At 39.9% G+C, this 288358-nt stretch overlaps 10 protein-coding genes across 23 annotated transcripts; 4 read left to right on the forward strand and 6 right to left on the reverse strand.

Annotated features, from left to right (window-relative positions):
* Nucleotides 1-24529: 24529 nt before the first annotated feature.
* GRHPR (glyoxylate and hydroxypyruvate reductase) lies at nt 24530-35809 on the forward strand. Its single transcript, XM_039344818.1, has 9 exons — nt 24530-24684; nt 26090-26220; nt 28598-28670; nt 29603-29719; nt 30016-30104; nt 31599-31703; nt 32561-32696; nt 34916-35046; nt 35567-35809. Exons 1-9 carry the CDS (start codon nt 24596-24598, stop codon nt 35686-35688), a joined length of 993 nt encoding a protein of 330 aa, XP_039200752.1. The 5' UTR covers nt 24530-24595; the 3' UTR covers nt 35689-35809.
* Nucleotides 35810-37800: 1991 nt separating this feature from the next.
* ZBTB5 (zinc finger and BTB domain containing 5) lies at nt 37801-49124 on the reverse strand. 3 transcript variants are annotated; one of them, XM_039344820.1, is made up of 2 exons: nt 48952-49124; nt 37801-40690 (listed from the first exon to the last, which is right to left on the reverse strand). In XM_039344820.1, exon 2 carries the CDS (start codon nt 40684-40686, stop codon nt 38659-38661), a length of 2028 nt encoding a protein of 675 aa, XP_039200754.1. In that variant the 5' UTR covers nt 40687-40690; nt 48952-49124; the 3' UTR covers nt 37801-38658. The 3 variants fall into 3 exon arrangements, with proteins under 3 accessions (XP_039200754.1, XP_039200753.1, XP_039200755.1); XM_039344819.1 differs by lacking the exon at nt 48952-49124 and adding an exon at nt 48358-48671; XM_039344821.1 differs by lacking the exon at nt 48952-49124 and adding an exon at nt 42272-42325.
* Nucleotides 49125-50613: 1489 nt separating this feature from the next.
* POLR1E (RNA polymerase I subunit E) lies at nt 50614-68938 on the forward strand. Of its 2 annotated transcripts, none has more exons than XM_039344823.1 (12): nt 50614-50757; nt 51407-51510; nt 52664-52740; nt 54339-54424; nt 55257-55312; nt 57356-57500; nt 58482-58589; nt 60169-60265; nt 61784-61917; nt 63413-63494; nt 65589-65720; nt 68227-68938. In XM_039344823.1, exons 1-12 carry the CDS (start codon nt 50694-50696, stop codon nt 68372-68374), a joined length of 1233 nt encoding a protein of 410 aa, XP_039200757.1. In that variant the 5' UTR covers nt 50614-50693; the 3' UTR covers nt 68375-68938. The 2 variants fall into 2 exon arrangements, with proteins under 2 accessions (XP_039200757.1, XP_039200758.1); XM_039344824.1 differs by having other exon boundaries at nt 50665-50757; nt 51412-51510.
* Nucleotides 68939-72968: 4030 nt separating this feature from the next.
* FBXO10 (F-box protein 10) lies at nt 72969-110803 on the reverse strand. 2 transcript variants are annotated; one of them, XM_039344825.1, is made up of 11 exons: nt 110637-110803; nt 104247-104837; nt 102417-103274; nt 91785-91934; nt 89053-89189; nt 83096-83166; nt 81339-81491; nt 80077-80352; nt 78453-78763; nt 75966-76147; nt 72969-74331 (listed from the first exon to the last, which is right to left on the reverse strand). In XM_039344825.1, the coding sequence occupies exons 2-11, from the start codon at nt 104829-104831 to the stop codon at nt 74157-74159; spliced, it is 2898 nt and encodes a 965-aa protein (XP_039200759.1). In that variant the 5' UTR covers nt 104832-104837; nt 110637-110803; the 3' UTR covers nt 72969-74156. The 2 variants fall into 2 exon arrangements, with proteins under 2 accessions (XP_039200759.1, XP_039200760.1); XM_039344826.1 differs by lacking the exon at nt 72969-74331 and adding an exon at nt 75000-75852.
* A 6725-nt stretch (nt 110804-117528) lies between these two features.
* On the forward strand, nt 117529-130293 carry SLC25A51 (solute carrier family 25 member 51). 4 transcript variants are annotated; one of them, XR_005556874.1, is made up of 4 exons: nt 117529-119136; nt 120981-121054; nt 126631-129322; nt 129483-130293. XR_005556874.1 is itself a non-coding variant. In XM_039344828.1 (3 exons), the coding sequence occupies exon 3, from the start codon at nt 126668-126670 to the stop codon at nt 127547-127549; it is 882 nt and encodes a 293-aa protein (XP_039200762.1). In that variant the 5' UTR covers nt 117529-119136; nt 120981-121054; nt 126631-126667; the 3' UTR covers nt 127550-129393. The 4 variants fall into 4 exon arrangements, 3 of the variants coding, with proteins under 3 accessions (XP_039200762.1, XP_039200763.1, XP_039200765.1); XM_039344828.1 differs by lacking the exon at nt 129483-130293 and having other exon boundaries at nt 126631-129393; XM_039344829.1 differs by lacking the exon at nt 129483-130293 and having other exon boundaries at nt 117529-119098; nt 126631-129393.
* Nucleotides 130294-134980: 4687 nt separating this feature from the next.
* On the reverse strand, nt 134981-156446 carry DCAF10 (DDB1 and CUL4 associated factor 10). Its single transcript, XM_039344827.1, has 7 exons — nt 156035-156446; nt 148521-148634; nt 147161-147358; nt 145246-145448; nt 144269-144379; nt 143977-144122; nt 134981-142684 (listed from the first exon to the last, which is right to left on the reverse strand). Exons 1-7 carry the CDS (start codon nt 156370-156372, stop codon nt 142316-142318), a joined length of 1479 nt encoding a protein of 492 aa, XP_039200761.1. The 5' UTR covers nt 156373-156446; the 3' UTR covers nt 134981-142315.
* Nucleotides 156447-162252: 5806 nt separating this feature from the next.
* LOC120308584 lies at nt 162253-169281 on the reverse strand. The gene is made up of 5 exons (XM_039344832.1): nt 169124-169281; nt 167148-167324; nt 164965-165064; nt 164001-164131; nt 162253-163140 (listed from the first exon to the last, which is right to left on the reverse strand). Exons 1-5 carry the CDS (start codon nt 169187-169189, stop codon nt 162865-162867), a joined length of 750 nt encoding a protein of 249 aa, XP_039200766.1. The 5' UTR covers nt 169190-169281; the 3' UTR covers nt 162253-162864.
* Nucleotides 169282-172820: 3539 nt separating this feature from the next.
* Nucleotides 172821-179876, reverse strand: LOC120308585. The gene is made up of 5 exons (XM_039344833.1): nt 179720-179876; nt 177589-177762; nt 175881-175980; nt 174108-174238; nt 172821-173112 (listed from the first exon to the last, which is right to left on the reverse strand). Exons 1-5 carry the CDS (start codon nt 179771-179773, stop codon nt 172840-172842), a joined length of 732 nt encoding a protein of 243 aa, XP_039200767.1. The 5' UTR covers nt 179774-179876; the 3' UTR covers nt 172821-172839.
* A 1049-nt stretch (nt 179877-180925) lies between these two features.
* Nucleotides 180926-193493, forward strand: TRMT10B (tRNA methyltransferase 10B). 3 transcript variants are annotated; one of them, XM_039344840.1, is made up of 9 exons: nt 180926-181049; nt 181623-181825; nt 183122-183230; nt 184046-184170; nt 186546-186698; nt 187135-187213; nt 191814-191881; nt 192150-192273; nt 192902-193493. In XM_039344840.1, the coding sequence occupies exons 2-9, from the start codon at nt 181649-181651 to the stop codon at nt 193003-193005; spliced, it is 939 nt and encodes a 312-aa protein (XP_039200774.1). In that variant the 5' UTR covers nt 180926-181049; nt 181623-181648; the 3' UTR covers nt 193006-193493. The 3 variants fall into 3 exon arrangements, with proteins under 3 accessions (XP_039200774.1, XP_039200776.1, XP_039200775.1); XM_039344842.1 differs by having other exon boundaries at nt 192174-192273; XM_039344841.1 differs by having other exon boundaries at nt 180968-181049; nt 181626-181825.
* A 1075-nt stretch (nt 193494-194568) lies between these two features.
* FRMPD1 (FERM and PDZ domain containing 1) lies at nt 194569-278424 on the reverse strand. 5 transcript variants are annotated; one of them, XM_039344834.1, is made up of 17 exons: nt 278235-278423; nt 240642-240768; nt 228273-228362; nt 225196-225341; nt 224000-224102; nt 221705-221750; nt 217130-217237; nt 213226-213321; nt 211467-211592; nt 209122-209241; nt 207232-207368; nt 206747-206873; nt 205614-205709; nt 199694-199876; nt 199464-199611; nt 198036-198824; nt 194569-196981 (listed from the first exon to the last, which is right to left on the reverse strand). In XM_039344834.1, exons 3-17 carry the CDS (start codon nt 228356-228358, stop codon nt 194751-194753), a joined length of 4542 nt encoding a protein of 1513 aa, XP_039200768.1. In that variant the 5' UTR covers nt 228359-228362; nt 240642-240768; nt 278235-278423; the 3' UTR covers nt 194569-194750. The 5 variants fall into 5 exon arrangements, with proteins under 5 accessions (XP_039200768.1, XP_039200769.1, XP_039200770.1 ...); XM_039344835.1 differs by lacking the exon at nt 278235-278423 and adding an exon at nt 278047-278197; XM_039344836.1 differs by lacking the exon at nt 240642-240768 and having other exon boundaries at nt 278235-278424.
* Between the last annotated feature and the right edge of the window lie 9934 nt (nt 278425-288358).

Genomic DNA, 288358 nt, shown 5'->3' on the forward strand with positions numbered 1-288358 from the left:
ACAGAAAGTTCTAATGTTGGGAAAGATGGGAGGAAAGAGAAGAAGAGGATAACCAGAAGCATGGTGGATGGACTGAATCATCGTAGCAATGAGTGCACCTGTGGAATTGCTGAAGGATCAGGTTAGGAGCAGTTTATAATGGAGAAAAATGTTTCTGGTCACTAAGAGTCAACGACAACTTTTTGCCAAGAAATCAATCAATTAAAAATGTACAAGTGGGCTTATAAAACTCCAAAATGTCCAAAGGTATATATCATTTTCCCAAAGCAGAATCAGTAACCTGAGAATATAAAAATACCAGAAGAAACCCTTTTGCTTTTGATCAGTTTTAAAACCATTATTCTTTGTTTTTATTCTCTGTGGCTCATAGGGCCATTTACTGTATCATTTGCCATCTGGACATTACTTTATTTCTATGCTACACTGTTCTGGAGTTTGGGGACGGGAAGAAAAAGAGTAAAGAGTGATCCAGGCAGACCAAGTGCATGAGATTATCATCATACAATATATAGGCAGAGATGGCAGAGAAGAAGGGTGCACTTTTGGGATCTGGAATCCACAAGATGAGAACAGCTGTGCTGCATCTGGACAGCAAAAACTCAGAAATAATTTTCATGCTGAGTTAACCAGAAAATCAAAAATTGATCTAGCTAAAAAAACTCATTCAAATGAATAGAAATATGTAAACTAAACAGGTTGCAGAGTGTTATATAAGTTTATCTTAGGGTACGGAACAACTTACTATGTATTTAAATTGATAGCATCTTGATTTATCTACATTACTACATAGAGCTACTAACCATAGAAAACCGAAGAGCTAATGGCAGAAAAAAATTACCTATGCCTCTTAGAAAGTATTTCTAAAATTTCAAAAAGTGAATGCCCGCATTTTATCAGAAATTGGAAGTTTCTTATAGACAATTGCTTATAGACAATTTACAGACCAGAGACACAAATATCAACAGCAGGTAATTCTTATTCTATTGTATTCTGGTCTTGCAGGATCAGCCAAAGAGTAATCTTGCCTGATTTCTGTTTTCCTATTCCTCAAGAGACACCTACATAGTTCCCAAAGAGTGATTTATGTAGCCTCATCAATAATATACAGCCTCTTCAATGAAATAATGAAATCTCATGAAAGTGACAACATGCTTGCAAAGATCAAAATGGCAGCACAACTACATCATTGAAAAGGCTGGATCCAAAGACCAGCATTGTTTAAACTTGCATCCTAGAGATGGGTCACTACTAATACCGGAGTGACCAAGCTATGCATCCTCCTTGCCTGTTTCCCTCATGTGCTCATGTGGCTGTCCATCTACCATAGGTGATTCTGCAGAAAGGACATAGAAAGAAAAGGCTAGTCAATGCCCATAGTGACATTGACAAGGAGAAAGTGCACTATTAGACAAACCAATGGACAGACAGACAAGGCTTCCACCTAAAAATCTTGAAGCAGAATTGTTTGAAGGTGCCATTAAATATTTCATTGTTTCACCAAGAACACTGCAGACGAATTTGATGCTAATTAGCTCCCTAATTATAACAAGCATTATCTATCGGAAACCTCTACATTATGCCACTGAAACGAATGAGATGTAGGCAGTCCACACATATTTTGTACAAGAGTCACTTGCAATGAATTGTTGCACTCTGACAATCAATTTGATTGATTTTCTTTGTACAATCCTGTTTTGGCCATAGTCAGAGTGTTCTGTGCTGGTTGGTTAGACACACCTTGTCTAGAGATATCTAGCAACCAATAGTAGTGATGATGGGTGACAATGTCAGATCCCCTGCAGGAATTCATCCTTACATCACTTTATAATTGTTTTGTCTCTAACACTGTGGGCAGAAAATTGAAACCTTCTACAAAACCAGGAACAGCAGTTGCTAGAAATCTATGTCTTCTCCAAAACATAGAAGGCACTGCTCAGGCAGAGGAGTCAAGAAGGAAGGTTGGTTGTGATGGCTGAAAAATTAGCCCAGAAGGAAGGAAAGAACTTCCAGCTCCGACTCCAAGCGAGAAATGATCATCAATCCAGGCTCTAAATGGGAGCACAAGCAATCGGAGTTGTGAAAGACATTGCTCTCTTTTCAAGGGAGCTGGGTTTTTTTTAGCTCTGGTTGAAAAGCAGTGAAGTAGTGAGAAGGCAGACAACTGGCAACCATAAATTGCATCTCAAATTGTTCTGAGGACAGTCCAGACCACTAATATCTGCTACAACTGTTTCTAAAAATTAAAAAGCTTTATTTTAAAAAAAGCTAAAAGAAAAGAGCTTAATCATTTTAGAAGACTGTACCTTAAGGGTATCATTTCAGAAATACAGGCAGAGATTAGAGGGGATTTGTGAGTTGGTGTTTATTCCCAATTTAGGTACTTTCCATAAATTAATTATAGAAGCAAGCCAAAAACAAGGGAGAAATACTCTGGGAAATTCTCAATGTGCTAGTCATTTTCATACACTAATATTCATGCCATCTGCCTGGCGGGTGTGTCTCTCTTTTCTCAAAATACACATTGTTAATTCCAAGTTGTTTTCTTCTGTAGATTTGATCTCTCAACCTTTGTCATTCTATAGCAGGCAGATATCCCACATTATCGCCAGTTTATTCAATGTGCCAGTGGTTTGTTCAGATGACATTGTTACATGACAAACAATTTTTAAGTGAAGTTTATCACAAAGATGTTTCCTTACTTTTCTGATTCCAAAGAACAGTTTTTCGCTCTGAAGAACAAAGTTCTGGTCTTCTAGGCATGCATCAGATTTAACATTAAACTAATTTTCTCAAGTCTAAAGCTACATCTCCTTGGTTAGATTAAATTATTGCTTATTGCAAAAGAGACCCACAAGGTCATGTGCAACAGTTTGATCTTATTATTTCAATAAACTATCATTTAAAGTAGCAACCATTTAATTTCTAACAATAAACAATGGTACATTTCAACCAAAAGTATATTATTCTTTTCTATCTCTTTTCTTCCACTTAGCTGCTCCCTTTCAACTTGCTTCTTACTCATATTTACAGTGCCTTATGTGAGATTGTGCAATGCCATCTGTGAAAGCATTACTCTCTTGTTAACTTACTTTTGAATATGTCCCAAATGAAGTATAGTTGGACAAATTTCATGGAGGATGAAAAATTGGATAGCTGGCACATTATCTAAAGTGCTACATTTTTATTATTATTATTATTATTATTATTATTATTAGTAGTAGTAGTAGTAGTAGTAGTAGTAGTAGTAGTATTTAATCTTGAATTTGATTCACAGTCTAGGATTGGTAAAAACTTAACAGCTCAAGTCCTAACCTAAGAGTGGTTAAGGTAACATCTGAGTATATAGGCAGTTCTGACTACAGTGGGGGTTTTGCAAGTCAGAATATTCAGGTCTAATAAATTCAGGATATCCATCTATCTAGGAAGCCCTTTGAGTATTGCTCCAAGAGCTCTATTACTATTGGTATACAACCATTGATACTTCCTCCAAAATCGCTCAACTTCAATTTGCAAATCACAATATTTTGATATTTTTTTCTAGCTATTTCTCTTCAATACATGCATCACCTTTTGCAATATCAATGAACCAGACTTTTTTCTTTTCCACAATTGTGATGTCAGGCATATGGTGGGCCAGATGCCTGTCTGTTTGGGTCAAAAGTACCACAGGATCTTGACTTGTTTGTTTTCAAGAACTTTTATCAACTTGGTGTTCCCCATGAGTTTTGTTACATTTGAACCCAAACTTCTGGCAAAGCTTCCAATGTATGATTTTGGCAATTTGATCATGACATTGTAGATAATCAGTCTGTGAGATTTTGCTGCAACCACTGATAAGATGATCCACTGTTTCATCTTTCTCATTGCATAAATGACATAAAGAGCCGAGGTGGCACAGCAGTTAGAGTGCAGTACTGCAGGCCACTTTAGCTGACTGTGTTCAACAGGTCAGCGGTTCAAATCTCACCGGCTCAAGGTTGACTCAGCCTTCCATCCTTCCGGGGTAGGTAAAATGAGGACCCAGATTGTTGGGGGCAATGTAAATATATATATACATTGCTTACTGGTGTACACCGCTTAGAGAGTGCTTGCACTTAAAGCGGTATATAAGTCTCATAAATAAATAAATAAATAAATTTGCTGTTGTTACTGACAAGTTAAATTTTGCTTTCATGGAATTGTTCTGCAAGGCTTGTTCTTGGGCAGCCAAAATGAAGCCTTCAATTTCTTTCTTCAGCACCCTGATCTCAACCAGCTCCATGTTAGCTTTGTATCTACCTTTCCTTCAATGTTCTTTAGGTATTGACTATGCTTATGCTTCTTTTTCCAGTTAGAAACTCAATGCTCAATTGTTTCCTTTCGATATTCAGTCTTATTGTTTTCAAGAGGTTTCCCTTGTTTACCTACTTTTGCTTTTTTATGTAGTCATTTAAGCCATGTTTTTCCTCTTCCACAGTTTGTTTCACCTGTAAGAGTCCTCTGCCACCCTGAGATCTAGGCAAGTACAATCGATCAATATCACTTTTTGGATACAGAGGATGGTGCATTGTCATTAGTTTTCTTGTCTTTCGATCCAAATTATCAACTTCTAGCTGAGTCCAATCAATTATTCCAGCTGAGTATTGTATTACAGGCACTGTCCAGGTATTAATTGTCTTTATGATATTTCCTCCGCTCAGCTTTGATCTCAAGATTTTCCAGACTTGCTTTATGTATTTTGTTGAAATAGCTTCCTTGACTTGGTTGTGCAATAAATCAGAAGCTTCCAAACCTTCTAAGTCAGTGGTTCTCAACCTTTCTAATGCCGCGACCCCATAATACAGTTCCCCATGTTGTGGTGACCCCCAACCACTTATATATCGCCAGGTGCCAGGGGCGTGGCCAAAGAAAAGGGGGAAAAAATGGCGGACAGCCTTGTTTGGCGACCCCCGTGAAATGGTTGTTCGACCCCAAATGGGGTCCCGACCCACAGGTTGAGAATCACTGTTCTAAGTACTTGTACCTTCTGGTGTTACTGCTTTTATCAGCTTCTCATTATCAAGTTCAAATCCATCACCTTCAACAATTTTTCCTGCCTTAACAGCAATTGTTGCACATTTGTCAATACCAAATTGCATTTCAATGTCTCTGCTAAACTCAGTGCTTTTCAGCAATGAGCCCAATTCAGCTTTTGTTTTTCCAAACAATTTTAAATCATCCACGTAGAGCAAATGGGAAATTTTCAACCATTTTTAGCCAATTCATAGCCACAGTTTATTTTGTTCAAAATATTTGTTAGTGGCATCATTAAAAGTACAAATAACAGAGATGACAATGAGTTGCCTTGGGAGATTCCTCATTTGATTTCAATTTCACCAAGTTCTTCTCCACAGGCCATCAACTTAGTTTCTCATAGCTTCATGGAAGTCTTCAGGAATTTCTGGATGTTGCTGCTACTTTCAAAAATGTCTAAGCATTTCTCAATCCAGCTATGTGGAACAGAATCAAATGCTTTCTTATAATCAATCCAGGCCATGAACAAATTTGTTGGTCTTCTCTTTGAATTCTTCAAAACCAGTTTCAAAATCAATCATCAGTTGGTCTTTGGTTTCTTATTGTTGTTGTTGTTGTTATCTTATTTTTATCTTGTCCATATTTGATGTTATCCAACTGTAAGATGCACAGATATTTATAGGTTTCATCCTGATAGCCCTTGATGGTTTGGTCATTTGGCCTTTCAATTCCATTACTATTCATGATTTTACCTTAATTTGTTGCTAATGTAGATCATTTCTCTAGGCCAAATTCTATATCTGTGTTAAAAATCCTTACAGTGTTTGTCATTGACTGGAATTTGATTTTGATTTTTCATTAAATCCATCAGATCCTCCATATAAAGCACCTGTGACATTTCATTAGCATTTTTTGTTGTTTGGTAGCCACGATTTGTTTTCTTCAAAATCACTGAAAGTGGGATCATAGCAATGACAAATAGAATAGAGTAGAGTAGAGTAGAGTAGAGTAGAGTAGAACTGGAAGGGACCTTGGAGGTCTTCTAGTCCAGCCCAGGACTAGAGTCCCTATATCATTTCAGACAAGTGACTGTCTAGTCTATTCTTAAAGACCTCCAGTGATGGAGCACCCACGATTATCTTCATTATTGACTTATGTAACACAATCATCTAGAGCAAAGAACAATTCTTCAAATGGGCCTTCGCTTCCGCAAAGTAAGTATTATGTGAAAGAAGGGAGAGATGTTTGGAGAAACTTATTTTGTTACTGTTTTTAAGCCAGATCTTGCCCAATCTGTACTTGTACCTTTGATTTTTCCTACTTAAACGTAAAACTTTGCTTTTTTCCACTTTGAAACTCATTTTGTTGGATAGAGCTCATTGTTCAAGTTTGTCAAGATCCTTTTGAATCCTGAGTTTGTCTTCTGGGGTGTTCGCTACTCCTGCCAGTTTGGTATCATCTGCAAATTTGATGAGTTCCCCTTCAATTCTCTCATCTAAGTCATTGATGAAGATATTGAAGAGTACTGGGCCTAAGACGGAACCTTGTAGTACCCCTCTGCTTACTTCTCTCCATGTGGATGTAATGCTGTTGAGGACTAGTCGTTGAGTATGGTTTGCCAGCCAGCTACAGATCCATCTGGTGGTGATGTTGTTTATTCCACCTTTTTCTAGCTTAGGTTGTGGTCTACTTATCAAATACCTTGTTGAAGTCTAAGTATACTATATCCACAGTATTTCGCTGGTCTATTAATTTAGTCACTTTGTCGAAGAATGAAATAAGATTGGTTTGGCGTGATCTGTTTTTAACAAACCCATGCTGGCTACTAGTTATAATTTTGTTTGCTTTTCTACGATCCTCCCAGGTATTGATGTTAAACTGATTGGTCTGTAGTTTCCTGGGTCTGTTTTTTTTCCTTTCTTGAAGATGGGAACCACATCAGCCCTTTTCCAATCCTCAGGTACTTCCATGGTGCTCCAGGATTTTTGAAAGATGTGGTGCAATGGTTCTGAGATAACATCTGCCAGTTTCTTCAGAACTCTGGGATGTAATCTGTCAGCCCCCGGTGATTTATATTCGTCAAGGTCAAATAGTGTTCTCTTACCATTTCCCTGCTTATTTTAATTTTTGTTTCTAATTTATCTTTTGCAATGGATTTTTTGGGCTATAGTTTCTTTTTGTGTTAAGACTGATGCAAAGTATGAGTTAAGCAGCTCTGCTTTATCCCTATTGCCTGTTATTTCCTTGCCATCTTCTCTCTTTAGTGGACCTACAGTTTCCTCGCTTTTTTCTTGTTAATATGTTGAAAGAAACTTTTTTTTATTATCCATGATTTCTGTTGCATGTCTTTTTTTGTTCTGAGCCTTTGCTTTCCTGACTTCATCTTTGCATGTTCTGGCTGTCTGCTGATAATCGGACTTAGTTAGTGCCCCTATTTCCATTTTTTGTATTTGTCGTTTTTGTCTTTCAGTTTGTCAGAGAGATCTTTGTGCAGCCATGCTAGTTTCTTCTTGAATTTCTTGTTTTTCTTTTTCAGTGGTATTATGCTGGTCTGGGCTTTTATAATCTCATTTTTCAGAGTTTCCCATGCTTCTTGGGTTGTTTTCCCCTTTAGGATTTTCATCCATGGGATCTTTCCTAGGTTCTCTCTCAGTTTGTTAAAGTCTGCTCTTTTGAAGTTCAAGACACTGGTTGGATTGTTTTCTGTTGTTAGTGTTTGCGTTATATTAAATTCCAGTATGATATGGTCACTTTTGCCCAAGGTTCTGTCAACTTCAACTCCCTCTATCACTTCTTCTCTATTAGTTAGAATTAAGTCCAGTATGGCTTTACGTCTAGTTCCCTCCTCCACCTTTTGGATGACGAAGTTGTTGGCTAGGTTGGTTAGGAATCTGTTTGATCTCCCGCTCCCTGCAGAGTTTGTCTCCCAGTTGATATTTGAAGTCTCCCATTACTACTGTGGTATGCTTCCTACATACATTTGTTAACTGGTTGGCAAAGAGTTCATCTATTTCTTTTGATTGGTTGGGTGGCCTCTAATATACATCTATGGTAATGTCACTTTTTTTCTCTTTTATATTGACCCATATACATTCTGGAAAGATTTTATCTTGGATCATGTGCATTTCTGTAGATATGTAGTGTTCTCTTACATATAGTGCAACTCCCCCTTCTCTTTTTGTAGACCTGTTTCTTTTGGGCAATTTGTATCCATCCATCAGTCCATTCCATTCATGGGTTTTGTCCCACCAGGTTTCCTGTAATGCCAACTATGTTATACCCTCCCTCGTATACTATTGCTTCTAGTTCACCCTGTTTGTTCCCCAAGCTTTGAGTATTTGTATATAAGCATTTAAGACTGATGATAAGGGTAATAATAAATCACCCTGGAAGATGATTCTTCTAATGTTGATAAGCCCATATTTTTCATTTCCACTACCAATTCCATTTTCCATTGCTTCATTATTTTTCTATAAACTTTCTCATGTTTTTATTGACATCAGTTGTTTCCAAGAATTTGATGATCCAGCTAAGTGATAATAAATGAAAGTTTTTTATAGTCAATCTAGGCCATATGGAAATTAGTTTTTCAGCTTTTGCAATTTTTGAAAACTATTTTATCAGAATATTTGTACTTCTGCCTTTCCTTTTATTTCCTTTCTGTTCTTCTGGAAGGATGTTGTTTTCTTCCAAATAATCCTGGATGTTATCTGCTATTATGTCTGTGAGAAATTTAAACATAGGCAAGTATGTTATTATCCTATAGTTTTCTGGTGTTGCCCCTTTCACTGGCTCTATTTGAATCAGATAAATTTTGCCAGTTATTAACCAATCACTGATCTCTCCTTTATGCAATACTTCATTAAGCTGTTAGCTATAATTGGATGTAAATTAGTCAGATATTTGAGCTAAAAGCGATGCAATTGATGATTTTCAGGAGATGTCCAATTTTTAATCTTTTTCATTCAATTTTTAACCATTTCTGCTATTCTTAGTTCTTCCATTTGATTTTTACTAAATCCATCTTCAAATTCTTTTATCCCCCCAACATTTTTATTATAGTCTTGTTGATTTTTTCATAGATCTTTTCCAGAACTGGATTGTTTTCTCTTGGTTTAGTTTTCCATTTTCAGAATTTCCATTGCCATTTATACTCTGGTAGAATCACTTCTGGTTTGACTGAAATAGCTGACTTTGTTTAATTTGAATGATTTGGGTTTCATTATATTTCATTTTCCCCATAGCATTCAACAAACTATTATTTCTTGCTTTATGATTTCCGAAGCTGCTTCAGTTTTTCTGATGCTAACTCAATATTTTTTTAATTAGGTTTGTCTTTATTCTTTCATTCTTCAATTTTTCCCCCTTTCATGTTCTTTAAATTACTACTTGCATCTGATCTTAATTTTTTAATCTTGGTCTGCAGTCTGATTTTCCACTTTGGGATTGAATGTAATTTTGCTTTTGCTTTTCTAATTTTGATACATGAGCTTTTCTGTAACCATCACTGCTACACTATAGGCAAGCTGATTGGTTTGTTTGATAGATTTTTTTAAAAATCCTTGTAAGTGACTTATTCACATCCTTCATTATAGGTGTCAGATCTCTTGGGGGCACTATTTGCAGTGCTGGCAGTCTTTGTCTTTCTATTGGTAAATCTGCATACGCTATAATTTTCTTTTTTAATTATAATTATCAGGGGAGTCAATTCATAGGTGGTTTTAGAGCTGGCCTGTACTGGTTCTTTAGTTATTATTTCTCCTAAATTATCATTTCTGTGTTTGTTTCAGTGGTTTCCTTTATATTTGAAGTTTTTTTATCTGAGTTTCTTCTACTGTTCTACTATGGTTTTGGGGTCTTCCTTTTTCACAATTTTTCTGAATCTCTTCCAGTTCTGCATCCCTGAATATATTATTTCTGGTAATTAATCTCCTTTAATCTGCTAACTGTTGTTCAGTAATATTTGAGTCTGGATGAATTATTTTCCAATGTTTAAACATTTGCTTTCAGTATCCTCCCTTTGTTGGTTCCGATTTATAATACAGGTAGTTGTCAACTTACAGCAGTTCATTTAGTGACCATACGAAGTTACAACACTCCTGAAAAAAGTGATTTATGATCATTTTTCACACTTACGGCCCTTGCAGCATCCCTATGGCTATGTGATCAAAATTCAGACGCTTGGCAACTGATTCATATTTATGATGGTTGCAGTGTCCCAGGGTCTTGTGATCACCCTTTGCAACCATCTGGCAAGCAAAGTCAAATAGGGAAGCCAGAGTCACTTAGCAACTGTCTTACTAACTTAACAACTGCAGTGATTCACTTAAAAACTGTCGCAAGAAAGGTAGTAAAATGGAGCAAAACTCACTTAATAGACGTATCACTTAGCAACAGACATTTTGGGCTCAATTATGGTCGTAAACTGAGGACTACCTGTAGCAGGTCATAATGGTGTAATTTTCCCATACAGTATACTTCTGTCTGTTGTTGTTGTACTTCCAGTACATCTGCAGCTATAGCTCCTGAGTCCAATTGCCCACTTGTCAACCCACGCTCAGGAATTCTAACATCTGATGCGATCCTTGTTGAATAACAGAAAGCTAAGTTAGGTATTTCCTTAGTGCAGGGGTCTTCAAACTTGGCCCTTTTATGACTTGTGGACTTCAACTCCCAGAATTCATAAAAGGGCCAAGTTTGAAGACCTCTGCCTTAGTGCAATCCAGCAGTGGTGTAGGTAATTCTCGACTTATGACCAGCCACTTAATGACCATTCAGAGTTATGATGGCTCTCTCCAGGGCTATTTAGTACCTGGATTTGAAGTTTTGATGCCCTTTCCCCATGGTAATGTGATCGCATTTTGGACATTTGGCAACTGGCCTGCATTTATAACCATTTGCAGTATCCCATAAAGGACCATGATTTATGATATTTTTAGCCCCAAATCAGCATTTATTTCCAGTTTCTGGCAAAAAAGCACTCACTGCAATGAAGTCACTTAACAACCAGTGGTGGGATTCAAATACCTGAATAACCGGTTCTCTTATGTGATGCAGGCCTGGCCTCCGATGCCTAGAACAGACTTCTGGAAGTGGCATCATGCACTTCCGGTGGGCCATCCTAGGCCTGGGAGGCCTCCTCCAGGCCTCCCATGCCTAGAACATACTTCCGGAAGTATCTTCAATGCACTTCTGGTGGGCCATTCTAGCTGTGGGAGGTCTCCAGGCCTCCAATGCCTAGAACAGACTTCCGGTGGGCCGTTTTAGGCCTGGGAGGCCTCCGAGGCCTAGACTGGAGTTTCAGAAGCTAGTTGGTTCTCCGAATTCAGGTAAATTTAGCTACTGGTTCTCCCGAACCCGGTGCAAACCGACTGAATCCCACCACTGTTAACAACCATTACATTTGCTTAATGACCATGATCATAAAACCAGGCACAGTGATGTGGTGACCTATTTAATTACTGCCATGACTTACAAACTTAATTCTGGATTCAAATGCAGTCTTACATCGAGGACTATGTGTACTTCTGTCAACTCTTCCATAAAAGGAAGTTCTAAGGATATCTTGTCTTGTGCTTTGATTTGTGGCTTCTGCAACCCAGGAAGCAATTGGCTGTTCTAGTAGCAGATGAGATAACAGGAGGAGGGAGAGCCTGGCATTTATCTCCATGAGATAAGCACAAAGATGTCACAATGGAGAATATGCACTTCTGACATAAATCCTTTTCTTGATCGGGAGAAAGATAATCAACTTTTTAAAGCAATTATTAAAACTAAAAGGCTTAAGTCTGCATAATCTGACAATGTGCAGAATGGTGGAATAAGCGATGGATAAGCGATAAAATGAAAATCCTATCAAGAAGCTTCAGTCTTATTAGATAAGCTGATCCCACACATAATCTAATGTGTGATTTGTGGAGGGAGTAGGAGGTGTAATACCCAAGTGTCTGAATGTATTAAAGCTGTAGGACATTTCAGACTCTTGATAAATTTGCGGTTCAAAGTTTGGACCCGCTTGCCAAGGCTCATCCCAAGAGAGTGGGTGCTGTTCTACCACTTATTATATGGAGAGCTCCTAGTTCCCTTCCCAAGAATACGGAAATGAGGGCAGTTACCAATCATATGAATGTTTTATTGGCAAGGAAGCTAGAAAACAGACCATTAATGTTAGTTTATTTATTAAACTCGTATGTCGCCCATCTCGCCTGAGGCGACCGAACTATTCTAGACAATATCTTTAACTAGCCAGGCCCTTTCTAGCTATGTTAGGATGCCAACTCCCAAACCTTAGTTATGCTTGCTGGGAATTTTGGAAGGTGTTCCCAACACACCTGGAAAGCAATGGGTTGGGAAAGACTGCCATTCATTCATTCATTCATTCATTCATTCATTCATTCAATTTATAAATTTATAAATTGTAAATCTCAATGAAGTTACGTTAAGCAGCATACAGTAATGTACATAACAGAAAACAGTATAAAATTACTATAAAATTATCATTATTATAATATCCCTGGCACTTGGAGATCCATAGCACTCAAGTCCCAAAGCCAAAAATTCCATTCTATACAGGAATTCAAGTTAAAGAACGGACAGTTGTACATTATATACGTCTGCCTAACAATGTATTTCCCTTCTTAGAAGCACACCCTGTATCATATACCATATATGCCGGCATATTAGGCGACCCGGCGTATAAGACGACCCCCGTCTTTATAGCCAGGCCGCATTCCTAGAACGTCGTCTTATACGCCGGAAACAACCAGTATTTCCGGTGTATAAGACGACTCGGCGTATAAAACGACCCCCGTCTTTGGCGCTGATTTCAGCGCTCGCGGAAGTCATCTTATACGCCGGCATTTACGGTACATACTTCTGATAATATAGCGGCTGTATGAAGTTGTATTGTTGTTGCTTTGATTTTATTGTTGTTGGTGATCCTCCCAATTTAACTGCTGTCTATAGACTACAACAAATACATCCAGCCTTTTGAAAACTGGGGGATGGCTATTGATCATACCGCTCTTTGAAACAAATACAAGAGCTGGCAGAATAATGCTTCTGGTGGACACAATCCAGATAAGCCTCCTGGCTGAATTAGTTGAACTCCCGCTGTTGTTGTTGTTAGGAAGCTTTTGAGCTGCAAAGGTCTCATGATATTCTGTTAACCTAAGAGTCCTGACATGTATATGATTTTGTTCATTTACATTTTGCTTTAATGACAAGCTGTCTGACCAGCTGCTGAGTGGGAGCCCCATTGTTCTCTTAAGCTAGAGAAAGAATAGAAGGACTCTCACAAGAATAGAAGATGCTTTATGGCCCTCAGATCTCCTGCATGCCTCCCTCCACCCTTGTGATTTAGTGTGATTCTTCCCATAGGCCGGGTTAATTTTATTGTGTAGCTGATTCTCCCAAAAAAGAAAACAATGTGATTGGTAGGAAAGAATAATGGCAACATGCCAAGCTGAATAGCTACAAGGGCAAAAGGAGGAAATGGATTTTCTGGGGTTGGAGGGAATATGGTAAGTTTTGAAAAATTAGATGCCACCTACTACAACTATGAATGGGACTCCAGGAAGCTATATGCATTTAGAAATACATACAGCTTTCACGATAGAAGCTATTTTGTTGAAATATCTTCAGGCAAGGTTTTCTCAGCCTCTGCTGGTCTCTTAATGTTTGTGCCAGAGAAGCAGCTATCTCGGCATTGAGGGCAACTCATTTCCTCTTAAGGAATGATGTTGGCCATTTGTCCCCAGCAGTGAGTCTCTCACAGTGACACTGTGAAGGATGAGGGTTCCCTAAATATACCACGTCTAGATGTGGTCTTCAGCATCAGGGAAATCTTCCCTGTCCCCCCCCCCCAAAAAAAGGCTTTTTGCACATGGGCATCTTACCCTTTAGTCAGCCTTTCCCAGCTTGATGTCTTCCAGATTGCTAGATTGCAGCTCAACCAGCATGAACCTCGGTTATGATGGCAATTGTCCAACGCATCTAGAGCAGGGGTGTCAAACTGCCGGCTCATGGGCCGGTTGCTTCATGCGGAGGCCGCGCCCACCCCAGCTCTGGCAATGCGAAGAAAGTCACGATACATCGCGACACATCACATGACGCGGCGAGTTTGACACCTGTGATTTAGAGGAAAGGTTATTTTTGCTCTTTTGCATGCTTTTTGAGAGAGAGAAATTTCACCTGTTTTTTTTTTTTTTAGCCTGGCTGCTGTTCCCATCTCTTCCAGCTTCTTGTCCACAAAAGATGGGAATCAGCTGTTGCAAAATAAGTCTTCCTCCGGTTGCATTAGAGGAGTGAAGAAGAGCAATGGATTGCCTTCTAGAGGTTCCGGCAGCAGCAGCACTGTCTAGGGTAGATAATGAATGTGGAAAATCACTGAGCGTCGGTCAAGAGGGCTGGAGCACTCTTTTCCTTGCCTCTTGGCACATGATGAATCCTATCAACTGGAACCTGTGTTAAACATAGCTTTTTCTAATTAATTACATATTGCTCTGTGTCTCTCCAAAGCTTTTAGCCATGCCGCCAGGCCTGTAGACATCAGTATGACATTAGCAGTGATGTTAGTGCTGCTGTTCTGCTCATTGTGGAACATGAATGTCACTGAGAGATAAGCAATCTTTTTTGAATGTGACCTTTTTTTTTTTAGCTAACTTGGCATTTGCTAAAGGAAAGCCATTTCATTAAAATTATCTGTATTTCTTATTGAGTATTAGGTAATCTGCAGGGACGATCTCCAATATATTTGCATTTAGAGAATGGACACATTCCCAGAAATAATAATAATAAAAAATAATAATTATCAATACTTTATCAAGCTTGGCACTTTTTAGTTTCCATTTTCCTTGTGTGCTTCAGCTAATGTTTTCTTGCAAAGGAACTTTCAAAGAGACAACGCTCATCGAAACACAAAAATCTCAGGGTTTTCAACACCATTAAAGCAGGTGCTTGCAAACCTTGAACTAGCTTCCATCATAGTGGTTAAATAAAACAAATGCATCATAGTTACTTAGTTGTTCCAGTATTATATCTGTGTTTAGGTAGATGTGTGCTTATTGCTCCAACCAGACCCCCAACAGTAATTGTTTCTGTGTGAAGGGAGATTCTTGCAATAACTACTCTAAATCTTAAGTGCTATATAAATAGGAAGAGCTTTCTTAACATTGGACTTCGAATAAGGAACCTCTGCCAGTCCAACTGGTATTTAGCTCCAACTTCTATCAGTAAGGGATGGTAGAAAAGATGAGCCAGCTGCATTTAGAGAGTTCCAAGTTGCCCAACGCAGATTAGACAGATTAGTTGCCCCACTAGCCAAACTTTCTATTCCTCAAAGTAGCCAAACAGATACTTCTGGAGAGTTTAAAAGCAGGATACTGTCGCTTAGAAATCTTGACCTTGAATGTGGAAGCTTTAGTTGGGTAATTCAGCCAATAGTGCGGATAAAATGACCATCCTTGCTTTATCTTTAAAGTTATCCAGTGTTCTCTTTCCACACACCCCCTATATGGACATTTTCTCCGAGAGTGCTAAGCTCACGTTTCTGGCATAAATGTGTGAATAATACTGGCAGAGAAATCTGTGGCGTCTGGTTCCACATCTTATAGCAGGGAGTGAAGAACAACTTTACAGCTGGGGGAAGACTTTTGGGGGCAGATATTTTTTGCAAGGCTCAGGGCGGTAGTGGATGGAGCAGTGAATTGATGACATCAACATCAGTTACAGTGGGCAGGACAGTTGCATGAGAAAGCTGCTTATGATCACCTTACTCCCTCTGTTGGGTTTCCTTATTCATGAGTAGGCATTACCTGCTCACCTCCTGCAACACGAGATCCTAGCATTTAGAAATTGCTTCTGCACTCCCAAGGGTATATATAGGTAGTCCTCACTTAGCAACCCAAATAGGGAACAGAATTTTCATCCCTAAGTGAAGCAGTCGGTAAGCAAAACATCACTTAAATGCACCACTTAGCAACAGCAGTCCCAGTTGCAGTTGATAGACAAGGACTTCACACGCTTCTCCTGCCCTGCTGTGCTTGCCTCCATTTCAACTCCCCACATCTTCCTTTCTCCCTCCATCTTTGCTTGTTTGGCCACACTGAATTCTTCCACTACCACCCCCCCTGCTGCCCCCTACTGCCCCTTTACAGTTTTCTTCTTCCCACTGCTGATGAAGCACACCCAGCCAAGGTAGTTGCTGACCCTTCATGAGGCCACATAAGGCTTTTCTGAAGTCTTACATGGCCTCCACAAAACTGCACAGGGCCTCCAGGAAGGTCCAGCAGCTGGGCACATCTCAGCAGCAGTAAGAAGACAGCAGGGGAAGGCATTAGTGGCGGAGTGCAGGTCAACCAAAAGGACAGAGATGGAGGGACGATAGGTAAGTGAATCACACTGGTGGTGGATGTGGATGGGCTGCCAAGTGCTTGAATTTTGATCATATGACTGCAAGGGCCCTGCAACGGCCATAACTTTGAGGACTGGTTGTAACTGCCATTCGTTCAGCACTATTGTAACCTCAAGTGATTGCTGAACATGAGTGGTCATTACGTGAAGACTACCTGTATTATGTAAAGATGCTTGCCAAGCACACAGCACATCTCTTGGTAAAACTAAGTTAAATGCTACTAATAGGGAGACCTTGGTTTTCAGTGGCTGACTCTGAACTCAAAAATAAAAGAGTGTTGGGGGAAGGAAAAACCTCTCATCAAAGGAACTATGTGTGACAGTGGAATGTGCAGGTTGCTTCACTGAGATTACTGAGGTTAATCTGTCACAGAGACATATGAGTATTTGGGGCAACCATGGATTCCCTAGAAAATGATTTTTAGGACTTCCTAGGAGATTGATAGTTCCTGCAGGGGCTTTTGCCCTCTGCATTTTGAAAGGCTGGCGAAGATGGTCACCATGTCTAGGTTCTAGCTCCTGAAATGTCTTTTTCATTCAAGGGAAGACATCAATGAGCTAACACAGGTGAGGAGGCAAAACCTTAGCAATTTTTTTTTGCTCTGCTGGATTTCCTAGAGAAATTAGAATTGGAAAGACTCTCCACGAAGACCAGGGAAGATGTTGGAGGAAACAGTTCCTTGCTGTTGTTAGGGATCTGTTTATGCAAGGCAGAGTGCTGTGAATTCATTTCATGTTGTTGGTTGTGGCCAGGGCTTTTTTTCTCATAGAACGCCCAGAACGGAGTTCCGGCATCTTTTTTGGATGGAACCTTATAGGGTAGGCAAGGAGGGTTGTATGACGTGTGTGAGTTTAGAAAAAAAGCACTGGTTGCGGCAATGGTCTGACGCACCCGGCTAGCCTGGCCAAATGTCCAAAGGGCAGTCTTGACAAAAGTGAAAGCAGACTGCTCATTTTTTTTGGCCAGAGATTTATACCATCCTTTCTTTTTTATATTGTTTCTCTTCACCATTGCCGTATATTGGTGCATTCGGTGTAATACTCATAAAATACAGATAAGATATTTGAATACATTTCAAAAATTGCTTCTAATTTGAGAATTGTTTTCGGCTTCTATAAAATGTAAACATAAAGTGTTTGGTTTGGCTGAGACTTTGCTTTTGCAGTCAACTGACCTGATAATTGCATTTTAACCTACAGTGTATAAATTATGAAATAGCCAAGACTGTTGGTATAAAGTACGTGCTGAAGAGTCACAGGAATGGGGTGGATGTCATGGAGACACCTAGTGGTTTAACATGTAGATATCTTAGAGTTATATTCTTGCTGTTTTTCCTAAATGAGAAGTTGAATGTTGCTAAAAAGCTTTGGGGGAGGAGATTGCATTTTTTGAAACTATGGCAAAACAATTTTCTCCTGGTAGACTGCTAATGTATGTATTTTATGTATTGTTATTTCTCCTCAGATTTCTTTTTAGCGTGTTAACTACCTCTTATATTAGGCTCATAGCTATATTTAATACCTAAAGGTTAAAAAAGTGAAACTGATTAAATTTCTTTGCTTCAGGAAATGGAGATTGAATGTCACTTGTTTAAACATATTATATAAACAACTGATACTCAATATCTATCCCTGAAGCACTTGACTACAGGGATTGTGTAAATGAGCTAAATTTGTTTTTATTTATTTATTTGTATCCCACCTTAATTGTTTTTGCAAATAACTCAGTCCTAGTTTCAGTTTCCCAAATATATGGTTCAAGGATATCCCTAGAGTTAGGTCAAAAAAATTCAAAATGGCAGCCATGATTGTGTTTTTTTTTTTCAGGAACAGACAGAAAAAATGGGTGGAGCTTCAATTGCACCATGGTGACCACCATTTTGACATTTTTGACCACATCCTGGGGACACCCACCATGCAGCTGAGTCTGATACTATAATTTTTTTTCTACAAAAATAAGGAGCCAGAACAGTCTTCCTTATTTTTGTAAAAATCATTGAACATATTGCAGTAAGTATTCTGGTTGGGCCACCTAGATCTGAAGGTCTTCTCCAACTGCACTTATATTCATTTTTTTCTTTTTTTGTAAAAAATTTTATTTCAATTTTCAATATAATTAATACTTTCAATACATACATACATACATACATATATATATATATATATATACATATATATATATATATATATATATATATATATATATATATATATATATATATATATATGAAATAAAAAAGAAAAATACCTTTAAAATAAAACCTTAGGTGTCGCTCGTCTATCTCCCCCCCCCCGACTGCATCCACCCTCTCAACCTTCTGCCTACTTCCCTACTCCCTCTCTCCTCTCATCTCCTCTCTCTCCCCTCATCCCTTCCTCCCGTCCAACTTCCATCCATCCCTTCCTCCTGCCCTCTCATCCCTCTTCGGATACAACTGCACTTATATTCATTTTTGATTCTAAGAAATTGTCTTCATTTCATCAGCCCATGAATGAGAAACATTTCAGTCTTCTGAATTGCATCAGTGGTCTTATAATGTTTGAACAGAGACCACAGAGCGGGGGGGGGGGGAATATTTCACATGGAGGAGTTTTCTGCCGATTCAGAGATGGGAAGGTGCAGGGGAAAGATCCCCATACCACTGTGTGATTTCCAGGAATAAATTGATGAGCCATCATCTGCATATCTATTCACTCTATAAACTGGAAACACACAGAGATCCAGAGAATTTTTTGGGAACAGAATTTAACATATTATTTCCATTCTAACAGTTAATCATTTGGAAAGCATATGAACCCGAATATGAATTTATATTATGAGGCAGCCCAAGAAGAAACCCTGGGGAGGTTACTCTTTTTCCTCATGCTCTGATTTTTTTTTACCTTGCCTTGACTAGATGACTGAAATTATCTGAAAAGGATTTTTTTTTCTTTGCTATTGCAGTTAAAATGATGAGAAGAAAATTACCAGCTTAATTTCTTAGTACTGGGTTTCTGTTCAGCAATTAAAGCTGGAAGGACACACACACATACAAACGGACACACAGAAACACACAAATGGACATACAAAAACACTGACTGGTTACAGCACTTTGAGGAAACAAAAAAGCAACTGTACAGTAACTGAATAAAGGTGGGCTCCTTTTTCTCTGGGTTTCAATATAAACAGACAACTGTAGGTGAAAACAAAGAGTAAAGAAAATGAAAAAATAGTAGAGAATTAAGCCTGGAAAAAAAATCAGCATTTTTTTCAAATCTTTCAAACTGTTTAAAACTAAAATAGATATGTAAAATCTAGTGCATTAGTGCAATGTAACCAAGATTTAACAGATATTTTCTACTTTAAAATAAATGAAGTGGTGGAATTCAAAGAAAGAAACCAGAGCACAAACAGATGAAGGAACTAGAAAAGAAAAAAAAAGAAAAGTGTGAAGTGTTTATATGACTTGTATTTAATATTATAGAAAAGTGAAAGCCTAGATAATAGAAAGCATGAATGAAATGAGAGATGAAGAAAATGAAAGTACACACGGTTAAAACAGAGAAATGTGGCTGGAGATAAGCAGCATAAGCAAGGCCATTTGGGAATATTAAATAATCTAGCCTGCATAAAGAAAATTAAACAGCATCTTGCGTTCTTACTGTAATTAGCTGAAAAAGAAGAATGAAACACAGTCACTGGTTAAATGGGAAATGACAAGATTTAGTTCTGACAGTTCTAGGAATGGCAAAGATCACAGAGTCAACCCTACTTCTTCCTTTGGGGAGCATGGTGGTAGAGGGGAAATCGATAAAAAAAAAAGCTGTAATTTTAGACAGATTTCTTAAGGTGGTATATAAGGCTTAGGGTCAGAAATATTGGAAATGATAAATCAAAAGTTCTCTGATAACTTAATGATAGTTTCAAAGCATGAAAAGGTATCTGTCAAGTTGTTAAACAGGCAACCCTTTGAAAGAAATGAAGTAGGTGCGCCGATCTACGGATCTGGGTTTTTCTGTTGGGATTCCTAGAGCTCTCAAAGCTAAATCTTGTCATTCCCTTTTAACCAGTCACTGTGATTCATTCATGGACTGTCTGTAATATATCAGTTGGCAGGCTTACGACATCATGAGATCTTAGGTCTTTTCACTTTTCCCTGTCTTATGAGCTCAGTCATTGAGATGCACACTACAAACTCCTTTTGTTGCCTCGCCTCTTGGTGTTATGGAGCAGAGAGAGAAATATCCTACTGATGTCTGCCATGTTCCATTTTCCTTGACAAACTGGAAACCTCTGAAACTTCCTTCTTCCATAATTTGTTACGAAGGAGTGCATTCTGTTACATTCATACCATTACATCCTATACCAGTGGTTCTCAACCTTTGTAATGCCGCAACCCCCAACCGGTCATAAATTGAGGACTACTCAACTGGTGCAGCACCGTTTGCAGAATGGGACTTTTGGCGGGCTCAGCAGGGCAGAGACAGCCTGGACAATTCCTATTGGCTTTTGAAAGCCAATTGAATTAGACTCTATTCAAGAGAGTCTATTCTATTGGCTTTCAAAAGCCAATAGAATAAAAGGGAGTAGCACAGCTAAGGAAAAGGGGGAAAAAATTGGCGGACTGCGTTGTTTGGCGACCCCTGTGAAATGGTCGTTCGACCCCAAATGGGGTCCCGACCCACAGGTTGAGAACCACTGTCCTGTACAGTCCCACAGTTATTTACCCCTTTGAGTTTAAGCTGGTTTTCCACCAGGAAAGGACCCTAAACTTGTAGCCAAGCTAGAGCGTATCTGGGTGCAAAAGGAAAAAAAAAATCCACAAAACAAGAATTGCAGCATCCTTACCAGGCTGCTACTGATTGGGACAGGTGAGCTGCAGAGTAAATACGATACATCCAAGAAACCTCCTTTGATCTGCCATTTTCCCAACTTCTGTTATTGGTGAAGGAAGACAGTTGCCTGTCCTTTATCCTTTCTGCCCTTCAACATTCCTCTCTGCATACAGGATGGGAAGGGGGAAGGAAAGTTTGCAATGCCTACAACCTTCAAAAATATCCCAGAGATCTGAGGATGATTGTACCTTGAGATAGACAAGCAAGTTTCACATTTTTTTGCGCTGTGCTTTTTTATTTTAAATCGGAGATGGAAAACAACTTATACTGAGCTCCCAATGTTCCTTCTGAGTAAGTCTCTATATTGTATTTTATCTTTAACTTTATTATATTTGACAATGACATTAGGTGTCCTTTTTTCTTTTTATCCCTTTTTGTAAAACAAAGAAAGCAGATCTTTTTAGCTGCTTTTCAAAGAAGGCTGCCTATGCCCTTTTTGCCCTCTGCATTATTCTGGCAAGGCCCTTATCTAATTCTTTCTTCTTGCTTAAACTTGCTTAAATCAGTTGTTCCAATGATGGCTTGACAGAGACTGATAAAAATGTTCTTTGTCTCTCTTTAAATAAAGTAATTCCAAACTGGCTGAATGACCTTGCAGTCCGATGTTCCATATTTGGAGGGGATAATATTCTCATCTAAATGGCTCTTTCCCCCCCCCTTCCCTCACTCCCACTTTCCACAATATGATTTTCATTACTCTCATCTGACCTGTAGAAATAGATGGGAGTCCTAAAGCTCAAGGACCCATAATGCAGATATGGCACAGGTGCTTAGTCAGATTGGTGGTGGATTATTATTTTCCTTTTGAAGGCGAGAAGACCACAATAGGTGTTTCCAAACCCTACATGTTGCTGTCCCTCTCTTTGCTTATAAGGGGCCTAATTTAGGTAAAAGGCATGTAAAAGTCATTTTTATTATGCCTATTCCTAATCCTATTATTAAAACACAAGGACATATAGCAGTGATGGTGAACCTTTTAGAAACCAAGTGCCCAAAACCCACTCCGTCCCCTGGCCCGCCCCCGCTCCGCCTCCTGGCCCACCCCCACCCCCGCTCGGCCCCCACTCTGCCTTGCCCCACCTGCCCGCAGGGCCACCCACCACCTCCATAGCCCACCGCAGATCTAGCCCAGGGCCTAGCAGTGCCACGGCAGCCACACCCTCCGCCCATGCCCTGCAGCATCAACTGCAATCGATGGGACATGAGGGCAGAGTCTTGTCCTTGCTGCCCAGCTGCCATGTGCTTGGCTGCGCTGCTCCGTGCGGGCCGCGTCTGGGAGCAACTCTTCTCTGGTATGGCTGCTGGTGAGGAAGGGGCCGCTGGGGGAGGCAGGGCTGGGGCAACGGCATGCGTGCCCTGAGAGAGGGCTCCGAATACCGCCTTTGGCATGCGTGCCATAGGTTCGCCACCACTGACATATAGTGTCGTCCCACAATATCTAATCAAGGGGTATATGTGTTAAGTGTGTGGTAGGAACCCCAAAAGGGAGTCAGTTGACCCAACTGTTACATTACTTTTCAATTGTGATTTCTCCCTGCTAATAATAATTTGGTATTGCCTTCATATTTAAAACATATCTTTGCCACTAAATCCTCTAGAATAGGTATGCATAGTTTACAGCATCCTGCTGGACTTTAGCCTGTGTCCAAATTTTAAACTCCTTAATTATTAGCCCTTTTTCTCCATATACTTCCTTTTGGCTTCTCAACTTGTTAGTGAGCTTGTTGTTTATTCATAACACTCTCTTGTTCTATTTTTTTCCTTTGTTTTTATGTCATTTTGTTCAGTAACTTGTTTTCCAAGTAGGCTCATCCCTCTTGGCTTGTTTATACTTTAGAAATTTGAGCTACAGTTTGCACTTTCTCTCTGAATTCATTAAAATAAATTCAAAATTTATTTCTGGCTTTTTTCAACTTCAACCATGCTAGTTACGTTGAACCTCACTTTTTTTTTTTTACAAAATGTCTATAATGTTCAGTTCATTAATGAAGTCCTCTCTTTAATCAGAGTTAGAATTTCACTTTTTGAAACATAAAATTGTCCTTAATAGAGATCAGTCATTGCTTGGCCTGTCCACTCTTAGCTGAATGAGTCTTCAGGCAACTACAAGACTAGTTGAATCTCATGTCCCTAGCATGTCCCCTTTAGTACTTGGAGGGTTGATTTAGGGCTGATCCACGCAAGCAAATCCAAAACAAGAACACACCACTTAAAGAGGACAGACCACCCACAACATTGTTCTCTGCTCAAACCCAGCTCACTGGGATGACTTTTATCCCTCCTTTTCCTGCTACATATCAAACATACATAAAACATAGAACATAAAATCATAGGGCAAGAAAGAAACTTGGAGGTCTTCTAACCCAATCCCCCTGCCAAAGCAGGAGTCCTTATACCACCCCTGACTTATGTATGGATGTCCAATCTTTTTTTTTCCTTGAAAACCTCTCCAGCAGTAGAGCACCCATAACTCCAGGAGGCAAACTGTTCCATTGGTTAATTTCTCTCACTATCGGAACATTTTCCCTTAGTTCCAGGTAGGTCTCTCTTTAATGAACTTCCACCCTTGTCCTACCCTCAGATGTTTTGGAGAATAAGTCAACCCCCTCAACTCTGTGACTGCCCCTCAGTTACTGGTACAAGTATCCAAGTAGCATTTTCTCATTGGTGCCAGCTTTGAGGTGCTCACCTTTCTTACCCCACCTATCAGATTGATCAGATCTCTTGCTGCTTACTAATTAGAGCAGGGGTCTTCAAACTTGGCCCTTTTATGACTTCTGGACTTCAACTCCCAGAATTCCTCAGCCAGGCACGCTGGCAGAGGAATTCTGGGAGTTGAAGTCCACAAGTCATAAAAGGGCCAAGTTTGAAGACCCCTGAATTAGAGGGTAACGCAAAACACACGCGCATATCAGGATTCTGAGCTCACAGTCCTTACCCCGTCCCCGCCTCTACACACACATCTGCACAATCATTCCCGTTTCACCTTCCGAATTATCCTACACCCACAGACCAAGGCTCCATTGCGCCCAATCTGATCTGCAGTTCAATTGCTTTCTTCTTCTTCATCCGAAAATAAGGCTCATGGGCTCCTTTCAGCTCAACGTTTGGCCCGGTATTGCGCCGATGGGTATCGCACGCGGGGCCTCTTTTCCCTCCCCTCAAAGCGCCTGCAAGAGGAAGCATTTTTTGACCTGGCGGGCGACGAGCACCAGGGGGCGCTGCCGGGCCAATTGCTCCCGCCGGCGGGCAGGGCCAAGGGTGAAGAGGCGGGGAGGGCGGACGGTGCGAGCTTCACTCCAGGCGAGACGCGCCGATGAGTTCGGCGGTGCAGCAGCTGATGAAGGTGTTTGTGACTCGCAGGATCCCCCCAGCGGGGCAGGCGGTCTTGGCTCAGGCCGGCGTGTGAGTGGCTCGCCTTGCTTCTTAATGCAAAGAGAGGAAGGGGCTCTGTTGATTTTTCCCGAAGGGGTTGTGTGCGGGTCTTATATTTCCTCAAGGATTTGATCTTTGGAAAGACTTGCGCAGGAGCGGCCATTGCGGGCGCCCTCCCCGGTTGGAGGGGGGGGGTGTAGGGAGGCGGGAGGTCCCGGTTTTCCAGGGGCTGCAAACATCTGGACAGCCAAAACTGACGCTTCTCAACCCATTGCTGACATCTGGAGACCATGCGGAATTTTGCAGCCGGGATGCATGTCCAAACTTTCCTTAACATGCTTGTGGAGTGGGGTGGAGGGGACATGGTCAAAACCTTGCTTCCCGTCAGAGCCGAGGATTCATTGTAACTGGTGCGGAGCAGGGCCGCGTAAAGGGGCCGCGGCTGCAATGGGCCCGTTGCCCTCTAGCGGGGCTACAAGCACGGGGAGGGCGCGGGTTGCTGCAGTCCGAGTTTCCCGCTTTGCTACGGCTTCCTTCTTCCCGGAGGCGGGAGGGGGACGAGCAGGTATAACCACGAGTTCAAACTGTTACGTGTTAGCCAACGGGCAGATCCGGCTGTGAAGAACGTTCTCCCCAAGCTGAATTTTTTACTGCTAGTTTCTCAGACGTTTCTTCTCCTTTCTCCTTCATTCTTTGCCCCCGTTTGCGGATTATTCTGCTGTGAAGACAGGGATTGGACGTCTCGTTTCCGCAGCAGTCAGTCTCAAGTGTTAATTTAGAGCAGGGTTCCAACCTTGGCTGGCTTGGGAATTCTGGGAGTTCAAGTCCACAAGTCTTAAAATTGCCAAGGTTGGGCACCCCTGATTTAGAGCAACAAGGGAGATCGACAGTTGCTCTTGCCTTCACCAAACTCGCTTTGGCCAAGATTGATAGAGCAACATTAAAGCCATATGTACAGTAACTAGGTCTTATTAAAAATTCCCACTTCTGCCAAAATTATTATCGTCCTTCACAGTTGTTGTCCAGTCCAAACCGAAGAAGGTCATAGCTCTCAGGATCTTCTGTAGTTGATCCCTGGGAGTGGAAACTATTGAGAATTACTCTGTGATTGGGACTCAGTGTCTAAAATACAAGTCCGTGTACATGTTAGCAATAACTTACTTTTCGTGAAATGTTCAACAGGGTGAGCTTTGTTTTATCAAATTTGTTAACTCGTCGTGAGAAGGAATAGCTGGCTTTTCATTCTCTGAGATAGGAAAACACGAATAACAGAATAACCCCGAAGTTAAGTAACTTTGCCCTAAAGTCCCAAAACGTTTACATTTATTTTTGCAATTAATTGTCCTGGTTTTATTAAGCAATAAAAGTTTGCAACCTTCAGAACATTGGATCGCTGCCTGGTCTAACTTTGGTCTGCTTCTTCCTTCCCTTTTAGTTGCAGCATCCAACAGTGGGATTCAGAGGAACCAATCCCACAGGCAGAATTGTTAGCAGGGGTAGCTGGCAAAGATGGGCTCCTGTGTCTCCTGTCTGACCGCATAGACAAGGAAGTCTTAGATGCAGCAGGTAGGCATGGAGAAGGTGGTGACCTGCAATATGCTCAAAAAGGTTGTGTGTATGGGGATACTACAGGTAGTCTTTAACTTATGAACATTCATTTAGCGCCCATCCCAAGTTACGATGGCATTGATAAAAGTGACTTACAACTGGTCCTTGCACTTACACCATGGCAGCATCCTCACGGTGGCACTTGACCAGGGCTTGCATTTACAGTATTTGCAGCATCCCAGAGTCACATGATTGCCACTTGTGACCTTCCCAGCCAGCTTCCAACAAGCAAAGTCAATGGGGACGCCGGTAAGGAAGCTCCTAAGTCACAATCATGTGATGTGTCACTTAATTATATCAACACTTAACCATGAATTTTCCGATCCCGATCGTGGTGATGTTGAGGGCTACCTATATAGACATTAGCTCGCTCAGTATCACCAAACTGTTATTTACACGGCAGGGAAAGCCTCAGATGCTTGGGATTGGATCCAACTCAGCTTTATTTTCCTTCCTAGCTCCTTCTTTCTGTGATAGCTTGCCTCCAACCCCTCAGGATATCTAGCCAGACAGTCTGGATCTGAAAAACATCCCTTGAGCCAGATGTGCTGTTAAACCCCCTGATTTTATGTTGCATTCATATCTCTGTGTTTCTATGCTGTCTGCTGAAGAAATTTTGACCTTGGTCTTTAAATATAATAAACCATGTCAAAAAATTTTAAGCCATGATTATATTCAATGCCGAACGTATAATGAATTAACCCCTTCCTGTACATCAGTGGTTCTCAACCTTTCTAATGCCGTGACCCCATAATATAGTTCCCCATGTTGTGGTGACCCCCAACCACTTATACATCACCGGTTGCCAGGGGTGTGGCCAAAGAAAAGGGGGGAAAATGGCGGACAGCCTTCTTTGGCGACCCCCGTGAAATGGTCGTTCGACCCCAAATGGGGTCCCGACCCACAGGTTGAGAACCACTGCTGTACATGATGGTTTGTTTGCATATAAAAATCATTCTGACTTCATTTGAATATACGAGTAGCCCTTAGAGCACCTCATAACAACCTATTCTGGAGCTGTAGATGTATGTATTAGCCTTTATGTCTGAATTAGGATTGTACACATGGAGCTCAGCTTGTATGGATTTGACTCGCTTATTAGAACTGCGCAGTTTACTATTATTGACCCTGTAAGTATGCATGGAAGGCTCTGTTAATTTCTTTCTCTTCTCTCCCCCCCCCCCCCCGCTTCCAGGTGTTGAATGGGTTTTGGGCAAAGGGATTTTGGATCTTCTTCCAGCACTGTGCAAAAGATTCCTCTTACACAGCTATCGGTTGTGCAAGTGCACAATCTTTGTGTGTTGAGTTTTACCAGCACGCATTGACCTCAAAATGTGGCAGTTGATTAGTGAGCTGAAAAGAAAAAGAAAGACTTGCTAAACATTTGGTATCTTAAAACACACTGCTGTGACAGTTTTTCAGTCTGAAAATAGAACCATACAGTTTTCTGCATTGTTAACATTTGGACTGCTCACTCAAAATAAATGTTTAACTCAATTTAGATAGTTATATATTCCAGAAAGGGGCACAATGGCTCTGTGGTTAAAGACGCTGAGCTTACCAGCTGGAAATCTAACAAGCCCTGGTTTGAGACCCAAGCACTACACAACGGAGTGAACTCCCATTCTTGCTCCAGCTCCTGCCCAACAGTTCAAAAGGATGCAAATGCAAGTAGATAAATAGGTGCCATTTTGCCGGTCTGTGTGCCTTGGCGTATAGTCATGCCGGTCACATGACCACGCAAATATCCTCAGACAATGATGGCTCCCTTGACTAAGAAACAGATAAGCACCACCCCCCAGAGTTGGACACGACTGGACAGGGGAAACCTTTACCTTTACATATTCCAGAACATTACTGAAGGTTTGTGGTTTGCTTTGGATGAACACTAAAGGGAAAACAATCTTTTAAAAAATATTCGTTTGAGATAATAATGGTCCTTGTGCAGTAAATAGTTGGTAGTTGCCATTCCATAGATTGATTAGGCTTAGTGGACTTTAATGGCTGAGCTAAGGTTTTGTTGACTGATAATGCAAATGAAGTTTGTAAACCTATTTAGATAAAAGTGGGCTTCCATTCATTGGTTCTTTTGATTTTTTTTAATGTTCATATTAAACCTTACCCAATTTTTCTGTGTTTTATTAATGAATAAGGTAGACATCTTGTAAAACATTATTGCTGCTTGTTAACTTTTGGCGATATTATGGCAGTTGATTGGGTGGTAAGGCTAATATAAATTCAAGAGCCGTGGTGGCGTAGCGGTTAGAATGCAGTATTGCAGGCTAATTCTGCCGACTGCCAGCAGTTCAATTCTCACCAGCTTCATTTTTTCCAGGGCCAAGCCTCAAAGTAATTAGTACATTGTCAGTGGGATATGACCATCTAGCTATGGATGAAATTAAAAAACGGTAAGACTTGTATAATTTAAAATTCAGCCATTCTACATCAGAGCAGGGGAGATTAGGAGAGAATTATAGTGGGAGGTTTAAGTGATACAGTCTGCCCAATTTCTTTTCTCCACCAAAACTGGAGTTCTTTTTCTTGGAAAAGCACCAACCGAAGTGTATATAATTTAGGCCCAACCTCTTTAAAGGAAAAGCTGCTCTTTTGTAAAGATCACTAATTGTATAATAAGATCCTTGGATGGGGCTTGGTTCAAGCGGCTTGGGTTTTAAGGTTCAAAGATTTGTGTCCTTTTTAAGAACTGCAGTTACTTGCCTCAGTGAATTTAGACTATTTCCCATTTGGGTTTTAAAGTATGATTATTTCAGAATATATTGTTGTATAAATTCATTTTTAGAAGCCAATTATGTCAAAGGGGAAGCAGAACACTTTCTTCCATTTATTATTTTCTTTATGCTACATAGACCCATCCACGGCCAGTTCACTCACATACCTCTTTTCAGATTTATATAAACTTTATAAAATAAAACATGTTGTTGGTTCTTTGTGGATTATTTTATATACAAAGGATTTATTCAAGGGATTACTTCCATTCTTTTATGAGGGAAGAGTCTTGCTGCCTTGACATATGCACTATATCAGGGGTCCCCAACTCCCAGTCCATGGACTGACACTGAGCCACGGCATGTCGGAAACCGGGCTGTGCAAACAAGTGAAGCCCCATTGGCTGGATGCAGGCAGAACACGAAACCATGCCCCCTCTGGTCCGTGGAAAAACCTTTCTCCACGGAATCTGTCCTTGGTGCCCAAAAGGTGGAGGGGGGGGGGCTGCACTATATGATTAATGAATAAGGCGCATAACTACCCGGCTTAAAAGTGCCTGCCTCAAAGAAATGGTGATGAAAATGAGAAGAACAAGTTCCTTTTTAAATTCTAGTGGAATCCGTGTGGGGTACACGCCTGATATCCTGACAGATGCCACTGCCGAGTTGACAGTTGCTTTACTCTTAGCAACATCTCGCAGGCTGCCTGAATCAGTGGTGGAAGTGAAGAAGTGAGTGTCTACAATTTTGTTTGGGGTAAAAGGTGGGGAGCATATTGTACTGGCTTGAATATTTGGAGGTGGTGGTAATCAAATGCCTACCATTCTGGGATGATAATGGCTGCTGTATGTTAGCAAATTTCAGAGGGGGAGGCTGTTGGTAGAGCAACTGCCTTTAGGACAAAGGTTGAGTTTGCAACAGTTGTAGGTCTGTTGCTGGACTGCATTGGGAGAACTCTGTAACCGTAGCACTGGCATCTTGCAAGTAATTCATTAATGCCTCTTTTGCATTTCGATTTTTGTTGCAGCGGAGGCTGGACAACATGGAAGCCTCTTTGGATGTGTGGTTATGGACTTTCGGGCAGCACAGTTGGGATTATAGGGCTGGGAAGAATAGGTAATCCTTTTTTTAAAAAAAATATCTACCTTTATGTGTAAATTTATTTTATATAAAAAAGATTTTCATTAAGTAGGTTGGGAGAAGCAAATGGCAGCTCAACTCAAACCTCAAATCACTGCCAGTTATTGTTAACTGAGTATCTACAGTAGCAGGCACAACACAATGGAGAGGTATAGTTGTGCCATCTTTTCAAAACTGGAGACTTGAACTTAAAAACTGACTTGATTCAGGTTATCAGCAACTCTAGTGCAAAGTGGACTTTCTCCTGTGGATTACTCTTTAAACAAATAGCTATTGCCCCAAAAGGTACCTATTTGCCTTTGTTTTTTGATTTCATCATTGCTGTTACTCAGATCTCAGACTTTCAAATATTGCTCCGGATGAGAATAAGAGAATACACTTTCAAATAAGTGAATTTGATACAACCGACAGTACTTTGTCAAAGTAGAGCTCATTATAATGAATTGAGATTAGCAATAAAGTCTATAATACTGGCTAGCTAGCGATCACAAAAGCACTGACCAACACAAGACAAATGTTGAACATGACTAGCTGTGGTTTGCTATATCATCTAGCACAGAGGTCCCCAATTTTTGGGGCACCAGGGACCGGTACGATGGAGAAAGGTTTTTCCATAGACCGGAGAGTGCGTGGTTTTGTGTGCTACCTGCATCCCACAGATGGGGCTTTGCTTGTTTGTGTAGATCAGTTGCTGGCATGCCACCGTGGCCCGGTAACGGTCCACGGATTGGGGGTTAGGGACCCCTGATCTAGCAGGACATCCACAGAAAAGTACTTTTCCACTCAATAGGCCACTGGTTGGCTGGCCTGGGCTCCTTGTAAATCAGCGGTTCTCAATCTGTGGGTCGCGACCCCATTTGGGGTCGATTGACCATTTCACGGGGGTCACCAAACAACGCGATCCGCCATTTTTTTGTCAGCCGGCGCAGGGGGCGCTGCCGCGCATGCATGCCGCGCAGGGGGCGGTGCATGGGGGCGCCGCCGCACATGCGTGCCGCGCAGGGGGCGCCGCCGCACATGCGCGCTGCCTGCTTATGTCCAGGGTCGCCGTATAAAAAGGTTGAGAACCACTGTTGTAAATCAAGGGAAAGTTAACAGTATCTTTTGCACATGAAAATCTCAAATCCAACGTTGCCTCTTCTGTAACCACTTTGGCTTTAGTAAAGTATACTTTTGGCTTTCTTTTCTTTCTACTTGATCAAGCTGGGGCAGTGTAGGGGTTGCATTTATCAAACATAGCTGTGGTCCATGTCTCGAACTCTGGAATTGTTTTCCTTAATTGTTTGGCTAATAGTGCAGTCCTTTGCCTATTTGGAAGGCATCCTGGGAACTGAAATCTAACATCTAAGGGATACCAAATTGAGGAAGAAAAAAACTTAGGTATATATGAATTTCTCAGAAATGACTATATGTTTCTTACAACTACCATGTCAAGAATGAAGAGGTTTTGTATTTTCCTTCTGCTTCTAGGGCAGGCTGTAGCACATCGTCTGAAACCTTTTGGAGTCAAAAGGTTTTTGTATTCAGGTCATCACCCCAAACCTGAAGCTGCTGTGGAATTAAAAGCAGAGTTTGGTGAGAGTTGTGTTTTATTTATATGAATTTCTTTATATTTGTTTTTCGTCCACTGATTGTTCTAAACAATTTAAATAGAAAACAACTTTAATGAACATGAGATTAAGCAAGATATACATGAAGTAATTCTTGGGATACTTGATTATACTTGTGGAGAGATTTAACAAAGTTTTAATTTTTGTATTTATGGGGGAATTGTAAAAGTAGTAGTAGTACAGGCCTTTCCTTAAAGAGGAATATAGATTCCATCCTTAAATAATTTGATATATAAATAGGAGGAAAGTAAGAATTCATTTACTTTGATCTTTGTCAGACTTCTCTAAAGAATGTTGAACGTGGCCTAGGTTGGCAGAAGAAACCAGGATCATTGTTGAAAAAGTATATTGGATGATGGCAGATTAGGGAATTGATAAATTATCAAAATGCAGCATAAATTGGATGACGCTTAGATTTTTGACTCACAGCAACTGTGACCTGTTAAATCATTCAAAAGTAAGCGTTAATTGGATTCTTTTTAAATATCAGGATCATTATTTTTTCCCTTTTTCATTCCTGTGATTGTTGGCAAATGTAAAAGATAGGGCTGCCATTATTTCTTCACATCACTGGCTAAAAACTAATACAAAAAAACTTTCTGCTTACAATTGTTGATCTTGATTTTACCATTGAGGTGTAAAAAAAAAGCAATAAAAGGAAATTGTTTAGGTTTAAATATGACATTACCCCACACCCACACACATGACTCATTGGAAAGTTTCCTTGCTAACTGACATTTTGGAAAAACGGGTGACTGAAAGCCAGCAAAAGAAAGCTAGTCTCTTAATAATTTATATCAATCTATGGTTCTTTTTTACAAGTACCCCTTGACAAGCTAGCAGAGGAGTCGGACTTTGTCATTGTAACTTGTTCTTTGGTGCCTGAAACTCAAGGGATGTGCAATCGGGACTTCTTTCGTAAGATGAAGAAAACATCAGTATTCATCAACACAAGCAGGTGAAAAAATACTGTCCCATTATTTATTCTCTCCTATTCTATACCACTGAATTCACCCAGATTCACCTGTATATTTCATAGCACACAGCTCCCATTGTTTCTTAATTTTGCACCTGCAGGAGAAAATTGCCCTCTAGTCAATAATCTACTTTCAACTAGTTGAGGAAAGCTGAGCTACATGGAAATAGATCAGCTTTTCTCAATGGGTTGAAAACAAATGCTTCTGGTGGGTGACTCATTAAATGGGCAAACGAAAGAATACTATCTGGTGTATAAACATCCCAACAGGATATTCTACAGCTAGTTGAATAAATACTGTGTCTCTTTGACTATCCATCACTATAATGCCAATATTTTAAATCATGTTATTCCTAAAAAAGCAAACCCAGGCCCGTGATTGCTACATGAGATATTCTGCATCAGGTGTTATATTGTTTATAGTTATCTTAAGATTATTCTTAAAGGAATAGGTTTCCTATCAAGGTAGGAAACTATATGTTGGTGATAAAACCACATCAGGTACATTATCTAAAAAATGTATGATTTTATAATTGTATGCAACAAATATAATCATCACAAATAAAGGAGAATGCAGAAACTGCCCAAAGAGATCACTACCAATATCCCCTGGTATCTATATATTTGTTTAGCACAGGGGTTCTCAACCTTGGCAACTTTAAGACTTGTGGACTTCAACTCCCAGAATTCCTCAACCAGCAAAGCTGGCTGAGGAATTCTGGGAGTTGAAGTCCACAAGTCTTAAAGTTGCCAAGGTTGAGAACCCCTGGTTTAGCAGTATCTTGCATGCATTGCACCTCAAACTCTCTCCAACCGCTTAAACAACTTCATAGTTAAATTTCCATTGCTGAAGAAAATTGATTATATTTCAACCAATGTTTCAAACATTTTTCCATCCTTGCATTAGCTGCTGTTGCTGCTGCTTGTTTTCAGGGACATGGCACTGTGTATAAGAGGGGAGGGAAATGTACCTGTTTCCTGGATTAGAGTTCCATCTTTGTGGAGGTTACTACCACTGCTGTAATATATTTCCACGTAGTTTTACTTCTTCCTGTGTTATTAGAGTGCTGTCTCACTTAAATAAGTCAAATTAAATTTTTCTTCATGCATCCATTATATTTAAGCACCATGTTGAAAATAATCAAATGCTGTTCAGCCCTCAGCTACTTCAGAGAGAAATCAATCTACTTTCCTCTGCTCAGTGTATTTAAGGTTAAAACTAGGAAGTGATTACGCTTTAGATTACATTTTCTGTTTGATCCTTAGCATTGTTTTTGGCACTATTGCTGTCCTCAATTTGAACATTGGTACTCTCTCATGCTTTCCTATATATTTGGAATTGTTTTGGATACAGCCAAGCAAAACATTTTGTAAAGGTAGGGATTAATAATCTCTTCTAATCTGCAAGTGGGCCACAGGGTGAGTGGCTAAAGATATAATCACTGGAATTAGCAGGACAAAAGTTTTAGAAATGTTATTTTCTGTTTTGGAGGCTTTGAAAGGGGTGTTTCATGAGCACCAAATCTTGCAATATGTTGGGATATACTTCTTGTACTTTAAGCATCTCCAAACATGAAAAAGCAGTATGATGGGGGGGAGGGGGCAATAAGATTTAAGGAATGGTAGGGAGCCTTATGTTTTTTAAAAAGTGCAAGATTGTTTGTCACACCTGATATGAGAGCCACAAGTAACAAACTTTTTGTGGGCTGTATGTTGCTCACTTCTAAGATCAATGTATGCTTTGACTGTATGATCAATCAAACTGGTAACAATTGCTGACTGGGAATTATGGAAACTGAAGTCCATTATATCTGGAAGACATCTAAGGCAGACTGCTAAAATGGAAAAATACCTTAGTGTTATTTCTGAATTGCCAAAATCTGCAAAGGGATAAAACAAGGAATTTTGTTATAAAATATTTCCATGGGACATAAAAACATGATAGCTAGTTTGGTGTAGTGGTTAAGGCATGAGACTAAAAACTAGAAGACAGTTCTAGTCCCGCTTCGGGCACAAAGTCAGCTGGATAGCCCTGAGCTAGTCACTTTCTCACAGCCCTAGGAAAGTGGCAACGTCAAACTACTCCTGAAAACTCTTGCTAAGAATACCACAGGAACTTGTTTGGTCTCCAAGAATTGGACATGATTGAATAAAAAAAGAAATATACATAAATCCCATCTCTCTTATTTTGTTTTATCCAGGGGGGCAGTAGTCAATCAGGATGATCTTTATGAAGCTTTGGTGAATGGGCAAATTGCCGCAGCTGGTTTAGATGTTACAACCCCAGAACCTCTACCAACAGACAACCAACTTCTTTCTCTCAAAAATTGTGGTAAGATGATCTGATTTGCATTGCTACTTCGGTACTGTTTTTTGATATAGGAATGGTGGCTGGCAGACATCAACCAATACTGGATCATTCACTTTGATCAGTATGCAGATAGGGACCTCTGGTTTTGAGAAGATACAGACATAGTTGAGCAGATTTTTGCAATTTTAAGGGCTAGAATCCTATTGGATTAACATAAAAGATCTGTTAAATAATTCTACATCCCTAATCCTATACTCTGTCATTGTCTACGCTTCCTCACAGTTACAGCATGAGCCGAGTATTTCCCAAAGTATCAGAGCTCTAGAGGAAAAGAATGGAAACAGAGATTCATTCACTCTGCTTTTCTCACAATGAATCACTGTAACTCCTCTCAGTTTGGCACACTTAGACTGTGGCTAAGCTGACGTTGCAATTAAAAGGCATTGTTTTTACAAACTAATTTAACAAAGGGTTAAATGTTTTTACACTTTACACGTAGCATGTACTAATGATACCTTTTTCTCTTTCACACCTTAAACAGTAATCTTGCCTCATATTGGAAGTGCCACTTACTCAACAAGAAATACAATGTCAGTGCTGGCCGCTAACAATCTTTTGGCTGGCTTGAAAGGAGAAAATATGCCAAGTGAACTTAGACTATGAGAAGCTAGTCTATTCAAGCTAATATAAAGGGGTTTTTAAATGTGGTGGATTTAACTTTTTGTCCCCCAGTCAATTCTGATCGGGCTTGTTGCCTTTCAAATAAAATAGAGCACATAATAAATCATGGTTTCCTGTGTCATAACTTTTAAAAAGCAATATGCTAAAACTTTCAAGCGCTCATAAAAAGCTATGTACTATGGTTTGCATATGCCTCTACAGTGGTCCAGTTAACAGAGCACAGGTAAGAAAGCAAACAAGAATTATGAGATTCCTTTTGTCTATTATTTCAACATATGCATTTAAGCAGAGACGTATTATATTAATGAACTCAACATATTGAGCTGAGGTGGCACAGCAGTTAGAGTGCAGTACTGCAGGCCACTTTAGCTGACTGTGTTCAGCAGGTAAGCGGTTCAAATCTCACCAACTCAAGGTTGACTCAGCCTTCCATCCTTCCGGGGTAGGTAAAATGAGGACCCAGATTGTTGGGGGCAATGTAAATATATATACATTGCTTACTGGTGTACACCCTTAGAGAGTGCTAGCACTTAAAAGCGGTATATAAGTCTCATAAATAAATAAATATCCTTAACTTTAGCACTCATCTACATTCTGCATAAAAGGTTGGCTGGCATCAGTCTTATTCTTCCCATCAGCAACTCTTCAATACAATAAATACATAGAAAAATATTTAATAATTGTGGTAAATTTATGTATCTCCCCTATCTATTCTGCACTTTTTTTGTTCCTAATATTGACAAGTATGACAGTTTAGCAAATTGCTGCAAGATGTCACTGTAAAATTGTGTAAAGAAAACTAATTTAGAATTTTGCAAAAAAAGCTGTTAGTGTTTCCATTTCTTTTTCATGTGATCTGCGTAGATTATAAGTACTAGAACTTTATATCAGGGGTCTTCAAACTTGGCCCTTTTATGACTTGTGGACTTCAACTCCCAGAATTCCTCAGCCAGGCATGCCTGGCTGAGGAATTCTGGGAGTTGAAGTCCACAAGTCATAAAAGGGCCAAGTTTGAAGACCCCTGATGTAAGGAAATCTCTTGACAGGCAGAGAAAACAGAATATTCACTCTCCTCCCTGCCTCCCTCCATCCAAGAAGCCCTTTTCAGTTGATAAGACTCTCACCTCATTGCCATCCACACAGGAGGATTGTGTGAAGCCCCTTTCAACCCTGAGAGTACTCTATGGATTTGATTTCTCCCACTGTGGGTGGAGAGTGGTATCATTTTCATATGACTTCCAATTCACATGGAGATGATCCAAGCAACAGCATGCCTGGCTGAGGAATTCTGGGAGTTGAAGTCCACAAGTCATAAAAGGGCCAAGTTTGAAGACCCCTGCTTTATACAGTCCCTTGTCTCAGCTACATTAAAATGTATGAGGTACATTATGGATTGCAGAGCTAGCCTAAAACCCAGAGACTGTATAGTTATAGCTAATCCATTTAGTAGTAGAAATTAATGGTGAAAAGAGATGTATTACAATTTGATTATAGAACAATAAAAATGTAAAAAAAAAAAAAACCAAACCCACCTTTGTCTTGTGGATAGAAACTGAGGGAGCTTGAGTTCTAGTCCTACCTTAGGCATGAAAGCAGGCTGGGTGTCTTTTAGGGTAGCCACTCTTCCTTGGCCCAGCCCACTTCACAGCCTGGTTGCTGTGGGAAAAATACGAGGAAGAAGTAACAGGTATTTTACCACTTAAGAGTTATTTATAGAAGTGAGATTTTTAAAAAAAATGAAAACATGCTACAGAACTCTGGAATATTCTAAAATGTGGATAAACTTGATACACACAGAAACACTTCTGCTTAAATGGGGGGCCCTGGCACTCAATCTAACTGCCATGATAAATGTCAATCTTAGTTCACTAAGGTTTCTTTCTTGAACAGCTGCCAATGCAAAGTAAATCCCATTATCACAGATACAAGGACAATATTCTTAGAGACCCACTCAGCTTTAAATATAAAGTAATAAAGAGAAGGAATATTTTAGAAGCATTAAGGAGGAATTTCTAAAGGAATCCCTAATCACAAAGAAACTTTACTTTTAACTTCCCAAAATGAAAATTATTTGAAATAACAACAATAGACAAATAAGGTAAGACTTATGCTGAATTTTAACACATTGAATACAAATTGATTAGAAACACTATCAAGGATAATACATAAAACACTTCACTTTCTAGTACAAGATTTTACAAAAGGAAAACTATGAAACACCTAGATTTTGCAGTATTCAAAAGTGTATATATATACACACACATATATCAGACTGTCTAAAACTTACTTGCATTGTATTCAAGGTAAGCACCTTCATTACAGTGTATGTTACTGCAAAAACCAAAAATACATTCAGACCCCTAAAACTATGTTAAAACTATCACACACTTTAAAAGCACTTTGAGGTGCAAAGATGGTTTCATCTTCAAGATATGTAATCTTTCACGACAGAGCTCTGTTAGGTTGTTCACACACTCTAAGCAACCTATTATACAGATAAATGCTTTCACATCATTAAAAAAAAACGCCTTTAAAAAGTTTGCCCTTCATCTTATAACAATACTAATTATGTATTAGCTATACAAGTAGGTTTTATTCTTTCAGACCATCCAATCTGAAAGAATTTTAACATTTCCAAGGATTGTATCCTTATGTAATGTGTACAGCCCCATCCTAAATATGCTTACTTGGAAATAAACCCCAGAACATTCAATGGGGCTTTCTCCCAAGGATTGCAATCTTTTTATTTTGTGACAGAACTGGAGAATTTCAAAGCGCTTTTTAAAAGTTGTTTAAGCCTCACAACACCCCTGTGAGGTAGGTATGGTACAAGTATTAAAAAGTATCAAGCCTTTTTTTTAATGTGTGTGGCAAAAATCACACGGTAAGTGTTTGCCTCTTGTACTCCATGCATTCCTAAAATTATTGGCAACATGGGACAGAGGAAAAGAGTTAAAGCAAAGTGCTGGGTAAATTGCTGCTCTGCCAGCGAAGACAAGTAGTTTTGGAATGTTTATACAGATGGCTCGACTGACTGAACCTCTTGCCACACTTTAAACAAGCATATGGTTTCTCCCCAGTATGCACGCGAATGTGCTTCTTGCAGTCTGTTAGGGTCAGAAAAGTCTTGCAGCAAATTTTGCAGGCATATTTGCGAGCGCCTTCCACTACCAGGACATTGTGTTCAGATAAGGCCTTTTTACATTTTGAAAGAACGTCAGCAGAGGCTCTGGTCAACTGTGGTGGGCCAGGCTGGGAAGAATGCCCGTTTTCAAAAGAGGAAGTAGCCCCATTCATTAGCAACTGAGAATTTGGAGCATTGTCTGGTATCTGAGAGCTCCGAACAGAAGTCACAACAGGCATTTTGGGAGCTATGCGACGATACCCAGGAAAGTTGTTGGCGCCACCCCTTGAGCTCATTACTGCTCTTGATAAAGAATGCAATCCAAGGCCAGATCTTGGAAAGTCCATCCCAAATTGCTCTGCTGTGCGGTAGCCGGAGGTTTGTACGCAAGGAAGGCCCATGACATCCTGCATAGGCCTGACAAAATGTGAGTCTGTGCTCTCATTAAAAGGATTCTCTACATGAGAAACAGAAGCTGAAGAATGACTATTAGCAGGCCCAGATTCTGGGCTAATTAAATAAGAGGCTTCACCATCCATTCTGCAGTCACTTGTTGTATTTGGAATGTTGTCCTCGTGATTCTGGGTAGCACCAAAACTACTGGCTCGGCTTTTATTCAGAAAGTTTGAAATACTAAAAGTGGACTTGTGTTCTAGGTTATTTCCTACCTCCATAATATGAATGTCCCCCACTCTATCAGTACTAGACTGTGGGTCAGAAAAACTACGATCGCTGCTTTCAGGGCTCAGTTCTATTTTTTCAACATTTACTCCTCCACCTTCCACTTCAACGGATTCACTTCCCTCTGCTTGGGAAGTGACATCACTCACTTCATCCTGGGGCTCTGGAGAACTCAAAGGTTCAGATTTCACCACTACTCTCATGTGTTCTTTTTCACTGAGTCCAACCTCAGGATTCTCACACTGAAAATTGTTTTTTTGGGAAGCGGTATCTTGATCAAAACTAGTTTCAACTTGAGTTGCCTGTGATGCCATAGACATTTGAGAAATAGTTCCCCCACTGTTGTCAGACTGGCTAGGCACTTGAGCATCTTCCTGGGCACCAAAGGATTGATCGAACATAACGGTATTATCTTCCTGATTATCACTCACACCATCAGTCTTAGAATTGTCCACAATTTTCAAGGAGTCTGGGGAAAAAAATTCATCTCGTGAATGAACCACAGTCTGTGCACTTTCAGGAGTAACATCTGACATGATAGAATCATCCATGGAGGGCCTAATGCGTTGTCTAGCCCTTTCTTCAGAAGATTGTTTACGTTTGTGGAGACGCCGTATTGGAAAAGCATTTCGTTGTTCAATGTTGCTTCTGACTGACGAGCTCATAGAATTTGTCTGTTCTTCTGTGCTTTGTGTAGAATTTAATGCAGAGCTCACTATACTTAGCCCAAGTTGCTGGAGCATGAAAGACCGTTGCATGCGTGCATTCTGCTCTTGAACTCTATCACTTGGTGGAGACATTGGTAATGTCCTTGTAGTGAGATAGTGTTTGCATGCTTTTACCACAGAGTTCAAATGGAGGTGAGAAGCTGCTAGCAACACATCCATAACATTGCTCTCTCCAAGCATGAGTGTAGAGGTGTACATCATATCAATAAGAGCAGCAAAAGCTTCAGCCGTCACTACTTCACTGTCTAACTGGATCATATTCATAGTCTGATCTCCTTCTGCTACAGTGAAGAGAGCTCGGAAGTGTGTGCTGCATGCTGCCAAGACAGAACGATGGGCTTTGAAGTGCCTATTTCCAACCACAATGACACAATCACAAAGTTGACCATGAAGCCGCTGATAGTTCAACTGCTGGAAGATTTGCTCAAAGTGCCCTGGAAAATCCATGATCCTACAAAAGAAAATAAAACGTGCTTTAAAAAGGTAAGAATATAAACATCTTGGTATTTTATCCCCCCAATTAAAGAAATTAAGATTTAAAAACAAAAAGGATACTATTATATTACAATTTCCAAAACTTTTCAGACTGGGAATAACTTTGGAATTACTCTCACAAAATACTTGCTACAATGGTGCGCTAAATAAAAGGCACTCACTTACCAGAAGGCAAACTGGCAAGATTATTCATCAGCACTAAAAGCATCCCCAAATGTTATCTATCCTCTTTTAACATAACTTGTTTTTTAGTAAATGGATTCAAAGAAAGCTCTATATTACAGTCATCAATTATTTTTGGTGTTAAGATCTCAAGTTCTATATGAAACTTAGAATCATTTTTGGATGATACTGGTATCCTACAGCACAGTAATTTCTCATTTATTTAACATATTGCACTGTCAATTATGAAAGTCTCTTTGACAATACAGGTAGACCTTGCTTACTGCGATATCTTACTTACTACTTACTTGTGCAGCAAGGATTTAAAGTTACGATGGTATTGGAAAAATAACTTTGCCACCAAGACATGCATTTATGATCTTCAAGCATCTTTCAATCACATAATTGACATTACAGTGAGTATGCATTGTTCTGTTCCTGATCTTTTTTTTTTTTTTTTTGCCCTCTTTTTGCTCTTCACAGAGTAGAGGCAATCTTTAGGTAATTTCTTCTGTGCTAATCCTTTCTTTTCCCTCCCCTCCACCAGAGTTAAGAAATTGGAGAGGAAGGAATTGTAAGAGAGCAAGCAGGCTGCTGTGCTTGCTTACTCTCTTGTAATCCCTTCCTCTCCAATGTATGTAAACACAAACAATTCCTTTCTTGATAATTATCCCAGTGCTGGGTGAGCATTCCAAAGGCAGGAGAGTGAGGAAAAGGAAAACACAGTTACACTCACTTGATTTCCCACTTAGTGATTGCATCATTTAGCAACCAAGTTGCTGGTCACAACTGTAGTCAATAAAAAGGGCTACCTTTTTACAATGATATAACAAAGCAATAAAGAGTTAGATGGGGCCATGGACATGAATGTGTTCCAGGAGTGGGGCACTTAGAATATTGGTGTTCAGAAAGATCATTTTAGAAACTTAAAGTAAACATAGGAATAAGAATAAAATAGTTTTTGGTCTATGTAAATGAAATGCATAATAGGATTTCACTAAACCAGAGGTCCCCATCCTTTTGGCAACCAGAGACCGGTTCCACGGAGAGAGGTTTTTCCGCGGACTGGAGGGGGCATGATTTTGTGTGCTGCCTGCTTTGCTTGTTTCTGCGGACCGGTTGCTATATGCCACGGCCCAGTACCAGTCCACAGACTGGGGGTTTAAAGAGAATTAGTTAGATAAAATATCACTACAAAGAAAAATTTCTATTTGGAACCAGAAAAGAAGCCATTATAGTTTGTTGCAATAAAAACAACACATAGTGTTCTGACACTTTGAAGATTAACAAACATTACAAATGGGACACTGGAAAGGTCTCTGGATTGTATAGGTGATTAATCACAAAACAGTTATATACACAAGCAGCCCCCAACCTTTTAGGCACCAGGAACTGGTTCCATGGAGAAAGGTTTTTCTGCAGACCGGAGGGGGCGTGGTTTTGCATGCTGCCTGCATTCCGCGGATGGGGTTTCACTTGTTTGCGCAGGCTGGTTGCTGGCATGCTGCACACCCGTGCTGGTTCAGGGACCGGGGGTTGGGGACCCCTGATATATACAACAAGAAACAAACGATCTCTCTGACTTGTCCTCAAGAAAAAAGTAACATTTCTTGAACTGTCTGATAAATATTATTCAGATATCATATTCCTTGTTTTTTCCTTTGTAGTTTTTATTACAAATGAACAATGCACTATACTAATAATCAACAATCTATTGTTAAATAAGATATTATAGAGATGTGAGTAAATCGGCGTTATTGACCTTTTGTATTGGGAAAAAAAACCCAGACGAAATCCTTAAATAGAAAAAGAATATTGCAGGAATCTTAAATAAAAGGGAAGATTGTTGACAGTTTGACAAGCCAATAAAATGTTATTGTTTCAGACAACCCTGAAACAAAAATCTGGATTCCAAGCATTCTTCAAGTGCTGCCTGATAATCTATATATCATAAAGCTATAAGGTAAGTATGTACTGTATGATGAAATATAATCTTCAACCTACAACCAGTCATTTAATGATGGGCATGGAAAGGGTGTGTTAAGGCCTGTAAAACATCTCCAGCCATCATAAAATGTTGCCTTTCCCCACAGTTACATGACTTCATTTTGGGGAGCTTAGTAACAGGCTCAGATTTACAACTGGTTGCAGTGTCCTGCGGCCATGTGACCATTTGCAATGTTTTTCTGGCCACTGGGGAGAATGGCTTCACACTTATGACCTCAAGATTCATTTAACAACTGCATGATTTAGACTTACAACTGTGTGATTTGCTTAATGACCACCATAAAAATGGTCATAAAATTAGATCCAGTCATGTGAGTGCCTCAACCAAAATTCCAGTTCCATTTGCTGTCAAGGATGACTTATACTTCCAGTTCCTAGTTTTTCCATGTCATGAATTTATTAGTAGTAACAATGAATGATACAAATTGCAAATACAACATTAAGTTTGTGGGTTTTTCCCAATTAAAACAATGGAAAATAAATTGTGTTGTTCAATTTTCAAGTATTATATAGAAGCAAACAGTTTTGAGAGCCAATTTGGTATACTGGTTAAGGAACCAGCACAGAAACTGGGGGACCGTGAGTTGTAATCTTGCCTTAGATAAAAAAGTCTACTGGGTGACCTTGGTCAGTCATTTTCTCTCAGCCCTAGAAAAGAGGCAATGACAAACCACTTCTGAAAAACCTTGCCAAGGAAACTTCAGGCAGACACTGAGAATTGGACAAAACTGAATGGAAGGGAAAATAAATGCAGTACACTTCTACATAATATAGCAGTTAAATTACATTTAGTGAACCTTTTCCCTCAAATAATTCAGATACTTTTGTATTTGGGACAAAAATGAATAGAACCGTTTTTAAAGCTTGGTTTACTAGAAAACATCTTTACCTAAAAAAAGTTATCAGAACTTCTTTTAATGCAAGCTGAAACACCTTTTATGCAAATTAGTCTATTTTAAATAGGAAAATTTGCCAAAGGAGAATACCATTCTTGAAAAATATCCCTACTAGCACAAGTCCATAAAAACCCTGGGTTAATGAAAATACAATCTAGTCCTTGGGCTAGAGTCTAGACTCTCATTGCTTATTAATAAAAAATAAACTTCCAAGACAAATATGAGATTCTTTTATGGAAAGAGAGAAACAATAATTTAGTACAATTTTGCCATTTTTCCCAGCTACCAATCTGCCAGTGGCACATAGAATTCGCTGATCTAGAAATATGGCATACAATTTGTTATCTTAGAAATCTCCTACTGCAAGAAAAATGGCAGAGCTAGAACTTGATCTATAGTCTTCTGTTTGAATCTAAGTGCAATAGTCACATTTTGGAACTAGGGTCAAGTATGAAGCATGAAAAAAAATGGTTTAATTATGCAGCTCACACTTTTTATAAATAAATAAACTAAATAAATTTATTTAGTCTCAAACATGTCCATTTAAAGCCATCAATCAAACTAAAACAATTTTAGCTTGAAGCTTTGGAGAACCCTTGCTTTTTCAAATACCGAACTCAGCAAGCTAGACTAAAGTTCTGGCTCTTTTTAAGGCAGTTGTATTTGTAATTATTTATATTTCACAATCAAGTTCTGGTAGATATAATCAGCATCTTATTCAGTGGTTGTGATGATACACAGACATATCTCTTGATTAATGAGCATTAAAGTCAAATTCTTAAAATAATTTTGTTCTTCCCTCAAGTCAATGTATGTCAAGGAACAAAAACAGAGCAAGTCCATAGGGCTTTTGCAGTTGCCACAAACTGTTGTGTGTTGGATGCTATTGAAACCAGGAACAGAAATCTGTTTTTTTTTTTTTTAAAAAAAAGACATATTCCCTTTAGTATATTAAAGAACTGGACATATCCTATTCATTTCAATGTTCTTCCTGGCCCACCAAGTATCTTATAATCTGTACAAAACTTATTTGCAATTTCCACTGCTATATTCATTTTGGCTTCTCCCTCTTTTATCCGTCTTAGCAGCTTTGAACTGATTATTTGCAGAGGATTATTCCCACTGCTCTCTTAGTTTGAGCTTTTTCATTTGTTTTTCCTCTTCTCCCTCCTTTTCTCTATTATTGGACTACATACCCCTGTATAAAATTAGACAAAGGGCCATAGATGGCTCATGATGTAATAAGCCCTAGAAATCCAAATTATTAAATATACTCAGTGAATACAGTTAAGTAGCTAAGACAGATAACAGATTTGTTCATGACTTTCAAAAATGCAATAAATAAAATTAGTAATTCTACATCTCAAAGGCTCGTTAACAAAACCCAGAAAAGCAATATTTAGTCTCTTACTTTATATGCATATATAAAATGTAAGGTATTTTTATTTATAATATTTGGTTGACTTAAATATTTAAAACTTAAAATGAATAATTTGCTGCTCCATATTTTTAAAGAAGTGAATGCCAAGAGATTGGAATGACTCCATTTCAAGACACTGAGGATCACAGGGTTAATTCTTCTACTTTATAGAGACTTTCTTCAGCTAGAGCTGCATGAAATGCTTAATAAGCTACGTCTGAGCTGGTTAATACAAGAAGCTCCTCCAATTTCTGGAATTTAACAAATGTAAAGGACAACAAAACTCATTTGTTTAATTGTTATCTTGAATAGGGAATTTTGGTGAGTATGGCAATGTTTCTTGCCTATGGTAGGCTATACTTGCAAAAATGTTAAATACAAAGGGATAGAGCAGGTAGATCAAAAAGTTGAACAGGAGTGCCATTCTAAGTAGCTTGGTATAAGGTTTTGCACTGCATTTGGAAAAAAAATAGAAACTACTTCTTAGTTGAAAAGAAGATTTTTTTACCAGTAGTTTGGTCTATAATAAGATGCATAAAGGTAGCCTAGGTGAGAAACCTGCTCTTATCAGGATGGGCTTCTTAAAAGGTGTTGATTTTAAGTGGATTATATCATTAATGAAATTATTTTAAATAAAATAGATTTCCATCACAAACATGCTAAATCCATATCTAATTAATTATAGAATTTTTTCACACACATGAAAACCCTATTTCCAATAATAGCCAGCCAAATATCTTCAAGAGCCACTTCAAAATACTTTGCTATAATATGTCATTCCTTGTTTCCCATGTGCTATTGGCAGTGACGGCAAAAGATGCAAAATCAATACAATCATAAGCTCTTGTGCTGATATGATCCTTTATTTTTTTGGGGGGGGAGGGGTTGTGCAAAAAGACTCAATATTCAGGACTAGGAAGCTGGATGCATTTTCTTTGACTTCTACTGCATATTTATCTAATATGTTATCTAAATGCTATAAATATTTTAATAAGTAACCTGCCACACATATAGGACCATTCCTTTTTCATATATACAGTCTTAATGTCTATTTGAGATAGAATAATTTAAGATGGTTATATGACTGTGGTGCTCAGACCTTTCTTGAATAGGTTAATACTGTTTTCAATCTGATTTTGATGTTGCAGCTCTAACACAAAGCAGGATAAGGAGCAAGTAATTATGGTTTCACGGTCCTATTTAGTCACCTCTAACTTTCAGAAAGGGATGCTTTTTAATATCCTTCCAAGTGTATATTTTAATTTATTTCATTAACAATTCAACAGTTTCAAAGGTTTACAAAACTATCTCTTCATGGATAATTGCTTATCATGCGCTATATATATAATTATTACTCTATTTTGATCTCAGAAAATTATGTACTAACAGTGGAAAATATTTAATTGCATTTGCCTAAATATAGTAAAATCTTCCTCCCAAAACATACTTTTATCCCACAAAAAAGAAATATACAATTTATTAGCATATAGCAATCCTACTGAAGCATATTTTTTCAAAATTAATATAAACTATTGCTTTTTACTACACGTGATTATTCTGAGGGACAAAATAGAATTCAAGCATGGTTCTTGTGGACTTCTAATCCTTTAAATTAAAAAAAGATAATTAAGAGCCAAAATATTATGGTAAAACACTGTAGCATGTAGAAAGATCACTGGTATAATCACAAGCACATGAAGATAGGGAGAAGAAAGATTTCTTTCTGAAACTCCAAACAGTTGTTGTCCATTGGTATAGACAACATTGGTCTAATTAATACAATTATACAAACTAATAGGCTAATCTAACAGAAACCTGTTTATTTCCCTGTCACTTTACTTTCAAGTGTTATTACTCTCTAATTATACTATGAATATAGCAGAGAAAAAATGCACCACATAATAATTCTGAAAGGTTTTTTTTAGATGACCAACCTTAACAGCAGTTGGTCAGTGTATTTTTTCAAAAAAATAAGACACAAATATTAACTAACACATTTAACTTTCCCTTTCAGTTATCTCGTGTATTTGGGGTTATCACAACAAGCTGCTTAGCATCATGCAGCTTACCCAACTGAAAAGAGACTTCTAAACTATATTTTAGAATTTTGTTTTATTAGACAAAAACTGTGGGCATGGCAATGGTAGTAGCATCATTTATACCCATTCATTCCCCATCTTTCACAAGTATAAGATCTGAGTGAGCAGTTATCTAAACAAGTAAATTAATTTGAATATCCAAAACTGTAACTGATAATCACCCTGAACTAGACTGACTTGTTGGTATTTTTACACAGAACCAAATCAAATCTCAATAAACAAGAAACACCATCTAATGAATGCCATGCATGCTGTTTATATTCCTAGTAAAAGATAACATGCAAGATACCTGTTCACTGGCATACATCACTTTTCTCTCTCTCCCCCCCCCCCAGCTCCCTACAAATTTTTTGAATTTGCCTTGGAGGCCTAGGGGGTCATTCAGAGCAGATTTGAAGGCAAGGAAGCTGCAAAAGGCAAACAGCCAAACCGGTACTGAGAAAATATGGTGATACAGTACTGGAACCTAGCCCACAACATTCAAAATAACAATGTTAACCCATATATTTATTCTAGAAGTCCCAACACCCCCCCCCAAAAAATCTTGTCAAATATATCCACCTTTGAATCCAGAATACCATGGAAATTAATCTCTACTATTGGATAGGTTCCTATAGGAAGAATAGCTTTAGAGTTTCAAGGAGATAGACAAGATTAAAAAAACCAAAGATACTCAAGTTCAGTTTTCAAGTACCTGGACTTTTTCCTACCCCTGAAAAGGCCCAAACCAAATTAAACTTTGCAACCAAAATAGATATTCGGAAGGGTCAAGAACAAAAGTTCACACAGACACACACCCCGAAAGTGGGGTTCTTCAGCACCCAGCAGAAGTTTCCAACTGGCCGAGCGAAACGGCGCCCTTTGGAAACCCGCTTCTTCGGGAGGGGGGACGTTAATGACTCCTTTTCAGAGTACCAGAGTCATTAGGGGAGGCCCCTCTCTGGCTTCCCCAAAGGAACAGGCCAATAAGGTCTGTGGACGGCAAGCGAACACGCCCCCCCCCTTCAGGCCCGGCGATGCCCCTCCTCAGGCCACTCACCAATCCATGCCCCGCCCTCGCCGGGAACCCAGGAAGGGGAGAAGGGGGCGTGGCGGCGGCGGCGGCGGCAACAACCTCGCGCTCTCTTTTCGTTGACAGCCTCGTCAACGTCTGCAAGAGATTCACGCCGCCCCCTCGGACCACCAAGGAGCATGCGTACCTCACCCTTGAAGTCTCCCCCCCCCAACCCCCGACAAGTAGAGAGACCGGGCCGCGCACTGGGAAGAATGAGGCGACCGACCCCCTCTCCACCAATCACCCGGCGAACGCGCTCTCTCAGAATGCCTCCGCGCGGGGATCACGACCCGCTCCTCCGCTCAAGCCCAAAGCGGAGAAAGGCGCGCTCTCGAGATCTCAGCGAAGCCCACTTCCCTCCCCACTCACCCCCACCCCTCCAACCGCCACACGCATCCTCTTGCCTTCCACTGCCCCTAACGCGCCCCTCGCAGCCAATCGCAGCGCAGCGCGCCCGCTGCCGTCTGCCACGCCCCTTCCTCGCGCGCGCCCTACATATACTCGCATGTCATTGCCCAATCACAGTTCAGCGCGGGCCCAATATTTGGTCGTCTTTTACTGTCGTGCTTACTGCCTCACCTGCGCTGGAAAAAAATAAGGCGACGATCGTCCCCTCCCGTCCCGAATTCCGTATCTCCGGGAGGGAGGGGCACTCGTTGTTCTCTACTCTGGTGGCGTCCGTTTGTCCTTCCTTCCGTTCCTTAGGGGGGCGGACTCGCTGCCAGTTCCGCCTTTCCCCCAAACTGTGGCGGTACTCCCGACGGAAGTGACGTCACTCAAGTGGTCGCCCACTCGCTGTTCGCAAAATCCGCCGGAGATGCTGGAATTTCAACAAGCGGAGGAGGAGGATCGGCGCGCGTTCGGTTCTTGGCCAATGCAGAAGCCGGGATGGCTGCATACAAAAGCTTCTTGGTAGTTGCAGATGGAAAATCTATAAATGACTTAGCACTAAACCAGAAATTTCAGAGACGTGCACCATTCCGTGTGTTTTCCTAAATTGGGAATATACTGGAAGCAGAAAAAGTAGGAATAACAAATTCTCCCAAATGCTTTCGCATATGTATTTTATAAAACCCAATACATATTAGGCATTAAAGCAAAAGTATTAAAGAAAATTGTTAATCCTAGGTAAGCATGCATCGGATCTTTTTGGACATCCCAATAAATTTACTTAAAAAACACCACACCATGCAATTCACTTGAATCCTTACAATCATCTTTTAATTATCTCTTTCGTTTGTGCTTGTTTTTTATGATCCTTGTCATCGCACTGCCAATAGCCCGCATTTCTGGAAACTGCAATAGGATTCATGCACACCGTTTAAGCGTGTCTTAAGGCAAGAAATATTTATCGTAAATTCTAAATCCCATGGGATGGAAAATAATAAACCTTTCCCGAAAACAGTTTTCTCTTCCCATCAGTGCTAAAAAGTATTTTTCATGTCTATCCAGTTGAGTCCACTAGGATTTGGGGGAATTAAAAAAATGATCAAAAAACAATTTCTATGTAGAATAGAATAACTTTATTGTCACTTTAAATGTACACTAATAAGCATACGTTAAAATGAAATTTCGTTGCATTCAGCTCTCTTAGAGGAAAGTACACCTATTACATTAATTGTGTTGCATAATTTGTTCTTCAGCTTATTATTAAAAGCAAGGGATAAAAATGCAAGGCACTGTTGGATCGTGTAAAAAAATGAGACCTTAAGCGAAGATTAAAACTTCTTTCAGGTAACTGACTTCTCAAATTCTGAGCACTGCCCATACAGTTTTAAGCAAGCCTTTGAATCCAAGACATTAGTCACGGGGAAAAAAAAAAAACCCCAAACAGTCCCAGGAAATAAATATCATGCCCTTTGAGTTAAAGAAATAGCAGAAGAAAGAATGGCTGCTACAGTTTAACACGCCGAACTCTTTTTAAAGCGTGGAAATTGAGCTCGCAGCAGTTTCCTAGAATTCTTCCCTGGATTATGTATCAAGCCGCATTTCTAGAAAAGAGGAGATTCTAAATAGAGAAAGGAACATGCCAGAAGAAGGCAATGGGACAACTCATGTGGTGGCCAGGAAAACTCCACGGACGGGGTGCTGATGTCACAAGCAGTCGAACTCGACCTTAACTTTGGTTTTTTTCTCCTTTCCAAGAGCAACTGCTTTGGAACACGCCTCCCGGCTGCTCACATCCTCTTCCTGGTCTGTAGGTGGCGAGCGAGGCTAAGTGAGCGGAGCGAGTGCCCAGGAAGGGAGGTGTGGTCAGGACGTGGAGCCGAGACCCGCCTCTTCCGGGGATCCGGCGGCAGCGTTGGTGCTGTGTTGCTGCCATGGCAGGGGAGGTTCGGTGGATCTACCGGGGGGATCCCCAGGAGGGGCAGAGCGCTCCGATAGGTGAGACTCCCGTGGGGAAGTGGAATCTGTCGCATTGTGATGGTGGTTTCTTCGAGGCTCTTGTTCCACTCAGCTTTACCGGGTTTTAGTTTGTCCACGCTGGGAGCCCTGCAGGAGGCGTGGACAGCGCGATAGGGATTGTAAAAGAGGATGGGGTAGGCAATCTTGGCTCTTTTATGATTCGTGGACTTCAACTCCCAAAATAATGCTGGCTCAGGAATTCTGGGAGTTGAAGGCCACGAGTCATAAAAGAGCCAAGGTTGCCTACCCTTGGGATAGGAAAAAGTCTTGAGTCCTCGAACTGAGTGGTTCCTCCAAGGCCAGAAGCAGTAAGGAGGAACGGGTGGTGCTCTCGATCAAGAGAAATGAATGCACAGGTAGTCCTCGACTTATTGTTTGTTTAGTTCATTTAGTGACCGTTCAAAGTAACAATGGCACTGGGAAAAGAGACATGACCGGTTTTCACACTTAGGACGATGGTTGCATATCGCCATGGTCCTATGGTCAAAATGCAGATGCTTCCCAACTGACTCAAGATCAAATTGATTTAAGCATATTGAGATCTGCTTAGGTGTGACAACCTTTGGTGAGGATGATTTTGATTTCTTCTAGAATTCTTAATTGCTCTTCTCTTGCTGTTCAATTTCAGTTCAGTTTACAAATGGGAAACTGAAGAATCCTGAAAATATGAATTTCACTTTGTACAGAAGCAAAAACATCAGTAATCCCAGAAAGAAGAATTATACAATTTTGGTAATTGCAAACTTGTTCCGTGTTTTTGTGTTAATTTAAATATGTTGATCTATTCAATTTATGATACGCATTCGTTCCAGTGCAATCATTCATGTCTCTATTGAATTTCATAGCACCAATTTCCCTTTAAGGTATCTGCTCTGTGTGAGAATTGATGTCATACAGATGAAAATTTATCTTTTATAAAATTCCAAGAATGGAAGATCTTTTCAAATTGCTTCTTGTCATTCTACTGTATAATGCCAAGTCTAGGGTCTGAGAATCTTAGCTGCTTCAGTGCATAACTTTAAAAACTGTACACAACTAGACCCATGAAAAGTGCATACATGTTTGAGTTATATTAAATAAAAACTTCATATGCATGTATTTTCACTGCCTAGAAGTTTTGGTATAATTTATTAGGCATATAAGGGTTAATTGCATATGTGAGTATTAAATCTGAAATTTGTTATTAGTTATGCCCATGCATATTAAATAAATTAATAGAAGAAACAATTTAACCATTAGCCTCCTGTTACCATCATGCAGTAAGGAAGTTATAATTGCTGTTATCAAATTCTCACTTTTGAATTGAATACCTCTGGTAGATTTTTGTGGAAAATGCATTTGTTTTAAAATGATATACCGTACATTAATATACGCAATGTAATTTAGTGAATTAAAATGCAATAATGTCTGTCTAAATCATACAGAGTCAAAAATCAGTTGATACATAAAATTTTAGTATACAATATACAATACCAAAAGACAGCAACATAAAAAGTTCAGAGATGTATAGGTGCTTGGGTCAAAAGCAATTAATAAAATATCATAGACACTGTTCTCTATTTTCCTTGATATCTGCTTGAACCTATGTATATATTACATTGCTTTCAGGATATAATTTTTAATAAAAATAAAGGACAATTTCTGATTGAGTACAATAAGTAAAACCAACTTACATAGCTGGGCTTAGTAAACATTAGTAAACATTTAACTGAGATATATTAGAGGAGACTATAGATCTGCTTACTTGGCATTCATTTATACTTTGTTGTAATTAATTCATACCTGGGAAGTCTTAGGATAAAATGGGAAAACCTTCTGGAAAATGCCTTTACCTAGAAAACCAGCATCCATAGCTTATAGCCTCTTTTTTTTTTCCCCCATTCAGAATGCAGAAACAGATCGGCTGTCTTACGTAGGAAATAACTTTGGTGCAGGAGCCCTAAAATGCAATACTCTCTGCAGGTATAATGAATAAGCCTGTATCTCTAAAATGCATTAAATAATATTTATTGTATTTATTGTATGAATATATAGAAATTTATTTTCTTTAGCAAGTCAGAATTAGCCAAGCATTAATAACTTCAGAGTAACAATACTGATTTCCTCTCAGTGCCGTAATACGATATTTGTGATTCAAAGTGATAAATAAGACAGTCTGTTTTGAGGATTGATGGGGATTGAAAGCAAATCATAATGCATGCCTGAAAATATATTACAGTGATGCTTCTATATGATCAGAATAGAAGAAATTCTTGTGTTTTATGGTAATTGTCTATTGCATTTTTTTAGTTTTGGAATTTTATTTGTAAGATGTACATGTTGTTTCAATCAATACAGTCAAATTAACAGTTTAAAGTACAGGTAGTCCTTCACTTACAACTGTTCATAATAGTGACCATTCAGAGTAATAACAGCACTGAAAAGAGGGACTTATGACCATTTTTCACACTTGTGACCGCTGCATCATTCCCATGGTCGCATGGTCGGAGGCTTGGCAACTGGTTCATATTCATGACGGTTGCTGGGTCCCGGGGTCATGTGATCAACTTTTGACAAGCAAAGTCAGTGGGGAAGCCAGATTCACTTAAGAATTGTGTATTGAACAACTGCAGTGATTCATTCAACAACTGTGGCGAGAGAGGCCGTAAAATGGGGCAAAGCTCACCCAACATGTCTCGTTTAGCAACATAACATTTTGGGCTCAACTGCAGTCATAAGTCGTGCACTGCCTGTAGTAGTTTGTGCTATAGTTAACACAATCTGAAAGTTGGGGAGGTAAAAGGAAGGGGAAAAAATAAGTATAAGTCACATAAAGAGCCACTTTGATGTTCTGTAGTGGTTAAGGCACCAAGCTAGAAACTGGGAGACCTGGCTTCTTAGGCTCTAACCCACATCTTGGGTACAAATGACCAGACTGGGTCACTTTCTCTCAGCCCTAAGAAGAAGACCATGGAAAACTCACTTTCAAAATCTTGCCAAGAAAATTGAATGGACTTGTCCAGGCAGTTGCCAGGGTCAATACTGATTCGTCTCCCCACCCTCCTGAATTCACATAGAGTTTGTAGTGCAAAGGACAAATCTAGGAAGAGTTGAATAATAATTGGTTCTAATGGAGCTACAGTAGTGGAGTTGATTTAGTAATCTGGGGAAAAGAAGAGCTGTCTAGTTCAGCATTCAAGTAACCTTAGAGACTTCGTAATAGTTTTAAAGTACTATTTTGTAGTTTTAAAAAAATAACATGGAAGGGAAGGGAAGGGAAGGGAAGGAAGGAAGACACTAAATGTAAATAAATCTGATGGGCTACAGCCAATATTTTGGAAACTGAATCTAATTTGTAATTTTCTGTCTTTGTCCCTTCTGCCTCTTCGTCTATTCCCCACACCTACATGGGAAATCCTCTATTACATTTTTAAGAGGTATAAAGGGAGTTGTAAAGAAGTTTTTTAAAAAAACCCATTCTATTGTAAAATGCTATTTCTGACACTTCTGAAGCCGGACTAGCCATTCTAAATTCTTCTAAAATTAAAGAGAAAACTACTCAACACCATCTCTTCCATTAGATATTTTGTTGGCGTGTTAGATGAACCCTCTGGGCAAATGGAAGTCTACAATGCAGAATTGTTCAACTTGCATCCATTACTTTCAGGTAGGCAAAGCATGGCTTTTCTTATTTTAATTATTGGCATGGTTACCTGGAGTAGGAAAATGATTTTTTTTTAAATTTACTTATTTGTCCCCCTTAATTTTTGTATAAATAACTTAAGACAATTCAGAAGCCAGTGAACTTCTTGATGATGTCCTTTTTTTATACACAGCCATCAATCAATCAATAAAAGTTATTTACTGCTTCATATTTTTCCCTATGCAGGACTTGGGAGATGTTTTCCTTTATTGATTCATACAGAACTCACTGCCCTGAATGTTTAACAAGAACATTAGACACAATGCTCGTTCTGCTGTAGATTTTCAGAATACAAACGAAATTAAGTGGTACCAAATACTCCCAATCTGTAGAAAGCAACCCACAGAGTAGCTTCAATTCAAGTTTTCCTAATGCACTAGTTTTCTATAGAAAGGAATATTTAACATTTTAAAACGTTAATCCCCGAACTGCATTTGGAAATAGTAAATTCCTGGAAGAATGTACTGCATATTTTTTTCTGAATGTGTTCCCATCTCCTGGTCAGGATTTGAAAATTGGTTGATGGAGGAAAGATCTAGCTTTTAATAACATTTGTATCTTTGAAAAGAGGCTATCAGTTTTATCTGCCCTGCACTAACACAGCTCCTTTTACTAAGCATATATAATAATCCTTGATCAGAAGAATTTAAAAGAATGTGTTGATAATAGACAGCTAATATATCTTCTTTCCAAGAGTGCTTTAATACTGTTTGATTGGCACGATGGATGGATTGATGGATCAGGAGTCTTGTTGGTTCTGATTTTACTTTATTTCCTCTGTTGTTTTTCTTAATAGATGATGTAGCAGATAATGACCTGTCAGAATATTTGGCTAAATCCTATAGAGAGAAGGTATGTCAAGCAATTAGGATACTATGATTGGAAAATTTATTTTAATACCTTGCTGTATTAAAAGGACTTTAGATTTATTTATTTAAATTTGCCATGTAAATGGTAATCGTGTTGGAGTAAATTTTCAGCCATATTTTTTAAAAATGTTCTTATTCTGGACTATTTCTCCTTGTGGTTTCTCTTTGCTAGAATTTCAGCACACTTGCCCTTCTTAAATAATTTCAGTGTTTCGGTGAGAAAGGTTTCAGTCCAGTGTAAGTAAAAAATGAAAACTAGAACACTGTTTTTAAACTCTATTGATATTTCATCCCCCTCTCATTAGTCGTTTCTAATTTGAATGCTTAAATCCATGTTGAAGTCATTCTGCATGATTCATGCCCTTAAATAATGAATCTAGTTTGATGGGAGACCATTGCTCAATCTTGGAGCATATCCTTTCTATACAGGTGCTGCTCATTTAACCCGCCACTTGTTAAATGACCATTCAAACTTATGACGGTAGTGGTAGTTACATCTGGTCATCATCCTTGTAGCTGGCACAGCATCCCCACGTGATCAGGATTTGTAACCTTTCCTGCCATATTCCCACAAACAAAGTCAATGGGAAGCCAGCAGGAAGTCAGAAGTGATGGCCACATGAAGGCCTCATTTAACAACAACAACTGGGACAGCTGGAGCTGTTGTTGCTAAGCAGTGCAGTCACATGATTTTTCAGCTTACAACCTTGTGTCTTAACAATGGTGTTTCTGATTCCAATTAGCATTGTTAAGCGAGAACTACCTGTGCTGTATTTGGTCATTTTCCAGTTTCTCCAGATTAGGTGTGTTTTGGATAGCGCTGATGAAAGTGGCTTGGAAAAAGTCTGTTGCAGCAACAAGGTCAACAATTGATAAGACAGAATCCTACCGGAGGAACTTTTTATTCAGAATTAACTTTGGTCCTCATCTCATTGATCCTTGATAGCTTCAGGTCTCTATTTGAAAACCATGTGACCTCAAAGCCCCAGTATAGCAGTATACAAATTAATTCATGCAACTCCCTATGCAGTATATATTATTCTCATGTTGGCATTGTGTGAATTATTGACAGATACTGTACTTTCCTTTTGTTGTTGTTTTTTTTGCTTTTAGTAACCAAATCATTAATAATGATAATGCAAATGTAATGGTAAAAGAAAAAAATGAGATCATCCCACTGAAAAATAGGATCTTTCCCACAAAATGAAATCTTTCTAGAATATTGGGCTGTAATTAAATAGTAATACATTCTATAATTTCAGTGAAGCATCTCCCAAAGCTGCCACTGAATTTTATTGACATGTTGATGTGATTCCTCACATGAAAGTATTAACTTCACAAAGGAAAGAAATATTAAATATTAATAGTAATAGTAAATGACACACAAGTATTTAATATTTCTTTCCTTTATGTTAACATAAATTTTATTGCATTTAAAGGTAATGTAAATATAGTTTTTATCATCGCTTTATCCACATCTTTGTCCTGGTTCTGCTTACAACAGCAGATAAGTGTACAATATAAAGTTGGCTCCCATTTAAAATCCAGGTTGATGATAGTGAGCAGCTTTCTAGCAAACTTGATTGAATTTGCTATTTCAGCTGCCTCACTAAAAATGACTGTTAAAAAGAGCTTTTAAAAAAGCAGTTGAATCTAAAAGATAATTGATTACTTAGAAGACAACTGATATATTCTGTTTTCTTTCCCGCAAAATGAAGTTTGGAGGTGGATTTGGAGTAATGTTCTTCTAGGCCAGACATGTCAAACTCGTGACATCGCATGATGTATCAGAGCTTTTTCCCAATTGCCGGCAATGGGGTGGGCGCGATTTCCTGGTGACGCATCTGGCCGGCAGTTTGAGACCCCTGTTCTAGGCTGTCTTGTTATGGGCAGAAAAGAGCTTGACATTTTTAGTACTTTGTGTTCTTGCTAGCTGCCTCTAAGCTGAATTTCCCCTGCAAGACAGCCCAGTAGGAGTAGCACTTTGTAGCTTATACTGTATAGCAATCTCTTGATAATTTTACAGGTGGATCTCTGCATTGAAGCCTTTGGCACCAACAAACAGAGAAAAGCTTTGAATTCTCGGAGAATGAATGAAGTCAGAAAAGAGGTATTAAATAAAGCAGTGATTAAAGCTGCAGAAGATATCATAGAGACAAAAGGTGTTGCTGGTAGGTATCAAAAGCCATGAAGTAAAGAATTGGAGCTGTGTGCCAATCTAAGATCTCTCTTTTTTTAGTGTAAGAGAGAAGCGTATTGCTGGTTATGTAATTTATTTTGGGCGTAATCATAAAGTGACAACCTTGCATGCAAATGAGTCTCATCTATCTAAAAATAATTATTGAATGTTGAAAGGGCCTCTGTCCTGCCATTTACCTCCATATGATTCTCATCTAGGCAGCCCACTAATAATCTTCTTTCCATTATTTGAACCAGACCCTTTTTCGTTATTCCTCAAATTCTGGTATCCTACAATACCCCTGCAACTATCCACATCTTTTCAAATATAAATATCTCCAATAAAATCCTTTGTATCTTCAGTTTATAAGTAGCTGAATTACATATCCTTATTTATTGAACTGTGCCTTTCCAAACTGGGGTGTTTCTCCATGTGTTAGATTGCAGCTCTCATTTTAGAGTGCTCCAGCCAGTGTTGGTGATTAACTAACAGAGCATAGAAATGGATAGTACACAGATCTTACATTCCTTGCTGTTATTTCAGAATTTTCATCCTAGGAAAATTATACTTGACATTCTCTCTTTTGCTCTTTAGGAGAACCCTATTTTTTTTCCTCTCCCCTTTCTGAAAAACATTTGCATGATTTTATTTATTCATTGTTTTTATTAACATCCTTTGTTCCAACTAATATGTGGCCAATATTCTTAGGTGTTGTTTGGTAAGTATCTTGAATATTCACGTTATTTCATATTATTTTACTTTACCTTTGTTTCAGTGTTTTAACTGCAGTACTTTGTTCTAAACTGTTTTCTGAATGTCAGTACAGTAAGGCAGTCTGAAAATGATGGGAACTGTATTCCAACACATACAGAGAAAGTTGAGAAAGACTCTTTAATAATTAAGGTATTAACTTTTTTTTCAAATAAACATCCTGTTAAATAAATAAAATTTTTCTTTTTTTTTGTTTTCAAAGCATTGGTTCATGATGCAGCAGAAGATGAGAAAACTGATGTCTCCTTGGTTCTTCCTGTGTGCCATGAAGATGCTGAAAATCCAGAGGACGTCTACAAGTTTGAAGATAGTATCCTTTATAAGCAGAATAAAGTCTGAGAGAATGGACCTTAACATGAATATTAAAGAAAAAGTATGCCCTTTATTATTGAAGAGCACATGCAGAGAAAGACCACAAGTTCTATTGTGAACAACCTGAGTATCTAAAAACCATTGGACCAGGGAGTTAGGGAAAGGAAACAGTTGCCAAGAATTGTTACCTTCCTCATAAATGTCTCTGGAAACTCTTATCCTATACAGGAAAGAGAGAATTGTACTTAGTCACAGAGAAGAACTGGACAAGAAAGCTGATGTTTTTCTTCATTTTCAAAAAATCTAACCTGACAGTGTTCTCCTTTGTTTGCTGCATCACTGACACATTCATTCTAAACCCTTCTCTTCTGAATGTATGTTACCATCTTAAATCTTGCAGAGATAGTAAATACACATTGAAAGTCTTCCTTACCCTATAATTTCTGATGAATAGGGTGGGGATGAGGACAGGACAGGACAGGATAGGATAGGATAGGATAGAATTCCTTATTGGCCAAGTGTGATCGGACACAATGAATTTGTCTCTGGTTCATAAGCTCATAGTTTACATATAAACAGCAAGTAATAGGTCATAGGTCATAATCATAGTTACAATCATTAATCATAAGTTACAAACAACAATTGATAAATCATAAGAAACCAATAGGAGAAGACAGCAGGAAAGAAAAGATGAGAAATGACACAGTGTTGTGTGAATTAAGTGTTCAGCAGAGTGATGGCATTCTGATACGTTATTACAATTAGGTGGGAACTCTGAAGTTGTATGCCCAACAAATTTGGAGGATTCCAAGCTGGACAGGCTAGGAAAGCATTTATGCAGTTCAGATCACCATTTAGTTTCTTTCCTTTTGATTTGATTTAAGTAGATAAAAGCTTTGCTGTGCTACTGAGGAAAATATGTTTTAATTAATCCAGCATAAAGCTCTCTTATATAGATGAATGTAATGAAGGAAACTGTGCAATCTCAATACAGGTAGTCTTCAACTTATGATCAATCATTTAGCAGCTTTTTGAAGTTACGATGGACCTCCAAAAAATACATACAACATGATTGCAAAGTTCTAATGGCTGCAAGCATATATACCCTGCAGTCCCATGATTGCATTTTGGGCACTTTGCAATCAATTCACCTTTATGGCCATTTACATTGTCCAACAGTCACATGACTGCCTTTTTTTTTTTTTTTGCTGGTTTCTGGCATTTACTTTCAATTTTCTGCCCATTGGATAAAATAGATTTCCTTAACAGTTATATCATTCTCTTGGCACCTGGTATCTACTTAACATCTGCCACAAAAGTCATAAAATTAAGTGCAGTCATGGTGTGACCTTAACAACAGCAATGACTTACAACCATAATTCTGGACTCAGTTATGGTCATAAGTTGAGGACTACTCTTATAGTGGGTTTTTTTTTCCTTTTAATCAGAAGCTGTTTGTTCTTTTATCCTTAAGAGGATCTAGCCTCAATCCTCTGGTGTATAAGCTTCTGCTTTATATTGAGATTGCCTTGTTGAGTAGGAAATACCTGTCTAAAACATCCTAAATGTATCTCCAGTCATTTCACCTGCTGAATTTGAGGCACTTCAGGCTCCATCTGCAGTTTTCACGAACATAACCGCAGCTGACATTCACAAGATGACTGAAGAGAAAAGGTAAAGATTCTCCAAATACAATTTGGGACAAAGTATCAAAGTATTATTAATATAGTCTTTACATGATTTACATGGTTTGAAATAGAAATATAGTTAGCAATTAATTTTGTAAAGAAGGAACCAGTGCATCATATGTATCACTTGAAGACTGAAAGATCAAGGGATGGGTAAATACTCATGTGTGAACGGCCATTAGAATCTAATACAAATCCTCTGTTGCTTTTTGCCTTGAGGTGCTTTGCGCATTCTAATGAAGGCTCTCAAATGGCATGTACGATTTATCTTTCGTGATATTATTTTGTGGAATTAGTGTAAGAGTATTCTGAAGCAGTGTTTCTAAGGCCTCCCAGTTTGACAATGTGCCTGCCCCGAGTTAAAAGAAAATGTACAGGAAAACACTTCTCTAAGGTGTTCATGATTTTATTCTTGTGGTATCATATATCATTTGAAATTGAATATCTGCATAATTCTCCTGTCTATGTGGGTTGTTTTTAGGAAAGTAAGAGGCTGCCCTTATCCAAAATAAGAGCATTTGTCTGCTTAGTATAATGCTGCTCAATATTGCCTACTCTGAATGGAAAGAATTTTCCACAATTTCAGATGGACCTCTTTCCAGCCAGTCTTTCCTGTTGTAAGGACTACCGGTGTAGTCCTTACGTTCATTTAGTGACCGTTCAAAGTTTACAACAGCATTGAAAAAAGTGACTTATGACCATTTTTCACAGTTAGGACTATTGCAGCTTCCCCTCGGTCACATGATTTATATTCAGATGCTTGACAATTGACTCACCTTTATGACGGTTGCAGTGTCCTGGGGTCACGTGATCACCCTTTGCCACCTTCTGACAAGCAAAGTCAATGGGGAAACCTGGTTCACTTAACAACTGTGTTATTAATTTAACAGCTGCAGTGATTCAGTCAACAAATGTGACAACAAAAGTCATAAAATGGGGCAAAATTCACTTAACAAATTTCTCACTTTGCAACATAAATTTTGGGCTTAATTTGGTCGTAGGTTGAGGACTACCTGTAGATGCCAGAGACTAAATATGGGTCCTACTGCATATAAAACTAATCAACCATTTCTCAGCTACCACTCTCCACCTTTTTGATTTTTTGGGGATGGAGAACATGCCTTTACTTGGATGTATATATGGGTAGGACGTTCCCTTGTAAGTGTATAAAAGAAGGAATTATTAGCACTGGTTGTGCCTGAGCTGCAAAGAGAGGAAAAGGAAAAAGAGAAAGGAACGTACATCTATTGCTACAATACTTCTAGTCCAGAAATGCAGATTGAGGATCCACCTATTTAAATCTGAGCAAAATATATACTGCAGCAGGTAATATGTAGTAGATTGTGCTGTGTCTAAAGGGAGACGGTTTCTGTTGATATAAATTTGATCGCTTTCGATCCACACAGAATTTTGTCATCTTAACAGCAGCTGAAATTGCAGCTCTTGCTAGCTACTTCCTAACTGCTTTTTGAGGCGTAAAACAAATCTTTTCTGTCTTGCTTAGCTACTGTTCCTTTGTCTTGGATGAACTTAAATCCATGCCTTTGAATGAGAAGAGTTACGATCACAAAGCACGTTGCCTCTGGTTTCTTGACTGTCTTGTCAAGCTGAACTCACAAAAGGTCGTTAAAAAGAAACGTAAGGATTTTTTTCCCCTCCCTGATGTCAAATATATTTTTGTTTATTTATTTGACTTATATCCTGCTTGCTCGCCAGGAGTTCAATTGTACATAATGTTCCTCCTCCTATTTCTCTCCACAACAAATTTGTGAGCTAGAGTGGATAGAGAGAGAGAATTGCCCCCAAATCAGCCACTGCACTTCCATGTATGAGTATGAGGAAGACTTGAACCCAGGCTTCCCAATCCTAGTCCAAAACCTTTACTATTACACCACACTAGCTCTCATTATAGCCTAATCCTTGGGGAAAATTAAATCAGAAAAGGTAAGTGGTTATTTTTGCCTTCCATCTGTAATGAAGTCCGACTCTTAGAAATTTCAGTTAGCTGGAAATAGAGGCCAGAACACCTCATGCGCTCCAATTGGCGAAAGCCTAATGTAATTTGATTTGTATAATTTTCAGGCAGTTTAACACATCTTTTAGATTTCTTTAAAATGTATAGGGAGCATGAAGACAGTATAAAATGCCCAGTTCAATTCTGTATTGATTGATTGATTTGATTTTTTTACTTCTGTTCAGTCATGTCCAATGCTTGGAGACTGCCTGGAGAAATCCCTGCAGTTTTCTTGGCAAGGTTTTTCAGAAGTGGTTTGCCATTGCTTCCCTCCTATGGCTGAGAAAGATAGTTTTGTGCCCAAGGCAGGACTAGAACTCACAGTCTCCCAGTTTCTTGTCTTATGCCTGAACCGCGACACCAAACCAGCTCCTTAGTAGCATGGCGCTGACTGTTCTAACTGTGAAATAGACATCAAAATGGCTTATATTGAAGTTAGGCTATTTTTTTCACAAGCTTAGAGTAGCTAATTGTATACTTGGACTGAGAGGTTTCAAGATTGGGATGTACTAACATCAAAATATTTTGTAAACCTCTATGAAGGGAATCAGCATATCGAAATGACAAGGTTTTATTGCAGTGTAGGCAGCGGCCTATAGAGCATCCTGAGCTAAAAAGAACCATCTATAAGTAGACATTGGAGTACACACTTTATGCTTCATTTCTCACTTAGGGGCAATAAATGTTTTCAGTTCTTATTGTAAGATCCTGTGAAACGTAACAGATTTTTCTGAAAATTTAAGGTTGGAATTTCTACAAACCTCATGACTTTTATGCAATGTTTGGGTTATTTTTTACAACTTCAGCCTTTTAATCATGAAGAGGGCAATGGATTCTGTTCTCTTACCCCCTCTTGATCCTACTGAACTCCAATTTGCTCTTCTGCAGTCTTACCAATTTGCTATACTTTCACCTATATTTGGTAATTGGTTTTTCTTAAAATGAAAATTGATAATTCTTAAGATTGTGTATTCTGCCATGTTTTCTGTGTCCAGTATTCTGTTTGTTTACAATGTCTTCAGTTTGTACTATGCAGACTCCTCTGGTCATTCTGATTCTTATTTGGATTGGAGATTTGGAGGATTTTGGAACACTTAACTTTTTTATTTCCAACTTTAGATGCCATGGGCCCCACTTGTCCAGACATCATCAGCAACAAACTCGTGAAAACTTTCACAGCACTATCTTATGGCAATGGCAGGTAAAAAAAAAACAACAGCCCTTTGATTTCAAGTCTAGTAAAAGGTATAAATTTATAAATAGGTTTATTAATGAATTGGTTTATTATACTTTAGAGACTTACAAAATCATACACCATTGCTTAAAAAGAAATAGCATGCAAAATATGCTTGAAATCAAAAGAAAACAGATGTGTCTCTTTATTTCAAATATATTCTATACAGGAGGATCATGCCAAGAAACGGCTCAGAAATCCTTAGTAGTTGCAATTAACTGAAATGTACATATGTTTATTCTTAAAAAAAGAGAATATAAGGAAACACAATGAGAATAAAAGGCAATTCATATAATTGTTATTTTCCTTTTTGCATCTGATGTATTTTTAATAATCCCATGGAAGGGAAACCTCTTTTAACATTAAAGAACTATATTAGAGAACATTATTCAGAAGTACCATCTCCCAGCTCTGTGCCCTGTCAGGGTTCAGGATTAAGATTATCTCTGTTTTTACTACCTGTGTTTCCCCGAAAATAAGATGGGTCTTATATAACTTTTTGCTCCAAAAGATGCATTAGGGCTTATTTTCCGGTTAGGTCTTATTTTGGGGAAAATATGGTACTAAATGCGTCCGTCTGGCTGACAATCTTAACTGGAGCTTATTTTGGGGCTAGGGCTTACATTACAAGCATCCTGAAAAATCATGCTAGGGCTTATTTTCAGGGAAACGGGGGTAAGTAACTTCCTCTCCCATTTTAAGAAAAAAAGAGTGTATAAAATAGTAAGCAATTAATGTCTTATTCCATTTCAAGCTGCCTTATTTTTGTTGATAAAAATAGTTTTGTGCTGTTTTTAATTGGGCTTTTCTGATGTATATAGTTAAAAGTTGTGGAATGGAAATTATGATTATTAGGCAAAAGATTATGACTGTTAGGCATAAAGGTTTTGTGCAGAAACTTTAAAGCTCTATTTTGTAACTATTGGAAATCTTTTTTTTTATTGAAAAGTTTTATAAAAGTTACAATATATATCCCAAAGCCCACCCACCCTAAAAAAAAACCCTCCCTCCCCCACTTCCCAGAGCTGAGTACAGGGTTACAAATATAGTAATCATACTCTAACTAACATTAACCAACTATATAAATAACCAAGTCCATAATGTGCTTTAACTCCATATAAACAAATTAAAAGTAAACATAATAATATAAACAAGTTAATATCCTAATTATTAAACAATGCAATATCCAAATTGTTAAACAATACTAATACTAAAAATAATAAAACTAATAAAAATTTTACTATAATAAACTATTAATAATAATAATACTCTAAAATTTATTCATAAACTAGATGGAACTTTTTAGTCCCATATTTATTCTGAATATAATCTATCCATCTTCTCCAGACTGAAATGTATCTTTCTTGTGAGTGATCCTTCAGATAAGCAGAAATCTTAGCCATTTCTGCTAAATTTGACACCTTAAGCGTCCATTCTTCTATAGTAGGCAAACAATCCTTCTTCCAATATTGCCCTACCAATAACCTTGCAGCTGTTATCAAAACTATTGGAAATCTTAAGAGTTTCCTGAGACCCTGTTTAGTGAAATGGTTAAAGGCACAAGGCTAGAAATAAGGAGACCATGTGTTCTGGTCCTGCCTTGGACACAAAACTAGCTGAGTGACTTTGGGCTAATCACTCTCTTTCAGCCCTAAGAAGGAGGCAATAACAAATCATTTCCCAGATGTAGCCAAGAAAACTTCAGGGACTGGTTCAGCCATTTTCTAAGAGTCAATACTGATTTAAAGGAACATGCTGTATTTTGTATAAATGAGTCCCATATTTTATTTTACTTATCTACATATACATCTATAGCCAATCCACTCATAGGTTGTAATTGAAGAAGAATAATACAAAATGAAACATCTAAAACAGAGATGCTTACATTATACAGGCGGTTGAATTTGTATTCTGCTGGCACAAAATACTATGCAGAATGTAGAAAACTGTCATCTTTTTATTTTACTGCTTTCTAGGAGGGTGTAGAAAGAATATAGTAGCAAGGTTGCATAGTTTTTGTACTATGGTTTTCTTATCCTTTTTTCCCATTTTGTCTTTCAGGTTACAAAATGTAATTTCAGCTTCAATGAAAGTTAAGATAACAGCATACGTTATAACCCTGGCTTTGCATATTAACAATTTTCAAACAGATCTGACAGTCTTGCAGCGAGATCTGAAATTACGTGAAAACAAGTATGATTAATAGCACAATTGTATTTTTCATCTATTCTCTTACTAATGGACTAAGAACTGACTTTTGAGGTGTGCCTAGAAAACCATATGCTCCCCCATTATTTTGGGATAGTCTTCCCCAACCTTCCAAATGTTCTAGACTACAATGCCCATATCTTCCATTCAGTAGATTCTGCAGTTGTGACTGGGAATTATAGGGATTGTAATTAACATTCCTAAGAATCAGGCTGACATTTCTCTCTTAAAAGGGAAAACATTTTTTTTCCTAATCTTTAGAAATAGTGATAAATTAATGGTTGTTTTTTTTTTCAAAAGCACCCTTATGATTAAGTTCAACAAATGAATGTCTACAGTAGTTCCTTGGTCTTGTATATATTGTTTCTGGAACACCAGAGAAGCCAGATAACAAGGCAAAGAATGGGACAGGCGAAAACAGTTGGCTCATTTCAATATCTTCCTTGGGGCAGATTAAGTATGATTATAACTTGAACTAGAGGAGACAAACAAGGGCTATGCAGAACAAGATGGCAAGTATGGAAACTAACTGTATGGTGTCCTTTAGTACAAATTCTGTTTTCTCCTACATGAGGGGGTAACATTCAGTCCTGGAAGAAAAATAAAATAGCATTCTAATGCTGTGTATATCCCATCCTTAGGTCCTATAACTCTAGAAAATTCTGACTGAAATACATTAAATTTTAGCAAGATCAGTATGCTATGTTTTTTCTATGAGCCAATATTGCATGGTAGGAAAAGGGGGTCTCTTAGTTCTCATGCTGGATAACCAGCCTGTCTTGCTTCTAAAGTCTCAGTAGGAAAGTATCCATTGGAACTTCCCTTTGAAGCCATATCAAGTCAAATCCCAGATCACGTCTTTCACACCAACAAAGCACATAAATTGCTAGGAAAGATAATCAAGAATGCTAATTGGTAATGTGTGTTTATGGAGATAATCAAAGAGGGCTGCTATTGGAACCACACATTAAGTACCAGTTAAGATGACTTATTGCTCATGCCTACAGTATACACAAGAATCTAGTCAGTTAACGCTAAATTAGCTCTAGATAAGAGTTAAGGGAACTCAACTTAAGACCGTTGTGGGAACGTAACGACTCCAGGCTGATCATTCTCTTGACTCCATCCCCCAGGCTCTGCCTGCAGATTACATTCCTATCGCCATATTTGCCATATGGTAGTCCTCGTTTAGTGACTGCCTTAAGGACCATTCACACTTACAATACAGTAACTTTACTACAGCCAATCCTTGAATTTACAGTCTTTGTGTATTTGTTAAGCAAAGGAAAGCTTAAGTGACATCATTAGTGCCTGTTTCACTTGGCAACCACTTTGTCCACTTTGCTGGTTCCAGTTGTGGTCACTAAACAAAGTCTACCTATACCTTCCCCCTTCACATCTGACAGACAGAATTCCCTTGCCAACAACTTCCCCCTCACATTTGACTGCATCCTGTTTTAGGCTCAACCTTTTTAATGTTTGTAATCAAGTGAAATGGCCTCTATGACCTGCTAGGTGGTTATTGATTGGACTGTCATAAAGTAAATGCTTCGAATAAGTTTCTTGGCAGAGTGCAAAGAGGAAGTACTCTCGAAACTCAGCGTTTGTATAAAATATACTGAAATCTAATTGAAAACATTAGAGAGAGAGAGAGAGAGAGAGAGAGAGAGAGAGAGAGAGAGAGAGAGAGAGAGAGAGAGAGAGAGAGAGAGAGTGAAAGATATAAATCCTAGAAGTAGTTGGTCAGGCTAAAGTATCCACTTGGAAGTCCTGATTTGGGGTCTGAAAAGAGTGGTCAGTGACTGATTGCAGTTGTGACATATTTACCCTCTACCAGCAATTTAATTCAGCCAGGCTTAGTCAGCGTCTCCCATCTCTCAGGTGATGAAAAAAGTATAACTAAAATTGTAAAATCAGGTTGGTTGACCCATATAACTTGAGGACTATCTATATTTCATGCAAGAGGTCAGTGGTGAATTATGGGGGAAATGGTGTAATTCTGTCCAGTAAAAATACAAAAAGCAAAACTAAAATGCTGGGTGGTAATTTTTTTATACCGCATCAAGGAATGGGGGACGTTTTGTTTTCCATTTTTCAGAAACGTTTTGGGTAGAATATTGTTGCTTCTGGCAGTCTTCTCCAGTCTCTAGCTATGTTGATCTGCAAGTCCCATCAAGTCCAATTCATCAGGAAGCCTCTGGTTGGAAGGGCTGACTTAAAGCTTGGCTTTTCTTCAAACATGATAGGCTCTTGATTCAATTAACATCTTGCCTTGCTTTGTGGAAAGAAAAGTGCTGGCATACGCAAAACCCCCAATTCTTTAGCCTGAGGAGTTTAGAATGTAAGTTTTGGTTTTAATCTGACAGTCAAAAGGGGGAAAGGAACAGGAAAAGCCAAAGTCACAAACTGTGAAGAGAAGACTGCTAAAAGAAGAAGAAACTCTTTGAGCAGAACAGTTTTTATAACTAACATTTTCTCTCTTTTAATGCAGAATACTTGACATCGCCAAGGCATTGAGATTGAAGATCAGCAAAAGCAAAAACCTCTCTAGACTTGAAGAACACAAGTTAGGGACACTGTGCTTGCCTTTACCTGCGCACAAAATGCCCGCACGCGGCAGGAAACGCAAACTAAATTAAGAATGCTTTTTTCCTCTAGAAAAAAGCTGGACAAACTTCTAGATCAGTGGTTCTCAACCTTTCTAATGCCGTGACCCCATAATACAGTTCCCCATGTTGTGGTGACCCCCAACCACTTATACATCACTGGGAGCCAGGGGTGTGGCCAAAGAAAAGGGGAAAAAATGGCGGACAGCCTTGTTTGGCAACCCCCGTAAAATGGTCGTTCGACCCCAAATGGGGTCCCGACCCACAGGTTGAGAACCACTGTTCTAGATCATGTGAACAGATCTACCGCTTCATTGTCCTGAACAGACTGGAGAGATTTGTTCTTGTAGTTATACAGGTTTGTTTCTGCTTTGAGGTAGTTTAGCAGAAATCTGGCACTTTTATTGAAGTCATTTAGGATATCTGAACATTTGGCATCTTGGTTCAAAACAGCCATGTAGGAATCCTCCATCCATGTAAAAGAGTTAAAATGTGAGCATGACTGAATATTTAAAATATTTAATATTAAAATTAAATATTTTAATGTTTAAAATGGTCCTTATGTTTTTGGTAATATTAAACATTTTTTAAAAATTATCTGCGCTCAAATCATCTTCATTTAATTATGTATTTTGTTGTATCATTCCCAATTAATTTTTCTACGGCTCTTGGGTTAATTTCTAGGCTCCTTTCAGCTTTTTAATCTATTTTTTTAACAGAAATGCAGTTGAAGATTCATCTGTTTTTTTTTAAAGCAGTGTATGGTTTGAACAAGGTGAATGATCTAAAGTGATACATTTTGACTTCTGATCAGGGCATTGAAAGCAGGCAATTGCTATAAAGAAGCGAGGTGATATACCAATCTTCTCCAATCTGGTCACCTATAAACATATTGGGCCTCAACTGTCGTAATGTCTAGCTGACACAACTGAATAAATGTTGATACAGCAATCCAGACTTATTTATTAAGGCAGTTTGCTTCTTAAGGACTGGAGATCTATCTTCTGTCCCTTGGTCTTTCCCACACTGTACCTTATATCCCTTCTCCCTAATGCCCAGAGTCTGTTCTCAAATTCCTACTAGATGAACCATGTTTTATAAACAGACAAACAACACTTACATGCGCACATTATATTTGGCTGACGTTGGTCTGTTACTAACAGTTTTTATGATGGGCTGGGGTTATAAATAGTACTAATAAAGGCAAGTTTCTCTAAACTGAATTTTGGGGGCATGTGCAATATCTGACTTCTTCCCTGATTCTCACATCTCTCTCACACAAACAACTTGCAGAACGCTTAAGGAATTTCTTTTCATTATGCAGTTAACTGAAGACACAGGAACCCTGTTATTCTTTGCCTCTTATCACCTTCCATACTGTATCAGGAAAAAAATAAATAGGCAAAATCTCTGCATTTAAAATATTTTTTTTTATTTTGTAGTACACAGTTTTTCCTTTATAAAACTTCAAAGACTAGTTTGCATTTCTTTTAACAAGATATATGTTAAACAAGATAGTAGATTATCATCCATTCCCAGTTATAAGCTTAAACATATTAGTGGTCAGTTCCAGTTCAGCTAAAATGCTTTAAGAAGTGATCTATGGCTCAAATGCACTGTGTTGCTGACAGCGCACTCTCATGTCTACTAGGAAGTGAGACTAACAGAGTTTACTACCAGGTGTGCGCTATAAAATTTCAGCTTAAAAGTCAAAGAACCAAGGCAATTAAGTTAGATCTATTTTTTTAATAAGACATTCAATTGATTGTTTACAGTGGGCTGAGAACCACCAATGACTTGTCTCAATTATAACTCACGAGGGAGTACATCGTACTGGGAATATTGATGTTGAATTCACAATCTGTGGTAGTTAGAAAAGCCACATCTATTAAGTAAAAAGTTTCTGATCTTGCAACAGTAGGCATTAGTTGATTCTCTCTACTCCTTCCTTAAGAAGGCTAAGAGAATTGGAAACGAGCTTCAGACAGAAGGCCTAACTGGCAGTTTTTTCCACTTTCTACTCATGGAAATGCTTTCTGCGCCTGAAAAACTGGATCCAGCCCTGTAAAAATACTTCATGCTTGCTTATTTTGCTGACTTGCAGCTTAAGCCAATGCATATTTATTCCAAAATGGAATAGTTACAGTTGGACTTTCCTATGTGTGCATAGATTTCAGTCCCAGCTACAAAAATTTTTACAAAACTATTCTAGTTGTAGATCACAACTTTTAAAAAAGGTTTTTTTAAACAATTATCCATACATATAACAAAACCGTAAGTCCATGTGAGATAACATTCTCTTTTCTCTTTTATTAACATTGCTTCTTTTTTAAAGCCTCCTGTTTTTACGGTTTTCTAGGAAATGATGAGCAAATGATGAGTAAACATACATAACAAAGGAGAAACTAAGCAGTACAGGGTCTTTATTCCCGGTTCAGCCTCTGGCATCCTCAACTTTAAAAAGGATAAAGTAGCCTAAGATCCTACTCTAGCTGCTATGACTGGAGTGAACAGGACTGAATTTTCTATATGTGATACAAGGCAAAATTCTATGCCCCATAGAAACTCAGTAGTATTTATAAATGTGTGTTATTACAGCCTGTTGGCTATCTCAAGAGCACTGTCTTATATTCTGACAACAGAAGATGTAACTGAATAAAACAAAATGCTATTGTCTCCTAATCAAGTGCTCCTGACCGTTGTTCTACCAGGGATCAATTACAGCTTATCAGCTGAGAGCTAGTGAGATTTATTTCCATGCTACAAATGCAGCTTAGTGGCAGCGTGCACTACATTAGACTTGGCTTCAGATCAACAGAGACCCTCACAGTCTCCTCTGAAATATAAAGTCAACAAGAGTTCCTTTTTTCAGTTTCTGTCCTATAATTCTGTCCTTTCTCCCTGAGCCAGAGTTGATGTGGCAATAACATGCTCATTGAATAGTACATACTACCTCCATAACCTTACTAGAGCAGCAATCACACTCTTTTCATTTTGAACACTTGTTTTAGTTACAGTTGTATGGCAGACACAAATGGATTCTTCTTTGAGATCCTGAGATTTTTACTTACTGCATTATTGCTTGCCACATAACTGTTAAACATGTACAAGCTCTGGGAAGTAAAGAAAAATGACAAGGCTACTTCACTTTGGTCCTTTTAAAATACCTCCATTACTTATCCTCAAGAATCTCATTAAATAAACTCCAAGATATAAACTTGCTGAGTTACCATATCTTACTTCCTCTAAGATATTAGGCTGACAAAAGGCAATCACTCAGAGACTCTAGACCAGGGATAGGCAACCTTGGCTCTTTTATGACTTGTGGACTTCCAACTCCCAGAATTCCTGAATCAGCATGGCTGGTTCAGGAATTCTGAGTATTGAAGTCCACAAGTCATAAAAGAGCAAGGTTCCCTACCCGTGCTCTAGACCAGGAGTAGGCAACCTTGGCTCTTTTATGACTCATGGACTTCAACTCCCAGAATTCCTGAGCCAGCCATGCTGAGGCGAAATGGAGAGGTTTCCAAGCTGAGCCATGCTGGCTCAGGAATTCTGGGAGTTGAAGTCCCTGAGTCATAAAAGAGCCAAGGTTGCCTACCCCTGGTCTAGACCAATGAGTTCCAAGAAATAGCTTGCCCAGGAATTTTTTTTTTAAATTAATACACACAGGTCGTCCTCAATGTATGACCACAATTGAGCCCAAAATTTCTACTGCTAAGCAAGAGAGTTGTTAAAGAGAGTTTTGCCCCATTTTACAACCTTTTTTGTCACAGTTGTTAAGTGAATCACTGCAGTTAAGTTAATAACCCGGCTGATAAGCGAATCTGCCTTCCCCACTGACTTTTCTGATCAGGCCGCAAAAGGTGATCCTGAGATGCTGCAACCATCGTAAGTACAAGCCAGTTGCCAAGCATCTGAATTTTGATCATGTGACTAAGGGGATGCAATGGTTGTGTGAAAAATGGTCATAAATTACTTGTTTCAGTGCTGTTGTAAGTTTTTCAGTGGTTGTAAGTCAAGGACCACCTGTATTTAGGTGTTTGCAAAGGCAACCCCACCACCCAGTTTTGAGGGATCTTATTTTCTTCCCAAAAACCCCCACTATCCTACTATATTTTGATAAGAGTTCTAACTTATCTCTGCTTTATGTAATTTTACATATATTTTGCCATATTCCTGATCTAATACTCCAGAACCTTAAACAATGTTTATATGTCTATGGGTATTTCCACTTTGCTATTTTCAATGGGACTTACTACTAGATAAATTATATATATGCTCCCTTTGTGTGTATTGGATGACAACACCAATCATTGCAAAAACATGCTGCTTTGGATGATACGTTCAGCACATCTAGAAGGCACCAGATGGGAGTAAGCAATCATAAACAACAGCCAAAACGGCTCTTTTCAACATAGAAGAAAGCAACTCTTGTTTCTGGAATAAAAGGAAATTATTTTCAAGCTATGTCAGGAAACTGGTGCCAAGCAGGCCAATAAATAGGTCAAGGCACTCAGGATTTCAATGACATTAAACCAAGTGGCTTTTTGGCAAATCGCTAAAAGAATGTAAGCTTAAGTGAATCTACATCCACTCCTTACCTACACATTATTCAAATCAGGGGTCCCCAACCTGTGGGCCATGGCCCATTATTGGGCCATGACCGCTTGGCCACCGGGCCGCATGAAGGCCGCCCTGAGCATCCCGTTAGCACTAGCGCCACTCTGCCCCCAAGCATCCCACCGGCACTAGCACCGCCCCGAGCATCCCGCCAGCACTAGCACCGCCCCGCCCCAGTGTCCCACCGACCCTAGCGCCACCCTGAGCATCTTGCTGGCATTAGCGCCGCCCTGCCCCGAGCGTCCTACCAGCATTAGCACTGCTCCGAGCATCCTGCTGGCGCTCGCGCCGCCCCAAAGCGTCCCACTGGCACTAGTGCCGCCTATAGCATCCCACCAGTGCTAGCACCGCCCCATTTTCAGCACTCGCGCCCGCACAGCCGTTTGCACTTATGCACGCACTTGTGTGCGGCCATTTGCGTGTGTGCAGTGGCTCACGGCCCTTTGTGTGTGCGCGCAGGGCTCATTTTTATGCACAGACATGGCCCATTTGGGCATGCACACGTAGTGGTGCCTGTCTCCCTTTCCGGGCCATCAAACCAAAAAGGTTGGAGACCTCTGATTTAAATAACAAATGATGTTGTATTTGTCAGAAAGGATAAATTCCTTCTGATAATATTGCTTGCCTCTGCACATCACCTCCACTTTAAGCCACATTGCTTTTGTGAAAGGTATTAACTGAAACTGAGAGAGGAACGGAAGGTAAAATGATTATCTGGGAATTTAACATCTCACACGGAAGAGAACTTTCTCCTCCTTTGCAACTATTCCTTTTGGAAAACTGTAGGAGGGAAAAATGCAGGTGGCTGACTCTCAAATGCCTTTGTGACATCACAGTTATTAGGCCAATTCCCTCCCTTGGTCAGACATGATTCTGAATAATCAGGTCGACAAAGGAAAGGGATAAGCAGGCATAACAGCAACCTTTTGATGCTACAAAAATACCACTTTCTAAGGAATGAACCATGCCTGGTGCAAGGATGCAGATGTGAAAGCTGAGGCAAGCTCTCAAAACACTCAATAGGTCATAGTCAGCTGGACAAGGTCGTAGCTAGCTACAGTTCCTTGTCCAGCCACATTTCCATTAATTCGTATGTGCTCACAAGACTAGTCAACTGAAAAACATCTGGATGTGAGTTTGTTCAATGCTGCAGTGAACGTAATCAGGAAAATGGAGGCCAGTCTGTAAACCTTCACAGAATAGTGCAAAAGATACTATTTTTATGACAACCCCCATCTACTCTAGCAGCTATCTTGGCTGTCACGTTTGTTCCTTTCTGGCTGCTTCCAGCTGTTGACACTCCTCGAGACGATTCTTCTATGTGAGGCCTGGCTGGAGGGTTCTCTAAGGTCCAGGCAACATCAGACCTGAAGAACAGAAATACCACAGTCACTGGTGCTTCCTGATACGGTACAGGAAATATACTTGGATTGCACTGAAGGAAACCTATGTCAGGAAACAATTCCTTTCTGTAGCTCAAATTTTTCTGAGCTCAGTGAGTGGGGAATACAATTTTCATTACCAGCCAGCGTCAGTTGGAAGTTGCTAGGCAAGGTAATAACGCACACCCAGCTGAATAAATATTGCCTTGGTGAGCATGATGCTTTGCAAAGTCTGAACTTGCCTTTCTAAAGGAGGCAAGAGCTGCTCTCAGTTGGTGCTTAGCGCCAGCGATGAAATTACAATCTTTTTTGACACTTGCTATGCAACAGGCGGCTGGATGCTGCTATGCCTGCCAAATATCTTAGGATACAGTGCTTATGGTTTTAACTATTTGCAACTGCTCTTAGAATTTCTGCTTTGAAAAGCAAAATAAATAAATAAATAAATAAAAATAAATGGGAAATTCCTAAGTTTATCTTTGATCTAGCGCAGCGGTTCTCAACCTATGGGTTGCGACCCCATTTGGGGTCGATCGACCATTTTTCGGGGGTCGCCAAAGAAGGCGATCCGCCATTTTTCCCCCTCAGGGGGCACCGCCGCGCATGGGGCGCCGCCGCGCATGGGGCACCGCCACGCATGGGGGCACCGCCACGCATGCGCGCCGCGCATGGGGGCACCGCCACGCATGCGAGCGGCGGCACGCATGCGCAGAACGTTTGTGTGACAGGGGTCGCCGTCACACAAATGTTGAGAACCACTGATCTAGCGACACACAGATGCTTAACAAAATACATGACCACCACCTTAGTGCAGGACAGGAAAGGAGAAGGCATTTTTCCCATTAAAACAACGTCGTCATCAACAATAACACACCAAGGAGAAGAATTCAACTTCTCCTCTTCGCGATATATCGTTTGTCTTCTGCGCAGAGAGATTCCCACTATCACCCCAGCAGAACTCCCAAGAACATCACCTCCTGCAATATCTGCCAGCTGAACTTCAGCATCCATGAAAAAAGTTCTCGACGTGACCCTGGTTCATTAGCCCTGGATCTGGGAGGATTAAAAAGGCAATCACCCAGTCTAGATGAGTGAGTTCCAATAAATATTTGGCGTAGGAGCTCTGGAAGGTGGAGTCTGCAAGGGGGACAGAAGAGGCTAGGGGGACCCTGGTAGTGGGGTTATACTGCAGCACCACGCAAGAAGACTGGTGAATGAATGGAGTGATGCCACAAGAGCACAGGGAGATTGGTGGGACTTATGAGAAAGGCTTGCGACCTTACCTGTTGGCTTTCCCGTTGACTTTGCTTATGAGAAGCTCTCAGGGAAGAGTGCAAATGATAATCATGTGATCACAGGGGTGGTGCAATGGCTGGAACTTCAAGGCCCAGTTGTAAGTACTAGTCATTTAATGTAATTCCAAATGGTTGCTGAATGAGAGGTTGATAAACAAGGATCACCAGAGTACTACCTAGTCTCCTTTGGGATTGGGGTGGGTTGCAAATACTGTTCAATAAAGAAACAAACTGCAACTCTCAGTTCCTGGATATTTTCATCACAGGTTAATCCATGAATCCCCAATGTAGAACTACCACTGTCAAAGCTTTTCATTTACTTACTTTTTTCTGAAAGCAAGGATCTTATTATTCTGAATGATACAATCCTCCATGCTGGACACTTGCTGTAAAATAGTCTTTTTGCTCTTCCCTTGAAAAATCAAGTTATCTTGTACTAAAGCCTTGGTTTGATCAAGCATCTCAATCCCGTAAGCTCGAAAGGAGTGGATTCTGTTCTTGGTTACCTGGAGTGCATAGCAGGACAGTAACATGTCATTCCTTTTCACAGTGAATATGAGGAATCGATTGGCTATCAAATTTGGAAGAGCACAACCATCATTTAGAGAATGCACAATTTTCTATGTTCTAAATACTTTAATACATAGAAATACATAAGGCATATTGAAAAAGCTTGAGCATCACTAGCAAAAATTTTAACTGAGTGCTTTTCATTTTCATGCCCAAAAGCAGACCTGAGCATTCTACAGCCTGCAAGCCATATCCAACCCATTACAGCCTACGGGCCACATTTCGCCCTTTGGCTATCTCTGTCTGGACTGCAGTGGCACCCCTCTTGGTTCAGCTCTCCACAAGAGTCCCAGTTTCCCATGTGGCCCATTGAGAAAATGAATTGCCGACAGAGGGCCCTTTATCTATTGTTTAAGGGGGTCAATGTGCTCAGAATATATCCCATGGCATCTATCATTGTCCTGCTTGACTTTTAATGTTACCAGCTGGCATGTTGAGAAGCCAAACATCAGCATCTAGCATCAGCTTTATTTCCCATGCTCCTTCTATCCTCACAACACTGTTTTGGTCCATGTCACATTCTTAGGAGAAAAATAAAGGGTAAGTGGCTACAGCTCAGTCCACCAGGAGTCCCTCCCAGACAGATAAATATTAGATGGGATTTGGTAGGGAGTTACTGGGAGGTGAATAAATGTGGCAACAAGGAACATCCTTACCTATTTGCCTTCTGGAAAACACGTATATTGTGACTGGCCAATGCCTGCTCTAGCAACTATTTTGCTGATGACCAAATTCTCCCCCATGACAAATGTTCCTCTCAGCTGGGACCCTCTGTTTAGATGCTACACTTGAATAAGGTCATGTGAATCAATTAGGACTTCAAATATCCAGATGTAAGTTTGATAGGTATGAAATGAAGAACAGGGAAAAAAAAGAGAATTGCTTTCTGACCCATTGGGAGTTTGGGGGGGATGGAGGAAGAGAAAGGCATTGTTTCCTTCTGCACGTATACGCGCCTGCTTCCCTTCATGTTACTGGATACATTTCTATGTTCAGATTTGAGGCCCATTATTCTTTGGTAGCTAATAGCTCAGAATTCCTGAAACCTGATCTGTCATATTGGATACTGCATGCATGCTGACAGTTTCTGGTTCTTTGAATCCCCAATCAAGTATGCTTCCTAGAGGGCAATGTTTGATGGCTCCACTTAATTCTGGATACAGAGAGAGTGGTATGATGCCAAGCAAGTCATCTAGATAAACATTAACACACCCTTCCATGGGGGGGGGGCATTCTTTGATTTTTAATGACAGGGAGGGAGAATTGTTCTTTAAGTATTTTAGGGTTTATGCTAGTTTTTGCATTTCCTTCCACTAAATGAGGGGAAGCTATATCAGCAAGGTTACACTGACGCAGTTCTTCTATCTACTAGGACGGAGTAGGCAACCTTGGCTCTTTTATGACTCGTGGACTTCAACTCCCAGAATTCCTGAGCCAGCCAGGCTGGCTCAGGAATTCTGGGAGTTGAAGTCCACGAGTCATAAAAGAGGCATAGAAGAAAAGGCTATGAAACTACATGTCTATGGATATTCTTAGTCATCCAGATCATGGTTGTCCCACAGGTTCTTTTTCAAAAGAACTGGACTTCCTTTGTTTTTTTTTTCTTGAAGACGTTTCACTTCTCATCCAAGAAGTTTCTTCAGTTCTGAACTGAAGAAGTGTCTTGGATGAGAAGCAAAATATCTTCAAGAAAAAAAACAAAACAAAGGAAATCCAGTTGCCTTTTGAAAAAGCACCTTTGGGGCTATGAAACTACATTGCAGCCCTGGAAATGGGAAGGCTGCAACACTGGATTACCAATGCAATTGGTGGAAGGATTCACCCAACTTAGTGAACACTGAATCCAACCCTGGTTTTGTCTCCTTTGTACCTATCACTTCTTGGCACCAGCATAGCATTAACGTTCTATAATAAATTTCTCCCTAAAGCAGAAGAACCCTCCAAGGAATGATCCAAAATGTTTACTTGCTGGCATCTTCTCTTGGGAAAACAATGGATCCTGGCCAAACTTCAAATAGCAGCATCAAATGATTCTCAGGCTTCCCACTGAAGTTATCCAGTGGAACATTGCAACATTCAGAGACATGGTGCCAATCTAGCTGGGAAATTCACAGAGGGACTTTGAGTCAGTCACCCATCTTAATCTTGCCAACTTCACAATGAGAGCATCCCTTTTTGGAGAAAGGAGGTGATACTACCAATTATACTAATCAGCCTGTTCTTTTTTTTTCAAGCACCCACCTTCATGTCGGCTGCCTGCAAGAGTCGGAGGCCACATCCTTGATTTCCTAGAACGTCATTCTCCATGATGACCCCATCGCCCTTGGAGCTAACGCCATGGCTGCTGTTGTCATAGATCCCATTGCCACGGAGTTCCACCCGGCACTCGGCTTCCACCAAGACTCCGCCGAGGCTATTGCAAGAAATGCTGTTATTTGCTATTCGGGTGAGTTGCAAGCTTTGAAACACGGCAACCCCGTAGTCATGGTTGGCGTGGATGGCATTTCCAATGATATTCAGAGCTTCGCTGCTTTTGACATATAAGCCAGCAGCTATAAAAAAAAGAAGAAGAGGATATAGAGGGGGAATCGATTCTCTTAATAAAAACAAGATGAGGAGAGAAAGACAAAATAGACTTCGGCGTGCGATCTAAATAGGTTCCCTGGTTGATATCTACATTTAAAATAGATGGTTGGCCTTTGTTCAATGGAGCTAATGCAAATATACCAAATGACAAAAGATAGCCATAGCTGTGCATTGCCGGGAATGAGATGACTGAGGGATAAAGGAATTTCAGGCAGCTATTGAGTGTAATTGGGGGGCAGTAATAGGGCAGCAAGGTACAGCACAACAATGAACCCCATAAAACCAAGACTAGAGTTTGCCATCATCATGAATATTATCCTCATGCCTACTGTATTCTGTAGGATCAGCATCACAGTCTACAGCTTAATTCTCTGCTTCATCTACAATTCACACATTTCAGCTTCATCTACAATTCACACATTTAATTCACATCTACAATTCACACATTTAATTCACATTAAAATGGCACATCCCCAGTTGAGGTTCACTGAAAAGTCAAGCAGCGCAATCTTCTCTTTGGCATGCCATATACACACACATACACACAATTTCAGATGGCAACCCAAATGCTTATACAGGTAGTCCTCGACTTACAACAGTTCATTTAGTTCAAAGTTATAACTGAAAAATATGACTTACGACTGTTTTTCATAGTTACAACCTTTCCAGCATCCCCACGACCATGTGATCAAAATTCAGACCCTTGGCAACTGGCTCAAAGTTATGACCGTTGCAGTGTCCCGGGGTCATGTGATCACCTTTTGCGACCTTCTGACAAGCAAAGTCAATGGAGAAGCCAGGATTCACTTAACAACTAGGTTACTTTTATCAACTGCAGTGCTTCACTGCATTGGAAAGAAATGTCATAACATGGGGCAAAACTCACTTAACAAATGTCTTACTTAGCAAATGAAATTTTGTGCTCCATTGTGGCCGTAAGTCGAGGACTACCTGTATAAAGTCAGTCAATGAAACTTAAAATGGGATCTTTCCCAACTTCATCTAGTATTGAAAGTAAAATGATAACCATAAATTATTTACTATCCAGAGAATAAAACTGGATCAAAAGGAGTAAACTAGAAATTTGTGTGCTAGAAACTAGCATGTAGTTTATCCGTGCCAATATCATGTAGCAGGATAGCTAACATGTTCTGTAAAGGATTAAGACATCTCTCTACATTACTGTGTTTCTGCAGGGACTTTGCACAAATTATTAAGGGGTGGCCCCTTTAAGCTTTCCTTCATATTCAGCTGGTTATCCAATTTTGCTAGGACTCACCTCCATTATGGTTGATGTTGTTTGACTCCACAAGGGCCACATTGATGGGCCGCCGGGAAGTCAAGCGTTCATCTTCACTTTCCAGATCATTCTCCCAGTTGGCTGCTTCTCCTTCTTCATTGAAATTCTCATTGCCTCCTTGGTTGACAAGATAATCGTTAGCATCATCCTTGCGGCAAAACACTGCAATGCCATAGATGCTGTTGTGCCCTATTTGGTTGTTGGTAACATGGGGAAGGCTGGATGACATTATCCAGACACCACAGCCTTTATTACCTACAAGAGAAGCATGTACATTTGTCAAATTATGTCAGAGCTTTGGCGCCAGAACCGAGAAGCACTTTGGCCCAAGGCTATAACCATGAGCCGTACTGCAGGCTACCTCTGCTGACTGCCGGCAGTTCGGCAGTTTGATTCCCACCAGCAGTTCGATTCCCACCAGCTCAAGGTTGACTCGGCTTTTCATCCTTCCGAGGTCAGTAAAATGAGGACACAAATTGTTGGGGACAATATTCTGACTCTGTAAACCACTTAGAGAGGGCTGTAAAGCACTGTGAAACAGTATGTAAGTCTAAGTGCTATTGACATTGCTATATACTGGAGAAGACTTCAAGGTCCAAATCAAGAAGAATCAAATATTTAAGCCATCAGCTTTGATCACTGACTTGGGAGATTGAAAGACTCTTGATTTAGTGGTACTTGGTATAGATACAAGGAAGTTGGCTTTTGCCCTTGCTTGGGATCTCCAGCCTTCCTACAAAGAGCTCAAGTCTCCTGCAATTCCTAGCAATGGAAAGCCGAGGTTCAGGAATGGAAGACATCCATTTCTAAAACTGGATTCAGATATCAAAAACCAGAGGTCTTTGTCCTATTTTGACCTATCAATAGCTTGAACACTATACCAGCCACAGAAATCCTGCAGATGTGGAAGAGAAATCTCCATGGGAAAAAAGGCATGAGTTCGACCTTCTTTTGTGCCAAACACCAGACAATGATCTCCACCACAAACAACAGAAGAATGAGATAACCTAAGTGACCCCATGTGCCAAATTCACAAGATATCATACAATTTAGACACTCTAAAAATGTCTTTCTTTTGGATTTTCATGTTCTGCAAGAGAATCAACAGCTACTCAGGCCAGATTCTAATTACACCGAGAGTCTTAAAATGGTTCCAGGTCACTTAAAAAAAACCCAACAACCCTGTATTTTCCAAATACACCCCAGATTTCATTTGAAAAGGAGATTTAGAACAGGCTTACCATAAATGGTGTTTCCTTCTACAAGTCCTTTTCCTCGTTCTCCGATAACCACTCCATCCGAATAGCCACAGCAGATCAGGTTACTCCTGAGGACAGGATCCCCCCCACGCCGGATGTCTGCACCTCCCCATTGGTTTTCTCGGATGACATTTTCTAAAGGAAGGAAAATCAGTCAATGAAGACTTGCTAAATAGCCATCCAGCAGTTGATTTCTTAAGATGCCCTAGGTGGAAATTCCATCAAGCCAACTCCATACCATTCTTCTCTATGCCAAAACTGCACTGTTTTTAATTATTTAATTATTATTGTTGTTGTTGTTGTTGTTGTTTTGTTGTTATTATTATTGTTATTAATATTGTTGTTATTATTAATATTGTTGTTATTAATATTGTTGTTATTCTTATTATTATGCTGGATTTTTCTTGAAGATGGTTATTTGCTAGAGATAGGATAGCCTATCAATTCAAAGTGCATTTCAAAACTCTGACTGTGGCAGTCACAGTCAAGAGAAGACCAGCAGGAAAATACCATAAAACAGGATAGCAAAAAGACTAACCTTCCAATACACAGGGCCTTTCTTTGTGAGGAAAATTAAAATATTGGGATTTGGGAGAGGCATTTTGGAAGGGTTGGAGTTCTTTAATCCTTGCAAACCACTGCATTCTTTAAAAATTTCTAATGTCTGAAAATACTGGGCAAATCTTTGTTTCCTCATTTTGCATTTTCAGGAACAAAGTTTAAGTATTTTAAACTGTCCATTTTCCACCTCCACCCCTGCCAAGGAAAAAAGTTCTCTGTACTCTGGCATTTTCAGTTTTTCAGGAAGGGAAAAGGAAATGGGAAGAAAAGGAAAGGAATTGAGCTTTCTTTTCTAACCTAGTTCTGAAAATCTCTTACTCTTGGTATACCATGTGAGAACTTAGGATGGGAACGCAGCCTGTAGCCTTTTCAAAATTGTAAAGCAGTGTTTCTCAACCTTGACAATTTTAAGGCATGTGGACTTCAACTCCCAGAATTCCACAGCCAGCATTGCTGGCTATGGAATTCTGGGAGTTGAAGTCCACATGCCTTAAAATTGTCAAGGTTGAGAAACACTGTGTAAAGGTAGGCAATACACAATTTGTAGGCTCCACATAGCACTCATTTTTAGCACTCCCAGGAGTAGGTACAGCCAGCAGCGCAGATCTGACATGATGTCTTCAATCATACCTACAGTGGCTTCCTAGGCAGAATACCAAGAGCATCTGGAAAAGTTGCCCTATCTGCCTTAAATGTTCACAGCAACTAGACAAGAGAAAGCACCACAACATGTCCTTGTTCTAAATAAAGGCAGTGAAGCGAAGCGCCAGTAAGCTACAAAATTAGGTCAAGCAGCTTTCAACCTGGAACTCAGAAGATGGTTTTAGAAAGCATAATTTTAGTTTTCTGCACAGGAAAAGAACCTTTGCTTACCTGCAGGATTGGTGTAAGGTTGGTGGTGCCAATTTTGGCGACTTTAAGACATGTGGACTTCAACTCCCAGAATTCCCCAGCCAGCAAGAAATCCATGTGTCTTAAAGTGGCCAAGGTTGGACACCCATGGTTTAGAGAGAGATCTTTTGCGAAATACTTTGCAAACTTTGCACCAATTTATTTTAGAGCATGTGGGTTCAAAAGGAATGAAGCAATGCAGCAATTCAAATTAGAATACAATGCTTTAAAGGTAACTTCTTATTAGATTCAATAAGAATCAAATATAAAATGTTGTCTTTTCCTACCTGTGATCTGGCCTCTTCCATTCTCATTCACAGCTATACCAGCAGCAAGACCCTGGAATATATGGTTCCCACTGGAGCAAAAAGAAAGGGGGAACAGCCAATTTTTACACTCCATTCATGTACTTGCTGACAAGTTTTCCCAATAGTTCATTCTAGATGAAGAGATTCAATTGCAGCAGTAGCAAAAACACAATGTTTTGCTCCAACAGTTAAAAGCAGCTTGTTTGTTTGCTTTCTTACATTTTCTCAGTCTTCACTTACACATACATATTGCATAATTCCACAGTAGTTTGGCTTTCACTGTGCATGGTTTACCATTCTAGTTTAAATTTTGGATTTTGTCTGAATGAGGCCCCACTGGCTTGTTCAATAAACTATTATTATAGCAATCCTGTTATTAGTACAATATGATCCTGTCTCCTTTCTATAGGGGCTCCTTTCTTTTCTTATGACAGGCCTTTTTATAGGACCAGATTTTTAGGCAGCCCAAGCTGAGCTGCGAGTCAACTTGCAATGTTGCCAATGTTGCCAGTCAACACAAAGACATCTTCATGCCGATAGTCACAGTTGCCTCAAGGTAAATGGCCAAACTCTGATTCCCAACTGCAAAGGAAAGAAGCAGGAGCCTACCCCATTGTGGAAACCATGATCAACTGCACTATCCTTTTCCATTTGCCTCATAATTTTCCATGTGAGAGAAATCAACATATATTAAGCTTTTTTTCTGAATGTGGAAGCTAACCCAAGTTGACTGATGACAAGGAAGAGCCAGTCTGCTGTAGTGGTTAAGGTGCTGACCTAGAAACCAGGAGACTGTGAATTCTAGTTCTGCTTTAGGCTATTGATATTAGGGGGGAGGAAACAGAAGGAGAAAGGAATATTAGGTAAGTTTGTTGCTTTATTTATAAAAATAATAAAGGTGGGGTAAAAAACTAATAATAAAAAGGCAATGAGCAAAGAACAGCACTATGTTTTGCCATCTCCCTTGGTGCTTGCCAAACTCCTTAAAAATAATTTTAAAAAGGAATAGGAAGAAGGCCAGCATTAGTTTTTAGCATTATTTTTACTTGCAGCAATGAATGTCACTGGATGTTAAGGAAAATATTTGGGGAAATGAGCAGCCATCTCTTCACATTTTACTTCTTTTTCTCCTTCCAGTCCTACTCTTTTCAACTGATTGCCCCTTGAGTTTCACTCAAGGTCCAATTTCCTGAGATATAAAAAAACACCTGTAAAACATTTATTATTTAAGCTGGAGCAATTTTTCAACAGCAGTGCTGGGTGCCAGTTTAAATTAGGGCTGTGCTGGGATTAGACGATATTTTAAAACTGATTGTTACACTGTTATTTTTCAGGTACTGGTTAATATTGTGCTGTTATTATTTGGCTTGTATTAAATATTTTATTGCATATCAAACAAAAGTATTACTACTAAAACCTATACTGGGTATACAGATGTTCATTGGAGAAGACACATTCTAACGGAAAACTTTATAAGAGTGCAGCACTAGAATCAGATAATCAATTAATTTCCCATCTCTTAGCTGAGGAATGCTGAGAGAAGAGATAAGCAGCCTGTCATAGCAATTATTGTTTTCAATTTGTAAATGTTTCTGCAAATCATCCTCAAATCTATCACTACAGGTAGTCTTCAGTCCACAACTAAGCCCAAAATTACTGTTGCTAAGCAAGTCAGTTGTGAGTTTTGCCTCATTTTATGACCTTTCTTGCCACAGTTGTTAAGTGAATCACTATTAAGTTAGTAACCCAGTTGTTAAATGAATCTGGCTTTCCCATTGATCTTGCTTGTCAGAAGGTCGCAAAAAGTGATCACATGATCCTGGAGCACTGTAACCGTCGTAAATATGAGCTAGTTGCCAAGCGCCTAATCTTGATCACATGACCATAGGGATGCTGAAATGGTCGTTAAGTGTGAGAAACTGTCATAAGTCACTTTTTTCACTGCCACTGTAACTTTGGTTGCTAAACAAACTGTGGTAAGTCAAGGACTATCTGTAGTTCCCAATCTACCTTCTACCTTCCTTGTGATTGCTGAATCAGGCTTTCTGAAGCCTACTATTTTGGCAATGCTCATAAATTTAGCCTTTTCAGGCCTTTAATGAGTTTTGAGATTTCCAAAAATTGCCAAATGTCCACCCCCATCCCCCACATAGCATATGCTAGCAGAAGTTCAGCAAAAGAGGAATAGAACATTTCAGAGAACTCTAGATTCCAATTCTAAATCATGGAATTTTCCACATCGCTAAGATATAAACCATCAAATGATATGATGGTGTTAACATCCAGCTCGAAAATCCAAATAAAATTCCAGGTTCATTCCATTTCTGAAAATCTTACTGTTTATTGAATACACTGCATGGTTTTATCAAAGCAAAACTAACTCTGACACCAGTTCATAGACTTAACAATAATTTTCCCAGCAAAACCTCCAACATCTTATGTAATTCATATCAATAAGTTCACTTTGTTCTGGGAACTGTCTACTTCAGATATGTCAAACACAAGGCCCGGGGGCAGGATGCGGCCCGCGAAGTGGTTTCATGTGGCCCGCGAAGCCATCCTGGAAACAGTGAGGGAAGGGCCCCCACTGCTTTGGTCCTGGCCCAGGCTGGCCGGAAGCCAATGTACAATTTTGTGATGGCCGTCTATGTTGAAACGTATTCAGTCTTAGCTCCACAAAGCCGTCTAGAAACAGCAAGGAACCAGCCTCTGCTGTGTCAACCCCGCCCCCTGGGTGCATGCTGGGGAGGTGTCACCCTTTGTGAGGAATGAAGAAATGGACCATGCCTTGGCGCCTGCCCTGGTTCCACCCCCTTCTGCCAGAGACCCTCAGATCTGTCCCACTCCTGCTCAGGCCCCCACACGCACTCTTGATGCGAACGATATAGAGCTGGTCACGCCCACCCAGTAGGCCACACCCACTCCACCCACACCCACCCAGTAGGCCGCACACACCCTGGCCACACACCCCCGCCCCCCCCCCGATGGCAACCCCAATGCTGATGCGGCCCTCAATGAAATTGAATTTGACACCCCTGGTCTACTTCAAACCCACACTTTTCTGGTGTCCTTGACAAGGCTTTAGGCTCTCACAGTCTTCAGCTGAATCAAAGAGGTTTCATTTTTCCATTTAACCCACTTGAAAGTAACATTTCCCCCCTCTCTTAATCTAAAAGCAAGATGAAACACAGGCACACAGCTGCCAAAGCTTCATCCTTGGCTAGCTAGTATCTAGTGTGAATGCAATTACATTTTGAATTTGAACTGTCTCCAATTTGAAATGCCCTAAATCAAGACTGAGATAGTAGCCTGGGGAGCAAAATTATTTATTATACATTTGGAACAGGTCATTCTGATCATTTTGAAAATATTCTGAGTTCAGAACACTTCACGTGTGATTGAAATGGCCACTTTGAACTCAAATGGGATGTTTCACATTTGAAGCAGTTCAGATTCAAAACCTTTTGTACTTAAAAATATGACATCTGGAAAGAGCCTGGTTCCTAATTTCACATTCTTAATTCTGATGCTGCATTTTCTGTTTGCTATCAGAAAAGAACAAGGTTTTCTATATTGCTTTCTCCACTTTGCTATAGCAAAATCAAAGCACAATTTCTGTGTACTACTGAGGAAGTGGAGGACAGAATATGATTTATGTATTGGAGGATGAGGAACCAAAAGATACTCTGGGATATTTCTCTGATGATTTTAATTAAAAATGAAATTTTTTAGACTCATGAATAAAGGGTAAACAACAAAAGAAAATCTTCCCAGCGCAATTTTCTTTTATTTCTGAGAATGCCTCCCCATGAAAACCCACGCTTTTTGGAATATTGTTAGAAACATGGACCCAAGTGAGAATCTTTATAGTACATATAAGTCACTGAGGAACAATTAGTGTAGCAACACTTTCTTAGGCACAACAAATCCTTGTGGAATTAGACTAAGTCATTAATGGGGCTGCCTCTTGTTTTGTTTAGACACAAATAGACATTTTGATTTCAACAGCCTTTTGTGAATGCTTGGCTGCAGCTGCTGCTGACACAATAACCAGGATTGCTGATTGCTGCTGATTCCTTTATGCATGTTTTCTTCCAGGTGGATTGCCTGAATCATTATTACTATCCAGGGCAGCTCCCTATTTAGAAATGATACTCACTTGATAAATCTGATTCCCACTGGCTCTGGAGAAGTGTTTGACCTCAACTCTTAGTTTGTAGGGGTTTTTTTTTAAAAAAATGTTCTACTTATCAAACTATTATGGTGGAATAAGCCATTCTCAAACAAACACCTAAACTTAACTAGGTTGTAGCTGTTGCTTGGATCATCTCCATTTGAATTGGAAGTCCTATGAAAGAATGATACCACTCTCCACCCACAGTGGGAGAAATCAATATGGCTCAGGGCCAGGCTATTTGCAAGACCGCCTACTACCTCATAGTTCCCTACGTCCGGTTAGATCCCACAGGCTGGGCCTCCTTCAGGCCCCGTCGGCCAAGCAGTGCCATTTGGCGGGGCCGCGGAGGAGGACCTTCTCTGTGATGGCGCCCACGCTTTGGAATCAGCTCCCCCCGGAGATTAGGACCACTTCCACCCTGTTGGTCTTCTGTAAGCTACTTAAGACCTGGCTTTTCCGGCAGGCCTGGGGTTTATAAAACCTTACCCCTAGATTATTGTTTTTGTATTGTCGTTTTGTTATGTTTTATGTGTTTTTTATTGTTAGCCGTCCAGAGTCCTTCGGGAGTGGGGCGGCTTATAAATTTTAAAAATAAAAAAATAAAATAAATAAAATCCATAGAGTACTCTCAGGGTTGAAAGGGGCTTCACACAATCCTCCTGTGTGGATGGCAATGAGGTGAGAGTCTTAGCAACTGAAAAGGGCTTCTTGGATGGAGGGAGGCAGGGAGGAGAGTGAATATTCTGTTTTCTCTGCCTGTCAAGAGATTTCCTTACATCAGGAGTCTTCAAATTTGGCCCTTTTATGACTTGTGGACTTCAACTCCCAGAATTCCTCAGCCAGCATGCCTGGCTGAGGAATTCTGGGAGTTGAAGTCCACAAGTCATAAAAGGGCCAAATTTGAAGATCCATGCCTTACATTAAAAAAGCTACCGAAGCATACTGCAGAGGAAGGGTGGGCAGAAGGTAGACTGGGACATGATCCAAAACACATACTACTATTGAATAAAAAAAGCTTGGGTTAGTAATTGACTGAGGGCTGTTTACACCTTGCAATATGCCAGTTTGCTTCAAACAATTTGATGAACAAGCCAGACTGCCCAGGGTCACATTTAAGTCCTAAGCCATACTTTCTAAAATCAAACATCATGCCAAGCCAAAACTAAACACAGATTAAAAGAATATGTGAACGGTTGTGTTGAAGTTTCCATACTCAAAGACAAATTAAGACATCTCAAAGTTCTTTTTTAGTTAAAAAAAAAACCCACCTATTTTTCACTAGGTTATGGTTCTGGAACACATAACTCTAGTCAGACACAGTAGATCTTGCACACCTAAAGTGCTTATAAAAAGGTTGGATGGGGATAATGGGAGTTGTTATCCAAAAGAAGAGGGGGCCCACCAGGTGGAGAAGGCTGTTCTTCAGGACAAAGGTGGTTGGAAATTGATGGGGCACTCTACTGTCAGGAACGAAGGAGCACATTCTCCTGGCTTTGCTTAGGAACAATAGGCCACCTCTCTGGAAGCTCCCCCACCATGTTTGAATGTCTCACTGAGGACTTCTGTTGAATCTCTGAGCGCATTTAACGAAAGCCACTCTCTCAAAGCCTTATGCAACGGTCAAATGCCAAACTGCCTCCTTGGAGCCTTTAGAAAAAGCAATATCTTTACTGTCTGTTCTTTAACAGGAGGAAGAGCCGTTTCCTCACTGAAGTGGCACCTAAACATAGCAAAACAACGCTGCGACCCAAATACCTACCTTACCAGAGGATTGCCATTATATAGAATGTAAATGCCAGCCTCCTTATTTCCATAGATTTGATTGCTACGGATGACGCCTTTTCCGCTGCCAAGGGCAACGATGCCAGAGCGAAGGCCACTGTGGATTCTATTACACTGCCACATTAGTTTATGCATGGTGGGGAAGGAAAAAAAAAGAATAAAAGGAGAAGAGAAGAGTGAATGAGGCCCATCACACTAAATCAAGAACTTCAACATGCTTTCAGCCCAAGACACCCAGATCCTTAAATGCTAGAAGCTATTCATTTCAGAAAAATATATGTCCACTCTTGGATCCTATTGAAGAAGGCCTGGTGTTTCAGTTATCATCGAACTACTTAAGAGCAACTGAATGAAAAAAAAAAAAGAATGTCCTGGTCAACATGTATCAGTAATCTCAGCTATTACCCCTAATTAGAACATATGCCTTGCCCATCATTTGTCATTCTCTGCCTTCACCTCTCAGCTATTACTCTGCTCACAGATCATACACTTCAGCAATTTCAAGGACTCTCGCGGTGGAGAGAAGCTGCTGCATCAACAAGCTCTTCACTGCTTCTCATTTTCTCCATTGTATCTCTAACCATAGCTTCACAGCAGATATTAGTAAATAATCATATTTTATCTTAATTAGTGAAAAGTGTGTTTCCTGCTTACTTTTGCAGGCACATGAGGAAGCCCAAGCAAATGTTAGCTCCTGATCAGTTGGCAATCAACCTGGTGAGGAGAATCTACATTTACAAGGGAGAAAATCTTATAACTACCTCAAAAGGTTTAAAAATACATGGCACTGGAGGCTAAAACTGTAAGTGTAAGCAGAGTTATATTAAAAAGCTTGGGGCCTGCTACAGTAAGAAGAATCAGAGGGATGAGTAGTCAGGCATTAAATCATAATTTCTTGCACATGCTCCCGACATAAAAGCATATGTCCAATCAAGTCATTAACAATTGTATGCAAACTATTTGTTTCAAGTTTCGAAGGCTCTGTCCTGGGTTCAAAATAGTCAATCCCATTATTCTGTTTTAAGTTTCAACTGGTTTGGATTCAAGCTCTAAAGAGCCTGTTTCAACCTCAAAAACCATTTTATCAACCTTGAAAAAGAGTTATTATATAGTATATATAGTACGTATATGTTGTATATAGTATGTTTAGGTGTGTGTTATGTATGTGTTCACTTTGAGAATGGGCAACTAAATTTCATTTTTTGATGAGTGTCGTTGTACCCACAGTAAAAAATGACAATAAAGCTTATCTCATCTCACCTCATCTCATCTCATTCTAAGCACCAAATATTGTCAGGATGTTCAGGACAATGTTGGAATATTTTGCTAAAAAAAAAAAAATCTGATTTGTTGGAATTTGGAATATTTTACATCCCTCTGGTCTTTAAATATCAGATCCGTTGTATCTGAATCCCATTATCTCATGCTGCTTTTAAATTGAGTAGATCCTGAACAGGGCAGTGCTTCTCAATCTTTGTTCACCCATGGCTCACCTTCTGACCTTGGCTTTCTCTTGTAGTCCCTCTAGGACCAGGTTCCATTACTCAAAATGGACTTGGGACAATAACTGGTGCGTCTTGTAGCATTAACAAAACTGGATTTGCAGTATAGTAATTTTTTCTTTTCTGCAGCTCCCTCAGCATGTGCCATGGCCCCATTACATGTTTTTCACCTGTAGCCCCCAAATATCATAAGAGCTCCAGAAGGCCGTATGGCCCGTGACAGAAAGTTCAGCTTGTGAGCATCACTTTGAGATGCATCAAACTCTAACCAAGACTTATAACACTCTTATAAATGTATCCTCTCTAAAAGGAGGCTGACTTCCAGAAATACAACAAGGTCTGTTTGCCTTGATCCACAATCCATGATTCATCTATGCACAGTATGGGAGAAAGCTCCTCACTGTTGAACACATGGATTAGATTAGATTAGATTAGATTAGATGCCTACTTGACATCTATTCATCGTAATACCCACTTATAGTCAGCTCAGTAGTATATTTTACACTAGGAATATTTTAATATGCTGGACTATCTATAACAGTGGTTCTCAACCTGTGGGTCGGGACCCCATTTGGGGTCGAACGACCATTTCACGGGGGTCGCCAAACAACGCAGTCCGCCATTTTTTCCCCCCTTTTCCTTAGCTGTGCTACTCCCTTTTATTCTATTGGCTTTTGAAAGCCAATAGAATAGACTCTCTTGATTAGAGTCTAATTCTATTGGCTTTCAAAAGCCAATAGGAATTGTCCAGGCTGTCTCTGCCCTGCTGAGCCCGCCAAAAGTCCCAGTCTGCAAACAGTGCTGAACCAGTTGAGTAGTCCTCGATTTATGACTGGTTGAGTAGTCCTTGACTTACGACCGGTTGGGGGTCGCGGCATTAAAAAGGTTGAGAACCACTGATCTATAAGCTTAGCATTTTAGCACCACAAGGCCCAAATGCAATGCTGAATGAATCATTTTCAGATGCAAAAAAGCTGTCAACCATAAACCGTCGCGTATGCTGCAGTCACAGAATGCATGAAAAAGGGGAAAAGTTGGAGAATGTTTCCTTTGCCTCTTCGTTCCTCCTCACACAGGCCTGTTTTTTTTTTTAACAGAGATCCCAAGCAGAGAATTATCAGAGCACGGGATCTATGGCAGGAGATTTACCTGCTTCTCTGTAAATATCTAGTTCCCAGTCAAATAAAAAACAACAACCTATCAATACCAGGATTAAAGGATTGGCTCCTTTCCGAATATCCACCCCTGCTTCACAATTGGAATGGATGTTATTGTCTGCAATCAAGCCACCTGCACCAAGGCGCAGAAATATCCCTGAGGTCTTGCAGTGGTGAATGTCGTTCTTGAGCATGATGATCTGAAAGGAGGAAGAGAGAATGAGTTAGATTTATTCACTGAAAAGATAACTGAGTAAGAGTTGGAAGGGACCTCGGAGATCTTCTAGTCCAGCGGTTCTCAACCTATGGGTCGTGATCCCATTTGGGGTCGATCGACCATTTCACGGGGGTCGCCAAGCAAGGCTGTCCGCCATTTTTTTCCCCTTTTCCGGCGGGTGCCTTACCTCCCTTGGGCTGAGCCAGCTGGTGGCCCAGCCGGTGGTCGGCCTGCTCTGTCTCTGCCGCTTGCCAGCTACGCCTCAGCCGGCGCAGGGGGCGGCACCACGCATGTGCGGCGCTCCCGGGCAGGGAAAGTCCTCGACCTACGACCGGTTTAGTCCTTGACTTACGACCGGTTTAATCCTCGACTTACGACCGGTTGGGGGTCACGGCATTAAAAAGGTTGAGAACCCCTGTTCTAATCCAACCCCCTGTTCAAGACCCTGGACCATTTCAGACAAGTGGCTGTCCAGTCTGTTCTTAAAAGCCTCCAGTGATGGAACATCCAGGCAGGCCAAACAAACAGTGCAGGAATGACCTTGGGAGTTATACTGATCAGTATCAAAATACGGCCATCTCTGCAGTAACTCTGATATTTTCCCCTAAGTGCCCTTAAGGCAATGTTATCGATATAATGCAGGATTTCCCAGCCTTGCAACTTTAAGATGTGTGGGGTTCAACTTCCAGAATTCTCCCGCTAGCTTTCTAAAATTATTTTCTGAGTTCCTGGTGAAAAGCTGCTTGACCTACTTATTTCCTAGCTCACAGGTGCTTCACTTCACTGTCTTTGTTTCAAACAAAAGCATTCTTCCTGAATGAGACTGCTCCATTTTGCTCTAGGATTCTATTATTTTGCCAATTCCAGACCTGAGAGGAGATCTTATCAGCAGAATCTATGTGGTTTTTGAGCACCCAATTCGAGAGCTTGATAACCGGCTTGCATGTATGACTGGTTGCAGCATCCTGCGGTCACATGATTCTAATTTGCAATCTTTTTTTTTTTTTACTAATTTCTGGCAAAAAAAACACCCCTTGAGAAAGCTAGATTTGCTGAACAACAGTGTGATTTGCTGAGAAACCACTATAAATATTGTCTTAAAATCTAATTGGCTTAAAGCTACATGGAAATTCCAATTCCAATTGTGGTTATAAGTTAAGGACTATCTGTATTGATGTTATTTTGATATACAGACTTTATTTATTTATCATATTTATATGGTCTAAACCAGAGGTCCCCAATCTTTTGGGCACCAGGGACCAGTTCCGTGGAGAAAGGTTTTTCCACGGACAGGAGAGTGCATGGTTTTGTGTGCTACCTGCATCCCATGGATGGGGCTTTGCTTGTTTGTGCTGACCGGTTGCTGGCATGCCACAGCTCAGTACTGGTCCACGGACCAGTCTAAACTCTGACACTGATATGTTGTACTTGGTTCTGTAATAAAAGGTTTTCCCCCCTGAAAAGTAGAGAAAGATACATTTTGCCTTTAGAAAATACTTAAAAAAACACAAACTGCTTTTTATGTAACACCCAGGAAAATGTGATGGTCTCTTTCAAAATCATATTTACGTTCCATAATTGCTAAGCTAAGTTTTGCTAAAACAGAAACACATTAAGAAGAGGTTCTGAAACTTTTCAAGGTTGCAATTCACTAAAATGAATCCGTGTAATTGCCATGGAATACAATTAAATAATAAGTACAGGTGGTGCCCAACTTACAATAGTTCGCTTAGTGACTGTTCAGAGTTACGACACTGAAAAAGTGATTTGTGTCGGTTTTTCACACAACCATTGCAACATCCCCATGGTCATGTGATCAAAACTCAGACCCTGGGCAACTGGTTCATATTTATGAAGGTTGCAGTGTCTCAGAGTCATGCAATCACCTTTTGGGACCTTCTGACAAACAAAGTCAATGGGGAAGCCAGATTCACTTAACAACTGTGTGACTAACTTAACAACTGCAGTAATTTGCTTAACAGCTGTCCCAAGAAAGGTCATAAAATGGGGCAAAATCGGGGGAGGGCTCAATTGTGGTCATAAATCGAGGGCTACCTGTAATAAAATGTCTGGGATTGGTGAATAGTTTTGACAGACAATTAGAACCGTGGGGTAGTCATCTTTCAAAACCTGCACCAAATTTTGCTCCAGGCTTTTCTCTTGTCTAGTTAAAACAAGAGTGAGATTTCAGAGCATTCCTGCTTCGCCTGCAGAAATTTGATCGGCTTTTAAAATCTTCAACGTCCCTAAGTTGCTTATAATGCACCAGGGGGAGTGATTTCCCCCCCCCCAAGTTTGAGAGCCTCTGCATTATGAGATTTTTTTGCATATAGAGCAATAGCTTCCAATATGATACATGGTATTTGGCCTCAATTCTGACAAATGAGGGCATCAGGAGTCATTAAATGAACCAAGGACAAAATGTTTACCTGCAGAATGTCACCTAGAAAGCTGAGTGGAAGGCAGTACAGTCACAAGTGCAGAAAAATGTTAGGAATCCTCGCTTGGTAGTGGACACTTACCGTATTTTCCGGCGTATAAGACGACTTTCTAAACCATGCAAATCTTCTCTGAAGTCGGGGGTCATCTTATACGCCGAGTCGTCTTATACGCTGGAAAATACGGTAGTAATTTATTTGCTGGGACTATTTTATCTGAAAAAGAGCTTATGATTTAGAGCTAACTGGCTTACAAAACAAGAGGATGCTGAAAGCAAATACATATCGCCCTGAGATTTAATTTACACAGCTGAAAAAAAAAATTAAATCCAGGCATTGGTTTATTTGAGCAAATAAGTGGTTTAAATACGCATGCATGTAATTCTTTTCCAGTCCAATAAACCTTTAAACTCTTGCCTGACAAGCGTAAAGAAACAAATCTACAAATTGCAATATTCTTGCCCTACTGAGCAGCACATATCAAAGCTGATAATGAAATTACAAACTCCTTTATTTGCTCATTTAAAAAGATGGCTTGCCTCCCCTTCCAATCGGTTAATTAAAATGCAGGAAGAAAAGAGAAGCGGCTGTGCTCCTCTCCCTATTAGTCACTCACTGCTAACTTGGCACAGAGGTCAAGCCCTGATTAGAATATTAAGCTGGCAATCCAGCATATTAACAGAAAATACGGCAGTATCCTAACATAGTTAATAGACTGACAGGTGTTTACAGCTATCTTAACTTTGATTGTGATGGATCAGCTTCGGCAGCTTACGGAGGCTGGCTCCTCAACTCACTCAATTGGACTTTACAGTCGCTGGCCTGGAATATGGGCATTCAGCCAGTTGGCTCCTAATGCTTTCCTTTTACATGTACTGGGCAGGAATTCCCATTGTTCTTTATTTAGCAAACCCAGTAGTTAGGGATGGTTAGCCTAGATTGTCTACCGGTTACTGATTTACAGACGTGGACAATCACAACTTCATCCTGGCAGGCAGTCAATAAGAACACTAAGAAATCTTGAAAACTCTTTTGCTCTATCCATGATCAGATATGAAAATGGAGAAAAATCTCCATGTTCAGAGACAATGTATCAGAGATAAAACGAGGGAAATAATCCTGTTACCCTGATTCCCTGAGACTTGTTCTTCCCAATATGATCTTAGGACATCACAGTACCCATCCCAAATTTGAGTCAAAGCAGAATTCCACTCTAAACCATCCACGGCTTCAATTGTCTCCAGGGTCCAGTCCAGCTCTCTTCCAAGATGGAATCCCTGTCTGACCAGGAGCCATCTGGTTGGATTATAGCCCCTTCGTTGATTCTCAACAGACAAAATTTGGAGCTTCTCCAAGACTCATGGCTTCTGCATGACAGCAGGTAGAGACTGTGGTTGAGAGAAACATTTTGCAGTTTTACCTAAGATGCCAACTTTTGCCTTTTGTACTCTTGACTCGTGCCCTCATTAATCTAAGACTGGATTATTGCAACATGTTCTACCTGGGGCTGACTTTGAAGACTATTCACAAACTGCAACAAGTACAGAGTACAGCAGTCCACATGCTGGTGGGCGGAAGTCATATCAGCATTGATGTTGCATTGGTTGCCAATATGTTTCCAACTACAATTCAAAGTGATGGCTTGATCCACCCAGCCTAATTCATGTAACCCCTGTGGGACCATTATCTCCAAAGAGAATCTGCTCATCCTAGCAGCTGACCTGGGAAGTGATAATTTGGGGTAACCTCTCCTTGGGAGTTGAAGGGACAGAGGCTTGGAAGAAAGCCCTGTCATTGTCTATGACACGGGTGTCAAACTCACCGCTTCACATGACGTGTTGCGATGTAGCGCAACTTTTTTTGCATTCCCGGAGCTGGGGCGGCCTCCGCATGATGCAACCGGCCCACAGGCCAGCAGTTTGACACCCCTGATCTACGAGGACTTGAAACCCTACAAGTTTAGGCCAATGGAGGCTTTCAGGGCTTGAGGTTGTGCTGCTGTTATGTGCTGTTGTTTTAAAAATAGGTGTTGTTTCAAATTGTCCCAAGGATGCTTTTTCAAAGGACAACTATATTTTCTTTGTTTTTGCTTGAAGATGTGTTGCTTCTCGTCTAAGAAGTTTCTTCAGTTTTGACAGTCAGAACTGAAGAAGCTTCTTGGATGAGAAGTGAAACGTCTTCAAGCAAAAGCAAAGGAGATCTAGTTGCCTTTGGAAAAAGCACTTTTGAGATAACCATGACCCAGATGACTGAGCATCTCCATAGACGTTTCAATTTGTTGTTTTAATATTCTTAGGGGATCTTTAAAAAAAAAATGGGAGCAGCCGTAAGTCTCTTGACTGAGGCAGGATATAAATTTTATATAAGTAAAATAAATAAGTAAACTCAACTATGCAAATAAATTCCCACCATTTTTTCTAATCACACCACACCAACACCTGGATTTACAAATCTGGCATTCCGTTAGTGGCAAGCCACAATAATGGAAAGCAGCATGACTGGCTACTGGCTACTGCCATCTAAGTGTCTACTGCACAGGATTGTTATGATGCCAAAAAGAAGGGAAATAGGAATAAAGGCAGGAAAAAATGAAATGAATAGAATAAAAACAAGGAATAGAACTTCACACATCCTTTACCCAAACTTCATTATCGTAATACATAAAAATAAAATAACAAAACAAAACAATACAAAATAAAACAGGCCTTTTGGAAGTCCAAGTAACTGTTAAATTCAATCAATCAAATACAATCAACTCAGCACCTTCAAAAGTCTGTGGAAGGGCCACCATCAGTGAACTGTTGGACAGTATTACTTGGTCTGTTGGGTGGATGTTTGGGCGGTTTTAGGGGTGGGGAATTGTGGTGGGTGGGAGTGTGTTTGGGGATTATGTGTGTGGGACCAGGTCTTTGGATGTCAAGTAAATTTCGTTGTATGTGTATACTGTGTATGCACACACAATGACAATAAAGTTTATTTATTTATTTATTTATTTATGGAGAAGAAGGAGTGGCAGAATCTGGGGGCGGAGTTAAAAGAGGGATCAGCCTGGAATCCCTATGTAGCCATGAGCGGAATAAATCCAATCTCACTTGAATTCTGTTGATTCTTATCTAACTTCAAGCAGTGCTAACTGATAGTTGAGAAGATGACTGTGCACAGGCTATGTAGCAATAAATCCATTTAATTGGACCTTCACATGTAGATCTGATTTTTCGGGCCTGGCAGTTAAATCACCTGACTGAAAACCTCTTATGCTGAAGTTAGGAAAAAGTGAACTAGTGATTTATAGGTTTCCTGTTAAAAAAGATTTGATTATGAGAAGAGAACAATGATGCAATTTTAATGAGGGAGGAGAGAAAATAACAGTTTGTAACCATAATAAAGAAGATCAGAAGCCTCTTCTTTATATCTTTCCCCCTTTTTTCTATTTCTTTCACTCTTTTCTTACTTTTTCACTTCACGTTACTCTTCTTTCTTTTCTCTAATCTTATATTATTTTACGTTTAGCTGTGCATTTTTAAATAATTTCTTTTAAAGTTTTACTATTTTAAAATCTGAGAGAGAGAGAGAGAGAGAGACTATTAAATCACTAAATAAAGTAAAACAAATTCACCTCCTGTGACCAAGAACTAAATGCGAACATGATGAGCATAGGCATGGAGCATCATCAACCAGCCCTTTTCTGAGACTGCCCAAGCAAAACAAAAAGAAAGTTTCCAGTTTGCTGTGTTTTAAATGAAATGGAAGCAAGTGGCTAGTGGGATGAAAAGCCCAGGGTTATGCACAGAGGTGCAGAACTGTTTTGCCTATCATGCATGGCTACTTCTCCTTCAAGCCTTTTGCTCCTTAGCGATTCTGCGATGCCTGACTTATAGCAGAAGACACGAAATTCATCCTTGCATCAAATGGGCAGGTATTTTAAAAAAATGTAAATGGCCCCTGCTGGGACACTCTGATAATGGCACCAGCGGGAGGTTTCCTTTCAGTGCAAATATCGGGTTTGAAGTAGGATTTCTCTCCAGATTGCAGAAAGAAGCTTAAATTAGCTCAGATCTTCTTTACTGTCAGCCTCCTCCCCATGATGCAATCTGCATTTGGGGGGGGAAAAAAAATCAAAAACCCAGCAAGCTAGCTGTGAAGACACATTTGCCTTCATGCTCAGTTTAGCTTTTGCCAATATATTATAAGGATTCAGGCTCAGATGCAATTCAAAGGATATTGCGTATTTTCTCATTTCAGATTCCCACTTTCATCAGCTTGGAACACTGAACCTTCTCATTGTTTGCCATTTCAAGAGACAAGACCCAGATGTTAAACGAGGATGGGGGGAAATGCACTGGATGAGAAGACTCCTATCCTTTTAAGCAATGCCAAGGCAAAAAAAATATTTCAGCAGATGGATTTTTTTTCCAGATGGTGGTCTGAAAAATGGAATATTTTGTTTCATGATTCAGCCACTATACTCTGATGACTCCAAATTTAAATTTTGATTCAGCTAAATGATACCTTTAAGGCACTGGACCAAGAGCAGAAGGACTGTGAGTTCTAGTCCTATCTTACGCATGGAAGCCAACTCAGTGACTTTGGGCCAGTCACTCTCAGTCCTAAGAAGAAGAAGGCAAGGGCAAACTACGGCTAAAAACGTTGTCCAAATATACGGTATGAATGGGTCCATGTAGTCACCTGTAATCAAGACAGGCTCAAAAGAAACAGCAAAAAAAAGGTCACTTTAAGGCTGAATTCTTGCATTGCACTAAGCCAGGGGTAGGCAACCTTGGCTCTTTTATGACTCGTGGACTTCAACTCCCAGAATTCCTGAGCCAGCCATGCTGAGGGGAAAGGGAGAGGTTTCCAAGCTGAGCCATGCTGGCTCAGGAATTCTGGGAGTTGAAGTCCACGAGTCATAAAAGAGCCAAGGTTGCCTACCCCTGCACTAAGCCAATGGTTTACCTAATCTTGGTCAATGACTACCGGAAAATGTGGACATTAAACCAGAAACTCTGAATTACAAACCTTAGTATTGGGTTTGTAGAACATGCCACCCAACCCAAACAAATCACTTTATGGTTTAACACATGTGGGACTGCTGTGTCTTAGTACACAGGATCAGCCCCGCTTCTATCAATAAAGGCACTTCTCTGGGCTTGCTAATTCCAATAATATTTTTGGTGTATCAAACATATGGAAAAATATATCACTATCACTCCTCGCGCTGTTCAGAGCAGCTTCAGAGCAAGCTCATAGTTCATTTCCATAATATATCTAAGAATCCAAGATGATGCCAATCATCCCTGAATTCCTTCCTTCCTTCCTTCCTTCCTTCCTTCCTTCCTTCCTTCCTTCCTTCCTTCCTTCCTTCCTTCCTTCCTCCCTCCCTGATATAAACAAAGCCTAAATCAAAGCATATCATTAAAGCCTTTCCTTCTCCCTATTCTTTGAAGTAAATTATTGCCTTGAAACACAGGAACAGAAAATGCAAGCCTAACCAGAAGGCATTTTCACCTGAGAACAATAAAGTCATCTGGAATGGCACACGAACCCAATATTAATGGTTCGCTCCAAAGCCATGCCGACTCCAAACATCTCTGCCACCTTGCCCTAAAGAATGCTTTCACACCATGTTATCCCTCTGCTTTTTCCTGCATAAGAAGCCTGGCTCTCACGAAGAAGTCTTTACTCTGCTTGCCTGCAGCAAGGCATTATTGTATTGCAATTGTCCTGGAGCACAGGTCGGCAACCTGCGGCTCCGGAGCCGCATGCGGCTCTTTGAGCCTTCCCCTGTGGCTCCCAGCCTCCTCTGCCTTTGCAGAGAGAGACAGAGACAGAGAGAGGCAATTGTGCTTCCCTGCTTTTCTCTCTCTCTCTCTGTGTGTATGTGTGTGTGTGTGTTTTGTGTGTGTGTGTGTGTGTGTGTAAAAGAGAGTGCACTCACATTGTTCTCCGAGGAACTGAAAAGCTTTCTGGGCGGAGCTCCTCCCTTTGCTGCGTCTCAGCAGGAAGCAGGAAGGGCAGGAGAGAGCTAGCTAGCCCAGCTAGGCTGGCTCAGGAATTCTGGGAGTTGAAGTCCATGAGTCATAAAAGAGACGAGGTTGCCTACCCCTGAGATTGTTGGAGAACAACTTGAAGCTTGCCAGGTGAGCAGCAGATGGGGGGGGAGAAAGAGAGAGAGAGAAAGAGAGAGAGAGAGGGAGGGGGAGAGAGAGAGGAAAGAGAGAGAAAGAAAGAGAATGGGGGAAGAGGAGTGGCAGACCAAGGGCAGAGAGGGAGGGAGGGAGGGAGGGAGAGAGACAGAGAGAGACCCTTTTGACATCTAAAATGAAGATAACACTGCATATATCCTTTTTTTACCTGTGTGTGTATGTAATTTTATTCTCTTAAAGCATTCTCTCGGTGATCATTGTTTTAATAGTATGGATATTCTCAAGAGTCATATTTTTACTTTTATTTTTAGTGTGTGTGTGTGTGTGTGTGTGTATACACACACACATACACAAACACACTCTCTCTCTCTCTCTCTCTCACACACACACACACACACACACACACACCTATAATAAAGATAAAAAAGGATATATGCAGTGTTATCTTCATTTTAGATTTCAAAAGGGTTTTGCGGCTCCCGGTGTTTTGTTTTTGGTGGGAAACGGGTTCAAGTGGCTCTTTGAGTGTTTTGGGTTGCCTATCCCTGTCCTGGAGGATTAGCGACAGCAATTCCTGTGATTCAGCTTTTATTTCCATCTATTTCCTTTCCACCTATCCAACTGACTACAAACGGACAATATGTTTTCAATGAATAGGACCATCCAATCCTTAGGCAAACAGTCCAAAGCAAAAGGCTAGTTCTAAACGCTCAAGTCTTGCTAAACAGAGGACAATAATGTAGTTGCCAGGTGGCTGAAAAGATGCAAACAGGCTTTAAGACATAAGTCATAAATCTTGTGCAGTTGCTCCTTTCTCTTCTGCAGCCTCTACCCAAATTCTCTTGCTGGATGCCTCAAATTTTTCTCAGTAGGAGCCACAACCCAGGAAGGTTATCAGGAACCTGGCCTTTGTTTCCAACTTCTGCCTGTCAGGAATGATTCACACATAGCCTCCTGCGCTAAATAAAGCACTCGTGGGTACGGTGAAGTGGGATTTGCAAAAGAGGAATCATGTGATCAAGTTCACTTCACCAAGCTCAGTGCAGAATTATAAAATCCCCCTGTTTAAAGTGTGTGTTTCTGTGCGTGCACATTAGGTGGGATGATGATGAAGGAACAGGCTGGATTCACAGATCAACTACATTATTTAACAAAAAGTGAAGAAATGCTCTGCGTACTGATATTCTGCAGCAAAAGTTGAAATGCTTTTTAACCAGGTCTTCGTAATATCTCACCCACCAAACTAAATGCAGTCCAACAAGATACCAAGGATCTCCCCCCCCCCTATTTACAAACCTGCAGAGCAAACCGAGTTCTGCAATTTCATTAATGGGGATGAGGAAAAGTTATAACATCCTAATGTCTATGAATCTCTTCTTACCACTTTTATTGGATTTTTTTTTCAAAAAATAATTGTTTCTACTTTTCTATTTATTCAAGTTATTGAGGAAGTTATGTTAAAAATGTATATGTAAGGTTTGGGGATACTGTGAAGCCATCAGAGCTATTGGAGAAGATTTAAAATAGGAAAAGGGTAAAGCTTCACAGTTCTTCATGCACCTTGGCCTCTCCTATAATTGACACCACTGTGCAACATAAGGCAACTCATTAATAAATTAAGTTATTCTGCATACTGTAGACAAAAATCTAACTTTAAAAACTAACTAAAATAAAAACTAAACCAAAATTATGCCCTTTGAATTATTTAACATTTTGTTTTGAAAGAGTGCGATTAAAAAAAATATTACCAGGCTGACATACACATTCATAAATATTTGTAGGTACAATTTCAAGGCTGATCATATTGGCCTTAAAAAAAAATGGCTAAACATTACTTTAGGTTTAACAATAGCATGCAAGATCTGCTCCTGCCTTTTACAGCACCTTACTGTTTTGTATGCATCGCACAGCATAAGTCAAGTCCCTGAAGATGCTCCCTTCCACTCTGGCTTGTCCCTGGGAACACAGAAAGATGCCACCTTTTCCGTCCCTGAACAGACATTTTCTCACAAGGCATCCTTGCATGGTGTTGGCAAGACACTGAGCCTCCTTATCTTGCTGCAGCTCCTGAGCCAAAGATTTTAGCTCATAGTCACTTTGAAGGGCTGGTAATCCATCGGCTGATGGCCTACCATGGACAATCTTGGCCAGCATGTGGCTTAAGCTATGAGCCTGGTAAGGCAGTTTGTACAGCGACTCATCCTCGTCCTCATTCTCACTGCTCAGGCTTAGTTCACTGTCACTAGAATCCGTGTCTATAGTCATGGCCTCTTCTTTGTGTGCTGTGTTAAGGTTCCCAGATAGTTCCCTTTCCTTCTCAAAGCCTCTCCTTGGCACCACTTGAGTCTGTGAAACAGGGAATATATGACTTGGGTTTTCAGCTACCACAATGTCGCAAGTCCTCATATCTGTCATTGGAAGAGTTCCCTGGCTCTCAAACTTTGATATATTGCAATGTGAGGATTCAGATGTCTGCAGCAAGACAGAGCGAGATTTTGCCAACATGGTCAAGTGCTTGCAGGCCCAGTTCCTGTCCAAAGATGGACTTCCTTCCACTGTCACCGAAGCATTTTCACTGCCAACAAATTCGCAGTTTTCCAGGAGACAGATAGCCACGCTATGGAAATGGATGCTGGACTGATTGAAAGTGCAGAATTTAACCTGGCAAGTCCCAGGAGCATGAATCTGCAGCTGACTGTTTTCAAAATTGCAGTTGTCAAACTGGACATGGCCTGAGGTTGTCTAAGAAAAGAGAATGAAACCAGATCAGCCTATTTTAAAAAAAAGCAGTTCCAAGAGGAAATTCATTTTCTAGAGAAATATTGCCTGCAAACTGACACGGAACCTCCTAGTCTACTATCTTCTAATTACGCTGATGGGAATGAAACAGAGAGACCAGGACATCATGATAGCTCCTAACCCAACATGGAGATGAAACAAGTATTGGTTCTTCCCCTAACTAACTCATGATGCATTCATAGCAATAGCACTTAGACCAGGAGTCCCCAACCTTGGCAACTTTTAAGACTTGTGGACTTCAACTCCCAGCATAGCTGGCTGGGGAATTCTGGGAGTTGAGGTCCAGAGGTCTTAAAGTTGCCAAGGTTGGGGATCCCTGACTTAGACTTATATACTGCCCCATAATGCTTTACAGCACTCTCTGGGTGGTTTACAAATGTCAGCACATTGCCCCCAACAATCTGGGTCCTCATTTTACCGACCTTGGAAGTATGGAAGGCTGAGTCAACCTTGAGCCTATCAGAATCAAACTCCAAACTGTGGGCAGAGTTAACCTACAATACTGCATTCCAACCACTGGGTCACCAGGGGTCCTTTCATGCTTGAAAAAGAAATACCTTGTCTACTGTTGATCTAACTTAGCAGGGCACCCTTCTTATCATGGTGCCATCCAGATGTGTTGATTAAATTGCCACCAACTATATCAACTATAAGTTGAGTTAGCCAGAAATTCCAGATGATGTAACTCCCCATGTCAAATCAGGCTCCCTTGAACCCTTCCCCAGTCTGGTGGCAACCAGGAAGCAATAGCCACATCGGTAGGGAACACTGGGGCGTGCATTTAAAAGGCACCAAGTTGGGAAAATCTTAGTGTTGATTCTGCCACATTGCCCAGAACTCCCCAATTCTCACATTACTGTTCTTCAGGGAATCCCAAGACCCGAATGCTTCTTTGGATCCTTCCTTCATACTCACCTTATATATGACTGGTGTGAACCAGGCTGGCATAAAGACCAAATTGCATAACCTCATTGTTGGACAGTGCTGGTCAAAGCTCACTAGAAGGGCCACTTCACCAAGCTTGCCTTTTCCCATGATTTCCACAGGAGCCTTGAGAAAGATTTCACTCTGTTCCTCATACATTCCTGGCAGCAGGACAATCCGGTCATACATGCTGGCTGAAAGCAAGGCACTCCTTAGATTGTCAAATTCGCAGCCAGGACCAACGCAAAGAACCCGCCTGTCCTTTTTCCTTCTGAATAAGTAGAAGCAGTTGGAGGACTCCAGATCGTGGCTGTTTTTGGTCCAGGTTTTAGAAGAGAGATAATGCTGCTTCAAAGCTTCTCTCCATGACCAAGGCTCCACACCAGGCTGGTTGGGCCAGTTTGGATGCCGGCATTCAATGCAGCCAAGGCACAGCTGTCTCCAACGAGTATTGTCCAGGCTGAGGATGAGCTCGTACCATGCTCTGCATACCAAGCTGCAGCGGCCAAGGTCAGGAAGACGCAAGTAGGACAGTATTAAGCGCCACAGTTCTAGTGGGAGCCCACTGATCTCCATAATCACCTAGGAATAGTGGGGGGGGGCACAAAAACAAAGATTTAAAAGATCATCATCCGCCTTCTGTGCATCATTGTTTGGATTTAACTGAACATGGAGGGAGTTGAGATATACTCATCAAACCAATGCTTCCCTTTTCCTCTTTTCTCTACTTATTTGACTCAACAGCAGGTTGTACTAGAGGACTAGATGAAGGAACAAACCAGAAGGTCAATTCATAGCTCACAAAAGAAGGAGGCAGAAAATTATAATAGTAATTGACTTTCCAATCACAGTTAGAAGGGGAGCAGAAAGCTCACCAAATAATTTAATTTAGATTAGCAAAGATTTCTGACACTTTATAGCTTGGCTGAGTAAAATCGAAAGCTTAAAAAAAAACTCAGGCATGCACCATTTTGGGTTAATCACTTAACTTCTGTGTTCCTTGCCTATGTTAATATAAGCATTAAACGGTCGTCTTCAACTAAGTCTTTGTAGTTGTGATGAGCATTTCCTGATCTACACTAATTCAGATCTTGATTTCTATTTGCATATATTTTGGGGTATACTTCTAGTGGCTGTATGACTCCAACTTTATCCTCACAGAGCAACGGATGGAAGCTTTACAGAGGGAGACATAAACATGAAATAAGATATTTCCTGATTATGAGAACTGGTAAACAATGGAACAATCTCTCTCCAGAAATAAGAATGTGCCATCACTGAAAGTTTTCATGAAAAGATTCAGTGACCATTTTTCCAGCATGGTGTGAGGATTATAGCCACTATAATTCTGAACAGAAGACAAGGGGAGATATTAAACACCTAGGAAAGAATTAACTCATCTCCATTTAATCACATTTAAGTCCCGGTTCAATTCATTTTTTAGTTTCCCTTTGCTTAAAAAAGGTTCTCCTACCACAGTGGTTCTCAACCTGTGGGTCGGGATCCCATTTGGGGTCGAACGACCATTTCACGGGGGTCGCCAAACAATGCAGTCCGCCATTTTGTTTTCCCCTTTTCCTTAGCTGTGCTACTCCCTTTTATTCTATTGGCTTTTGAAAGCCAATAGAATAGACTCTCTTGAATAGAGTCTAATTCTATTGGCTTTCAAAAGCCAATAGGAATTGTCCAGGCTGTCTCTGCCCTGCTGAGCCCGCCAAAAGTCCCATTCTGCAAACGGTGCTGCACCAGTTGAGTAGTCCTCGACTTACGACCGGTTGAGTAATCCTCGACTTACGACCAGTTGGGGGTCGCGACATTAAAATGGTTGAGAACCACTGTCCTACCACATTGGCTTACAACTGGGGAAAGCCTTTGAAATAGTCATGTGCCTCTGGGGAACATGGCTGCTTTTAACTATTTATGAAGCAGCAGTGCTTCACATGCACCAAGTTATGTAAAACAGGGGTCTCCAACCCCCGGTCCGTGGACCAGTACTGGGCCACGGCATGCCAGCAACCGGGCTGCACAAACCAGCAAAGATGCAGGCAGCACACAAAACCATGCACCCTTCGGTCTGCATTAAAAACCTCTCTCCACAGAACCGGTCCCTGGTGTCCAAAAGGTTGGGGATCTCTGATGTAAAACACCAGTTTTGAACGTTTTATACAATCCTAGTAATAAATATGGGGGATATCCATCTTTTGGACTGGCTCCAAATAATTAAACTGAAGAAACTCTCCAGGACAGTTTCTAATTAAACTAGTTAGCAAGATATTTAGATGTTTGTTTGATCAAATACAAATTCTACAACAGAGGCAAAAGTTAAATTTGAAAGGTTTCCCACCCCCCTCCTTAGGTCCCATCTGTACAACCTATAAATGCTCTTTAAAACACTATGGACATAAAATGGGAGACATGAAGGTCACACAGATTGATCATACATATAACCCCCTCGAATTATGCAGGTAGTGTAATTGCTGCTGGCAGAAGTGTATGCGTTATATTAAATATGTTTGATTTTGCATGGTATGAAATACATTTGAACTGACATTTGTTTTTTAATCTCTGCTGAAAATTTAAAGAGCTAATCTGTACTGGTGTAAGGAGGTGGACCTTGTGGAATAAATATACCTTCAAAGGCAATTTGTGATCTTGCACATTATAAATAGTAACAGCAAACCATTATGCAAAGAATATGCTGTTAAAACTGTTTATGACTCAACCACATGGAGATAAATGGGGCTGAATAAATAGAAGAATATATAATGCAAGCTCAACTGTGGAGAAAATCCCTATCTGGTCAGATTCTGATTTAATTTAAAAAATAATACAGTAGGACTAATGTGTCAACTTTGTATATTTACCTTTAGGCAAACTTGTCATTGCAACTGTATTGTATACACATACATAAACACACATACACACGCACACAGATACACACACACCCCCAGAGCAGCTTTTATATGACTCAGAATTCTCTATGGCTCCCTGATATGTAATTTCATAACTAAAATATGCTTTAGAGCAGTGATGGCGAACCTTTTAGAGACCGAGTGCCCAAACTGCAACCCAAAACCCACTTATGCATCGTCGGGTGCTGGGTGGGTATGACCCATTGGGTGGGCGTGGCTGTGGTGGTAACGGCAGACTGGGTGGGACTAAAAAGTTCAATCAATCAATTCCAACTTTGCAAGATCTTTTTTTTCCCCACGAGAAGTTGAAATTGACTGATTGATTGAACCTTTTTTTTTTTTGCACATGGCGGCGGAGGCCTAAAGCAAAAAGGTTTTATAAAACCCAGCTGAAGGCCTAGGACTGGGGTGATGGCGTGCATGCCCACAGAGAGGGCTCTGAGTGCTGCCTCTGGCACCCGTGCCATAGGTTCGCCACCACTGCTTTAGAGCATGGTTATCCAACCTTTTGGCTTGCCTGAGCTACACTGAGAGAAGATGAACTGTCTTGGGTTGCATATAAATATATAATATATATAGTTAATATATACATCAGTTAATGTATATAAATAATATTTTTTTATATTTCTTTTTATCTTGTGGGGCCACATTACTAGCTATACAGGGCCACATGTGGCTCAAGTTGGATACATCTGCTTAAGAGAGAGATTAACCTTTTTAGTTATCTTCCAGAAAAAAAACCACAGAATGTTACACACACTTATACACCATGCTTTTTATTGCTGTCTTGACCATATGGAATATGCTTCCTCCCCACCCAACATCTTCAGCTCTAATCATCTTCCAAAAAGCTGTTAAACCATGGCTCTTTTGAAGATAAAAATGCTCTGCCTCCATCTGTTTGGCAGTATGCTATTTTAATTCTGTACTGTTTTTCATGAAAGCCATAATGAGTTTCTGAGAATGTGCTATTGTAGCAGCATCTACAATAATAATTATAATAGAAAGAATAAGTTAATAAATAAAATGCACATTCAGTTCAAAATAAGCTTTCTCTTACATTCCATTTTCTAACCATCCCAAGTCCCAGATACACGCAGTCGTCTACTTACAACCACAACTGATCTCAAAATTTCTGTTGCTAATGAAGACAATTATGAAGTTGTTAAGTTAGTCACACGGTTGTTAAGTGACTTTGGCTTCCCCATTGACTTTGCCTGTCAGAAGGTCGCAAAAGGTGATCGCAGGACCCCAGGACACTGCCATCATCATAAATATGAGTCAGTTGCCAAGTGTCTGAATTTTGATCAGATGAACATGGGGATGCTGCAATGGTCGCATGAAAAGTGGTCAGTAACTTTGAACAGTCACTAAATGAATGGTTGTAAATCGAAGACTACCTGTAATTGTTTATCTAGGTAATTTTCTTCAGCCACGCATCTGAGTACTTTTCTTCTGCAAAAGTGCTCTTAGGGCAGAATTCATTTTAACCAGCAGATGTTTTGGACTACAATTCCCATTAGGCTTGCTTGGATTCAGGGGAATTAGCATCAAACCCAACTGGAGAATATTGAGTTGAAAAAGATCTGCTTTTCAAGAGCATACAAACACACAAATGCTTTGCATTTTTAAGCATTGGATTCAGTTTTGTATTACACCGTTGCTCTGCAACCAGTGGTTTTTGTATTTGAGGTTTCTGGTAAACTTGACACTTGGCTGTTTAAAAGCACAGAATGGAAAGAAGCAGCTCCATTACAGATGAGACAGTAATAATGTTGGATGAACACTAACCAGGATTTTTTAGCCAGATTGCCCTGTACATGAGAGAACTCAGAACTCTTTTTGACATACAGTGTGCCTTCTCTTTTGTGCAGAAGAAACATGGTAAAGACCTGAAAGAGTCATGCAGAATTAAACAACACCTCACCCTTTCACAGAACAGAAGAGAGACAAACACTTTTTTGACACACAAATGAGACTTGAAGGAGAGAGAGGATACAAGTTGACTAAAATAATGGCTTTCAGTATAATTAGACCATATATTAAACAATTGGCTTCTAACAGTTATCAGGTTCCAACCTGCTGCTAGAGAATTTGCTTGGACATCATGACCAAGAAATTAATCTCAGCAGAGGAAATCAGATATTGCACAGCTTCACAGTTCACTGTTCTGGATTTACTTTCTTCCCAGAGAGATTCAAATGGACCAGATGAGATTGGATCATTCAATTGACTCATGATGAAAAAAGGGAGCAGAATTATCAGTCTTCAGGGCTCCTGGCATAACCATTTTGGATTCCACTTTTTTAAACCTGAAGATATATCTGGAACAGTAGTTCACACAGAACAGTGTTGTCCACTTTCTCAGGATTTGTCGTTTTGTTCATGGTTTTCCACAGCAAATAATTTCCATATTTTTATTTATTGTCCAAAGCCCATAAAATTGTCCAGTAATACAGGAATTTAATTAGCCCTACTATTTATGTTGCTTTACTGTATTTTGCTTGCAAACTGATTTTTATTAATTAGGTAGTTGTATGAATTATGTTTATGTGTGAACTTACACTTTTTGAAACACCATTTCAGAATAGAAATTGAAAAGCAATTAATATTATCCGCATATAAAGTGTTTCTTCAAAGGTAGTTCAGAAGCATTAGAGGAGGGAGCAAAAGAGAGAGTTCAGCTCACTAGCCCATACTGGGAATAAGCTTCACCGAACACAGTAACTAACAGTGGACTAAATTCAACTTCACATGAAAAAACAGCCACGAATTCAACAGGATTCCCCATCCAAACATCACCCATATCTGCAGATTTGGATGGTACACAGAAAGAGGTAAATTCATTCCACCAACAACTTCTATTCTACTGATGGAAGGTAACTTATAAGAGTCATTAACTTCTACTTTATCACACAAACTACTTATTATAAAATGCTGAGAGTATCCCTTCATTGTTATGATCAACCGGTTTTTAAACCAATCCAAGAAAATTGCACACTCTTGCAGTCTTCAGATCTACTCAAGGGCATCTTAACTTTAAAAAGATTGACAGCACACAAACACTTTTAAAATGAAGTCAAACCCTGCATGCTTAGACCCTGAGATCAAGATCTGCTTGAGCAAGAGACCACCGGAGTAGTGGAGATGGGGCAGGCAAAAAGTCCTAGAAGAAGCTATTCTGCATTGCCAATTTTTTTTTTTCTGCCGTTCAGGAGTAGATAAAAGCCAGCCTCCCAAAGTTTTGTGGCACGATTATAATGGAATAAATACGGTGCTTTTTGATCTCAGTTTGTCTCCTGCACCCATCCCAACCACAACAGCAAGAAAGCTTTTAACCCGGCATTAATCCAAAATAATTAACACACCAGGATATCAACAGTAGGAACCTCTTAAGTAAAGTATATACTCTGCAAGCCTATCCTTAGGCAAGTTTAACCAAAGTCTCACTCTATGCCATGGGACTTACAGATGAGCGAGCATAGCCACAAACCGATCCTCGATCACAAGTCTGCGAACTCGCCTTCTTTTATGGATCAGGCGGAATCCTCTGCCTCACCTTCTTACAGCATCCTACCCACTCCGCTCGCGTCTAGAGCGCGAGCGCGAAGGAAAACACCCGGGGACGGGAGCCACGCCCCTTGCTCCAGCGCGCACAGGCGTTCAGATCATAGAGATCTTCCAAGGGAAGGAAGGCGGAGGAAAAAGAGAAATCATCTCCTCAGTAGCTCTAGCATTACGATCACATGATTTCTGGGGTCCCCAGGGGAGGGCGGACGAGTACGGAAATGGGGGAAAGCGCCAGTTTACGAGATGCGCTGGCGCTCGCCATTCAATCCGAATTCATCGCAGTGGTTTTATCTCCAATTTCGCAAGCGAGCAATCAGATCCCCGCATGTAACCCAGCGGGGAATTATGTGTAGAATTGATCTGAATGTCTTCCTACCGCGAAGACAGGCATAGTCGCGCTTGGTTGTGTTCCAGGCCAGCACATGCTTTGACTCCTGGCAGCTGCCTGGACTAATTTGTGCAGTTTTCTTGGCTAAGTTTTAGACGTGCTTTGCCATTGCCTTCTTTCTAGGGCTGGAATTAGCCCAAGTTCACTCAACTGGTTTGTGCCTAGGGCAGGCCTAGAACTCCGGGGTCTCCTGATTTCTAGCCTGATGCTTTCACCAGTACATCAAACTGGTGCTCTTACATGATTATTTGGAAGTAAATTCCAGTTATTTCAGTAGGACCTCATTACCAAATAAGTTATACATAGTACTTCTGGTCCAGATGTTAAGATGCGTGCAATGTTGTAAAGCTCAAGAATATGGTTTCTTGTAAGTTGCACATCCCTCAATAAATATAAATCATGTTATTACTACATTAGAAATGTACATTTTACTTTGTTTGATTTTCTTAACAAAAAATGCAAGGATAGTGAAATAGTGTCCAAGTGGGACTCAGTCCAAATATTGCTTTTGAGTCACTTTTCACTGCTGAAACTGCTTGGACAGAATGGACATTTTCTTTGTGAGATTTTTAGAAACAGTTTGCCCTTGCCTCCTTGCTAAGGCTGAGAGAGAGGAATTGCCTCAAAGTCACCCAGTTGGCTTCATGCCTAAGGCAGGACTAGAACTCACAATCCCCTTTTTTTCTAGTTGGGTACCTTAATTACTATACCAAACTGACTCCTGTAGTTCTGCTTTCTACTTTTATACTTTCCTATCATTTGTTCCCTTGATATCCTATCATCTGGGATATGTCTTATAACACATGTCCAGGGATCTTCTAGAACATTGTTCAACACATGTCAAGAATGGCTGTGCTTCCTGCTTTTGGTGTGCCAAAAATTCAGTTGAGCTGTGTGCCACTTCCTCACTGCAACTTTAATGCTGAAGCCACAGGGAGCAATCCTGATTATCTTCTTCCATTGATTAGGCACAACCTTTGACAAACTACAAAACATCTTCCCAAACTATGGGGGTGGATAGCCTGTTTTATGGGGAGAAATACCACTACAAGCATCACACCTGAGGCAAAATAGACCTTCTTGGGTGGCATTTCTTTTTTCTTTTATTTATTTTTATTTTTTATTTGATGGCAGCAGAACTGGTAACAAAGGAGCTTTTCTCTCTCATTTCTCTTTCTCCACAGATCTGGCTGTGCAAAAGTATGCGATACTATGCAGAAGGAATAAACAGAAGTAGGGGAGAACAGCCTCCACTGGCTGTTCTCTGATCTTATGACAGGGATGTCAAACTCAATTTCATTGAGGGCCACATCAGCATTGTGGTTGCCCTGGGGGGGGCAGGTGGGTGTGACATACTGGATGGGTGTGGATGGAGTGAGTGTGGCCTACTGGGTGGACATGGCCAACTCTACATTCGTGTCAGGGTGCCTGTGGGGGGCTGGGCAGGAATGGAACAGATCTGAGAGTCTCTGGCAGAAAGGGGTGGGACCAGGGCAAGCCCATCAAGCCAGATATGTGAAGTAGGCGAGGGCCATTTGCTGGTCACTTCCAGGCGATGGTGCATTTCTTCATTCCTCACAAAGGGTGACACCTCCCCACCATGCACCCAGGGGGTAGGGCCTACGTGGCAGGGGCTGGTTCCTTGCTATTTCCAGATGGCCTTGTGGAGCTAAAACTGAATGCGTTTCAGGATAGATGGCCACCACAAAATTGTACAGGGCCAAGGCAACGGGCTGTTCCCTCACTGTTTCCAGGATGGCTTCGCGGGCCACATGAAACCATTTCACAGGCCGCATCCGGCCCCCGGGCCTTGTGTTTGACATGTCTGTCTTATGGAATAATTGTTTGGGGGGATTAGAGACCTGACAAAACAAAAGACACTTTTCCCTTTCCCCACTTTTTTTTCTTCTATGGGGTAAAGAATGTCTTTTACTACCAAGAGATTTGGCACACAAAAGTTCTATTTCTTTTCTCTAGCTCACAGGTCAGCAACCTGTGGCTCCAGAGCCCCATGCGGTTCTTTGAGCCTTCCCGTGCGGCTCCCAGTCTCCTCTGCCATTTGTAGAGACAGAGCCCCCCCTCTCTGTAAAAGAGAGTAGCCTCACCTTGTTCCAATGAGCTGATAAGCTTATTGGGTGGGGCTCCTCCCTTTGCTATGTCTCTGCAGGAAGCAGGAAGGGCAGGAAAGCTAGCTAGCCCAGCTATGCTGACTCAGGAATTCTGGGAGTTGAAGTCCATGAGTCATAAAAGAGCCGAGGTTGCCTACCCCTGAGCTAGCCCAATAAGAATGTGTGTCAGCTTGTTGGAGAACAGCTTAAAGCCAGCTTGCCAAGTGAGCAGAAGATCAGAGAGAGGAAGAGGGGGGGAGAGAGAAAGAGAGAGAGAGGAAAGAGGGAGAGGAGAGAAAGAAAGAAGGGGGCGAGGAAAGAGAGAAAGGGAGAGGAAAGAGAAAGAAAGAAAGGGAGAAAAAGGGAGAGAGAGGGTGGGAGAGGGGGATGGAGAGAGAGCCTCTTGACATCTAAAATGAAGATAACGCTGAATATATCCTTTTTTACCTTTATTATACACACACACACCTATAATAAAGATAAAAAAGGATATATGCAGTGTTATCTTCATTTTAGATATCAAAAGGGTTTTGCGGCTCACAGTGTTTTGTTTTTGGTGGGAAATGGGTCCAAGTGGCTCTTTGAGTGTTTTGGGTTAACTACCCCTACTCTAGCTGCTTCTCCAGCAACCTACAGGTTGACAAGAGAAGTAGGCCAGATGGTTACTTGGGATAATGGGACAAGCCTGCCTAGAGGTGACTACCAGTATTAGTGAAAATCAGGGACCAGAGCCTTTACCCCCTAAATAACTTGTGACAATTTGTCACAGGTAGATGGCTTGTCTCAGTTTGTAGCAGCACCTTTTGAAATAGAGCAAGAAACCACCACCTTTTGAAACAGAGCAAGAAAAGCTAGATGGAGGTTGTCTCTATGCTGGGCCAGGACTGAATTGAAGATGACATTGTTGTGCTTAACAATTGTTAACGGGCCACTCTTGCATTGAGGCAGACAGTTTCTGCAGATGCCACCCCCTGAAAATTTTATGGACCACCAGATGGCAGTAAAACCTAGACTTTGGGGGTTTCAACCCAGACTAAAAACTCCTGGAAGCCTCTACTTCCAAGTAAACATGCATTGAGATGTGCTGAAAATATTTACAAAGTTGAAAAGCTTCTCAGGTTAAGATAACACAATATCAGTAGAACTGGAACGGTAAAGTTTGCTTCAATATATTCATAAGACATGCTTTTCTCTATTGTGTTTGATAAACATATGGAGCTCACAGGTATATAGTTTATCCAGAATAAGTATTTTGATAGTGGCCAGATAGGTGCAATAGGTGACATAAAGGTCATGGCCTTTTCTATCAATAAATTGACATATATATTTTTTTAGGGAAGTCCATCTTTCCTCATATTTTTGTTAGTTTTATACAAGCAGTAATTATAATTTTATTTCAACATAACTTTGTTTCTTAGTAAAATGTTTTAACCATAACACTGAAAAATAAAGATTGCTTTACCATTTGCATTTGTTGTTTGAGCTGATTATATGCCATCAAGTTGGTCTTGATCTTAGTGACCCCTTTTTACATTATACTAATATAATGTATTTTGTATGTATGAGCCTTTTAAGTGTCTAATATCAGTGTGTCTGCAGACAAATACTTCACATGCAAAGCTTCCCTGCCCATTAATCTAAACTCTCTTAAATATTTTTAAAGCTTTCTTAAACAAAAAACTGCTATAATATAAACTAACAACTTCTAGTCACATGTTTATTTCCAAGACTACTTCAGAGCCTCACTTGAGCCCTGTGGCATTCTTATAAAATAAACATTATAAGTGACTGGAATGCAGGGCTTTGTTAGAAATGTTCCTGCCCAAAGGCAATGGGGGAAAAATATGGTGAAAATGCAAGCATCAGACTTCAAGCACGGTAACAGATTTTGATTTCCTGAAATCTGCACCAACCTTCATCAATAGCAGAAACTTTTATAATTAATATAATAAAATTAGTCACCATTTTATATATCCCCTTCAAACAGAATCTAGTTCTATACTTCATTTAGATAACCCTTTTAAAGAAAACATAGTAATTCAAATAATCTAACAGACATTTCTGAAAATTAGCATAGAGCAGGGTTTCTAAGCTGTAATGGTTATTTCTCTTGTGGCAGTGCAGAGTCCAGGTGAGCTGCATAGAACCCTTTAGTTATAATTTTTTACATCTTTCCTGAAGTTGAATTGCATATTTTTATTGTTCATTTGTGTCCATGTTTGTATTTTTAGAGGAGCGGTGTACATTAAGATTACAGTAAAGGGAGGTGTGAAGGAATCTCTAGCATAAAGGTTGTATTAAGGAAGTTGTTGATGAGATGCCTTATCTTTTCAGTATGGAGAACAGGATCCTCTAAGTAACCAAATTGTCTAAACAAGGACCAGAATATTATGAAAAAAATATGATTTATATGTTTTATGAAAACTGACAAGCTAGGTCACAGGTCGGCAACCTGTGGCTCCGGAGCCGCATGCGGCTCTTTGGGCCTTCCCCTGCGGCTCCCAGCCTCCTCTGCCTTTGCAGAGAGAGACAGAGACAGAGAGAGGCAATTGCGCTTCTCTGCTTCTCTCTCTCTCTGTGTGTGTGTGTGTTTTTGTGTGTGTGTGTGTTCTCTCTGTGTGTTTGTGTGTGTGTGTGTGTGTGTGTGTGTGTATAAAAAAAAGAGAGTGCACTCACAGTGTTCTCCGAGGAGCTGAAAAGCTTACTGGGCGGAGCTCTTCCCTTTGCTGCCTCTCTGCAGGAAGCAGGAAGGGCAGGAGAGAGCTAGCTAGCTCAGCTAGGCTGACTCAGGAATTCTGGGAGTTGAAGTCCATGAGTCATAAAAGAGACGAGGTTGACTACCCCTGATCTTGTTGGACAACAGCCTGAAGCTTGTCAGGTGAGTAGCAGATAGGAGAGGGGGGGGAGAGAGAGAGAGAGAGAGAGAGAGAGAGAGAGGGAGAGAGAGAGAGAGAGAGAGAGAGAGAGAGAAAAAGAAAGAGAGCGGGGGAAGAGGAGTGGCAGACCAAGGGCAGATAGAGAGGGAGGGAGAGAGAGACAGAGAGAGAGAGAGAGACCCTTTTGACATCTAAAATGAAGATAACACTGCATATATCCTTTTTTTTACCTGTGTGTGTGTGTGTGTGTGTGTGTATATATATATGTATGTGTGTATATATATATATATATATATATATATATATATATATATATATACATACATACATATACATATATATATACACACACACACACATACACACACACATACATACACACACACAAACACACACACACAGGTAAAAAAAGGATATATGCAGTGTTATCTTCATTTTAGATGTCAAAAGGGTCTCTCTCTCTCTCCCTCTCTATCTGCCCTTGGTCTGCCACTCCTCTTCCCCCGCTCTCCATCACATAAACACACACACACCTATAATAAAGGTAAAAAAGGATATATGCAGTGTTATCTTCATTTTAGATATCAAAATGGTTTTGCGGCTCCCAGTGTTTTGTTTTTGGTGGGAAACGGGTCCAAGTGGCTCTTTAAGTGTTTTGGGTTGCCTACCCCTGAGCTAGGTCTTCATCCAAATAACATTACTGCAAATTACCCATAGATACAACAGGAAGCTAATAGTCTGGTCTCATTATTATAAACCACTGAGATTAAATTTGGGGATAATGTGGGCCTTCTGCAGCCATCAACAAGACGTGATGGGGGAAAAGTAACAATCTTTAATGGTATTGTAGTTGTGACCTATAGTTCACATAAGGAGCTACCTTTTTTCTTCATAAAAGAGGTACGAGCACTGGGCTAACATAAGTAAACCAAGAGAGTACATGGTAGGAATATCCAACCATGTACTCTCTTGGTTTACTTATGTTTGTTATAGAATGGGATTTGCTGGGCATTCTCTGTTTGTATATAGGTATGTCAGTGATTTCATCATGGATTTTTTTGGTGAACTTCGATATTGCTGCTTTCTGAGAAATACACATTACAGTATTGTGTAAAGAGAAATGGGATTAAAGGATTTGGGGCTGAGACCTCTACCTTCCTTCTGCTCCCCTCATGTGAAACAATAGCTGACATCTCTGATTTTTTTTTAATGAATTGTTTGCTTAGAAGTCAGAGATGGACATTTACTTTATGGGAACAAATCAGTATTTACAGTAATTACTATATATCTATTTTGGGGTGGCGCTGTAGAAAGTAACATTGGGAAGTACATTTCTACACACAGGATCTTCTAATAGCAGTTTTATTATCATAAGCCATTTCAAATTAATATTTTAAAGACATATTTTAGAAATCTTTCCTAACAAGCAAATAAGACACTTCATCTCTTTTCCTTCTTGTAAATCATTTTTGTTGTGTATTTATCATTTCCTGAGCACCATATAAATAATGTAATGGATTGTGTGATTTCATGGCTCTTTAAAGACTAACATTATTATAGTGTCTGCAGTTGCTTGCATGTGCATCCATTTCAACAGATGCCTTAAGCAAGGGCAGGAGTCCCTTATTTCTTTGACTGACTGATCTGCAGAAGTAGTGTAGAGATTTTCTTATCTATTAAACAAGAATCCACACCCAAACAGCCTTTTAAGGAGCCAACCTGCTAATGCTACATCACTTCCTAACAGGGGTCCCCAAACTCTTAAGCTCATCCAACCCTTTATGAAGCTTCAGATTGTTCCACACTCAAACATTATATTTAATAAATAATACTTTAACTAATATGACTACAAATAATAATTTAAAAAGTCTGGCTAGTGGATGTGGCAGTGCCTGGAGAAGGCAGAATAGAAGAGAAAGAACTGGAGAAGATAACAAAATACAAACACCTGCAAACAGAACTAGAACAACTGGAAAAAGAAAGCAAAGCTAGTACCAATACCAATAGGTGCCACGGGTGCAACTCCAAAACAACTATAGCATCACTTGTACACCATCAGCATTGACAAATTCAATTGCAGCTTTACTGGGAACAGCTTATATTCTCAGATGATTCATCTTTAACACGATAAAACACCCACATCTGCCTCTCCCAGGTCCTTGGGAAGGGCTCCGATAAGTGGATAAAAATGCCATATCCAGTCTGAACATCTGGCTGACTTCTGTGATGAACCATCATAGTAAGACAACTCAAGGCTGCTCTAGCTAGTGGCGGACCATCCAACCCTGGGTAACAGTTTCGTTTCTAGCCACCTTTTTTCAGGATTAGGGACTGGAGTTTTACAGAGCCTCCCCCCCAAATAACTGACCCAATGACGTCTCATCACTTATCGATCAATTACTGATCCCCTCTCTTTTGTCTCCCGGCCTTTTAATGATGCTTGGAGATCGATACTGATCACTGGGGAGCCCTGTAATCTGTCACTACTTTCATCCTTCAAGGATAGGACTGGTGGGGAACCCGCGAAAGAGTCGCCTGAATTTTCTGTATTTGCCTTTAACCTTCTCCAGCGCCGCCTCCAGTCAGACAAAACAGGAAGCCCTTTTCTCCCTTGCCTCCCTTCCTCCAGTCAAGGCATTCGCTTAGAGCGGTCCCGACCCAGCCCGCCTTCTTCCTGGAAGGAGAAGCAGCCCAAGGGAGCCTCCTCTACTTTTATTAGTTCTTGAGCCAGAAGCGCGAACCCGGCCTTCCGCCGAAGGCGAGTTGAGCGGATTGGAGGACGCCGGTCACGTGCTCCCTCACTTGGTTGGCGTCATTCGTCTCTGCGGCGCGGAGAGGGCGTGACGAAGGGACGCGGCTGCCCGGCCGGCCCGGGGTCTTTCGTCACATTTTTCAGCCCGCTGCGCCGCAAGTCGCTCAGGTCTGCCTGGTTTGTAACGTGCACGTGAGGAGAAGCGATGTCGCCGCCGGCGGGATGAAGCCAGCGCGGGTCAGTGAATTGGCGGGGATTGGTCAGGAGTAGCTCAGGTGAGGAGGTGGCGGAAGGAGAAGAAAAGACGGCATGCGACAAGCAGGCAGGCAGGCAAAATGGAGATGCGGAGGTGAAGGAAAAAGAGCGGCGGCGGGCTGTGCTGCAGGTGCTCGCGGCTGACCTCGGGCAAAGGCAGGAGGAGGAGGGGAAGGGCGTTTCTGATTAACCAATCCCAGGCTCTGTTCTTTTACTGACCCCCAGGATTGCATCCTGCCTTTTATAGTGGTGGTTTGCTTTTTTTTTTTTTTTTGCTGGCCTAAACTGCTTCTCTTTGGTGGAAAAACGATAGGGTGAAAATGAGATGAACCCTGGCCCATCTTAACATTGAAAAGCACGGCAGCGAGGTTAACCATGTAGCCCTCGGAACATTTTCTTAATTCCCGGGGTAGGTTTATTTTGTAGAACTCGGGACACACCGTTGTATAAATACGTATGAACTCCCAAAATGGCACCCCCAAATTTTCACGGACCCAAATCAAATGCATTTCTATTCAGTTGCAAAATGCATCATAAATTAGCCCCAAATATGTGCGTGCTATATGTGCATAATGTGTATGGGAGCTTAGCCTTATAGTCGCCACCCATTAAATTAAACCATAAGCAATTAAAAAAAATCTTTTTCCTGGTGTAGAACTGGTTATTTGATAGATATTTACCATACTAAGTTATAACGTTTTGGATTGCAGAGTATTATTTATAGCAGGGACTTTCGCTTTCATTTGCACTATAGGGCCTATTACATGTAACAGATTGGATGTTGTAATACAAAACTATGATATCTATAAAAGAAATTGCACATTTGCATCCCAATAGAATATTTATTAGACCAACTCCAAATTTGCAAAAATATGCAAGATCTCAAAATTTGTACAGGTGTTATGATGGATGTATATAGGCTAAATAGAAGTGTAGTTCTAACATGGAGTTTGAAATATTAGTGTTTTTATTTGGGGAGGGAGGGAACTAATAGTTGTACAATATAATATAATTTTTAGCTATGTGAAGCTTTAATATTTCATGGGCAAATCATTTTTACAGTACTGAGATAATGTTACTGAGTTACTTTATAGTGTTGCAGTGACAGAATATTTGTAATATTCTTGGAATATCCACAGAGATCTTTATGAAAATATATTTGGCTTATATTTGAAATATAAAGTGTGCACAGTTTAAGTAAATCGTAACAAATAAATAGCAAATATCAGTATATATAGCCATTTGCTTTAAATTTGCACCAAGAGGAAGCATGTTGCAAAACATAATAAAAACAAAAAATAGCAAGTGTTTCTCTATTCTCATGGGCTTATATTTGCAAGGATGTATAGTGGGAAGTCAATATCGTTATGATGGAATACAAGTAAATAGCAGGGAAAGACTTTTGTTAAAATTTTAGATAATAAAAATTTCACTACCAGCTTGATTTGCAGAGGCTGGATGGCCTTATGTAAATAATGGTGTAACTGGAATACTATTCAATTGTGTAGCATTCAAAATCTCGTCAAATTGTAAAAATAAGTGATTTGGGAATTATGACTATATTCTCATGAAAAATCTTCATCCCATACTCAAGAAGAACATTACAGGAAGTTTTTTCCCTCCCCAAGTAGTAGGGAAAGTACCATAATGGCCGTAGAGAAACTGATAGAATATTTTATAAATGCAGATGGTAAATTGAGTAAATTCAGACAAAAGCTGAAGTATAAATTAAATATTCTTTTAATAAACAAATTATGATGAGCACTAGAGAGCATTAGATCTAATTTTCTGTGTCTCTGCTGCCATCTTATTGCCAGCTAAATTTTTGCAGCCAAATAAAACAAGACTATTGATTCCTTTTTAGGCAGAACAGTTTGAAGACCTGCTCCAGAATGCTACTTATACAGAGAAAACCTTGTTTTGTATCATATAGGAAAGGTAATTATCTCATTTTTACTATGATGGCTTCCTATAGTTTGTACCCCAATGTAGACTATTGTTATCACTCTTTTATTTTCATATAATTTTTTTAAGATTACAATTAAAGTAAAAAACAATACAAACTACAAAAAATAAGAAGAAAGAACTTTCCCCCTCATGTGGACAAGTACATATAATTTTTATAACTTGTCTTAAACTATTATTATCACATCTTGGCAGGTGGTGGTGATGTCTGAGAAAGCAGCTTGGATAAACTAACATGCAGACTGGCTCTTAATGAATTTGTGCCCCTGGTGCGGGGTTAACAAGTTTTAATATTGTCCTGTCCTTACTAGCAGGCGTAAATCTTAGTGAAGTCTCCATTGTTCTTTATGTTTGTCACATGAATGCAGTCCACATCATGCTGAGAAGTGAGGCATTGTTTTATCTGAATTTGGCTATAAGTAGGTCCATTTTCCTCCCCCTCTATTGATAATTTATCAGTATAGTGATAAATTACCACTGTATTTTGATACATCCTCAATATAGTTAGAACAGGGGTAGGCAACCCAAAACACTTAAAGAGCCACTTGGACCCGTTTCCCACCAAAAACAAAACACTGGGAGCCGCAAAACCCTTTTGATATCTAAAATGAAGATAACACTGCATATATCCTTTTTTACCTTTATTATAGGTGTGTGTGTGTGTATGTATGTGTGTGTGTGTATATATGTATATGTATATGTATATATGTATGTGTATACACACACACACACGTAAAAAAAGGATGTATGCAGTGTTATCTTCATTTTAGATGTCAAAAGGGTCTCTCTCTCTCTCTGTCTCTCTGTCCCTCCCTCTCTATCTGCCCTTGGTCTGCCACTCCTCTTCCCCCGCTCTCTTTCTTTCTCTCTCTCTCTCTTTCCTCTCTCTCTCCCTCCCTCTCTCTCTCTTTCTCTCTCTCTCTTTCTCCCCCCCCCCTTCCTATCTGCTGCTCACCTGGCAAGCTTCAAGCTATTGTCCAATAAGCAACCTCTCTCTTTTATGACTCATGGACTTCAACTCCCAGAATTCCTGAGTCAGCCTAGCTGGGCTAGCTAGCTCTCTCCTGCCCTTCCTGCTTCCTGCTTCCTGCAGAGATGCAGCAAAGGGAGGAGCTCCGCCCAGTAAGCTTTTCAGCTCCTCGGAGAATACTGTGAGTGCACTCTCTTTTACACATACACACAGACACACACACACAACACACACAGAGAGAGAGAGAGAGAGAGAAGCAGGGAAGCACAATTGCCTCTCTCTGTCTCTGTCTCTCTCTGCAAAGGCAGAGGAGGCTGGGAGCCACAGGGGAAGGCTCAAAGAGCCGCATGCGGCTCCGGAGCCGCAGGTTGCCGACCTGTGAGTTAGAACAATGCTGTCTCATTAAAATAATTGTCTTTCACCATTGTTCATTTTTTGTGTGTTTAGTTGGTAGATTGTAATTGCTGGAATTAGTATCTAATCTTTTACATATATTTGATTTCTATACTGCCTTAACATGGTAGAATAGTAAAATATTCTATATAGAATATGGAATGCCTTCTAAGTTAGAAGTGCAAAATTAAGGAAAATAATTACTAGAATAGAGAGCATTGTCCTCCACCTATACTTGTTTCTAGAACTTCCTGTTAAGAGTAATATATGGAGTTAAAGGATGGAATTTCCTCCTTTTCAAAATCTAGTCTTGTATTTTGCTCGCTTCCAATTTTGGATTTATTTGCAATAAAATATTCCCATTCCTCAGTTATCTTTTTATTTTTCCTAAATTAGTCTCTTTTAGTGCTAAACTGACATAGGATAACACTTCTATGTTTTGTTTTCTTGTTGAGTTGAAATTAGGGAATGAGAAAAGGGGAGAAAGCTTTAGGGCAGTTCCATGCAGAATTTGAAGGTGAAAACATGAAGAAATAGGTAAGACATGGGTGAAAAGAAATGTAAGAGGAAGATTTAAAATGATTGCTAATGGCCTGTTTTTGCTCAAACAGGAATGTGGCTGGAAAGGCAGGTTTATAGGCAGATCAGCAGCAGACTTATGCAACAAATGTTAATTACTTAATAGAGAAAATAAAAGTAATTCAACCATAAAAAAGCAAAACCTTGGAATACTTTACAGACTCCTGCATAATCCATTTTCCTTGCCAGATATAAATACCTGGTTACCATGACAGTTTTATTTATTGATATTGCAGATGATAATGCTATACAGATAACACATAGGAAGATAAAACAATCTTTGTCGGTCAGTGGGGAAAAAATGAATGTAGACTCCAGTTAAGCTCCTTAACATGTCACATTAGAAAGAGTCCTCATTCTAATGTCCTGCCTCATTAGAAGAAAATGGAGAATATAAAGAAAGCTGAGATTCCTTAAGATACCAAGACCCCAGATTGGGTAGGGTTTTAAAAGAAGAGGATAGCATTTCAAATTGATCTCAGAAATAAACTTCAAGGAACCTATTCCATTAGGTATTATATGTTGTCAGAGACGTTACCTAACCAGCTACATTCTGTATTGAACTGCAGTTTCCCAATTATCCTACACTGAAACAGTCCTGATTTTTGCAATATGCAGGTCAATCAGCTAAACATTAGTTAATTTTCATAATACTGTAATATAGCATATTATTAACTGGCTTCACCATTGCAGAAAGTTTCGTTGTAGTAGGAATACTTTCATACTCCGAACACTAAAAATACAAGTGTTTCTCTTCTGGATTGGTCCAGAGTAGAAAGTAGCTAAGGTAGCTTTTACTTCAGTGTAGTTTTAGGATAAAGCTCACCCAAAAAGTTAGAGAGCAACACAAATATTTAAGGACATATAAGTTTCCTTTATTTTAACACTTAATAATTTTGAATATCAGAAAGACGTTGAGCACTTCCTTAGACAACTCAGCCTGCATTAATATTAATAGAATTCTATTGCAAAGCTGAAAGATCAGACGCTAGAAAGCAAGCTGTGTTAATTGATACTCATGCTGAAGGATAGACGCCACTACTGGAATTGGCTAGAATGCAATATAATAATCAACATGTCATCACCTACTCCTACATATAAATCTTGTGTTTATGTTGCCAGATGTTTTGGCCTTATGATTTAAAATATGCTTTAATATATAATGGGAAATAAAAATTTATTACTAACGTAGAATATAATTATAAATAATTAAAAATACAATGTTTTGCTCATACATTGTGGCTGTCGATTTGGAAAGTTTAAACAAGAAAGGAATAAAGACAAAACATATATGAATTATCTCTGTTTAGTCCCTTTCTGCAGTTTGGCTCAACGTGAGAGATGGTGTATCTCTTACATCAGGGGTCCCCAAGCCCTGATCTGCAGCCTAATGTTGGTCCACAACCCATTCAGAACCGGGCCGTGGAAGTGGTGGGCAAGCACACATGAATGTGTGTGTGTGTTTGTGTGTGAGAAGCTGCATTTTTGAATGCAGGCTCATGTGCGTGAAACCGTCTCTCCTCCCCCACCACAACCTCCGCCTTCACTGGTCCACCAAGTTGGAAATGTTGGAGACCATTGTACTATATAGTAATTTATATATTTTTTTGCTAGAAATATAGCCTTAAAGTCTTGAAGGTAACAACTATAATCTGTTAAACTTAAATGCTGCCTGAAATTCAGTGATTCTGGGCGGCTCACACCAATTAAAAAAAAAAGTAATAGGCAGGTTTCTACTCCTTTGAAGTGCTGCTTTTGATGCACGGGATAGGAAGGGGGAAGTGGAAGCATGTGGGCCTTAATAAAATGATAACTTTTCCTATTGGCTAATATAATTGCTAAATAATGAGTAGAAAACTCAGTGGTGGTAGCTGAGTCTGCCCCCTCACCTCATTCCTAATCAGGGTAATAGGTGCCTTAGTAGTGGGAGGAGCAGCTAAAGGCACTCCATTTTCTTGCGACTATGATGGTTAGAATTTAGTGACTTCTTTCTTTTTAAAAGTGATTTTTTTTAAGGGTAGGTGTTTACTCAAGGTTTGGGAAAGGAATACCAAAAAATGAAACTGGGAACAAGAGTAGACTTGAAGCAATTTATCTATTTGTTTAGCTGAGTGAAGTGCAGAAAGATAGCAAAAAAAAAAAAAGAAGAAGCAATAACTGTGGAATTTTCCACTTTAAAGCTCTGCATGATAGCTATTTCTCCATTGGACAGGCTGACTTTTCTCCTTTCTTTTACATTGAATAATAAGTATCAATGGTCCAGTTTTGTGTAGTGATTAAAACACCAGATTAGAAACCGGGCAATCATGAGTTCTAGTTCCACTTTAGGCACAAAGTTAACTAGGTGGCTTTGGGTCAATATCCCTCAGCCCTACAAAGAAGGCAATGGCAAACTACTTCTGAAAAACCTTGCCAAGAAAACTGCAGGGATTAGTTCAGGCAGTTTGCCAGAAGTCGATGCTGACTCAGGGGCACATAAAAAATAAAATAAAAGTAAGGAATTAAGGTAGACAGGACAAAACAGGATGAGAAGGAAATATTTAGCAAATTAAATGAACACATATTGATTTGATGATGATAACCTTTATTGTCATTTTTTCCTGTGGGCACAATGGCACACATTAAAAATGAAATTTAATTGCTTCCTCTCAAAGTGTACACATATATAACACACGTGTAAAACATACTATGTACAACATATGTATAGACCTATGTGTATGTATAGACTTAGCCATTAGCTATTCCTGAACCATATTTTAGTACAGACATGTCAAACTTGTGACGTCACGCGACGTATCGGAGCTTTTTCCCCATTGCTGGCAATGGGGTGGGCGAGGTTTCCTGGTGATGCGTGTGGCCTGCGGGCTGGCAGTTTGACACCCCTGTTTTAGTATAATGTATTTGACTGAATAAAATGAGTTAACAAAAAAGGAAAACAAATTTTAATAAGGCAAAACAAAAGCAACCAAAGCACATTAGGCCCTGTGCCCTTATTTTTATTTAATTTTTTTATTTTATTTGGCTTGCATTTTTTTCCCATTCATTAATTGGGAAAAAGTAAGTTCTTCTTTAGGCTAGTTAATTTTTTAAAGATGTTGGAAATCTCAAGTATGTCTGTACATCTAATATTTTATTTGAATCCTCTGGAAGTCAAAAGTTATTTTTATTTTTTAATGAAATTAATTTATTACTAAAGGGAACATGGGACTTGTTGCTGGAATAAGGTATATTGTAAAATGCTGATATGCATTAATATATAAGATATATCTAAATATTAATTTGTCTAAATATTAATTCAGTTGAGAAGACACTGAACAAAGAGAAACAATATGTCCATTGGGAAGGAGTGTAGTATCAATTGGTTGACTGAGATCCTGGAAAGTAAATATTTTCAGATCTGTTATAATACAATCTGTAAAAATATTTTCATAGTGCTTTATTTATTACAAGGAAAGCAGAAGTTGAAAACATACTCTTAGTACTTTTGAAGTAGGATGTTCTCTGAAATTCAGCATAAAACATCAGAAAACTAATGAAGAAGCGAGTTAAACCTCTTAATGAAGGCAAGTATATTTTGGCTTTGTTCAATCACTTTTACTTCTTGTAGGAGAAGAGAATACCTATGTGAGAACACAACAAGCAGCATGGCGGATTCAGAAGATCCTTTTCTTAACAAGGCAAAGGCAGATCAAACTGGTAACTGCATTGTAAAAGTTAACTCAGGCAAACATTACTTCTGTGGTTATTGTGCAGCCATTACAAATGTTGCAGTAACTTTCCCAATCCAGAAAGTCCTCTTTCGTCAACAGCTCTATGGGGTACGAACCAGAGACGCAATATGTCAGCTACAGAAAGATGGAATCAGAAATTTGTACCGAGGTATCCTTCCTCCGCTCATGCAGAAGAGCACAACCTTAGCGTTGATGTTCGGCCTATATGAAGACTTGTCTTCCGTGCTCCTCAGACACATAAGTGCTCCTGAAACCTTTGCCCGGAGCTTAGCAGCTGTGCTTGCTGGGACCACAGAAGCCGTCTTGACCCCTTTTGAGCGTGTGCAGACACTTCTGCAGGACTACAAACATCATGACAAATTTACAAATACCTACCAAGCATTCAGAGTTCTCCGAGAGCATGGAGCCAGGGAATATTACCGGGGCTTGGTGCCAATCCTACTTCGGAACGGTCCTAGCAATGTTCTCTTTTTTGGCCTGCGAGGACCCATCAAGCAGTGCCTGCCAGAAGCAACAACTTACAGTACTCACCTGATCAATGATTTTATATGTGGAGGGGTATTGGGTGCTATGTTGGGGTTTATGTTTTTCCCTGTGAATGTTGTAAAAGCCCGCATGCAGTCACAGATTGGTGGGGAATTCCAGTCTTTTTCCACAGTCTTTATGAAGATTTGGCTGGAGCGTGACAGGAAACTGACGCATCTCTTCCGAGGGGCCCATCTAAATTATCACCGGTCCCTAATTTCTTGGGGAATAATTAATGCAACTTATGAATTCTTGCTTAAATTACTATAATTGGTTACTCATTTTCTCTCTTCAATTGAGCATCGGACAATCCTGAGCTGTCAGTTTCCAGGATATAGTGAGAAAACACTCGCAAGTATCTCTGACTCCATAACGTTTGAGAAACTAAACTGCCAACAAATGGTAGTTTCAGTTGGTATGGATATCAGTTATTTAAACAGTGCCTGACTAGTTCAAAATATAATTGTATTCACTCTTGTTCTTGGCCTTCCAATCTATGGATGTGGCAGCTGTAGGACTAAGACAATTAACTGAGACGTTTCCTGAAATATAAAGTCTGTGAGCATAATAAAAGCATAACTATGAAAATTTGCTGCAGGTCACCTTCAGCTATACTAAACCAACACTCCTGGTGATCCAAAGAATGCACTTCGTAGAAAATAGCAGAGCAAAAAACCTGATATTTAATTTGTTGCTTGACCATTTGTAACAAATGGTAGCATTTTTGTAATAAGTGGACCTTGAGTTTCCATGAAGCTTCATGTCCCCCCTCTTGTTTTTTTTTATTATGATGATGAATATTATTGTACTTTGAAAAGAGACTGCCAAATGTAGAAGAGAAAACTCTTGTCCTAAAACAGGTTCCAAGTAGTTTTGGAGCAGTAGTGATGCAAATGGCATCTTGCCAAAATTAATATTAAATTTTAGAAACTGTTGGATAGATCTCTACTGTTAAATAGTGGGTGTTGACTGTGGAGGAAAGAGTGAGAAAAGCACTGAAAAGCTTTAAAATATTCATCTTGCACTGTCACTGAATTTTTCAATGTTAATTAGTGTTTAAATTATTATTTTTGGTGAAATATTCTAATCTGGGGTTGTGGTTTCTTTTACACACATACACACGCACACTAGACACCCTTTTCAGGTTTAGAAATTTTGATACAAATCACAATTGGTGCAAACCAAAAGTAAACAAGATAAAATTCCAGGTACTATTTAGTGGTACAGTACAACTGATTAACACAACTCTGCAGAATTTTTGCATACCAAAATGAAATGTTTATTGCCATTTTTCACGGTATTTTAATCTGTTGAAAAAATTACAAAGTTTTTCACACCACTCAGGAGTGTTCACGTGGAAGATACACGAGTTTGCAAAAGGCTAGCTTGCCCTTTGCTTTTCCTTTCATGTAGATTCGTCTTCATACAAGAAAAACTGGCATAAGAGATTCATCCACTTTTAATTAGTGACAAAATTGCCTAAATCCCTTCTTTATATATAGCCTGTCCATTCACAGTCTATGAACTTGTGTGAAGGACCATGCATATATTAAAAAAGAAGGGACAAAAAAAGTCTCTGCAAATATTACACAGGGCGTCTGTGAATTTTTAATCATGCCAACAAACATACATGTGTACAAAATAGTAAGCAACGGTTGGGTTAGCAAGAGGAAATTCAGCCAAAATAATCATTTTGGGTGGGAGATTTTGTGCAAATAGGCGGTAATACTTCCTATTTATGATTTACAGGAAAGCTCTCCCAAACTGTTGATTATTCTCCAAGTGTTAGAATTATTTTCTTAAAATTTAGATAACAGTAGGTTTGAGATGGTAGGGATTTTACTTTATTTTGCCTATTGTCCCTCCCCCTACAAGAGTGCCCCAAATCAAATATTAATTGATCTTCTAGATTTCTTGATGCTTAGGATACTTAGCTTCACAGTTGGATTGCCAAGCACAAATGAAAGAATGCTTACTATTTTGAATGTTGTAATTATATATAAATATATATATGTATATATATATATTATAAACAAAATGTCTGTTGAATGTTTAACTGGTAAAATATAATTCTGCCAGAAGCAGTGTTTCTCAACCTTGACAATTTTAAGGCATGTGGACTTCAACTCCCAGAATTCCACAGCCAGCAATGCTGGCTGTGGAATTCTGGGAGTTGAAGTCCACATGCCTTAAAATTGTCAAGGTTGAGAAACAGTGTGCCAGAGGGATTTTTTTTTTTTCTGGTAACTTCCTTTGGTGGAATAAATACAAGTAAATCCAGTTTCCTGAAATGAATGTTCTGTAATAGTGTTTTGTTTTTCCCTGAACATAAAGTCAGAGAATATTTGTAGGTATGCCCTAGTCATTGTCTGCCCACTATGTATGGCTGGGATCTCAGGCCAGTCTTCCCACCCAGCCCAACAGAACAACCTTTAGTGAAACTGCAAAGAATATGAGGTCATATTTAAAAATAGTAGGGTTACAAGAGCAGTATTTAAAAAAAAACCTGGATCAATGGGGAAAGAAGGTTCAACTACCCCCATCCTATGACTATTATGATTCTAGTGGGGAGATGTGGTTGAATGAATGGTGATGTGTGTGTTTTGGCTGTGTATGTGTAATTTCAGTTCTGCCCATTCATGCAACCATCCAAAACATTCTGTGGAGACCAGTGAACTTCTATGAGGAGAAAAAAAGTACTTTCCTCTGCCCTAACAATAATCTTTAATTCTTAAATCAGGTCAAAGGAAAATGATGTCTTTTCATTAGTGGCAGATTTTTCTGTATCTTGTCCAGGGAGGCTGTGGAGATAATGTAACTTAACTTTGCATATAGAATTTTATTTTTTTAACCTGTAAAATTACAGGAAGTCCTAAACAAATCCTGCCCAGTGTTGAGTGTTGATATTGCCTTGTTTCTTAATCTTACTTTGGATATATCTGCTGTCTTACGGCTAGCAGATATTATAGTCAAGTTGCATGTAAAACTGAGGCAAGTTTCTTTGTTAAAAAAAATGTTTCTCCTAGCAACACAAACATATTAAATTGCTAATTAAGATGAACTACAGAGACTAGCATGGCTTTAAACATTTTATTAAATTCAGCATTATATGGAATAGGTTACTTCTATATTCAAGGTTTTAAGCATCACCTGATGGTAAAGTTAATAAGATGGAAATGTTAGTAATAAAGTTACTGATTACCCTTTTAACCAGCCAATTAAAAAGAAACAAGAATGCATAGTCTTTAAGAAAATATTCCCAGGTTAATTATGTTACCAGTTGGATAAAAAAATATAACGCTTTGTTTAATGAGTGTAGAATGTATGCCATTGGCTCTGAGTTACTCTGGAAGATGTTACGTTAGAGTACTATAGGATTTGTATGCTTAGCTTGGTTTCAACAAGGTTTCAACAAGGTTTACATGGTTTCAACAAGGTTAAGAAAATAGGATTATCAGATGTGCAGGTGACACAAAGCAGTGATATACCAAATACCTCAGGAACCAATATCAAGATTCAGGAAAATCTCAATAACATCAATTTCAACAAGGAAAAGTGCAAAATCCTCCATTTTTATGAGAAAAATCAAAAGCATTTGTATAGGATATGCAACAGTACATACGAAAAGGAACTGTATGTCTTAGTGAATCTCAAATGGGACGTGAACTAATACTGATATAGCTGTCTGCATGGGGCTAACCTGTGTCTACAGAAGTATGGTGTCAAGATAGTAATTCACTGTTCTTCTGTATTCAGCTTGGTAAGACTGTATCTGGATCAGTGGGTCCAATTCTCAGTACAGCATTTTGGGAAAGACACTGACAAGTTGAAGTGTGTTTTGAGGAAAATAACAAGATATTAAGAATCCTGGAAGGAAAAAGTTATGGGAATAGATGGCAGCACTCAGAATGTTTAGCCTGGAGAAGATAAGATAGTTACTTTTTCAAGTATAGGTGGTCCTTGTTTAATTATCACAACTCGGATTAGCAACTTGGTCATTGAGCAGAAGTGGTTGCTAAGTGCTAATGATTTTACTTCAGGTTTTCTTTGCTTTACAGACTGAAGAAGGTCGTAAATGTGAGGGGTGGTCATACAGAGTTACTTTTTCTTCACTGTTATAACTGAACGGTTGCTGTATGAAGCAATCACTAAACAAGGACTATCTGTATCTGAGGAACTGTCAAGAAGAAGACAGTAGATTTCTTCAGCATTATTTCAGAAAATGGACACAAAATTGGTTTCAGTTATGAGAAAGCAGATTTTAATAAGGCATCAGGAAAATTTTTCTCCCTCCGGCAATGAGAGAATCTGCCTCAAGAGATGGTGGCCATTCTTTTCCTGGAAGTATTTCAACAGAGGCTAGAAGGCCATCTCTCAGAGATGCTCTAGTTGTGGATTGCTAAGCAAGGGGCTGGACTGGGAATGTGGAGCATTAGAAACTGAAGTGTGCAGCTGCCATATGAGACCACAAAAGGCCTGCATCACACATAAATATTGTAAGGGAAGAAATAGCTCTTCATCGTCATGCTAATTGAACAGGGCAGATTGTTTGCTTCTGTCCATGGGCCATTTCCCACTGATGAGTTAAAGTACTAAGCCATTCATGAGAGCAGTAAACTAGACTGGCATGACATTTGCTCTCTACCTGCCTCCCCCCCCTTACTGATTCCTAGCCTGCCTCTATTGCCTCTTTTCAACTCATGGTAATCATCTAACTTCCCTCCAGGTTAATGGATAATGAGTGACGAAGCTTACTAAATTTTATACCAGAGTTTTCAATACTGTTTTTCACAAAATCCTCAGCTTCTTCAAGAAGCTAAGAAAATGTATACAAGCGAGTGCACACACAAACAAGTTCACTCAGATGCAGCTAATCATAACTAGAGCATTACCTCTTGATCAGAGTTCCTGGAATTTTTTGTTTAACTAACCAGTTCCACAGCTTGAAAAAGTTTTTAAAACTTTTTTTTATAGCTCTTATGGCTGCTCATGTATGACATTTAACATTTAAGCCTGTCCCAGAGCTTGGACGAGATGAGGGCATTGCCAGGGGAATACATTAAGCAACAACAGACGAGGTTATGTGTAGCATAGTTCAGTGCAAGTAGAGAAAAATTTGCTTCAAACCCATTGCTGAAGAACAATCCGTATTAGCAAAAAGTGAGTATTTTACTAGCAAAAAAGGATTAGTTCTCTCACAATCCCAGCCCAACTACAGGTAGTCCTTGACTTACAAACCATTCATTTAGTAACTGTTCAAAGTTACAATGACACTGAAAAAAAGTGGTTTATGACCGTTTTTCACACGACCGTTGCATCCTCCCCATGGTCATGTGATCAAAATTAATATGTTTGGCAACGGACTCATATTTATGATGGTTGTAGTGTCCCGGGGTCATGTGATCACCTTTTGCAACCTTCTGACGAGCAAAATCAATGGGGAAGTTGGATTCACTTAACTAATTTAACAACTGCAGTTATCCACTTAACAACCGTGCCCAGAAAGGTCATAAAATGGGGCAAGGCTCACTTATCTGTCTTGCTTAGCAACAAAAAGTTTGGGCTAAATTGTGGTCCTAAGTCAAGGACCACCTGTAAAGCTTCCCAATTTGTCTAAAAATGTCTTCCCCATGGGTAATTGGAAGTTCTGAGGAATGGACAACAATTTGGTCTCAGAATGGGAAAAAAATGATTTCTCTGCCACTCATCTTAACAAACCAGATTTGGGGATGTACAAATTGCTTCGAACTAGAGTGTGGAGGAAGATGTCATGTACCTGAATCTACTCTCAATGAAGAAAGGTATCTTGTACGTAAACTAGTAATAGAGCAGAATACATATTCCATATAGTCCTCGACTTATAACCATTTGCGTAGTGACCGTAGTTACAACGGCACTGAAAAGAAGTGACATGATTGTTTTTCACACTTAACATTGTTGCAGCATCCCCATGGTCACCTGATTAAAATTTGGATACTTGGCAATTGGCATTTGTATTTGTGACAATTATACTGTCCTGAGGTCATGGGAATCACCATTTTTAATCTTTCCAGTCAGCTTTCAACAAGCAAAGTCAATAGGGGAAGCCAGATTTGCTTAGCAACCACATGATTAAGTGATTTGCTTACCAACAGTGGCAAAAAGGTCATACAATGAGGTACAACTCACTTAACTGCCTCAGTTGTGATCATAAGTTGAGGACTACTATGCTGGTATAGACAAGTTTCAAGGATTCTTCTTCTCACTGAGAGACCTGTTGTAAGACACACCCTGTGGAATATTTCCAGGGAGAGCCACAATACAAGTTTACCATTTACCACAAAGCAGTAGGTAAATACAATTAACTTGGATTAAATGAGGTTGGGAGGAGGAAAAGGTTTAAAATTATAACCTTGAGTTTATTTTAACCCAATACTTCTTTTCTTCTTATTCAAAAGTTGCAGTTGAGTTGGAATCCAAGTAGAAGCAGCTGAAGTAAAACCCAAATAACCACAGCTAGGCTTATTTATAACAGCATTAGCAGCATCTAAATGTTAGCTTTTCTTGGAAAAAGCATTTAGATCTAGTTAGTGCAGTGGTTCTCAACCTTTTTAATGCCGCGACCCCCAACCGGTCGTAAGTCGAGGACTACTCAACCGGTCGTAAGTCGAGGACTACTCAACTGGTGCAGTACCGTTTGCAGAATGGGACTTTTGGCAGGCTCAGCAGGGCAGAGACAGCCTGAACAATTCCTATTGGTTTTTGAAAGCCAATAGAATTAGACTCTATTCAAGAGAGTCTGTTCTATTGGCTTTCAAAAGCCAATAGAATAAAAGGGAGTAGCACAGCTAAGGGGGAATAAAATGGCAGACTGCGTTGTTTGGCGACCCCCGTGAAATGGTCGTTCGACCCCAAATGGGGTCCTGACCCACAGGTTGAGAACCACTGAGTTAATGCTTAGATAGGAGAGCGCAAAGGCAATTCTCTATACATTTTCATTGAACTCAACAGTACAAATGTGATTTAATGGATAGGAAGAGACATCAATTAAATCCAACTTTATTACAATGGTTTCTACCCAACATACAAAAAAATATAGGATTTTCCATAGGAAAGTCTACTTGGGAACATGGTTTCATCCAATTTCATCTTCCTCCTTTTTATACTAACTTCTTACCCAACCCAGGGGTATCAGATTGGTTTCTGGAAAGCAATCTTTTTTCTTAAAAAAACAAACAAAAAACAAATGATGTCACTGTGCAGTTGAGCCACTCCCTCTGTAGAGTTTAGTGGCATCTAGTTGCATTTACTAGCTGGGGCACTCATTTCAGTTAACTGGTTGGTTAATAATTGCTTGAATAATTGAATTCACAATATTAAGCTAAAACAAAACAAACATCTATGGTTTCATACTATGCATGAATCAGCTATATATACAATATGAATCTTGAGTTTCTGAAGAAGAGAATTAAACACATAATCCTTCACGCTGGTGTTTGATATAGTATAGATCCAGAGAAAATTTATGATCGAAACACTTAATACTTGAAACATGGTAAAGAGGATTACCAATATTTTAGTGTTGAATATTAATTTTGAGTATCTAAAAGATACTTGATTACATCGATCTACATTACTGAATGCTTTAGTTTGTTCAGTGTTCAATTTTTTTAAAAAAAAATCTAAAATGCAACTGCACACTAGTGGAATACGAGCAACAAATTCAGAGTATGAAGTGTTTATTAAGCAAGCAAGAGAAATCGTTCAAACATTTACATCACCCGTGTAAGAGTAAATACATTTTCTAGACAGATCTTATAGATGTATTTAAAATGTACACCTTTTATTATGAAATAATTTCAAAGTACTCTACATGCACCAATTTGTACTTCCATATTTAAAAAGAAACATTTTTGCACGAGATGGAAAGATAAATGTTTACAAATAAGCCGACACAACAAAGCTATTAACAAATGGGATGCAAATTATTTAAAGAACTGACTTTAGATTAATGTACATTTCAACTCATCTATTTACTTCATTTTTTTCAGCCTCTTCTGTTTTGACATTTGGGAAATAATTCTCCATTATAGTGGTCTCCAAATTTCACTCAACAGTTTTCCACAATGATCTACAAAAGGGAGGAAAGCTCTCTCTTCCAAACTAGCATCAGTTGGTCAGCTCTGTCTGATACATGGACATCTAAAAACCGCTGTTTACAGAATTCATACATTGGTGGAAGTCATACCCAATCCCTTTTTAGATTGAATCTGGAAACTAGTACATTTTTATGCAACTATTTTTCATATAAGTAGAGAGAAATGTAATTGATATTTTTACAGAACTCATCAAATCTCTATCTGCTAACTTTTGCAATGAAATCCTGTCCATGAAATATGTTCACTCGCATCCAATGGTGTTTATTCCATAATATATTTAGAATTTCCGCCTTCCCCATGCTTTAGAGCTAAAACCTGACATTCATTAGAAAAAAGGCGAAAAGAAAGAATATTTAGGTGTTCAGAGTCAACCTGTAACAAAAATATTTGAGAGAAAAGCATGCAAAATATGCAACAGCTTCCAATTCTGATCATCTATAACTGGTATACAGTGTCAAAGCAATTGCTTTCATGCTCAAGGAATACTTTCCACATGAATTTGCATGCTAAGAAATTAACTCTGGGGCATGTTCAAGAATATGTACCCTATTCCCACAGGTATTGAGCTTCAACATTTTGATTCCCCAAACATCTTGACATTTTCTTACCATTGTACATTATACCAGATTAATGGTGTTGGGCCAGCTGTCTTTCAGGTAATGTTGCCAACCGTAGCTGACAGTTTTCAATGCAAATTTTGCACTTGGAATAAGTGGCAATTTTAATGTGTGCTCTATGCCCTTTAGAAATCAATGCAACAAATTCTAGTCTGATTTCAATGTCATTGAAACATTTTTCACAACCTAAGTGGCAATATTTTATCAGTAGAAGCCCTTTTTACCCCTGTACAGTACTCAAGATTTATCCATTTTCAAATCTGATGTATATTACTGCACTCAGTGTACATTCAGCAACAATTAAAATTGTACGTATCAGTAGTGTGATGATAAATTCTTATAAGGTTTTTGTATCAATGTATCAAACTCAATAAATACAATGTATCTGCTCTGGCTGATATGTTATGCTTTCTACAGTTTAATATACAAAAATATGATTAAGCTATTCAATTAAAGAATATAAGGGCATAGTACATATTCCGTTCAGAATCATAAACAGATGTAAAAGTTGATATAAATAAATGATGTGAAAAGGAAAAATGGTATGAATCAGTTATAGTTATAGCTAATGTTTACTGGAGATCTTTGAAAAGACATGCATAAGAAGAATGTTAACTTTCAATGCTGCATTTTTATAATCAGGCAACTTTCCCCTTATTAAGGAACAGAGATTGTTCCTAGGATTTTACAAAGTTAAATGTTAATATTCATTAAGCCAAAATAATAACTAAGCTCGAAACATTCCCACTCTAAAATGTTTCATTTTAAAAAGCTATGTGGCCGTACTATCTAACATCACTAAATGTTCTTTACGGATGATAACTACGAGACCGAGTGATCAGTGACTCACTGAACATTTCTAAAACTAAGATTAAGTTCAGTATAGTATATGATTTTAAGATATTGAAGTACTAAACCAATGTATGTAGCAGTAATCAAAGCAGTGATGTAAAAAAATAAGCAAAGCTCATGGAGACTGTGGATTATGGGGGTGGTAATCCAACACATCTGGAGACTCAGAATTGGTGAAAAACAGCAGCGTTCTAGCACTACATGCAGAATATTGAATAGCCTTGCTTTGCTTCAAGGGGCCATTCTCAGTTGCCTAAGATAATTCCTTTGCACTGCTGGCTTTGTGCATTTTGAAAAGGAACTACGCTGATTTTAAAAATAAGCATACTTTTGTTTTGTTTTTAAAGAAAAGCATGATATGAGGTAGGAATTTTTTTAAAAATGCAATGCAATATTTAATTTACAGTGATTGCAATACAATAAATTCAGTTCTACTAAAAAATATAAGCCACGTTCAATTACTCTCTGCATTTCTACTGAAGATTTTTAAAGCTTTAAGAAGGGTTAGATTAGGGTAATCCAAACACCAAATCATCTTCATGGCTGCATGTCAGAATTCCATAAGGATTATGGAAAGTGCAAAATGCTTCCTGGGAAACTCAGCATCTTGGTTTTTGTTTTTTAAAAAAGAAAATGTTCCAACTCTTATGATTGTAAAAATATGCTTGAAAATTATATTAGAACTTGGAGGAGGGGACACTTTTTCAGTGACTGGAATTAGTGTCTTGGTTCTTAGCTTGCAAAAGCAATGATTGATTGTTCATCTTACCACAAGAAGAGATGCTAAGTATTTGTTCCATATGCATATTTTCCCACATGTTGCAGAATCTTACTATTCGGTCAGTTTTTGGTCTGTGACAGAATTTACAGTTATACTGCAAAATATTTGAGAAGTTTGATTAAGAAATAGGTAAAAAATTACCATGACGGAAGCTTTTGCATTATCAAAATAAAACGACTAAACAAAAATACTTTTAAGAATCCAGCTCACTGAAATATTATCTGGAAGAAAATTACATAAAGCTTGATCTGGAAGCTTGAAAGATAATTTTTTATAACATAACATATTGATCCATTCATACTGTTGATTCATTCATTCATTCCATTATGTAGCTCCCCACTTGCCAAACAGCTCTTGCTAGTAATAGTGAAGACTATTTCTATGATTGTACTTTAAAGTTAGTATCATCTAGGCAGCTTCATTCCAAATAAAACAGCATCTGATCTTTTTTGAAGTATAGTCATAGCTACAAATACACAGCCAACCAATTGAATTTTGAGATAACATTTATAGGCAATTCAAAAAGTATTTTAGCATAATTTGAAGTCACTGGAACTGTACTAAGATTGACATTAGCAAAAAGGCACTGCATTTCAGAAAACCATTGCTCTTTTTGAATGAGAACTCTGAAGAAACCCTGCTTCTTAGCCTACAAATTTTGTACTAAAAAAAAGAGCTCTGAAGATAAATGTAGGCTGACAGTCAAGACAATGTAAACCTGTATAAGTTCAGATTCGTCGGTCTACTTAGATGTATGCCATTTACTGCTCCGAATCACAGCCATTCTCCAGGACATCAAAGGGAATAATTCAGTAATTTCCTTCATCAAATAACTTTAAAAAAAAAGATTTCAACAGTACAACCTGGAACTTATGCATTTAAAGCTTGCACTCTGCTTGGGTGTATGCATATGCACATACAGAAGTTCACTTTCTCAAACTTTCCTGACTAGGTGATTCAGTTTCACAGGAGAACCTAAAACACGGGAGTTACACTTTTATCCCCCAAACACTTGTTTTTAATCCCCAGAATAACTTTTATGTAACCTTATCCTACATAAAAAATAAGCAGAATTCAAATTCTGGCAGCTGGACTAAGGGAAGTTTCCATTTTATGTATATATTTTTCTCATAGTATAGAATTAATGACCTATATATACACAAAACTCTGATTCATAACCACTGGCTTGTACTTCTATGTGCAGTTTAAGCACCATGAATCTTCTCTGCATCCCCCTGCTCCTTTTAACTAAATCTGACATACCAAGAATCTCCTTATTCTGTAAGTCCATTTGGCCTTAGGTTTATTTCTGACAGATATAACTCAAAAGTTGAACCAAACACAATAACTTTTTCCTCTGTAAATATAATAACTAGTTACAGGGTTTAAGAATAATATTTTCAGACCCTCGTAATATGCCAGTTCTCACAAGTGTAGTCTTGGAAGATTACTACTGATTGGACATCAAAAAATATACCTACTCATGTGAAAATGAAATAACTGGGAAGTTTTCAAATGGAAAAAGAAAAGATGGAGTCAGTATGTATACAAAAGCACAAAGACATTTCTCCTTCCATCCCAGTCTAACCTCCAAAAGAAAGAAGCAGGAATACAGGAATCATACAGAGTTCAGATGCTGTAAGAAGATTAACGTTTAATGATTTACCTTAAAAAAGATTTTGGGATTGGGGAGAAGGAAGAAAGGGAGTGTATCGCAACATTCAATGTTTAGGTGGACCAATGTAAATATGGTGCTGCTGTCTACCTAATTGCTTTGCCATCCATTTGAAATCTTGACAAGGTTTCAAGTACCTGCTGTCCAGTTCATATTCCAATGATTGATCTAACCACATATTTTTTATTTACAAAGTAATTATCTATGATAAGCCATGGCCTATATTACTTCTCTCTGCAGCCCAGTTAAAGGGACAATAGTTGACAACCAGCATTTTCTATTTTTTGGTTTTCTGTCTCAGCTGTTGTTGTTTTTTTTATGCCTTTGGGGTATACATAAAATTTAAGCAGAAATGCATATATTCTAAAAATTTTAAGCAAAGAATAGATTAAAAATAAAAATGTAAGATTGGACTCAAACCATAGAGCTTGATCTGCAAACTGATTTTAAATCTGATTTTATCTTATAATTCAAGAACTGATTATGTGGACATATCTAGCTAATTCAGATCATCCAGCAAAAAGTGATTTGTACTTAATTTTAAATGGAAATTGTATTTATCTCGTATCTACAATATATTTGTTTACCTTTCCCTCACATACATGAGAGCACCATTTAAATACACCACATGGGTAAGCAGGTTTTGGATTAAGAAAATCGTTCTAGCCATTAAAATAGATAGCTAGAAACTCAACTCTTGACGATGAACAATATTAAACAAAGACTGAATCACCAGAAGAACAAGAAGTATAGGTATTGTCTGCCATTCCATCCTATATCTAACTTAAGATATATTTCAGACAGCATAGCTCTAGGCTTGTTCATATTTCTGTTAATCTATTAAATCAACTACAGAGCATATGGTGATCAACAGCTACATTCTAGTCCCATAAGCCACAAGTTTTTAATAAAATGGCTACACAAACTATTCTGAGAATCAGTCAACACTTTTTTTTTCAGAACAGCATCTATAGACATCTATTATCCAAAATCTGATATATTTCTGAGCCACTTTATAAGTTTATTCTGTATTTGGCATAATTTTCAGAAAAACTTGCAGAGCGGCTAATTGCTAAAGGAAACTTGTCCTCCTACTGGAAAAATCACTTTCTTTTAAAAATTATTCAGGCATGCATTCATATTAGTTTCCAGGATATCAGATAGAAAACTGTCATGTAGATGAGTTTTAGATGATTTAAACAGATAGGAACGAGAATTTGGCAAAACCTTAAGTCTCAAAATGGCTCTGAATCAAACACTTTGCCTGTCGAAACCAAGGAGCCAATGATCTGTCACCTTACTTGCATATCTACGGAAAATGACACGCAATTAATTTATGTTTTATGTATCTCATGTTCAATGGAAATTCAGCGATCTTCTAGTACAGTGTTTCCCAAACTTGACAATTTTAAGGCATGAGGACTTCAACTCCCAGAGCTGGCTGTGGAATTCTGGGAGTTGAAGTCCACATGCCTTAAAATTGTCAAGTTTGGGAAACACTGTTCTAGTATAAGGAATTCTGCTTATGCCTCTACTGGGCAACAACAGGACATTTGATTTTGTTGAAACATCTTCAGAGGTATTACAGCCATGTTACTATGACATGTTCTCACATGCAAATATGCTAATAAAATGTGTTACTATTGGAACAGAAAAAAATATTTAGTTTGGCAAAACCTTTTGATTTTCATATACAGCTGGTGATAATTTTATATATATACACAAACATAAACACTATATCCAATTTGACGCGGGAGAAAACCCGAATAACCAAAGACCTACATACAAACACCCCCGAAAACCTCAGAAAACAAATATATATATATGTAGGTCTTTGATTATATAATCTATAATCTTGCAACATATGGTGTAAGGTGTGTGCACTAAAGTTTTTTTTTTCCACATGCTATAGCTTACCTGTGGGTGGCTTGCAAGGCACATCAAAAGCCAACTAGCCTTAATCATGTTGCAAACATAAATACAGGACTGAGCAGCATTCATTTGAAAACTGACATTAAAAAAAAGATTTTATTCAATTTCAAAGTCCTTTGTTGCGATGAAACCAATCACGAGAAAGGACCCAAAGCTTCAGGATGTTCGCCAGCACCAGCCTCTTTTAAATGAACAGAAGGTTAGTTTAAAGCTCCACCAAAACTTGTTTGCTTAAAAGCTCCAATTCATTTTACTGAGGTTTGTGGTGGAGAATTTCCTGCCAGATTGTAAATATATATGGTTGGGCACATACTCCCTTCTCCAAATCTATGTCCAATAATTTTATAGAAGATGGTCCTTTAACAGAAATTTGTAAAAGAAAAATGTTAAGTTATTCAGTTCCCAATAAACTTTCTCCAGCAAGTCAAGGATGGACCTAGATGAGAGGGGTTTGTATGGGGGAGCACAGAGCGATAATTAACACTGCACAGTTCTTAAAGAGTACCAGCCTACAAATTGAACCACAGCAGAAAAATACAACAAAGTAATGATAACAGTCTATTTAGTTGTTCACGAAAAAATAATGTAAATGCTGGCTATAATTAGTCCAATGTGCAAGAAAGTGCTCTATTACTTAGGAGAAAATATACAGCAAAATCCAGAAATCAAAGAGTCCAAGTGGGCTGATCTCCACTCCTTTGATACAAAGCAGCAGACAAGTTTTAGCTGGTTGTTTCCCCTCCTTTCAAGCCCACCCAAAATCTTGCATGAAGAGACACACAGAAAACAAGGTTTACAAGTGCTACCAAGCTACTTCTAAATAGAGATGGAATTATCAGGAGCAGAAAGATACACAAAATTCTAATGTGCAAATTCAGTCACAGCACATAAAGGACTGGACTTGGAATCAGCTTTAAGTCCAATATTAACTCTGTACTTGTCCAAATTTACAAGACTTGTTTAAAAAAGCAAACACTCCAACTAAACTGAAGTAATTAAAAAAAACACACACAGAGATGTTCCTTTGAAGGCCAGGGGAGCCTAGAACTTTGGCTGATATAAAGATACACGACCACTAAGGCACCCAGAGGCAATCTGACAGTGCGTGGGGGAGAACTTGGTAGTCAGAACCACATCGCCGTGCGAGTAGAGTGAACGGATCTCCTGCAAGGGGGCGGCTTCTTTGGGCAAGCAGTCAATCAGTTCGCTGCACTGGGTGTCAAACCCCAACAAACGGATTCCATAGCCATGTGGGGAGGAGATCATTCGACCATCGGGGCTGAAACAGAGTTCTTTAATGTAGCCCTGGCCAACATTGGCCTCTTCGATGCAATGAGTCAATCTGAGGGAACAGCGAGGGGAAACTGGCCGCACTGGTGCTCCTTCCTGGAATTCATAAACACAGGTCCACTACAGAAAGTAGGGGGGAAATAACATTTGATGTTATATCAGTATAGAAATTGCATAAATCTCTGTCTCTCTCTCTCTCTTGAGGTTTCATGGAGACATTCTTGTGACAATGTGGATAGTCTACCAGTGCTTCCCTGTTGTCTCCCATCTAAATATTAAACAGACCTGATCCTTCTTAGTCTTTCTAACTTAGCCAGGACTGGTTATTTTCTGCCACTTAGACTCAACCAGCATTAACTGTGCACAATGTTATAATTAATTACATGGGCATCAGGAATAGCAAGGCTTTATAAACTCTGGTTATAATTTCTTGAATTCAGCATTTTCTCAATGACTAAACAAATGCTTAAAGGTAGTAAGGGAAGTCTTCAGAAAAATATGATTTATGAATAGAGACATGTGTTTTTAGCTACTGAGTTCATATTAAACACTTATTCTTTGTGAATTTTCTAGTCCCCTTTAAAGCCATCTAAGCTACGGGGCTCTGATACAGACAGTCCTCAACTTACAGCAGTTCATTTAGTGACTATTCAAAGTTACAACGGCACCGAAAAAAGTGACTTATGACCATTTTTCACACATACGACAGCTGCAGCATCCCTGTGGCCACATGATCAAAATTCAGGTGCTTGGCAACTGACTCATATTTATGATGGTTGCAATGTTCTGGGGTCATGAAACCACCCTTTTGTGACCTTCTGACAAACAGTCAATGGTGAAGCCAGATTCACTTAACAACCGTGCTAACAACTGCAATGATTCGCTTAACAACTATGACAAGAAAGGTTGTAAAATGGGACAAAACTCACTTAACAATTGTTTTGCTTAGCAACAGAAATTTTGGGATCAATTGTAGCCGTAAGTCGAGGACTACCTGTATGTCTGTACAATTATACTCAGTTCATTATACATTGTATATCCTTTTGTGTATCCTGAATCTTGGAACCAAAATAAGCTGAGAATATGATTTTCTGTGTCTTTCAGTCATTGCACAAGAGAGAACATGATATCACCTTGAAAGATGATGAAAAAGAATCAAAATAATGAATCAGATATTCAACTGCATCATTTTCAGCCACACTAAGTTTACCACATCATTCACTGATCCAAATATATGAAGGAAACACTGCAGCTCAAGATTACAATTGTACACACAGCTGCCACATTTGTTCTGTATTTCTTATAATTTATCAGTGGAGTGACAATTGACTTCTGTTCCATTAACAAATAAGAAATCTGAAGTGATGAAGTGATCAACATACATATGCACCATTATCACCACCCTACTTTACCTCCTGATCATCAGTGTTACTTGAACATCGAAGAAGTGTAGCCCATCCTTTGGGATGGAGCTGCAGTGATGTAATGCAGTTTCCCCGATCCCTCTCCCCTGGGACCTCTGGGGTTAAAACCTCAAGACTATTACGTGGAGATCCACCTAAGGGAACAGAATAGCATCACTATGATTAACACCAATTTTAATTCCCTCCTTGTCCAATAGGAGAGAACATTCTGAACTATGAGCCCACGCCCATAAAGAGGAGGCTCAGATTTTAAAATTAGTAGTTTACTTGTTTTACATACCTTCTCGCTGAGTTACTCGTACTGTATGTTTTTCAGTATGTGGGCTTGAATCTCCTTGATGTCCTGGTGACCCAGCACTTCTAGGACCAGATGAAGTGACAGATGCCAGATCTGAGAATGGAAAAATAAGATGAGGTAACAGCAAACCCAATTGGTTGCCTATTTCTAAGATGTATTACAAAGGTTTATAAATTAATAGTTTACAGATTATTTTCCTTGGAATCTCAGTCCTCTTGAAAACTGAAGAATCCTTGTTATTCCCAGATCAGTAACAGCAGAACATACTGATAAGGCAACCCTTATACTGGCATTCTTCTAGAAAAAGCTGCCATGCAAAAACATTAGGCTGGCTTCAGCTCAAAAAGTCACAAAAAGAACAGGCACCACAGTAGTTCATATGCCACTCAAGAGCACTGCCGGCTCTTCATAAAAAGAGGCAAAGCTAACAAACCATAAGTGGCTCCATCCAGATTGATTAACATGTATGACCATGAGATGGTAGTTTATTCTAAGAGAAAGAAAGCTTATGCAGTTTATTTCTCAAAGGTTTTAGTCACCCTAGGGCAGGCTGGCTCAGGAATTCTGGGAGTTGAAGTCCACGAGCCATAAAACAGCCAAGGTTGCCTACCCTTGCCTTATGGCAACTAAGTCAGCTAAAAATAGACACAAAGATGCAATAAACAATGCATTCAAAATTAGCAGTGGCTGAATTCATACACTGAAATTAACTTAATATGGTGTACAAATGAAGCCAATGGGTATAAATTTAGTGTTTGCAAGTTAGTAGGGAAATACTATGCACGAACTCTCAGCACATGTCCTTCACTCCGCAAATCTTTTGCAATATATCTAGCATTCAAGCTTTTCAAGTTACCTTCTTGCATACAATGCTATCTATCCAATGCCATCTATTATCTCGTAAGATCTAGGAACAGTATAGACAACAGGGGTAACAATAGCAAAATCCAAAGACTTGCCAGAATTTGATGTGGTTCTCCTGGCTCTCAGAATGGGATAACTGACAACTTCTAAAGATTTGGTCAAGTCGAGATCATGCAAGATCAGAAGATACCCAGAAGAAGTGGAGATCAGCATTTTGGAGCAGTCTGGAGTCAATCTCATGCGCATGAGAAAGCGGGTGTGAAAGAACTTCTTGTGAGGACAACCGTATTCTGTGCACCTAAGGAAAGGCACCCATCAAACCACAGGAATCTTTTTTTTTTTTTTTGTCACCAGAAGTTGGAAGGTCTGACTGAACTTTTTTTACTCCCACAAACTCCGTTTCCTTGCAGCAGAAGAGAAATGCGCCAGAGCTGGAAAGCAGATTAGCAAAAAAATGCTTTCGGGAAGAGGGAGGAGATGCGCCGGGAGAAGCGGCAGGAAACGGGGCTGCCGTTGCCAGAAGGGAGAAGGGAGACACGGGGCAATGTAGGCAGCAAGCAAGTGCTGTTCTCTGCTCTGCATCCTGCGCAGAGCTGCTGCATTCTCCGTTCTCCACGAGACAGGCGACAAAGAGGCAGGTGATCTGCGGGCCAAAGCTTAAAGAAAGCCCCTTCAGCAGCGCACAGCGGCAACGGAGTTCTGAAATGATGGAGGGGAACCGGCCCTACCCCGCCTATCCCATCCACCATAGCATGGCAGTCTGGCTCAGGAGGGGAGTGAAAGGTTGCCGTTCAAGGAATGGCCTGGCGGGGGGGGGGCTGAAGTACCGGTAAGCGGGTGCAGGACACGTGGGACAGCTCCACCCCCTCCCTCACCTGCCTCGCCTTGTTGTGTTGGTAGCGTGATGTGCCACACGGCCTCCTGCCCCATTGTGGCAGCGAGGCGGGACGGAGTGGGCAGGGTCCTAACTAGGGCTTATTTTGGGGGTAGGGCTTATATTAGCCACCCCAAAAAATCAGGGTAGGTCTTAGTTTAGGGGAGGGGCTTATTTTTGGGGAAACACGGTAGTTTTAAGAAGCCCAATTTTTAGTCCTGTGTTTGAGGTGGTATTTCTCTTAAAGAATAATACTCATTTTTCCTCTTCCTGTTCGACCTATAATTTAAAGGAAAGCAAAGTGGCTACACTGTTATTTTTCTATTGATATTTTGATAGTGAGGAATCTCAACCTGAATATGCCTACTGAAACAGTTGTACCAAAGAACTAGCTTTCTGTCTCATTCAACTGCATCCCCAAATCATCTGCTCCATAGCTTCAAGAAGCAGCAGGATTTTGCTTTCCTTCACAGGTTGCTGGCAGTGTTTCATATGCAGTACACAGGCAGAAGGACGCAAGCTTCAAACAAATAGCAGTTGCTATGACTCAGTACTATTGCTGCTTATAAAGTAAAACAACGTGTGGCAGATGATTCTAGAATATATTCCCACACCTCTAATCCACCAATATTGTATGTGCTGATGTAAAGCACTGGGATATTATGCAGTGATGACAAATCACTGCTGCTCAAACCATCTAATTGGTTTCAGTATAATAGTTCTAATTCTCTTTTTTTAATCTGTTTTATTTTTTTATAAATAAAACTCCTGGATTTATGGTCATAGTAAAGATTTGATGTAGTCATTCTTACTCATCTACTAAAATTTAAAAATGTTTTGAGATTCTGCTCCAGGTTTGGCTCCAAGTGGGCAATTTCCAGAAGCCTTATGCTAATTTCAGTTATTGCAGTTTGTTGACTTTACAATAAAGGGGAAAGGAAAGAATAAAGGATGGTAGGGAATGCATTTTGACCTACATCTGCACAACACTAAGACATGAACCAAGAAACTCAAAGTGCAACCCTATCCTATTTCCACGCAGATAACAGCTTTTCAATTAAGATACTAAAAAGGAAGTATTATTGTCATTTCAGTAGTTCTCAATGAACGAAGGGATCAATGAGAAATTTGTTCACCTGTTGGTATCCCAAATGATGACATTTCCATCAAATCCTGATGTTACTAGCAATCTTGTGTTAGTATCATATTCAATATTCTTCACCCAGCTGGTGTGACCATGTAAAGTGCACACTTTTGAATCTAGCTTCCTCAGATCCCATAGTGCCACGGTAGTATCATCAGAGCACGTTGCAAACAATCTGTTATCAAGAAACCTACAAATACAAAAAAAAAAAGGGAAGGGAAGGGACAGGATCTGTTTAATGCAATCGAGTTCATATCAAACATCACTAAATCATAACACTAAATGTTACCCTGCACTGATTCCAAATAATAATTATATAGTATAGGGTAGTATCAGTTTAGTGCTTTTAGAGCATCTGAATTCTGAAAGACTAAAGCAGTTCTCAAAAATGGGCTGTAGTGCTTGAGGTGAGAATTTGAGGACCCGCTAGTTTAAGAAACATCAGAAGAAGCTTTCTAAGGTAGCCAATTTTACATTTGGCTTATTTAGTAAGAATGTATGAGAGGTACTGTTACTTTGTCATTTCACAATCCATAAAAAATACCTCATTTGAAAAGAAACACAAATTTTAAATAACTATAAACAATTACATCATGTTCAATGATTAGCTTTGATTAGTTTTAATCAATGTTTTCCTAGTTACTAACAAAGCAATGTGTTCAGTCAAATTTGAAATTAAGTTTTCATGTTGTTATATATTTTTCTTTGGATCCTTATTCTCCATTTGGAATTATATCTGCCTTAAATTCTTTCCTATTGCCATAGTTTTTTGAACACTGTAATTATTACTCTGGTTTGTGATCACCTTGGATAGGAGGAAGAACTGGCAGCAGTGGAACACATTTCTTTATCCAACCTCTGGGGTTCTTGGGCACGGCTGGTGCTAACTATTGTAGAGGAGGGGTGAAAAATTTAAGGACCTGAAAACATAGGACCCCTCTATAAAGACTGGGGCTCCTACAATAATCTGTGCTCCTCCACATTACCCGCTCACTGGCCACAGCAATGTGGCTTGGATCTCCACAAAGACATGAAAGTAATATAACAAATTATGATACCAATTGATGAGAGCAAGAAAAACAAATGTTTTGAATGGCAACTAATTCGGATGACATTACAACAGGGGTTCTCAACCTTGGCAACTTTAAGACTTGTGGACTTCAACTCCCAGAATTCCTCAGCCAGCTTTGCTGGCTGAGGAATTCTGGGAGTTGAAGTCTACAAGTCTTAAAGTTGCCAAGGTTGAGAACCCCTGCATTACAACTTCATCCTTCACTACTGTTAAGATTTGAACGAAACAGTTTTGGAATTTTAGTCATTGGCAATTGATTTTCACTTCCCAAGAGACTGACCTGATATTATTTACACAATCCTCATGAGCAGTGGAAAGGGTTTTGATGTGCTTTGAAGAGATGGGATCGAACAGCAGGACTTCTGTTTGTTCACAAGCAACAGTTAGCACTGACCTGGACAGCAAAGAGAAGCAGGTCTATTACACCAAATAAATCTCACATGCTCTCACAAGAAAGACTCCAAAAGGTCCATGCATGCTTAGAAATGAATCAGTAATAATGCTAATAATGGAACAAAGCTGTTCCTTTTGTGTTAATTTTTTCTATAGAAGCAAGAGTGCACTGAATAAACAGAATAAAAATATAATAACTTTTTTGTTTTGTTTTTTGACTCAATCTTGACTTCAAGCAACTGCCTGGACAAGTCCTTGCAGTTTTCTTGGCAAAATTTTCAGAAGTGGTTTGTCTTAGCCTTCTTTCTAGGGCTGAGAGAATAGAATTGCCCTAAGTCACACAGCTGGCACTGTGCCTAAGGCAGGACTACAATACACAGTGTCTTGATTTCTAGTCTAGTTGTTTTAACCATTACACCAAACTGGCTTTCTTCAATAACCATAGTGTAATATTTCTAGCTAAAGTACTCTAAATTATGTTCTACATATTTAAAACATTAATTTTATTTTCTTCCACTTGCTTCAGTATTATGAAGCAGAAACTGTTTCATGAATTCTTCTAGCCCTTCTGGTAAAACTGTTGTCCATACACAGTTGTCCAAAAAGAACCAATCAGGAAGATGCTTCCTTCAATCATCCAAGGTTCAAGCGTAGAGAAATATCACTCTAATAATGGGAGAACGTACTTTCTCCCCAGATGGAGTTCCAGAAGGCTTCAATTTTTATTTATTCAATTCAATTTAGGTACTACCAAATCCATCTGACCCTGTGTGAGTCCTCAAACAGTAACATTAAAACCCAAACTATAACCGAACTAAGATGGGATCCAGGCACAACATGCAAGCAAACATAAAAAAGCAAGAGACACCCCCAACAGGCCCCCCCTTCCAAATCACACCAAGGCTTTGAAGTCCAGAGGGGTGGGAGCATATAGATTTCACAGGGTAGCTCATTTCAAAGGGCACCCACTGTGACAGAGAAGGTTATGCTCCTTGGGTCCCAACAGATGACATTCTTTAATTCAAGAGAACCAGAGTGGGCTAACTCTGTGAACATCCTACCAGCTGGGTAGAAACCAAGGGAGACAGGTTTCTCAATAACTTTGTCCTATGCCCTGTAGGGATTTACAGGTGATTTCATTAATGAGATTACTATTTTATCAATGAAATTACTAAGATGATAAAATGTAATTGGCTATTTACACACAAAGAAACAATAATTTAAGCCATCATCTGGTCTTTATTTGAATGTATTTCCTATTCAAGGAAAAGAAAGAACTTTCCTTCCTCCCTCCCTCCCTTATTTTCAAGCCTTGAATAATTATACTTTATTAAACAATGCACCTGCTAAATTAATGTACTTCCCATATACATTTGAGCTCCAATCAACAAAATTACTTTAGCTCAGTGTTTCTCAACCTTGACAATTTTAAGGCATGTGGACTTCAACTCCCAGAATTCCACAGCCAGCATTGCTGGCTGTGGAATTCTGGGAGTTGAAGTCCACATGCCTTAAAATTGTCAAGGTTGAGAAACACTGCTTTAGCTGATCACTGTTTGTGTGATCACACATACCCAATAAGGATATGGGTGCATTGTATAGGTTGCAGCCTTCTTTTTAAACATCATCTAACAGCAAAGGCATGATTTAATGTTTTCCTCCCCAATTCTGCAAAAGATACATGTGCATCCATATAATTTAGGAACAGATTTTACACTGCACGATTAGAAAACAAAGGTAATCAAGTTACAAGCATAATGGAGCCTGCTCATTCCAGTTGAAAGGGCGTTAATGAGTCCCCATCCTTGCTCTGCCCGATGCCTTTGTTAAACAAATATGCAGGTGGTTAAGTGGAATTTGGGGTGCCTCAGGAGTGGGGAGAGCCTAGTGCAGGCATACATTAGTTGTGTATTGCTAAATATGACCTAAAAACGTGATCTGTTTTCCATACAAGTCTTAAAACTAGATGAAGAGAACCTACAAATGAAGGCAAATTATATGTGTCCCAGGATAATGTTCCAATCAATAACAAGCTCAGAATAATAAATCTCTGATTCCAGTGACCAATCTAGGTTGATCACTGGAACCAGAGATTTAGTATTCCAAGCTTTTGGACTCATGTTGGAGCCCATCCTCAGAGAACTTCTCTCTACCAGAATGGGTGCCCAATCAGCACACACGTACCCAAAGAGAACCTAATTAAACAAAGGAGTCAATAAATTCACAAACCTTTAAGCCCCATTGTAATTTAGTGACTCTTAAGGATACAACATTACTATTAAAGAAAGACTCCAACAGCTTCTGTGGTTAGAAGCATCCTTTATGAACTTTAGCTGATGTGCAGCTGCAACCACACCTGTACAGAGATGTCTTAACCAGTTATCCACATTCTTATAACTTCACTTTTGAAAGACTACTATGTGTTGTACACAGGATTGCCTTTACAAAGCTTTAAAAACTGCTGTGGTTTTAAGATATCTCTCTCTCTCTCCCTCCACCCCCCCTCTCTCTCACACACACACACACCACCACCACCACCACCACCCAAACATTTTTAAACCACCCATTTCCCTCACAGAAGGAGATAAAGCTCCAAAATTAAGAATTAAAATTGCTTCAAACACATATGCTGATGCTTTACTAGCTGCATAGGCTCCAAGTAAATTTGTGGACCCTGTTGAAAGTGATGCTTTTAACCATAAGGGCCTTTTAACAAATAGGGATTAGGACAATTGGAAAATTCTCTTGATGTGTGTGTGTGTGTGTGTGTACACACACATACACACACACACATATACACACACACACATATACACACACATACGTATGTATGTATGTATGTGTGTATGAGTGTATGTATGTATGTATGTGTGTATATATATATGTATGTATGTATGTATGTAGGTAGGTAGGTATATATATATATGTATATGAAAATATTTTTTGATAGTTAGACGGTCTGTATTTACCTATGGCTTCTTGCTTGCTCCTCACATACCCATCCAGAAGTCCAAAGAAATGCTAGCTAATTGATAACAGAAACTAAGAATAGGAATATAAGAAGTAGAGGATGTTTCCTACAGGAAAGGGGAGAAGCCTCAGATATTGAACTGCCATTAAAGATAGAATCTTACATCACTAGAAATACATTGGCACCAGAAATACTGAATTGGATGCAACAGTATTCATACTGCTGAAAGCTTACTAGATGGAGAATGCTCCTGTGTCCACAAAGAAGAGGAACTCTGCCAAAGACAAATGTGAGGATGCATGGTGGGACTTGCCTACCTGATATAAATAGTATTGGGGGGATTGAAAATGACTTCATATCACAGAGAAATAAAGGATCTAATTGTAAATTAAACAATAAAACAAGTCCTAGATTTCTGGCTTCTAAGTCCAAATGCAAAGTGGTAACCTTTAATGCAGGGGTGTCAAACTGACGGATGCGTCATGCCAAAACCCCATTGCCAGCAATGGAAAAAAAGTCGTGATACGTCGCTACATGTCATGTGACATTGCGAGTTTGACACCTCTGCTTTAATGCCCCTTAAACTTAAAGTATGACATCAAGGGAGAAAAAAAGCAGAGAACCCTGAAGTACTGTTTTCTCAATGATTTCACAAGCCGCTGTCATGTATCAATAGGCCAGAATTCACCGGACAAACAACAATGACCCAGGTTTATGGGAGACACGCAGTCTCCAGCCCCACTCTGCATCCTCAAAATGCCCCCAAAGGGAAACTCAACTGCAATCCACCAATGATTTTCAGCTGTGTAAGGTTGTGTTTTTTGTTTTTTTGTATTTTGGGGGTGATTGTGAAAAAATGTTAAATGGTTCTGTGAAGCCTCTGCAATGTTTAATGCACCAATTTTGTACCTGGAAAATAAACAAACCAAAATGGAGTGGAGAGAAATTCAGCTTCTTCTATTTTAATGATATCACTAAGTCATTTATAGTTTCCTCATTCTATCAGAAGGTAATTTAAATGGAATTTGAATATAAAAATATTGTACATCTATATCATGCTAAACAAATATGAAATACAAAATAACACTGTGTGAATCAAGCCAAATTAATAGTGTCAAAGCACTGACACAGAAGATTTCATACTGCTGGTTTACTGCTAAAGGGATTAATTTGGTTTCCACCAGCCACCAGCCATCTTATTCCAGGCTTAAGAAATAAATTATTGACAAGATGAAACAATCCAACTATTATCATTAAGGAGAACCAGGCAATCATTCACATATTGTTTCAAGTGGTTTTACAGTCTACTTGTGTGAGAGTCATACAGTTTGTGAACTTTCAGTGCAGAAATTTATTATGAGCTTTAGCTGCATTTTTGAAAGACTGACATTAAGATACTATAGCAGTTATTTAATAAGGCTACACAACTGGCGATCCCAATAAAAGTGGGTAGACAATGCAAAGGTAAGTTTATTGATTGATTATCCATAAGACCATATTAAAAAAATAAAAGTAAAATACAGCGTATATTTCCAGGAAAAAAATAGATAAAAGAAAATACTATATAAAAATACATATATGCTAAATGGGAAACATCAATGTTTGGATAAATACATCACCTTTACACGATATCCCAATCTGTTCAACATAACAGCTTCTAAGCTGAAATGCCTTTTCCATAAATTTAGCAGGTCTGCTCACAATGTATATTCTAGAGGCCAGGAAGAAATAGGATAATCTATCACTCCAGTGGGCTATTATTTCAAGTAGAGATCTAAGCCTATAGGAGTCATATAGTTGATAAAACATGAGCAATAAAAGAACTGTCCATGCACTGACATGCATATAGAGTCAACTAGCCTCTGAAACAATTGCACAGGCCTTTCAAAGTATGCAGCCACGTTTACATTTTGAGGAGGAGTACTTCACTCACACCAAGACACTTTGCAGAAGTATCCCTTTCAAATACTTTCCACATATCTGGACTACAGCTAACATATATTTAGCTCAGAATAAAGAACAGTGCGAGGTATTTCCAAACACACATGTAAGATTGCACTATTAATTAACTTTATGGAATGTCTAAATATCCCTCTACTTGTTTTTGAGTGACAGAGTAACAATATGAAAGCAAATACAGTAGTCCTCAACTTACAACCAAAATTGCTGTTGTTAAATGAGACATTTTTAAGTGAGTTTTTCCCATTTTACAACCTTTCTTGCCACAGTTGTTAAGTGAATCACCACAGTTGATAAGTTAGTAACATGGTTGTTAAGGGAATCTGGCTTCCTCATTGAATTTGATTATTCAAAGGTTGCAAAAGGTGATCACATGACTTGGGAGACAGCAACAGTCATAAGTATGAATCAGTTACCAAGCATCTGAATTTTGATCATGTGACCATGGGGATGCTAGAAAGGTCATAAGTGTGAAAAACGGTCATATGTCACTTTTTTCAGTGCCGTTGTAACTTTAAATAGTCACTAAATTAACTGTTGTAAATTGAGGACTACCTGTAATAAAAAAATTGTTGCAATGTATTATATGAAATATACTAGCATTACCTTAATCCAATGCTTCAAAGAACAAAAAGACAAAAACAAATAGAAAGTGTAAAGCAGGGGTGTCAAACCGCCCGCTTGCAGGCCAGATGCGTCACGCAGAAGCCGCGCCTACCCCATTGCCGGCAATGGCAAAACTGTCCCCATACGTTGTGCAACGTCCTGTGACATCACAAGTTTGATGTGTCTGGTGTAAAAGGTATTAATCAATCTGGACATACATGAAAAAGTAATTTGGGACTAACTTGTTACAGTATTTTAAATAATGAGGGTCTCTGAGAAATAGATTTCATGCTATGCTAAACCAAGCTATATTCTACAACACCAGTTTACATTCTTTAATGCTGATAGTCCTTATCTTACGACCACAATTGAACCCAAAATTTCTGTTGCTATTCAAGACATTTGTTAAGTGAATTTGCCCCATTTTACAACCTTTCTTGCCACAATTGTTAAGCAAATAACCGCAGTTGTTAAGTTAGTAACACGGTTGTTCAGTGAACTTGGCTTCCCCGTTAACTTTACTTGTCAGAATGATGCAAAAGGGGATCACATGACGCCGGGACAGCGCAACCATCATAATTATGAGTCAGTTGCCAAGCATCTGAATTTTGATCACTTGACCATGGAGATGCTGCAACTGTCAAAAGTGCGAAAAATGGTCATAAGTCACTTTTTTCAGTGCTGTTGTAACTTCAAACGGTCACTAAATGTACTGCTTCATGTTGAGGACTATCTGAATACTTCTTCTGCCATTTGTTTTTGCAGCACAGATTGTGAAGAAATTATACTTTCAATAGCAATAGCAAATCACTCCTGAAATCTTGCCAAGAAAATTGCAAAGACTTCTCCAGGCAGTTATCAGGAGTCCAAAACTGACTAAAAGGCACCACCATTGCTAACAAATCATTATTCAGAAGTTACACTTTTCCTATTTTAGTTTAGTTTCCTTTGATCTTATAATAAATTTAGTACAACAAAAATTGTTGCCGTTTTCTCTTGGAGCAGCACAATGCAATATTCCTATCAAGTATGATGAGTGCCATGAATATTTCTTTTAAAAATGTGGACCTTTTGTTATACACTTCAGCTTTGCACATGCTATTTAAATCATAAATTCATTTTTAAAAAGAACTTAAGGATAGGAAACAGAGTTACCATACATAAAAAGGTGCAAAAGCTTCTGTTTATAGGTGACAGCTTTAATAATAATGACAACAACAATAATAACTTTATTGTCACTTTGAATGTACACCAAACGGCATACCTCAAAATGAAATTTTGTTGCATAAAGCTCTCAAAGCTGTAAACCACAACAAATTAACATTAGTTGACGGAAGATTAATGGAACTGCTCTAATGATTTTGAGAAGATTAATGGAACTGCTCTAATGATTTTGAGAGATTTGATATAAACTACATAAACCACATATTTTTCTCATTACACCAAAAGCTTCTGACTGATACGTGACACATCCATTCTCATTTATTTGTTGCTACTCCTATTTCCCTATTTGCAAACACTTCACTAGTCTTGTGCAGTTGCTTGCCCCATCACAGTATTTCCTCATAACTTTATGTAGAAACAACACCCACGGGGTGGGAAAAAAGATGCAACATCTATTATATGTACTAAATCCAGAAAAAAAAACAAGTATAGGAATAAAAATGGACTATTCTTCCTTGCAAGCGTGGACACAATTCAACTAATGCACCTGCAGTTAAAACTGCACAACGTGCAGCGAAACCCGCAACTAAACTGAGATCCCTGGCACCCTACGATGTGCAAGCAGCCACACAAACGAGAAGGCCGAGACACCCAAAAGCGACCCTTCTTCGGGCTCCGACCAACCCTTCCCTTCGTCTTACCCGCCAGGGGAGTACTCCAGGTTGAAAACAGCGCCGTGGGTGCGGGTGATGGGGGACACCGAATCGGCGGGTTGAATAGCACCATAGAGCCTCGTCATGGCCCGGAATGTGTCCCTCGCCGGCTCCACGCAGCGGCCCCCATGGCCCTGGCTCCGTTCCCGCACCCAGGCGAAGAGCCCCCCGCCTGGGGTCGTGACTGGGGTGGTGGAAGAAAAGGAGGCCGGGGGTGACTTCGGTGACACCGCCCGGGGAGGTGAGCTCGAAGGGGGCGGCGACTGGTCGCCGTCGCCCGGGGGCGACCGCTCTGGGGTAGGGCCCCACCGCACCTTCCAGCTCATCCCGAGCCCGGTCCCGCCGCCACGACAAGCAACAACACCACCATTCCCCCCCCGGCCCTCGGCTCCCCACCACTTCCGGTGCGGTGAGCACCAAAGAAAGCGCACCGGGCGCAAACTCGAGTTGCCTCGAAGCGGCCGCCCAAATGTTCTCCACCTTCCTCCCTGCGAAACGCGGTCTTTTCTGGGCGGCTGAGCATTTGGAAAGCAAGGTCGTCTTAATGCCTCTGATTTCATTTCATAAATTTTAGGACTACAGTGTAATTTTGCAGAGGAGTTGTGTAGAATGAATGCCTGCTTTCAGCAGGGTTTGTGCTCAGAGATGCAGGATTGCTAGCAGAGTTCCGTCAGTCTCAAAAATCCAAATGCAAATTAATGTCTTGTCTACCCCTGCATGACTGTCAAATTGGTGGGAAGAACCAATAGGAGAGAATAGTTGTGCCTCAGGGTTGAACGGTGGGGTCCTTGATGCTCTCTAAACTGGCTGTTTTCTTGAAGGTGTTTCATTACTCAACCAGGTAACATCACTGGTGCTGGAGAGGAAGCCAGCAATATGTTGTCCTGTTGCTTAATCTGTCTAGAGTAGACATCCAGCCTTTCACAAAATAATCTGAGAATGCTTGGCATAAAAACTGGGCTTGTGACATTATAAATATGCCAGAAGGAATTGCAGACATACTTAAACTTACCAAGGAATACTGTGTTGCACAAGTATGAGTTAGGGATGAAGCTACTAGCCCAGGGGTAGGCAACCTTGGCTCTTTTATGATTCCCAGAATTCCTGAGCCAGCATGAATTCTGGGAGTTGAAGTCCATGAACATAAAAGAGCCAAGGTTGCCTACCCCTGTTTAGCCTATCTTAATAAAAAAGCATAATGGAAGACAAAGTCAGTATCCATGGATCTATCTGGCAATGGCCATGATATAAGGAAGATAATGACTTGGAATGTAGGAGGAAGCTAGAGTTCAATGTTCATTGGAAGCTAGAGACATCAGCAACAATAGGGGCAGTGCACAACAGTGATCACTGAAGATTAAGGAAAAAGTCCTCCATAAATTGATCAGTTCCATAGCCTATATTCTTGGTTTCAAGACTTCCTTTAAAGGAAGCAGGGAGAAGTATGCCGTACCTGTCATATCCCATTCACATTCTTCTGAGTGTTGGTTCTGCTGAATCACAGTCCACCTGGAAAGGTTGAGCAGAATATTTGAAAGACATATTTATTTCAGGTTGAAATAATATACATTTTCTTTTTCACAAACACTCCTATGTGCTTTTGGAAAATAGATGATGCCAGGTTGTTGGCTGAAAACTCACAGCTGACTTGCAGCAAAATTTAGGCTACTTTGCAGTTAGGAATATGGATTTGAAAATTATGACTCAAAGATCAAGTTGTTACTTAGAGAGAAAATAGAGTGAATGATTGCAAGTTATATATACATAGCAAAAACTGGAACAAGTAGGAGAAATGTGAGTATCTTGGTGCATGTCTAAAGGAGATGTGGCAATATTATGGGAGTTCGCTGTGTAAGCCACTTATAGAAAGATGGAATATAAATTAAGAACAAAATTGCTTCAGTAGGTCAAATATCTTTAAAATATATGTATACAGTGTAAATCAGTTGTCAGAGGTATGATGGCTCAGTGTCTTAATGACACTGGAGATGGTCTCTGCTGTAGCAGATTGAGTCCTAGAACTGTGTAACAGGGTGAGCTCCCATCACTTGCCTTAGTTTCTGCCTACCTAACAGTTTGAAAGCATGTTCTATGCAAGTAGATAAACAGGTACCGCTTAAATACATGTAGGTAGGGAGATAAGTTGCTGCTCCGTGCAGGCAGTCAGATTCCTGTTGGCTCTGAACTTCCTGGTTATGGCGCCTGTTTACAAGGTGGTTCTGGGTAAGAGAGGGAGCCTAGGAAGTGCCATTGGTCTTTCTTTCTGGTGCAAAGCCAGCTTGCCCTCCTGTTGTACACCTTGGGAAGTGCACGAGCATGTACTACAACAGAGCTGGTAAATTGGCAACCAAACTATTACTCTGCAATTGAATTGTGGTCTCCTGGCTAATATAACTACGCCATATACTATTAGTACTACTACTAAGTTGTCAAATTTTCCAGCTGAGGCTAAAGAAAGTATGCTGATTGCCACAAATATATGTGGAAGGCCTATAAACAAACAAATCACTTGGTTATGCATTGTTTTTCAGCCTCCGGGTTCCTTATATCTTTAGATATGGGATTTTCAGAAAGTAAAGCTGTTGATTCAAAAACCAAGATTAAATTAATACATGGTGTCCTCGGCTATTTAAACAGACCATGAAAATGGATACCTTCTGCTCAATGAAATGTCTAGGCAATAATCAGATGCTGTTTTGGTTAGATCTGTACTTATTGTACCTGATTACATCCTGCATTACAACTTCCACTTGTCTCAGATGTATAGTCCCACACATATTTGTAAAAAGCATTACGGCTTTTATTGTTATATATACATTTTGATGTTAAATAAATAGTAAGTATTTAACTTTTTTAACTATCTGGAGATTTGTTTTTTCCACAAATTGAGCTTTGTTTTTCTGTTAAATTTCTTGTAAGTACTTTAGTCTTTTCCCTATTTATTTTCAACCCAGCCACTTCTCCAAATTCCTCTATTTTCTGCAATAATTTAGTGGCTGTTTCCTCCAAGAAAAAAGCCAAATCATCTGCAAAAGTTTGTAATTTATATTTCTGATCTTTATCTCCAATCCTTTGATCTCCCCATCTTGTCTATATTCCTGGCCAACACTTCCAGTGTAAGAATAAATAACAAGGGAGACAGTAGACATCCCTGTTTTGTACCTTTCCTAATCTCAAAATTATCTGTATAGTCTCCATTTATAAGTATCTTTGCTGATTGTTTATTGTAGATTGCTTGAATTGCATTTATAAATTTTTCACCAAAGTCCATTCATTTGCAATTGATGAAACATAAATTGCCAATTAAGATTATCAAAAGCTTTTGTGCATCCAAAAATATCAATGCCATTTGTTTCCCCGGATGTTTTTCATAGTATTCTAACACATTTAAAATAATTCTTAAGTTATTCTTTATCTGTCTTTTAGGCAGAAAGCCATTTTCAGCTGAATGAATAAATTCATTCAAAAATTTCTTCATTCTTTCTGCTATTATTGTTGTAAATATTTTGTAGTCCACATTTAATAGTGATATTGGCCTATGGATAATCTCTCCCCAAGGTATTCACCCAGCAACAACCGGAAGCACTTTCCTGCTATAAAAGCCATAATGCTTTTTACAATAAAAGAAGATAACTATGGAAGATTATTAAATCAAATAAAAATGGATTTGGAGAAGTGGAAAAACTTTCAATTATCACTATTAGGAAGGATAGCGACTATTAAGATGAATATTCTACCTAAATCGTTATTTTTATTTCAGACAGTTCCTGTTAAAACTAAGCCAGAAATTTTTTGATGACTTAAATGCAACAATAATGAGATTTATATGGCAAGGGAAAAAAGCAAGAATCAAAATTAAACTGCTACAAGAATCAAAAGACAGAGGGGGCTTTGGGCTCCCAGACTGGAGACTTTATTACCAAGCCACTATTTTGTTGTGGCTTAAAGAATGGATCACACTGAGAAATAAACTTCTTTACTTAGAGGGACATGGGTTGGCATGTTTTCCTTTGGTACGAGAAAAACAAAGTACATAAATACTTCCAAACCCATGCCATAAGGAATGTATTACTCTCACAGAGTGGGAGATAGTTAAAAAGAAAATTTATATGAAAATACCTGAGTGGCTTTCCACAATGGAAGCATTTGCGTATCCGAATTTAATTAACTATGATGAACTTGCGGCCTATGAAGACATTTTAGATAAAGAAGGAAAATTTAAAAAATAGGCAAGAACTTCAACAAACTGGTATTGATCTAGCATGGTGGTCATACTTGCAAATTCAAACAAGATATGAAAAAGATGTAAAAGTAATGGGATTCTACAAAGAACAGACACCACTAGATAAAATACTTTTGAAAACAGATGAAAATCTGATTAAGAAACTTTATAAATTCCTGCTAAACTGGAAGATGGAAGAAGAACAAGTGAAAGAAACAATGATAGTGTGGGCAAAGAATTTTGGTTATTCTATAGATTTAGAAGATTGGCAGAAACTATGGGACCAAAATATTAAATTTACTAAAGCAGCTGTATATAAGGAAAGCTTATATAAAATGTTTTATAGATGGCACATGACACCAATTAGATAAAATGTTTAAAAATATATCAAATATGTGTTGGAAATGTAAACAACAACCAGACACTTATTACAATCTGTGGTGGATATGTCCTAATGCTAAAAAGTTTTGGTTTAAGATCCACATGCGGCTAGAAAAGTTGATTAAAATATAAATAGAATTTAAGTCAGAACTCTGTTTGTTAGGAATATTAGGTTTGAATTATGGAAAAAAAATTAGTATTTAATATTCCATGTGTTGACAGCCGCAAGAATATTTGCCCAGTTTTGGAAAAATGAAAATTTACCATTTGACCAGACTATAATAACAAAAATACTCAAATGTGCAGAAATGGATAGATTAACTTTAAAAATGAAAGAGAAAGAAGACACAGTTTATTTTAAAACATGGGGAAAATTTTATTATTGGTTAGAAACACGCTAGAATGAGAAAAGGTTATGAAATTTAAAGAGATAATTGATAATTTGTATTTATATTCCATGATTATTTGTATGAATTTGTTATTATTTCTTCTTCTTTGTATATTTGTGTTCTTAAACAATATGGTAAACTATAATTAATATGTAATATATTGTTATTTTAAAGTTATAATTAATACTAAGCATTGTTAAGTAGTGAAATGAATGAGATTTATTGACTAATTTGCTATTTACATGATTATATTGAAAGTTGTTTAATAATAGAGTAATTATTAAGATTTAATATGTAAACCTGGACTGGTAGACTTGCTGAAGCAATGTTATTTTGTGGGATTAATCCCACTTTTGTGTTACCCCTTTTCCCTGGTCTAACCTTTTTGTATGTTTCCCTTTGTCTTATCCTTTTTGACCCTATCCCTTTATTACCTTTATAAAACTCAATAAAATATTTATTTTTAAAAAAAGCATTATGGCTCATTATTTTTCTGATGTTTGTGGCATTTCATGGTTGGTTTTTGAGGAATTAGTGATACGGTAATAGCTTGATGAATTAATAAGATCAATTAATGATTCTGAAAAATGAGTCAGTAAGCTTTCTAGGCCACTAATTTTGCTTTGTATTAGATCTCTATTTTATTTAGAACTATGGAATTAATGATAAAAATAGGTCATGGCAGCCTGCAGCACTATAGGATTGAATCAATGAAATAAGCATAGAGTATATTCATACTTTTTGTTTCTAAATTTCCAGATTAAAGAACTTCTCATCTATGCAGAGAAGAAAATATCTGAGTGATATTTGATGAGTATTAAAATTAGATTTGGAATGAATAGGATACATTTTGGACACAGATTCACTATAGTTACCCTTATCTTATTATAATGGGCAAATATTATAGACCCAACTAACTCACCAAGCTAATAAAATGAGCTTTCAAACATTAGGATTAAAGGAGATATGTTTACAGCAAGACTTTCAATGCCTATCAGTCTTGAGCCAACAACAATGTATTGCTTCGCTTAAAAAAAAAAAGCATTGTGACTGCTTTTTTATCTCTACTTGAAAATCTAACATGCTTGCAGAAATATTTAACATAGCTCTGAGATAGCGGCATCAGGAAAGCTATTACATCATTATAATTTAAGACAATTTACAAAGAGCAATAGCAAAAACAATAGCAAAATAAATACAATAAATCAATAAAATAGCAAAAACATATAATAATTTATTGTAACTGTTTAATACCTTTCATTTTTCAGTTATGTTTGTGTGACCTTTTTTAATCAAAAGATAAAAAAGCTGAAATTCACAAATGTATGAAAGCATTGTTAAATCCAGGGAGAAGAAAGAGAATTACATTCTCATTAAAATAATAAAAAAGGGTCCTGATCCAGTGCAAAAAAAGCCTTTAGGAAGCAATCATGCTTGCCAGTACTTTATAGAGGAAAGGAGAATGTAAACCCAGGTTATTTGTCTTTTCCAATGTTTGAATAAAAAAAGTGTTATTATAGTACAGATTTAGTTAGCTATATAGAAATAAAACATATGAGGTTCTTATTTCTAATCGTATCTTTAATTATGATCAAAAGAAACGGAACTACAAGTATCTGATCTCACTTTTCTCTTTTCAAGAAACTCATTCCCAATGGGCATGTACTTGAAATCATTTCAGAAGTACTGTACAATCAAAAGTAAAAGTTTGATTCTCTTTTCACTGTGTCTAAAACTGGTCCACTTTAATTGGATAACTTTTTACTCAGTAATTAATCAAGCTTGACCTTAAGTGTTTGCACAGATTAGGATATCAACAAGTTTTATTAGGAGGAACTGGTCTTTTTCTCTCTTGGTATTCTTCCCATGATATAGAACTCTGGGTTGGGATGCAGATCTATTAAGTGAGCCAGGCGATTGGACATGGCAAAAAAAGCTGAAATGGAGCCTATGTCCCAGGCATCTTCTCGGTCAAATCCGTGTGCCTCCAGCTTCTGAAAGTGCTCTTCTGTTATGTTATCTGCTCTGCAGATAGCAAGGGAAAAGTCAAGTATGGCCATTTCCCGATCATTTAGATCAGCCAATTTCCAATTCACAGCCACCTAAACAAAAACAAAGCCGCCAGAAATTACAAACTTCCATTTGGGTTCATTTAGGGTTAAATGTGAGATCTTTTAACATGCACACTCAGATCAGCTTGTGTCAAAGAAATCAGAATCAGATTGAGGAATATTTATGAATGCAAACTATAACGCAACACTGGATATTCATAACAGTGTAACCAGATAAAAGATTTTTTTTTATTTCTGCACATATTTATTTTCTTTACTAAATCAAGTTGCCCATCTCAACAACTGAGTTTGGGTGGTGAACAATATTACAGTTGAATTAAAAACAATTATAAAACAGTTACAACATCTGAGGGTTTCCTGACACGTGCAGGATATTTTTCACTTTCAAAGGAAGATAGTGTGATTAGTAGCATCTGCATAATCTTTTTGATAATAACCAAGACAGGCTGGCAGGCCGAGTTAGCTTCCGCACTGCAGTCTTTAGAAATGGATGAATTTACTTTACTTTTATTTTATCAGAATCTCATTTAGATTAACATAAGAAGAACTAATCTGTAATTGTTACTCAGCCTTCTTTAAAAATCTTTCAAGATTTTCTTTCAAGTTGCAATTTAATACAGGTGCTACTTAAACTTTTTGCAACCATATTCCCAGAATGGAATTCAATGAAGAACAAAACTGCTAAGAATAACACAGTCATGAGATACACACTTTGGAAAACTGGCTCCTGAACTTAGAAGTCACTTTCACTCATTTCTTCCAGTTTTCCCAACTTTTCCCACATAGATTCCAGGGTGCTGTATGTATTTGATCATGTGTATGTACATGTATTATTTAAAACAGAACAGAAATCAAACCCACACAGAAAGGAAAACAAACTTGGGTCTGACCTGATCTGCCAAAATTGGTTTCTTGGAGTAGATGCGATGTAAGGCACTATGCGCAATTACACAGTAGGGACAGTGGTTAACAATACTGGTAGCCACAATAATGAGTTCTTTGTCAGCCTTGCTTAGGTTTCCTATGAGAGAAAGATGAATTTTATTTCTATAGCTGCCTTAGTCCATAAAGCAACTATTATGAGTCTAAATTAATAGGGATTATCCTGCCTTAGCTTGACAATTTCAATCCATGCCTGATGTGTTATCATGTCACTGCAGGCAAGCAACTTCAAACAGAAGTTAAACTTTCTATATTTAAATACTGTTATCTTCTGCTAAGGAGGCGCTGGCAAATTAGCTTTGAAATGAGACTGATGGCTTTTTATAATTCAGCTAGGAAAAACAATACTATCCAAATATATACTGAATTCTAATAGCTACTACACTACACTCATAAAGATCTTGCAACACGGTTCATAATCTGCACAACCAATGCACACAAGAAATAATTTTGCATCTCAAATAATCAGGACTAAAACTACATTTTTTAATGCTCCAACAATTGAACCACTACTGCAGTCATCTGCACGAATATATTCACATTTTAAGAGCTAGCTTTTAAAATAAATAAACCATTCCTTGCTGTATATTGTGAAATTCTATGAAGCCTTTTATTTTCACTGAAGGCTTTCAAAGGCATCATCATTCTTATTGCAAGAATTACTGGGAAACCATGTTTGATATAACAATGGTCCGTAGTAACTTTTTGATTGCAAATTAGGGATTCTTTAGGGATATAAAAGCTAATGGATATTATTGTAATTAGCCGATTCCTGTTATATAGCCAAGGAAAGTTTGAGCCAATTCTTAAATTGGACCTATATTTATTGGAATACTAAATGCAACAAAATGATTTAAGAGATTCTTACCAGGAAAAAGTTTCCATCAGTCAGAGCAAGGTGGGTATTCTTACCTGTCTCTTTGTTCATGATGGCATTGTAATAGGCAAAGAATGCCCTAAATTCTGCTGGCCGATGAGCCATAACCTTAAACACGTTGGGCAAAAACCCAGTCTGAGAATTAAGAAAAAAAGTAGTCAGACATCACTTATGTAAGAGTCTATCCAACATCTGTATTATTTCAATTCACAGATGCTGTCGTTACAAGGTGGAATTAGTTTGAATTATGTATAGGAGGTCTGCAACTTACGGCAGCTGGGACTAGAATTTCTTTTGCTAAGCAACATGGCTGTTAAGTGAGTCGTGACCTATTTTACAATCTTTTTAAGCAAATTGCTGCTGTTATTAAGTAACTCACATGCTCATTGAACAAATCAAACAAACCCCCCACTTGTATGTCGGAAGCTGGTTGGGAAGATTAGGAAATAGCGATCACATGACCCTGTATTACTGCAACCAGTATAACTACACGGCTGTTGCCAAGCGCCCAAATTTTGATCATGTGACTATTGGGTGCTGTGGCTGTTGTAAGCATGAGGACAGGTCATAAGTAATTTTTCTCAGTGCCACTGTAATTTTGAATGGTTGCTACATGAATGGTTTATTCAAGGACTACCTGTAGTGCAGTATTAAAGAGTGATTTTAATGGGGAATAATAATAGGTCAATTGAAAAATATATATTTTTCTACAAGGAGAACTCTGGTTCTCAAGTCTTGTTCCTTTCCAATTGAAAGGTCACTAGCAGGCAAGAATCTTCTAGAGCAGGGGTGTCAAACTGCCGGCCCATGGGCCGGAAGCGTCAAGAGGAAACTGTGCCCACCCTATTGTCGGCAATGGGAAAAAGGCTCTGATACATCGAGCAATGTCGCGAGTTTGAGATGTCTGATCTAGAGCAGTGGTTCTTAACCTGGGCGATATTGCCCCCCAGGGGGTGATTTCATTTTTCAGGGAGGCGATGGAATGAAAAGGGGCGACACAGGGGCGAAGGAACAAAAAGAGGGTGATATGGGGGCGATGGAGCAAGAAGTTTTGGGGACACTTTTGAGACTTTTTCGTACAGTGAATCGCTGTATATCTGTTGTACAAAAACATCAGATCGCTGGCTATTAATGGACTGAATTGTGTTTTCAAATGTTCCTCCAGCTAGCTTCAGTACAGAATGCTGTACATATGTGAATACGCATTATCTTCATACGCGTTGCGCAGCAGCCTCTACCCATACAGTGGCACGCCATTGGCCAGAATATGGGAGATATGGGAAAAAGACTGGAAATAAATTATTTGTATCGATAGGTCCTGATGACAATTTTAAAGAAAACAAAAAAAAAGTGTTTGCATAAATTGAAGAATTATTTCCTATGTTGCAATTGAGAGGTTATGTTGGGAGAGAGGGGCGATGACAACTTCCTCATTGGCTCAAGGGGGCGATTCGTTCAAAAAGGTTAAGAACCACTGATCTAGAGCACATTAACTAGAGAAGACTACACTTAGCTACATGGAGTAATAAAATTATCTGCTATCAATCAGATTTTTTTAAAAAGTCTCTCAAATATTATTTCTTCCAAACAATAGCTCTGAGATCCAATATAGTTCAACCGATGCTCAGTCATCCTGGTGGCTTTTATAGTTCTAGAAAGTGAGAAGAACAGGAGATACATAGTATGTTAAGTTCTTGAAGAAGTCTGATTGATGGCTTGATGGCTTTGCAGGCACACAGTATCATCCAAGGATCTAATCCAGTGGTTCTCAACCTTTCTAATGCCGTGACCTCATAATACAGTTCCCCATGTTGTGGTGACCCCCAACCACTTATACATCACCAGGGGTGTGGCCAAAGAAAAGGGGGAAAAATGGCGGACAGCCTTGTTTGGCGACCCCCATGAAATGGTCGTTCGACCCCCAAATGGGGTCCCGACCCACAGGTTGAGAACCACTGATCTAATCCAAGACATATCATTTAACTCAGCAATACTTAGAGTACCCAATCCAGACAATGTTTAACCAAAAATTTTTATATTTTCATGTTCTGCTAAAAACATCCTTCACTTCAGATGCCTCGTTCACTGATACGATGGACAAAAACAGCCATCAGAAAGTATCAGAGCCAAAGGGGGGAAAATGTTAGCAAGATAGGAAATATAGTCACAAAATAAGGAAACTAGCATAGGCAGGATTGTCCCAATAAAGTATTTTTACCTTTACTTCCATTTCCTCCATGAGTTCTACTATATCATATGGCAAATCCGTCTTCTTGGGTATTGGATAGCGTCCAATTGCCTTAGTAATATTTTCTCCTTCTGTATTCTTTGGATGATTCAGTGCTACACTTTGGGATCTCCCCCATAAGTTTCCTGATACACTGAGAGGAAGAAACTAAAATACAGAACAGAAGAGAATGTTCCATTTACATAGGACAGGGGTAGGCAACCTTGGCTCTTTTATGACTCATGGACTTCAATTCCTAGAATTCTTGAGCCAGCCATGCTGGTTCAGGAATTCTGAGAGTTGAAGTCCACAAGTCATAAAAGAGCCAAGATTGCCTACCCCTGAAATAGGATATTAAATAATTACTCATATTTTTGATTGTCTAAAGCACCTTTAACAACTTTTCGCTGGGCTACAGTCTTTAGAGCTTCAGTATCATCGCAGGTCCAAGATCTAAATTCACGTTTCAAACTAGTGCAGTGAGATTGCTAAACTTCCCACCTACCATTTTGAAGAGATGCTCTTACCAGTGATAAATCTGAGTTTACTGTCAAGTATAAGGATAGCTTTTTAAATGCATACTGCACCCAAAAGTGTCGAGTATGATATTTGAAAAAAAACACCTACAGTTACTAAAGATATTGAGAATCATGGGATTCCTTGTGTAATTTGTATTTGGATCACTGCTTTAGATTCAAATCTTAAATTCAGCTGTTTGTGGCTCAACCGTTACCAGCTTTTCATGAAAGTTCAGAATGAATGAATGATTTTGTTAGTAGTAGATCCATTTTTGGAACAACCTTCTTACCTCCTGCTATAACAGTTCAGGCTTAGATTTTCTTCTCTTTAGAACAGAATATTTTCTCTTTATTAAATTTATATGCCACCTATCTTACTATTGGAGCAACTCTGGTGAGGAGTATGTGAGGAGAAAGCAAGCAGATGGGCTAAGAAACAGAAAAATGGCCAAATGTCTCCCAGTCTTGAAATTCTTAATAAATAGAAGTGAGGGAACTGTAAACTCATTTTTTTCAGAGATATTCAAATTCTGAATGAAAAGATATGGGATTTTTTTATATAAAGGCCAAATGACATTAGAAAATAGGGACACTATGGGATTCACTGTGTCATTTTCTTACATGGGATTCAGAATGCTCTCTAGAGTTGTGCCAAAACAACAGTATTAAAAAAAGGCTTTATACCTTTTATTTCACTGGTGGTTGGGATGATGCTATGAACTGTTGGGAAACAGCCTCAGAACACTCACTTTTGAAAATGAGAATGATAGCCTTAATCTGCAATCCTTTTTTTAAAAAAAACTATCCAAATATGGAACTTTTAACACTCAGAATTCAGTAAAGATTATCTTGCCACATATGTGATAGAGATATCAACTAAATAATTGCCCAGAGTTACTTTGCATAGGGAGATGGACAGCCTGTGTTTATATGTGTCAGCAACTGTATTAAATGAGTTGCTGCATCTCTTTTTTTCTCATTAACATTTTTGTCAGAGACCAGGTGTTTTTGATTCTCAGTTTTGGTGAAATAATGGCCTCCCTCCGTACTCAGGAAATTTCTGAAGAACACAAGGAAAAAAAAACCGCTATTGAGAAAGGATTGCAATAAGCAAGATTGTGCTTTTATACAAACATGAAAGATGATCCTTGCAACAGGCTATTTCACAATAAAAAGTGTTCCAGAGTTCATTTGAAATAATCACGGGGCACAGTTACAGAAGATCTGTTAGCTGAAAATTTCCCTTTAGTCTCCTCATTCTTACCTACCCTATAGTATAAAATATAAAGGGGCTGAACCCCACGACTCCCCTGGTCGAAAGCGCCCCCTGTTGAATTAGATCGAACAAGCGCCGCTCCAGGAAACCCTTCGACAGCCGGGGTTTCTAGGCGAGGAGGGTTGAAATATTAAGGGGCGGCGGGGAGGGACAACTGGGGGAGCGCTACTCACCGAAACGGAGCCGCCACCGCGGCGGCGGAGGTGGAGGAAGCCGGAAAGGAGAAAACGCTTGATCATGGTACCCTTGCGGAAACAGGACCGAACAATCCGAATCGTCAGCCTTCGGTGGGTCTTTGAGGCGAGAGGAAGCACGCATGCCCGGCACTGTCTCCCCAAACCCGCCTCCTTTATGATATCATTGCGAGCACGCCTCTTAAAGCTAAGCTAGCTTGTGTTGTGCAGCCCAAGCTGTGGGGGCTCCTGACTACTTTAAGCCTGGCGTGGGGAGGAATGAGGTCGGAATTGATGGGAGGTAGCCATGCCGAAGAAGTAGGAAACGTTGCCCCTGAGAGACTGTACGAGGCAGGCGAGGATGGAGAAGAGGAGGAGGAGGAAATTAAGTTTAGATGAGAAGAGACAACACAACTGAGATTTGGAGGTGGGAGAGGACGTGGTCCAAGGCTGCCTTAATTGGCTTCACAATTAAAGCAGCACTAGGCTTGAAATATACACATACACGTCCCAGGGCTTCAGTTCTAGACTTTTTTCTCCTGCTTATCAAATTTAAGAGGCCTTGGCTGGTTTCTTGATATCCTTGGGCTGTTACTTAAAATATGTTTATATAACGGTTTTCTGCTGAAGCCTTGAAACTGCTGGTTTCTGCATGTGTATATGAAGAAGGAAGATGTTTAAAGTTATTTTACTAAAAATAAAATGTTTTGTCCCCAGATCCTAAGATGTTCATGAATTTAATTCAACATACATGAGGTGAGAAAAAAAATTCATTAACAAAAAGAGAAGTAGTTACTGTTGTTCCCATGTCCTTGCAGATTTTAAGGGAAGTCAACCTGATGTAGTGATTTAGGTATCAGGCTAGAAACCAGGAGGATGTGAATTCTAGTCCCATCTTATATATCAATGATGGTAAACCTATGGCACGCGTGCCAGAGGCGGCACTCAGAGCCCTCTCTGTGGGCATGCGTGCCGCCGCTGCCAGCAGCTTGCGCAGGTCCATTAGGCTGCGCCTGGAGTGGCAGCCCCACCCAGCACAAAGGAGGCGAAGCGGCCAGCTAGCAAGCTCAAGTAGAGGTGGTAGAGCACGCCTACACCCAGCAAGCTAAAGGCCACCTCAAGCAGGGAAAGCCAGATCCCCATCGGTGCCATGGCCCCCCAGTCCCAGCTAGGATTGCATGCCTCCCCCCATCTATGCTGGGCCTCCTGCCCACCGCCCCACCTGCCAGAGACCCCCTGGATCTCCCCCAACCCTGCCCGGCCCCCACAGGCATCCCCTCATGAGGAACATCAAGGTTGCAATGCCCACCCAGTCTGACATGACAACCACAGCCATGCCACCCAGTGTGTCATGCCCCCATGCCCCCCCCCCAGGACACCACAATGCTAATGCGGCCCTGGCACTTTGTGAGAAACAAGTGGGTTTTGGGTTGTGGTTTGGGCACTCGGTCTCTAAAAGGTTCGCCATCACTGTTATTTTATATATGAAAACCAGCTTTGGGCCAGTTACCTTCTCTCAGAACAACCCACCTCACAGGATGTTCATATGCAGTTCCAAAGTGCATACTTACAAAGATGAACACACTGTGGGATATTCCAATTGTTTTTTCAATGAACTTACTAGAGATAAAATTATTCAGGAAGCTTGCAAACTGAAGGAGACAAAGTTTGTTATTATTGAAACATTAGACAAACTGTCTTACAGAAAAAGATTACATTTAAGGCTTTTTCAGATTGATGAAAAAGATTTGATAGAAATGAAGGTTTTCATTTAAACTTATAATGCAACCATATGGAAGAGAAACAATTTATACTATTCAGGACAGGAATAAAAGCAGACTTGAAAAAGACTCCCTCTGGTGCAAACTCAAGGAACAACCTTGGAGATTTGGCCAAACTGGAAATGATGATCATAAATGAAAGAATATCGTATATAAAAAGTATTAATAACTACTTTTTAGAATGAATAAGTAAAATATTTAATAGAGTATTAAAACATCTGCTTGTATGAGGATTAAGTTGTATGTGCATGAGATAATTAATTCTTTAGAAGGGAAGTTAATATGGAAAATAATAAATTAGGATAGAATTGATTTATTAACATTATTAATTCATTGTGTGGCGAACAATGTGTTACAGCATAATTAAAAAGAAAAAACATAAAATAGATCTAGAAAGTAAAGATTTGTAAGCAAACTATAAAAAAATAAATTCCTAAAGGTATTATAAACATCCACAACTAAAAAAACATGTGACAAACAAAATTTCAATACCGCTTCTAAATTCAAAGCAAAAATATTGTGATGTTGAACTTTATTAGGAATATTTTGTAAAAAAAAAACAAGATTATGTTCAAAACAAATTATTTATGTTCAATATGTACAATAGCAATAATAGCACTTAACTGTTCAAAATTCTTTGAAAAATTACACAGAGACTCCTTGACTTACAACTGAACCCCAAATTTCTATTGGTAAGCAAGGCAATTGTTAAGTGAGACATGCCTCCTTTTATGACCTTTTTGCTATGGTTAAATGAACCACTACACTTGTTAAGTGAATCACATGAAGCTGGCTTCCCCCACTGTCAGAAGCTCCCTAGTATTCCAGGACACTGCAACCATTGTAAATACAGGGCGGTTGCCAAGCACCTGAAGTGTGATCACGTGACTATGGGCATGTTGCAATGGTCATAAGTGTGAGAAGATCACTTTTTTCAGTGCTATTGTAACTCTGAACATTCATTAAATGAATGGTTGTAAGTTGATATATATATCAGCAGACATCAGAAGACATTAAGAATTATAAATTGGAGTTAACCAGTGTTATCAACATAAGATATTCAATACGTAGGTTCATAAATTTATAGCAGGGGTCTTCAAACTTGGCCCTTTTATGACTTGTGGACTTCAACTCCCAGAATTCCTCAGCCAGTCCACAAGTCATAAAAGGGCCAAGTTTGAAGACCCCCTTCAAAATTTTGAAGTCTGCTATTCTGTTTCTATAAATCAGGGGTCTTCAAACTTAGTCCTTTTATGACTTGTGGACTTCAACTCCCAGAATGAGTCTAAAATTACACATTTTAAAGCCAGGAAAAATTGCACAATACCTTTTTTGTACTAATGTCTACTTCATTATTAAACACAGACTATAAATTACAGTCAAAATTACTGACTAATTATCTCAAATCAGTTATAGATAGAATTATGTATTCTGATCACTGTAATTATATAGCAGCATTTAAGATTATGTTACTCCCCAAAGGGCAGTCTGAACCCAAAATCAACATGTTTGATCGAAATAGAAAATTTGAGAGATACAAAAGGATTATTTAAGTAGGTTTTCAATATTATTATAAGAGAAAAATAAAATAAGCCCCAATTTTTAGAAATAGATTATCTAAAGCGGGGGTCTTCAAACTTGGCCCTTTTATGACTTGTAGACTTCAACTCCCAGAATTCCTCAACCAGTCACTGCCTGGCTGAGGAATTCTGGGAGTTGAAGTCCACAAGTCATAAAAGGGCCAAGTTTGAAGACCCCTGATCTAAAGTATAGGAAATATTTAAGTATATGAAAATAAGCCAGACGTGCTATATCAACCAAATAGAAAATCTCTTTGAAAGTACAGTATTGCATGTAATAGAAAGTGGTGATGTCCATTAGTCAGACTTAGCCATAGCTATGAGGAGCCAATATTCTTGTAAACACCAGCAAACTTTATTTGGAAAATTGGACTTTGTCTTCTTGTCTATCCATGTTATAGAACTCTGGGTTGGGACGCATATCTGTGAAGAGAGCAATGCGATTTGCCATGGCAAAAAAGGCTGAAATGGAGCCTATGTCCCAGGCATCTTCTCGGTCAAATCCGTGGGCCTCCAACTTCTGAAAGTGCTCTTCTGTTATGTTATCTGCTCTGGAGACAGCAAAGGCAAACTCAAGCATGGCCACTTCCCGATCACTTAGATCGGCCATTTTCCAATTCACAACCACCTATATAAAAACAAAATACAAACTTTGAGACGTAACATTTTTGGGTTTTATTCTCTTCAGTAATCTTTTCCGTCTTTCTTTTAAGCTGTTATATTTAGAGCAAGCTTCTGTTTGCATCACTTGTTTCTTCTGGGTTTTTTTGAACTTATTGTATATAAATACAAGAAATCCACCCACACCATGGTCACTTCCTGGCCGGGTTTGTGCAATGAAATCTAAATGAGGCTGCTCTTGAAGTCCATCTGAAAGCTGTAACAGGTCCAGACTGTTTGAGTAGCAAGTGGATAATACTGGGCATGCTTGTACACTCATGGAGCACCAAAACTTCACAAGCTGTAGGTTTCTGGATGCAATTCAAGGTGCTGATTATCACTCATAAAGCCCCACGTGAAACAAGGCTGGATTATTAGCAGGACCGCATGATTATTTCTGCCTGTCCTACTAGATTACACAAGATGAGCATGCTCCAGGCCTCGTCTCTGGGGCAGTATGGGAACTGGAAAAAGCATCTTCTCTGCTGCTTTATCTATCTTGGGATAGTTGGCAGCCCCAATTCTATTAGCTTTTCCTAGAGCAATGAAGATATCACTTTTCTCCTGGGCACTGAGCTTTCATGTTAACTAATCCTCTTTCCTGCCAGGAGAATAACATTTTTTATGCCAACCTCAGTTATAGGCATCTATATAACTGTGGTTTGTTATCTTGGCTTTATTTTATTTTTATCCATTTTTGGTACTCTGGTTTTTACTGATGTACATTGCTAAGAACCATACATTATGAGTTAGGCAGGCAATACATGCATACATCCTGAAAATGTTTGCTGCCCAGAGTCTTAATAGATCTGACAGCCTACAAACTAAGCAAACAAGCAAACAAACAAACCCCTGTATTTTATTCATTTCTTCTAATTTTACAGATCGTTTCATACAACTAGATCCTAATGAGGGAAAAGAAAATGCTTGTCAGAGACAAACAAGGCAGATATGGGGACTGACCTGATCTGCTAAAGTTGGTTTCTTGGAGTACTTCCGATGTGAGGCACTATGTGCAGTTACACAGTAAGGGGTATGGTTTACAGTACTCACAGCCACAGCAATGAGCTCTTTGTCAGCCATACTTAGCTTTCCTGTGGAGGAAGAGAGTTGTAAAAGGTGAGTAGCCTCAGGGCAGATTCACCGAAGCTCGGGTTGATATTGTATATGAATTTTGCCCCCCAATAATATCATATTGTTATACAAGATCACCTTTTAAAAAACATACTAATGTTTTATTATGCCAGTGGAAGCAAGAATAAGATTTTTTAATAATTATATACTACTGTCTGCCACCTTCTGGGTTATATTCTTTAAATCCTGAAAGAAGCCCCACTTGCCCACAAAGTATACTGTACAAACACACATTACAGAGTCAAAGCCACAACAGGAGTCATTCAAACCTTAGTCCCCAAAAATCATGTCAATGCTGACAGTCATTATGAACAGACAAATTAAAGGAAGTATAATCAACAAGAATAGAATTGCATTCTCAACATTATGCAAATGACCAAATCTTAAGAGAAGCAAAAGCAGTCATTACTGTTTTTTTAGAGGAAGAAGGCAATAGGTATGCATACGTTTGGCACTTATTTGGCATTCCATAACCAAAAAAGAAACCAGAAATAAACAAATTGGTGATACTAAAAGATAGAGCAATGCCATACATTTAAATATCTCTTCAGATCTGTTCTAATGCCTCAAATTATATTACTAATTATTGTTGACCATTTGGTGGAAATTAAATTATCATGTTGAAAAGTGACTACTCTCTACTACTAGCCATTCTTCAGGATTCTAAAATCAAATCGTGTTGTTGCTTGTGGAGGTGATTCATTTAAGCCAGTGAAAGACATGTTCTTTATACAGGAATGAGATGCTATATAGCAGTGGTGGCGAACCTATGGCACGGGTGCCAGAGGCAGCACTCAGAGCCCTCTCTGTGGGCACTCGCGCCATTGCCCCAGTCAGCTGGGTTTTATTAAAGCTTTTCGCTTTAGGCCTCTGCCACCATGTGCAAAAAAAAAAAAAAAACGGTTCAATCAATCAGTCAATTTCAACTTCTTGCGGGGGAAAAAAAAGATCTTGCAAAGTTGGAATTGATTGATTGAACTTTTTAGTCCCACCCAGTCTGCCGTTACCACCGCAGCCACGCCCACCCAATGGGCCACACCCACCCGGCACCCGACGATGCATAAATGGGTTTTGGGTTGCAGTTTGGGCACTCGGTCTCTAAAAGGTTCGCCATCACTGCTATATAAGATCTCTGCTTCAGCCACTTTTCCTACCAGAGATAACCAGTTTCACATTCTGAATTATAGCCTTTATTGCAAAAAGTACCTTACTTTTGTGACATGTATTGGAAATTTTAATTAAATCTCCCCTGAGCTTCCCAATAATCTCAAAAAGGACATCAGCAATCTTAGCAGGTTCTAGTACTCAGATAAAGAACATGAGAAATTGCATTCAATAGTTTAAAACTAGCTCCCTAATATAAGCAAAGGATCCTGGGAAGCTAATTACTTTTGTATTAGAGCCCTACTGAATCACCTTAAGATGATTTTAAAGCTTTTGGATATCACAGTAGTTTAATTATCTCTGTTGACTCAAACCTTCTTTGGTTCAATGATTCTTGAATTACACCTACATTCTTAGGAACACATCTGGAATGCAATTTAGTGCAATTGGTTTAGAAAAATCTTTTCAAAGCATCCATGTTTTGACTGCTACTCATACCTGTTTTCTTGTTCATGATGACATCGTGATAGGTAAAGAATACCCTAAATTCTTCTGGTCGATTAGCCATCACTTTAAACACATTGGGCAAAAACCCATTCTGAGAATCAAAGAGGGGGAAATAGTCAGACACACCTTAAAATCACATTCAAGACTATTCAGGGAAATATCCAGGAATCCAGAATTATTCTCCACACTTACTATCAAGACATTCTGGTGGGATTATAATTTCTTGAACCATAATGTTTTCAGATTTGTTGTTGGTTTCTCTGATAATGCTCCTCTAAAAATAGTAGGGTGAGTTTTCATTTTAAGACAGCTACCTTCCAAGCCATAGAAGGAAGACAACCAACAATTTAGCTGGTGCTAAAACATTCCCTACTAAATATTCCTGATTCTCAACTTGCACACAAGATGATTAAGTGAGGAAAAGGTCCAAGAGAGAGAAATCAGGTATGGATCCTGCATTCTAGGAGACACTAAATAACTGAATGAAATTCTTGGGTCCTGACAATGTTTGCCAAATCTTTGAAATGATGAGCTGAGGTTCAGATACAAGGGTACTGTTGAGTAATCTCAATTCTCTCTTTCTGAAGCATCCTAGCAAAATAAGGACTTGAGCCTTACAAATGAGGCTTTTTAAGCAGAAAAAACTAATTTCTCAGTGGAAGGATGTAAAGGATTCGGGCCCAGGTAAATGGAAAGCAAATGCCAGCTAAATAATATTGGGCTGTGTGGACAAATAAGCTGATCAGTTTTAAGGCTGTTTTTAATAAATTCTAGCAAATATTCGTTGCTTTAAAACAATAAACCTGCAAAATAACTAAGAGAAATGAAACTTAACAGGTACTCTTTCATCTTGGGAGTTTTCTGTTACCAGATATTGAGATTTATAGAGCAGCGGCCCCCAACCTTTTGGGCACTGGGGACGGGTTCTGTGAAGAGAGGGATTTTCAACAGACCGAATGGGGTGTGGTTTTATATGCTTCCTGCATCCCACAGAGGTTTCCCTTGTTTGCGCGGCCTGGTTTCTGGCATGCCACGGCCTGGTGTCAGTCCACGGATTGGGGGTTGGGGACCTCTGTTATAGAGGGTTTCTGAAATGGCATGAAAGGGCTACTATATTAGTCTGAATGACAACAAATAAGTAGCACCTGGCCATTCATTGTCATTTCCCTTTTCCACTATGCTATGAAAGGCATCAGTTAGCCTGGAAAAGTAGAAAAGGGCTAAACAAAAGTATTATCTTTCTGATCCTGTTTCTCATCTAACCACAGCCTGATTGTTGTGCCTATTTTAAACCTCAGTACGCAACTTAGCTGAATAAGAAACATGCAATAGATAGCATATCAAATCCTCATCTTTAATCATCATTAGGTTCATATGTAGAGCAGTGGTGGGATTAAAATATGTGAACAACCAGTTCTCTGTGTGGATGCCGCTTCCGGAAGTCTGTTCTGGAGCTGGGCAACAAAAAATTAGTTACCGGTTCTGCCGAAGTGGTGCAAACCGGCTGAATCCCACCACTGATGTAGAGTTAAAAACCAGCTGTCCAACAAAGCAACTGTTTAGGAATTACATTAAATTCTCTTTAATCTGATAATGATCAAACTCTAGTCAAGTGTATAGGAAGAGCACTTATGTTGAAGGAGGTTGATAAAGATGCTACAAGCTTCTATGAACTGATTTTTTCCCAACTGATTTTTACCTTCACTTCTGCTTCTTCCAGGTGTTCCATTATATCATGTGGTAAATCTTTCTTGTTGGGCATTGGATATCGCTCAGTTGGCCTGGTGTTTTCTCCTTTTGTGTTGTATGCATGAATCGAGGTTACACTTCGGTGTTTCCCCCCAAATCTCTCAGGCATGGTTCGTGGCAGAAGCTACAAACAGAAATATAGAATATCTTCTATTTAATAAAGTATATATGGCATATTGTTCATCAATGCTCCCCAAATGTAGTGAAATTAGAACTGCATTATTTATTGCCTGAAACTCTTTAGTAGGTCTGTATAATTCCAGGCGCTCAATGGGACAAATTCTCACCAATGACAAATTTACTGGAAAAACTGGCCTCCGAGAAACACTAGTAGGATGAAGCAAAGAACGAATGAATGCACAGATTCAGAGGACTGCATCTACAGTTAGTCCTCACTTAATGACTATGCATTCAATGACCATTTGAAATTACAACAGTGCTGAACAAATGGTAATTATGACTGATAAGTCATTGGAGTTACTACTTTTGCATTGTTCCCATGGTCATGTCATCAAATGTGGGCACTTGGCAGCCCACCCACTTTTATTTTATTATTTATATAACTTGTTTTTAACATGTTGACACCAGACCCTCCCAAAAACATGAAGATAAAAATACATAAGAAAATAAAAAGTGCTTTTTTAAAAAGTGAAAAAAATGCTCAGAGGGGAAAAAAAACCCTTTTAGCAATAAGTAGTGATCTAGCAGTGATTTATTCACAATTTATTGTATCTGTTTTTTGACAATGAAGCTGTTATTTGTGATATTAGGCTAAAAAAGGCTGAAGATTCCTTTTAGGTCAAATGGAAAAGAGAAATGGTAGACTATGGATCAGAATGAAAGCTGCAGTGAAAATAATTCAGGCACACACACAAAATTAGTGTTATCCAAATCCTGCCTGTTGAAAGGTTAAATAGGTGGAGTCTCAATTATGCAAAATCTCTTAACTAAAATTGTCTCTGTAGCCTCCCCATTCCTCATCCTAGTATAAATAATGTAAAGTGTCTCATTTTCAGATTATATGTATGCACCCTGATCATAGCCCTGAATCTGCAAACAGGTATATTCAGATGGTGCAATTTCACAAAGTCTTAAATTGGCATTCTTTATTGAATTGTATAATTAAATTCACACAAAAAATAACATTTATAAATTTTGAGTTTTGACCTCAATACATTTTCACATATACATTTTTACCATTCTGCAGGCACTTTTAATTATCTGCTTTGGCGATTCTAATAACCTCCCAAAGACCCCCACTCAAATTTAACTTTTTTCCAAAGAAAAAATGTTATAGGGAAGTTGTTAGCTAGAGTCACACCTACAGTACTTGCAATAGGCAGTCACCTCTTGCAACATTCAGTTTCCCAATAAACAGTTCACCCAGTTGCAATAATCACTAGGTACAATCTGTTCCTTAACACAACTATGCTCTGAATGGCCTCTCTTCCAGAATGAAGACATTGCCTGGGGCAATTCAAGACCTATTCCTCAAACTGGAACCAATGGGGAAAACCCCTTCTGCATGACCCTACAGCTGCATTGCCCCCACTCTCTGAGACTTTGGGGTGACCTGTGGCCCTTAACTCAATACTGTCATTAGAAGAGAGTGGTGTCTACCTGCAGCCATTTTAATTCCCAACAAAAAGCACCCAGCCCATTCCCATCCTAGACTCTCTTTCTGCATCACAGTTGGGTAATTCCCCAACTCAAAATAGGTCTTCTCCCAGTCACAATTTTGCACTGCCCTTTATAGCACAGCTAAACCCTTAGAACTGTGTTTCTCAACCTTATCCATTTTAAGATGTTAAGTTCCCAGAATTGAAGTTCACACATCTTAAAGTGGACAAGGCTGAGAAATGCTGCCTTGGAAGAAGCATCAAGTTGCAAAAGAGATGTTTGCTTCTGCCTCGAAAGGTTTCCACAAAGATTGCACCGCATATCTGGAAGGGAAGTTGGGAAGAGAGCAGAAGAGAACTGGATCAAACGGGATATTTGGGGAAAAATTCTCGCTCGACAAAAAAAGCTAACTGGAAGTGACCAAGTCCTGCAGAAGTGGCTAGATTGAGGGTAATACTCACCGAAACAGATCCTCGCGGCCAGAGTTGCAGGAGGCTGTTGAGAAACGGCTTCATTGTGGTGTTTCCCAAAGAAAGAGCAACAACAGAAGTTTGGGACTTTCAGGCTTCTACTCTCGGATCGGAAGAAACCGCGTCCACTGATCCGCCCCCTTTTCTAACCTTGAGGGGGGGGGGTGGAATCACCAGGAACAAATCAACTGCGCCAGCAAGGGGGAAGTTGCAGGCTTTGTAGCCAATGGCAAGAAATGTTTAAAGGGAGAGTTATGCAATGGGTAGAAATCGGAGCAAGTCTCTCACTTTTCCAGCTTCGTTTAATGGGGTCATTCTCTTGTGAATGACAATAGAGTTGCAGAAAGCGGCTTTCAGATCAATAGCCAAACTGCAGTTTTCCCATCTTTCCTTCTAGAACACATTTTAAGTTATTTTCCAAAATCGTTGTATGTGTGCTGCTAGGTGCGTGCGCCTGTGTATTTTTTCTTTCCCAGAAAATACCCATTAAAGAAAAAAAAAATCTAAATCCATTGTTGAGTGCATCATGTGTTTTTACAAGTAGTGGCAGTTTAAGATGGTTTGTGTGAGGTAAGGACGTGGGCAGTTAGAAATTGAAGGTAATGACACCATCTAGGTCTGTAGGAAGCACAAAACCTCTGGAAATAGTCGGGCTATCCTTATCTATGGTTTAACAGCATGCAGATGGCAGCTTGTCAGACTAGGCTTCAATATGTTTTCTTAGAGGAGAAGCATAGCATATTATGTGAACACTGCAATTGTGTTAATCTTTATTCACGTGAGCTTACAGTTCACGGAGTTACTCAGAATGTGTGGTTAATATATTTCTGCTCCTCCCTTTCTAGGATATAGGTAAGGTATTTAACATAAGCATGGTTGATGCATACATGAAATGGCAATCAAATCACAGAAAGACCGCCTGATGTCCAACGACTCTAAGCGACTTATAATTAAAAAGTTTTTTTAAAAAAATCAAAAGATAAAAAGAAATCAAGAGTGGCCCGAAAAACAATAAATTTGAGAATAGGTTTCAGAATTGAAAAGACTATTTTTGCTTTTCATAAAGAAATCTAACTCAGGATGACATTTCAGAACGGATGGCCAGCGAATCAAATTTAAGCTCCGCCCCCGTCGTCTCCAAATCAAAGAAACGCACCCTCCCATCCGCCCAATCTTGAACCTCTCCCGTCGCCCATAATGAAAACTACAATCCCCAGAATGCAGCTCGTTCCCGGTAGAGGGAAGTCTCGTTGGATGATGCCTTATAGGTGAAGGAAATCAACTAGCGTGAAGCTAATTTTTCGTAATGAATCAAAGGGAGGTGAGTAACTGACGTTTGGTCTGAACAATAATTCATGACTATTAAATTACTTAAGCATTTTGGCTGTTGCGTATTCATAAAAGTTATAAAGCATATTTTGCTTATCTTGTTCTGGATCACACACTGATTTTATTTGTGCAATGTTACTTAAAAAACAAGTAGAAAAGATCCCTTTAAGACGTTATATGGCAGGAGGAATTGCATGCTTCAGAAATTCTTACACAATTGCCAGCGTTTGAATTCGAATATGGCTTCTTTTACGTATCTGGAATTGGCAATGCAGAATTCTTAGCTTTCCGTGCTACTAAAAAGCACCTGTTAAGGCTGGTTCACACACTTTTCCATTTTCTGTATAAAGGATGAATACTCAGTGTGAATTATGCCCTTATTTCAATATTGGATTGCTATAACATGCTCATTTGGGGCTCTTTTGAAAACTAGCCAGAATCTGCAGTCAGTACAGAAGGAAACTATCCTGTTTTAGGATGAGAGCAGCTCCAGTAGCTGGCTAGTTATCTGACAATTAAATTCTATGGTCCAGCATCTAACATAATTTTTTCTATGTTTTCACAGCAGTTTGGACAAAAGAAAAAAAACCAATGACTAATCCTGAGAAGAAAGTTGAGAAAAGTATTTGTGGAGATCATTTTGATCAACAGCAAAACTATGGAGATGGAGATGAGGAAAATTTCTGGGGCACATTTGAGCTTCTGGAAATTGATGGGAATGATGAAAGATCCAGTGAACAGGTGACAGGAAATGAGAATTGGTGTTCGGTAAGTAAAGTGGCCTTCAGCCATTCATGTCAAAAGTAAATTGGGGTGATTTTAATGTGGTTTTATGTTGTGAATCTCAGTGTTTCACAGAGATCATATTTTACATTGAAGAAGGGCCTGAAAGTCTTGTTAACAATGGCTTTGTTTAAAGGCATACTTGTAGATATGTAAGGTAGGTACTTATACATTGTGAATGAATACTCCTTTTATCTCTTCCTTCCCAGTTTGTAGACAGCAAAAAAGCTCAAGCATTTCACTTAGTTCACTTTTCCTTAAACTTATATGTTTTGAAATAGCTCATTATTGCTCTTTAGCTAAAAGATATCAATACAAATGAAGAAAATGTGAAATTACCATAACCATTTAAGCAATATAAAACACATTCAATCAAGAATCAAAACAGATTTGCTCCCAAATGTCTGGGCCAATGGAAAGTTTTTAAGCTGGTGCCAAAAAATGTCATGTTGACAACAGCTGAGCCTTTCCCTGTACCAGTGTCCTAAAGATCCTTTAATAATAAGAATAAAACTGGAGCACCACTTGAACACCGTTGACAAAATCACAATCGCTCAATTGCAAAAAGGCAGATTTATTTGGAACAGTTTATATCCTGCGATGATACCTTTAACAACAAGACAAGACTCAATAGATTTGGATAAAAATGCCAAATCCAATCTAAACATCTGGCTCACTATGAAACCAATCATCATCATAATAATAAGCAGGTCCTTGGGAAAACCTAAATTGATGGATAAAAATGCCAAAACCAATCTAAATATCTGGCTGACTATCAGCCAATCATAGTAATACAAATGTTGCTATAAAAATACTTATACAGCAGAACTTTCCTGGATTTCCACAAAGGTCCTTTATGCATTTAGAAAGGCAAGCAGTGTGCTAAAATTCCATTTACATACAACATCTGCTATTGATTGGAAGCACTAAGCAAATAATACTGTACTCCCAACATTTTTAGTGGCAGAAAAAATATTTCATAACTATTCTGCCACTTATTAGCAGTTATCTGGGAAAAAATACAGCACATAATTATGTATTCCTTTCTGTCTGTGTAAAATAGCTGCAATTTATAATAGTTTCTATGTGTGAGAGATAGAAAAAGAAAGGAGAGATAGCTACTGTGTATACTTGCATTAGATGGACATATGCAAAAGTTTAATCAATTGAACATACATATATCCAAATGCATATGCACCTCTAATATCAAGTTCTGATAAGAAAATCTTTGCAAATAGCTTCTTTTCTGCCTAATATGTATGATTATTATTTTTTATAAAGAGGAATGTTCTAAGGAAACAACGGCATTGGGAGAAGATTGTTTCTGCAAAGAAGGATAAAAGAAAATGTGAAAGAGAACGACGTAAAGCGAAACATGCTGAACAAAAAGGTACAAGAAACACAGAATAATTTCTGTCTCCGTCTTCTATAGAAAATAGTTTGCTCTCTGTACTCTAAAGTTTCACGGAACTTTACTTAGGTTTTCTGTGAGGAGATCCATAATGGCAGACAGGTCTTCTGAAAGGCTTCTCTACTCAACTAATATTTTGTAATTGTCAGACCCTCAAACTACATATTCATTTCATTTTTGTTTTCAGGTACTGCCATTCTGTCTTTCACTCTTTGGTGAGGGGGAAGCTCTGTGGGCTTTGGGATGCATTTCCTTTACTTTGTTCTGTCACCTTTGATGCATTTCTCTGGGTGTGAAAGGGAGGAGGAATGTGCCTAGGGCCATCGGTCTTTACTCGGCTGGGAAGAGACAAAATGAAATGCCTGAGAACTGCAGCTTTATCACTCTGGTTCCCATAACAACTTCACACCTGTGGATTGGCTGAAATCATACTGAACCATTGGGCACTGGGGAGGGGTTTGAAGTGAGAGTTTTAATGTAACATTTTGTAGGGGAATTCTTCAGATCTTGCCTTGCTCTTCTGCTATCACTGTCTCTCAATAAAAGTTCCTTTTGAAACAATGGCTTTCTTGGGAGTGCTAGCTAAAGCAGGACTTTACAGTAATGTTCACCTGGAAGGAAGTGTAGGGCAGGCTAAGCAACATTTTTTTCTAGAGGGATTTTGATTTATAGGCACTGAAGTGCCTTTCAAAGAAATTATTGCTACTGTGAAAAATCATGACTTATGCCTCACCTGTTTGCTTAACATTGTTCAATAGTGAGCAACTGGATCATTTGTTTTTTCTTCATTTCAGGCACTGCTCCTCAACTTAGTAAGCGAGATTTAAAAGCCATTGCAAAAGATCGTCTTCTAGAGGCCAAGGCTACAGGGCCTCAGCTGTGTATTGATATGAGCTTGACCAGTCACATGACTAACAAGGTAGCTTTATATTTTTGCTCTTTTTTAAAAAAAACATGGAATTTTAATTTTCAGGACTGCTGAGTATGCCTCTGCTCTTCAGTACCTATTTTACAACATTTTGAAGAGGATGCTGTCATGGCTTCGATAGATGAAACCCATCAAAAGAACTTCAAGGCAAGAATTCTTCCTCAAAGAACATTTTATTCAGGAAACAAAGTATCAGCACTATATAGTTGAACCCAAAACTAGATTCCCTTCCTCCAGATATTAAGTAACAGAATGCAAGTCCCATCCCACAAAGCAGTCATAAATCACATTCTCCAATTAGTCAGGAGCCAGGCTCTCTTCCCAGCTCCTCAGCCCACCAAAACATTATCAGTTTGTGTCCTTGAGTTTCCCACTGAGCTGCATTGTTGTTATGGCTAGCTGAGCTCAAGCATTTACCCCATCCCCCCTTCAATATCTAATTTCTAAACAGAAGAAAAAGCATGTTAAAAGCAAAATAAAAATGGCTGCAATTTCCATCAGTTGTCAGAGCAGGAACATCCAGTATTACAGTGTTGACAGATGCATTCAGTTGTATTATTTGCCGTATTGATTGAAGAATTAGAAAAATTAGAAATGTGGAAGTGAACATTTGATTTTGCCTCCTGAAAACAATAGAAAGCTTCATGCACATTTAAGCCCAGACTGGAATGTAACTTGTTAGTTCTAGAAGTGCAGTTCAACCTCTGCAGCATGCATGGAGAAGAAAATGGTTGAATGAAGGATGTCGGATTGTGTGAGAGATTTTATACCTTGATTGTAGTTATAAGGCTAAGTACTCTTGAACCGAGCAAATATTGAGATTGGCAGGATTTTAAGCACATTTTGTACGATTTACCTCTTGGAATAGTTGATGGAGAAAACTTTGCTTAAGGGCCACTGAAAGGCAATAGATGGAAGGAGTGCTCTTTATTAAATTTAACGAGGATAATGTTGCCAGATCAAAATGTGTATTACAATTACATATGGCAGAGCATGAAGTCCAGTGTTTTGAGATGCTCATAAACGGGGTCTTGGTTCCTTTGAGTCAATTTTGACTCCTGGCGACTGCAGTTTTCTTGGCAAGGTTTCAGAAATGCTTCGTTCTTGCCTTCTACCTAAAGCTGAGAGAGAGTGACTGGCCTAAGGTCAAACAGCTACTTTTGTGCTCAAGGTGAGACTAGAACTTACAGTCTCCTGGTTTATAGCTTGGTATCTAAACAGTACACCAAATTGGCTCTCTAAACAGCTAATGCTCAGTAGGAAATTTAGAGCAGTTACATCAGCCTGAAATAAAACTGCCAAGTTCTTGGATTCATAAGCTTTGCTCATGACCTTCCATGACTCTTGTTTGACTTTAAGTTATTAAGTACGTTAATATAAATTGGGATGTGGAAACTTAACAATTAAAGATGCAAATGTGATGTTGATCTACATTTCCAAATTCTCATATAGAATTTGATATTTTATGGAGAGCTCACAGTTTGACAGAGAATTATTCTGCCTTGTTAGAAAGAAGTTTATAGTCCTGCTGTTAAAAAAATGGATTCCAAACATATGTTCCCAGTATGAATTGTCTTTACCGTATGCAAAATGAGAAGATGAGGCAATATGTCCTATATCAGGGGAGTCAAACTCAACTTCATTAAGGGCCGCATCAGCATTGCGGTTGCCCTCAGGGGCCGGGTGGGTGTGGCCTACTGGGTGGGCGTGGACAGAGTGGGTGTGGCCTACTGGGTGTGGCCAGCTCTACATAGTTCACGTCAAGAGTGCCTGTGGGGGCCTGGGCAGGAGTGGGACAGATCTGAGGGTCTTTGGCAGAAGGGGGTGGGACCAGGGCAAGTGTCAAGGCATGGTCCACTGGAGGAGCCTCACTGTTCCTCTCAGGCCATGCGGAAGGGGGGGCTTATGGAGCTAAGACTGAATGCGTTTCAGCATAGATGGCCACCACAAAATTGTACATTGGCTCCTGGCTGGCCTGGGCCAGGGCCAAGGCAGGGAGGGCCGTTCCGTCACTGTTTCCAGGATGGCTTCACGGGCTACATGAAACCACTTCGCAGGCTGCATCTGGCCCCCGGGCCTTGTGTTTGACATGTCTGTCCTATATGGTCAAGCTTTAAGAATATGTTAAAGAATTAGCCTAGTTCTATATGAATCTGTTTTTTTTTCCTTTAGCTTTAGTTCACTTTAATTATTATTAAATATTATTTGCTTCTTTGTTATCTAAATGCTTTATTCTTTAATCTTGTGCATTATATTTTGATTGGTATATTTCACTGAAAACAACAAAAAGCTCTGAATAATACTGGAGCTTTTTGAAGAACATCTAAAACAAAAAAACTCACTGAGGCTTTTTCCTGTTCTTCAAGGAAATAAGTCGGCTTGCGGCACAGATTAGGCGGCTTTATGGGTCCAACAAGAAAGCTCAGAAGCCCTTTTGGCTCCATCTCACAGGGATTGTGAAAAACAGTCCTATTTATGAAGCATGCTTGAGAATGAATGATGGATTTGCCAATTATCTGGTAAGTATATCTCCCCTCTTCCCCTCTGTTTTTTCTCTCTCCAAGTGATAACACTGAAGGAAAATAGTTCTTTCTCAAGTTGCTCTTATCAATAGAAGGTAAAACACGTAGAATCGGTAGCTTTGCCTTCCTTTCCCATAATATTCTGTATGATTAACTTGGTTACTTTCCAGAGTTGCAGTCCCAACATAACTAGACACAGAATAGTTGCTTTTAAGAAGTCCTGTAGATTAGTATCTTCAGTAGACTTGTAAAATATTATTAGGTTTAAATTGGGCTAAAATGCTGTTTTGATTTAAAATCTGTTTTTCAGTAGAATAGTAATGGATAGTCAGAATGACCTGTATTTCCAAAATTGCACACACATTCCTGCACAAGTGTTCTTTCGAAAAAGATTTTCTGAAATTCCATTTATGTATATTGCATTCTTTTTCAGATGGATGTGACTGCAGAAAGCTATCTTGACCTATTTCCTTTGGACATGATTGTATATCTCACACCAGATTCTGATAATGGTATATTGCAGCTTTGGGGCTGTTTAAAGTTTGTTGTTCTTATTTTAAATAAGTGATAATTGGATTTTGGGTTTCTTAATGTAGGTTTCAAATCAGCTTGGTTAAACTTATTTCCACGTATCTGACATCCTCCTCATGAGCTGTCAGCTAATGCCATATAGCCTAGCATTCAGCTGGGACAAACAGCCTTATATGCCAAACTGAACAACAGTTATGTGAACTCAGTCCTTAGTAAAAATAGCAGTAAGTAGGGTAACTACTTAGCCCAACCTGATCTAGGCTTGTGGTTTTTGCTGATGCACTTCCTCTTTTTCTAAATACTATGACTGGGAACCAAACATTAATTTGTCTTGATTGGTGGAGTGAGAGGTTGCAGTTACAAGGTTTTTGCAGCCCTGCTGAAATAATGCAGCACTGGAGTCTTACTAATACTTAAAAATTAACATCAGATAACATAAAAGGAACTATAAAATAAGAAAAAGTACTATAAAATGAATCTTAAGTAAAATGTAAACCTGTACAGTAATGCAGTATATATAGTTATAAATTGTACTTTAAAATCTAACAATACATTTCCAAAGATGAGTGGAGCAAGTATGAACATATTGCTCATATAGATCAGAAGTCAGCTGTTTGTACATATTCACAGCTGCTGTGCAAAACTTTGCTATATTATTTATACTAAGGCTTTTGTTATCTAATAGAAAGGAAATAATATAAGATTCTTCAGACTGGTCTCTGGGGTGTAACAACAAAGGAAAATGGAATCTTCTTGTTAATAGGAATGTATGGATGGATTCATGGAACCATCACCACAAGGGCAGGTCCGATTAGCTATAGGAACTTTTATTAAATCTCCCATATAAAAATGCTAAAGGCCAACTATTGTCTGAAGAAAATCCTTTGTTGAAATGGGGAAGACAGTGAGTCAGCATAATTAGCTGACATCCATCTAGGGTGGTTAAACTGTAATGGGATAAATTTTGAATGAGGTCTCTCTCATTCTAATATTTGCTATCTAAGAGCTTTTGTTTGATATCTCTCAGCCACCATAAATTTGAGGAAATTTGGAAATTGAGAAATTTTCTAAAAATTGCTAGAGTCCAAAACAACTGGAATTTATTGGCTAAAAGTAATGGGATCCACCCAACTGGAAAATGAATAACAAGGCTGTTTCCTTAATCCTCATCTGTCCAGCTTTTAGCCTTAGAATTACATTGAATACACATTTTAGAGCTTGAAGCACTGCTCTAATAGGCTTAGTTTGTACTATTTCCTCAACAATCAGCCTATAATTTGGATAACAATGTAATGGAGATATATAAGCAACTGAGCCAAGTATTGTAAAGATGAGTTCTTTTGTGTGAAAAAAATAGAAGAGCTGAAGAATCTCTTTGAGCCCATAAGTATACAGATTTGATATGTACATTCCATGATCCTGAGTCTTGAAGGACTACATCTGGATATTTAAAAACCTTCACTTGCTACTGTCCTGTTACCCAGTGAAACTACCTACCGTAAATGTTTTAGGAAAGATCATTTTAGATAGTTTTCGACTTACAAGCATAATTGAGCCAAGAATTAGGGTTACATGTCATGATAGTTGTTGAATGAACATTGTGGTTGCTAAGTGAACCCATTATACCCAATGGGCATTTTTGCTGGAAACCAGAAGTAAACACCATTTTCCACAAAAAACATTGCGAGTTGCGGACGCTGCAAACGTTGCCAGTTGCCAAGTGCTGAAAATGTGATCCTGGGATCTGGAAGGACAGGAGGCTGTCAAAACCAGGTTGTAAGTAGCTCTATGGAGGTCTGACATAACTTCTAACAGTCACTAAATGACCAGTTTTAAGTCGAGGAATTACCTGTATGTTAGTCTTCTAGAAATGTATTCTAAGGTGATTTTCCTTGCAATAGTACATCAAAGTATTAAGTGAACATCTGAGGCCATTTGGAACCCTTGAAATAATCATCTCCATAAAAAATAAAAGAGGGTCATTTATGTTTGCTAGTCTAGAGAGCTGAAAATTTGGATCTGAAAATTCCTTTGCCTATAAATTCATGTATAAGTTGAACAAGGAGGCAGCTATGATAAATTAATAGGCCTTGCGAGTAACTTCAAGTTCCTAATTCTAGAATATTTATAAAATGTCTGGATTAGGAACAATAACTGAATCTAAAATACCAAATCTACTAAATCTTCCCTACTGAAGAAGTCTCAAAATTGAATGAAATGTTGATTTAAAATCACTAAAGGCTGCTTAAAGACAAGCTACAGACCTTCTACCATATTCAAAAATATCATAAAATAGGGACTAATATGGAATATAACCTTTAGAGTAAAAATAGAGCTGATACCAACAATTAGGGGGGTAAATCTCAAAATAGAACAATCTATAATATTAAACAGGTGGTAGTTTAGTTTGATGCACTTTAGCCCAGAAATACTCTTACTGGAGATAAGAGAAAATGATAGTATAAGCGGTATCTATAAATAACATTGTTCCTTTCATATCCAGTACTCAAGTACCAGCACTTAATGTTTTATTTACCCAAAATAACATCACCAGCTAAATGCAAGCTTGCTGAGAGCACCGCAAGCTTTGGAAAACAGCAAAGTTCGCAGACAAATAAAACATAATTAAGAATAATTTTTTTAATGAGGAAGGAGAATTCTTCAAAAGAGTCCAGTGAGTAAGCTTATTGGAGTTGGGAAAGAGAAAAAAAAACCCTTCACAAAACAGACAAGGAGAAATTGGGATCAGATAGAAATGATTATTAGAGTTCTTCTGTATTGTATATTGTGTAAATTTTGCTAGGCATAATTTTAATATGTTTGAGCACACCTGGACACCAAGGCAGTGACTAACACTATTGGCAGCAGTTCTATTTCAGTCTTTTTGATTTTAGTTGTGTTTTTTTAAGACTGCTATACAATTCAGAGAATTAAGGTAGAATAACCTATTATTCAATGACTCTGTTCTCAGTGCATGCTTAATTGGCTCAAGGAGAGTTAATGTATTGTAGCAACACAGAGAAGAATCAACTACCCTACCCCTGTCTCCCCGAGTTAAATTTGCCTCAGAACTGACCCAACTAATTCCACCAAGTCAGTTGTGTTATAGAACACCTAAGTCCCATATTTTGACCCATTTTGTGCAAGTATTCAAAGAACAGAGCCTTTCCATTACAGAATTGCCTACCAAGTTTAGCCATACAGTATAGAACATTTGGCTTGCCTGGGCTACATTGAGTGAAGAAGAATTGTCTATATATACTATAGTTGATATATATAAATCACATAATATTTAAAGGTTATAATCTTGTGGGGCTGCATGATTAGCTGCCCAATGCCAGTTAGGCTGCTGGTTGGACATGCCTACTGTAGAAGAAAGCTCCCTCATTCTGATTGGATGAAAAAGGAAATGGGAAAAGGGTTAATAGCGTGAAACCTTGCTGGAACAGTAATGGGGCAGATGCTTCTGCAATCTATGGCATTTCTTGGAGAAAGTGAAGAGATTCTCAATTCCCCAAATTGTGATTTTTGAGCTAATTAATAGGACTGTGTGCTGCCAAAGTCATCAGTGACAGAGCAGTTAATGCCTTATTGCAGGGGTGTCAAACTGCCGGCCCATGGGCCGGTTACACGATGCAGAGGCTGTGCCCACCCCAGCTGCAGCAATGCAAAAAAAGTCACAACACATCACGTGATGCAGTGAGTTTGACACCTGTGCCTTATTGGGTTAAACATACTATGAGAAGAGATTAATGAAGTTTTCACCCATACTCTTAACATACCACATTTTTTAAAAAAATCAATCTGTATTATTGTTCTCCACTTCCTAGCATATGATTAGAAAGTTAAAAACATAAAACCTGAAACACATGACACCCAGGTAGCACACATATTCCCTGCAACAATCCCCTAAAATTGGGTTCACCTAGCTTCCTAGCTCAGTGTCTAGGGAAAGCTAAGCTTTTATCATTGGGCTTTGGGCCTTCTGAATTTTGGGATAAGGAGGGGTAAATTATTCCACTGGCAGACACAGCAACAGCAACAGAAGTTAAGCCTCCGAGATACCAGTAGATGTTATTGTTTAATTGAATGAACTTAGAACATGTCTGTCAGGTTTCATGGAATTGGCAGAAATAAATATAGATAGGCAGTCCTGCAAGTAGGTCCAGTCTTGTACTATGAAGATCTTGTAGGTGACCAACAGCACCTTGAACTGTACCCAAAAACATACTGGGAGCTACTGCAATTCAAAGTTGTGGTGCTACAAGAGCTTACTCAGGAGATGGTATTATATGAGTTTACTGCACCTGTTAATTACCAGAGCTACATTCTGAACCAGCTACAGTTTTTGACTAACTTTCAAAGGTAGCCCCATGTAGAGTGACAGTGTATATTTTGAATGTTCATAATAGTGTTATACCTTTACTGCCAGTTCTGATGTTCTCTGTATTTCTTTGCCTTTACTACTGGCTCCTAAAAGTGTGATGGATAGGCAAAACATAACAAGATTATGAAGATGATATTGATATAATGCAATCTGCCTTTATTATTATTTATTTATTTGTGTTCTTCTCATTTTAGTTCTTGAGGAAGTTGATCTACAAAAAGTACATATTTTGGGAGGGCTGGTGGATGAAAGCATTCAAAAGGTAAGTATATTGCACATATTATAATGATATTCTTGCAGAAATAGTTGTGTGGTATTTTAGTGGTGAACTGCAGGAACTTAACTCTTATCACATATTATTTTCCAGTGAGCAATTAGCTAATATGATTAAAATAGAGCTTCTGTGTTTGGAGGATAGGCATCATAAGCTTTTTAAAGAATCTAATAGCCAGATGTAGTTCATTTAAAAAAATGTCCAAAGAATCATTTCCTCCCTTCCCTTTTTTAGTGTATATAATTTGTTTTTGTAGAAACTCACTTTCCAAATTGCACAGGAAAGACATCTGCAGACAGCACGATTGCCTATTCAAGAGTACATGGTAAAGAACGTCAATGCAAAAAATTACCACTCAACAACCTTGGCCATCAACCAAGGTAAGTAATGCACACACCTGTTGACAGAATTCTCTGCCATCTATTTGCAGGCATTGTATTACCACCAGCTTTCCTATACAATTTATAGCTGGAATTAGCTGTTGCAAATTAACTCCTGATAACTTGCATGGATGGTGTTGGTCCATTTTTTTTAAAAATTACGCCTTTCTGACAATTCTTGTACAGTTGATTGGTGCACACTGGAATTCGGACTCTTGACAGTTCTCTACAGAATTGTTTTTCACTTTTGTTTATTGTACTTTTTAGGGCACAAAATGTCATATCATATGATGAACTATTCAAGAAATTGCTCCTCTTTAGGTTTAATTAGATATAGTCCTAACATAGGGGAGCTGTCTTATGAGATACTGTATGGGCAAATGGGCATTAAACAGTAGAGCCCTACCTGGAGCAAATAGGAGAGAGCCTTGAATGTAAAGAGTCATGCTGTATTAAAGACCACAAATCTTGCATACTCATTAATATATTTAAATTATTGTTGGAAAATAAGAGTCTAAAAAATACAGAGGATGGCTACTGTTTCTATAGAAGCTCTGTTATGCCATGATTGGATTCTATCCTTGTGATTTCATGACATTTTTATAATTATCCAATACATTTCTTTTAGTGTTTGATGCCTTATCAACTTTCTGTGATACCAAGAATTGGGAAGAGGCACTTAAAGTTGCAGTTTCTCCTGGAAAGGGATACATCTTCAAAGACACAAAGTGACAAAAGGATTCAGGATACTAATATGAGAAAACAAGATTTGGTCTGTTTTTGGTAACCACAACAGTCTCCTTTACCCAGTTGTATTCCAGATAATTTTGGACTACAATGATTACAATTTCCAGCTGTAAATTATGGGAGTTTGACTCCAACAGTACTGTATATAGACATGTGGGGAGAGTAAACAAGTCATTGATCTTCATTTCTGCTTACTGTACTTCTTGGGGAAAAGACTGGGTCTCTCATTGCTTATTCTTGGTGAATCTATTAGAAGGGTTAAAATATTGTTTGTTTTACATTACAATTAATTGCCCTTACTACTGATACGCTCTTTTTAAAAAACATGACATTTATGCTGGGAATTTTTGCTGAAAACAATCAACGAGTCTTTCATAATTAAATGAATGGGTAGCTTTTCCTGCACTCATAGGCAAGGGAGCTGGGGTTATGTCAATTTTTTAAAAAATAAATGCTTTATTCCTCTAATATCAGATTAAATCTCCTTGCCACCATTATTTACCCTTCCAAGCATAGTGGAGTTGACTAATTGTGTTATTACGGATGTTTTAAAATTGAGGATAGGAATGTTATAAAAGGCTCTAGAGTGCTAGTCTACAGAGGCACTCAGAACCAAGGCTACTATAGTAGAGCTTACTTCCTGCTAATTAACTAAATACAGAAGACCTTATGTATTTATTTATCGGATAAACAGATACAGCACTTCCATTTTCAGTGAGTACAAAATTTCAGCAATTGGGTGGAAAATACTGTTCAAAAGTTGTGTTCTGTTTTAAAGGGGAGCATCCCTTTAAAATAGAAAATAAAAGCAACTGGGTGAAGAAAAGCTGTTACCACCTGTAATAGACTGAAAACAACCCTGGGAGGAGGAAGGGCCATTATGTAGGCATCAGCACTTCTTCATGGTTTCCCAAGGTTATTCTCACATCCTATTATACCACTGCACTGCCTGTGATGCTTCACTGCCTATGACCCTTGGCATCTCAGACAAATTGGGTTGAAAGAGTGGGGGTGGCCCAAAGTTGCCAAGTGAACCTCCATGGCTTAGTTAAACAAGAATCTGGATTTTCTTGGTGTTAGTCCAGTATCTTATCAATCACACATCATTGGCTCTTTTTAAAAATGTATCTTTGTAACCTACTCCAGGTGCATTTATTTAAAACACCAGAAAGAAGAGTCCCAGACAAAAGACAGATATCTGTGGTACGGTTTCATTAACCTTGATCAACATGTCCACCAATTGGCACACACTAACACTGTAAGATAATATGTTCAGTAGATCTGTCCAGTTTGACCTACAGCGTTCTCTTTGAGCTGTTCTTAAGTAACGTTTATCCACAGCAGTTAACACTGAAAAGATCTTCAGAAAAGATTGATCTTTTGCCTTCTACACTTAGAGAGGAAAGAGAGAAAAAAAGTAAAATTGGATGTGAATCAACATGCTATCTATGACTTTTATGAGACTTATTCCCTTGACTTCATTCAAGCTTTCAGCATTAATATCCATTGACAAATGAAACCAAGCAATTGCCTCAGTTCCTTCAGCCATTCTTTTACACATCCCGTTTTTATTAGAATCTCCCAGGGTTATACATTTATCAAGCCAAGTCAGAAGGTCACAAAAATACGCAAGTTTTCAAAATAGCTAATTCTCTCTTTATAATGAATTCAACAAGAGTTGTACTGTTAGTGCAAAGAAAGGAGAAGCAGGAAGAGACAGCAAATCCATCTCATGTGCAGGATGAAGCTATGAACTGCTGTACAAGGCAGAAAAGGGAAGCAGTGAGGGCCGTATGTTGGCAGACACATAGTTTTAGGCTTAGGCTGGAGTAATCCTTCTCATGAGTTTGCCTACATGCCTCCAAAAACTGTTGATAGCTACACAAAACATCCCCCAGGTTGGTTTTAAGGTCTATGTGCCCATTACTGCAAAGGCCACAGTCTGTGAACTGTAGGCATACTTCTGTCAACTGAAGAAGGTTTTGGAAGGTCTTTTGAACTATCATTTGTGTCTCTGGAGAAGGCCCTGGTGCTTTGATAATCTTCTGGCAATTAGACAGCAATCTCTGTGATTCCGCATACAAGGCGTTCTTGTTTTCTGAAAAAAGGGCAGCACATTGATCCTCTGGATGTTTTCTTTGGTTTCCCGAAGGCCACTTTAGAACTTCCTGTAGCTCTACCACATCCCCTAACAAATGGCAGAAGTCGAATGGCGAGACAGACCATTTTTCTTTCATATAGCTCAGTGTTTTGATAGGTAATTCTGGAAGGTATCTGTGATTCTGAGAATCTCTGGGGGCCCCATTCGTATAAGTATGTTCTTGAAGGCGCCTGGTAGGATTAAAATCTGAAGGCAGTGGGTGTCTTGTTGAAGGTGGAGTTGTTAAGGGTCCTTCAGAAATGCTACTTGCAAAGGGTTTGGTGCAGTCCAATTCTGCTTCATTTTCTACCCCATGGAAACAACTGGCATAAGACAACTGGCAGCTGCATCTCTCTGGTTTATATTGAGGTGTAGATGTTTCCTCAGAATTCACTAAACCTGGTGGACCTGTATCACTGAATGCCACTGCACCCTCAGTTGCCTTGTCAGAGGACAGAAAGGATAGATCTGAAGTACAGTTTCCCTCACTGGGTCTGTCAAAGGAAGGGTAACTCTGTCCAGCTGAATTATTAGTTTCACTCTGTTCTGTGTTCTCTGAGGAAGCCATTAGCAAACTGTATCTCTTATTTTTATAATCTGTAATGAGAGCATCTCCCATGAGGTTTTTCCCCTCTGTTTTATAGTCACCAGCAACATCTGTAGATGGGCACAGATTATGAGACATATTCATGGCTGATAAGTGGGCTGGGACTTGATTTATCACCCCATCTTTTAAAGATAAATTATTAACACCCAGGCCATTTTGGCTAGTGATTCCCTGGCACTCCTTATCTGCTTGCTGACAGATTTGTGCATTTTCTGCTGCTGAACTGAAATTTGGCCAGCATATTTGGCCTGATGTATCACTGCAGTTGAAAAATAGTTCAGTTACATTTGAAACCCCCAGATGTTTCTCATCTCCCTTATTTGACAATTGGCTGATACCTTCTTCAAGCTTTAAGTCTCCGAGGGCCTGGCTGGATTCACACAAGACAGAATCTCTCTTGCAAGGATCTAACACAACTTGTTCCTGTTTCTCATCTTTCTCTGGGGCAAAAGACAAAGGTTTGTCTTGGATGCTGTTCTGAGACACTGAAGGTTTGGTGGTAGTGTGTATTATTTCCTCAATCAAAACATAACTGACTCCTGCTGGAGGCATAGCTTTGATTGTACTCGGTTTTTTATCAAGTGCTTGCTTTACGGAACAGTCTGCCTTTACTTCACAATGTCCCTGAACCCCTCTAGCTATTTCTGTAAGCTTTTCTGCTTTGCCTTTGCAAGTGGGATCAAGATCTTCCTGGTGAAAAGCAATTCCTGGTGTACTTAAATGGTGACTCTGATGGGGGGGCATAGAAAAAGAATTTAAAGAGTAATTGCTCAAGTCTAAACTTCCTCCACTTGCCTGAGCAGAGGCCAGGCACAAAACTGCATTGGGTCCTGATGAATTCTGCCCCATTTCTGTTGCGTCAGATGATGAGGTTGAATTTTGGACCACCTGGATTTTCTGTGTGGCTTCAAGAAGACTGGAAATTTGCTGGGGTTCCTTCAGTAAACTCTCAGCTGCAGATGCTCCTGAAACGGTAGCATCTCTATTGTAACAAACATCGGTTTCCGAGGCATAAGGTAAAGCTTTGGGGAAACTAACTTGGGAAGTATAATTTGTCTCGAGAAAGGACCTTCTTTTCCTCAAATTATTGGCACACGTTGGTGCTTTTTCTGGCCTGGGTTTCATCCTTCTGCTTTGCTTTGACAGGATGTTTTCATCCAAGCTGCTACAGGATGGCAACCCTGGGGAACGAGGTAGGGGTAGAATTTCAGAACCTAAGAATAAAGAAAAGCCCATCAATATAGAGAATTATTTTCATCTTATTTCAACAGTAGTTTGTGAAAAGATGTATGCTGCTGCTGCTATGTGTGAGTTATCTAAAGGTACACACACTATTCCTTTCTTTCGACAAGCTAAGAAACTATGGAAATGCCAGGAGTTATCTAATGTAGGAGTCCCCAACCCCCGATCCGTGGACCACTACTGGGCTGCGGCATGTCAGCAATCGGTCCGCACAAACAAGCTCCATCCACAGATGCAGGCAGCACACAAAACCATGCCCCCTCCGGTCCACGGAAAAACTTCTCCATGGAACCGGTCCCTGGTGCTCAAAAGGTTGGGGACCTCTGATTTAATATCCTGTCTCTCTCACCCTGTGACTGAAAAGTACTGTATTGTGACCAGCTCAAAAGCGTCACCACTGCAAACTGAGTTGGAGACATACTTGCCCACCATCCTCTTCCATCCACTTTTCTATCTTTTTATGGTACAAAAGGGATGAAAAGTTGAGAGAGACTAGAAAAATCCTGCTATCATGGGGCAGTAGTAGTTAGTAGTGGTAATAGTTAATTTCTATATTAAAGGGTTCTCACATAATCATTCCACCACCGTTAATTGTATGAACATAACTAGTACCACCACAATTTATTTCCATATATCGGTTCTTTTAGCAACTAAAAAAAAAAAAAACTATCAGAGGAAATGTAATAATATGAAACTCTGAACTGGAATTTTCTTTGCAATAGGTCTTGTGGAATAGCCATTAACTCTCATCCTTGCCTAAACAGAAACAAAATACCGGGCAGATACAAGGAATAATTAGATGGTGCATATTTTGAGTATGAAGGGAAAAGCTGATAGCCAGCTAGATTTCAGTAAGCAACTCGATCAACTTTAATTATTCTAAGGGCCTCATATTGATACTATAGCACTGCAAGACACAGTGAACAATGCTGTGAACTGTGAAAAAGACCAAGAAGGATTGCTCAAAATAACATCCCTATTTAAAAGACTTTGGGAGGTTACTCTAAGGATTTTCTTTTTACATACCTGGTTGTGGCTCTGTTGGGGTCATCCTTTCAGTTGCACAACAGAAGTTATCATCTGAATTAGTCTTTTCAAAGCCAGAGGGAGATGTCAAGACAAAGACAGGAGTCTGGCCCTCACTGATTTTTTCATGGTCTTCAGGCTCCTGCAAAGAGCAGCTTTCAGGGCTGCAACTCTGTGTATTCTTCCCTCCACTGCTGGCTGGGGAGAGATTGGCACAGAGGCTGTAGTACTCCATGACGTTGCTTTTGGCCAGCTTGGACTCTAGAATACTCACACCGATTTCTTTTCTGGATTCCTCTTCTGGCTGTGGAAGACCCGGACTGGATAACAGGGGTGGCAGGAGGAAAGGAAAAAAACTTTCTTGTGATGTTCTGCTTTCCTCGTCTCCATCAGCACCAAAAAGCATCTTGTCATTATATGCCAATTTCTGAAGAGCAGAGTTACAAAACTGAAAAATCTCTGGCCTGCTTGCTGAGCATGCTTCTAAGTCATCTTCTTCCAAGGCATCCAGAGAGTCACTTGAGCCACTGGACTTCAGCCCCCTGCTTTCTGTGTTGGCTGAGTCAGACGCTTCCGAAAGGCTATCGTTTATGTTGTAACCATTGCAAAAGCTCATTTCTTTGGCCTCTGGGGTCTTCTTTTCTTGCTCCAGCTCTTGCTCCTCTCCTTTCTCCTCAATTGGGGGGCTAATACTGCTGTACCTAGGTGAATGTGTGTCTGAGAAACGGTCCAAGGAGGAATCTGGCTCAGAAGATTCTTCAGAGTCACTGCAGGTTCTAGATTCATATCCTGCAAACACAGACAGTTTCCTTGGAGTTGCACCTTCCTTCCAACCAAACGTAGAATGCAGTTGAAATAAAAGCTCCCTGAAAAAGGTTCTTAAGATGACTGTACAGCTAAAATATGAAAACAGATTCCTCTGAACATATCCAAAGTACTGTTCTCTGCAGCATCATTTGGATAGCCAAAGGATAAACAGGGACTGTCTCTAAGTGTCAGCCCTTGAGGCTCCATCTCAGTGACTGGAGACTGTGGAGATCTGGATGGGAGAAAGTAGGCTCAGGTTCAACTATAGGAAACCTGAGAATTTGGACTGCATGCAAAATTATGAGAACTGTGCCTTGAACGGTAACTATGATGCTGGTTTATGCACCTGAAATTAGATGAATTTATATTCAAATGTGACAGAAACATCTCCCACATCCTTTCAATGCATCTAAATGACCACTTCCAATGGTGTTCCTAAGAACCCTTTTGCTTTTGCCCATACAAATGAAGGGGCAATAAAGCTGTATGGTGAAGAAATAAATAACAGACTTGAGGCACCAGCGTGCTAAATGCACGCATGGATTTCTAGCAACAGGTGTACTATCGAGCTGGGAAGATTCCTCTCGCTCCTTTGCTTATTTAAGGAAACTTGCTTTTTACCTTCCTCAGCAGAGATCCGGTGCATTCGAGGTTTTCTCTCCTCCCAGATGAATATGGAGCTGCTTGAATCTACAAACATTCTGTAGTAACCACTGATGAGACAAGCCAGATCTTTGGCACAGTTGGACTCCAGCAGCAAAGTGAGTACCTTGTAGGGAAGACAGGAAACATGACGAGCTGAAATGTTCCTGACAGATTAATGTATCAAAATTGATAAGAAATATATTTACCTTTATATCTTGGAGGTAGATCTTCACCATGCTTACTTTGTCGGATTCTTTGATGAGCTCCAGTCTGCTTATGCTGGCAAATTCTGCCAGCACGTTTACGGAGCTGAGTTTGGTATTAAGCACGTGACTGATTCCGTATTTGGCTCCCACCAGCAAGACAATGCATGTCTCTCTGTCCTGTAGCTTCATGAGGGAAAAGCAGCTTATGACCAAGCTTAGAAAGGAATAAACTCCTGCCTATGTATTCAATGGCTACAGTACCTATACAATTTAATTTGGATATGTAAAGAAACCCACACAAATGAAGTAACACAATTTGAACTTTCATATCATTATGTTTAAATACACTCTAGTCTTGAGTAGACATTTCTGATCAGTTCAGAAGTTCTTTTAATAGTATTCTGTAGAAACCCCCCCCCCAGCAAAGAATATATCTCTCTTGCTCTCTGTATAAAATAGAGGCTTATACTTGTGCCGTCTCAACAACGGTTTAGAAATGTTTAACATGTGTGAAATTAATCACCATTAATTCAGAAATATGTAGTTATACAAATAACAGCTTATTATGCGTTATGAATGCAGGCAAAAGTTTACAAAAGCATTACAAAACCTAAATGGGAATCGAACAGCTAACTTTAACATAATTCAGTGTTTTATGAAACTTACTGGCCATCATTTATGCTATACTGTAGAGAGGAAAGCAGGAAATTATCCAGTTATTTCATTTATTAACTCCAGCACTGCATGAGGGAAGCAGGCCTATTTTTTCTATATTACTGATCAATTGAGGAAATTACTATTTTCACATATTTGCTGAACATTTTTGGAATAATAATGATAATAATAATAATAATGATAATGATGATGATAGTAATAATAATAATAATAATAATAATAATAATAATAATAATAATAATGGTTAACAAGGTCCGCACTAGATATTGGAGTTCCTGGATATCTGGTGAAAAATGGGTTACAGGACTCAGGACTGTTGGCTGAGCAACCAGGGCCAGCAGCTGCAGAACTACTGGAAGAAAAGGTGTTTACCCGTCGCAGATACACAGTGATGGAAAACAAAGAAATAATGATCTGTTACTACAGATCAAGTCCAACAAGGCGAGGATATCTAAAACGAATGCACCAATTCTGGAAAGAACAACATCCAGAATCAGAAATAACAGAACAGAGACTAGCAGATCAACGCCGATTTATAACACGAAATAAAGTATTCACAGAAACAGAATTGGACGAACTGCAAAGGTTTACCCAGGGCAAAGAAATCAAAGCCTTACCAGAAGTAATTCAGAATGTAGAGGCAAACCAGGGGGAGTTGGCAGTGAAAGAATCCAGTAGAGATATACAACTGTTCTCATTTGGAAACCAGGCACCTCTTCCTCAGGAAGAACAAAACCCTCTAACTAAAGAAATAAAAGAATTGAAACAAAGAATAACTGAGCATCTAGAACAGCACAAAAACAACAGAATAAGGCTACCTGCATTGAAGCTTGTTCCAAAGAAACAGCTAGCACAAGCATTAAAAGATGCAAATACTGCAATATCAAGTATAAGCACCAATTCACTGCAAGAAACAAACCAACTAATGTACAGCACAGCTGCAGTTATAACAGAATACCTGGGATGCAAAATCAACAAAAAGAAAAACAAACAAACAGTGCACCAGAAAAATGGAAGGTTAGACTAGAAAATAAGATCAGCAAGTTAAGATCACATGCAAGCAAGCTAGAACAGATGAAAGAAAAGAAGCTGAAGAACAAGAAGACCAAAGAATACCTAATCAAGAAATACCACTTAGAAACAAGGAAGATCAAGGAAGCACTGGAAATAATAAAGCAACAAATAACAGCTATAGCCAGGAAAATCAGTAGATATGAAGCTCGAATTGCAAACTATAGGCAGAACCTCCAATTTCAATCCAATCAGAAACGTTTCTACCAATCCATCAATGGAGAAACTGCAAGGAATCAGTCAGTACCTGACAAGGAAGAAACAGTGCAGTTCTGGAAGCAGATATGGGATAACCCAAAGAAATACAACAAGGATGCGGCTTGGTTAAAAGAGGTGGATGCAAATAAAACAGAAGTTGAAATGAAAGAACTAGTAATAACAACAAAAATGGTAGAAAAAAGAGCAAAGAAAATCAAAAATTGGTCAGCACCAGGTGAAGATGAACTGCATGGGTTTTGGTTGAAACATCTAACTGTTATACACCCACTCATTGCCAAGCAGTTCAACAATATACTACAAGGAGGAGAAATTGAAAAGTGGCTAACAACTGGGAAAACCTACCTAATAATGAAAAATCCAGCAAAAGGGGCAACACCAGGTAACTACAGGCCAATTACCTGCTTACCAACAACTTTCAAATTACTAACTGGTGTAGTAGCTGATGCAGTGCAACAGCATCTAGTTGAAAACAATCTCTTTCCACCTGAGCAGAAAGGAAACCGCCCCAATAGCAGAGGAACAAAAGATCAACTCCTAATAGACAAAATGATCTTGGAAAACTGCAAGAGAAGGAAGACCAACCTGAATGTGGCATGGATTGACTACAAAAAGGCATTTGACTCTCTGCCACATGATTGGATAATCAAGTGCCTAGAAATAACAGGAGTAAGTAGAAACATCAGAAAATTTGTGCAAAGATCGATGGCACAATGGAAGACACAGTTGCAGATCAATGGTGAGAAGCTGGGAGAGGTTAATATCAAGAGAGGAATATTTCAAGGAGATTCATTATCACCATTACTATTTGTTATTGCACTGTTTCCTCTGTCAACAATACTGAATAACTCAGGACATGGTTATCAAACATCAAAAACATCTGCTAGACTATCCCACCTCCTTTACATGGATGATCTGAAGCTGTATGGAAAAACATCATCTGAAATAGAATCGCTGCTCAACACTGTCCGTATATATAGCCAAGATATTGTAATGGAGTTTGGCTTGGACAAATGTGCCACACTTACTATCAAACAAGGAAAAATAGTGAAAACTGAAGGAATCAAGATGCCCCACGAAAATAACATTAAGAGTCTGGATGAGGAAGAGTACTACAAATACTTGGGTATCCTTCAAGCTGACAACATCAAGCACACTGAAGTCAAGAAAAAGATTAGAGGTGAATACATCAAGAGAGTGAAGAAGATCTTAAAATCCAAACTCAATGGAGGAAATACCATAAAGGCAATCAACACCTGGGCAATCCCAGTCATTAGGTACACAGCTGGAATAGTGGACTGGACTCAAGCAGAACTAAAAGCAATGGATAGGCAGACCAGAAAAATAATGACAATGAATCATGCCCTTCATCCACGCAGTGACATTGATAGACTTTATCTACCAAGGCAAATAGGTGGGCGTGGAATGCTACAAGTACATCAGATGGTTGAAGAAGAAAAAATGGCTTTGGAAGAATATCTGAAGAACAATGATGAAGATGCACTGAAATTAGTATATCAGGAAGGCTTACTAACTACTGGAGAGACCAAACTGGCCTACAAGAAAGACCAAATGAAGAACAAATAGAGGCATGGGAAGACAAAGCACTACATGGCCAATACATTAAAAAAATAGCTGGGAAAGCAGATAATAATAAAACCTGGCAATGGCTAAGAGCAGGAAAATTGAAGAAAGAAACCGAGGGATTAATTCTGGCTGCACAAGACCAAGCTTTAAGGACAAATGCATACAAAGTCAAAATTGAGAAGACAGCAACAGACAGTAAGTGCCGCCTATGCAAAGAAGCTGAAGAAACAGTGGACCACTTGGTAAGCTGTTGCAAGAAGATTGCACAGACTGATTACAAGCAGCGGCATGACAAAGTAGCAACAATGGTGCATTGGAAGATCTGCAAAAAATATCATTTGCCTGTAAGCAAAAACTGGTGGGATCATAAAATAGAGAAAGTCATAGAAAATGATAAAATTAAACTGCTCTGGGACTTCAGAATTCAAACAGACAAGCACCTGCAACATAACACCCCAGACTTAACAATTGTCGATAAGAAAGACAAAAAAGTCTGGATAGTGGACGTGGCAGTGCCTGGAGACAGCAGAATAGAAGAGAAAGAACTGGAGAAGATAACAAAATACAAAGACCTACAAATAGAAATAGAAAGACTGTGGCAAAAGCAAGCAAGGGTAGTACCAATAGTCATAGGCTCCTTGGGTGCAATCCCAAAACAACTGGAGCACCACTTGAACACCATTGGCATTGACAAATTTGCTATTAGTCAATTGCAAAAGGCGGCCTTATTAGGAACTGCTTCCATCCTGCGACGATACCTATAATACCATCAAACATCTACTTCTGCCTATCCCAGGTCCTGGGTAAGGACTCGATAGGTAGACAAAATGCCAAATCCAGTCTGAACATCTGGCTGACTGTGCGATGATTGATAATAATAATAATAATAATAAAGTTGGAAGGGACCTTGGAGGTCATCTAGTCCAACCCCCTGCTCAGGCAGGAAACCCTATACCATTTCAGACAAATGGTTGTCCAATCTCTTCTTAAAAACTTCCAGTCAGGAGCATTCACTGCTTCTGGAGGCAGGTTGTTCCACTGGTTAATTGTTCTAACTGTCAGGAAGCTCATCTTAATAGACGTGATCAAGCTGTGGGCCCCTCACAATTTGTGGATCTGAGATATGGTCACAGCTTTTAAGGTGACTGGCTAACTAGTTAATTTGGCAGGAGAGTGTCAAGGCTGGTCCTGGGAAGAAAATGGGTGAAAGAGAACAGTGGCTTCATCTCAAGGCCTCAGAGGGTAGGCCTTCTTGGGTTGATCCTATGTGTTATCTATACACCAGGGGTCTTCAAACTTGGCCCTTTTATGACTTGTGGACTTCAACTCCCAGAATTCCTCAGCCAGCATGGCTGGAAGTTGAAGTCCCCAAGTCATAGAAGGGCCAAGTTTGAAGACCCCTGCTGTACACAGATGCACTAATGGAGTAAAGAGTTGAATCCAGAGACTCAAAATATAGGCACGCACAACCTTTTCCCATCGAACAGGCAGCAGCCTGTTTGTCATCTGACTCTACAGGTAGCATCAGACTTCTTTCTGAATGGAAATGAAGAAATGATTATGATAGGTCTATTTATCTTCCAAGAAAAACAGAAATAGTGTCATGCGTGGACCTGACTCCTAGTTTTTCTTCTTTTTCTTCTTCTTTGATTAATTCAGAGTGTAGATATAAACAGCCAGCAGATTGTGCTGGCAGCAGGAAAGGATCAGGTAAAGAAAAGATTGCCTACAGAAATTGTTTTTCCCTCCAACACCCCTTCCTGCATCAGACTGGAGAAATGGAAAAGTAAGAGATTTCAAGTCAGTACTGTAAGCTGCTTGAATAACATGCCTGTGGCTTCCAGCCTCAGACTTCTAGCGCGATCACATTGCTTTCAATGTGTAGAAGATCAAACAGCTTATTCTCTTGTGATCCCTTGTGATTTCCACTTTATGGGAAAAGGGGGAAGGATCAGGCAAAAAAGAGATTGCCTATGGAAATCACTTGGTTTTTTTCCCTCTCATCTGCTCCCCCTGCAGAGCAAGGAGATTGGAAAGGAAGGGGTTTCAAGAGAATAAGTTGTTGATGTAGTGTGCCCATGGCAATCACATTGCTTTTGATGTGTATAAGACATTAGCAAGTACTCAAGCAATACGAAGGGTGAGGAATAGTTGGAAGGCAAACAGAAGCCAAATCTTATCAGTTTTGAGCTGGAAAACATAGTTTGCAGTCATGTAATTTTCCACTTAGCAACTATTTAGCAGCAGTTGCTGGTCCCAATTAGAACTACTTGTATCTACAAGAAAACAGCCAATTTCAGAGAGCACCAAGAACCCAACAGTTCAGCCCTGAACTACATATTTTCTTTTTTATTAGAAATCATAAATTTACCATGAGCGTGGCATTAAAGATTTTTCCTCCATAGAGTTTTAAGTCTCCAAGAATCTGCAGATAACACAATTGCACTTGAGCTGCGGAAAGGAGATTCTGCAATTGTTGAAAAGCAAAGTTAACACAATCAGATCTTTATAATTGGTAAGCCCATGGCCTCTTATGTTCTCATACAGTAAAATTTGGGTACAGTAATAATATGGCAAGCTATTACTACCATGGCATTCTTGGGACAGTAGTGGGGCAAATGTCCCAGTTGTCCACCAGTATTATGGAGCATTTCAGAATCAGAAACATAGGCAATTCTTGTTTACTGACTGTCTTGTTTAGCAACCATTCACAGTTACAATAGTGATGAAAAAGTAATTTTATGACCATTGTTCACGTTTTATGATCTTCACAGGTCAAAAAGCAAACAAAAGCTGAAGTAAGATCGTAAGTTGTAGTTTCACCTAAGGATTGCTTTAGTTAGTGACCAAATTGCTGGTTCCAATTGTGTTCACTAAATAAAGATTACCTTGGGAACTGTCAGTATTTCTGAAGGCATCACAGAGAAATATTCAGCACAAAAATATTGTTTTTCCTTTTAACTAATAAAGTTATCCCAAGCATTGAACAATACAATAAAATATGAGATTAGTTGATTCCTGATGGATAAATACATATTCAAATTACGAATTTAGGCAATTATTCATTATCTTTATCGGTATTCTTCTACTTTTTTACCAACAGTATATGCACATCCCAAAATTCCCCATCACTGTGTTCTTGGAACATAAGTGTTATTATGTGTGGTTGTGTGTACATAAATAAAAATGATCCAGTCATTGACTAAAAAGGGTGATTTGATCTCTCTCTGGTCTGCATTAGAAAAACTACTGAGATAATAAGATGAAGACAGAGTCAAATTCCACTAGAACAGGGGTAGGCAACCTTGGCTCTTTTATGACTCATGGACTTCAACTCCCAGAATTCCTGAGCCAGCCATGCTGAGGGGAAAGGGAGAGGTTTCCAAGCTGAGCTATGTTGGCTCAGCAATTCTGGGAGTTGAAGTCCACAAGTCATAAAAGAGCCAAGGTTGCCTATCCCTGCACTAGAAGGTAACCTTCCCAGATGTCTTAAAGGCACTTTACCTTTTGCCTTGGGTCCAGCAAAAGATGATTCCTCTTCATGTGGACACTGATAGCTTTTTTGATGTCTTTGCCTCTCATGTTTCGGAGTAGAGTTGGGGAAATAAAGTTTTCTATTCCCCAATCCTTCCTGTAGCATTAGAAAAAAAAAGAGAGAGAGGAAAAAGACCTACCCCAACATGATCATCTGGCAGAACTTGGGGTCACCATCCTTTAATTGTTACAAGATGGATTTGGAGTTCAAAACTGCGATGTAGTTTGGGCAATTGCTAGCCTTCAGAACCAGAAGTGACATTGTTCACAACAACAAGCATCCACCAGTAGCGGGCAGCCAAGGAGAGCAAAGGATGCAAACAACTCAACTAAAAGTCCAACTTATATGACAGATCACTTTTGAACCCCTTGGCTTAATGTCTTTTTTTTTAATCCACTGTATTTTCCTTGAGAAGTTTTAAGTAAACTTTACAACTGAATACCTTTTCACTTACTTAATATACTTTAGTGAGACTTTCTGTGGCTGAGCGCAGGTGATCATCCGTTCTTGCATATGCAAGGCGGCCAGCCGTAACGCAACACTGCACTTCATCTCAACAGCAAACCTTTCTTGAAGCACGTCACTACAGCTCTGTAACGAACAGGGCCAGGTTAACAAGGGGAGAGAAGAGACAGATACTTGCACCAGGCTGCTTTAATCTAACCCTGTTATTGTATGAAGTGATTTGTACCGTTAGAACATTTGGCAATTATGTTGGCTGCAAAGCCCAATGTTTAATTAATTTCCTTGGGCCATGTATAATTTGAGACTGGTTCACACATGCACCCTATTTATTTCTTAGCTGGACAGAGAATTTATAACTTCTGTATCTGGAAACACACATTCAGTTTTTATGAAGAGATTGGAGAGTCATTTGTCTGGAAAGTTATCTTCTTACTGAGCAGGGGGTTGGACTAGAAGATCTCCAAGGTCCCTTCTAATTCTGTTATTCTGTGTTCCATCACATACGTTGATATGAGAAATCAAGTGGGACATGACATGCACATGTCAACCCAATCCAGAATTTTGAGCCCACTTTTTCTCTATGTAATTAGGACAGAAAGAAACTGACCAAAAGACTCTTGTGGTATAACTATCTATCTATCTATCTATCTATCTATCTATCTATCTATCTATCTATCTATAGCTAGGTATTTAACGTGTCACATTATAGAATATATAGGTGTGTGTTAGAGACAGATTTATATTTGTTTTCAAACATAACAATATTCTTATTATCTTGCCAGTTGTTGATTTGCTTTCTTTCCTATTTTGACTTAGAGCATTGTGACTTAGATAGCTAAGTAAAGCATGAATAATTCTGGAAACCATAAACTACCCATTACTTCCTACTGGAACATTATGCTAGGCAAACAACACACTAACAAGTACCTACTGTAGGCTGTAAACTGTGATTTGTTTTCATACAGTAAGACAAAACAAGCACATTATAAAGTTGAGTGTAATCTGTGATTGCAGCCTATATGTGTATCTGAGTAGGCGTAATATCTGGACATTTCTATGTAAGCCTCCATCTAGGAACATGTTAGAATATTGTTATCTTTTTTGACAGTAGGGTAGATTGCAGTCACTGCTGATGAATTTCTTGGACTTTTCAATTTGTTGTTTAAAGATTATTTCTGTTTTTCATTCATAAGAACAAGAAATGATACTGAAAATATAGGGTGGAAACAGAATCCAAGGGAAATTGAAGATTGAAGTGAAAACTGTTTAACAAAATTCACAGTATTGATTGTCCCCAGTGAAAGCTAGCTTTCTCTAAGCCTGAGATGCAAATTTTAAATCAGTAAATGACAGTACTAGGTCCTTAATGATATTTTTCTTTTCTTACTGACCTGTTAAATTTGTGAAGCCTCTTTCTACTCTCACAAAGAGATCTGCACTCATGGAAAACCAGAAACAATTATCTTTAAAACTACAGTATCATGTGAATAAATAAATTACTACAGAAACACAAAATACATGCTTCAGCCCTAGTTTACTATCCAATCCTTACCCCATTCTTATTTTTGCACATATATCATATTTGGACACACAATTTGGCCTTTGTTTTTTCCTGTTTGTAATTATAAAATACATGTACAAATTAAAGTCAACATTTCTGAAAAAGATTAATTCTTGAACAGTTCCAAATGTGTTCGAACAATTTGAAAAGTTACCATTAGTGTTGTGCAGTGTAGTATTATACTCATCTGTATTCGCTATGTGAAGACACCAACATTGTTATGGATGAGGAAACTTGTATGATACATCTTGGGTTTGTGTTATTTATTGATGAAACCTAACCAAGCCAGGAAAAGTCCACAAAGCATTCCTATTTCACCTGCAAATAGAGATACTCAAAAGCCACTGGATCTTGCTGCAAGAGATGTAATGGATCCTTGGGTATAAAGCAGACTCTGAAGAGGCATCGATAAGCATGAGATTCATTCCTCTGAACCACCTGAAACGAAGAGATAGATTTGATAGATTCAATAGAATCAATAGATTTGATAGATTAGGTAGATTAGATTAGATTAGATTAGATGATAGAGATAGATAGATAGATAGATAGATAGATAGATAGATAGATAGATAGATAGACAGCTTGTTAGCAAGATGATAGATAAATAGATGATAGCTAGATAGCTAGATAAAGAGTCTATAGCAGACATGTCAAACACAAGGCCCGGGGGCCAGATGCGGCCCGGGAAGTGGTTTCATGTGGCCCGCAAAGCCATCCTGGAAACAGTGAGGGAATGGCCCCCTCTGCCTTGGCCCTGGCCCAGGCTGGCCGGGAGCCAATGTACAATTTTGTGGTGGCCATTTATGCTGAAACGCATTCAGTCTTAGCTCCACAAGGCTGTTTGGAAACAGCGAGGAACCAGCCTCTGCTGTGTCAGCCCCGCCCCCTGGGTGCATGCTGGGGAGGTGTCACCCTTTGTGAGGAATTAAGAAATGGACCATGCCTTAGTGCTTGCCCCGGTCCCACCCCCTTCTGCCAGAGACCCTCAGATCTGTCCCACTCCTGCCCAGGTACCCACAGGCACCCTTGAAGCGAACAATGTAGAGCTGGCCACGTCCACCCAGTAGGCCACACCCACTCCATCCACACTCACCCAGTAGGCTGCACCCACCCTGGCCACACCCACCCGGCCCTCCAAGGGCAACCACAATGCTGATGCGGCCCTCCATGAAATTGAATTTGACACTCCTGGTCTATAGCATATTACCACTATAACAAAAATCCTTCTAATTAAAAACCAGCTTCCAGTGAATATCTGCTAAGATATTTAGATAAAAGTATTAAATACTGTATAGCTGCTTGGAAAAGTGTGGGAAATTTCTAGTGAAGTTCCAGAAGGCAGAGGAATTTCCATTATAAAGTTTTGAGAGATTTATTTATTTATTTATGAGACTTATATACCGCTTTAAGTGCAAGCACTCTCTAAGCGGTGTACACCAGTAAGTAATGTATATATATATTTACATTGCCCCCAACAATCTGGGTCCTCAGTGAGATCAGTGGAATGTGGCTTCAGAATCGTCTTGACCCTCCCCAGATATGGTAGAAGCAGAATAAATTGTGCAGAATTATATATATAATTCTGCACAAATTAATTAATTGCAAATTTGTGCAATCGCCACCATTCCTCCTCCTTGTAACAAAATTACCCAGCAATCACCAATATTTTGGTTTTTATTTTGGCTATGTACACAATTTAGGAAAGCAATCAGATAAAATGAGCATCTGTGATCAAATGGTGAAATGATGGACAGCTGCTCAAACCAGTTCAGCTTCAAAATTCAGATAGACCTGCCAAAGATAGGAAGGGATTTAGGATCACCCAAATCTTTGGGGAAACCTAATCTATGTGGATCTCATCAAAGAAGCTAAAAGGATGGAAAATCCTATCTAAAAATAATCATTCAGTATCTACTATTATAACAAGGCGAATGATTGCCATTCTGGAAGAAAGAATGGAAGAAATGGATCTTGTATGATAATCAGTGTATTATCTTCATTTCAAGATTTATTAGGGAAGCAATTTATATTAAATCCACTTAAGCATGACTTAAGTACAATTCAATGGTACTTTAAAGAAAACAAAGTGGTATTAAGTAAACATTTATGGTCTACCATTTGTACTAAGATTATACAAGTTCTAAGAGGGTGTTTAAAATTTTACTTTGAATAACAAATTTTCAGCTGTTAACACTGTGTTGAAAAGAGTTCATGCAAATAGATTCCAGAGAAACTGATGTTCATATCAGAACAAATCCTTATTACTGCCATAAACCAATAAACAAAAACTGCTATTGTTTCAGTAAGGCTGCTGCTATATAAACAGGTTTACAAGCATGCAATATTCTGAATTAGAGATCTAGTTTTCCATCAGTCATATATTTCGAAGGGATACATATTTCCATTTTGGAAGGTGTGAGACTTCTGGTTCTATTAATGTGACTGATGTATAAGTCCCATTTCTGTTATCACTAGCCATGCTGACCAAGCTGATAGGAGTTGATCATTGGCGTTCATACTCTCCCAATCTATGGATTATGAAGCAGAAAACAAAATGCCAAAGTGAGCAATTCTAACCCCCCTGCACTGGTTAGTATCTCCAGGTGAAAGTTTCATTAATTTGCCCAACACCAACAGAAATGTCCTAAAGCAGTGAAACTCACCCGTTCAATGAGCTCATCATCATGCAGGAGACCCATCTTCAATATATTATGCTGTTCTTCCAAAACCAAGGCAAAATGTTCAATGCTTTGAATGGACAGCTTTTCTTTCAAAGTGAGTATAATATCCTATCATTTATGGGGTTTTAAAAAAAAATCACAATTTCAACAACATGCAGAAATCATCTGGGAACACACAATGATGTCCTTAATCGTTCACAAGGATAATTGTACACGTGGCAAAAGGTGCAGCAGATCTGATCCATGATGGAGAAGCCATTCAAATGCGTAAGAATTCTTTGGCACACAATCTTGGCTAGTGTAGCATACTGACAACAAACCCCATTGTTGACTGCAATGTAATCTGATAACAATTTGAAAAAAGAAATGCCCATATGGATTCGAATCAAAATGGAATACCATCCAGCACAGAGATATAGAGGATTAAGATTTGTACTACTGATTTCCCTGACCGTACGCATTACTATACATTAGAATGTAGTCATAAAATTTGCAATGAAGGGCATTAACAATAGGCTACAATAAAATCTGCTACTTGGCTAAATGTGGATCATGTCCCAACCAAATTTATGAGCGTTAAAAAATAAAGGCAGCATTATGGATGAGGCAAGTTGGCTATTTGATTGCTTTCTTATTCTATTTTTAAGACACTTCAACAAACAAAAATATTAAAATAGGTCAGTGGTGGCAAACCTATGGCATGCGTGCCAGAGGCGGCACTCAGAGCCCTCTCTATGGGTACGCGCGCCATGCCCCGGAGATGGCAACTGTCCCTCTTCAACCAGCCGCCCACTAACTCATTGAGGTCCCCCTTGGCCGGATGCATCCCAGCATGGCTGGTTTCCCTCCCCCCCATCCCCTCCCTCCTGGCCTCGCATGCTCTCCTTTTCATGGGCACGACCCACTGCACTGTCTCCTCAACCGTTGGCTGGTCGTCCAGCTCAGAGACGGCTTCTCTGAACTGCTGGGGGTGGGCTGTGGAGCCCAAGAGTGTGCCGGTCAAGGGGCTGGCAGGCTGTGGCTGTTGATGGACACTGTCGGCCCCCATGCACTCGCTGGCCTCTGTGGGGGGGCCGATGGTGTCAGGCAGAAGTCGCCCCGGCCCCTACCTCGCCTTGCCCTGCGACAATGGCACACCCACCCTGCTTCGCCTTGCCTCGCCTCACCCTGCAGGACGAGCCTCCTGCCCACCACACCTGCCAGAGACCCCCTGGATCTCCCCCAACCCTGCCCAGGCCCCACAGGCATCCCTCCACACGAGCAACATTGAGGTGACCACACCTACTTTGGCCACATCCACCCAGTCTGCCATGACCACCACAGCCACGCCCACCCAGTGGGCCACGCTCACCTGGCACCCGGCGATAAATAAGTGGGTTTTGGGTTGCAGTTTGGGCACTTGGCAGTAAAAGGTTCGCCATCACTGAAATAGGTTGTTTGGTCCATGAGGCTCCAAGAGTTTCCATCATATACCAGATTTGTTACTTTACCTGCTCACAATGCATTTTCCATTATTTTTGTAGATGCTGTAGCAATGTATTCATCTTCTGGTTTTTGTCACTGAGTTTAAAGGGAGTTACATGGGCATCTCTCCTCTTTTATTCAATTTCTATTCATAATACCTCATACAATATAGTGGAGAGTTTGAGAAATATTCACAGGCCCAGCCCTTCAATGGCCACCATTGCCAAGCGAGAGCTCCTAAACCAAAATCTAATCCCTATATTATATTTAAACATACCTTGACTGTTGTGTTTGCTTCAAACTTGAAAGCTTTAGTCTGCCCATTTTCTAAATAGACTTTGAGAACATTGGGCATACACAGAAGAGAACTTCCCTAGATAAACACACAAAAGGCGGCATCCAATTAATAAGTTTGACTCTCAAATTCTGTCTGAAATATACAGCAGTCACTTTACTAAGGAACAAAGGGAGTTCTTAGCAGAAAGTAAACTTTGCTTAATTCTGGGGATTTTCTTACAAGGCTTAATAGGGATTAGGAACATTTACATTTTAAAGAACATCTTGCCCCGTTGAGGCGCTGTTGTATGTTTAGTGTTCAACATTTATTTTACTATCTATAGAGCAAGCTTGCCAGGCAGAGGTTGCAGAACAGGAAATAAATGCTGTTAAGTCAAGAATTAGCCTTCCTGTTGCTTGCCTTTCTGTTGTCTCTCGGGTAGAAGTGAGAGAAATCAAAAGATTAAATTTAATTCTAGGGCTATAAAGCAGCCTCCTTGTGGGGAAGTTAAAGCACTGCCACATGCTTTGGAGATAGCAAAAAGGATAATTCTTTGTGATTTTCAGATTCCAGACATCCTCCCAATATTTCAGAGCTCGTTACCTTACCCAGAATAGAGTTTATTACTTTTTCCTGTTTTATGTGGGCAGAATTCAGTTAATTCAGTCAGTTCTCAAGTCTGCAGCCGTGCTCTGTTTTGCTTGGCAGTGAGGCCAGAGCATTTGGGAAATGTCATTTAAAGGCTCTGAAGAAGGGATATGCCTTGTGAAATAAGAGTTAGGAGGTAATTTTGCAATTCCAAAGGGTTTTTTTTCTCTTTTGCTCAGCATCTTGTATTTTTTTAAGATCTCCAAGGAGGTTCTATTTTAAAAATTCCTTCACAAAGAATAATGAACTTCTCCAGGAATAAGGATTGGTCTTTTAAATGGTGGGGTCCTAATTTAGAAATGTCTTTCCTGGCACTTGAATGGCTGGAGCGAAAACTTTTTTTTTTTTAATTGTCATGAAATTTTAAGGCAGTATCACCTTGCCCTTTAATTTTGGATAGATACAATTAAAACAAAAAGTAAGGAATAGCTCAGTGAAATGAGATTTGGAGTGGGATTTGGTTTTTTTGGGGGGGGGGCGCTATACCTGGTATTCTCAAATGTCGTCTCTAACACCAACTTTCAAAAAAGGCAATAATTCTTTTTATCCTTTTTCTTCAAAGTCCAACTTTCACTTTTGTAGAGTGTCACCAGAAAAAGCATGCCCGGCATGATTCTAATTGTTGAAGGTCTAGACATGTCATAGCATTTGACTATCTTTTACCAAAACCTTTGCTGCTGCTATTCTACCAAATGCTGGTCTGTGTCATATTTCTGGACTGTTGGTTCCTTTACTTTTGACAGTTGATCTTAAAAGGTAGAAACTAGCCAGTGTTTCCATATCTTCTGACTGAAATTCCAGTCCTAAAAGATATCAATGTGTAATTTATTTATCTTTCACTATCATTGAACTTATTCCATGTTCCTGCAATAATTTTGCCTTTGTACCTTTAGATCAGTGGTTCTCAACCTTTTTAATGCCGTGACCCCCCAACCGGTCATAAGTCGAGGACTACTCAACCGGTCGTAAGTCGAGGACTACTCAACTGGTGCAGCACTGTTTGCAGAATGGGACTTTTGGCGGGCTCAGCAGGGCAGAGACAGCCTGGACAATTCCTATTGGCTTTTGAAAGCCAATAGAATTAGATTTTATTCAAGAGAGTCTATTCTATTGGCTTTCAAAAGCCATAGAATAAAAGGGAGTAGCACAGCTAAGGAAAAGGGGGAAAAAAATGGTGGACTGCGTTGTTTGGTGACCCCCGTGAAATGGTCGTTCGACCCCAAATGGGGTCCCGACCCACAGGTTGAGAACCACTGCTTTTGATTTTCTTTGCTTGCACAGCAACTCCATGTGGCAAACACAACGAGCTCTTCCTCAGTAGCCTATTGGGTGCCATTTGACCCAAGAGGCCCATCATTTAATACTATATAATCAATAACTTTATCTTGTCTAGTCATGGGATTTCCTTGGCAAAATATGGAAGTGATTCATCTTTGTTTTCTCCCATACACTATGAATTAATGCAGGTATCCCCTTTCCACATCTTTCTATATTGCTGCTGGCTGATAAAAGTGCTTGCTTGCTTTAGCTGGGCATCTGAGATGACCTTCAACCTTGGTGACCCTGCTGGAGTTATATACTATTCTCCCAGCATTCTTTGCTCATTCCTCCCAGGAAAAACCTCCTTCCCCCCCCCCTCCCATGATGAGGCAGCATAGCAGAATTGAGGGGAGATCATCATTTACATAGCCAGATTCCTCAGATGACCCATGCAGAGGATTGCCACAGGGCAATGTATAAGACTTATCCTGGAAAAGTAAGGTTTAAAAGCATTTCGTCTCATCAACAATTTATGCCTTCAGGCCAACCCTGTGAAAGCACTTCTGGGATTTTTCCAAAAAAATCTTACTTCAGCTGTAATATTCCATTTAAAATTACTACTGTGATAGGCCCTCCTACGAAGGTCGTTGTGCCGATTGGAAAAGTACTGTAAACTATCTGGGAAAGTTATCTTCCTAGAGTGGATGGACTTAGAGAGATCCCTATATAAAAAACAATGCCTATTATTATATATCCATTATAATCATTGACTGAGCTGAAGAAAAAAGGCTAGACCACAAGCAATGTGAGTAGAACTTGGAGATCAAGAGGTCTGGTTTTGCATCCTAATGTAAAATTACTGATTTCACATTTTCCAAGAAACACACAATTGGAACTGCAGTGATATTCATGCAATATTTGAATTTTTCTATGCAGCTTTCAAATTTAAAATATGCATATTAAATGTTTTGAAGAAAAGTGCATTGTATCAGTGGACATGATACATGAAAATGGATTGCATTAAAGAAAAGGACAGATAAAATATGTGAACTAAAAAGATGCTGTGTTTATTACCAGAAGATGCGCACAAAACTGGGCTGGAATGTTTGTGAGGACTTTTAAAACAAAACAAAAAAACTTCAAACTGAGATAAACATAACTGAAAAAAGGGAAACTAAGCAAAAGCAAAATGGAAGGTTTTCTTCATCTCTGCCAGGTATAAACTGTAGCAAAATGTTCACAGGTTTGTAAACAGAAAAGGATTGGGAAAAAAAAAGGATTTTGTTTAATACCCCATGCAGAAATGGGCAACTTGAGCCTCTTGACTATTTCTGAATTCCCAGGAAAGCAGTCAACTTAGCCAATAATATGAGGTTCTGGAAACTATAGTTTAACAAAACTCGGAGGAATGCAGGTGATTCCTACTTTTTAGATTAACAATTTTGCAATTACATTGTTTGTTAATACTCCAGCAGGAGAAATAGTGTACATAAAAATATGTCCACACAGAAAAATTCAAGAGCGGTTACAAAAATTTAAGATGGCCTCTGCAATTGCACAACTGAAATATGCATATAAAAAAAATCCTGAAGATTCATGATCATGGCTACCATTTTGACTTTTTTGACTCTCCCATTGCCTCTGCTATAACCTTATCATTCCATTCCATTTATTTTTCCAAGAATACTAAGGACAATTTGACTTCAGCACATTTACTGAAGTTAACAAGACTTTTCCTTCTAGCAACAAGAGAGATTTTTGTTTATTTTTCAGTGGTAGCCTACTTGGTTCAAATGACCTTGAGCACATGGATCAATCTATCTGACAAAGTGCAAATATATTTAGGTTGGAGGGGATAACAGCTGTGAAAAGGCCAAGTCATCTTTGTTTCATGCTCACTCTCAGCAGTGCAGTTAGCTTAATATGTAATTTGGTCTACTTGTCAAATTTTAAAGCTAACTATTCCATATGGCTTGGCAATAGCGATGGCACAAACCTGATTATGTCCATTCACAGCAACTTCTTCGGCAAAATGGACTTTAACAGGATTTGTTTTTAGCCTGGCTCTTTTTTCCGCTGTAAGAAAGGATGATTTAGGGCCACCCTGAAAAACAATAGCACCGGGTTGGCAAACTATTATACAACACAGTAACAAACTCTGAGATCACTTAACGCCTTCTCACAACAGAAATTGAAACAGAATCACAAGAAGAGTAGGGCCATCAAAAGCTTGCTGGATCAGAGCAAGGCACCATCAAGTACAAAAGGTGGGTAATTTGGAACCTTCCCACCATTTCCTCTTTTTTTTTAAAAAAAAAAAAACCTCCTGAAATAATTTTTTTCTTTTTGCGACCCTATAATCCCTTGCTTTGGGTCAGGGTGACTGAATGGAGCTGAGCGTTTACTGGCCAGATGCCCTTTCTGACACCTATGCAAAGTTCGCAGCAAATATTTTCTCTTTGTGTCCTGATAGAGCAGTGGTTCTCAACCTTTTTAATGCCGCGACCCCCAACCGGTCGTAAGTCGAGGACTACTCAACTGGTGCAGCACCGTTTGCAGAATGGGACTTTTGGCAGGCTCAGCAGGGCAGAGACAGCCTGGACAATTCCTATTGGCTTTTGAAAGCCAATAGAATAAAAGGGAGTAGCACAGCTAAGGAAAATGGCGGACTCTGTTGTTTGGCGACCCCCGTGAAATGGTCGTTCGACCCCAAATGGGGTCCTGACCCACAGGTTGAGAACCACTGTGATAGAGGAACATCTGTTGCTGCCTAGGATTGAACTCTCAACCTTCCGAGTGGGAGGTGAGAGTCTTTGCCTCTAGATCACCATGCCACTCCAACTCCTAGAATATCTATTTTATTTTATTTATTGTTATGACTAATTGCTATCACTGTGATAGTTATTTAATGGCCATCAACACTGCCTTGTAGTAGACAACATTTTACAAGTCAGTGTAATCTGTTTTTTTGTAACTATGTGATGAGTGAAGATGTATATCATTTTCCACCACTCAACTCATTACCAGACCCTGAATTCTTGCATTGTCTTAGTTTGGGGAAAAATACTCTGATTACTGTCAACACTGTGCATCTATCAGTTTCTTTCATGTCTCTTCACTGCAGTGGTTTTCACCACTCTTAAACTAAGCAAACTTGCTTTGATAGGACTATCTGGAAGCAAATTGAACGTTTACTGCATCCCACCACAAATATTGATGAACATATTGTGATGCCAATTTTCAATGTCTTCTTGATTTCTATCATCCCTTAATGCATGCACTTCCTGAGTTAGGGCTGGTGGTAAATTTTTAATTGCAATTAAATATATTAAAAAATCAGGAGAGAAACGCAACATCCCAGAACAATTCAATCTCTGAATTAGCAGATCTAAGAAATAAATGCAAAATGGTTCCCATGCACAGAGAAGTACATCTAGTTCCAAGCAGTTGGTTTCACACATGCCCCAAACAGCTCAGAACTCCTGTCAACACCATACAACCCCCTCCCCCCGACTGAACAGCAAACAGGTTGTTAGTTTACCAACAATTTCATAATAGGTTTGTATTTTATTACCCACAAATGCATTGACCTACTAGTTGTTCTCTTTCCACCAACCAAATATGCTCTAGCTTATGAACTTAATTTTTTTAATACCACCATTCAAGGTTTTCTCTTTCAAACAGTTTCTTCCTTTCTTCTTTTCTCTCCCTTACTTGAAACAGCCTCCCAGAATACTTGCTAGATTACCTCCTACATATGCTACAAATGGCTTCTCAAAATGCCCGTTTTCAGTGAAGAATTTGGCACTTCCGAATTTATTATAACTGAGCCTATAACTAAGACTTCCCATGACTCTTCACCAGCTTGGTTAGTACTTTCTAATTTTCACCATTTTGATTTCTGTAATCTCACCTGGGCCCAAGTTGAGACTGCAAAGAGCAGGGGTCTTCAAACTTGGCCCTTTTATGACTTGTGGACTTCAACTCCCAGAATTCCTCAGCCAGTCCACAAGTCATAAAAGGGCCAAGTTTGAAGACCCCCTGGCAAAGAGTCTCAAGGCAGTGTTATTCTTTGCAAAGCGCTATGCACCCTGATGTGTCCGTTTACCAATAATTTCAAAATAGGTGTATATTTATTACCCACAGATACATCTGGACACAAAGGCAAGATTTAATGCATTGTTTCATGGCATTTTGCAGGCTGAAAGCTCTCAAGTTCTATCTGTAACTTCTTCAGCTGCAAAGAATCTAGACTGGCAGGTTGGAAGCCCTGGAGAATTGTGACTGTCGGGATGGACCAGAGCCAAGCAAGCCTTCTGCAGCCAAGGCAATGCTTGTTTTCCTTTTCAAGGACTAAAAGGGCAGGGTGACAAAGTGATGGCATTACTGAAAACAGCAGCAGCACAATTCCCTGCGTACTCCCTCCCATACTAGGTTGTCTGGACCAGTTTTTTTTTTTTTAAAAAAAAAACTCAAATAAGTTGTTCTTAGTGTGCTTATTCTGCTTCTTAATTTGCTATTTTTTGCTGACCCAAGACACGGAGCCTTTTTGGTGATGGGATCTCACCATGATCTGATGGCACTAAAGAAGCTGCAGTTGCCTGTCCTTGGGGAACAATCCTGGGCAAGATGGTCCAATGGTTTAACTTTCTACAATAGAGCATATTTTTTTTATGTTTGTATGATGGCTCTCAAGTCACTGATTCTTTGACTGGGGACTCCAGCATTATACAGGAGCCCTCAAATTATAGAATACAAATGCCTATAAATGTTAGTTTACAGGCATGTTTAAATAAGGGAAAATTGCTTCTGGAGGGAGGTGTTGAGATGGACTGCAGTTGGTCTTTCCACTTATATTTACCTACTACAAATTAATATTTCCCCTTCCCATGAACAACGCTTCCTGGATGGATTTAAATGCAAACATAAATACATATATTTGGACTTGAGAGAGGCAACATCTAGCCAATCTCATTTGGGCTAGAAACCTAAGCAGAGTCAGGCCTGTGTTTCAAAGATAGACCACTGGGAGGGGGAGAAAAGTTCTGTTGTAGGAGCAAAAATGATATTTTCAGAATTTGCAGATGTAGTGTGATTACAGTGCAGTGTTAAGTATGTTCTTTTATAAGCCACTCAGATTAATGGAGCCAATTGCTATGCATAGGGCAGCAGCATTGAACAATAGCTGGAAGGAATAAAAATTCATTGGATGTATACAAAGAAACTGATTGCAATGCAATCAAATATACACTACCAACATTTCATTGTTACAAGAATCTGAACTGGATTCAGTTTTATGTTTTTAATACAGTAGCTTTATCCAGCTGGGTGGGATTAGCTAACTGATCTTGAGCAATTTCAAAAAGATAAGCAGGATCAGAGCAGATCAGCATTTATACTGGGGACTGCAAGGAAATCCCAAAGCTATAGATTATTAGACAGAGAAATTGAGAATACGTCCTAGAAATTGGTGATTAGAAATCTCGTCAATTTTTTTGTACAGAAGTGAAAAAAAATGAACTTGTGATTTATGACTTTGATGATTACACAGGATAGGTTATAGAAAGAAGAGTATTATGTAACTTGAGATATTAAAATATAATAGTACTTACAACAGCTATGAAGAATATCAGAAGTCTCTTTTCTTTTCTATTTTTCTTTAGCTTTTCTTTTTTTCCCTTTCCTATACTTTTTGCTTTCTCTTTGCTCTCTTTTTCTTACTTTATATCCGATCCATCCATCCATCCATCCATCCATCCATCCATCCATCCATCCATCCATCCATCCATCCATCCATCTATCTATCTATCTATCTATCTATCTATCTATCTATCTATCTATCTATCTATATATATATATATATATATATATATCATCTAAACAAAATAGACATGAAGCCTTTGGAAGCTTTAACTTTGTCATTTGGAAGCTTTATTTTTACTCCAAACGTATTTTGAGGATGATTTGAAGTGGGTCTATAATGCATTGGAAAGCTCATGGCTAAGTATGTCCTATGCCAGGTACCTTTTTTTTTAAAACTTTTTAAATTGCTGTCTACTCCCCAAAATCAAGTCCAGCACTCTATAGACTAACACCACCACATCTGGGTGACAATAGTCCAGTGATGTCAACATGGCTACCCTTTAAACCCTTTAACTCACTTTTATTGGCAAGCATCTCACCATCCTTTCCCAGGATCCCCTAATACAGAGGTCCCCAACCTTTTGGTTACCAGGGACGGGTTTCGTGGAGAAAGGTTTTTCCATGGAACGGAGGGTGTATGGTTTTGTGTGCTGCCTGCATCCCACAGGTGGGGCTTTGCTTGTTTGTGTGGACCGGTTGCTGGCATGCTGTGGCTCGGTCCTGGTCCACGGACCAGGGGTTGGGGACACCCCCTCCCCCGCCCTAATACATCAATTCCCTTATCTGGGCATTATTTCCCACCCATTGTATCTCTAAGATTACCTCCTGGAACTTCGTATTTGTGATCTCATTTGCATACCCATCAGGAGGCCAAACCTTACCCTCCAAGGAGCAACTCAAACATCAGTGGTACATGAGGGCAATTTACCGAGATGCATCGCAGAACTGTAAACTGGAGAGTGCCTTGCGATTCCCTGTTAAGACAATAGAATAAAATAAAAACAACACAGGTTTGAATACACAGGATGGGGAACAAGGAGAACACACTCCTTTTCCTGCTATTTGAAGGCATTGCTACGAATGTCCCAAAATGGCATCATTTTCAATAAGGGTAGTCCTCGACTTACAGCGGTTCATTTAGTGACCGTTCAAAGTTACAACAGCACTGAAAAAAGTGACCCATGACCGTTTTTCACACTTATGACCACTGCAGCATCCCCATGGTCACATGATCAAAATTCAGATGCTTGGCAACTGACTCATAATTACGACAGTTGCAGTGTCCTGGGGTCACGCGATCACCTTTTGCGACCTTCTGACAAGAAAATTCAATGGGCCAGTCAGATTCATTTAACAATGGTGTTACTAACTTAACAACTGCAGTGATTCATTTAACAACTGTGGCAAGAAAGGTTCTAAAAAATTCACTTAACAACTGTCTCGCTTAGCAACAGAAATGTTGGATTCAATTGTGTCCTAAGTTGAGGACTACCTGTGCCTCTAAAGGCAGATAATTTCCAACTTTGCCCTCTTCCCCCAGTCTCCCTCAATTCCATCTACATTTAGCCTGGAAGTAGCTATCAATCTCATACATAATATGGGTTAGAGAAAACATCTTGCCCACTTCCTTCTTTCCCTATACTTTCTGTATTCAGTGGTAGTATTACCATTCACCCGGATGTACATGTTGATAATTTTGCATTAATCATTTGTTGCCCGTTATACAGTCTATTATCAAATTATATCACTTTCCTTTTAATAATACTTTAAACATTCCTCCAGAAATACTTTGGGCTAATACCTTCCTAATCACCTCTTGCCTAAATTTGCCTAAATTAACTTCTTCCTCTCTGATCTCACATTGCTCTACTCACATGTCCAAACCATGCCCTATTCTCATTGCTCTGGTCATATGATAGTAATAATAATGATGATGATGATGATGATGGAAGGGACCTTGGAGGTCATCGAGTCCAACCCCCTGCTCAGGCAGAAAACTCTACACCATTTTGGACAAATGGCTGTCCAGTCTCTTCTTAAAAACTTCCAGTGTTGGAGCATTCACCGCTTCTAGAGGCAGGTTGTTCCACTGGTTAATTGCTATACTATCTTCCTGTTCATACCAGAATTTAGTACAGGTTCTTTGCTCTGACTTTCAGTCTCCTCCACAATCGACCAACCAATTCTTCTCTTTACACAAACCAAATAAGCTCCAGCTTATGAACTTTAGTTATTTCATACCACCATCCAAGGTTCTTCTACTCTTTCAAACAGCTTCATCCTTTCTTCCTTTCTTTCCCTTACTTGAAACCGCCTCCCAGGATATTTGCTAGATAACCATACACGTGCTACAAATGGCTTCTCAAAATGCACGTTTTCAATGAAGAATTTGGCACTAATGTCCTTCCTAATTTATTATAACTGAGCCTGTAGCTAAGTTTTGATTCCCATGCAGTTTCGCCAACTTTGTTAGTGCTTCTAATTTGTACCATTCTGATTTCTGCTATCTCACCTGGGCCGAAGTTGAGCCTGCAAACTGTATCAAAGCAGTGTGGGAAACCTGCCTTGTTACTGTCTGTGAAGTGCTACGCACCCCGATGGCATGCTGCATAAGCAAATACACACATAACGGCCAAACACCAAAAAGAAGAATGGATGTTCCTGTTTTCCTACGATAATTCTGTGTATTTAAAGACAGGCCGGGATCCAAAGAACTGTCAAATTATTTCGGTCAGGTCAGGATGCTTTTAACTTGTTTCTCTTGAATACCATTACTTCCTGTGAAACTGTTACCTCTGGGAGGTAGTTCCAAGAAGAAGGAGTACTAACTCTATGTTTGTTGTAAAAACCCTACATTAACATATTCTTGCAAAACTAAAAAGTATTTCTCCCCTCCTTTCCTTTTACTCTCCAGAAAACCAGGGAGGGTCCCTTCTGAAACATTTCTCACAGCCTCCCTCCCTTGGCGGGCTGAAATACCATTAGCAGGCTGTCTGCAGCTTTCCCTCCTGTCTCCCAATGTTATGGCCACATACCATTACCAAAATACCAAGCATGCTTTTGGATAGCATAACAGCTTCAAAATAGTGTCTGGTTTTCTGGAGTGCTCCAGCTGAAGAAAGTGAAGCTCTCACAAGCTAGCATGCACCCCTGGCATGAAAGTCAGCAGCCGAGTGAAGCTTAGCCATCACCCTTTGCTCTGGGGCAGACTTCCATACTGCACCTTAAAAGAGCAGCTGCTTGTACACCAGTGAGCTCTTCTGCTGCGTTGTTGTTTATTGCAAAGATGTGATCCCCTGGCAAAAGCTTCCCATCAGCAGTGCTGCCTGCAAAACATGAGCCTTGTTAGTGAGATACTTGATACTTCCCGTTTGCAGCATCACCCCAAAACAAACAAATAAATGTGGGCTCATATATATGTGTATGTAAAGAAACTGAAGCCATATAAGATGACCTGGCATTGCTTGCTTACGATTTGGAAATTTGAATCCAAGTTATTGAAAGGATTCTTAATGGCACTGTTCGAAAGGCCCACCCTGCTCTTGTCGGCAGCACTTCCTTTCTAGCAGAAGTAATGGCAGAAAGGATAGTCTCCTTCTCAATATAACCTGCCACAACATTTTGTTGTTCCAAATGCTGTTTTGTTGTCCCCTCCTGACTGATCCAAGGCATTTGAGGGCTGGCAACACCGGGATCTGCTTAGATTGACATCCCAGCAAGATCAAACTACCAGCTTCCCTCTGGCAAGGAACAGGTGAGAAAGCATTGTGCCCAAAGTCCCTATTCTTTCCAAAATTCCAGAGCCTGGACTCAGCCAGTTTTCTCTATCTGGCTATGTATAGCTTGGGATAACATATGTCAGCAATAACATATAGCTTGACAACAACACATGTCAGCGATCAGCAAATTTTTAAGGTATCTTTCTTTTCAAAAGCAGAACATTGTATTTCTCCAGACAATTTCCAGCTCTGCCCTTTTCCTTCAGTCTCCCTCAGTTCCATTTATATTTAGCCTGGAAGTAGCTATCAATCTCATATAATATGTGTTAGAGAAAACATCTTGCCCCTCTCCTTCTTTCCCTAAACTTTCTGTATTCAGTGGCACTATTACATGTATGTTGTACATGTTGGTACTTTTGCATTAATCATTTGATGCCCCCATCTACAGTCTATTATTCAATTACATCACTTTAAACGTTCCTCCAGAAATACTTTGAGCCTGGACTCAGCCAGTTTTCTCTATCTGGCTATGTATAGCTTGGGATAACATATGTCAACGATAACATATAGCTTAACAATAACATATGTCAGCGATCAGCAAATTTTTAAGACATCTTTTTTCCCCCAAAACCAGAGCTTTGTATTTCTCCAGACAATTTCCAACATCAAGAAAATATGAGAAGGGAAAGCTGTTTTCTACCTGCAGCAACTGATGTGATAAATAGGGGGAAATTATGAGAAACTTCAATGCCATAATGTCCAAGTAGAACATCTTTTTGAACTTCCACTGTGAGTTTGACATGACTTGCAGGTTGCTTACTGCCATCTGACAGTGATGTTCTCCCTCTGCAAATTTAAGGTGGAAAAAAACCAGTTAAAAAAAGGTATCCAGTGCTTCCAATTTCCTGAAATCTCAGCATCTGCTTTTGAGATATTTTTACATCAGTGCATACCTAATGAGGAAAATAAAACATATCGTAAGCCAGTAAACAAGAAAGACGCTCTGATGTATATTGTGGGTGGAGTGTTTATTGTCAAACATGTAAAGTGGAAAGAAACAGTCTGATAAATATTTTAAATAGTACTGGGCAGCTCCAGAAAAGATACCCATAAACTGAAAAGTAATATGGATGCTCGGTCTTTGTTCTATATATATTATATATGGAGGGATCTTGACTAATATATGTGAGGGTTGGCCTCAGCTAATCCTGTTATTATTGTCATTTCTGTTTCTCCGTTACTCAATGTTTCTCTGTTTTCTTTTTCTCGGTTCTGAACGTTTGTTACATTATATATCATTGCATCACATTTCTATTCCGTTGTTTTCGTGTTTCTACAAATTGTAAGACAGCAAGAGTGGCTAGGCAGCCCTATGAATCTAACAAATAAATAAATGTAAGCATGCACCTTTAAACCTAGAGGACATATTTAGATTTTACAGTTTAGCTGAATTTTCATATGTTCAGCCAAGAGGCTGTGCATGGACAGCTCTTTGTGCATAAGGTCACTGAGAGTGGAATAGTTACACAATGGAGTGCCTAACCAAGTGGAAAATCCATGTGGATGTGAAGTGAACATGAATAGGCTTGATGTTCTGCTATGGACTAGTGCTGAAACATTGACTTGCTTTGAAGATAACGATTCTACAGTTTGGAACAACTCTGTAAAAATTTGAGCTTCATCTATCTCAGTCAAAAAGGAATTACAGTAAATGTTACCCAGAAATAAACCAAGCTTAAGATAGCATTTACAGTGATCGATAGTGCCTCATAAATCCAAATTAGTGGGCTTGCATCCCGTAGACCAGGACAGGAGCATTGCTGCCTTCATGACATCTATCACAAAAAAGCCACAAGATTTCCAAAGTCACCCCAAAGCAAAGGATTCATATTGGCCATCAGAAAATTGACATTTATATTAAGTCAAAATTAAGGTATTTTGTTTCTAACAGATTTGTCCTGCAGTGCAACAAACAGGGAAATATTTGTCAATGGTTTTCAATGATACTTTCAATGATACTTCCTGAGCACCGCAATGTTCAAAGTTTGGAATGGCATTTGAGCATTTTGTGTTTCAGCAAGCACGATGAAGTGGTCTCTGTAATCCTGAGAAAGTTGGTCTCGGGTTCCTTGGAAGATTACTGAGGATTTTTTCATAGAAAAAGGTGAATAATGCTGCATCAGTTTCCCTCTAGCACATTTTGCCTACTGATTACAGCAGCCTAAAGTCATTCCCTGCAATGCGCATCTGGCAAAAAAAAAAAAATCATTACAGGAGGTTTATTCCAGACCACAAGATGATACTTCATTTTCACAGGTAGCCAGAGGTGGTAAACCTAAATCCAAGCTATTTTTTCCATGCTAAAGTTTTGTTCCACTCTAAATAGATTAAAAAAAAAAAAATTGGCGAGACACAAGAAAAAGTGTTCTAACCTGCCCAAAGTTGTGATGAAAGTCACAACCATACAATCAAAGCCCCACTCCTTTTTCTGTGTATTGCGATGCATGAGTAAGTTGTGACATGTGTGATATAGGCGTGAGTTTTTCTGCAGAGAGAATATCATTCTGCTACCTGACTTTCCCATACGTGCTGAACCGTGTGACTCTGAGAATTGCTTTCAAGACATGGTGGAAGGCTGGTAAATATTAACAAAAGCCCCTAGAATGGCAACGGGGTCACTTTGTTTTACTAAAACCCAAATTTGCAATCCCCCCAACATCTGGAGAAGCTAACAAAGAAAAGAACGATACCCAGAGACTCATAACTGAGTTCTGAATAAAAATATGGTCTGGGAAGCAAACCTTGATGGGAGAATCTGACACACTACCTTCAAATGTGCCTTTGTAAAACAAAAACAAAACAAAGCAAAATCCAACAGCAAGAATAAGCTACTGGTGGCCTGCAAGCTTTTTTTTTGCAGCTCTTTGCCTTGTTTTCTCTCAAGATTGCCCTGTCAATTGTTTAATAATGGCAGAGTTTCCCACCAACTGTTCAGTGAGAAATCAAATCAAAGAGGCGTGTTAAGCCTCCACAGACTCTGGACATGCTTAGCTTAAAAAAAAAAAAAAGGTGGGAAATGCAGTTTAATTTCCATCTTGTCCTCTCTGATCATGCAATTACTTCGCCGCCCTGCTCTTTTCTTGCTGCCAGAAAATAAATAAATGAATAAAAATGTAGCTGCAAAATGGAGGTCAGGAACCCTCGCTCCCTGATGTTTGCTCAAGCATTGCCTGATAAATTCACCATAATAGTTGGCTAGAAAGGGTGTCAATCATCCTAACTCTAAATTTCTTCCTCCCCTCCTGCTTAAATTTGTACATGGTCTTTCTTTCTGCTGTGAAACAATACTACAAATAACTTTCATTTCTGCTTTATTTTCCCCCTTTGGCTTTAATTATTTAAATACTGGTATCCCACATTTGTAGTTAAGGGGTAAGACTTTGACCTGGCACTAGAAGCTAATGCCAACATTGATATGTTTTCTTTGTACCTGGGATGCCACAGAGATCATATTGATATGCTACAACAATTGCCGTCTTGGAACTATCATATACAGAGTACATAGTATAGTCCAAAAGTTTGCTACGGTATTTTATTTGACCTAGGAGATAGGAAAAGGATCAGCCTAAGCAACATAAGCTTTCTTCACTGCAAAATAGCTGAGCTTTGGGTGGCAAGACCAGATCTAGGCAAAACTGAGAAGCTACTTCATGGCATCTCATACACAATGGAAGCACTCTTCCGTTCCATCTAATAATATTATATTAAAATACATACCTGCCTAAATTAATCCGTGATCGACGTAGCCATTTTGCTACCATCCGCTCTATCCTGCGTGCTTTGCGTGTTTCTAGGTCTTCCATTTACCTAAGGCAAGAGAAAAACATTTTATGTATTTATTTACTAAATTTATTGAGTTATTCAGCCAACTCCCAGCAACTATCCTCCTCCTCCTCCTTCTAGAAGCCCTCCAATTTATAGGGCTGGATTAGAGTCTGTCAAATACTCATGCTTAAATTACTTAGAAAAACACATCCAAAATTCTATTAAATAACATAATTTATTAGACATAACAGTGTACTTACGGAGTCATATAGAAAAAAGTCCTCTTGAGTTAATATTCTCAGACAACTTTCCAGCCTAAATACATATGTTTTTCTTAATACTGAAAGCCGAAGGGTGGATGGAATTTTTATTAATTTATTAAAAATAATTTGTATTAGTTTCATCAGATGTGTCTTTTCATCAACAGTTCAGATCTCTGATATATATCTTTGTAGTTAAGTTTAGATAATGCAGAAAACAAGCTTCAAATTATGTTTAAAGTGTTTAAATCCATATTTTAAACAATTTAAACACAATTTGAAGCTTGTTTTCTGCATTATCTAAACTAATTTATATGGGTATAAGGGAAGAACTGGGGCAGAGGCAGGAGGGGTGGGTGGAAACAAATCTTTTTCTAAGAAATATCTCAGCTTAAAGAACCATTATATCTACAAAACATGGGAACTCAACTGCAGTGTTCACATCAGCCTTCCCTAATCTGGTACCATCCAAATGTGTCTTAACTTCAACTTTCATAAATTCTCAGTCAGCATGACATTTGCACAAAAACTTCTGAAAAGTCACCATCATACAGGGAGGACCCTTCATTGGAGAAAATGCATGAATTTATGAAGAACATGGGGTCTGTAATCAGACATTGGGTCTGATTACAGCAGTGGTTCTCAACCTGTGGGTCGGGACCCCATTTGGGGTCGAACGACCATTTCACGGGGGTCGCCAAACAACGCAGTTCGTCATTTTTTTCCCCTTTTCCTTAGCTGTGCTACTCCCTTTTATTCTATTGGCTTTTGAAAGCCAATAGAATAGACTCTCTTGAATAGAGTCTAATTCTATTGGCTTTCAAAAGCCAATAGGAATTGTCCAGGCTGTCTCTGCCCTGCTGAGCCCGCCAAAAGTCCATTCTGCAAACGGTGCTGCACCAGTTGAGTAGTCCTCGACTTACGACCGGTTGAGTAGTCCTCGACTTATGACCGGTTGGGGGGTCACGGCATTAAAAAGGTTGAGAACCACTGGATTACAGTCTATGTCTATTCATTCAATCTTATTGATTCAAACTAGCAAAACCTGTTCAGAGCCTCAGGCAGAAAATGTGTTTTTCAGCCCAACTTCTAATTTGATCAGGGAACTGAAAACACACAGAGCATGTGCTCTTCCATTGATTGGTGTTCCTTAATTCCCTCGGCAGGAGCAATACTTCAGAAAAAGTTCCTGGGATGATGATACAGTCTTGCTCTCCAGCAAACTACCTGCATGGTAATGTTTATCAGCTAGATATCTTTTGGTTCAGATCTCACTTCTGTGTGGTTCCATTGCCTGGTCTTAGGGAGTAGTCAGATGGTTAGAAATAGTCAACTCCTTCTTCCTATTAATACAAAGGTTCCTTTTAATACAAAACTGTCAAAGTGCCTTAGTGCATAATCTACCTTCTGTTTGTCCCTTCCTTACAGAAATCTTTAAAAGGGAGATAATGCATTTATAGAGAGCCTGTTTGGTCTAGTGCAGTGGTCCTCAACTTTTTTATAGCCGCAACCCCGGTCGTAAGTCGAGGACTACCGCCCTGGGAGCGCCGCATATGCGTGGTCTGCCCCCTGCGCCAGCTGAGGCATAGCTGGCAAGGGGCGGTGGCAGGCAGGCCTGGGCGCTCCCCGGCGGCCGTGGTGGCGCAGGGTGACCACCAGCTGAGCCACCAGCTGGCCCAGCCCAAGGCAGGTAAGGGCCCCACGCACGCCAGCAACCCTCCCTGCGCCCGCTAGGCTTACCTTGGCCGCTGCCTGCTTGGGGCGGCGGCAGGCAGGCCCAGGTGCTCCCGGGTGGCCGTGGCAGCAGCGGCAGAGGGCAACCACCGGATGGGCCACCAGCTGGCCCGGCCCAAGGCAGGTAAAACACCTGCCAGGCCCCATGCACACCAGCAACCCTCTCTGCGCCCGCCGCTGCCCCTCTAGGCTTACTTTGGCTGCCGCCCGTTCAGAGCAGCGGCAGGCAGGCCCAGGCGCTCCCGAGCAGCCGCAGCAGCGGCGGCACAGGGAGACCACTGGCTGGGCCACCAACTAAAAAGTAAGTAACTAAAGCAACTAAAAAGTAAATAAAAGAGGGCCAGCAACCCTCCCTGTGCCCACCGGCCTCCCACTTCCCACCCCGGCCCTTTTTTACTTACTTTTTAGTTGCTCAGCAGGGAGGGAAGCTCTGCAGACTGTTCCCCTTGCAGCACCGTTTGCAGACTGGGGCTTTTGGCGGGCTCAGCAGGGCAGAGACAGCCCTGGACAATTCCTATTGGCTTTTGAAAGCCAATAGAATTAGACTCTGTTCAAGAGAGTCTATTCTATTGGCTTTCGAAAGCCAATAGAATAAAAGGGACTAGCAGAGCTAAGGAAAAGGGGAAAAATGGCAGAAAAATGGCGGATCGCGTTGTTTGGCGACCCCCGTGAAATGGTCGTTCGACCCCAAATGGGGTCGCCACCCACAGGTTGAGAACCGCTGGTCTAGTAGTTGAGGTGCCGGAATAGCACTGGGGACACCTGTGTTTTAGTTCTTCTCTTAGTCAGTTGTATGACTTTGGGTCAGTTTGGGTCTTTCTCAGCCATATGAAGAAGGCAATTGTAAACCACTTCCAAAAATACAGCATTGCCAAAAAAACCCTGCAGGATCTTGTCTATTAGCTACTGGGAGTTGAGATTTAGTCTCGCATCTCCAATATATATCACTATATAATAAGTGCATAAGTACAGAGATTACTGAGAAGACAGATGGGAATATTCATTGCTTAATTGAGAATTTCAGGTTAAAGACAATACGGGTCTTTTTAACTCATTATCTTTTCTAAGCCATTTTCAGATTCATTTGTTTAATGTTGTTTATTACTATTTAATGTATTTACACAAAGCCAGTTTGGTGTTGTGGTTAAGGAATCAGGATAGAAACCAGGAGACTGTAAGTTCTAGTACTGCAATGGTCACAAAGCCACACACACACACACAAACACACACATCTTTAAAAAGCCATTTTGATATAGTGGTTAAGGCATCAGGGTAGAAACTAGGAGACCATGACTTCTATTCTATAGCTGGGTGACCTTGGGTTGGTCAGTCTTGGAAGGAAGGAAAACAATGGCAAACCACTTCGGAAAAACCTACCAAGAAAATTGCAGAGACTTATCCAGGCAGTCTCTGAGAATTAGACCCGACTGAACGTGTGTGTATGTGTGTATTTCTATAGAAAGGCAGCTATTTAACATTAAATTGCTATCTTGTGGGAAGAGAATAAATTTGTACCTAATCAATATTTTTTATATTATACATATACAATAGAAAATGCAAAAACCACAACTCTTCTACCCATTTCAGTTCACATTTTATGGGAGGAAGGTAGCCTAATAAGTACAGTACTTTGAAATTCCATCAGTCCACCAAATTGTATTGAATGCACTAGAACAGTGGTTCTCAACCTTTCTAATGCCGCGACCCCATAATATAGTTCCCCATGTTGTGGTGACCCCCAACCACTTATACATCACCGGGTGCCAGGGGCGTAGCCAAAGAAAAGGGGGGGAAAATGGTGGACAGCCTTGTTTGGCGACCCCCGTGAAATGGTCGTTCGACCCCAAATGGGGTCCCGACCCACAGGTTGAGAACCACTGCACTAGAAAGAATACCAATCCAGAAGGTTTACTGCAACAAAGATACCACCTTCAATAGAGATTAGGCATTTTGTGAAGCCAGCCTATATATTCCATTGAAATAATAAAAAGCACAACTGTTTTAGATCAATGTTGAATCAGACAGTTAAAAGCTGCTGCCTAGCATCCTTTGATAATAACCCTTCTAAGTATAGTTTAATCCTGTCTAGGAGTCTCAACCCTTGAATTTTAGGCTTCAGATCTCAGATCGGTGATGGCATCACATCTGAAAGCAACCCAGACATAGCTGTTCCTTCTCCATCTGGAAGAAGGTGGTTTTCTGAGTTCACCATATATGCCACAACACAGCTCTTTTAAGTTCCCAGCAAGTTCATTTGTAGCTCTAAGCAAAGAGTTTTAAAAGTACTACTTGGACATTTGTACAGACGTTTCATGAAAGTGAAAGTTTTGCAGAGAACAAAAACATAGTGGCAAATGATCGTGGGACAAAATGTCTGCTCTCTTTCTCCGTAAATATTATATTCATCAAATCTTTTTTTCTGGAAAAGGTGAATAGCATTCTTTCTAGGATGCTTTGCAAAAGAGAACTAATGCAGGGTTAATGCCAATTCTCTCTCTGTTTCTAACTCCCTCTCCCCTCCCCCAATCCAGGACATAATGGCATGGAAACAACGCAACTGCTGCTTTGGAAACTCTAATTAGAAAAGTTGGCTGAATGGAGAATAGTTTAAAAATGCTAGTCATGACCTTGCCCAAAAAAAAAAAAAAGCTGTCATTAAGAAAGCAGAAAAGACAACATTCAAGTCTGATTCAGAGAGCTCATTTCACCAAAACACTATTTTCTAAAATCCCATTGAAGTAGATGGGTGTTTAGCCATATTTTCACTCAACAAGTCATCAGGAACCAAGGTGGATGCCTGCCCAAAAATGACTCCGCTGACAGAATAGTGGCAATGCCTCTAAGACAGTCTTTATTCACTAGGTGTACTACAGACATGTTCCCGTAATCCTCTTGCCAGTGCTGCCAATACCCGTTTTAGATCTTATTTCTAATAAATTATATTATTTAATAAACATTCTGGTCTTGGTCGTACCACCATTTGGAACAAGAATGGTAAGCATGATGGACAGGGTCCTTCAATAAAATGCATCGGTATCCATGGTTTCACTTGAGATTCTTTTTGAAGCATGCCATTGCAATGGAATTATCGAAAAAAATACCATTCTAAATAAGATTACTGAGATAAATAAAATTCTACAATAGAGATCATGCATTTTATAGAACAGATTAGCTTCTATCCATTAATGTACACTCAAACGAAATATGAAGCGGGCACAGCAGCGTCTGCATTTTCTGTGTCGCATGAGAAAACCACATCTTTCTTCTCCTGTCCTTACCACTTTCCATAGAGGGACGATCGAGAGCCTCCTGTCATACAGCATCAGAGTCTGGTTTAGAAGCATCACTGCTTCAGACAGGAAGGCGGTGCAGAGAGTGGTGATGGAAGAAAAGATTATTGGCAGTTCCCTCCCTTCCGTCCAGGACATAGCACATAAGCGTTGCTTGAGCAGGGTCTGCAAGATTGCCTGGGATACTACACATCCTCTTCACAACCTGTTTTCCTTGTTACCTTCTGGGAGGAGGCTCCATGGTATCCGAAGCAGAACATCCAGGTTCAGTCACAGCTTTGTTCCATACAGTATAAACCTTGTGAACTCTAAAGCTTCCTCCTCTCATTATATATTCAAGATGGACAGTGATTAATATTTATATGTTACTTCTATGTAAGTGTGTAGGTCTATACGTATGTTGTATATAGTATGTTTTAAATATGTGTTATGTATATGTACAGTTTGAGAACAAGCAACTAAATTTCATTTTTAATGTGTGCCATTGCGCCCACAATAAAAAATGACAATAAAGGCTATCTATCTGTCTAGTATCATTTGTAAGCCTTTTTTAAAATGACAATTCATTTCAGTTATGCATTGCCATTCTGATGTTTTAATGACTCTTGAGATTATTTTAGTAATTAACTCTGCCCCCTCCCCCACTTTAGACTATTGCTTTATTTCATTAGTAAAATATATTTGTTTACAGTGAAAGTTCATCACACCAATAAGAGCCCATTTAGAAGGGAAAGAGAAACACAATGAAGATATAAATCATATGAACATAACCATTAGTATGACTATAATTACCGAAACTAAGGATACTGTTGCTGAGCACAGGACGCTCATGAGATATCTCCATTTTATACCGTATAGAAATTCAGGACATGGAGAAACCATATCAACATTCTTATTTCTAAGTTTCTCAATGACAACAGAAAATCAGACCCCGAGGCAATGGAAGAACTGTGCAAATCAAAGTCGAAAAATCCAGCAGGCTTAATTGATTTAGGGGACTTGCACTAACCCTTTCTGGTTGTTCCTATCCTGACACAGTTGTAACAGATGGGAAAGAAAACCAGACTGAACTTGTCATTTGTGACAATGAAATCAGAGTGCCTGTTGGCTGCAGACTTGACATATTGCATGATTCAGAGATATGGAAATCACTCAATATTAGTGGTTAGGGAGAGGATACCTGATCTTTCTATTTGAACACCATAACAGCAGGCTGCTTGTTTTTGCTGTGGTGTTATAACTAATATATTTTTTGACTTATGGTTTCATGAGGCATTGCACTCACTGTGTTCTAACTGGAGTTTTATTTTGTGATAAATTAACCCGCTCTGCTTTTCAGCCAAAGCAAGTGCTCAAGGCCACTAATGACAATAACATTATTTTTTTTCCTACACATACACAGTATCACTGAAACCCACTGAATTCAATAGCCAAACTAGCTTATCCATCAGTGAGAAAAAAGCAGCAGTGAAGGCAGCCTTTGAATAAGTTAGAGATTAATAATGCACAGCACAAAAGTTACCAAGTGCTTAGAGAGAATATGTTCAAGAATATTTGGCTGTCTAACAGGCAAAACTTTCAAAATAAAGGCTCAAACCAAAGAACATTGAACACAGGCCTAATCCAGGTAGTGCTTTGTCCCACAGATGATTAGTTTATCATCTGTGTTTTGTCTCTAATTCTATTGCTGACACTCTCCCACATGCTCTGTCCAAACATTACACAGGATAGCCATGAGATATAGTTGTTGTCAGAAGCATGAAGAAATTGCTGTTTCACACACAGATTTGTATCTGCCTTTAGGCTTAATAACATGCTCTTAAGATGGCAGAAGGGTAATGAGATGCTTGGGAGCTGAGCATCCTGTCCATGAAATTTTTTCATGGCAATAGTATGCATAGTTTATCCTTGCCTTCTTCTGCACTGTTTTTTGACTTCTGCATCTTACTTGGACCTAAGGCATTTTTTAACACTCTCTCATTCCAGTACTACCTGTAAAGGAATTTAGAGTGGGTCTTGGTAAAATATAAATGGGCCATTAAGCAGGGATTTGGAAAATAAATTTTCCAATCCTGAGACAGAGGGAAATATGAGATGGAAATTCAAAACGAACCTGCCTTGATTTTGTTCACTTTAAGATGGGATTGAGGAAAAGTTGAACAGGATTCAAGATTTTGATATTCCACCTGACTACAATAAAGAGCATTCTTGGAATCTCTGCTGTGCCCATCACTTGACTTGGAAGGACCAAACCAGAGCTAATTCTGCTAGCTTCCAAACACTGACAAGGATAGCTGGGTGCTGATAGGCTGGGTAAAATCCCAAAGAAGGAACCAGAACCGAAGCAGTACCCATTAAATGCATGCTCAGAGTGAAATAATAGTGAGTATCCTTTCCACACTTCTCTAGTGTTGCTGAACAATTCTATTTTGGCTAGTGATTAAGAGGCTATTTATCAACAGTTTTCAAGGAGCACGTAACACCACTCTTCCCAGACGGGTTGTCTTGAAGCTGTGATAAGGAGGCCACATTTCTATTAATAGTATATATGTACAGGCACCAGTGGCCCCTTTCAAATCTAGAGCAGGGCATGGGAATTCAGTCACTGCAGCTTCTACAATATGCAAAAAGCACATAATGCAGTCAAATAGGCAAGTACAGGATGTTAAGCTCTTGGGAGTATTTACACCAAGCCTGTCAATCACAGAAGCTGAACTGTACACTTCTATTTCCCTCTGTGTCTGTAGAAAGTGATGAGTAGTGATAGGCAGAGAAATTATTCTGCATTTTATTACTTCTAGTGCTAATTTCAGTTTGATTAACAGCAGTCTGTGGTAGAACTTTGAGGACATAATTGGAATGAAATCTTCATTGCTGGAGTGGGATATTCTTACATTTATTTAATTGTAAAGTGGCCCAGCATTGTGTATCTCCTATCATTCATCCTACAATTATCTTTCCTGGAGTCTGCAATCCTCTGGGCTTCCCATACTCAGTTAAATCCCAATGGAAGGCAAGGTGAGACAATTTTTACTGTTGTATTATCACTGAGGAACTCTTAACAAATTTGTCCAAGAATCTTTTGTTCTCCAGGAGAACTGCAGAAAAAGGACCCACTCAATTTCTCTGTTTGGGAATTGGGGGGAAAGTTTGAACAGGCAATTTGGGTAGGGAGAAGACTCAGTAAAAACTACCGGAGGAAAATCATGAGGTTGCATCTTATTTTCAGATTTTAGTGTTTTCAGATCAACTTCCAGAAGGCTCAGTAGTTTCAAACTTGGCTGAAGATTTCATTTCCATGTTCATATTGCAGAGCCAACTGGAGGAGGAGGAGGAGGAGAGGAGGAGGAGGAGGGAGGAGGAGGAGGGAGGAGGAGGAGGAGGAGGAGGAGGAGAAGAAGAAGGAATTTCTTTGGGGCAGAATGGCAAACTAGGAAGAGTCCCTGCCTACTTCTTGAAACATGAAATTAAACTCCTTCTAGCTGGATATTTACTAGATAGGTGAAGGTAGCCTTTCCACAGAATCTGTTTGATTCTAAGAACTTTAGGGTGGCATGGAATATATAACTCAAGCATATGATAAGTACTTTTTATGTTTTCTTTCCCCCCCTTCTCTTTGACAATGCATGCATCTCCATCCCTTTTACCTTTGTGCTTTGCTCCTATTTTTCCTCTTTTTTGTTATTAATTAAAAGGCAATAAAAAAGCAAGTAACTGCATACACTCACTCACTCACCATATTGAATGTAAGCAACACCCTTCAAAAAAGCAGCTGCAGAATGTTTTGGAAAAAAGTGAGAGAGAAAAGGGGCAGTGAATGACTCCATGACAACTTCTGTCTTAGAGGAGAAGATAATACTTGTATGACTTTATCGCCATTAAGTATGACAGCTGACCATTTTCTAGGCTTCCTTCAGGTTGTTGGATCAAACATTTCACATCTCAAAACAGCAGGCTTAATTAGCCAGTGGTATCGTAGGGAATACAATTCTATGGGGGACAAATATTACATCAATTAAAAACCAGGATCCACAAACACCGGCTGCCAGTCAAACGCCATGATCCCAAATGCTTAATCTCTACCCACGCCAACATCAAAGAACACCAGTTCAATTGGAGCAACACCAAAATCATCAGCCACGCTGCCACCCGCCACACCCGAGAGTTCGTTGAAGCCTGGCACCTCACAAGCAATTCCATCAACAGACACACTGACTTACAACCAGCCTACCAACCCCTCAGAATCCAAATCAACCACACAGCCAATCAGAGACAGCACCGATCCTCAACCAACCCACGCAAGCACCCCCACCAGCAGTTCACCTCCCAATGACCCTCACCTGATGTAACCTCCCCATCACAAGACCCATCACAAGCCTCTTACTAATGACTCCCACCTGACCCATCACAAGACCCTCACTTGACATACCCACACCTGAAGCCCTTACAAACAGAAGAACACTGACACTGACATTCCCTAAACTCCACTGAAGATGTTATCTAGCCTGGTAAGGAAACGTTCGAAACCAACCCACAGGCTCGGAGAACGAATCTTCATCCTCATCCTATACCGGAGCTTCAGAGTTTTGCCACTGTTGAAAACTGAAAAGCTTTTTTTTCTGAATCTACTTTGCAAAAGCACCAACAAGGTTTGCCATGGGCTGAGTTTTGCAACGGACTCTTGGAAATAAATGTACAATCACACTGAGTGAATCTGAGAACAAAATGCTGTTGCATAAATTCTCATTGTCTGTCAGGTGCCCTTTCATTCCTGTCTAACTGGGAGGTCTAAAAACAAGCACCTATTACAAAAAGATTATAAGACTATTGTGTGTTTCCCCTGCTATGATTCTTTAACTAGTTAGCTATTAATTTCTCATACTGAATTACCAGCAAGTTGCATGGACAATCAAAGAATTCCAATTAAGTGATGGATGGGGAATGTTATGGTTTCTTCCAGCACAATGTGTGAAGTTCTTAATGTGCAACGACAGAAAAAAACAGAAGGTTTTTGATTCAGGGATTTTTTTTTTTAAGCAAAGAGAAGAAAGCAAAACTGATAGTGACACTGAGCTGAACAGAAGGGCTTGGAGAGTACAAAAACACGCATCTGAATTGTCCTTCCTACCTTTCCTCCCTTCCTTTTCCCCTCTTTATTATTTTTTTTATAAATAACTCAAGGCAGAAAACATATATAATACTCCTTTTGGCTCCTATTTTCCCTACAAGAACCCTGCCAGGGCTGTGAAACATTGGGCTGAGGCAGAATGACTGGCCCAAGTTCACCCAGCTGGATTTCATATCTAAGGCAGAACTAAAACTAATAGTATCTTGGCTTTTAGACCTACAACCACTTCATTAAACTGGCCCCTTCCCTTCCCCTCCCCTCCCCTCCCTTCCCCTCTTTCTCATTCTAAAGACCCATCTTAACAGCTACACAACAGGCATGAGTAGCACAACTTTTTTTCCTATTGCGCATACTCATGTCATCTGAAGCTTGCGACCAAATTAACAAATAGATCAGTCAAAATAAAGGTAAATTCATCTTTGCCTAATCTCATCAATCGAGCATATGTGGGAGAAATGAGAGAAGAGATAACATTCCAATGTACATGTCTATGGAGATTCTCAGTCTTCCAGGTCATGGTTGTCCCAAAGGTGCTTTTTCAGGAGGCAACTGGACTTCCTTTGAAGATGTTTTCTTTGAAGATGTTTTGCTTCTCATCCAAGAAGCTTCTTCAGCTCTGACCGGATGGTGGGGAATGGAAGGATTTACACTCCTTGCAGACAGGTGGTCATTTGCATTCTTTTAGAGAGTCGCTGAAGACATTTGGAGGTTTACCTGTGTCCTCAGGGCCACCTGAGTAGTGCAAATGTGTGTGGAGCCTTCTTGGCTGTAGGATGTCTTCTGCCCTGTGTCCCTTCACTGTTGAAGAACAGGCGCGGGCTGTTGGGGGTGAGTCTGCGTTGTCTGCATCTCAAACTGAAGTGCAAATGGTTCCTGTTGTTTGCAACGTTTTCTGGAAATCCATTCATACTCCCGCACCATTCGAAGGGTGTTCATCCCAAAGTGCACGGCTAAATGTCTATTGGGATTCCAATGTAGAAAATACATTCATATTCTTGTAAAAAGGAAAAAAAATGGCTGAGCTCCTTTGAGATGTTTCTGAGGCCAAAGCTAGATTACAGCACACAATCCAAGCAAATTGCTGAATCAAGTGCATTCTCCTGAGGCGAGAGCTCAGCATTTCAGAGAATATTGATCATTCCATCACAGCCTTTTCAAAACTCTTGTGGTTAAAAGATAGGATAGCTTATGTTTGTTTGTCTCCCCCAGGATGACGCTACTTAAAGTCAGAAAAGCACAATGTTGCTGCAAGAATAGCTATTCATAAACTTTTTCCTCTAACAGAAAATCTGAATGTCCAAGGTCAACTAGAACGATGAGCTCCAGACTCCTTGACAGGATAGAAATCTGTGTACACCTGGAGGGGGCAGGTATAAAAAAGAGAGGGAGAAGGGCAACAGCCAAACATTGATCTTCCCAAGAAGAATTATACAAAAATAAATGCAGGGCAGTAATGAAAGAAGAGTTATCGGTTCTGGGGTTCATGACTGTTACAAGGCACAAGTGCTATATTATAGCCTTATATGCTATTTTGCTGCTTTTTAGCAGTTTTCCAGAATTTTGCAGCCCAGACTGGTACCCCTCATCAGATTTAGGTGGTGGTGGAGAGGAAGAGAACAGGCTAGTCTTTGCCACCCTGAAAGACAGTTTCCTAGACTTTGTGGACAGAAGCAAGTGAACAATGCTGCTCAAATTGTATGCTTAATCATATAGGTCTGCTCCCAGCATGCCTGCATAATTGCTTTTTAGTGGGTCTGAAACTTGTGTAAATAAGCACATCCAATAAATCTTAGTAATCTCCAAAGACACAGTTCTTGCTGTGGAAAAATCAAGTTTGCAATTAAAGCTAGAGGAGGAAAAAAAAAAGAGGAAACAAATATATTGATTCCAACAATGTGCCAAAACTTACGCGTTTGTTCTTAATGTCAGCTTTAATCCAGCCAAACCACTTATATGTTTTGCATTTTAGGAACTCCCAGTTCAGTTTATAGCTCTGCTGCTGAATAGAGGAGACATCAGCCCATTTGCCCTTCAACCTGTGGAGAAAGATGAGCACAAAATGAGGGCAGGATTTTCCAGCAGCGCATAGTTTAAGGATGATTCCTTCCATTTATGTTTTTGGATTTAGTTGTTTTTGTAAGGGAGGACAAGGACAGTTATGACGACATAATAAATACCTTTCCACATAAGCTTCCTGTTTCCTAAGTGGCTATTAGCACCTCTAGAAGCATCTCTGGAAGTTCACAAGCAGGACATGAAACAGATATTTTCATCTTCAGCATTTGGGATCTAGAAGTCTATCCACTCTGCACTTCAAGACTCCACGTAGCAATGATGGTGGCCAGGAATCAGGTTCAAGCAACCAGATCCACATATATAGAGTTCAAGCTACCTACTTCATTATATTCTGCCTGTTATACAGGAATCTCCCAGACTGCTTACCTTCTCTTGGGGACAGATATAGTCCTTTGGGGGAGGGGGTGTCAGTCCTGAATCCCTTGCAGTTGCACAATTCAAAACTAATCCCTTGCTTGAGTCTTCCTCCCTGCATGGTTGGGTATTTCCCAACAGTACTCACTGAATGTGTCTGCTAATTTCTTCAAAGCCAGTTTAATGATCATCACCCTTGAGGCAAACACCAAATTCCTTTAGTTAAGAATGGTATCCTGCTGACAGATTCTTCTACTTGGTACCACTGCAGGCATAAATGACAAATCCGTAATACCCATGATTCTATTCTACTTGTGAAATTCCTCCTAGTTGTTTTCCCCCTCTGTTATCTTTTCTTCTTCTTCTTGTAGGGATTTTTTTCTACCTCTCAATCAGAAGTTATCAGTACAGTAGGAGAACCAGATATATATAGGGCTTACTGAAGAAATTTATCACCAGCTCTGATCCAAAACTCACAGAGAAGAACTTAATGGGTTATTAGAAAGTCTAATCCATCATTGCTTAATGACAGGCCTAATGTCTAAATCTATAAAGTTCTGGCTGAAAACTACAGTTTCTCTTCCTCATTCACAATTTAAGAAAAGTATGGGTAACAACAATAATTTTTGCACAGAAATCTACATCTTTAACTCCAAATAAATGGTAGCTGTTTTAACAGGCCAAAGGTTGCAACACTTGTTTTCTACAGCTGAGTCTCAATAGCATGGAAACCACATTTCATGATCTTGGTTCTTTCATGAACTGGAAGACCTTTGATGATTTCAACCTCTATTGTAACTCGAGACCACCAATAGCTTTGAAGTCCAAAACAAACACCAAGATATTCCAATCACTATCCTTCTCAAAAGACAAATCCAGGAAATGTTTTCTGCCTGCACCAACACAATATAAGTTTTGGTGTGACACACAACAGTTACGATCCAAAGCTACTGACTCTCACTGGAAAGATGCATTTAACTGCTTCCAAATACTTCCAGGAAATTGATTTATGGATATCACGGTTTTACCCCAGGTATCCTAGGTTGTAGACAAACAATAGATAGACTGATTTATCTGCAAAGGTTTATATAGCATTCAGTCCATACAACTATGGATGGCTCACAAGGTAAAATATGCAATTCAATACCAGCAGATTAAAAAGATTGCAGCCACAAATCAACCATCAATCAGACAACTAAAATCAATCTCCAAACATTCAGAGAAATAAGACTGTTTAACAACTCTAAGGAGAGCCAGTAAGGAGACTACATGACGCATCTCTGGAGATAAATTGTTTTACAACATCTTATCAAGGAGAAGATTTGCCTTTAGGTCCATGCCCCTTTGATCTTTTGTGATGGCAATCCTAAGCAATCTCATTTCTTCTGTTGCCCTGAAATCAAGCTACATAGAACTTTGTGGGTAATAATCAGCACTGGGTCTGGAAACTTACTAGTGGCCAATGCATTAAGCACATAATTGGCATTAAATAATACTGGCAACTCTCATCTCCAAATATCCTGGTTGCCTCACATTGCACCAGCTGAACTTTACAGGTTGTCTTCAAAGGCAGCCTCGTACAGAGTATACTACAGTACTGCAGGTTTATTGGCAATGAGAGCATAAGTGATAATAATAATAATGGCTTCATGATCCAGGTAGGGCTTCAACCACACAAATATGGGTAAAGGTCCCATTGGGCCTGACATCCACCTTCCGCTCCACCTAGAGCTGTGAGCCCAGAAGAAACTTTAGGCTGTAGACAGGGTGAGAAAAATCATTAGTGGAGTACGGGAATAAATAATAATTCTGTTTTTGTGGGATTCAATCTATGGGCTTATTTTGTCCAGCCAGACCCAAAACCCTCCTCTCAACTGAGGAAGAATTCTCACATTTTTTATGTGCTGCTCAGTGTCTCATTTGGTAAGATGGATGGCTATATAAATTTGATTATTAAACAAACACTTCTGATTTGGCCAAGGATAGCAACGTGCAACTGAGTATCATCCACATAATGATATCTTATCCCAAACTTCTTGGTGTTTTCATATACATGTTAAACAGAAATGAAGTGAGAGCCGAGTTCTGAGGGAGTCCACCTTAGACTAAATTTTGGGCTTGACTACTCATCTCCCTTTAATAACAACTGAAACCTCCACAGCAACTGGAACAGAACCATAAGAAAACAGTGCCCCCATTTCCCAACCCAAATAGGCAATTCAATAAGATACCATGGTCAGTACGGTAGTATTAAGATAGTAAGTAATCTGATAAGACAAAGAGAAGCACTCTCAGGTTACCCATCAGGGCAACCAATGCTGTTTTTGTCTTGTGCCTGAGTCTGAGTCCAGAATGGAAAGGATTCAGATAATTGGCTTCATGTAGGAGCCAATTACTTTCTTCAGCACTTTCCTCAGAAATGGAAGGTTAAATACCTGGCAAAAGGTAGCTTGATCAAGAGAGGGTTTCTTCAAGAGACAGCCTATCACCATTTCTTCCAAGGCTGAAGTAGTATGCCTTCTCTCAAAGAAGCATACACCATCTCTTGACTCTAGCTCAGACATGTCAAACACAAGGCCCGGGGGCCAAATGTGGCCCACGAAGTGGTTTCATGTGGCCTGTGAAGCCATCCTGGAAACAGTGAGAGAACGGCACCTGCTGCCTTGGCCCAGGCCGTCCGGGAGCCAATGTACAATTTTGTGGTGGCCATCTTGGCACTTGCCCCGGTGGACCATGCCTTGGCATTTGCCCCGGTCCCACCCCCTTCTGCCAGAGACCCTCAGATCTGTCCCATTCCTGCCCAGGCCCCCACAGGCACTTGACGCGAATGATGTAGAACTGGCCACGCCCACCCAGTAGACCAAACCCACTCCATCCACGCCCACCCAGTAGGCTGCACCCACTCTGGCCACCCTTCCACCCCCCCCAGGGCAACCACAATGCTGATGCGGCCCTCAGTGAAATCGAGTTTGACACCCCTGTTCTAGCTATTCATACTCAGCCAAAGAAGCCGTGAAGAATATAGATCTAGCCACATGTGGTGGAAATCTTGTTAGAGAGGGTTCTATGCTGTTACTCAGTCTCCAGAAGGTTGAATGACGGTGTCACAAGATGTTATCCCAGATCACATTTTAGACTCCATCCAAAAGGTATCTGAGGGATATGAGTCATTTTATTTGCAAAGAATCTAGCAAACATGTCACAGAGACAAGCAGACACATTGTCCTTGACCATTCCTTCCTGAATGGAACAAGTCATCCTGACCACTGGACTTATTTATCCCTTTAATTTTCCTGTAGGGTGCATAGTTACTATCTTTCCACAACCACAACTTTCCCTTTCTCAAACATTCTTGCTGAATGTTATTTTTGTAAACAAAATTGGGCTCACTGTCAGATGAAGTGCAGTTGTATTTTTAATACAAGATAACCCTTCTCTCTCCCATGATCAAATAATGTTGTGGGCTGGGGTCTTCCAATTGGTTAAATTCTCAATATATCCCACTTGTTTTTAAGGATGTTAAGTGTTATGTCCCGAGCCTTGCAAACGGCTCGGGCGTTTGCAGGCAGTCCCGGGCAGGTGCAAGGCTGCCCGGGACCAGACAGGCTGTCGCCAGCGCCGTGCGCATGCGCGGGTGCTGGCGCGGGAAAAGTAACACATTTACCTGGGAGTTGCCTATATAAGAGGCTGCAAGCGTTTGGGAAGCTAAGAAGCCATCTACTTGTAAGCTGAATGCAGAATAAAGAAAACTGAGAACTCCAACTGCTTCTCGTGTCTGCTTTGCGCCAAGGACTCAACACTGGCGACGAGGGTGGGATGCCTTACACCGCCTGGAAAGGAAGAAGTGTAAGCTTACCCAAGTGAGTCCTGAGCGGCGGAACGGCGTCGACACGGCAGCTGCTCGCCAATCCAGTGCACATTCGGGGGTAGGCTGGCTGATAGACCTGTCTCCTGAAGATGGCGAAAATCGGAAGGCTTTCGGAGTTCGACGTCTCACATCCAGAGCGGTGGGAGTCCTACGTAGCCAGGGTGGAGAACTACTTCAAGGCAAACCAAGTGAGGGAAGAGAGCTTGAAGGCTGCCACCCTGCTTTGTGTTTGCGGTCAAGACGCCTTCGACATCGCAGAAAACCTTGCAGCACCTGTTCCAGTAGAGTCTGTCAGCTACGCAGATCTGAAGAAGCTACTGAAGGAGCACTTCCACCCCAAGATGTCCGTCATCGCATGGCGCCACACCTTCGAGCAGAGGGATCAACGGCCCGGTGAGTCGGCCAAAGAATACATCGCCGCATTACGGAAGGCCGCCAAGCACTGCGAGTTCAAAGACCTCGAAGAACGACTGAGGGACCGATTCGTGTGCGGGTTAAGGCATCGAGATCTACAACAGAGACTTTTCGCTAAAGAAGAATTGTCCTACCAAGATGCCTTAAGGGAAGTCACCGCAGAAGAAGCAGCAGGCGGCGCTGTCAAGAACATGCGGCCGATCAGAAACAGTCCAGAGGTTGCATCCGTGCACCAGGAAGACGTCCAAAGAAACTCCGAGGAGGATCCGGACGAGGAAGTCGACCGTCTCCACCCCACAAAGGAAGAAAAACAGAAGGGAAGCTCTTCAGCTCCGCTCAAGTGCATCGGCTGTGGAGGTCGCCACAGGAGAACCGACTGCAAGTTCCGCTCCGCTACCTGCCGGGCATGCGGCAAACAAGGACATATTGCAGCTGTGTGTCTGGGCCGACGAAAGGTACAACCTCAGGAAGAACTGCGCCTGAAAGGTACCAGATTCCCCAGCCAGAATAGGGTAGGGTTTTGCGCTTCGCGAAGAAGCATCCTTAGGACAGGCACACACAAGCCCATTAAGAAAAAGCTGTCACTCAAGGTGAAGCTACAAGGGGTTCCATTATCTATGGAACTAGACACAGGGTCTGCCCCTTCAATCATCTCCTTGCATACATTTAGGAAGATTTGTTCCGGTAGTGGAACTCAGGCCAAGTTAAGGCCTTCTGACATTGTGTTAACAGATTTTCAAAATTCAAGAGTGTGTGTTAAGGGGGAGGCCACTCTTAACATGCAATACAAGAGTTTTGAAGGTCCACTAGACATACTAGTAGTAGGGGGTGAACGAACGAGTCTCATAGGACTCGATTGGTTGAGGCCCTGGGGATACACGTCACAGGACTCAACAGTTTACAAACACTTGACCTACAGGAAGTTTACAAAGAATTTGCAGATGTTTTCAGCCCCCAGCTGGGCACATTCAAAGGACCCCCTGTGTCCTTAAAGCTAGACCCCACTGTCACTCCCATTAGAATTAAAGCAAGAAGGGTCCCTTTTGCTTTAAAGAGTAAAATTGACACTGAGTTAGACAAACTGATTCAACAGGGAATCCTAGAACCTGTTGATTCCAGTCCTTGGGAGACCCCCATTGTCACGCCTCTAAAGGCAAATGGGGACATTCGCATTTGTGCTGACTACAAATGCACTCTGAATAAGGCATTGCAGCAACATGCCTATCCTGTTCCTGTGGTCAGTCATATTCTGGCCTCCCTCAAGGGGGGGCGCGTTTTTGCAAAGCTTGACCTAGCTCAAGCGTATCAACAGCTGCCTGTTGATGATGATGCTGCTATAGCTCAGACTATTGTGACCCACAGGGGAGCCTTTAAGGTAAAAAGGCTACAGTTTGGAGTGAATGTCGCTCCTGGGATTTTCCAAAGCGTAATGGAAAACACACTGCGGGGCATACCGGGGGTTTGCCCCTACTTTGATGATGTCTTAATTGCAGGAGACTCCACACACATTCTAGCTGAAAGGCTAAGGGCTGTTCTGTTAAGGTTCAGGAAAACAGGCCTCAGGCTCAAAAAAGACAAATGCAAAATTGGGGTGCCTTCTACTGAATTTCTGGGATTCAAAATTGATGCTGCTGGAATTCACCCTGCTGAATCCAAACTAACTGCCATTTTAGAAGCACCTAGGCCAAAGTCCAAGACCGAACTTCAGGCCTTCCTGGGTCTCCTGAATTTCTACAATTCTTTTCTTCCACATAAAGCTAGTGTAGCTGAGCCTCTTCACAGGCTACTAGACAAGCAAGCAGTGTGGCGGTGGTCACAGACGCATGCGGCCTGCTTTAACGAAGTCAAGGCCTTGCTCACTTCTAACAGTGTACTTGCACATTTCAACGAGTCTCTTCCTGTGTGCATCGCGTGTGATGCGTCCCCTTACGGGGTTGGAGCTGTCCTGAGCCACCTCAGGTCTGATGGAACTCAGGTTCCTGTTGCATATTATTCAAGAACATTGTCTTCTGCCGAGCGCAACTACGCTCAGATAGACAGGGAGGCTCTGGCTGTTGTTGCGGGAATTAAAAAATTCCATGATTTTCTATATGGCAGGCATTTCACGGTCTTCACTGACCATAAGCCTCTGCTGGGACTGTTTACCACACGTAAGCAGACTCCCCACATCATTTCCCCTAGAATGCTTAGGTGGTCTATTTTTTGTCTGCATATGATTTTTCATTACTCCACAAGCCTGGGAAAGAAATGGGCCATGCTGATGGCCTCAGTAGGTTGCCTCTGCCAGTAGTAGAAGCTGACCCTGCGCCAGCTGTCAACATTCTATCAATCCAAGCCTTGCCCGAGCTCCCTCTTAGTGCCAGGGATGTTGCCGCTGAAACAGGTACAGATCACACACTTTCACGTGTCCGTTCCTGGGTTTTGTCTGGTTGGCCTGAGTACTGCCCTAGTCCTGAGTTTCAGAGTTTCTGGTCCAAAAGGAACGAGCTGTCCCTTTCTCAGGGTTGTTTGCTTTGGGGAAACAGAGTTGTCATTCCCACCTCAATGAGGACTAGGGTCTTGGAATCCCTCCACGAGGGTCATCCTGGCATTGTTCGTATGAAGGCTCTTGCACGCAGCCACTTATGGTGGCCTGGTTTAGATAAAAATATTGAGGCTAAGGTGCATGCATGCCACCTGTGCCAACGATCTCGCCCAGAGATGCCCCAAGCTCCCGTGCACAGATGGGAGGAAACACAGTCCCCATGGTCTAGGGTGCACATTGACTACGCTGGGCCCTTTCAGGGCCAGTTCTTCTTGGTCCTTGTTGACAGCCACTCGAAATGGCTTGAGGTTGTACCTGTCTCATCCACCACCACTGCAAAGACTATTCAGGTACTGAGGGGGATTTTTGCTGCACACGGGCTGCCAGATGTCATTGTGTCCGACAACGGCCCTCAATTCACTTCCTCCGAATTCCAAGCTTTTTTACAGGCTAACATGATTCGTCATGCCACGTCTGCACCCTTCCACCCGTCCACCAACGGTATGGCTGAACGCATGGTGCGCATCACAAAGGACGCCTTGAAAAGACTCACCTGCGGGGACTGGCATCACGGGTTGGCTGACTTTCTCCTTTCTTATCGCACCACACCGTCCACTTCTACGGGGAGAAGTCCAGCTGAACTTCGTTGGGGGCGTCAACTTACTGCTAAACTTGACCGGTTGCATCCGGACAGATTGCCTTCATCTACCTCACATCCTAGGGCACCTAGACAACTACTTGAGGGTGCCCTGGTCTGGACTCGCAATTACGGGCCTGGTCATACATGGGTCCCCGCTTCTGTCTCCAGGGTCACGGGTCCTCTATCCTATGAGGTAGCTCTGGACAACGGTCGTGTCCTGCGCAGGCACATCGACCAACTCCGCCCTAGGCGGCATCTTCCAGCTGAGACTCCTGGGTCTTTTCCAGGGGGGGAGGGGGACCCTTTGGAGCAAAGGGAAGGGCACGAGCTGCTGCCCATCTCCACTGATGGAGCCACAAACGGCCCATTCCAGGGTTCCGCGAGAGCTCCGAACAAGAATTCTATGAGCCTACCAACTACCAGGCATCCACGCCTACTCCAGCCAGGGAGTCACCCCGGGGGCATACTCACTTTCCACACATATCACACAGCACTCCAGTCACGGAGGATACCCGGGGGCATCCCAACAAATCATTCCCCGCAAGAGAGCTGGCACACAATCCCCAAAGTTGGCCTGACCTTACCCCAAATCCTACAGGGAGTCAAACATACAGGGAGGTGGTCGAAGAACCAAGTCCCGACTACAACACCTCTAGCCCAAATCAGGGAATAACTGAGTTTTGGGAAGGTACAGAAACCCACACAAGCCCGGACACAGAACGGGGTTCAGGGAATGGACAGCCTCCTGACAGGTCTTGGACGGACCTAGGAGGTTCAACAGAGACACCCAGCAGTGGCTATCACTTCAGGGGGCCTGAGGGTCTACAGCTAGGCAGGTCAACCAGGTCACAAAGTGACAGAAGCCCTGGCCTGACGAGCCCGGTGGGCGAGCAAGCAGGCCAGGCATCAGGGCACAGCCCTTGGAAGGCACCAAGACAAAATAAGGAGAACAGGCTCACATCTCCCTCCAGTCAGGGAACTCCTGCTAGTAAACCAGAGCTGAGAAGGTCACAGAGAGCAAAGAAATCTCCTAAGTACCTAGAGGATTATATAACATTGCTGGCAAGGCAAAAGCCAGCAAACAGTGGAAGCACTGGGGAGCGGAACGCTGTATAGAACAAATGATTATATGTTGGTAGTAGTTTCAGCCCGGGGGAAAGGGGTGTTATGTCCCGAGCCTTGAAAACGGCTCGGGCGTTTGCAGGCAGTCCCGGGCAGGTGCAAGGCTGCCCGGGACCAGACAGGCTGTCGCCAGCGCCGTGCGCATGCGCGGGTGCTGGCGCGGGAAAAGTAACACATTTACCTGGGAGGTGCCTATATAAGAGGCTGCGAGCGTTTGGGAAGCTAAGAAGCCATCTACTTGTAAGCTGAACGCAGAATAAAGAAAACTGAGAACTCCAACTGCTTCTCGTGTCTGCTTTGCGCCAAGGACTCAACATTAAGTTTCTGTCTCAAGGTCAAATGCCACTAAACAAAGCAAAAATAAACAGCCTAGATCTACTGCTAATTAACCTGGATCAATTTCCCTTCTGTTCTATTTATGTGGATTGCTCTATAAGAGGAAGGAACTGCAAGGAAGGCACTGCTCTACAGGGAATGAACTATAAAACACAATTGTTTAGATCAATGTTAGATATACTCCATACTAAAATCAAAAGGACTGTAATATACAAGCCTTAGCCTGAAAGAAAACAAAATCCAAACAAACATCAATTTTATGATATTTGGTTCCCCAGGTGTACATTTTCATGAGAAACAGTTGGGTTTTCTCTCCAAGAATTGAAAAGCCATTTTTCTGCTCTATCGGGCTCTTGATCTCTCTTCAGAAACAAATAATCCTTAAAAGCCAGCGCTTGCAAAACAGTTCTAAATGAACCAAAATTTTAAAAGTGCAGCTGGCGAGCTTAAAAGCTTTTTGTTCAAGCAATGCACTGCCTGCAATTACCATCCAGAGGCACATGGTGCTCTTCCATCAACTCTAGGACATGAGCTACAAGAGTTGTGAAATCCCATTTGAGCTGAACCTTTGCATTAGCCACGCCAGTTGTTAGATGTATCATTTGGAAAGCAACTTGAGGCAACCCAGCTGCAACCAGTAGTTTCCAAAGTCATCTTTCCATTGAAATGCAAAAATGGGGCAGGAAATCCCAAAACATCAAAGAGTTTGTGACTTTGTTAAATCACACACAATTCTGCTGCTGTTGTTGTTTTTTCTGAAAATATTTTCCATGTACATAAACTGGAATTTCTCTCAGAATATAAATTAATCTAGGAATAATATTCATTTTGAGTGTGTTCATCTATTCCCCAAGAGTGAGGTTTAATGATTCCCATCTATGATAATAATAATAATTTTTATTTTACAATCACAGACCAAAATGCAAGGGCAACAAAAGAAAACACAAGAAAAATACAATCATAAACCGTTAACACGAGAAACCTTAGCTAAAGGGAATTACAACGTTCTCCTCTAATAGTTACAGCTCTTAAAAGAAATTTAGAAATCTGAGAAGTAATATAGGAGGAGTCATCCCCTAGACAATATAAGACCAAATTACTAACATTAGAACCAGAGGGATCAATTCCAAGGAGAGACAGTAATTTAATTAATTCCCATCTATGAATATCTGAAGAAACCTCTCTATATATTTTCTTTATATTACACCTTGCTAACTGAGTTGTATCTTTGGTACACAGATACCTAAATATTTAAAGGATTCAGTACAAACACAGAATTGATATTCCTTAAACCAGGGGTTGCCAATCTGGGAATGCGAGACAATATTCCAGGGGGCACGAAAACTTGGCTTTCCAAAATTATAATGTATATGCATAATTCATTGCCATTATTTCGAACTTTGTTTTCAATCACTGTGTATCTGCAACGGGTAAACACCTTTTCTTCCAGTAGTTCTGCAGCTGCTGGCCCTGGTTGCTCAGCCAACAGTCCTGAGTCCTGTAACCCATTTTTCACCAGATATCCAGGAACTCCAATATCTAGCGTGGACCTTGTTAACCCGGGCGACATCCGAGCCGGTATGGCATTCTGTAATTTACGTTTCACCATATTTTTTATGGGAGAGACACTCTTTGTCTGACAAAAAAATAATGATCTGTTACTACAGATCAAGTCCAATAAGAAGAGGATATCTAAAACGAATACACCAGTTCTGGAAAGAACAACATCCAGAATCAGAAATAACAGAACAGAGACTAGCAGATCAACGCCGATTTATAATACGAAATAAAGTATTCACAGAAACAGAATTGGACGAACTGCAAAGGTTTACCCAGGGCAAAGAAATCAAAGCCTTACCAGAAGTAATTCAGAATGTAGAGGCAAACCAGGGGGAGTTGGCAGTGAAGGAATCCAGCAGAGATATACAACTGTTCTCATTTGGAAACCAGGCACCTCTTCCTCAGGAAGAACAAAACCCTCTAATTAAAGAAATAAAAGAATTGAAACAAAGAATAACTGAGCATCTAGAACAGCACAAAAACAACAGAATAAGGCTGCCTGCATTGAAGCTTGTTCCAAAGAAACAGCTAGCACAAGCATTAAAAGATGCAAATACTGCAATATCAAGTATAAGCACCAATTCACTGCAAGAAACAAACCAACTAATGTACAGCACAGCTGCAGTTATAACTGAATACCTGGGATGCAAAATCAACAAAGAAGAAAAACAAACAAACAGTGCACCAGAAAAATGGAAGGTTAGACTAGAAAATAAGATCAGCAAGTTAAGATCACATGCAAGCAAGCTAGAACAGATGAAAGAAAAGAAGCTGAAGAACAAGAAGACCAAACAATACCTAATCAAGAAATACCACTTAGAAACAAGGAAGATCAAGGAAGCACTGGAAATAATAAAGCAACAAATAACAGCTTTAACCAGGAAAATCAGTAGATATGAAGCTCGGATTGCAAACTATAGGCAGAACCTCCAATTTCAATCCAATCAGAAATGTTTCTACCAATCCATCAATGGAGAAACTACAAGGAATCAGTCAGTACCTGACAAGGAAGAAACAGTGCAGTTCTGGAAGCAGATATGGGATAACCCAAAGAAATACAACAAGGATGCGGCTTGGTTAAAAGAGGTGGATGCAAATAAAACAGAAGTTGAAATGAAAGAACTAGTAATAACAACAAAAATGGTAGAAAAAAGAGCAAAGAAAATCAAAAATTGGTCAGCACCAGGTGAAGATGAACTGCATGGGTTTTGGTTGAAACATCTAACTGTTATACACCCACTCATTGCCAAGCAGTTCAACAATATACTACAAGGAGGAGAAATTGAAAAGTGGCTAACAACTGGGAAAACCTACCTAATAATGAAAAATCCAGCAAAAGGGGCAACACCAGGTAACTACAGGCCAATTACCTGCTTACCAACAACTTTCAAATTACTAACTGGTGTGGTAGCTGATGCAGTACAACAGCATCTAGTTGAAAACAATCTCTTTCCACCTGAGCAGAAAGGAAACCGCCCCAATAGCAGAGGAACAAAAGATCAACTCCTAATAGACAAAATGATCTTGGAAAACTGCAAGAGAAGGAAGACCAACCTGAATGTGGCATGGATTGACTACAAAAAGGCATTTGACTCTCTGCCACATGACTGGATAATCAAGTGCCTAGAAATAACAGGAGTCAGTAGAAACATCAGAAAATTTGTGCAAAGATCGATGGCACAATGGAAGACACAGTTGCAGATCAATGGTGAGAGGCTGGGAGAGGTTAATATCAAGAGAGGAATATTTCAAGGAGATTCATTATCACCATTACTATTTGTTATTGCACTGTTTCCTCTGTCAACAATACTGAATAACTCAGGACATGGCTATCAAACATCAAAAACATCTGCCAGACTATCCCACCTCCTTTACATGGATGATCTGAAGCTGTATGGAAAAACATTATCTGAAATAGAATCGCTGCTCAACACTGTCCGTATATATAGCCAAGATATTGTAATGGAGTTTGGCTTGGACAAATGTGCCAGACTTACTATCAAACAAGGAAAAGTAGTGAAAACTGAAGGAATCAAGATGCCCCATGAAAATAACATTAAGAGTCTGGATGAGGAAGGATACTTGGGTATCCTTCAAGCTGACAAGCTGACATCAAGCACACTGACATCAAGAAAAAGATTAGAGGTGAATACATCAAGAGAGTGAAGAAGATCTTAAAGTCCAAACTCAATAGAGGAAATACCATAAAGGCAATCAACACCTGGGCAATTCCAGTCATTAGGTACACAGCTGGAATAGTGGACTGGACTCAAGCAGAACTAAAAGCAATGGATAGGCAGACCAGAAAAATAATGACAATGAATCATGCCCTTCATCCACGCAGTGACATTGATAGACTTTATCTACCAAGGCAAATAGGTGGGCGTGGAATGCTACAAGTACATCAGATGGTTGAAGAAGAAAAAATGGCTTTGAAAGAATATCTGAAGAACAATGATGAAGATGCACTGAAATTAGTATATCAGGAAGGCTTACTGACTACTGGAGAGACCAAACTGGCCTACAAGAAAGACCAAATGAAGAACAGAATAGAGGCATGGGAAGACAAAGCACTACATGGCCAATACGTGAAAAAAATAGCTGGGAAAGCAGATAATAATAAGACCTGGCAATGGCTAAGAGCAGGAAAATTGAAGAAAGAGACCGAGGGACTAATTCTGGCTGCACAAGACCAAGCCTTAAGGACAAATGCATACAAAGTCAAAATTGAGAAGACAGCAACAGACAGTAAGTGCCGCCTATGCAAAGAAGCTGAAGAAACAGTGGACCACTTGGTAAGCTGTTGCAAGAAGATTGCACAGACTGATTACAAGCAGCGGCATGACAAAGTAGCAACAATGGTGCATTGGAAGATCTGCAAAAAATATCATTTGCCTGTAAGCAAAAACTGGTGGGATCATAAAATAGAAAAAGTCATAGAAAATGATAAAATTAAACTGCTCTGGGACTTCAGAATTCAAACAGACAAGCACCTGCAACATAACACCCCAGACTTAACAATTGTCGATAAGAAAGACAAAAAAGTCTGGATAGTGGACGTGGCAGTGCCTGGAGACAGCAGAATAGAAGAGAAAGAACTGGAGAAGATAACAAAATACAAAGACCTACAAATAGAAATAGAAAGACTGTGGCAAAAGCAAGCAAGGGTAGTACCAATAGTGATAGGCTCCTTGGGTGCAATCCCAAAACAACTGGAGCACCACTTGAACACCATTGTGACACACTATTAGTCAATTGCAAAAGGCATCCTGCGATGATATCTGTAATACCATCAAACATCCACATCTGCCTATCCCAGGTCCTGGGTAAGGACTCGATAGGTAGACAAAATGCCAAATCCAGTCTGAACATCTGGCTGTGCGATGATCCATAATAATATGTAGCAACAACGGTGCATTGGAAGATCTGCAAAAAATATCATTTGCCTGTAAGCAAAAACTGGTGGGATCATAAAATAGAGAAAGTCATAGAAAATGGTAAAATTAAACTGCTCTGGGACTTCAGAATTCAGACAGACAAGCACCTGCAACATAACATCCCAGGCTTAACAATTGTCAATAAGAAAGACAACAAAGTCTGGATAGTGGACATGGCAGTGCCTGGAGACAGCAGAATAGACGAGAAAGAACTGGAGAAGATAACAAAATACAAAGACCTACAAATAGAAATAGAAAGATTGTGGCAAAAACAAGCAAGCAATAGTAATAGGCTCCTTGGGTGCAATCCCAAAACAACTGGAGCACCACCTGAACACCATTGCCATTGACAAATTCGCTATTAGTCAATTGCAAAAGGCGGCTTTACTAGGAACTGCTTCCATCCTGTGACGATATCTGTAATACCATCAAACATCCACATCTGCCTATCCCAGGTCCTAGGTAAGGACTTGATAGGTAGACAAAATGCCAAATCCAGTCTGAACATCTGGCTGACTGTGCGATGATCCATAATAAAGTTGGAAGGGACCTTGGAGGTCATCAAGTCCAACCCCCTGCTCAGGCAGGTAACCCTATACCATTTCGGACAAATGGCTGTCCAGTTTCTTCTTAAAAACTTCCAGCGTTGGTGCATTCTCCGCTTCTGGAGGGAGGTTGTTCCACTGGTTAATTGTTCTAACTGTCAGGAAGTTTCTCCTTAGTTCTAGGTTGCTTCTCTCCTTGATTAGTTTCCATCTGTTGCTTCTTGTCCTGCCTTCAGGCGTTTTGGAAAATAGCTTGACTCCCTTTTCTCTGTGGCAGCCCCTGAGATATTGGAACACTGCTATTATGTCACCCCTGGTCCTTCTCTTCATTAAACTAGACATACCCAATTCCATCAACCTTTCCTTATATGTTTTAACCTCCAGTCCTCTAATCATCTTTGTTGCTGTTCTCTGTACTCTTTCTAGAGTCTCAACATCTTTTTTCAGCGCGGTGACCAAAACTGGATGCAGTATTCCTAGTATGGCCTTACCAAGGCATTGTAGAGTGGTATTAATACTTCACATGATCTTGATTCTATCCCTCTGTTAATTAAGGTGACCAACTTTTTTACAATGAAAAGGAGGACACAAATAAATTGAAGAAAAAAATATCATAAATAAAAAACATTTTATTCATTGCAACAATAATACAGACAACTTGCATGTGCAAAGTTTGCCAGCCAAGCGTTTTGGCGCATTCAGCAGCAATTCCTATTGGCTTTCAAAAGCCAATAGCAGGAGTAGCACAGCTCATGCAAAAGTTGAAAAAAAAAACATTAAAAAAAAAAGGTGCCGGAACACTGTTCTGAGCATTCTATGAAAAAAAAAAAAGTCCTGCAGATTAGTCTTCAAATATTGAAAAGGAGGATATGTAGGAGGACACTTTTTGAGGGAGGACAGAACTTACAAAAGGAGGACTGTCCTCCCTAAAGGAGGACGGTTGGTCACCTTATATTAATGTAGCCTAGCACTGTGTTGGCTTTTTTGGCAGCTGCACACACTGCTGGCTCATATTTAAATGATTGTTAGTAAATCTAACATGTAGATCAAGACCACCTTGACCAGGTGGTTTCATAGGCTGTGAGGATGCTTTATGAGAGAGATATTATCTGTGGCTGATCCTGTACACATTTGATTGTGCAGTATGAATCCCAATGAATTTAAATTGGCTCCAGCCTGAAGAAGTGTGTTGCAAAATCCGAAAGGGTTCATTGACTGTTCTACACAACAAATCTCTGCTGGTTCAAAACTAGTTCTGTGCAGCAGGTTTGAGAAAATTGACCTGAGCTTCCCACTACTGAAGGAAACACTAGATCGATGCCACTCAGTAGTTCATAAAAAAGAGAGGGATGAGATTCACAAGATTTTGATCAGAACCTGCTTCTCCTCACAAGGACAAGACCAGCAAAGTGTCTTCCTTCCTTCCTTCCTTCCTTCCTTCCTTCCTTCCTTCCTTCCTTCCTTCCTTCCTTCCTTCCTTCCTGCCTGCCTGCCTGCCTGCCTGCCTGCCTGCCTGCCTACCTGCCTGCTAAATGTAGAATAGATCCAGTTTTGTGGCTGCTAAATGTAGAGTAGATCCAGGTGCAGTAGTGATTTTTCTCATAGTACTCTGCACTATTTTGAATTTCAAGGGGAAGGTGCTTTGGGCTATATGGAGGCAGGTGTAGCACTGGTCAGCAACTCTTTCAACTGTATACATCTTTTTCTGGGCTTGTGTGGTAGCTAACCAAACTATCTTGGGAAAATAGGCAGTATATTTAAGGAGGGGTAATAGGGGTACCCCCTGTGCTTTCCAAAATACCTTTCACCTTCAAACTCCAAATGGCGCACAGTTCCTTGCTCTCAAATTTCACAGAAAAGAATGATGGATTGTCTTTAAACAGCTGCTGAGGGTTTGGAGTGTGAAAATGGGGTAGTGGATCTGGGTTGAATTTTAACCAAATTGAAAATGCCCATTTTAGCAAGACCCTGTCACTCAAATTATAAATATTTCCTGGATCAATCCAGGTCATGATCTTTCCCATGAGCTTCACTGTAGGTTAAGTACTTGTTGCAAGAATGTTCCTCTGATTTTAGCAGAACATCGAAGTTAGCTGCACCTGTGCAGGAGTGAAACTTGGAAAGTGTCTAAGAACAAAACCAGGCCAACCTTTGAAGAGCAGGAGAGGTGATGATTTGTTAATACTGGCAAGGAGCCTCTTTTGCTTGTGAGGCATTGTGCCAGTGGTAGTTTTCCAAAATGCAACTATCGCTCATTAAACAAACAGCCTGACAGTGAAACACAATGTCCACTGTGTTTAGAACAGGAACAGAAGGCAAATATCTTGAAACTCTGAGCAATGGAGGAGGCACTAAGAAAGTTGTAGGTTCTTCATGACTAAAAGGCGTGACTATTGCAGGCTGAAGTTCCTCCTGGTCTTCTTTGCTACTTTGTGTTTAGTCCTTACATTTGTTTGTGCGATAAACACATTGTTTTGTTGTTGTTAATTGCGAAGTCGTGTCCGACCCATCGCGACCCCATGGACAACGTTCCTCCAGGTCTTCCTGTCCTCTACCATCTTCTGGAGTCCATTTAAGTTCTCACCTACTGCTTCAGTGACTCCATCCAGCCATCTCATTCTCTGTCGTCCCCTTCTTCTATTGCCCTCAATCTTTCCCAGCATTAGGCTCTTCTCCAGTGAGTCCTTAAACACATTGTTTATATAATTATAATTATCGGATAATTATTCTTTTACAGATCTGAGGCCATTTTTCAACATTTAATCCTTTTTCATTTACTGATACCTTGGAGAAAGTAGATATTAGGGATCCTCCTGCTTCCCATCATCCATTCAAGGCCTCACCCATTTTATCAACACTTTCTGCATCTTATGTATACACTTGATCTAGTCAGTTTCAACCTGCAGAGTCCAGGTTTGATTTTCCCACAAATAAAATGAAGAGCACCTCAATCTTGAAACACACTGGACAATACAATACACAAAAGTTCCCATTTTCTTAAATGTCCATCATAAAAGCAGTCAGGGAAAAATAGTTTTTTTTAAAAAAAGAGTTAAGATAACGGTAAAAGCATGAAGTGAATGTTCCAAGAATCAGACAATGATAGCTATGTTGGCTGTAACATCACCTATACAATTTTTTCCCACTACTGATTATTTCCAAACATTTATACATTTTCTAAACTGGGGCAAGCTTTAGAATGCTTTTAAAACATAGTTCCATAGATCTTATGAATGGCTAAGTATAAACAGAGTAAAAGGCAGCAATAGTTGCAGACATCTATTAGCTAGTGCCTTTACACAAGGAGCTTTATAAGATGTTGGTGATAACCAAAATAGGTACCCCCTGTAAATGAATGTGGGTCAATTAAATACAAATTGTGAGGAATGTACAGCTAAAGTTAAACATAAGGAATAAGGGAAGATGCCTGGCTAATCTACCTCTTAAGCAGTTAGCTCCATGGTAAATAAGCTATTTATATTTTATTTTTTCCTCTCTCAATTTCCACTTAAATCATTTTTATTAATCTTATCCATTCAAATCCTCCTGCTTTCCAGAAGCATAGTTTTAAAATGTCAAGACATGATTTTATATATATATTTTAAAAAAGGAAGGAGGAGTTCAGTTTAAGCTTCAGTGTAAGCCATACAAGAAGCACCTTAAGGGTTGAACAAATTTTGATGCCAGGGGTTCCCAACGCTATTGGTCTGATGAGCATGTCTGTAATTTGGAGATTATGTTATAGGAATGATCAGAAAAACAATGAATTGAAGAGGATTATTATCATAAACTTTGCAGGATCTAATCTGGCCAGTCAATGGGACCAGAGAAGTTCCCCGAGGATGGGCTCCAGCACGTCTGAAAGCTTGGAAGACAAAATCTCTGGTCCTGGTGATCAACCCAGATTGGATCCTGCAACATTATCCTGGGACATGTATATCTGCTTTCATTCATCATAAACTTTCCCCACTGTGGAGCTGAAGTGTTCTCACCCTTCCATTAGCTGGGAGAAAACTCTATCACCGTGACCTTAACTCTCCCTGCTACCCATCCCTATCTACCTCTTGTTTCCTCTGATCCATGAGTCACATGACTTCCTTCCAAAGTAATAGGTCACAAAGCTAATACATTTGTACATTTCGAGGATGCTCTTGGATAGTGTCAAGAAAAGAATGCTTGTACACCAGTATAACTAACAATAACCTAAGCTGTTTTGTTCCCAAGATAGGTTGAGATGAAGGTGCCAACATGGTGAAAGGTTCTTGCCAGGATATGCTTTGCTATGGTTAGATTTAAGTAGGGAAAGGTCAGCAACATAGGTTACAGGGATGCTGACTTTGGCCTAGACAACACAGTCCTAATTAGATGAAACCTGTCCATGTGATATTCTGAGTTTTACTGAGTTGTAATGTCTCTCTACATCAGACATGTCAAACACAAGGCCCGGGGGCCAGATGCGGCCCGCAAAGTGGTTTCATGTGGCCCGTGAAGTCATCCTGGAAACAGTGAGGGAACGGCCCCCTCTGCCTTGGCCCTGGCCCAGGCTGCGTTTCTTGCCTGTTTTTCTCCCTCCCTCATCTCAAATATTTTCCCACCACTCTATACTAGGAAGGAAGGAAGGAAGGAAGGAAGGAAGGAAGGAAGGAAGGAAGGAAGGAAGGAAGGAAGGAAGGAAGGAAGGAAGGAAGGAAGGAAGGAAGGAGAGGGAGGGCCTGAGGGAAGTCCTGCCTTAGTCCTGCCCTGCTGCCCTTTCACCATCCCCTTGTCCCCTCCTCCTGGCCTATCCTGGGGGTCTCCCATCCTATTGCTAAGGAAGCTTTGGATACAAAGCCGGGTCTCCTCCCATGGAGAGGGAATGGGCCTCCCTCTGACTTTGCCCTGGTACCCATCATGAGCCACCTGGCTAAAGAGAGCAAGCACCGCAGCAGCAGCCTTGAGGAGGAGGTAAGTGCAGCTGGGTGCCCCCATGGGGAAGTGGGGCTGGGCTTGGTGCTGCGGGTGCTTGAGGGCCAGGCTGGGCGTTTGACCTCTGCTGCCCAGGACTCCAGACAGCCTGTACCACCATCCATCCCCCTCCCGCATGGCCTGAGAGGAACAGTGAGGCTCCTCCAGTGGACCATGCCTTGGCACTTGCCCTGGTCCCACCCCCTTCTGCAGAGACCCTTAGATCTGTCCCACTCCTGCCCAGGTCCCCACAGGCACCCTTGACACGAACGATGTAGAGCTGGCCATGCCCACCCAATAGGCCACACCCACTCCACACCCACCCAGTAGGCCACACCCACCCAGCCCCCCCGAGGGCAACCGCAATGCTGATGCGGCCCTCAATGAAATTGAGTTTGACACCCTTGCTCTACATGGTCTTCAGTGTTTGACTTCTTGCAACTGTTACAGATGCTGCTGTTAACCTACAGGTGAACAGTTGCCTATCAAGGCAGCATGGGGGGGGGATGGCAGTACCATTTAACAACAACTCTTTGGACCCATTCAATCTTCAGTCCTGTGATCTTTCCATGGGTGCTTCCAAACCAAGATATCTTCATTGTGCAATTATCTTGCAGATGATCCTGTCTTCCATTTATGGCCTTTGTTTTCTACCATCTTGTTTTTAAGAGGAGAAGAAATCCATTAAGGAGAAGAAAGTGGAATCATTGTATGGTGATCTTTTTTGCTTGGTAATGCTAACAAACCTGCCTGAAAAGAATCTATGGCTATCAGTTGTGATGGAAAATTATTTTAGCATAACTCGTGCAGCTACGTTCATTTCATAGGGTCATGGAATCTTCTATCCTACTGCCATCTCTTTTCAATCTGTGCTTTTCTCTTACCTTCTAAATTGAGTGGACATTAACCATCCTCTTTTTAATGAACAATGTGGTCCCTCTTGTCTCAATTCTTAGGTACATTGTATTGATTTTTTTTCCTTCTTCCTCAAGTGCTTTCTACATCTTCATCCAAGAAAAACAACCTTTGTAGAACAACTTTTTATGAAAGTACAAACTTTGGTAGTTAGAAATCTCCTTAATAGGATTAGAATCTGTATTTTTGCGTCAGTTACTTATCTAATCGTTATTTTTTTTTCTGCCTTGGTCTAAAATGTGGTTATTTTGGTACCTAAGAACAATTCACTTTTATGAAATTTGGAAGCAACAACTGGTGGGAAACGTTCTTTTTGAAAACTTTGTTTCCAAACAAAGTGCAAGATGGAACCAGTTTCACCTGGCAAAAATTATGGTTCTGCATAGGACAAAAAGAAAGTGAGAACTATTCTAGAGAAGCAGGAACCTCTGCATCATTATTTTAATTATAGATCATTAATGGTGCCTCATCGTAGTAGAATGTCATTTAGCCCAACAACTTTGCAACTTCTGATATAATACAGCTCTCTGCCCTGGCACTATTACATCTGTCTTCTGCCATATTACATTTGTCCTCTTGAGAGCTCTACCAAAGTAATAGTTTCAGTAACCTAAAGCAAAGGAACTTCAGATTCAATTTGCATGAGAGAAAGAATGACTACAGTGGCTCTCAGTGGGTGGTTATTAGAAAAACTTGTTGAAAGCCCTTTATTTGTATTATATGCAAAGTCTGAGACTTCCCCATTCCTTTCAGCTGCCACAAGAAGATGCTGGGCAGTGCCAAAAAAATGGAGAAGCCAGTAAACAGAAACACAGTGTGCTAGATAGAAAGCGCTGGAGTTGAGGACAAGGAGCAACTATCAAATGGGAGCTGCTGATGTTGCAACTGGGTTAATTTCAATATTCTGCAATCCTGGTGGTATGAAAAGGAATTGGCCTGTTACTGCCAGGGCAACAGAAGAATTCTGCCTTAGAGAAGCCCTTTACAATATATGCTCCAGATATGTTTAAGTATCAAACAGTTATTTCCGTCAGCTTGATTTCTCCGCATATTAATGCTACAGAAGGCAAGGTTCATTTAGGGCAGTGGTTCTCAACCTGTGGGTTGGGACCCCATTTGGGGTCGAAACGACCATTTCACGGGGGTCGCCAAACAACGCAGTCCGCCATTTTTCCCCCCTTTTCCTTAGCTGTGCTACTCCCTTTGATTCTATTGGCTTTTGAAAGCCAATAGAATAGACTCTCTTGAATAGAGTCTAATTCTATTGGCTTTCAAAAGCCAATAGGAATTGCCCAGGCTGTCTCTGCCCTGCTGAGCCCGCCAAAAGTCCCATTCTGCAAACGGTGCTGCACCAGTTGAGTAGTCCTCGACTTACGACTGGTTGAGTAGTCCTCGACTTACGACCGGTTGGGGGGTCGCGGCATTAAAAAGGTTGAGAACCACTGATTTAGGGGGAGAAGAGGACTTGTAATGATGCAGGTCAGCGATACAGCAATTCTCTGCGCATGAAACAGGAGAGAAGGAGAAAGAACAGATCCATTTCTATCCTGCTCCAAAAAGATGATGTTGCTCAGAATTGAGTCCTCTTGAAGTTATCCCTCCTCAAAACATCTATGTTTGCTCAGAAGGAAGAGCCAAAAGGTAAGATGAGCAATTTCAGCCAGTAATATTATTTCTTTATACATACATGCAGTGGCACTGATGATGTTACCCAGTTTGGGTAATGAAACATCTGCAAGAAAACTAACAAGCTCAGAGAGCACAAGGACCCCTCTTTTCAAATCTCAGCTACAAATATTCTGCTTTAATATATGAATTGAATCCCCTGGAAAATATCCGATGCGCTCCTTCTCACGTCTGATAACTCCATTGCGTTTGTATATTATTTCTTAACACTGCAGCACCGGTCTTAATGTGAATCTACACAAGCTTTATATGGAAGCAGATAAATATAACTTGTAGGTATACGATCTAAGGCACGGGTGTCAAACTCGCCATGTCATGTGACATGTTGAGATGTATCGCGACTCATTTTGCATTGCTGGCAATGGGGTGGGCACGGCTTTGGTATGATGAAACCGGCCCGCAGGCCGGCAGTTTGACACCCCTGATCTAAGGAGTCACCAGAGCAAGTGATACCCTTCACCCCCCCACCCCCTACCCCCAGCACGTTGTTTACTCCATTTTGTAATAGTGAAGTTTCTGGCAAGAGAGACGAGGATAATATTCACTTACATGCTTTATTTAGTAGATAAATTAGATAACCAGTTTAGTGTAGAGCAGTGGTGGCGAACCTATGGCACGGGTGCCAGAGGCGGCACTCGGAGCCCTCTCTGTGGGCACATGTGTTGTTGCCCCAGCCTTGCCTCCCCCCGCAACCCCCTCCTCTCCAGCAGCCCCCCTGAAGGAAAGTCGCCCCTGAGCATGGCCCACGCGGAGCAGGGCAGCCAAGGACATGGTAATCAGGCATCATAGACAAGACTCTGCCCTCACACCCCATTGTGCACAGTTGATGCTGCAGGGCGCGGGCAGAACGCGTGACCGCAATAGCGCTGCTGGGCTGCCTGGACGATCTGCGGCAGGCCCTGGAAGCGGTGAGTGGCCCTGCGGGCAGGCGGGGCAGAGGATGGGAGGGTGGAAAGGGCGGGGCAGGGGGTGGAGTGGGGGCGGGGCCAGTTTTGGGGCACTCAGTCTCTAAAAGGTTCACCATCACTGGTGTAGAGAGTGGGCGTGTTGCTGACAATCCTGTGAAAAACTAAAACGCCAGATATGTTTTGGTTATGGCCAAAGGCCCTGCAGGGATCTGGTTTATTTCAGAACACAAGCATGGGAGATAATAGGAATATTGATGTTGAGGTCAGACTATAGTTCTAAAACAGAAAAGCTGGTACGTGAGGACCAGGATGGATGGAATCAATAGGCTGCCTTTTTAAGGGTTCTTGGTTCTAAAAATATATGATTAGGGCGACTTAGGTTCTACCCTCAGCCGTGAAAGTTTACTTTAGACCAGACAAACTTTCTCAACCTGTCCCATAGGCTTTTTGTTATAGGAAAAACAAATAGCAGAGGAGAGGAAGGGGAGGAAGGAGGAAGCTCCTGAATGAAAGACTAGATATAAGTCTAACAAACAAACAAATATGTTTGCAGTTATTTGGATCCATAGGGTAAAAATGCAACAAGTGCAGATATGCTTTTAGCACTTTGTCAGCTAAACTCCTTAAACCAAACATGGCTTTTCCCCAGATTGCACTGCAGCTGAGAACAGATGTGTGATTCCAGAAAAAGATCCAGCTGCTTCAAAGCCAGGGCATGCTGCCCAATCCTATTAGTGCATAAAAAAATAGAAATGGGTCTAAAAACTTTAATATAGGTTTTAAAAAACCCAAACAAACCAAAAACTTAAGGCTCCCTGGCTCAGAATCTAGGGAACACCACTCTGCCTTTGTTTTCATTCAACTAGAACAAAGCAGAAGCATATATATTTCTTGTGCAGCAATTAGGCTGACAGTGGTTTGTACTGTATCTTCCACCCATTATATAAAACAAGAGCTACATGGAAACATGCTATATTGAAATTTTTAAAAAGTTTTAAAGCGAAAACTCTCTAGAAGGGGCCTCTCTGCCGACCTTCTGTTCCTAACAATTTTTATGATGTGCAAACCGAACAGCGTGTTGTTGCTGACAATCCTGTGAAAAACTAAAACGCCAGATATGTTTTGGTTATGGCCAAAGGCCCTGCAGGGATCTGGTTTATTTCAGAACACAAGCATGGGAGATAATAGCAATACTGATGCTGAGGTCAGACTATAGTTCTAAAACAGAAAAGCTGGTACGTGAGGACCAGGATGGACGGAATCAATAGGCTGCCTTTTTAAGGGTTCTTGGTTCTAAAAATATACCTATGTGAAGTGTGAGAGAGATGGCAGGTTCTCAGGAAGGGAATCTGGGAAAAGAGCAATAGACACGTTTTCTGTTCTCTGCCCATCCTTCCATCGTTCATTACTTCAGCCAACACAAGAAAATTTAAACCACTCTGGGACGCAATATGGATTCTGTGTCTGCCACAACAATGAAGTAGAATCAAAAGCCACAGAATAGAGTACAGCTATAGAATACAGCTTGAAAAGTGAATAGCAAAACTATCCTTGAAATGTTGGGGTAAAGAATGTATTGAAAGCTACTAGTAATCAGGGGCTGCAGCTTACATAGATTATACAGCTGTGCCCCAGGTCTGTAGAATATAGTTTTTTTATTTTATATTTCATTAATTCTTCTGAATGGCGAGTTCAGAATAAGACTTATACTGCCCCAGCAAGGGAAAGATGAGCTTTCAGTAGCTGTATTCTGGGAATTGATATTTCCGTGACAAGAAAAATAATCCATGCTACATATACATAAGGTGACCAACTGTCCTCCTTTTGGGAGAACAGTCCTCCTTTTTGGAGTTCTGTCCTCCCTCCAAAAGTGTCCTCCTAAATGTCCTCCTTTTCCATATACCGTCCTCATTTTGGGAGAACAGTCCTCCTTTTTGGAGTTCTGTCCTCCCTCGAAAATGTCCTCCTAAATGTCCTCTTTTTCTATATTTGAAGACTTATCTGCAGGGCTTTCTTTTCCTCATAGAACGCTCAGAAGGCGTTCCGGGACCATTTTTTTATTTTTTTTTCAACTTTTGCCTGAGCTGTGCTACTCCACCATTGGCTTTCAAAAGCCAACAGGAATTGCTGCTGAGTGCGCCAAAACACCCAGGTGGCAAACTTTGCACGTGCAAGTTGCAGGAACTTTGCACCCCTCACTGCTACCCAACTACACCATCTCCTACTTAGTTCTGCAGATAGCTGGAGGAGACTGGAGCGGCAAGTTTCTCTTGATCTTCCCTGTTCGGTTCTACACAGGGATGCACAGGGTAGGCAGTGGTGCTGGGGGGCGGCTGGGGGGTGGCTGCAGGGCCGGAGCCAGCACGGCTGGTGCTTTGCGAGCTGCGGAGATGGCTCTACGGGGATGCGCAGGGTGGGCAGTGGTACTGGGGGGCGGCTGGGGGGTAGTGGCTGCAGGGCCGGAGCTGGCACGGCTGGTGCTTTGCCTTTGCAAGCTGTGTGGCCGGCTCTACGGGGATGTGCAGGGTGGGCGGTGGTGCTGGGGGGCTGCTGGGGGGCTGCAGGGCCAGAGCCGGCACAGCTGGTGCTTTGCCTTTGCGAGCCGTGGCGCCAGCTCTACGGGGATGCACAGGGTGGGCAGTGGTGCTGGGGGGTGGCTGCAGGGCCAGAGCTGGCTCGGCTGGTGCTTTGCGAGCCGCAGGGCCGGCTCTCCATGGCAGGGCAGTGGTGCTGGCGGGGCGGCTATGGGCGGGGGCGTGGCGGGCAGTTGACCTTCCATGGGCTGCACCAGGTGGTGGTCTACGCAATGCTGACCTGTGCTGCCACCACCTCACCCTGCGCACCTACATGGCTGTCCTGGAGCACCTGGCTCACAACACCTGCCTCCGCCGCCCACCCCCGCGCAATCTAGCCGTGTAGATTTTTGGACAAGTGAGAAATCGAGATTGAATGTTGATACTCTAGCTGCAGCACTTGCCGTAAAATTCAATATGAAGGATATTTCTTGTTCAGATATTTCCAATATATTGTTAGAAGATGATACATTGACAAAAAATATTCAATGGAAAAGTACTCATTTAAATAATTAATAGGCATGTAAGCATAATTACAATATAAAACGTTATTGTTACAAATGGTTTTTATTATGCATTTATCGTATTATAGTGTATTCTGTATTATTGTTGCAATAAATACAATGTTTCTTTTATTTATGATATTTTTTTCTTCAATTTATTCGTGTCCTCCTTTTTGTTGTAAAAAAGTTGGTCACCTTAATATACATCCAGAATGCTGCGAAGATTGCTGCCCAAAAAGTTAAATCTCAAAAATAATAAAGTGCTTCATAATAAAGGTTGTTGTTCTTCGGTAGCTAGTTACTGGCCCACTCAATCTATAGAAATTCTGCAAGTAAAGATTTTTGTCTTGTAATCTGGTGGACACAGAACGCCTCCTCAGTTTAACTTGTGCATCAAGTAGCTGTAAATATGTAGGAATGACAAATTGTCTCAAATGAATAATTCTCATGCCGGGCTGTTTCATACCACAGTTGAAGATTATTTAATTAATTGATTTTTGTGCCATATATGGAATATTGATACTGAGAGCTTTGGGGAGAATTAGTTCTGAAATCTGGGAGAGTTGGGAAGAATTAGTACTGAACACTTCAGTTAAACAAAGTTTGAGAAATTACCCTGCCAGTTCATCCCTCCAGCTCCTAACCTCTCTGCCCACTGTGATTATTCTTAACACTGCCTATCCTGCAAAGGTCACCTGCGGCGAGTTTGCAAACATTCCAAGCAATGCACAATCCCTGGCAAATGAAAGTGGATGAAAATGCTAGAGGGTTGAAACAGAACACAAAGGGATTGTTGTCCCAGGCTTGGCAAGAATTTCCCCTATATCTACTCCTTCCCCCACCCAGCCTTAGTAGCCAGACTGGACATAGCAAGGGCTTCATCGGCCCCCATCAAGAATACTAAGGGCTGTGTTGACCACAGTGGAAGGTTTTTTTTTAATTAAGTATCCCTGCTGTCCACTGTTGACATTTTAGTAGTAGCAAGGAAGAGAACAAACTGTCTCTTGAGCAGTCAAAGGTACAAACTCAGATACCTAGGACTTACATCGAATGGGAAGATCCTACAGCTGTCTACGGTACTCACTGCCCATAGTACAGTATGGTCAAATATTACAAAGATACCCCTAAACGATCTTATTTGCTTAAACAGGGTTTGAAGGCAAAGCTAAATTACACATGTTGTTGCACATAAATGGTATGTATTTGAACCTCTACTGATAGCGTAGACACTTGAAAGTCAGAAACTGAATTATAAATAGGTTCATATGAATGTGAGCCTAATTAGTACTTGGATGAAAATACTTGGAGAAGGAAATGGTAAAACAATAAGGTGACCAATTGTCCTCCTTTAGGGAGGACAGCCCTCCTTTTGTGGGTTCTGTCCTCCCTCGAAAAGCGTCCTCCTACATGTCCTCCTTTTCAATATTTGAAGACTAATCTGCAGGGCTTTTTTTCCCTCATAGAACGCTCAGAACAGCATTCCAACACCTTTTTTAATGGTTTCAAAAGCCAATAGGAATTGCTGCTGAGCGCGCCAAAACACCCAGCTGGCAAACTTTGCACATGTAAGTTGTCTGCAGCAAAGGCGAATTGGCAGTAACTTTGCACCCCTCCCTGCTACCCAACTACACCATCTCCTAGTTTGTTCCGAAGATACCTGGAGGAGACTGGAGCGGCGATGCCATGGTAACTTTCTCTTGATCTTCGGCCCTGCTAGGGCAATAATGGTTGCGGGCGCAAGAGGCAGGGACGGAGGGGCTGCTGCTGGCAGGGGTGTGAGGGGCAGCGGTGGCCGGCTGCCCCCCATGCTGTGGGAGCCGTGGTGCCTCCTCTACATGGGGCTGCGCAAGGTGGGCAGTGGTGCTGGCGGGGTGGCTGCAGGCGGGATGTGTCGATGGCGGGCTGCCCCCCGGAGCCGGCACAGCTGGTGCTTTGGGAGCCATGGGGCCCGCTCTACATGGCGGGGCAGCAGTGCTGGCGGGGCGGTTATGGGCGGGGGCGCAGGATGTAAGCATAATTACAATATAAAATGTTATTGTTACAAATGTTTTTATTATGCATTTATCATTTTATAGTGTATTCTGTATTATTGTTGCAATTAATAAAATGTTTCTTTTATTTACAATATTTTTTTCTTCAATTTATTTCATTGTAAAAAAGTTGGTCACCTTAAAAACAATTCCCTATCATCGCCAAGAAAATGAAATTAACATGCCATCCGGAACAAAAGTTGATTCACAGGACATTTTACTTTTTAGTGTTTTTTTTTAAAGCAGTCATGCCAGTTGCCTCTTGTTTTTTCATGTCACCAGTGAACAAGTGCATTTTTAGTTCTGCAAACAAACATTTATTCAATCAAGTTGCCATATATGGACAGTCATATCAGATTTTTTAAAAAATCCTATACAAAGTATCTCTTTGGTTACTGGTAACAACCAAGCAGATCTCTTTCCCCCCCTATTTTTCTGCTTTTTTGCATGGAATGCTACAACCCTTTTCTTTCAATCCCATCTATTTCTTGTTAGCAGAGAGAAACTGGTAATTTGGAAGTCCTTAAATCACCTCTGGTCTCAGGTCACTGGTCAAGAATCAATATGGCCAAACAAGGGCAACCCCTATGGACTGAGATGTGTGACTACGGCAAGAGATACACCATACAGTATTATTAATTTATTGTGTTATTTATTTATTAAATTTATATGCTGACATCTCACTATCAAGCAACTTTGGGCAGCTCGCAATATCATGAGGGGCAGACAGTTTCATGCTGCAGGACAAGTCATGAGCATCTATCTGTGGACAATGGTAGAAAGCCATAAGGCTTGTTGAGTGGTCTGAGAATGTTCCACCTACCCAACTCCACCCAGATAGTGAAAAGCCCAGCTAGAAGTTTTAAATTAAATATTGTGACCATGACCATAGTTTCCTGTCCATGGCAGCTCCATCATAGATGAGTCTCACTGAAACAAGTTCAAAGGGATGGGATGGTTGTCAGGCAAAAGGCAAAAACAAAAGAGACAGTTGCACAGTGTCAAACTGCTCACCTGATGCCCTAGGACATCAGTTTATGGAAGAACTGATGATACAAGCTGCTATGTAAGACAAGGAAGGACCGAAGTTCCTTGAACATCAGTTGGGCTGAGTGTGGGAAGATATAAACAGGAAAAAGAAAATTGTTGACTGAGAATAATGAAGAATAAGCACAATGGGAAGTTTTGCAAGCGATTCACAAGACATTTAAAATGCACGTGTAATACGTGGGATCAAAGTAATATATATTAAGTATGCTTTTCCTGAAAAAGGAAAACAATGTGTGAAAAACTTTGGAAGAAAAAGGAAAAACGATAGACATTCAATCAGAAATTTCTTTCAGTCTAGACTTCTACAGCTGAAAATTATCCCTTCCCTGGAAGATGCTCTTTAGCAGCCCTCCTTAGAGTTTAGGAACTTGATCTGGATTAGCCTGCAATGTCTACCCATTCCTACAAAATAAAGATGGCCAGATATTCAGTCCACCAATTTCCCAAGTCTGCTAGTTTCCCAAGTCTGATAGGAGAAGCTGAAGTCTTCTACCTGAACTTGCATTTCATACCAGATCCTAATTCTTGGTTTCCATCAATACCACCAAGTTAGGTATCCTGAAAGCAGTTCTGAATGCAAAAAGACCAGATAATTGAAGAATCTGAAATAAGCCCATCATGTCCTCTTTACTAGAAAATGAATAGGATTGAATTTATTTATCAATGCTTCCTCCTTTTCTCCCTCAGCTTTCTTCAAATAGCATGGACAGCAACTACTGACAATCTGGAAGGCATGTAGGGAGAAAGCTGAGCAAATGAGAGGAAATTGCATCTGGGGTAATTACCGATTGCATTAAGGCTATCAAATCTGACATAAGGCAGGGTGCCCTGTCCTTTAATAGCTGTAAGAAACATTCAGCAGATCTGGATGTCAATTCTTTTTTCTGTTGTTGTTTTGGATCTGGTGTTCTTCCAGTATCCTGAATTGTAGTCTTTCCTCTGAGAAATTTCACATGTGGAGCCGGTATTAAAAGCACAGAACCAGGTCCATCCAGACCGGATAGATCTTCCTATATATTTTGGTGTTGAAAGTGAGGCACAGTTGTAACCTATGAATTAGTCCTATGAGCAACACTTAGAGCTCACAACTGATAGAACTGGTTTAAAGGGATGGGTAATTCTGGAAAAAATACCATACAGATGTATTCTTCAAATGTTTAAGGAAGCAACAGACCATTATTATTATTTTAATGTTGATGATGGAAAAGATGTTTCTCAGGACAAACAATGATAATTGTTAGTCATTTTCTTTTTACATTTTATATTTCAGTAGTACGAGAGTAAAAAGAGCTTTTTAAAAATGTATAGGCCTACTTATTGATGTGCTTGAGCAGGCTCATATTTATTTATTTAATTTTATTTATATGCCACCCAATCCCAAAGGACTCAGGGCGGAGTACAAAATTAAAACAATCATCTAACAATAAAACAATAAAATAATACAATCATACCGCGAGTCCGATCATATCCCGCCCCCCCCCGGGGACATCAGCCCCAGGCCTGCCGGAACAGGAGAGTTTTAACGGCTTTCTTAAAGGCCGGCAGGGTGGGAGTAGTTCGAACCTCGGGGGGAAGTTGATTCCACCAGGTCGGAGCCACCACAGAAAAGGCCCTTCCCCGAGGGCCCGCCAGCCGACATTGTCTGGCCGACGGGACCTGAAGGAGGCCCAATCTATGGGACCTCACCAGTCTCTGGGAACTGTGCGGCAGTATGCGGTCCTGTAAGTTTATGAGGTTGATTATTAGATTTTTCTGGAATTTTAAGAGAACCGAACTATGTTGCTTAGCGCACTGATTATCTGTGTTTGGCAGCTAGTGACACTGTATGGTGGTGGCAATGAAAGTAAGCAGAACTAATTGTGAGACATTTAATACACTCCTGGCTGTATCTATTAATCCTGGCCCCCTGATTAATCAAGTAAAGCTTTAGTTTATTTATCAGTAGTTAAGGAAATGGACTCACTAATGAGACGGTGATAGAAGCATTGGAAACAAGCTGGTAGATCCAATTCGCTGAAAATATTGTGACATTTACAGGATTATAAATTTGCTTTGAAAATTGAAGCCAACACAGAGGTAAGCCACAAAGAATATTTCATCGAGTTAATGCCTTCCTTGACAAAAACATAACTTTGATCAATATCTCTTGAAATAAAACTATTGTTATATTGTTCATCATTCTTCAGCCAAAGCACTCTTAGTGGTTAGGGTAAATGAGGGAGATGTTCAACTGATTACAGCAGCAAATAAAGATCAATCTGCCTTCTTGGCTTACCTTAATTGCCTTTATTTCATCATAAAGCAATGTTTGTGCAGTTGAGGAACTTGCATAAAGATGGATAGGGATCCATCTTAGTTCAAACTCTACTCAAATCCCTCACTATCTCTTAGTTTATTCTTCCTTAAAAGTCTCATGATGAAATGAAGTAGGGTTATCAGTTCACTAATCTTCCAGGTAAAAGCATGGGAAGGAAGGAAGGAAGGAAGGGAGGGAGGGAGGGAAGGAGGGAAGGAAGGAAGGAAGGAAGGAAGGAAGGAAGGAAAAGAGTTTGTATAGCAGTTCTTCTATTTTCTGGGAAATAGAAAGCCACTTTGATGGATAAAGTTTTATTCAACAATTTGTGTGTGTTTATGTTTGTGTATATATTTTATAGATAGAATCACCATAGTACCCAAGTTCGAGAAACTTGAACTCAAATACTAATTTGGCTGCATTCACTACGTAACAAGGAGCATAAGGATTCTCTTTTGCAGTTTGATTCTAACTTACTTCAGATAGATAGAAACCAAGTTCCTTCATTGGGACCCACTTCTCTATCAGTAAATTTAAAATAACGCTACTATCAGGAGTACCAACTGATAGCCTATAGAAGAAATTCCAGATGTTGTTTCTAAACATCATTATTTGATACTCTTATTTAAGAAGAGATATACCTGCAGTTTCATCTTTAATTAAACAAATAGCTTTATTTTATAATCCTTTAAGAATTCTGAAAAAAATGGAGAGCTGTTGGCAAACTGCCTAGTAAGAGTCATTTCAGGAAACACTCACACTCCTTAGTACCCAGTCAATGACCCTATAATTAGTCCTTGAGCCACATACACCTTTCTTTTCTTGCGCAAAGCACCAGCTAGTGTAGTCTTAAAATTATAAACTCATAAGAGTGTCCTAACAATGAGGACAATTAACCAGTGGAACAGCTTGCCCTTAGAAATCGTGGGTGCTCCATCACTGGAGGTTTTTAAGAAGAGACTGGACACTCACTTGTCTGAGATGGTATAGGTTCTCCTTCTTGAGCAAGGGGCTGGACTAGAAGACCTCCAAGATCCCTTCCAGCTCTATTCTATTCTAAGAGTGATATAGAACAATCAGCCAATGTGACAGAATGAACCATATCTTGTGGGCATGAAATGGACTTCAACAAATGTCTATAGGAATAAATGGACTTCAAATGTCTATAGGAATAAAATGGATATCAATAACCAATGAGAAATAGCAAGAAAGTGGGAAGAGGAGAATATTTAAATTGGTAAGTCATTATATGATTGGACCCAACCTATAAACCTATCCTCTTTCTAGGATGCATTATTTCACCCTAGAGGTAACAGAAATAAGGTTTCCTTCTTATAATTTTAGGGAGTGGCAGAAGAGTATTAAAGGTGATCCCCAGATTATTTGGAGCCTAAGTAATTTTGACTGCTAACCACCAACCCACTGTACTGTAACCAGAAGCATACTAGCAACCAATACAGATATTGCAGAATACAGAATAACAGAATTGGAAGTGACCTTGGAGATCTTCTAGTCCAACCCTTTGCTCAAGCAGGACACCCCATATCATTCCAGGCAAATCACTGTCCAATCTCTTCTTAAAAACTTGCGTGATGGAGCACCCGCAACTTCCAGAGGACAACCGTTTCACTGATTGTTCTCACTGACAGGAGATTTCTCCTTAATTCTAAGTTGGATCTCTCTTTGTTAAACTTCTATCCATTACTTCTTATCTTGCCCTCAGTTGGAGAATAGGTTGACCCCCCCCCCACTTCCTTTCTGAGACAACCCTTCAAATATTGGAAGATTGCTATCATGTCACTCTTAATCCTTCTCTTCGTTAGACTAGACATTCTCAGTTCCAACAACTGTTCACTCAACCTATATGTAGGTTGCATATACCGGTAGTATGGTTCAAAGATCTAGTACAGTGGTTCTCAACCTGTGGGTTGGGACCCCATTTGGGGTCGAACGACCATTTCACAGGGGTCGCCAAACAATGCAGTCCACCATTTTTTCCCCTTTTCCTTAGCTGTGCTACTCCCTTTTATTCTATTGGCTTTTGAAAGCCAATAGAATAGACTCTCTTGAATAGAGTCTAATTCTATTGGCTTTCAAAAGCCAATAGGAATTGTCCAGGCTGTCTCTGCCCTGCTGAGCCCGCCAAAAGTCCCATTCTGCAAACGGTGCTGCACCAGTTGAGTAGTTCTCGACTTACGACCGGTTGAGTAGTCCTCGACTTATGACCAGTTGGGGGGTCACGGCATTAAAAAGGTTGAGAACCACTGATCTAGTACAAGGGTCCCCAACCCTCAGTCCATGGACCAGTACTAGGCTGCAGCATGCCAGCAACCAGGCTACACAAACAAGCAAGCCTCCTCCATGGAATGCAGGCAGCACACAAAACCATGAACTTTCCAGTCTGTGGAAAAACCTTTCTCCACGGAACCGGGCCCTGGTGCCCAAAAGGTTGGGGACCTCTGGTCTAGCAGCATCAGCTTCCTTGAATATTATCAAAAAACCAAAGACCTCAGAAATCTTAGTTTAATCATGTTGTTTTAGGACTCAAGCAGGAAAAGAGCCATTGGTGCTTCATTGCCTGGTTTACAGTAGCAGGTATGGACGGCTTACTGAGAACTGAATCTATACATGTGGGTGGGATGAGAGTCACAGGACTGTGGTAAGCCAAACAACAGTATATGTGTGTTTTGTGCTGCATATTATTTCAATGCAGCTAATATAATTTCTGAGTTATGATTTGTGGCTTAGCATGAAGACAGAGCTCAGCCAAGAGTGGCTATGGAAGAAAATTGTGGTTCAGCAAATTGTAGCTCAGCACGGATGTCTGAATTCAGTCACTGGGGAACTTGTATTTGTGAAAGGCAAACTGTGATAGCTTTTCAACTCATTGTTTGTTGCCGCAGTCCCCGAGAGAGGAAGGTACATCCGCAAACGGAAAGGACTTAAGCTTCTGGGGATCATCTGTGCCAAGGGGGAAGGGCAACCTTGCTTATCTGCATTCCTGATTTAGAGAGATTCAGATTTCTTCAGCACCATAGGGTTATATTACAGGAGTCATTAGGCCAACGGGGTATTATCATTATATTCCAGAGTGCTAAATGGGCTCCCTTCTATAAGAAAATAATCCCACACCCTTTCTCATCACCGCTCATCACAAATCCAGCAACATTTATTCTTCCCATCATTATGACCGAGAACACGGCCAGAACAATCATGATCAAATTATCTCTTTTTTAATGTCAAATTACTAGGATTCGGGAAGTGGAGACATGCTGCTTCTTGAGAAAGAAACTATGCTTAACTCTGTTCCTTTCTCTTTGATAACATAATGACATAGACTCAGAAGAGGAAAAAAAGCTCTTGCAATAACACTTTATAGTCATGGCAGAGAAACGTTGGTTTCTGCATGCCAAGTTGCTGGTGTAGAAATAAATTGAGGGGGGAAAGGGAGAAGGGGCCGAGAGAAAATTTATGAACATTTAGAATTTAGCTTAAATTCACATTGGCAGTGTTACAAAACCAAAACTATGCTCTTCCTAACCCCAGCTTTGTATGTGTGACACAGTGGTCCAATGGCTGCTTACATACCTCCCTCCCTAACATCCCTAATGAAATAAAAGGCAGGATATTAAATCCGGCTCTTACTAAACATCTGAACAAAAAAAAAAAAAAAGCAGTGGCTGATCTATGCTACTTTAAGAAAGGATAATCACAGCTTTTAAATATTTGATGTTATGATTCCCAGTTGGCAGACTGACACAACAAAGTACAGTACCGTATGGTCAACTCTGCACATGGATTTCTATTCTGGCAAAGTGCAATATTGGAGGTCAGAAAGTGAAGTTTCAAAAAAAAGGGGGGCAAAATTCATTTTTGATCAGAGGATCCAAAGGGAGATTGAGATTGGTACAATTTCATTTAATCTCCACCTCAAAATTAAGTTTATTGGCCTTCTGTTTATCAATGCACTCTAAGAAACAGATCATAATTAATCCATCCAAAAAAAATGGAGACAGAAATCAAAAAAATTAAAACCCCTGATTTCTGCAGTTTGGGGCTGAGAAATCTTTTAGGAAACTCTGGCAAAACGTTGCTGCCAACCAAGATAGAAGGCCTGGGATTTTATCTATTCAACATTATATGTTAATTGTACTAATCTTAGGACTCAGGGAAGTTGTACAACAAAAGAGAAATAAGACAAAAACAAACATCGTAAAGCAACATCAAACAATTATGTAAATATAAGAATGGGCACCCTCAGCAGATAACAGGAGCCAAAGCTGGTGGGATAATTTTAATGATCTTCTCGACTACCAGAACAGAAGGAATTATTCAAGCTTTGGGGGATAAAATGCTTCCTAATACAGAAGTTTATACAGTAAAGTCCTGCTGCCTTGTTCAGATGCTTTGGTTTTCAAAAGGAGGAGGGACCCGCAGCTGATTCTCTCGAACCAGAACTTAACTTTGGCAAGGAATATATTCAATTTATGTCCCACATTCATTCAGCTCAGGGTGGTATACTCCCCCCCCCAAAAAACCCCAGTCCAAAATAGGATAGAGAGAAACGAACTGGGCCAAGATCACCCAGTGAGCTTCTGTGGCTAAGGGAGACCTAAAAACCTGGATTCCCTACTCCAACTCTAACATCTCAAGCACTGTACAGTATCATCTTGGCTGTCAATGGGAAGATTGAAGTTAAACTGATTTGGGGAAGCTAGGCAGAGGTAAAAGAAGGCTTACATGAACCAATGATCTGATATACTGTATTTACCTCTTCAAAAAAAAAAACTTCATAGGGAATGAGATCCGACCATCAGGGTTTATACGAAGTGGATTTAATACCCATTCAAAGGTAGGCAAACTGCAAGGTCTTCCCAAACTCTAAGTTTGAGTAGAGAGAGGCATGTCACATCACCCGAGCCTACTTCCTCTGAAAGAAGGGAGCCCATTTGGAAGTTTACCCATCCTTCCATCTAGAAGGGAACCTCCGGGACTCACTTGTCCATAGAAACTGAGCCACACGCACATCGCCAAGTCCCTCAACCGCAACCCTTGTAGTGGGATCGATTGTCCTCGCAAAAAGGGGGTGAAACTATGGACCTCATCTGACCTAATACCCCCCCTCCCAAAAAAACCCCACCCCTGCCTATGTGGAAGACCCAGGCGTCGGTTGTCTGAAATTGTTATCAGCAAGTGTATGCGCTAATAGCATTTTAGCGTTACTTATCTGAGGAAAGGGGACCTGCTTCCAGTTAAGGCAGGATGATGCCGGACTGCAAAACTTTGAGCAGAACACAGTATTGTTTCATTGAGGGACGAAGCAAGAAACGAAGACTGAGTGGGTGGGTGGGAGGAGAGAGAGAGAGACCTTGCCACCTTCCTTCGGCTCTTTTTACCAAACTTGACCTCCAGACCCAGAGAGCACCTCTGCCCACTCAGCGGGGGCCAGAAGCGGAGCGAGCAGCGACAAGGAGCCGCCAGAAGTTAAAAAACAAAAACAAACAAACAAAAAAAAACCGCTGCGCGCGGCGCTCACCTCTCCTTCGGGAGACCGAGAGATGCCCTCCCGCCGCCGCTTCTCCCTTTTGCAGTAAATAGGCAGCGGATCGAGTTTCAATCCTGGGCACTTTTACCTTGGTTTAAGCCCCCTTCAGAGCGAAATTTCCTTCGGACCCTGCAAATTCAAGCTCAAGCTGCGAGGCGCGTCGGACCCAGCGCGCTTACCTGCCAGCGAACTTTTTTTCTTCTTGCGCGCTCGCCAAATCGAGCGGGAATTACGGTACCCGAGATGTCCTTTTCTGCTTTCGCAGCGGTGGTGCGAGTGGAGCCTCTGCCTCGCCAACAGCAGCAGCAGCAGCAGCAGGTGCCGGCCGCGCTCTGAAAGAGGCGGTGTTAATTCTAGAATAACCCCGCCCCTTGCTTTGCCTTGCCGGAGCCTCTGGCTACCGCCCCCCCTCCTCCCCAGTTGCTTTTTCGACCGTGTTGAGGTTCATCGGCAAAAGGCGGGGCTTGGACGCAACCTTAGCTGAAAGCCACGCCCCATATACTTCGAAGCTCCGCCCTAACGCCATGTGTGGTATAACGACGCGGCGGTGTTTTCGGCAAACGTCACGAGGAGCTGTCGGGTGATTCGGTTGAGAAATTTAAGTTTGCCTTTCTTGACGGAGTAATACGAAAGCGCTTCGTGATGGAGCCAGTTCGACATATTAGAGCAGTAACTTACGGGTTTTTTAAAAAATGACCCAAGGACGAAATCATCAAATGATTTTTCGTCCTATGGAATTATTAATTTATATGATTAGAATTCGTGAAGTTATTCTCCCAATGTTCCTTACAATAGTCAGTAGAACAGCATGTCCCTGCAATGTAAAAACCTTAATTATGACACAGATATGGATAAGAAAACATCAAAAGAGCATAGGTTATTGCAAAAAGGCGATTCTACAGTTAAAGTAAAATTTAGTTGAGCAACCTGGGCTGCTTGTAGCTCTGTTTTTGTTGCAACTACTAAGGGTAGCCTCCTATTACTAGTATGCTCCAGATCGACTGAGGCTACACCTCTGAACTCTTTGATATCCATGACTGGATCTGTCTTTTTCAACCTTAAGATGTGTGGCTGAGGAATTCTGGGAGTTGTAGTCCATACATCCTAAAATTGCCAAGGTTGAAAAACATTGAACTACTAGATTATAGATGACAGCTTTGATTTAGGATGCATAGAGCTAGTATATAGAAATTTGAACTATCACTAAATAAAACAAAGCAAGACAGAGAACTCTGTCTCTTGGATGCTATCAAGTGGCTATCAGAATTATTACAGCCCAGATCTTGTAGCCCTAGGCTACGGGTAGGCAACCTGAGCCTCTCCCTTTCCCCTCAGCATGGCTGGCTCAGGAATTCTGGGAGTTGAAGTCCACGAGTCATAAAAGAGCCAAGGTTGCCTACCCCTGCCCTAGGCATTTGATGCAACACCAACATGTTCTGAAGGACAGGAAGGAGAGGGGAGGATGTTTATGTAGTCTATAAGCATTCCATCCATCTCCAGGTTACCAGTTCGTTTAAAGGTCTACTTTGTTAGTGTTCCTCAGAACTCTTATCTTCTATTTCTGTTGCATATTAATCTGCTTTCCAAGTCAATGATCCTAGAAAGCCAGGGAGATAATCATGACAGAAATATGCAAGAACTGTTACCTAGGCAAACAGATTGAAACATTCCTTAAGTCCCAGAAAGCAAGATAGCATTTGGTAGAGACTCAGGCAAACGCCTCCCAGATTCTCCGAGGTACAATAGGGGAGGCACATTCCCAGCAGGCTTGCAAGATTTTGTTAGTATAGCCTATTTCAATAAAGTGTCATTTTGGACTTCTCGTAGAGTTGTTTTTCTGGTCAGGTTTACCTACTGGCCCTGACAACAGGAGATCTTTCCTGGATGCTTCACTCGTATTTTTTTTTTTTTTTTTTTGGTTTGTTTGCTTTACCATTTTGTAGGAAGTCAGCCACCCCCCCCCACCAGAGAATGAAATATTTTGGGGAATATTAAAAAAAGCAGGATAGAATATTTCCCCAAAGGAAAAATGGAGAAAAATCTTAACAAAGGCCGAAAGCAGCCCCCGTCTTTCTTAATAGCCTCAAGTTTTTAGAGATAGGTATTTTGCATCTATTAAGAAAGACTGGGCCAATTAATCTTTAAGCAATATGCCTTCAGCCCCCACAGCTGATGGGATTAATTCCAAGGACAGGACATGGCCTTTAGAACATAATCTTGCTGACTTTGGAAGGATGGAAGGCTGAATCAATCATGAATCCCGTTAGCATCAAACCAGCCTATAGGCAGAGTTTGCCTGCAATACTGCATTCAACCCACCAACAGAACAATGATTTAGGAATGTGTGAAATATTCTGTGTATAGGGCCATTTCATGTATGGAAGAGTTGGCCTGGGTAATCCATGTCTCAATCCAACCATACTTAATTTGTCTGGGCATAGTGCTGAGGCATAATGTGTTGTCTCAACAGTAGCATTTTCGAATAGGGACAACATTAAAAAAGATAAGGAGATCTCCAGTAGTACAGATTGAGAAAGTAAAACAAGAAAGAAGCTGGAACAGATGGAAGAGGTGGTTGGTGTGCCATGCTTGAACTCAACTTTTCCAGTGAGGTGGGCCTGGAGTATTTTTTTTTAAAAAAAGTTTACAGATACTTTAGAAACTGCTGGTTTTAGTGAAATTTTATCTCCTGTTTACCGCGATCATTCTTGATGTAGCTGTATGAAATGCTGTTCTTCTTTTTAAAAATGTATATTACTTTTTAATGTTGTTTTGGTGGGAATTTTTATTCTACATTGTATTCACATTAGTATATTCTTAATACATGTTTATACTCATTGCCCTCAAGAGTACAGCTGATGTGGTCTTTAAAAATGTTATTAATAAAGAAATTCCAAGAATTCTGAACTATTTGATAAAATGATATAACATGTGCAGGCATGAGATTGAGAAAGATTGTCTCATAGTCTTGAGTAACTAAGGATGTTGCCCTGAAGGTATTAGTAGGGAACAGACCCCATAAACAAAGAGGAACTTTATTTTAAAGAAAATATGCATAAAATTGTAGTCTGCACATCACATTCACATTCATAGAATTTCCCTAGGCTTGGATGAGAAACTGCTAATGCTCATGAGTAGAAATTTCTTTACTTTCATACGGATTCCAAAATGCTAGGTGAGCATCAGCCCTGAGCCACAGGACCAATCATAGAATTTTAAGGAATCATTTTATCACCAAATTCAATCCCATGTTTGATGCAGAAATCCAAATTCAAGTTTCCTTGACAGGCAGCAGATTTGTTCAGCTTCTTCTAAATACTGTGTATGTAGCACAGAGGAACTAATCACTCATCCCTTTCTGAGTAATTCGTTCCTTTATGAAACTTTTGTTGTTGTTAGGAAGTTTTTCATAATTTTCAAACAGAATTTGCCATCCTATAACTTTGAGGCCATTATTCTGTATCGTCCACTCAGAAATAATAGAAAACAGATGGTTAACATATTCTTTTGGTACTTTGTTGTTATTAGTTGTGAAGTCATGTCCGACCCATCACAACCCCATAGACAACATTCCTCCAGGTCTTCCTGTCCTCTACCATCTTCTGGAGTCCATTTAAGCTCATGCCTACTGCTTCAGTGACTCCATCCAGCCACCTCATTCTCTGTCGTCCCCTTCTTCTGTTGCCTCAATCTTCCCAGCATTAGGCCCTTTTCCAGTGAGTCCTTCCTTCTCATTAGGTGGCCAAAGTATTTGAGTTTCAACTTCAGGATCTGGCCTTCTAAAGAGCAGTCGGGATTGATCTCTTCTAGGACTGACCAGTTTGAACGCCTTGCAGTCCAAGGGACTCGCAGGAGTCTTCTCCAGCACCATAGCTCAGCTTTCTTATGGTCCAACTTTCACATTGCAAATACATTGCAAATTTCACAACACATACATTGCAAATTTCGGTACTGAAAACATGCTAATATATCTTTGCCATGCTTTTCTCAGGGCTACCTATTCAGTCCCCTCACTTCTCATAAGATTTAGTTTTCAGTGTTGTGAACAACACAGCTTGCGTTTCTCCAGTGCCTGATTTATAGAGACATTCATACTAGCCTCATCTCATCTTTACTGCACAAATACCCAGGGTGCACAGGACAATTTTACATTTCTGTTCTGTTTTCAGATAATGACCGATTCTCCCAGGAGTTTGAGAAGTGCTGAGAGTGAGTTGGATGGCCATGTAAATGATCATAAATATTAATCAGATCTATAAGCTAGATTTAATTAGCACCTAGTTCACCATATTAGAGTGCTTTGTAACTTGCCATGGTCTTACACACACTAATTTTTCATGCACCCCTTTACTTTATTGTTAGAAGGTTGCAAAAGATGATCACATGACCCTAGGACACTGCAACCATCATAAATACATGCCAGTTGCCAAGTGCCCACAGTTTTGGTCATGTGACCAAGGGGATGGTGTAAGTGTGAAAACTAGTCATGTTACTTTGTTCAGTGCCGCTGTAACTTCAAACAGTCACTAAACAAATGGCTATAAGTCAAGGACTACAGTACTTCTACATTTGTCATTTTCACTGTAACCACTATGCTGTTTCACCTTTTATGGTGAAAACATCTGAAGAAGCCTTTTCTTATTGTTTTTAGCATTCTTCACCAATTTCAATTTATTCTGAGGTTTCATTTTCCTAAAATATTTCTTCCAAAATGAGTACTTGTAATTGCATTTCTTTAGTCACTTGCCCTCATCCATTTTCTTATTTATTGCAATTATTAAAGTATTCAGCGATAAAGAAGGAGCTGTGGTGGCACAGTGGTTAGAATGCAATATTGCAGACTAACTCTGGTCACAGCTAGGAGTTCGATTCCCACCGGCTCAAGGTCGACTCAGCCTTCCATCCTTCCGAGGTTGGTAAATGAAGACCCAGATTGTTGGGGTAATATGCTAACACTGTAAATTGCTCAGAACAGGCTGTAAAGCACTATGGAGCGGTATATAAGTCTAAGTGTTAAGTCCTATTCAATACGTTCTTTTTAGGAACTCCTTGGAATCATTTACCCATTACTTTCCCCTACATTAGGTCCCTACTTATAATTGTTCAGCTTATTAAAACTGCCTTCTTGAACTCCAAGGTACTTACAGTTTTAATTTCCATTAATACCAAGAATTCCAGCATTGCACAATAACTTTCTGCCCATGTCCCCATTACTTCCAATATATGCACTTAGACAGTGGTGGCGAACCTATGGCACGGGTGCCAGAGGCGGCACTCAGAGCCCTCTCTGTGGGCACCCGTGCCGTCGCCCCCAGTTCTAGGCCTTCAGCTGGGTTTTATAAAATCTTTTTGCTTTAGGCCTCCACTGCCGTGTGCAAAAAAAGAGAGGTTCAATCAATCAGTCAATTTCAACTTCTCGCAGGAAAAAAAAATCTTGCAAAGTTGGAGTTGATCGATTGAACTTTTTAGTCCCACCCAGTCTGCCATTACCACTGCAGCCACGCCCATCCAATGGGACACGCCCATCCAATGGGCCACACCCACCCGGCACCCGAAGATGCATAAGTGGGTTTTGGGTTGCAGTTTGGGCACTTGGTCTCTAAAAGGTTCGCCATCACTGCACTAAGACCTTGTATGAGTTATGATCATGTTTGGAGACCTGATCCCTTCTGAAGGAAAAAGTTGTCAGCAAGACAAGTCAGGATTTTCCTGGAAGGCTTGTATTTGGCAAAGTTTCTCTCTTAATCGATCTCAGGTAATGAAAGTACTCCATCAGTACCATTCCATGCCTCTGCAGTTTACTTTTTGAAAATCACCCTTTATTGGTTGGGTCAACACCAATAGCATTAGTTTTTAGAGAAGTCAATTCAAATTCTTGCTTAGCCCTGAAGTTTATTGGATGAACGTGGATAAGCCATTAATTTTAGCTTAAATTATCATGTGGGGTTGCAGTGAAGCTAATACAGGTAATCCTCGGCTTACAACCATTTGCTTAGCATCCGTTCTTAGTTACAGTGGCATTGAAAAAAGTGACTTGTTACTGCTTTTCACACTTAGGACCATTGGAGCATCCCTATGGTCACGCAATCAAAATTTGGATGCTTTTCAACTGACTCATATTTGTAATAGTTGCAGTGTCCTGGGGTCATGTGACCCCCTTTGCAATCTTCTGACAAAGTCAATGGAGAAGCCAGATTCACTTAACAATTGTGTCAGCAACTTAACCAATGCAGTTGTTATTCACTCTAACAACTTTGGCAAGAAAGGTTGTAAAATGGGGCAAAATTCACTTAACAAACATCTCCTTCACAACAGAATTTTTGGGTTCAATTGTGGTCATAAATCAAGGACTACTTGTACAGATTAGGAGTGAAAGAATGGACCATGGATGTAACAGACCGTGGATCAGGAAGGAGAGGATCTAAGTGGAGTAAGTACATAAATAAAACGTTAAATTTCAGCCTTTATACACATATAGATTCCATGAGAGTGCATGAAAACATTTAACTACCTGTAAATACTTATGCATTTGTTAAAGAAACTAGATATATCTCTGATAAAAATAAAAAAGAAATTAGATGTAGAGATTTATCACCACAAAGAGAGGTACCAATCCTTTGAATTTTCATCAGAAAATGGCCATGCTTCAAGTAGGCATAGACAACACTAAGGTTTTCTGATAACTTTGATATATGATTCTACTCCTTTAATTCTACTCTTTGATTCTACGCCTTTAATAGTTAATAATAACAAACAGCTTTTTTTTCTTGTTCAACTCAATGTTGATTTTCATTATTTTCCCAGACTACTCCCTTTAGTTTGTAGTCTAGATTTATGGTAGCAGTCCTGGGCTGAGAGTGAGTGATTGGCCCCAAAGGCACCCAGCTGGCATTGTGTCCAGGCAGGACTAGAATTCACAGTCTCCCAGTTTCTAGCCTAGTACCTTAATAACTATACCAAACTGGCTCTCGCATAGTTTGATGTATTGTGTAAAATGTATTAAGTAAAGATTAATAAATTTGTTCTGCATTCAAATTAAGAATTTCTTTAACTCCACTATCCAAACCTCAACGGTCAAACAATTTGCAATTTCGTAGGATGTTAGGAGTGTGCATTGTGCCTGAAAAATAGCCTCATTGTTTACGTTGTAGAAATATAGGAATCAGAAAGGATAAGTCAATATCACTTTGTCCAACCTCTTGTTGATACAAGAAAACCATTGTTAGTGCGCATTCTATCTCTGCTTTTCAGTCTTCAGTAAAAGAAACATATCATCTTTCAGGGCAGATTGTTCCATTGTCAATTGATTCATACAATTTGGAACATTTTTCCTAGTATTTTGTTTAGTGCTGTAATCCATTAGTAGGTGGGCCAGGCAATACTTTCCAGAACCTCCTAGGAACATTTAGCTACATCAAGCAAGATCCACCGCATATCAGGTTACCTCCAAGATTCCATATTGTCCAGATGCTCCAGGAGAATAAAGGGGTCAATGGCCTCCAGCAGAACACTTCTCCTAGTGACACTTGCCAGGTCCCAGCAAGCACTACCATTACTGTATTATCTCAGAAACCAGATTGAACAGGATCCAGATAATTAGCATCCTCAATGAAAGATTGAATTAAAACATCCCAGAAAGCCTGGATGAGGAACTTTATTTTAAGCCAAGAAAAGAACATTTTGTATTCTCAGTAATAGGTTTCTGCAATGTCCTAGATTTATTTACACAACTCTCTGGTAAAGAAGCATGTCTAATCTCCAGCACATGACTCAGCCATCTTCCCCTAACAATTCTTACTAGGTTTCACCAAGCAATTTATTCACATCCTAGACTGGCATGATTAAAGAGGGAGGTGGTGACTAGAAACAATAACACTAACCATCCTTCAAAAGAGGAACAGTTGATGCTGTCATGATCCAGAATCTGTCTTCAAGTGAAATGCTGTTGAATGGATGTATGCCATTTTGCAAACTCATCCTTGTGGCTTGTGGAGGGCTTCCCCTCACATTTACGAATATATCCAGAATATAACAGTGCATCCACCTTTTGAAACAATTGTGTTGGAGGACACCATGTTGGCAATGGTGGTAAAATGAAGGAGAAATATTACATCAACTAAATAACCTTAAATATACTTTCTCAGGGAAACTGAATTACCATCAGTGAAAAATATATGTATCATAGAGCTGAACTGTTGGGTTCTTGGTGTTTTCTCAACTTGCTTCTCTTCCTACAGACATTTCTTGACCAGACTGTGTAGTATCAGTTCATGGGAAAATGGAACTTACTGATTGTTATATGTGGTAGCTTATCACTCATGAATTGGTTATCTCATGGCTTGAGTACTACAATGGGACTGCTCTTGAAGATTACCCAGAAGCTTCAAATGGCCCAGAATACAGTGCCCTGGGCAATAATGGGCATGCTTTGCTATGTCTATGTAACACCTCTACTTTGCGAGCTCCAGTCGCTTTTGGGTGTGACTCAAAGTACTGGTCATTACTTATATAAGCTGTACACTAGGGTCTGGTTTCATGAGAGACTGCCTGGCTCCCATAATATCTGCCTGGTTGGTACAATCTGGCAAGGCTGGCATGCTCTAGGTTCCTTCAATTAAACAATTTTTTCCTGAAGTACCCTTGAAAGTCAGTTTCTATGTAGCAGTGTTTGTCAACTGGAATAAGGTTCCCCCACGAGATTCAGCTAACTTTCAACTTTCATTGCTCTAGAAAGAGGGGCAACACACCAATAGAAATTAGCACAATGATCACTTTGTCAACTTAGACCTAGAATCCAATCCTGAGAACTCCCCCCCCCAAGCAATACATGTAGGTGGCAAATTTTGTGTTTATGAATATCTGTGTATATTCATCTGCAAAAAGTTGTATTTCAGAAAAGGGCATGGCAAGGCCCTCCAAAATAGAATAACAAAATAACCAAGGGTTAACATTTCCTCATTGTAAAAGCAGCATCCCATTTATAAAAAATAATTGATCCTGCATCAGTATTTACAGATTATTCCCTCCCACCTTCCAATAGAAACATCAAAAAGGAAGAGGGGAAAAAATGAGGGAAAAGATGTTAGGGTAACAAGTAGTTGCCCTAGGACAGGGGTAGGCAACCTTGGCTCTTTTGTGACTGGTGGACTTCAACTCCCAGAATTCCTGAGCCAGCCATGCTGAGGGGAAAGGAAGAGGTTTCCAAGCTGAGCCATACTGGCTTAGGAATTCTGAGAGTTGAAGTCCACAAGTCATAAAAGAGCCAAGGTTGCCTATCCCTGCCCTAGGAAGATACTGGATAGAGATAAAATGATCAGAAAAAATATCCGGACAGGAAAAACAACAAAAGATTGAACTGCGTATTTTCCATATAATCCATGTTCTTCAGCAAGAATGTCTAAAGCCATTTGCACCTCTCATTCTTTCTCTTCAACATTTGCTTCTATTCTTCTCTGTTGATATAGGATAGTATATCCCTGCAATGTAATTCACAGATAATTATTCTGGAGAAAAAAAACTTGTATTCCTTATAAAATTTGGCAATCATAATCATCATTTTCTTTGTTGCTCTTCTTGTTCAAGCTCAGAAAAATTTAGAAAAAGATTTTGAAAACCGTGAAAGAAAACCGTTACTAGTAAAAGAAACTATTTGAAGATCAATAAAAAGTAGAATTAGGTTAATTTAAAATAAAGCCATCTAGGAGGCATCTAGGTTGCACTGAACTGCATTTTTTATTAGGAAAGAACATTAGCAAAGATATGGAAAATAAAATATAAAGTATAAAAATAGTGTACGTACGTTGAGGGGAAAAAAATAAAAATCCATAATTTTGTTGTTAATTGCGAAGTCATTTCCGACCCATCGGGACCCCAAGGACAACGTTCCTCCAGGCCTTCCTGTCCTCTACCATCTTTTCTCCCGGCAATCTTAATTCCAACTTTTGATTCATCTAGCCTTGCCTTTCTCATGATGTGCTCTACATATAAGTTAAATAGGCAGAGCGACAGTATACAGCCTTGCCGGACTCCTTTTCCAATTTTGAACCAATCAGTGGTTCCGTGTCTAGTTCTCACTGTTGCTTCTTGACCCGCATATAGGTTTCTCAAGAGACAAATAAGATGGTCTGGTACTCCCATCTTTTTAAGAACTTGCCACAATTTGTTGTGATCTACACAATCAAAGGCTTTAGCATAGTCAATGAAGCAGAAGTAGATGTTTTTTCTGGAACTCCCGAGCTTTCTCCATGATCCAGGGTATGTTGGCAATTTGATCTCTAGTTCCTCTGCCTCTTTGAAATCCTGC

Source organism: Crotalus tigris, unplaced genomic scaffold, assembly GCF_016545835.1.
Source record: "Crotalus tigris isolate CLP2741 ecotype Arizona unplaced genomic scaffold, ASM1654583v1 scf7180000017939.2460400, whole genome shotgun sequence".
Lineage (NCBI taxonomy): Eukaryota > Metazoa > Chordata > Lepidosauria > Squamata > Viperidae > Crotalus > Crotalus tigris.

Coding starts and splice junctions, on each gene's coding strand:
- GRHPR (XM_039344818.1), top strand. CDS start 24,596: ATGAGTTCGGCGGTGCAGCAGCTGATGAAGGTGTTTGTGACTCGCAGG. Junction 28,671..29,602: donor ATGGATGAAATTAAAAAACG/GTAAGACTTGTA, acceptor TTTAAATTCTAG/TGGAATCCGTGTGGGGTACA. Junction 35,047..35,566: donor TCTTTCTCTCAAAAATTGTG/GTAAGATGATCT, acceptor CACCTTAAACAG/TAATCTTGCCTCATATTGGA.
- POLR1E (XM_039344823.1), top strand. CDS start 50,694: ATGGCAGGGGAGGTTCGGTGGATCTACCGGGGGGATCCCCAGGAGGGG. Junction 52,741..54,338: donor AAATGCAATACTCTCTGCAG/GTATAATGAATA, acceptor CTCTTCCATTAG/ATATTTTGTTGGCGTGTTAG. Junction 55,313..57,355: donor CTAAATCCTATAGAGAGAAG/GTATGTCAAGCA, acceptor ATAATTTTACAG/GTGGATCTCTGCATTGAAGC.
- FBXO10 (XM_039344825.1), bottom strand. CDS start 104,831: ATGGAGATCAGTGGGCTCCCACTAGAACTGTGGCGCTTAATACTGTCC. Junction 103,275..104,246: donor TCACACCAGTCATATATAAG/GTGAGTATGAAG, acceptor CTCTTTTCTTAG/ACAACCTCAGGCCATGTCCA. Junction 81,492..83,095: donor TGGAAGAGGCCAGATCACAG/GTAGGAAAAGAC, acceptor TCCTTCCTTTAG/AAAATGTCATCCGAGAAAAC.
- SLC25A51 (XM_039344828.1), top strand. CDS start 126,668: ATGGCGGATTCAGAAGATCCTTTTCTTAACAAGGCAAAGGCAGATCAA.
- DCAF10 (XM_039344827.1), bottom strand. CDS start 156,372: ATGAGCTGGAAGGTGCGGTGGGGCCCTACCCCAGAGCGGTCGCCCCCG. Junction 148,635..156,034: donor CTGGAGTACTCCCCTGGCGG/GTAAGACGAAGG, acceptor TTTGCTGTCCAG/GTCAGTGCTAACTGTTGCTT. Junction 142,685..143,976: donor GTAACACTGATGATCAGGAG/GTAAAGTAGGGT, acceptor TACTTTCTGTAG/TGGACCTGTGTTTATGAATT.
- LOC120308584 (XM_039344832.1), bottom strand. CDS start 169,189: ATGATCAAGCGTTTTCTCCTTTCCGGCTTCCTCCACCTCCGCCGCCGC. Junction 167,325..169,123: donor GCGGTGGCGGCTCCGTTTCG/GTGAGTAGCGCT, acceptor TCTGTATTTTAG/TTTCTTCCTCTCAGTGTATC. Junction 165,065..167,147: donor TGGAGGAAATGGAAGTAAAG/GTAAAAATACTT, acceptor CTTAATTCTCAG/ACTGGGTTTTTGCCCAACGT.
- LOC120308585 (XM_039344833.1), bottom strand. CDS start 179,773: ATGAAGCCGTTTCTCAACAGCCTCCTGCAACTCTGGCCGCGAGGATCT. Junction 174,239..175,880: donor CATCATGAACAAGAAAACAG/GTATGAGTAGCA, acceptor CTTCCTCCACAG/GAAAGCTAAGTATGGCTGAC. Junction 173,113..174,107: donor AACCAACTTTAGCAGATCAG/GTCAGTCCCCAT, acceptor GTTTTTATATAG/GTGGTTGTGAATTGGAAAAT.
- TRMT10B (XM_039344840.1), top strand. CDS start 181,649: ATGACTAATCCTGAGAAGAAAGTTGAGAAAAGTATTTGTGGAGATCAT. Junction 187,214..191,813: donor CACACCAGATTCTGATAATG/GTATATTGCAGC, acceptor TTCTCATTTTAG/TTCTTGAGGAAGTTGATCTA. Junction 191,882..192,149: donor TGGATGAAAGCATTCAAAAG/GTAAGTATATTG, acceptor TTGTTTTTGTAG/AAACTCACTTTCCAAATTGC.
- FRMPD1 (XM_039344836.1), bottom strand. CDS start 228,358: ATGGAAGACCTAGAAACACGCAAAGCACGCAGGATAGAGCGGATGGTA. Junction 217,238..221,704: donor CAGTTCTGCGATGCATCTCG/GTAAATTGCCCT, acceptor ATTGTTTTTCAG/GGTGGCCCTAAATCATCCTT. Junction 206,874..207,231: donor GTCTCACTAAAGTATATTAA/GTAAGTGAAAAG, acceptor CTAATGCTACAG/GAAGGATTGGGGAATAGAAA.